The sequence below is a fragment of the Vipera berus genome (assembly GCF_964194415.1).
Source record: "Vipera berus genome assembly, chromosome: 1".
NCBI lineage: Eukaryota > Metazoa > Chordata > Lepidosauria > Squamata > Viperidae > Vipera > Vipera berus.
Genome location: NC_138202.1, coordinates 24,551,847 through 24,840,204, shown reverse-complemented (window position 1 = coordinate 24,840,204; position 288,358 = coordinate 24,551,847). Strand labels below are relative to the sequence as shown.

Below are 288,358 nucleotides of genomic sequence, written 5' to 3'. Positions count from 1 at the left end.
ATGTAATAAAATAGTGAGAAGTCTGAACAAATTTTTCACTGTTCTTGTGCAGTTTATTACATATGCATCCACAAAATGCTCTTTCTAAGATAAGTTGCTAATACTTTTATAGAATTCTATTCAATTTTCACAAGATAGTGCACCTGTGAGGATTGCACACTCATATTCCATGCCCACATAAGCTGCACATGTAGAAGAAAATTTCAGACAAGGAAATTCTAGTGTAGAATATGGTATAGGATGGGTGGATTTCCTGCAGAAATGTCAGCTTTTGAAAGTGGACTCCAAAAAGAAATTCCTATAGGGAATTCAAGCCTTTGTAAATTTCCTGCAGGCCACTTATGTTTTTATTTAATGCATGCTAGTGTGCACTGGAAAAGGGGAGAAGAAATATTACTAAGATTTCTGTTTTTACATTGGTTCACTAATCAAATATTTTTTTTTCTATTAGTCACCAACTTTTTGATTAAATTGAGTATGTTACATGATACTAAAGCTGCCTAATCACCATTTTACACAAATACAGTGTATGATAGCCTTTCTTTATAAAATAAAACAATGTTCCACCCAAATCCATTTTGAATTAGGCTGAACCAAATCTTATGTTCATTTTGTCACATTCTTATGGTGAGATATATTGGTTATGGGTAGATTGCAATATTCATTTTTATATTTGCATCAAATTTAACACACTTGCTTTCCATTCAGATTATGTTAGTCCTCCCCCCCTATTTTGGATATCATGCTAATAACTTCCTATATTATGCAGATAGGCTTATTATATATTTTAGTCACAAGATGACAGGTATATTTGCATGGTGCCAGTAGTTTTCTGTCATTCTTCTGTTCATTTTTAAGAAGAGAGTAAAGTTCTCTAATTTTGTGGCTGTTTCAGGATAAACCCTAGTAATGAAGATGACATTTGGAAAAGTACAGATTAGAAATGATTTATTTGGACCTTTTCCATTTTAAAGACATAAGGAGGCGCATTCCAAAATAATTAAAAAAAGATTCTCAGGTATAAAACTGAAATTTGGGAAACATATTACAGTCATTCCCAGTCTTCCCAAGATCATGGGAGATGAAGTCCACCATATTTTGCCAGTGGTGTTTGCAGGGGAGATGCCAAAAAAGTCAGGATAGTGCTTAAGACCGTATGATTAAAGCCCTACCCTCTTTTTGCAAGCATCAATACAGGTAGTCCTCAACTTACAACAGTTTGTTTAGTGACTGTTTGAAGTTACAATGGCACTGAAAAAAGTGACTTATGACCTTTTTTCACACTTATAACTGTTACAGCATCCTCACAATCATGTGAACAAAATTCAGGTGACTGGCAACTGATTCATATCTATGACGCTTACAGTGTCCTGGGGTCACGTCTTCCTCTTTTCTGAACTTCTGACAAGCAAAGTCAAAGGGGAATCCAGATTCATTTAACAACCGTGTTAATAACTTAACAACTGCTGTGATGCACTTAACAACTGTGGCAAGAAAGGTAGTAAAATGGGGAAAAATCACTTAACGAATGTCTCATCTAGCAATGTAAATTTTGGGTTCAATTGTGGTCATAAGTCGAGGACTACCTGCATGCAATATGCTTCAATTGTATAGTCATGGATGCCATCTTATAGGAAAACAGCAGGTCGAACTGGGGAGGGGAGAGTTAAGCATGTCATCAGCTTAGAGACATTTACATTGCAACAAACAATCCAAGTCCAACCCCTCCTGAATTCCATTGACCCTTATCTAGCACCAATTTAGTGTTGAACTTTAGTTGACTAGATTGTTCGTATAGGCTTGAATAACTCTTCTATGGTCCTGAGTCTTTGTGCTTGACACATCTTGACTTTTCCTGACAATCCACCCCCCCCCATTAATGCCTCTGCATCTGGAGGTCACTATTTAGAGAAAAAACAGCACAGCGGTTAGGAAAACTAAAATGGTGAAGCTTTGACATTTTTTCTTCAAAATGTAGTAAGTGAAAAATGTATTAGCAAATTAATTAGGCATTCTTATACTAGGTGGAAATATATCCAGTTTTCTACAAAAATAGGGTGTTTCTTATGTCTAACATTCAAAATTTAAAGCATTAAGTTTTCCATATTCAGAGATCATGCATTGGATTGCGAAATGGTCTTTATTCACATCCTTATTGTTATGAGAAGGCCTTCTGATAATCTTTGCTTGAGTGGCTAAAAGTACTGTGGGTTACAATGTGAAGCTTGGAATATATTGCAGAAAATAGTGATGGGGTGGGGAAGATTTAGTAAAAGGAATGTGCAAACACAGGTGTGTAATGTCCTTACAAAGGCAATACATTTGGCAGCATTCAAAATTCAAATCTGGTTTCAGTTAAATATGCTTGTTGCAAAAGATAAAGTGAGAAGAAGCAAAAAGAAAAAAAGAAAAAAGGGGGGAAGACAAGGAATTCTTCTTTGTTGCAGCTGAAAAAGTAGGGCGATCTTTATTGCTTTTCTTGTATTTATTTATTTGTTCAATTTATGTGGCTGCCCCTCTCAAACAAGTGGCAAACAAACAAAAATCAATTAAGACCAAATTACCAAAACAATCCAAAAGAAAATTAAATGTATAGAGCATCAAAAAAATTATAACCAGTCAATGTTAACATAACCAGAAAATGGATCCCAAAACACACTTGGGACTTCAAGCCTGGGCACATAACCAGATCTTCAAGATCTTATGAAAGGCCAACAGAGTTGGGGCCATCTTAATCTCTGAAGGAAGAATGTTCCAGAGGGCAAGTGTTATGACAGAAAAGACACACTTCCTGGTTCCCACCAGCCAACATTCCTTGGCTGACAGGACCCAGAGCCTGCCCATCCCGCCAGACCAGATCGGATAGGGCAAAGCAACGTGGAGAAGGCAGTCCATCAGATAACCTGGTCCTAAACCATAAAGCGCTTTAAAGGGGATAATCAGAACCTTTTAATTTCACCTGGAAATGCACTGGCAACCAATGAAGCAATAGTGTTGCATGTGCCAAGGTACCATTTACTATTCATGCAGCTGCATAATGCACAAGTGCTCCTTAAGAGTAGCCCCATGTAGAGTGTATTTTTGTAATCCAGACAGGAGGTCAGGAGTGCATCGCTGATAAGGAGCAACATCTCCCAGGCCAAGAATGTGTGCAACTGGTGCACAGCCCAAAGGTATGCAAAGGTCCTCTTAGCCATGGCTACCATTTTCTCTTCAGGCAGGAGCTGTAAGTCCAAGAGGACTCACAGATTGTGCATTAAGTCCCTCTAGAATCAAAGGTGGAAAAACCTTGACACCAAATGATGTAAGCACTCAAAGCCATTCAGTCTTGTTTGGGTCGAGCTGAAGCCCATGTTACCGCATTGAAACCTCTACAGCTTCTGGGTACTGGAGTAGGATGGCTTTTTATGAAAGAATACAAATATATAAAATTGCTCAGGGACTTGAGATATATCTGCCCTGTGTTGAAATGAAAAATGGATTTTGGGCCACAGCTTCCTATCTTTATTTCTATTATGAATGTCCTTTGCTGTTATCTTAAGTTACTATTAGTTATATTGCAGAAGTTTCCTTCTAGAGATGCTCAGAAATTTCATGACATTGATCTAAAGTTTCCTAAAGTCCATTGATCAACTTTTAATTCCAATAAACAGCTTAACATTTGTAAACAGCTTCTGAGTTTTCCTATTTGCAGGTAGTGAACTGATGAAGGAAGGTGGGAAGGTGCAGGGAAGGGAAAAACTCAGGGCTTCATTATTGGGTTCACTGCTTTTTATTGATGATGAATGACTACTTCAGGTTCTCTAATAGCATCATCATTGTCATCAGCCATTCAGTCATGACCGACATGCAGATTCTCCATGATCTTCTGCCTTGCACTGCCTTCCTTCAGATCCTCCATGGTCATCCCAGTATCATCTTTTATAGTGTCCAGCCAGCAAGTACCCTTCTCCTTTTTCCACTGATCACTCCCAGTATGACTGACAGCTGTCATGACATGACAGCCTCTGACTATCTTGGCTTCAAATGATATTTTTGGTGAGGTTCGGTCTAGGACTTCTTTGTTTGTTATTTTTGTAGTTTGTAAAATTAACTAGGAAAAGAAAAGTAGGATATTGTGGTAGATCAACTTTACTTCATTCTATTTGGTTAAGTCAGAAACAACTGATTTTTTTTAAAAAAATCAACTTTATTTATTGTTAAATGTACATCATAGAACAAGCAAACAAATTTGGCAGGAGTCTTCCATTTCAATAATTGTGATAACTAAAAATATAGGGCATTTTAGCACTTACTGTTTAGCTTATAATTACATGATGTTATGCAAAAATATCACCACTGCTACTGTAGTGCTTTATAACAAACATGCTAATTTACACAGTTTAAATAAATATTTCATTATTTAAATCACCCATCATCTCAAAGGTGTCTCTTTTGTCCCCTGCACATATAATTAGTTTATAAACATATAGTAATAGATAATATACATGTGTCTTCCATTTTTAACTCTTATGTACACATGGATCAGCACTTCTATGTTCAAAGCTACATTTGGTTTAATTTATCAATCTATACTTTGGCTGCTTGCTTTAGCCATATATTCAGTTTTTCAGTTTACAGGATAGCTTTCCCCCCCCCCTGCTCATCTGGATGTATAACAGCAGCCTCTTCTGAATCTGAAGCTATGTCAGATTCATCAGTTTAATTTCTCTTTAAAAAGGCAGCATTCTTTCTAATTGGGTTCTGCAGCTAAATGTATTCCTCCCCCACCCCCTTAGGAATATATGCATAGATTTTTCATCTTTAGGAGTAACAAACTGAGTTTGTTCCCAAAGTTGAAAAGCATTAATATACTTTATCCTGTTTCTTTCACTTTCACTTCCATAGAGTGGAAGTGAAAACCATAGCTTGCATGATTCTGAAATTTGAAGGAATAGACACAACACGCCGTCCATCTTTTTCAAGCCTTTCACTGATATTTTACCAAGAGCTAGTCTAGCATATATTTTTATTGCTGGGCTCTATTCTGTTGATAGTCAATCCTAAAAGACATAAGCTATCTATCAATATCTTCAATGTCAATTCTAAGGCCGGTTGTTATACCTTTTTGGCATGCAACACACACTTTTTTGCAATACAGTTCCCCGAGTGATATATGGTCTCTTCCTCTCCTTGCACTTTGAAAGTCACTCACCACCGTATAAAATGTATACATATTATATTTTAACAATATAAATAATATTGCTGCTATTTTCATTTTATGAAAGATGGTTTAACCCAGTTGTGTTTCACTGCTTGGAGTCACAAATAATTGAGGCAGCTTACAAATAGTGTAGAGGAAAAAAATGGTTAGGAGTCATCTTTGATGGGCTAAAACACTAAAATAATAGCTTTTCATACAAAATAGAATGCTTGAAATGCTATACAACCATCCAACCATTCCTGAGTTGGCACTGGCATGAAATCTGATGCTCCCATTGCTAGTTCTTATCCTGCTTCTCTTGCATCTGTTCAGCCAAACAGAGCTGCCCTGATTGCATATGTGCATATGGCTTTAATTCTTCAGCTTTGCTCTCCTTTCTTTTCTGCACATCATGAGCAGACAAGGGAAATACCCATCACTCAGGACACTGAAGCAACAATGGCGCTCACTGCAAAGTGTGTGCTGTTCCTCCCCCTTCACCCCCTTCTGTCACACTAGACCTTGAATAGAGTGTGGAAAAATGCCAAACAATTAGGAATTATGAAGGGAGCTGAATCACTAAGGTCTGTTCCTGATCTTATCATTTGAATTTCCCTCTTTTTCTTTCCATTTTTATGCAGTTGGCAGCAGCTGACACTCAGATTCCTTTGGGGGGGCCTGCTAGTATTATCATTTCACTGTTAGACTATTAAAATATTTAAATTATACCCAATTAATCTAGCACGCGAATTAGAACATTCTACACTTCTTGGGTAAGTGTGTTGGAGTACTGATACAAAAACGGCTCAGTTTGATCTGTTTAGAGCAGAGGTGTCAAACTGCTGGCCCGTGGGCCGGAGCGTCACGGAGAAACCGTGCCCATCCCATTGCCGGCAATGGGAAAAAGTTCCGATACGTCGCGCGACGTCACGTGATGTTGCGAGTTTGACATGTCTGGTTTAGAGAGACAATAGCAGGATGGTGGCAGAAGAAGCTGAATGGAAGGAAACCTATGTGTTTGCCTTGTGAGGTAGTCCAGACAAGAAGCACAGACAGAAATACCGGCTTGATTGTAAGGTTACATTAACAGAATCTTGCAGGTCTGAAAGCACATCTCCCCACCCCTCGACTTTGCAGTCCAATAAACTAGGGAGGGTCCCTTCTGAGATGTTTGCTACACCCCATTCTTTGTGTGGTTCAGCTACCTCTTATTTGACATTGCTTAGTCTGTGGCTCTTCCACCTGTCTCCCAAGGTCATTCCCACATACCAATACACTATGTGCCCACCTTGGCCAGGAATGGCTAATAATTGCTATCTGAATCCCATCCACTATTGTTCCATTGACTTCACACGTGACATATCAGATAGTGAAGTGTAACAGATTTTTACGCACCTTGAAGCTGCTCTCAGACATGTCTATGTAGATTCTCAACCATCCAGGTCATGGTTGTCCCAAAGGTGCTTTTCCAAAAGACAAGTGGAAAATTTCTTGGTTTATTTTTATTCCTTGAAAACATTCTGCTTCTCATCCAATATGATTCTTCAGTTCTAGAAATAAATCAAGAAAATCCATTTAGTTTTTGGAAAAGCAGCTTTGGGATTGCTCTCAGACAGTGTTGGAATAAGGGTGAAAGAGCATTTTTAAAGTTTATACATTTAGGGATGATTTAAGCCTGCCTCACTTTGAGCTGGGGAAGAGGCATTATCATGGGAAAATGGCAGCAAAAAGATTTTCAAGATATTTATTAGTAAATAGGGAAATGTCCCCAAACTAGCCCTGCTTTTAAAAAAATGATAGCTGTGATTATGTACTAGCTATTTCTCTTTAACTACAATCTTGCTCCAGAGTGTGAACTTGGGGATCAAATTCATTGAAAGTAGCATATCTTGCAAACAAAATAATTGCTGAGACAACTAAAATAAATGGATTGCATTTCGATGCAACTACACTTTTAGTTGTAGAGTGATTTGCTACCGCACACCTATGTCCATCTTTGCCCTTGTCCTTTTTGTGATCACTCTTGCAAATCTCTCGAGTTCTCTAGGGAGCTGCCACTTAAGTCATACTCTTTGCTGATTTGGCTCTCTTTTTGTTGTCCTTAGACCTTAGTTTTGTGTATTCAGGGTGGATGCCAGAGGTTGTCTCAGTGCTAAACCTCTGCACCTGTAGAGAAAATGTTGTGGTATGTTAGAGAAAAATATTTCCTTTGCAAATCGATGAATTCCTTCTGAGACCATGCAAATCTCACCACACCAGATTTAGTTTAGACATGATGAAGCCTGGGTAGTACCGTTTCAGGCTATGGGTGGGCGAACATATGTTTGAATACTCTGCCGTGTGCTTTTTGTATATTTCATGGAGTAGGCTGACTCCTCTTACCAAATATATTTTTCTTTTGCAGGGAGGTGTTTTTTTTAAATCAACCAGCTTTTAGAAATTTAACTCCAGTGTCCTGCAGAGACACACATCCTGAAATGGTACAATCCAGAAAAGCTTAGCTCAATGCCCTTGATGATTGCATAAACTGGCACTTGACGTGTCATAGCAAAAGGAACGCACCTATTCCATTAAACTACTTCAGACAAGTAGCTTGTGTAATCCTATACTGATTATTTTAAAAGGTAAATCCAGCAACATAGGAAGCAGCCTGATACTGAGTTATATGTCTGGTCACTTAATTCAGTGTTGTTGCCACTAAAACCATCCAGTTTATTTGAAAATAATATAGAATAAACATACAATTGCATGGGATATGCAGTTTGAGAAAGAGAAGCAACGGAAGTGAAGCTCTGCCATTCCTACTCACTGATGTTTTTATGAATTGCAGTAGGCTCCTTTCTCTTTTTTTTAAAAGAGGCTCTTAAGAAATAATTATCAACGAGGAAAAACAGGACCAACCATTTAGAGTTGATGGCATCATCTAGTCCTCCTCAGCCTTACTAATAGGAATTACAGCACTAGCATAACCTACAATAATGTGCGGTTGTATCACAACCATTTTAAAGGAAGTAACTCAGCATGATATTTTAAGACCTGCTGAACAGCCTCTTTCTACTACAGGATTTATGTAATTTTGAGATTATATTCTTGAAACAAAGATAAGACATTGACTCAGTTTATCAGACGAGCAAGCAAATAAATATATGAAAATTTGGTGCTACGTTTGCTTGTTTTCCATCTTTGTTTTTTGTGTTATGTCTGATGACAAGTACTTATGCCAGAGATCTTCTTAGAACTAAAATCATGAAGCCCTAGTGTTTGGTTTGAAATGCATGTTTCTGTTTTGACAAAAAAAAAAGGTAAACTGAAATGGTAAACAGGACCTTGGAAGGCTAGAAGAATTGGTGGGAAGCAGGCTCTCCAATCTACCTTCTAGTAAATGAGTGTTTTGTAATTGAACATTTGCACCATGATAACCATTTTGGGAGTGTATCCATAGCATGCTTTCAAAATTCCAAGCCGGTTGGAAATCATTTGGATTATATTCTATGCAAAAAAATTCTTTTGTTTGCACAAGCAATAATTATTAAGGATAACTCATTTAATGGATCTCTTCTGGATTAAGGAGTTTCTTTATTTTGAATTGCTTTCTGGTTATCTCTAAAATACATCTACCGTACTTGGAAATTTTGGAGAAGGGGGATTACCTCCTCAAGACAAATCTCAGTCCTTTTGTCATTGGCTTTAGGATTGTATATGGATTAGGAAAAATGGAAAGAATTGGATCTGTTTTTAATACCTTTTTACAACAATGCAGTTAATTTTTTTTATTAAAAAGATAAAAACTAATTCAAAAAATAAAAAAATAAAAATATAAAAGGAAAAATAGAATGTGCAGGAAAAAAAGAGAAAGAAAAAGAGAAAGAAATAGAAAATAAAGAAAAAAATAAGAATATAGTAAAGAAAAAATATATATAAAGAAATCACAACATATATAAACATTTTTAATAATTTATCACTTTCTCTCAAAGTAGAGTATAACAAATATTCTCTCTTCTTTGGGCATCAATTTGTGCATCAATCAGAACAATTTGTGAAAATGCAAGATGGTATTCCAGAGATAGCAGAGAAAGATAATATTTTAATACCAAGAAAAATAAATAATACAGATACTAATTCTATATTATTAAGAAGTGCATGTACTCCTCATCTGCTAAGGCATTTGATGCTTTGTACATTTTTCTTACATATTCTTTACACTAGTGTTCCTCCATCTTCCTCTTTATGGGACCCTAGTATCATAATCTGTATGGTTCCTGCCCTGGTTTATATACTCTTCCACATTCCATATTCAGAAAGTATATATACATATATATAGATTTTAGTGCTCTTTGTAAGATTTTAGGAGCAATATTTGGTCATTGATTTTTTAAAAAAAATTTCATACAGGAAATGGGATCAAAAAAGTCTGGAATGCCACTATCGTGCAATTGAAGCCCCACCACTTTTTCAACTTGTAATATACATAAAAGGATTACCTTTAGTGACTTTGTGCGCTACCAACATTCTTGGGCTGCAGGTTAGGAATACTGTAAGTGCTCTGTAATGAAAGTCGATCATGTAAGAAGATAGTTTTCATTTTCTAAGTGGGAGTTAAGACTATATTTACCTTAATTCTGATTTGCTCTTCATTCGAACACATAGTATAATCTATGGCTACTTGTTCCAGAATAGAACAGAATGGAACGGAACAGAACAGAATAGAATTGTAGGGCCAGAAGGAACTGTGGAGGTCTTCTAGTCCAACCCCATTCCTGTGGCAAGAGAGCTTATATAATTCTAGACAAATGGTTGTCCAATTTTTTATCGAAAAGTGATGGAGTATCCGTAATTCTGTGAGGCAAGCTGTTCCATAATCCCATAATTCTCATTGTTGGGAAATTTTTCCTTACTTCCAGATTAATGAGCTTCTTGTCTTATCCTCAGGAACGTTGGGAATAAGTTGACCCCTTCTGCTCTGTGGTAGCCCCTCAAATACTGGAAGACAGCTATCATGTCACCCCTGATTCTTCTCTTTGTTAGGCTAGACGTACCTAGTTCTGTAATCATTTCTCATGCAATTTTTCCTGCAAACCCCTAATCAATTTAGTTGTTCTTCTCTGTACTCCTTTTAGAATATCAGCATCTTTTTTGTCTCATGGTGACCAGAATTGGATGCAGTAGTCCAAGTGTGGCCTCATTAGTGCAGTATAAAGCAGTACTATCACTCAGTGTGATCAAATCTGAGTTCGGTCTTTTCTTTAAATCAAAGGAAATGATACTTAAAAGAAAGGTACCAGAGAAAAGAATCCCTAGTTTTAAAAGTCATTGCATTTAAATCAAATAGGTGAATAATACAATATATGCAATTGTGAATAAATGAATTAATATTGTATTCAATTATTATTCAATATTAATACTGAAATGTAGAGTAGAACACAGAATTAATTATATTGGGAGGGCAGTAAACAATAGACTGATATCTTCTGGTTGGGTGAACCCCATCCTGACCCTGTATTCCAGAAGTTGGAGAAAAATGGGAGGCAGATTTGGAAACAGTGACCCTGTTTTTCCCCCTCCAATACCAATTTTTGTCTTCCCTTCTCTGGCATTCAGGCTGAGAGTTAATCCAATCAGTAGCTTAAATGTTAAGCGCCTTACTGTTTGACACATTTGCCGCACAGCATCAAACCTCAGCTGATGCATTTGCTCCCTTTAGGGACAAAAGTACACCGAGAGAGTGATGAGGTGTTATTTTGCTTCTTGATGAATTTGCTTTGAATAACCCACATTTAATCTAGCTGGCCTGGCTGCAAGCCTGTAACATTTATAGGGTTTTGGGAGAATTCTGTAAGGTTTTGCTACTCTTCCGCTGAGATACTGAGGTTTCTTCTACTTAGAAGGGCTTGTTCTCTTCTTCCACTTGTCCCATTGCTCTGGTGAAGTATTTTTGTGCCTTGGGAGCATTGTGAGCTGTGTGATTCCTTGGATATGCCAGCTCTTTGTACCCATTATAACCAAAGGACAGGTACATGGTCAAAAATGGCAACCACCATTTTTGCACACCACTTGTAAAGTCTAGACTAGACTTATTAACCCAGAGACCTCTTATAATGAGACCACATCCCTGATAAGGTAGCTCATGAAATTTACTAGAAAGTTCTGAATTTAATGGTGGGAAGTAAGTTAAGGAAAGGCTAACAAAACATCAGTGTTTTGTATACAAGCATCAATTTACTGAAAGGGAGAATGAATGAATGGATGAATGAATGAATGAATGAATGAATGGAGGGAGGGAGAGAGGGAGGGAGGGAGGATAAGGCTAACACATATGCAACACAAATATGATATTTAGCAGCAAATGTAATTAAGCATTACATTTTGGAGAAAAAAGAAATATTTTAAACTCTTGTAAAGCAGAACTACGTTGATTATTAAACTTTCCATGTCTTGATCCTTAACTCTCCTCCAGCCGGAGTTCAAAAGAGATTCTAAATGTTGGCTTTTGAATTGGAAAAATGAAGTCAAAACTTAAAATTTATTTATTTTTTCAAAAATTGTGCATTACAGATAATTTCCTGATCAGCTATAAAAGTTGTTACCATCCTTCCTGTCTGCCAAATGTTGTCAAGGTAGCCGACTGAAGTGTAGCCATAATTGTGATAATGGCTGTTGAGCAATGGAGGTTGTGTTTTGCAATCATAATTAATAGCCATTAATGGAAATCTTTTGTCTACTTTTTAAAAACTCAACAGCATAGGGGCCATCTATACATTTCATGGTAGTGAATCCTATGTCAGTGAAAACAGTATATCTCTACCTCATGAATGTCTCTTTGCAGATGCACTTTCTTTCTTACACTCCTTTAATTCAGGACTCTAAAAATAAAATCTAGCAATGCTAAATACTGTATTGTCTTAACATTTATAATAAATGTCCGGGTACACAAATACGCCATTGCCTAATTATTATTTCACATTCTGTCATTCATTCAAAGCTGTCCTAGGATTTTTAGAGAAGCAACAGAGGCCTGGCTGAGATGTGGGCATGAAAGAAGCAAACTATACAGCATCACATTGTAGTTGTGAAAAAAGGGAAAACAACCTGAGGGGGAAGCTTGTCATTATAGAAAATGGTGTTCACATCACAAATCCATATTGGAGACCAAAGGTGAGAGGCATGTTTCTTTTTTGAGAATTTTTTTGTATGAACTTCTACATCGGATATTATGCAGATCATATGTCACCACGTAGGGCAATGCTTATCTATCCAACCCTGGCCTTTGCTTCTTTGAGATCCGAGCAGCCCCCTCCTCAACCTCTTCTTTTATTGAGAGTGACTTTGTGCTTTGATCTTGCAAAAAGCCAGGGGCCAACTGAAGAGATTTGCTCCTGGAGTCTTCCTCTGTTTCCCCTTCTCCCTAAACTCAGTAAGAGACAGAGGACTTTATTCAGACTCTGTAAGCAGGCACACACACACACACACACACACACACACACACACACACACACACAAGCCTTTCTGGCAGTTTTAAAATCTTAGAGCAGACAGAGGTAACCACGACATTGACTGTCCCTTGCTGGATGATGATAAGCTGTATAACCACACAGATATTTCCATGTTAGGAAAATGCACCTGTGGAACTGGATTTGTTTCCACTTTGCTTTAGCCCCTCTCCCCCCTTTATCTGTTTGTGCCATTCAGAGGTTATTAGAGGGGATCAACATCAAATAATATAAAACAAGGGAAAGAAGCTCTCTAGAATTTTGGTAAGCAAACTTCTCTTCATGATTCGGCGAGAGAAGAATGGCTAACTTAGTGTAGTAAAGAGGAGTGCCACTAGCAAATCAAACCAGAGAGGAAAAAGGACCTAAAAGAGGACCTATTAATATTTATTAATATTTTGATAAATAATATCACACAGACAAATATGCAGGAGCTCCACAAATATTCCCCCCCTCTTTCTGTCTGTCTCTAATTTTATTAAATATTTTTTTTTACAATGTTAAAAGATAAACGTTGAAAACTATAGAAGGAAAGAAAGAGAAAAAGATTTTGAAAATAATAGAATGTGAAGAAAAGAAATGATACCGAAGAAGTACTTCTCATCTTATTTACAACAGTAACAGACATGATACCATTTCTCTCTTTTGCATTAGATCAGGGGTGTCAAACTCAATTTCATTGAGGGCCGCATCAGCATTGCGGTTGCCCTCAGGGGGCCGGGTGGGTATGGCCAGGGTGGGCGTGGCCTACTGGGTGGGCGTGGCCAGACTGTGTATGGCCTACTGGGTGGGCGTGGCCAGCTCTACATCGTTCGCATCAAGGGTGCCTATGGGGACCTGGGCAGGAGTGGTACAGATCTGAGGGTCTCTGGCAGAAGGAGGGTCTCTGGGCCAGGGCCAAGGCAGTGGGGGCCATTCCCTCACTCTTTCCAGGATGGCTTCGCGGGCCACATGAAACCAGTTCGCGGGCCGGATCCGCCCCCCGGGCCTTGTGTTTGACATGTCTGCATTAGATAATGTAGTTCCCTTTTTCCCCACATAATTGATGAATCCAGAAGTCACTAGTTCATTTTTATCTATTTTCATCAAAAAGTCTATAAAGGATTTCCTGTCTTTTATAAAAATCATTTCCTAATCAAACAAGTCAATTTATTTTTTTCTACAAGTTCTGTCATCTTCAAGTCCATTCTTTTGTGGGTATTTCTGCATTCTTCTACTTTGTGTATATAATAATTTCACTGCCATTACCATCTATAAAACTAATTGTGGGTGAGTCTTTTCTAAGTGAACATCCATAAGTTCCAGTAAGAAAATTTTTTAAAATTCTCTGCATCATCGTATGTATATTTTTTAACTTTTCCAAAAGCCCACCATGCATAGTAAAATGTGACTTCATGCTGCGTGCTAGTCATTTCCGACTCTAGGGGCCGGTGCTCATCTCCGTTTCAAAGCCGAAGAGCCAGCGCTTGTCCAAGGACGACTCCGTGATCATGTGGCCGGCATGACTAGACGCCAAAGGCGCACGGAACGCTGTTACCTTCCCACCGTAGTGGTCCCTATTTTTCTACTTGCATTTTTACGTGCTTTCGAACTGCTAGGTTGGCAGAAGCTGGGATGAGTAACAGGCGCTCACTCTGTTATGCGGCACTCGGGATTCGAGCCGCCAGACTGCCGACCTTCTGATCGACAAGCTCAGCATCCTAACCCACTGAGCCACCGCGTCCCACAATATATATATTTCTCTAGTGACATTTACAACAATATATCATTTTATAAAGGTTACCTCTTAAGTTATAAGATAATGTGAATTTCAGGCTTTTTTAAACTATGTCCTTTCTCGTTGATTCTTCTGTACATTACAACCAAAAACAATCCTTTTCCTTGTGGGAATTTGCAGAAGTGTCTTCTTTAAAAAAAAAAAACTTGACCAGAGAATATTTTTCACCAGTTTTCAGCCTTTGTGCTGCCAAAATTAATCAAAGAGGATTTGGGGGACATTGTCCCATTCTGAATTGCTATATCCTCTGCACTAGCAGCTATTTTTAATTGGCTGAGCACCATGTGCTTTCAATATGCTGTTCAAGGATGAGGAAAGATGTTTGCCTGTGTGTGTTGGATAAAGAACAGCGGTCTCTCTCTCTCTCTCTCTCCTTTCTTTGCCCCCCCCATCTTTTTTACTTAATCTAATGAGCTTTGAATTCCTCAGTTGGTCTATACAGAGATTAGGAACTCACGAAAGCTATGGGGAATTACGCACGTTTAGGGGGTATTTAATCCTTTATAAAAGGATTTTGTTCGTAGCATTCCTTCCTGCCTATGGCAAAATTATCCCTCCTTGTACTTAGATGGCCCAGACACACACAGGGCAGCTCTTGAAATGTATCTTGATCTAACAGAGTTGGAAGGGACCTTGGAGGTCTTCTACTCCAACTTCTCTTCCTCTGTCTTTTGCTCCCTCTCTATTTTGATAAGAAAAACTTGATATTAGCATTATTAGATCATTCTGGCCCAGTGGATAGGAGATCAGGGATAGTAAATATCTTCATAGTGTAAAGGTTTCCAAATTTCCCCTCTTCCACCTCTAAATTATGTAGGATTGAGTAGCTCAGTCTGGGACCTTATTGATATGATGTTGCTCAGGTAGACTAGCAGACAGATGGAGATTTCTTGATAAGTCTCATTTTATTTTGTGGTATGCTGCAAAGTTTTGACACTCTGTCATTTAGCTATGAGTTCTGCTACCCTGTCACAGTCTGTTCAGCTTAGGAAGCTTCCTTGGTGACATCAAACTGACCAGTTGCAGCTCACAAACACATGCCTTTTGAATTTGTTGTAGGAAAGTTGCTAACAGAGCTTCTTGATTTTTGGGTACCATAGAGTGACATCCCAAAGGTGCTTTTTCCCCCAAAAGGCAACTCAACTTTTTTTTGGCAACTGGACTGTCTTTGAAACTATTTTGCATCTCATCCTTGGATGAGAAGCGAAATGTTTTCAGAGAAAAAAACCAAGTAAGTCCAGTTGCCTTTTGGAAAAAAAAAGCACCTTTGGGACAACCATGTTCTGGATTATTGAAGATAGACACAGAGTAACATGGTTCTCCTCTTGCATTATTATACCCAGGGCTTTTTTTGTCATAGAACGCCCAGAATGGAGTTCCGGCACCTTTTTCTCTACCCTACCTTGTAGGGTAGGCACAGCGGGTTGTATGACATGTGTGAGTTCCGGCACCTTTTTCTTTTACAAAAAAAGCACTGATTATACCCAGTGTGGAGCAACATGGGAGTGTTCTGTACCAGCCTGCTACCGGCCCTGCAGAAAAGGCAGGGACAACCCCTTTTACAAGAAGGCAAGAGGCTGGAATTATGCCTGCCAAATTTATTACCACAAAAACAAATGGAACAAGACAAACCAAGAAACAGGAGCTTTAAGAAACATGAACTATCCGAGCGGTTGCCTTCAGCAAACCAGCCCTCCCAGACATTCCCCTTATATAGAGTTCAGGGCGTGGCTTCTCTCTGCCTCCTTCCGAGAAGCCCCATTGCCTTCCTCTGTTTACTCCTAATTGACTGCCTCCTGCGTCGGGCGTCCTTGAACAGGGCCAGCTGTGGGTCATCTTCATCCACGCTGTCAGGCTCACACAGCTGGGTCTCTGTGGTGACCAAGTGGGAGGGGCCTGGCTGAGGGCTCTCATCAGCAAGATCTTCAACCCCCTCAGCAAGGTCTTCAACACCCCCCTCCTCCTCCTCTGAGTTGTCCGACCCAACTGCCGAACCCACAGGCTGACCCTGAATCACAACAGGGAGGCAGGGTTTGGCAGCAGCCATTCCTTCAACCTGAAAGAAAAAAAGAACATTATGTACACAATGCAATTTTTCTTTATGGTGAAGAGCTGCCCAGCAATGGGCTCCAGCCACCACAAAGCACCTAAGATGTTTGGTTGCATGGGAGGAATGTCTGGTAAGTGTGAGGGATGGATGTCTATGGAGATTCTCAGTCATTCAGGTCATGGTTGTCCCAAAGGTGCTTTTTTCAAAAGGCAGCTGGACTTCCTGGAAGACGTTTCACTTCTCATCCAAGAAGCTTCTTCAGTTCTGAGTGGGTTGTGAGTGATGGGTATAACTTGCTCTATATAGGTAGGGTTTTCCTCAGAATAATAGAGACAACAGCAACCGCAAAGCTATTTCTTCAACAGCCCTCAATTATGTTGCTGAAACTGAAGTTCAGATTATCTTTTTAAGTAACTTCAACTTTGCATGAAAATATTGCAAGCTTTACTCAATTTTGATAATGAGAATAGCTTTCGGTGCAAAATTAATTAATTATGAGGATTTATTTTTTTTTGCACCAAGATCCAATGATGGAATTAGGAATTTAAACAAAAGCACTCCAAAAGCCTCTTGCCTTTCCCTGCAATAGGGTAAGATGGAACAGTGGTTCAACTAGAGCTAAAACAATTTCATTTTTATAGAATTAAAAAGAGCAGTTTGAAGAAATTTCTTCAACATATTGTAGCAAGCCTCAAGCACTTGTTGTAGTAATTAAGAGGAAATAGCCACTTTTTTCCTGAATCAATTGCACAGTATTTGGTTCTAGGTTGGGATACATTTTTTATTAATTTGTCATACAAATTTATGACTTCTCAAGCTTCTGAGTATTTTTCTGGGAAAGTAAAACATGCTACCCAAACTGCTAATATTCTCCTCTTCCTTCCTCCTCCTCCTCCTCATCTCTCCCCCTCCTCCTCCTCCTTAATGATTCAAGTAATCAAACTCTAATCCAGTGTTTTTCAACTTTAGCAACTTGAAGATGCATAGACTTCAGTTTCCAGGATTTGAAATCTGTGCATCTTCAAGTTGCCAAGGTTGAGAAACACTGCTCTGATCTGAATCTCCAGGGTTGACTATACCACCCAAAACTTTGAATGTGGGCAAAATTACATTAGCATATAATTTTTAATTGGACACATGGAGAAAAGTATTACTCATTCAGTGAATAATCCTGTTAACAGCAATTAATGATATTTAATTTTATATACATTCAACACATTTAAAGTTCAATTCTGTTCTGGCACTACCCATTTTCTGGAACGATACATCAAGTGAGTGGGGCCTTTGGCTTGGAAAATGTGTTCTAAGCAAGACATTCCATTGAATCAAAGTTGAATAATGGGCTGTGGGGTAATATTATAGATAATTAGGCAAAATAAAAAATAGTCTCTTTTCTGCACTATGGCACTAATTTAGTATTAGTATTTATTATATTTCTATACCGCCCTTCTCCCGAAGGACTCAGTAGGAATCTGAGTAGGAAGGAAATACCCAAGCAATCTTTCATGTCCATGCTTCATCCTTCCTAATTCACAGCTTTCCTTGTTGTGTTTATTCAACTAAATATCATTTTAGTGCACTGATTTACTTAATAGGAAGACTGGAACTTCTTCTATAATATGTCTTGCTTTGAAGCCTGCTTTCAATTCCAGATATTGTATAGAAAATATGAATGAATTTTTTTAAAGTTGATGACCTATGAAGATTCAGCTTGTTATTAACTGGCCTTTTATTTCACAAATTTCTCCTCCTCTGTTGGGTACCTCCCAATGCATGGGAGAGTTTGATTTTGGCTGGTATATTTGGACACTGTTAATAAACATCCACTTCCTGTTTTTCTTGCTACTGTGGACAAGTTTGTTAAAAAGAACTTGTTTGCCCCACTCAGCTGTTTGTACAATCTGAAGGTGGAACTAAGTTGGTTTAATCAACCATTCTATGCTTTTTTGCCAGTGGGATTTTCTCACAATTATGACATGAATTTAAGGTTTAAATGGATTTTGATTATTTTTGCATTCAGTTTTCAGGGTTTGTTGTGCCAGAGTCTCTGAGCAGAGCATGTGGCTTTCATGTGCTAAACAAATTCAAGTTTTCTTCATGCTGCTCTTGTCACTAGAATTAATTTATGGAATATTCCTGTGGTCCTATTTAACCTCATTTCTTCCATGGAGTCTTTGGTTTACCACCTTAGTCTTTTCTATCTTAACTAATATGAAAATCAAACTTAAGGCATTGCCTTGGATTTTACAGAAGAAAAATAGGATATGCATTAATAAAATATTGATCTTTGTCTTAGCTCTTCCTCTCTTGTTTCTTCTATCAAAATAATCTCTTTGGAATTACTATTGCATCCTATGTTGATCTCCTTGCATTAGATCAATTCACACACTAGACTCTCTACCTTCTATTCAGTTGTGTCTAATTCTCAGAGACCACCTGAACAAGACTCTGCAGTTATCTTGGCAACATTTTCAGAACTGGTTTGCCATTGCTTCCTTCCTAGGGCTGAGAGAGAGTGATTGGCTCAAGGTCACTCAGCTGGTTTTGTGCCTAAGGCAGGCTAGAATTCATGGTCTCCCAGTTTCAAGGGAACTACTACACCAACCTGACCTTTTGTATACTAGACATAACCTACTCAAATCTCTTTACATCTGATCGCATAGCATGATAATTGGGTCACAACTTTCTTTTTGCAAATACTGAATCCCTAGCTACCTCTTCCATGAATTGGTTAATATCCCATGAAACACTAGACATTTTTAAGAAGAGACTGGATAGCCATTTGTCTGCAATGGTATAAAGTTTCCTGCTTAGCAAGGGATTGGACTAGAAGACCTCCAAGTTCCCTTCCAACTCTATTCATTCCACCAGCAGAATACTGGAAGGCTTCATGATATCATTAGCTCCTTTCTTATTGGCCAGGCAGGCAGTTATAGGCACAATGTGACAATTAGCCCAGTTCTGGGAGTCCTTGACAGTCAGTTCTACAATGGAGAGGCTTGCTTTTATGGCCATTCAATCTCTCCACCTCTTGGAGGCCTAAGTATTCATGATGGGACTATTAACTGAGTTTTGGATCTCACAACATAGCTGACAAAGTGGAGATAGTTTACTCCTATGCACGACCAAGCCTTTTCTGAAATAAATCTACCTCCCCCCACTCACAATATATGGTTGGTTTAGTGTTAGGATCATCCTCAACATCAGGGTGCTTAAAAAAGTCAAGTTGGCATCTGCAATGAACATAAAATGCAGTGGGGGTTCAATTATGTCATGTTATTGACAACCCCTCCTCCAATGCTCCTCTTCATTAGACCAACTAATCCCTTTATGGTGTTTCCACAACATGCCCATCACGGGAATAGGATAATTATGTCAATACCATGAAAATAATAACAATGTTAGCAGATGAATGCAAATAATCAATTATTTCCAAAGGCAGCCAAGGAACCTCTTTAAGTCTTGATTGTACAGCCAAAAAGATTGCCTGGGATGGTCTAAGGATGCCTCCCCTTGATTATAAGACCTCTCACCTTCAAACCCCATGATTCTATTATCTTTCCCAAGCTTCTGTGATAGACAGTAATCCTAACCTTGCATTGCCACAGCAAAACAGGTGCACCCTCATAAAAAATAAACTACTGTTTCAACTCTGCTTATTTTATTGGTTTATTTTTAATTTCCACTGTGGTCTTGGCTTTGGAATTTTCTGAACTACCTAATGTAAAATTTCTAACTCAGGAATGAGACACAGCATCATGCTTACTGTGAATTCAGTAGCATCACCAGCAACTTGCAAAGAACAGAATGGTTTGGATCTTGTGACAATGTTTGGTTTTACTTATTTATTGAATATGCTTCCTTCCTATGTTTGGAAATTTTAAATCAGATTGCAGAGAAGTCTCCCATCTTAGTGCTGGTTAAATTCACTTGCTTCAAGAAGTTATTTACTGCATTTTTTCCTTTCCAATTTCAGGGAATCCAAAAACAGTCTGCCATTGAACTTTGGGCAGCAAAAGAAGGCATGTGGTGTAGCAATTCTCATTTTTGCAAGTGACATTTGTACCTTATATTTTCCTCTTTTTAAACTTAAAAAATTAAAGGAAAACTAGCATCTTTCTGATACAGGTGGTAAACTTTCTTCAGCTTGTATACAGAGCAAAGAAAGTTGTAATCTAATGCATTACCAAAGTTGTAATCTAACCGATTAAGAGACTAACATATTATAGAAGGAAAAAGATACAGTTAATGCTTTTCTATATCATTCTGAATTGATATCCTTGTTCAAACATACTATTGATAAGTTAGAGATCCTTCTTTCTTTAAGTAGTAGAATTTCAAAGTCACATCTCAAAGCAAGCTTTCAAGTTTGGCAGATAAATAAAGCTAATTTTCATTCATCATATATGCAATTCTGAACAACAACACTGCACAAATTATCATCCCTAATTTTGTACCAGCCAGAGATAATTCTTGTGATTCCAACTTGGTACTATTACCAAGGCTAAAAGGGATTTGTAAACTTCCCAAAGTCAATTCAGTGCCTCATCAAGCTATGGAGTTATTGCAACATCCAAAAGTTCACTATCAAAATGACTGTTCCTTGGTAAAGCAATGCTTTTTCCTGTACACTTGTTTATTTTTTTTATTTTAAAATTTACTATATTAATAAATACCAAAAAATGAAGGGTATGCGTCACTAATTTGAAATACCTTATCAAAAATCCGTGCAGAGTAAGAAAAAAAACATTCTTCAAAAACATGTGCTTCAGTGTGTAGTAAATTGATCTCCCAAGCCTGTGTTTTTGTTTGTTAGATTGTTTATAAGAGTTACAAAAAGAAAATAAGATTTCTTTGTATCAATTTGATGTTTTAACTTTTGTAGTCAGCACAGATTCTTTGCTAAGGCTGTAACTGTATTCAGAGGAAATCCTGAAGTAAGGTTTTCTTATGAATAAGCATTCATTAGATTTCAAATTTACTCATACTTGAATAGAAGCAGGTTACCTTCAATGTAATGGCCCTTGTTCCTATATTAAAATGACATTAACTATCTAATTCTGAAAAGTTAATGTATATTTTTGCTGATTTCATGTGATAACATCATTTAAGCATGGTGAGCATTTTACAGAACAATCCAGATGGGAGGTTGAACAACTGGCCCTATGGTGCAGACTGAACAATCTAGAATGGAGCACACTTAAAATTATAGAGATGATAGTAGATTTTATGTTTATGTTTATGTTTATGTTTATTTAATTTATATACCGCCCTTCTCCCTAGGGACTCAGGGCGGTTCACAGGGCATATAAATAAAAATACAATACTATACAAAAGTTAAAACAAAGATTAAATCAGTGCCCAATTAAAAAACAATAATGCAATCTAAAATGACAATTTAAAACACAGCTCCCCCATCAGGCCAGACCGGAGGAGCCCTCCTATTCTACCTACCTATTTTACTAAGGTCGGCAGTTTGGCGGGTCAAATCCCAAGTGCCGCGTAACAGAGTGAGCGCCTGTTACTCTTCCCAGCTTCTGCCAACCTAGCAGTTCGAAAGCATGTAAAAATGCAAGTAGAAAAATAGGGACCACTGCGGTGGGAAGGTAACAGCGCTCCGTGAGCCTTTGGCGTCTAGTCATGCCGGCCACATGACCATGGAGACGTCCTCAGACAAGCGCTGGCTCTTCGGCTTTGAAACGGAGATGAGCACCATCCCCTAGAGTCGGAAACGACTAGCACGCATGTGCGGGGGAACTTTTACCTTTACCTATTCTACTAACTACCTAATCTAATATTCTTACAATATTAGGCAACACAGTATCAACAGTAGAGACCTTCAAATTTCTAGGTTCTATAATCTCCCAGAACTTGAAATGGACACCTAACAATTGAACCATCATTAAAAACAAAGCACGACAAACAATGTTCTTCCTGCATCAACTCAGAAAGCTCTACACAAGCCAGAATGAGGGCTGTGAAAATATCTACAGACCCTTCACATCCTGGACATAAACTGTTTCAACTTCTCCCCTCAGGACGCCTCTGTAGGGAATTGCATGCCAAAGAACTAGACACAAAGACAGTTCCCCCCATGCTAAACACATAATTCCCACAGCACTGTCTTATGCCTAAGGATACCAATCATGTAGTAGGACTCTATTACTATTATCCTTCTCATCTTTCCTATTACCTACTCCTATTGGTATATAATGACTATCACCTTTTTGGCTGTATGTTATGATTTATGATTGTATCTTATGATTTATGATTTATCACTTTGTTGCTTGTATGTACACTGAGAACCTATGCACCAGAGACAAATTCCTTCTGTCTCCAATCACAGTTGACCAATAAAGAATATTCTATTCTGTTCTGTTCTTTATTAAACTTGTATGCTGCCGATCTCGCTTTACCTCCATAAATCCCCAATCATCATGAGGCCACGTTGATGGACAGTTATGGGTCTTGAAGTTAGACAGATCAGAAAAGCTGCATAAGAGAGTGGCTTGATTTGGTCTGCTTTCCTTCATTGCCAATTACCCTAGGAAGGATCTCCAATATCTATTACTTGAAATGTACCTTGAAATGTGCAGCTAAAAAAAACAAACAAAAACAGAGAGCAGAGAACATATCATTTGGTTTATGTGAACTGATCCAAAACCAAAGAAAACTAGCAAACAAATAATAACAACTCTGTGTTATTCTTTTACTGTTCAATTAGGTTGGCAATCCATAGAGGTTTCAGAGATCTACAGGTTGTGTCAACAAACAGACTTTAATTGCAGAGCAGCAGAGCCAAAACCAGCAGAGGGTTAGAAATAAAGTCCTATAATATATTCACTCTTGCACAGGGAATATTTAAATGGAATAGATCGGAATAGCTATAGATAGGTTTTTTTCAAGGGGGAGGAGGGAGGAAGGAAAGCTTGCATTATTTTTTGTCCTTCAGATAATGACATTTAAAACAATATATATTAACCTCTGGTCACATGGGGTTAATTCATGCTCCTTTCAGGGGATGTCAACTTCTACAAAAAAATTGGGCCATCACCAACATTTCCCATGACTTAACCTGCATGAGTCAATATTTATTTATTTGTTGACATTTCTAACTATCCCTGTCCCAAAGGCATAGGCTGGTTAGCAGTAAATTACAACATACGCAACTGAAAGCAGCTCAAACCATTTAAGAGATCACCTTACCGAGTTGCATCCCTGTGTTGTGTTAATGAGACACGCTGGAATGATACCTCGTTTGGTTTAGTTGGAGGTCTGCATTATCATAACAGATTAAAAATTAGGATGCAGATGGCCATCCTGGCTATCCTTTGAATCTGAGATGACTATTCCAAAGTCCAAGCCAGAATGCCATGTGGGACCTGAAAGTTGGTTGAAGTCTGGTGAGAGATTTAGTGCAACTGAACTGTTTCCAGAATGAAACCAAGCACACCTGAATTTACTTAGTTAAAAATATGGTTGAAATACATCAGTGTCCTCCTTAAAAACAGAGGTGCATTGGAAAAACATGTGTGGAGAAGCCACAATCAAATATGATGTGTCTGGAAGTTGTTCTGAAAAGTGTTACAAATATAATCAATATCAGATGTTAAGGTTTTAGCAGGTATGAAATATGAGACTTCACACTACGTCCTATGAGTTGCTTGGCACTGGCTCCATTGTATGAATCTATACACTGTGATAGGTAAATCATGGTTTATAACCTGGCATGATGTGTGAAGCTAATCAGTGATGGCTTATTCATGATTAGCAAATAGCAGGTGAATGAATCTCAGTTTACAGAAAAAGATAACTCCCTTCAAGTCTGCCTGGAAGTTTTGTACTTCCTGATTTTACATTTCTTTGAATATACAGTATATCTTAGTTTTAAGAAAAGTAGGGAAAAGTTGCAGAGCATGGTTTCTGGAAATTCTTTTGAACCCGTTTCTATATTTCCTTCTGTATTACAAAGTAATGTGGGGTATGTTTCTGCTCTCCACTTGGATTGCTTGGTATGTGATTGTGTGCTTGTGTGGCCTGGAAAGCACATAGCAGGCTTCATATACTGTACTCTGGATCACATGACTAGAATACATTTAATCATAAACAAACACGTATAAAGTTTCAGAAACTTGATCTAATATGTGTATAACCACAGTTTTCTTTCCTCCCCACAGAAAAATATTAGATTGGGATGGTAGATACATATATCTCAGATACTGGATATAGAATTTTCTTTTGAAAAACAAATAGGTGAATATTTTTTGGAGGCTACATCTCGAAAATTGTATTGTTATTTTCCTTGCCCAAGGTAACTATGGATAATTTATTGCCATCTTTTCATTCAAAAGTCTGTAAGGCTGTCAGAAGCCAGATAGAATAGCCTCAAGAGGCACGGATGGCCTATGAATTGCATCACATGTTGGACATTTTTCTAGTACATTACAGACACAATAGAATAGAGTGTGTTTTTCTCTCTCTGTCTCTTTGGGGCTACACATGTTAGGGGGATATTAATAAATATTCTGTTGAAAGTGTTTTTATTTTTACATAATTAGAAAAATATTTCCAGCTGTTTTGAATGTGTCTTTGAGCTCTGATAGACATGAGGCGTAAATAGATCTTCCATCTCTCTCTCTCTCTCTTTCATTTTTCCTTGTTTTAAATGACACCCTGTTGTCATAACAAGTTCGTATTAATGTAAGCAAAAAAGAATGTTTGTTCAGGATTTTTTTTTAAAAAAAGAATGATTGGCAGCTCTGCCTTTGACAGATGTGGCTCCCTCCTACTTGTTGTCTCACAAGTTGCTATCTTTGCTGCTTATTTAATGGGCTGCTTACATCTGCAGTTTTTCAGGAGATGACCCCTTTTTCATATTTCATTTGGATGGATCATCTGCAAGTCTTTCTATGGAGCTCATTTGTTTTAGGTTTCTAAAATGATTTATTTGTGCTTTAATAGGATAGAGTAGTCCTCCCCTTTTGCCTGCGTTTGTTTTAAGGGATCTCATCTATAAAATTCTCTTTTTCAAGTGAAGGGACATCAGTTGCATTATCATCTCTCTACTACAAATCTTGTGCTGTGACTTTGCACCTTTGGGGAAGCTGCCAAAATACAAGGACAACCCCTTTCATAGTTTCCTAAGAGGAAATCAGAAGAGTTTTTCATTTGGATTAACCCCGTTGCCCCAAACAATGTGGAAGCAGTGTTTTGAAAGCATAGAATTGGTCCATAACTATCTTTCTGACTGGGGGTCGATTCAGGAGGCAATATTTTCTAAGAGAATTTAAAATGATGTGACAAAGATTTCATTTCTTAGAGAATGTGCATCTTCATTTCTTTTGCTTTCCTTCTATTTTCTTAACAGGCAGGGTTTTAAAGCTGTAGAAAAAGCCACAAAATCTAAGAACATAGGGCCAATATAGGTTTATAATTTGCAGGAAATTTTAAGTTACTTCTTCCTGAAAGATGCTGTCCACTTTTTGACATGTGTAAAGTTTTTAATGGCCTTTGGCTGGAAACTTTCAACACATTTGCATACATACATATTGATCAACTAGTGCCAAATCCTCAAACAATAGTTTCCAGTATCTTAGCTCAGTAACCCATATTGTCTCAATCTGGTTCAGTTGTAATCTGAATAATAAAGTTACAACTTTGTTTTGTAACTTTATTGATATTTTCGGATCACCCTCCCTATCAGATATGCTTGCAGTTGAAAATAGAGTAGTCGATTCAATGATATTAAAATGCAACAATAAAAGTCAATAGCTGTGTAAAAAATTAATTAATTTTAAATTTTTAATATTAATTTTTTTTAATTATTATCGTTCAACTAATTTATATGGCTGCCCAATTCACACATGGTGACTCTTTCCTTTTATATTTTTATTACTTTTTTTAAGAGAAGCTGCTTCTCACTATACTCAATGCTGGCTAGGAATTCTAACAACTGTCTCAAGACATCTGGAGAAGACCAGGTTGGTGAAACCTGGGATAGACATAACCATCACAAGAAATCAGTGGCATTACTAACAACGGAAAAAGGCTATCGGCATTACATCTTGCACGATAACTTTCTTAAGGCATGAACTGAACATGCAGAATTATGATTTACCCAATTTCTTTTTAAACCATTACCCTGGTTATGGAAAAGAAAATGGAAAGAACTTTATTAACTAAGGCAGAGCAGCAAGCGAAACCTCTTGACTTTGCTAGAGTCAAAAGCACTAGGAGTAAGTCTACTGTCATCTAGTGACTAAATCATATAATGATGCTATCCACACAACAGGTATGTCTTTTTTCATCTTTCCAGTTCCTTTCAGCTCTGGTGAGTTTTCCTAGGTTTCAATACTATGAGAAAGAAACCATGTTTCTCTGTCTGCATGCTCTATGCTTTTCATATGTAATTTCCACATTGTGCCTCCTTTATTATAAAACCCCAGATGCCTCAGATTTTTTTTATTAAAAAGTTTTACAATACATTTTTGAATACAACCCCCCCTCCCCCTCCCCTCTCCCCAACCCCCCCAACCCTCCCCTCCCCTCCCCCCTCCCCGACTTCCCAGAGCAAAATACAGGGTATAAAAATACAAACAAACATAATCTAAAATATGCAAACAACTATAAAATATTAAATTCTATCGCACTTTAACTCTTAGTAAAATGACTACAAGCTAGTTATACATTATATCCGCTACTTATTCAAATGCTAAATGAAACTTTTTAGTCCCATATTTATTCTGAATATAATCAATCCATCTTCTCCACTCCACAATGTATCTCTGTTGCGATTGGTCTTTCAAATACGCTGAAATCCTTGCCATTTCCGCCAAGTTGGAAACTTTTAAAGTCCATTCTTCTATAGTCGGCAGTTCTTCCTTCTTCCAATATTGCGCTACTAAAAGTCCCGCTGCCGTAATTAAATTCAACATCAACTTAATGTCCACAACGTTAGTATCTGTGATAATACCCAATAAAAACAGTTGCGGACAAAACTTTATCCTTTTCTTGATTTTGTCCAATTCAGTTTAATGCAGCTCATAGGTCATCATAAAGCTCTAATAACATCAAAACAAGTAATTTTAGTAGGCACTCCATAATTTTATCTAAGGGGTGTGATGGCTCGGTGGTTAAAGATGCCGAGCTTTTCAAGACCTGAGTGTCACATGAACGGGGTGAGCTCCTATTACTTGCCCCCATCCTGTCAACCTAGCATTTTGAAAACATGCAAATGTGAGTAGATAAATAGATATTAATTTGTTGGGAAGATAACAACATTTTGTGTGCCTTGGTGCATAGTCATGATCATAGAAAGACAACTCTGGCTCCCTCAGTTAAGAAATGGAGATGAGCACCGCCCCCTAGAGTCAGACATGACAGGATACCTTTAATTTTATCTAATGAGAGCAAAACCTTTTCCGGTGAGGAATAACTATTTCTTGGTTTCACATTGGCACTGTTTGATTTTTAGGAGAAAAATGGGTCAGTTGAATTTGTCCAATCTACCCAATCCAATTCTTCCTGTTGTTAAAGTAGACACATTTCAAAGCCAATGGTGCAATGGGTGTGCACTTGAGTGGAAATGTTCTCCTCACCCCTTCTGATGCTAGAGATGAATTCTCTAGGAAGAGAGAGAGAGAGAGAGGGAGAGAGAGAAAATAAATGGAGGCAACCTGTTCAAAATGGAAAGGCATTCAATATGTCATGTTCTCAACCCATCAAGGTTCTTGGATAGAAGTGGGAAATAAGAAACCTTCTCCTCTCTCATAAAGAAGAACCTATGCCATAGCTGCTTTTAAAAAATTGCAGAAATTATTCTTTTGCAATTTGGACAACCCAATGCTGAAGAAGAGGTTCTCCTTTTCAACATATCTCCAAAACAGTCATGTTTGTTGATTGGTGAGTGGTGTGGAAAATGATTTGGACTCCAACACCTTTGGGTGTCTTCCATCAACAATAAGTTCTTCAGGTCTCCTAAACCTCCCTTTACTCTAAAACTGCAATTGTTTTTCCCCCAAAGTCCCCTACTTTATTCCCTGCTAACCTATACATTTTCATTCTTAAATCTCCAACATGTACACTTATTTTATTTTATTTATTTTATTTTATTAGATTTATATACTGCCCTTTCCCGAAGGACTCAGGGCGGTTTACAGGGTATTTAAAACAAGAAATACAAAAGTTAAAAACAATAAAAAAATTACATCAATCCCTGAAAAAAAGTAAAAACCCCAATTAAAATTAAAATTAAAATTCTCAGCCTGGGCCAGAGAGCTCGAAGAGCCAGGTCTTCAGGTCCCGGCGGAATGAACGGAGGTCAGGGGCAGTCCTGAGCTCCACGGGCAGCTGGTTCCAGAGGGCAGGCGCACCCACTGAGAAGGCCCTCCCCCTGGGTGTTATCCGCTGGCAATCTTTTACCGGCAGCACCCTGAGCAGACCCTCCCTGTGAGAGCGCACTGGACGAAGGGAATCTGATGCTGGCAGCAGGTGTTCCCTCAGATATCCCGGACCCAAGCCATTTAGGGCTTTATATGTCATCACCAGCACCTTGAATCTCACCCAGAGGGCAACTGGGAGCCAATGCAGCTCACGGAGTAGAGGTGTTACATGGGAGTATCGGGAAACCCCCATCACAACTCGTGCGGCCGCATTCTGCACCAGCTGAAGCTTCCGAGTGGTCCTCAAGGGCAGCCCCATGTAGAGAGCGTTGCAGTAGTCTAAACGGGAGGTCATGAGCACATGAGTGACTGTGCGTAGGGCATCTTGGTCCAGGTAGGGTCGTAACTGGTGCACCAGGCGAACCTGTGCAAAAGCCCCCCTGGTTATGGCTCCTATATGGTCTTCAAAATTGAGCCCGGAGTCAAGGAGGACACCCAAGTTGCGAGCCCTATCAATGGGGGGTAACATCTCACCCCCCATCATTAAAGGTGGAATGGTCTGGTTAACCCGAGATGCCGATATGCACAGCCACTCAGTCTTGGCAGGATTGAGACGAAGCCTGTTTCTCCCCATCCAGACCTGGACCGCCTCCAGGCAACGGGACATCACGGCGAGGGCATCGCTGGGTTGGTTCGGGGTGGAAAGAAAAAGTTATCCTCTTAACAGGCATTAAACTTCCCTTCAATCGATGTGATCTTTTGTTTTTGCCTTAAAATGTTGCTTCTTGTAATCATTTTTTTCTATTCACTTCAGTAGTGGGATTCAGCCAGTTCATACCAGTTCGGCAGAACCGGTACCTAATTTTTTGTTGCCCAGGCCCAGAATGGACTTCCGGAAGCGGCATCCACACAGAGAACTGGGTGTTCACATATTTGAACCCCACCACTGATTCACTTCAAGGGGGCTTCTAGTGGATTGTGTCCATTCATACTCATACTTGTAACCATCCACTTTACCTTATCTCAAGGACCTTCCTCCTCAGAATTGTGTCCTGAAAAATAACACATTTTCATGTAAGAGTATTTAGTTGCTTAGTGATAAGAAGTAATGCTCTCCCCACAATCGGTTTCCCATAGATAGCAGAAGCTGAAGCTGTTTTTTTCACAGCTGCTAAATGTGATATAAATCCAAAGAATTGTTCATATTTTTACAAACTTTGTTATTTTTTTTTAAAGGGACAGAAATGCAGAGATACAGGAAGAAAAAGTACCCAGACAGCAAAATTTGGGTTATTCAGATATTCTTACCAAAGGACATCTGGTTTCCCTACTACTTATTTAAGCAATCCTTTAAAAAAGGTTTGCCGAGGGGCGTAACTCAAAACTCTCGGTCCTTCCCAATTTATAACTATGCAGTTTAGATTACAATACAATATGCTGAGTTTATTATAAGCAATGCAGTCCTCCCAACTTTTATTTTGTTTTAAGTGGATTGAATAAATATGATGCAATTAGTTAAGAGAGGTTTGCTTGGAAGATCTGAGATTCCGATGCAGAGCATGACAATGGGGAATAATTGTTTCCATATGGTAGGAGAGATCATGTCCATTGTGTGAGCTATATAAAGAAATGTGTAGCACCATGTTCCTTAGGCACACAGCAGAGTTGATTCATGGTACCTGGTCATTCCCTACACTTTGGGGAATGGCTGACACTTTTACAGAATAACAGAATAATGGAGTTGGGAAGGACCTTGGAGGTCTTTGAGTCCAACCCTCTGCTCAGGCAGGAAACCCTGTACTATTTCAGACAAATGGTTGTCCAATTCCTTCTTAAAAACTTCCAGTGCTGGAGCATTCACAACTTCTGGAGGTAAGTTGTTCCATTGATTAACTGTTCTGTCAGGAAATTTCTCCTTAGTTCTAGGTTGCTTCTCTCCTTGATCAGTTTTCATCCATTGCTTCTTGTCTCACCTTCAGGTGCTTTGGAGAATAGCTTGACTCCCTTTTATTTGGGGCATCCCTGAGATATTGGAACATGGCTATCATGTCACCCCTAGTCCTTCTCTTCATTAAACTAGACATACCCAATTCCAGCAACCATTCTTTATATGTATTAGCCTCCAGTCCCCTAACCATCTTTGTTGCTCTTCTCTGCACTCTTTCTAGAGTCTCAACATCTTTTTTTACATCATGGCAACCAAAATTGGATGCAGTACCCCAAGTGTGGTCTTATCAAGGCATTATAAAGTGGCATTAACGCTTCACATGATCTTGATTCTATCCTTCTATTAATGCAGCCTAGAACTGTGTTGGCTTGTTTGGCAGCTGCAGCACACTGCTGGCTTGTATTTAAGTGATTGTTCACTAGGACTCCAAGACCCTTCTCATAGTTACTACTATTGAGCCAAGTACCACCAGGGGTGTCAAACTGGCGGCCCGTGGGCTGGATGTGTCATGCACAGGCCACACCCACCCCAGCTCCGCAAAGGCAAAAAGCATCACAATACATCATGTGCCACAATGTTCAAGTCTGTTCCGATCTTAAGCCTGTCTTCTGGAGTGTTGACTATTTCTGCCAGCTCTACACCTATTGCTTGATACCTGCATCATCAAGGGAAACTTTCTTTCATGAATGGACCATCTAAGCAGAAGGCCACAGATTCATGTTCTTCATGTATTCCTTTCACATCATTGCAGAGGCTTCCATGGATTCAACTGTTTCTTTGTTAAATATGACCATTGAAAAGAATTAGTTGACACTGAAGTTATGACTCAGATCATGTTATTTCTGCAACAGCCTTACAGCTCACCATGATGCTGCAGTCATAAGCATCTGTCAAAAAGCCAGCCATGAGTTTGTTTGTTTTCTTACTTTTTAAATATGTATTTATGTACCAATGCAGCCTGAATACTATTCTGACTTTCAGGAGGCTAATTTGCAGCTGGAGAATGTAGAATTGTCCCAACACTAGGCAGCACCTAACTAATCATGCCTGATCTTTAAAAAGTGAACCAAGGTCAAAGTTGATACTTGGATGAAAATCCACCAGGAAATGAGAGCTGCAGATTAAACTGGGTCTATATGTGTGTCCATCCATCCATCCATCCATCCATCCATCCATCCATCCATCCATCCATCTCTTGGAAGAAGGCAAAGCAATCCCATACTTCTGCTAAGAAATCATGGTTATGTCCCCTTAATCACTAGAAATTGAGTTATGAGGAGGTCTTCAATGTTAAATGATAGAAGCACTAAAACATATGACAAACAATTGGGTATGGCTAGTCTACTAAGAACTTTTTATATTTTAGAAGCACTGTATTCTGAATTGGCTTATTTTTCCCCCACCATCATGGCTGAATCCAGTCCATTTTACATGACAATGTTGCTATTAATAGGAAGAAGAGCTCTTACTAATTCAGTGGAAAAATGCTATCAAAAATAGAACTATTGCAACTCATTATATCACTTTTAGTAATGGCAAGAGATATTTTATATCTGAATACAACAGAGACTTAGCTGGTCAGAAAATACCCAGCTCTTTTTGGTGGGAGCTATGGGATTGTTAATTAAATTAAAGCACTATGCACCTGCACCTTATTTATTAAATGTAGGCCATAATTATGGGTAGTTTAGCTTATTTGGTTCTTTTTACAAACCTCAAAAGGAATCATGAATTATTTTTAGCTAGTATGAGCGACTAGTTAGAGACTATGTAATTTAATATAGCTACACATTTGTAAATATAATGTAGCTAATTGAAAATCTGATACAAAATTTAACATCAAATTTGATACAAAGTTGAACATCCAGCAATTGAAAGAGGCTGTGTTTGACAGAATAACATGGAGAGTATTTGTTTATAAAGTTGCCAAGAGTTGGACACAACTAAATGGGTAAAACAACAAACAACAATTGAAAATTATGTAAATTATGGGCCAGTATGTTGTGTGGGTTGCTAAATTTGTAAACTGGCAGATTGTAGAAGTCATGCCACAACTATTACGCCCTGAGTGATATTATTGAATATATTGCACAATGTACATGTATATATTATGCTGTGAAGCACTGTTGCTTATAATATAGAGCAGCCTTGCATTTACTGCTTTATTTCTACTATGGACTATCCCAAAAAAATCATAACTGATGTTATCCCTACAAATGCCTTTAGTGTGTATCAGGTCAGTCTGTTTCTTTATTGATTTTGAGTGATGTTTGACTTTGAGTGATTGACTTCAGATAACAGCTTCAAAATCCTTACCTAAAATTCTACAAAGATACCTCTAGACAGGATAGATGCTTCTTTTCAAATAAAAAAATGCATAAAATTGCATATATCTATTCACCATGCCTTCTGCAGTGCTGAAAAATCACTGGCTCACCTCATCTTGACATATTTTTGATCCAGTAATGCAAAATTTGCAAATTATAATGGAAAATAAGAGGAATTGCACGAAATTAACTTCTATAAGTAGCAGAGGTCAGGTTTGGGCATGCAGAATGCAAATTGGTTAGCTACATTATTTGCATTTTGTTTCCAATGCAAGACATCTAGGCAATTTAAAGTTTAAATGAAGCTTCTTATCCCTTTAATTGCATGAAAGACTCCAAGGGTGAGAGGAAAGTCAAATTGTAGCTCTTGGCTCCATCCCAAATGTTGAAATGAAGTGAAGGAGGTGCAGTTCTGATTCTCTTTATTCCCATGGAGGCTGTTCATGTGAATGATGCATGCATGGCTTTTATATTGTGGAATATACTGTATAACGAAATATACCATATTATATAAATACAATATAATTAAGTCCAATTCAGGAGATAGTATTTTGCTTCTGGAACTGACCCTTACTGAAGATTTCTTTGTCTGTATATATCCTCTGCACACTCATTTTCTCATGCGTGTCTGTATGCATATGACTTTAAGAGTCTCAGAGTGGAATTTCATGGCTGACTCCCTCAATGCAAGCTCCACTGAGTTCAATGGGGCTAACTCCCAAGGAAGTGTGCTTAGATTGCAGCCTACATCTCTGCTTGTTTGCTTTTTGTCGCATGAATGCAGGGTCTGCGAGGCCCCAAGCCGAGGCTTCCCAAACACAGTCAGATGGTTTCTATTTCCTCAGCTAAAAGCTGGATTTGAACCAAAAATCCAAGGTGAAAGGGTGATATGTAACATACTGTGACATCTAAAATAAAATAATGTAATGTTTTTAATATTTAAAGAGAGCAAGTCGGCAGTAAAACATTTGTGCAGAGGGAGGCAAACAAGGATCCCTATATATTTTAATTTTAAATGTGCACAGATGTTGGGTTTTTAATCACAGCATGTCAGAATTTGACTTTAACAATGGCAAAAATGTGAGATCTGCTTTTTGGAACTGCTTCCATGTTTCATATGGCAGATTTTTATTGCACTAAACAGCAGACTGTCACATATTTATGTAAAGTGCCATCACCTATTGACTTAAGTGCATGTATGTGACTTAGCATATAATACACTTTAGAAGGAAGAGAATATTCTTTCAACCTGTTTGAACAGAGTATTATTACCCATATGAACATATGATTCCTTGAAGTGGACCCAGACATTGATCTGAACCTTTGAATACAGCATATGTATTCACATGTAGGTTTCCTTTCATGGCTCAGACAAACATGTGATGGGAAATACTGTAGAGAAGATCTCACCCATTGACATTCATGAAATATTATTTGCCTTTAACATGTGTTCCATAGGAGAAGAACAAAATGGGGAAATTTAATTAAAATTCTTACAAATGGTATACTTGTCCTTATTTCATTCTGAAAAATCAAGATGGTTGAAAGAATATTTTGCATGCTATTGTACAATTCTCTCCATAGCTCAATGATTTTCAACCTTGGCAACTTTAAGATATGTGTACTTCATCTCCCAGAATTCCCCCGCCAGCAAGGCTCGGCAGGGGAATTTTGGGAATTGAAATCTACACATCTTAAAGTTGCTAAGGTAGAGAAATACTCCAATGGCTATCTGCATCCTTCAATTTTCCACATTTCAGTTAGACCCCATAAAAACACGCAAATTTCCTGGGGAGCTTTTTCATGTTCATTGGGAAGTCTGAACATCTAGAAAGTCTTTAGAATGATGAACCTATACTACTAGAATCACCAGCAGGAGTGGCTTCACTTTCTGCCACCTCTATCAATCTCTAAAACAGTGTCAAGAGAAATGGGAAAGGAATGTTCAAAATTTCTGAGAGTATGATAGAAAAACAGAAGCCTTTTTTCATGGGAAGAAAAGCTTTAAAAATGGTAAAACCTCTGCCACACTGTTAATTATTTCTTTAAAGTGGTTAGGATTTGACTTCCGTGCTAGTGATGTAGCTAATGCAGCTGTGAAATGGTTTGATATCCTGGTTCTACAGCAGGATCTTTTTTTCAAACTTTGCTCCCAATTCCAAAAGACTCCATACTTATCACTGTTAGATTTATCTACCAACACTTTCTTTACTCCTGTTAGTAGCTGACAGTACTTGCCTAGGATAATTTCTGCATGAGTGCTCAACATTTATAACAGCTCTTTCCAAGAATGTCCATGGTGATTTCCCTGTTATGTTGTTAGTTGATGATTGTTATTTGATAGAAAAAGCAGGACCGAAGGCATCCAAATGGGAACCTCCATTTAATTTCCCACCATGCCACTGAATGAAGCTAAAACTAAAAAATGTGATTTTATGATGCTTTATAGGGGAGGTCCAGAGCAGAATACTTTTTATGGATGTCATGTGCCAGTACCTGAAGTTATTTCCTTCCTTCCTTCCTTCCTTCCTTCCTTCCTTCCTTCCTTCCTTCCTTCCTTCCTTCCTTCCTTCCTTCCTTCCTTCCTTTCTTCCCTCCCTCCCTCCCTCCCTCTCTCTGCTGCTTCATGTGCAACAAAAAGTTGAGAAGGTCACTATTGAAATGTAATGTTTATTGTCTAAATTTACCACTATGATTTTATTCTACACAGAACTAGTTCAGAAACTGTTGGGTAAAGGAATCTTCTGGAAACTCCAAAAGCTGCTAACCAGATTCATATGAATCTCTTCTGCCAGCAGTACTCCAAGGCAAACCATTTTCAACTTATATGGGAAAATTCAAGAGAGTTAAGTGCAACCTTCGTTATATATTTTTTAAAAAAGTTGGTATTTAGCTTTTCACATTTTCTTCTGGAAAATACACTGCACTACCCTAACCAGCAGTTAGAAATATTAGAAACCGGCAATGTGGATATTTTTTCCAGTTTTGAACTCTCTCTTAATTAGGATTATTGAGAAAGATATGAAAAAAATGGTAATATTACATTATTTTGCCTGAAGTTCAGAATCTGCTGAAGGAAAGACTGCTATGCCTGTGAGTTCCAATTTGGCATAAAGATGATCAAAGCTGGGGGCAGGGACAGGAGAGGGAAACCAGGAGTCTTTCCTGTTCTGCCTTGATTTCATTAAGCCTTCCATGTATATCAGAACTTAAACATACTTTTGGCATTCTCATCTACGTATCATTCCCACAAAACTGAATTGCTGAAACTTCTCAGATCACAAGCCTTTCTGAATGGCTTCCTTTTGACATAAAACTTTTATTTTTCTTACAGCAATGGTGTCCCAAAGATCGCAAAGTTATTATGAATGAACATGCCCAGTTCTGTTTATGGACAACTGAGCCTTGTAACTTTGGAGGCTCCGGTCACCCCATGGCCCTTTCCAATCAATAGAGAGGCAAACATAAAAGTGAAATACTGACAGCAATTCCCATTGGGTAGTAAGATGTACATGTTCTACTGAATACAGAAATGGCTATTATCATCCAAACAATGGCCCAATTGTAGAACTCTCTAAAAGTCTATCCTGAGTACCCCAAACCTCTCTTGTATTTCAGAAAGATACACAATCCCATGTCAGGTACACTACTACCCTTTTAAGTGGTGAATGGCCTGCATCTCCAATTGTTCCATAAGGAATGAGGGATGCTGAATGAGTGGCCCATTGGGGAGAGGCTTCACAGGTTGAATTGCTTTTATCTTTCCCCTTTGCATTGTTCTTGAACTTCCTAAACTTGGCTTCTGATGGGTCACGTTTCAACCTTGTAGTGTCTTCTTAATGCAACGTTATTGTTGGAGACTCCTCTGAAACTGATCACAGCAATAAGCAATATGGCCAGCGTGGAAAGGCAAGGCTTTATATCTGTTGGGTGATTGTGTATTTATAACTTATATAAAGATCTATTGGGTTATTTTGTGTGTGTGTGTGTGTGTGTGTGTGTGTGTGTGTGTGTGTGTGTACCCACAATATTGTATGTATACACAGAATAGATCTTTGGAAGACTATTTGCGTGATTGAACCCATCTTAGACTTAACATGGGACTGTTCTCTGTTTATTTTTTGTAACAAATGTTCTCTATAACAGTTTACTTTCTGTTATATTAATATGGTGCACACTGAACATTCACAGCTAGTTCCCAAATGGTGGGACATACCATAGAATAGGGATTTAAAAATGAATAACTGATTAATTAGGAAACATGTTAGTTCTCCTGATCGTGTACTCCTGAAGTGTTGTGTTGGAGTAGCTATCACAATACCATGATCAACCATGATATTGGTCACATAAATCCCTCAAAAATTGTTCTAGTAAAAATTTTCCTTTCAACCTGGGCAGTCTCTTTCAAACTGCCCCTCCTGATATTACAATTCCCACCATCCCTAGGCCAGTGGTGGGATTCAGCTGGTTCGCACCACTTCGGCAGAACCGGAAGCTAATGTTTTGTTGCCCAGGCCCAGAATGGACTTCCGGAAGCGGCATCCACACAGAGAACCAGTTGTTCACATATTTGAATCCCACCACTGCCCTAGGCAAAGTGGCCAGTTGCTATGCTAAGTGGGTACTGTAGTCCAATGAGCTGGGGAAAACTACTGTAATTACTTTCTGCAATTGTCATCTTGAGTTTGTAGCAGGATACAATCTTTTGTCCTCTGGTACTCCATATACAAACAATATTATTTTCAATTGTGTGGTGTTGGTAGACACCACAAAGAAAATGTAATGTCCTACTATCCTTGATTTGCTATATTTAAATAGAAATCTCAATGAAGTCTTTATGCATTTATATGTCTAGATTATGTCTAGGGGCAAGGATTTCCTAATTCTATTAGGATTTTGGCACAATGAGATGCATGGATCTTTAGCCTTTAGGCCTTGGCTTCAGTTTGCTAGATGATTGTTATAGTAAATGTGCTGGATTGCTACCCAAATAATAATTTGTTATCTGTGTAAAGTTGCTGCTTTGTTCTCCATTTCATTGAACAGTGTGTCTGTAATGTTCAGATATTCCACAACTGTTATCCTCAGAATGTAAGCTATTATAAATTCCAGGAAAATCTGGATATTTCTTTTGAGCTTAGACATCTGGAGACATTTCAAAGGATGCCAGAGTTCTAATAAGATTTGTAGGACTTCTCACCAAGGTTGGTGGGGTGATTGCCTGCCTTTCATTTTCCAGGAGGAAAATAATAGAAAGGAACATTATACAACATGTTCTTACTGGTTTTGTCCTCTAACAGGAAAAACAAAAGCTCAAGGTCTCCTAATTTAGAAAACTTTTCCCAGCTTGCGTACCTGCCAGATCTATAGCCTTCATCTCTCAGAATTGTCCGGTCAGCATGGTCCAGATTTAGGGAAGAAGAAGGAGAAACTAAGGTTGAAATTACACAATGTCTGTGCAAACACATATGGATATCAACATCATGCTTACTGACAAATATTTTTCAACTTTTCCACTCTTGGGTAGTGGTGAAGTTTTATTTTTTTTATTTTTTTAATTGTGTTATGTTAAAGCTATTGGAAGGCACGCACTACTTTGTGTGCTTTACATTTCCGAAGGATGGAAAATAGTGTCACTGATTTCTAGCATTTGTCCTCAGGCGCTTGATCCAGAGATCTGATATTCCTTCTCCACATCCAGCTTCAACATGAAGTAGTTATCTACTAACAAAGTTATCTTTGTTTTTCTTGAAATGTGCTGGTTTACAAGGTAGTTTGCACAGATCCATCAATGAGGATGAGAAAATGGGCAAAGGGAACTTCTCTTTAAAGTTTGGGTTTATCCATTGATTTTTATGAGCAGGACTCAGGAGGCCATGGATGGAGAAAAATATATAGTAAAGCTCTCCCACATAATGTACAGGACACAGAGATGGAAAGTTTCTGAAATGGGGGCACAGGTTGGTCATCTGTTCTTTAACCTTGGTCATCAAATGAAAATTCCATGCTCATTTGCATTATATACTAGAATAAACAATAGGAAATAGCTTTTGCCTTCAGAACCCATGTGTTTTTTATAGGAACATCAATCTCTCCTTCTTAGTTGCAAGCTAACCAGCAGAATGTATTTTGCCAGAATAACACTGGGCAGATATGGAAAAAAACATAATGTCTACAGTTTTGCTCCAGCTGATAATAATAATGTAACCTTAGCATGGTGACATTACTACAAGATGACTTTTCAAAGTAGAATTCCGGTTTAAATGGACTTTGGTCTAATGTGGCGGAGCTCATGTGTGTTTTTTGCTCTGGACACAGCCCTGCTGAAAACAAAGCTTAACTCATTTACATTGTATAATAGCTTTGGGACACTGCCTGCTTGCAATAAACTCCTGTTCCTCCCATCTATTCAATGTCAGCATTCTACTGGGCATCCAGCAGTTTTGAACATCTGTCTTTCTGCCAAACTTCAATGTCTAATAGGGGCATTGTTTACATGTGTCCCCAAGATGGAAGTGATTACCATAAAACATGTAAATGGATTATGTCAGAAATTCTCATCTCAGCTAGGCCCAGTTAAGGAGTTGTTCTGGTTTGCATTATGGAATTACAGTATGTTCTCTAATGGCTTGGCACTGGAGGCTGGATCTTAGCTCTCCTTCCCTGGTGTTTGAGATCAAGGGGACGAGGCAACACTGAGCTTAAATATGACCATCTGCTGCACCTTTATTCCTTTTTCTTCCAGGGATGTGGCTTTTCAATCAAGTGGAAATTCACAAAACTCGTTCTAATTAGTCTAAAATGTACTCAAAGTAGGATAGGAATAAATGTCAAATTTAGGGTGGGCTTTGCATGGTCCCCTTGCTTCCTTATAATTAATGTAGGGCACCATGAATGAGGAGGTTTGCTTTATCAAATCGCTACGCTGGTCATAATTTAAAAGTTGTCAGTGTACATGGTGTGTTTAGGGGCTAGGGAGGGGGCAATGACTCTACTTTTCGCTGCCATAATCCTATCTTGGGGAAAAAGTAGCAGAATGTGGAAGACGTGTGGATACCAGACAGAGTGCATGCCACTTTCCTGTTGCAAATCCTTCTCCCCTATTGCATATTTCATTGTTCTTTTACAAGGCTCTGGCTCTGATCTTATTCCCAGTCACGTATCTGGTGTTCAACATCTAATTTTGCTGCTCACTGTCTTTTAAGAAGACTAAGATAAATTGAAGAAAGATAAATGTACACCAGCTGTTAACCAACATTACTAAAATGAATACCCATTCATTCTCAGATGCAGAATACATTTCTGTATCAGAAGCTGGGAATAAACTGTAAGACTCTCATGATCATCATGTCCTATCTAGGTTTTCCAGTGGTACTCGACTGGCAAGTGCTGAAGATGGAAACAGGGCTAGACGAATCCTTAACTGACAACAGCTCTTGTATTCGTGCTTAACAAGTGGCCATTTGAGCTGCTGAAGATATTCTTGTTAAGTGGTCACATCACTGTAAAATCTTCAACCTGACTCCAGTCCTTAAGTCATGTGTATCTAGCAAAAGCACCAGCAATGATTCCATCTTATTAACTGAGGAAGACAATGACCTTGCCAATTTGGTATTATTCTAGTCAAAGCTTCAGGTCCTGGCATCTGAGAAAGCGCATTTAATGACTCCATTATTACTAAAATGTGCTGCTTGATCTTTTTTTTTAAAAAACCTCTACCTTGAATAAGTAATTCAAGGTGATGAATATACATAATCTTTCGTCGTCGTTGTCCTCCTCCTCCTCCTCCTCCTCCTCCTCCTCCTTAAGTTGCATTCAGAGTAGAAGTGTCCTGAAACTGAGCCCAGGTCCGGCTGACTACATGACTGGTGCTATGGCTTTGTTGGCAGCAATATAGCAATGGTTCTTCTGGGGTATTTTTCAACTTCTTAGTCTATGCCAGGGTTAGGCAACCTCGGCTCTTTTATGACTCATGGACTTCAACTCCCAGAATTCCTGAGCCAGCTTGGCTGGCTCAGGAATTCTGGGAGTTGAATTCCATGAGTCATAAAAGAGCCGAGGTTGCCTACCTGTGGTCTATGCAGCTCTGGAATTCCCTGGTGGCCTTCCATTGAAGTATTAACCAGAACTAACTATGTTTAGCTTCTAGGATCAGTCAAAGTTGGCCAGGTGCTGTTACTGCTGAGACAAAAGTACTGTATTATGTTTTCATTGTAATGGAGCATATTGACAGAACTGAAAGAAAGTACAACTAGTTTGCATATGTATATGAAAGGCCAGGGTTGCCAACCTTAGCAAATTTAAGACTTGTGGACTTCAAGTCCCAGAATTCCTCAGCATGGCTGGCTAGGAATTCTGGGAGTTGAAATGCACTAGTCTTAAAGTTGCCAAGGTTGGAGACTCCTGAAATGCAGGGGTAGGATGGAACCTTATTCTTCGTGTCAGGCAGTAGTATTATTTGAGTGGCCCTGTTGAAACTTGTGGTATTTATATAATAGGATTTGATAATTAATGGAATGAGATCAGTGGTGGGATTCAGCCGGTTCGCACCACTTCGGCACAATGGTAGCTAATTTTTTGTTGCCCAGGCCCACAATGGATTTCTGAAAGTGGCATCCACACAGAGTACCGGTTGTTCACATATTTGAATCCCACCACTGAATGAGATGCTTCATATTGTGGAAGCAGAACTCTCTGCCTCCCTGAGGTATAGGATTAACACACTTTTTGGTATGATGCTTTGTACCTCACCTCTTCCCGTGGCTTTGCTTAGCTGGAAACAAACTTCTGCTTGGCTCAGAAGCCTGTTCCTTCAGCAAAGTAAAGCAATGCATTCAAAATTGCTGATTGGAGGTTGTGATTCACATGACCTGTTGTCAGAACAAAAGAATTGTGGAAGAATTGCACTATTCTCTTATGTAATGTGTGATGCACTAAAGTTAGCTTTTATGTGGGATCTTCCACAGCTTACTTTCCATTTGTAAGTAAAAGTATTCACATGATATGAGGAATCTCCGCAAAGTTTCTAATTTTACAGCTGTGATTTTTTTTAAAAAAGGAAATTTCTAAAAGACAGAAGGTTCCTTGCAAAATACCATGGAGACGTTAATCTGTGAAGACCAGGCCTAGGAGAGATCGCGTTGAGAGGGAGCCGGGGTCGGTCATCTCTGGAGCTCTGGAGCGGGTCGTGGGATTGCCAATTCCCACGACGATAGGGAATGGCTGCAGGTGTAAGATCAGAGGGCCGTATCGACCTCCAGGAGGGCCTCTCCGCTATCTTCAAGCGGTGAGGCGCTCCGACCCTCTGCCTTCGACCCAAGGCTCTGGGAGCGGGGATGGGCAGCCACCTGAGCTCCGACTGGTGTACCTAAATGCCAGGTCCGTTGCTAATAAGGCTCCCCTCGTCCGGGATCTAGTTGAGGGTGAGCAAGCGGACCTGGCTTGCATTACGGAAACCTGGTTGGGCCCAGAGGGTGGTATCCCCCTGGTGGATCTCTGCCCACCAGGCTTCCGGGTGCTGCACCGGCCTCGGACTCAGGGTAGGGGTGGGGGAGTGGCTGTGGTTATGAGGGAGACCTTATGCCCGCAGGAGGCCACCGTTCCTCAGATAGTCGGGTGTGAATCTCTCTTATTGAGGTTTGGTCCTAGGGCGCAGTTGGGCTTGCTTCTCGCGTACCTTTCGCCTAGTCGCGTAGCAGCAGCCCTGCCCGAGCTTCTCGATATCCTCTCAGGGCTGGTGATTGAGTTTCCTAAACTTATGGTTTTGGGAGACTTCAATCTACCATCCCTGGGAGGAGCATCTGAGTTAGCTCGGGAGTTCATGGCTTCCATGACGGCCATGGACCTGACGCAGGTAATTCATGGACCGACCCATGAGGGAGGCCACACCCTTGACTTGGTTTTCTTATCTGGTCGGTGGTTAGATGATCTTGGTGGGGGCTCTCCAATTGTTATGCCCCTGCCATGGACCGATCATCATCTCCTGCGGCTGGTCTTCCGTTTTGCCACTCCCCACCGTGGGGTTGTTGAGCCAACTAGATGGTTCCGCCCCAGGCGCTTAATGGACCCTGAGAGGTTTCAGGCAGCGCTGGGGGCCCCACCTGCCTCCCCAGCTCACAGCTCGGCGGATGCCTTAGTGGAGGCCTGGGAAAGGACGGCCACGGAGGCACTTGACCAAGTTGTACCCTTGCAGCCCCTGACCCGGCGCAGATCCCAATGGGCTCCATGGTTCTCCGCGGAGCTCCGGGAGATGAAGCGTCGGAGACGGGGCCTAGAGAGCGTCTGGAGGTCCAGCCGATCTGAATCCGACCGATTGCGACTAAGAACCCATATTAGGTCTTATCTCGCTGCGATGAGGGTAGCGAGATCTAACTACTTCGCTGCCCTCATCGCGTCCGCAGATAATCGCCCGGCCGCCCTGTTTAGGGTGACCCGCTCCCTCCTTAACCAGGAGGTTAGTGGGGATCCCTTGCAGGGGCGTGCCGAGGAATTTAGTCAACATCTGTCGGACAAAATCGCTCGGATTCGGACTGGTTTGGACTCCGACTGGGCAGTATCGGACGATCAGGACACGAGCGATCTTGTCGATGTCACCTGGGAGGAGTTCGATCCTGTGACTCCGGAGGAAGTGGACAGGATCATGGGGAGGCTGAGCTCCACCACATGTTTATTGGACCCGTGCCCTTCCTGGCTGGTTTATGCAGCCCGGGAGGGGACACGAGGCTGGTTCCAGGCGGTTATAGCTGCTTCTTTGAGTGAGGGTAGTTTTCCCGCCGCCCTGAAAGAGGCGGTGGTGAGACCTCTCCTCAAGAAGCCTGCCTTGGATCCGGCTGTTTTGAATAACTTTCGTCCGGTCTCCAACCTTCGCTTCCTTGCGAAGGTTGTTGAGAGTGTGGTGGCGCACCAGCTCCCTCTGGTCCTGGATGAAGCGGATTATCTAGACCCGTACCAATCGGGCTTCAGGCCTGGGTACAGCACGGAGACGGCATTGGTCGCGCTGGTGAATGATCTCTGGAGGGCTCGGGACAGAGGATACTCCTCTGTTCTAGTCCTATTAGATCTCTCAGCGGCTTTCGATACCATCGACCATGGTATCTTGCTGCGGCGTCTCAGGGGATTGGGAGTGGGAGGCACGGTTCTTCAGTGGTTCTCCTCCTATCTCCTGGGACGCTCGCAGTCGGTGTTGACAGGGGGGCAGAGGTCGACCGCGAGGCCTCTCGCTTGTGGAGTCCCTCAGGGGTCGGTCCTCTCGCCCCTTCTGTTCAACATCTATATGAAACCGCTGGGCGAGATCATTCGTGGTTTTGGAGTTGGGTACCATCAGTATGCTGATGATACCCAACTTTTCATTTCGACCCCAAACCACCCCAGTGATGCCCTCGACGTGATGTCCCGGTGCCTGGAGGCGGTCCGGGTCTGGATGGGGAGGAACAGGCTTCGTCTCAACCCTGACAAGACGGAGTGGCTGTGCGTACCGGCATCTCGGGATATTCAGGATATCCCACCCCTCATTATGGGGGGTGAGTCATTATCTCCTGTAGATAGGGCTCGCAACTTGGGAGTCCTCCTAGATTCACAGCTCTCTTTAGAAGACCATATTGTAGCTGTAACTAGGGGGGCGTTCGCCCAGGTTCGCCTGGTGCGCCAGTTGCGGCCCTATCTAGACCGGGATGCCTTGCGCACGGTCACTCATGCGCTCGTGACCTCTCGTCTTGATTACTGCAACGCTCTCTACATGGGGCTACCCTTGAAGACCACTCGGAGGCTCCAACTGGTACAGAATGCAGCCGCGAGAGTTGTATCGGGGGTCTCCCGATACTCCCGTGTTACACCTTTGCTCCGCGAGCTGCATTGGTTACCAGTTGTCTTCCGGGTGAGGTTCAAGGTGTTGGTAATGACCTACAAAGCCCTCCATGGCATGGGTCCAGAATACCTTGGGGAGCACCTGCAGCCGGCGTCATCTTCCCTCCGCCCAGTACGCTCCCACAGAGAGGGCCTCCTCAGGGTGCCGCCAGTCAAAGAATGCCGACTGGTGACCCCCAGGGGGAGAGCGTTCTCTGTGGGTGCACCGGATTTATGGAACCATCTTCCGGTAGAGCTCCGGATGGCGCCCGATCTCCGCTCCTTCCGGCGCGACCTTAAAACCCATCTCTTTAACGAAGCGGGCCTGGCCTGATGGGACGGGGTGGGATTGTTACTATGATTTTAATTTTAAATTTGTATTATTATGGGCACTGTTTAATCATGTTTTAATAATTTTAATTTTTTTGTACCTGTTTTTATGTATTGCCCTGTTAACCGCCCTGAGTCTCTTGAGAGAAGGGCGGTATATAAATTAAATTAATAAATAAATAAATAATAAATAAGAGTTTAAGTTAGCACAGGCAGAGAGGCTTCCTGAAGAGATACAGCTGTAATATTCTTTAAGTTCTCCAAAATAGGTATTGTATCTTGGACTAACAGAAGTGGAAAGACAAAAAGCTTACAATGAGCATAAGCGAAAGTGATTTGTGTTGAGCTGATCCATCTGCTTTGGTCTTTGCATCTATCTCTGTGTTTGCATTTCATAGAAATAGACAGGAATGTAATTCTGGAAGATGCATTAGTGAAAAGGATCCAGTATGGCTTAAACAGGAATCTCTTCATTGGAAACACCCACCCTGCAGAGGGATGGCTTAGAGGTTTACCATTAATCTTATTGACTCATTGGCCCAAAGAATCTAATGGGGTTAGCCATCTCCTTCTATATGCCTCACCTAGTATAGATATAGATTATTTGATATTCTGCAGCTGCAACAATATTCTGGCTCCTGTAAACACACTCAGCATGCCCAATGCTCTGAAATCATTGGGCAGAGATAGCAGCAGAGGGCAGAGTGTCAGGACAAGGCTGAAAGGGGAACAGAGAGATATTGTACTGTAATCAGACCCATACAGTACAATATAGATCACATGTCTTTTTGGAAAAAGGAAAGAACCAAAGCATTCCTGCAACAATAGCTGAGCTTGGAAGAGAATAGAGGCTAAAAGGAAAGATAAGGGAAAAAATGCTGTTCTTTCCTTTCAAAAGGCCATAGACCAGGATATCCCAACTTTCGTGAACTGATGAGCACATCTGTATTTGGGTGAACATGTTGGAATGTTGGAAAATATCTTTTTGGGGAGGGGACATACCTATGCAAACAATGGCTATGTTGAGGGACACAATACACTACAAATCCCAAAGGTGCCTTTTCACGAGGCAACTGGACTTTCTTGTTTTTCTTTGAAGATGTTTCGCTTGTTCAGAGATGAAGAAGTTTCTTGGCTGAGAAGTGAAATGTCTTCAAAGACAAAACAAGGAAGTCCAGTTGCCTTGTGAAAAAGCACCTTTGGGATAACTATGATCTGGATGACTGAGAATCTCCATAGACAATAAACCACATAGCACTGATTTACCAGATTATCCATGAGGCTTTTTTCTGGCCCTTCAGCAGAAATTCTCTGCTATCCCTCTTTCACTCCAGCCTTTTTCTATATAGGAAGATTCACTTCCAAATACCAACCACCCATCATTGTTATGAGGGCAATTCAGAAATAAACCTCCATTTGGTTATCAATGACAGACATTCGCAGATACAGAACTTTCATTATACACATTAGAAAACTACAATATTACATTACTTTTTGACATAATCACAATTCAAATTGAGGCACTTGTCATAACATCTTACAAGGTTTGAAATTCCTTAGTAGTAGTTGGTCGGCGTCAAATCCAGGCTATTGTGGGGTGATCAAAAACATCCCAATGGAACCGCTTCAAAAGTTCTTGGGTGTGTCTAGCAGTGTGCGGGTGAGCATTATCGTGAACCAACACCACAACGGAAGTGGTGCCATAGAAAATCCTGCCAAATGTGAAGATGAACTTTACTGTTAGTGAAGTTCATGGAGCATGGTTTGACCATCAACTCAGACATGTACTGTGAAATGTTATGAAAACTCAGATGAGCCATCCATAACAAATGCCGGGGCATGCTGACTTCCGTGTGGTGTTGGTTCATGATAATGTTTGCCCACACACCTTTAGACACACCCAAGAACTTTTGAAGCAGTTCCATTGGGATGTTTTTGATCTACCCCCCACCATAGCCCAGATTTGGTGAGTATCTGTCACAGATACAGTTTTATTTCTGAATTGCCCTCATATCTTCTGAATTGCCCTCATATGGGAAGCCCATTTGGGGCTCAGAGATATTTTTGGAATGAGATGACACTGAGGACTAATGTTCACAGCAAGCTAGCTGTCCTTATTTACAAATTAATAACCACAAAAGACAGGTGGAGCCAGGATTCTGAAAACTACTAAGACCCATCAGTTGGCAACCCTGGACAGCCAGCTGAGAATCCCAGTTATAGATGATCCTAATGAAGGTTACTGAAGAGCAGGGGTGTCAAACTGGCAGCCCGCAGACTGGATGCGTCACATACCCACCCTAGCTCCGCAAAGGCAAAAAATGTCACAATATATCATGTGACGCGATCGGGTTTGACACCTATGCTAAAGAGTAACTGATTTTTTTTCTTTTTTTTCCTCTTGGGTTATCCAAAAAAAAAAAAATCCATTCTGACCTGGCTCCTGCTAGTACTTTTGTTGCATTATTTACTCCTAAAGGAAAACTGTTTCATCTGGTTGCACTTGACAATTGACAGAGCAATTGACAAAGGCCTGAGGCATACAGGTAGTCTTTACTTATGACCATAATTGAGCCCAGAATTATGGTCAAACGTCACTGAGGCTGCAAATTAAGGCATCCATATGACTGAAAATAATTTTCTGGCCTTTTCCCCAGTGGTCAAGCAAATGCTGCAGTTGTTAAATAAACCTATTCATTTGAATGGGCTTTTTTTGCCAGAAACCAGCAAAAAGCACCACAAATTGCTGTCACATGACCTCAGAAGACTATGACCAGTCATAAAGCTGAACCACTCAACATGTAGTCATGTGACCCTGGGGAGGGGGGCAGTGAATTATTTACAATGGCTGGGATGCATTACAGACCATACAGTACCCATTCTGTGGATATTATAACTTTGAATGGTCATAAAACTACCGGTCATTAAGCAAGGACTTTAGATTACAAAGCTAACAATGTATCAAAAAGGATCATTCTATTCAGTCTTGAACTTGGCACCCTTCAGGCTAGGGGTGCAAAATTCCCTTGTCATTATAGGTGTGGGTCATACAAGTTGGAAAATCTTCCAATGCATCTGAAGGCACTAAATTAAGGGAAATCAGATGGTGTAACATTTTGTTGTGAGGCTTTTTATGTTATACTTTCTCATTTTGCTCTAAGATAAAGCACTGTTCAAACTTGCACCGCAAAAATGTTTGTGCATTTGGATCCTTGTTTTGTGCAAGAAACATCCCTGTGCTTCTTTTCAGAATTTTGGATTTCATAGGTGAACCAGAGGAGAAACAATTTTGTCAGGGGCAGACAAGAAATTGAAATCTTGATAGATTATGGATTATCTAACACAATATGATGGCAGCTGCTGAGAAATGAATGCTCAGGGATCAGAGCAATAGACCCATGTTTTTACTGGAGATTCAAAATTTATCAGATTTTAAATTTATAGGTTTATAATCCATGTTTCAGCTTTGCCAGGGTTTCTTAAACTGGGGTCCATGAGTAGATTTCAGGAAGTCCATGAACTTGAGTGGAGAAATAAATTTCTTTATTACCCAACTTTAACTGAAATTTAGCTCTTCCTTTAATAATGGTTGCAGACAACAATTTATGATCTCTAGACTCCTGGATTATTTGTTCACATCAATAAATCTCACTATCTGAAATTATTGTGCCCTTAAAAAGAATATTGTCTTGTCATTGATTTAACAGATTAATAAACATATAGAACAATGTTGCATTTTAAAAATATTTGGAAATATTTTAATAACTGTATTGGAGCTTCATTTGTTTCTGTTCTATTTGCTCTGGTCTACTTGAAATAAATACATTTTTCTGAGGAGTCTGTAGGTTTCACCAGATGTTCAAGGAGTTCGTGGCCAAAAAGAGATTAAGAACTCTTGAAGTCTGTTATCAAAGTAAAGCTTACAATTTAGGATAAATTGTATGTATGTATTTATTACCTTATAGCCTCTTATCCTCAAATTTTTGCAACTAGCCTGAAATATGTAGGGCTTTGGATGAGTCATGTTTTGTGATTAGAATTTTGTGTAATCCAGTATCTTCATGTTTTATTATATTTGATATCAAGCTCTGAAAAGCCCTAGCCTCTTTAATATCAGAGAATCCATATCTCTGTGTTATTTCTATGTATTTTTGATTTTGGGTTATGGCTGCCATCTCAGTTTTCTTGTCCTTCCCCAATGGATGTCTCTAGCAGGATCTAATTGTATCTATTTATTTGTTTTTCCAATTTATATGGCTGCCCATCTCACATGAAGTGACTCTGGGTGGCGTACAATAGAACTAGGAATTAAAACATTTTACGAACTCATTAAATATGATAAAAATAATCAACAAGACAAGAGAGGAAAGATGTTACAAATACAACCAATGTGCAGGCTCCCTACTACCAGGGGATCCACAGAATTGCTTAAAATTATGTTTTAAAGAAGAGCCTAATGCTGGGAAAGATTGAGGGCAAGAGAAGAAGGGGACGACAGAGAATGAGGTGGCTGGATGGAGTCACTGAAGCAGTAGGCATGAGCTTAAATGGACTCCAGAAGATGGTAGAGGACAGGAAGTGCTGGAGGAACGTTGGCCATAGGGTCGCGATGGGCTGGACACGACTTCACAGCTAACAACAACAATGTTTTAAAGGCTTTCTAGAAGGCAATAAGGGTTTGGGCCAACCTCATTTTAGAGGGGTGATGTTCCAGAGGGCAGGTACTACAATGGAAAAGGCTAACCTTTTGGCTTCTGTCAGATGGAACTCTTGCTGATGGAACTTCCAGAATACCTCTTCTAATAGCATGGGTAGATGTAATAGAGAAGAGGGGGTCCATCACATGACCTGGCCTTATGCCACATAGCCCTTTAAAGGTCAAAAACAGCACATTGAATTAGATCTGGAAGCAAAGAGGCAACAAACATAGTTCACAGAGCAGATGTTTATTGTACACCCACCTGGAACACACATAACTCCTTGTGTCATTGCATTTTGTACAAGCTGAAGCTTCCAGATATTCTTCAAGGGGAGCCCCATGTGGAGTGCATTACAGTAGTCCATTCAAGAGATGACCAGGGCATGAGTAACTATGAGCAGAGCTTCACAATCTGGGAATGTCTGCAACCGGTGTACAATACAAAGTTCTGCAAAGGCTGTCCTAGCCACGACTGCCATCTTATGAGAAAGACCTCCATATTAGACACAGGGTCCATTTGGGACAGAGCTACCTCAACCAGAACCAAAGATGGTAAAGTCCTGGTTTTGGTCGGCCCTAAAACCCAAAGCTAGTCAGTCAGTTGAAACCTACAGGCTCCAGGCACCAGTACTGGACATCCACAGAATCCCTTAATTCATCAGGGATGGAGAGATATAGTTCTGTATCATCAGCCTACTGATAACACCTTATCCCATAGTGACAGATGAACTTCTACAACCTCAATCAAGTTTCTTTGTTAGTGGTTCTGGTACCCCACACCTGTATTAAAGAGATTTTTTAAAAAACCACTCTATAGAATACAGTATGCAGAGTTCCATCCAGTTTCTCCAGGAACTGTGTCATATCTCCTGGCCAAAGGAGTACTGACAAAACTTCATGACATCTTGAGCCCCTTTTTCCCACTGGTCAGAAAAACAGCAGTGGTATGGCTTGACCACTGCAGCCAATCTGAGCTTGGCAATTGAGTTATGAGCTGTCAGGATTGGCAGTGAGATTGGTAACAGAGAGGCTTTCTTTTTCAGGCTCTCTTTCTCTCCAAATTTTTTTTGGGGGGTGGGGACTAGGTATGCAAGAAGAGCCATTTGATTGGGCTTAGATATTACCACAATGCTTCTGGCTACATAAAGTTAGTTTATTCATGTACACAACTGATTCTGTTTAGGGCTATATCTATTCTTCTGGAGGTTAGATGAATTTGTCCTACTTTGGTGTTCCTTCAATATATTGAATTCCTGGTCAGCTTAGTTAAATGTGGGTGTAAGAACAGGCTGTATATTAAAACCAGAACCCACGTGACTCCATATACCAAAGTATTTGGAAATTTCCATTGAAAGAAGTGATGAGCTATCTTAATTCAAAGAGGCAACGTTTTAGAAATATTCACCCAAAGAAAGGATTCTGGTATTGTACTTTATTCTGAAGATGCTTGAAAAGTTAGAATGAATTTCTCTAGACTAGTGTTTCTCATCCTTGGCAACTTTAAGCTGTATGGACTTCACCTCCTAGAATTTCCCAGCCAGCTTGTTGCTACGGTTGAACTGCTCTAGAGACTGTTTTAAAGCTTACCTTACTAATGGAGGTGACAGAGGTATTACTGCTGAGTGCTGGACACCTTCCAGTCATTCTGAAGCAGGATGTTATTTAGTTTGCTCCAGTTTGTTGCACACACTACAGTTATGCCAAATGCTCTCTCTTTTCTTGTTCTGGAGAAGCAGTCCTACCCATGCAGAGGGAGAGAAACATGTTGACCATATCTGATAGGGATAGCACTTTGTGATGGGCATTGATGATGTTATGAGTTTGGGTAATGAAATGTCTGCAAGAAAACAATCAATCTCAGAGAAACCCTCATTTCAACCCTGAGCTACAAATATTCTCCTTTATTGATAGCACTTTGTATGCTCATATAAAGCTGCAACCTTGTCTTGACTGTGAATTGCATTTTTCAGACTACCAACTGGTCCAAAAAGAGCAGGAAAAAATATATCTTTTATAGTTATATCTTAGCTATAATTACTATATATTGCAAATCCTAGGATTTAAGCAGCCAATGAAGACTTTAACCTCTCTATAAAAGTTTTCTTGATTCCTTTCTAATTTATCTCTGTAACTGATGCAAGAACATCCTTATCCTTCCCTGGACCTCCCCTGTTGGTGAATTATTGGCCAGTTTCTAATCTTCCTGTTTTAGAGAAGATTGTAGAAAAGGTGGTTGGACGATACCTACAAAGGATCTTGGAGGAAATAGATTATCTATTTCAGTTTGGTTTCGCACCCAGGTATGATATAGAGAAAATATTGGTGATGCTAGTTGATGACCTTTGTTGGAAATGGGATAGGGGTAGTGCATCTATCTTACTGCTCCTTGATCTCTCAGCAGCTTGTGATGCTGTCATCCATGGTATCCCTGTGGGCTGGTTGCTGGACTTGGGAATGGGAAGCACAATATCCCAGTAGTTTACCTCCTTTCTCAGCAGTCAGTTCCAATCATTGGTGGGAGAGACTGCATCCATGGGGGGGTGTTTCAAGGCTTGACGCTGTCCCCACTTATGTTCAATATCTGCATGAAACCACTGGGTGAAGTTATCCACCAGTTTGGTTTGTGGTATCATCAATATGCAGATGATACCTAGCTCTATATCTCATCCCTGAGTGGCACAGGTGAACGTCAAGTATCAAATATATTCAAATATATCAAATATATTCAGTATCTGGAGGCTGTTCGAATGAGGCAGAATAAAGTTTGGCTAAATCCTAACTATAGGCTGTGATTGCTTGGTCTTGAATGGGGCTGCATTCCCTCATTCAAGACTGGTGTAAATGGGGATCCTTCTGCACTTGAAGCTGGGTGGCAGCTGTGGCTAGGAGCACCTTTGCACAGGTTCATTTTGTGTGCCAGTTGCATCTTTTCCTCAACTGGGAGGCCCTTCAGACAGTCATTCACACCCAGGTTACCTCACAATTGGATTATTGCAATGTACTGTACATGGGTCTTGTGCTTGAAGACCAGTCGGAAGCTATAGCTGGTTCAAAATTCAGCAGCACAAGCAGTAACTGGAGCTTCTCACTATGTCCATGTGTCACTATTGCTACAAGAGCTGCATTGGCTGCCAAGTTGGCTTCTGAATGCAATTTCAAGGTACTAGTTCTTACCTATAAAGCTCGTATGGCATAAGAGCTGGATATCCAAGGGACTGCTTGTCCAGTCGTTTCTGCCCTCCTATATGGGCAGAAAGTGGGTGTGCTTAGGGTCCCCTCTTTGCACACTTACATGTTCCACAGGACTCTGAGCACAAAACTATTACATCAACCCAGTTCTAAACAAAAGTGTGACTTAAGGATTGTAGTAAATAGCTCTTCACAAGCAAAATCTTTAAAACCATGTTGAATGCTCTGACTTATATTGCAACATTATTAAAAATGGGAAGGGGCAGTTAAAGAAGAGGGGAAAAAAATCTCTCTATTCATACACTCAACTTTCACATTCCAGGAGGGAAATGAAGCTATTTCTCTTAATGTCTTCAGTGCTCTAAGTAAAACAACCAGGACCACATTTTCCAATCATTTATTATCAGAAAATTCCATCCATCTCAAAAAGAAATCTTTATGTGGAAGACTCTTTTTCTAGTCATCCATTTATCTTCTAATATGACTGCATTTCTTAAGAGTTTCCATTCAATGTTGGTTAAATTATATTCATTTGAGCAGCTTCCTGAATTTGTGTTATCAAGATGATGTGAAAGGATCAGTCTTATTTGAATGTTCAGTAATATATGGCACCACATAAATTGAAAAGTCTGTCTTATTGGTAAAATTGTGATTCCCTGTGTCTTTTAATCTTGGTTGAACTAATACAACCATTTTAAAAAATTTGTTCTAATTAGTACGTATTTTGATACTTCCTATTTTGAAGGTCTAAGATGAAAAACCATTACTGAATTGCTGCCTAGTTTAGAGAACAGCCCTAATCCCTGAAGAAGGACATGAGCCAGAGTGGTTAAGGTACTGGCCCAGAAGCCAGGAGACTGTGAGTTCTAGTCTTGCCTTAGGCATGAAAGCTGGCTGGGTGACTTTAGGCCAGTCACTCTCTTTCAGCCCAATCCACCTCACAGGGTTGTTGTTGTGGGAAAAATAGGAGGAGGAAGATGTATTGTTTGTTTGCCACCTTGAGTTAAGTAAGTACTTATAAAACAATAAAGGTGAGATAAAAATCTAACAAATGATTAAACATCTTGATCGCTTTCTGCAAGACTTAATTGATGCATGGGATGTTGTAAATGTTGGTAGTGATGATGACTATGCATGCTATCCCATGGCCACCGTAGCTAAATAGATGAAGATCTCATTCCAGATATGAAAGTGGGGCTTTTCTGAAAATATCTCCTTTTCTGAAATAAACTTTAAAAGCAATTTCTCTTTCCAACGTATGAATGAGAAACTGAGAGAGGAGAAAATATGGGAATATTTTTCTGCATGGCACTAATTTATTCTGGCTTTTCCTCAAAAATCTGCTTGCCTCCCTCCCTTCCAAATACACAAAGCAGCTTGCATTGCCTATCAGGTCTCTTGCCTGGCATCAGCTGACCATTATCAAAAGCATGACAGGAACCAATCTTCAATTATTCATACCCTATTTTGGGAGAAATGGATCTCTGTGAACAGCCTAAATAAACAGATGGGCTTTGAATTGCTAATCGGGAGTCATTAACTTTGTTCTCCTCACTCCTTTCATTTTCCTCTCTCTTTCCCCAACCTTTTGCTGAGCTTTTGTTTTGTCTGACACAATCATTTGTTTCTGGTGATAGACTGGATTAAATTAATTGAGGCTTAGAACAATATACATTTCCTCTTGCAGCTACTTTCTTCGCCAAAACGATCTTATCTGTCTCATTAGCTTGACAACTTCTACTTCCACAAAGGACTTTTTACAGCTGATATTATATGTCTATTTTGTTTAGCTTTCTTTTTTTAAAAAAAAAGAGAAACAAACACCAAGTAATTGTGAAAAAAGCAATTTATATTTATATTATTTCATTTATTTGGATATTCCTGTTGGAGCTCTGTGGGTCTGTATTTGTATGCATGCCTTCTGTGTGTAATAAAGCAGAAAAACCATTAGCAGTACAGAATAACAAAATGCCCCTGTTTTATTACATAACTTAGTTATTTCACTATATTTTAAATAGAATAAAGCTGGAAGAGACCTTGGAGGTTTTCTAGTCCAGCCCCCTCCTCAAGCAGGAAAACCTATACCATTTCAGACAAATGGTTGTCCAGTCTCTTCTTAAAAATCTCCAGTGATGGAGCATGCACGATTTCTGGGGGCAAGCTGTTCCACTCGTTAATTGTTCTCATTCTTAGGAAGTTTCTCCTTAATTCCAGGTTGCTTTTCTCTTTGTTTACTTTCCAACCATTGTTTCTTGTCCTGCCCTCTGGTGCTTTGAATAGTTTGATGCCCTCTTATTTGTGGCAGTCCCTCAAATCCTGGAATGCTGTTATCATGTCACCCCTGTTTCTTCTTTGCTTTAGACTACTAGCCAAACCCAAGTCCTGCAGCTGTTCTTCGTATGTTTTTAGTCTCCAGGCCTTTGATCATTTTAGTTGCTCTTCTCTGAACTTTTTCCAAAGTCTCAACATCTTTTTTTGTAGTATTTCTAGGTCCCTGCTTGCAAAAGGATGCTATGTGAAATTTGTGCACCACATGCTATTTTTGGGGTAAGAACTGACTCCTAAGATCATCTAAAACACATACTTGTTTCCAATAGCATTTGGCCAAATAATTCTGAGAAATCTGCCACAGCAGCTGGCTATTCATTTTACTTGCATGCACAATCTAGTTTTCCCTTAAGAATGCACTGGACCAGACTAAACAACAATCCCTTTAGATCTGCATTCTGGATCCAAGAGGAGCCATGAAAACATTCTGCACCAACTTTTGGGATTCAGAAATGCTGTATACTGAAATCTCACAATAACTTATTGGAGATTAACCTTGCTAAAGCTGTTAATAAGCAGTTGCTTCCTTGCCTTCTATGAATTTGCCATTCCCCCCCCCCCAATCTGATGCCCTCTAGATATGTTGATTACAAATCCCAGATTCAACACATTGGGAGGCACCAAATTGAGAAAGGTAAGCCTTTGTAAAGCCATCACCTCAGTTTATGAGTATAAAAGTAAAGTCTGCAAGAAGAATTCGTGGTTGAGATGTGTTTGAATATTAGAAGAATTGAATATTAGTAGAATTGAAGAATTCATAGTGGGAAGTACTTCCACCTTTTATCTATCCCAGATCTACACTGGTTGATTATTCTTACTGTCAGGAAAGTTCGCCTTAGTTTTAGGTTGCTTCTCTCTTTGTTCAAATTGGATTGAATCCATCTTTAACAATTGTAGAGCAATGAAAGAGGTCAACTGGACTTTCAGCCCACCCAAATTCTTTCCAGAGTGGCCCTTTTGAGACAGTCAATAATGGAAAACCAAGCCATGGTAACCAAGCCATAGTAATATCTATGTTGATAGATATTTTAACCTAGGTAGGCAACAGCACTGAATGGATCTGAAAGCTAAAAAAGTTCAAATCTGTTTAGATAGGAGACCAGAAAATATCCCTAAAAAAGAAAATGAGTAACCATTTCCATACTGCTGCCAAGAAACCATCTTCAATGCATCCATGAAGTCACCTAGGGTTGAGCTCAATTTGAGGGAGTCTTTAACCCCACTTTAATCCGGCATGGGTCCGGATTACCTACGGCAACACCTGCAGCCGGCGTCAACTTCCCTCCGTCCAGTGCGCTCCCACAGAGAGGGCCTCCTCAGGGTGCCTCCGATCAAAGAATGTCGATTGGTGGCCCCCAGGGGGAGGACGTTCTCTGTGGGTGCGCCAGACCTGTGGAACCGCTTGCCGGTTGAGCTCCGGATGGCCCCCGACCTTCGCTTCTTCCGGCGCGATCTAAAAACCTATTTATTCGAGCAACCTGACCTGGTTTGATGGGTTAGGGTTGGGGTTTTAATATGTTTTTTAATTACTGTTTTAAACTTGGGCATCATATTCAATCATTTTTTAACTTTTGTATTCCGTTTTTATATTTATTGCCCTGTACACCGCCCTGAGTCCTTCGGGAGAAGGGCGGTATAAAAATGTAATAAAAAAATGTAATAATAAATAAATAAAACATCATGCAAAAATTGACATGTTGCTAACACCTTTGATTACATCATCTACCAAGACAGAACCTCACATCATGTGTCAACCACAGCTGAGAGGGCCTCCTGTTTCATGTGCCCAGATCTGAAAACATTTTTAATTTGGCATTAAATGCTCTCTTTCACCTTGAGTAACGTTGGTTCACTATAAACAAACATGAAATATTTTAAAATAAAAATCAAAGGCCAAGAGGGCTTTTAAAAATCCAGATAAAATAACTGTAAATTGACTGCTTGCTAAGCAAAACCAGCCACACAAAGGAAACTATAAAGTTAGCTTCTTGTGTCATCCAAGCAATTACATTTGAATAGTTTTCCAGCGACCTGAAAAAAAAAAGGAGTTTTTTGTTAATAATTTGTTCACAGTAAATAGAATGTCATGATAATCTTCATACAGATAAGGATTATGCTTATGAAAGCCAACTTCCCATTGGAGGTTTGCATTCTACAAACATTCTGGAATAGAATTGAATTTCATACAACAACAGACAGAATGTAGTGATTTAGACTGCACTTCAACTCATGCAATGATGGACCTTCAATATTAAGAAATTATCTTAAATGATTATTTATTTATTCATCAACTTTCTAAGGCCACCCATTTGGCAAACAAATGACTGTGGGCAGCATACAATAAGACTAAAAACAATGTTTTTAAATAAAGTCAATAAAGTAAAGCTGCCTTTGTGATTGATGGTGATTTTATCTACACTAATGGCATTATTAGTACTGTAATAGTATCATTGGTTACCCACTCAGCCCAGTGTTTAGACTGGATTTGACATTTTTATCCACCTATCAAGCTCTTCTCAAGGACTCGGGATTGGCAGATGTTGTTTAATAATATTAAAGGTATTGTTGCAGGATGTAAGATTTTCCAAGTAAAATGTCTTTTGTATTTGACTGCTGGTGATTTTGTCAATGCCAATGGTGTTCAAATGGTGTTGATGTTTTGGGATTGCTTCCAAGACACTTATTAGTATTGTTGTTATCTTTGCTTTCTTTTGCTACAGCCATTCTACTTTTATTTGCAGGCCTTTATATTTTGTGATTTTCTCCATCTCTTTCTTTTCTATTTGCTATCTCCAGATATTGCAATGTCTACTATCCAGACTTTTTTGTCCTTCTTATCAACAGTTGTTAAATCTGGAGTGCAGATTTAAATTCTGAAGTCTCAGAGCACTTTAAATTTCTTCATTTTCCATTTTTTTCCTATTTTGTGGTCCTACAGTTCTTTCTTGCAAGCAAGCAAGAGATATTTCTTGCAGATCTCCTGCAAATTTTCTGGTTGAAGTCAGACCTGCTTAACAGAGTGAGCGCCTGTTACTCGTCCCAGCTTCTGCCAACCTAGCAGTTCGAAAGCACGTAAAAATGCAAGTAGAAAAATAGGGACCACTACGGTGGGAAGGTAACAGCGTTCCGTGCGCCTTTGGCGTCTAGTCATGCCGGCCACATGACCACAGAGACGTCCTTGGACAAGCGCTGGCTCTTCGGCTTTGAAACGGAGATGAGCACCGGCCCCTAGAGTCGGAAACGACTAGCACGCATGTGCGGGGGAACCTTTACCTTTATCTTTATATTAGAGGTTATAAATTAAAAAGGGATAAATGAAAAGTTCTTAATTTAGCAAACAGAAATTAAGTACACAAATATAGGATGGGAGATATCCAGCTTCCTCACTCTACTTATGAAAAGGATCTGGGATCTGTATGTGGATCATAAACCGAATGTGGTCAGAAATGCATTGTGGAGGTAAAAAAAATGCAAATGCAATATTGTCTGATCAAATGATTTTATAATTCTATTTTATGAGGAAGAATTAAGGAAACTTGGTACATTTATCCTTGCAAAGAAACAAAAGCTTCTTTAAATAACTGAAGGGCTGTCGACCTGGAGGTTTTTAAGAAGAGACTGGACAGCCATTTGTCTGAAATGGTATAGGGTTTCCTACCTGAGCAGGGGGGTTGGACTAGAAGACCTCCAAGGTCCCTTCCAACTTTATTATTGTTGCTGTTGCTGTTGCTGCTGCTGTTGTTGTTGTTGTTATTGTTATTATTATTATTATTATTATTATTATTATTATTATTATTATTAGCCATGGTTTGCGAAGGTTCTGCAAGAGGCCTCTGATGCAGATATGAAAATAGAAACAAATATTTTTAAAAATTTTAGATGACTGCCAAAACTTAATGTGAAGGATAGCTATTTCATAAGATTTTAGACAGAAGTACTTTAACATTTTTATAAGCAATCATTAATAAGTAATGAATTTGTAAGCCATTCAGAGTTGCCTGGAACCATGAGATGATGATGATGATGATGATAACTTTATTGTCACTTTGAATGTACACCAATCGGCATACATCAGAATGAAATTTCGTTGCATACAGCTCTCAAAGGGTCACCACCTCTGATATATACTCCTTGTTCGGGGCCCGCTCAAATTTCACATTGTCCATTTTAGTCTCTAGGGAGTGAACGATGGCAAACAGGACAGATGGAAATGGGGCTCCATGTGGATTAGCCCTCAAGTTAGCTTGTATTCTGACAACCTCGCCTTCTTTCCTTTTTCTGATCCTGACTCTTCCACCTTTTCCTTTAAGAGGCCTTGCTTCTTTTTGCCCCTGGAGCACGCTGCTGCTGCCGCCGCCACCAACTCCTCCAAAAGCCTCTCTCTCTTCCTCTGGGCCTGCCGACAGCCTCATCCAGTTCCTTCGCTCCATAAGCTCCAGGTCCTCTCCTCCTCTGCCTCCTCTGGAAACAGCCCTGATTTGCAGTAGAATCCATCACTGGGCCAGCAGTCAGATCTTGCTGCTGGTAGAACAAATTCAAACAGCGCCAACGACTTTTAACGGTCTCACCAACAGTTCCAAAACAACTAGAAACTCGCCAGGCCAGCAAAGATTGTCGCTCGTATGTCGTATGTTACCTTAGTTCCATGTTGCTCAAACACATTAAAATCTTCCTGATCATGTGGCCTATAGCCCTTACTATCCCTCCCAAAACTATTCGCCTTCAAGAGCCAATGCAGCCGCAGCCATTCCAGGCGCCGCCATCTTAGAACAAAAAAAAGATGGGCAGTAAATAAATTTAGTAATAATTTGAGGTCCAACAGGGGCTATCTGAAAGAGGCAAGGATGCTACAGTGCCCCGGACAGTAAGTTCCCTATAAAGTGGTCCTCAAAAGTTTTCAGGAGGTTTCAGAAACATTCACAATGAGGCACAAAAGTGAATCACCTCCTGAAAATTGCTGACCAGCACAGCAATAAATAGACTAGGCAACAGAAGAATGTAAATATATTCCAGGCTCAGTATTAAAGTTCAGATGTCTGCAAGATTCCAGGCCACAGGCCACGGGTATTAAAACATCATTAAAACTATTTATAAAAACACATCAGTAATGGTTTTCTTTCATCCAAAATGCAGTTTATAAATTTTGCTTGATCTCTGAGAAAAAGTTTATCCTGCTTTGTTGTAAATGCATTCCAGGGAAGCCAACAGTAGATAATGAAATGAAGTATGATGTTTACTGCTCATCTCTTTTTTCTCTCCATTAAAAACATTAAAACAAAACAAGCTATCCAAAGTTTGGAACAAGTTAAAGTAAACTAGGAGAGTCACTTAAATGAAGACAACCATTCCCTGTTGAGTTGAAAGCAATTTCAATAATGATTTAATAGTATATTCAGGCAACCTTTAATATACCTATACAGTGCATATATAGAAACCCATTCTGTAGATATTAATTTCAGATTTTCTTAAAATTTACCTATTAGTCTTCTTTACAGTATGTATGTGATGGGAGGATACACACGTACACACATGTATATGCACGCACACACACAAACACCCCTATATTGCAAATAGGTATACACTATTTTTTAAAGGAAAAAAGCTCTACATAAGCTTGCAGGCACCAAAGTTACCCTTGGGGAAAATCTGCTCTAAATTTTGAGCCTTGCATTACTTGCCTTGGATTTCTACCAGTAAGCTGCCTGAATCAATAGCTTTTAAGATCTTACCAAAGAGTAATTGATTGCTGTGACTGTATTTCCATGATGAAGAAGCAGTTACATAATAGAGTAGAGTAGAGTAGAGTAGAGTAGAGTAGAGTAGAGTAGAGTAGAGTAGAGTAGAGTAGAATAGAATAGAATAGAATAGAATAGAATAGAATAGAATAGAATAGAATAGAATAGAATAGAATAGAATAGAATAGAATAGAATAGAATAGAATAGAATAGAATAGAATAGAATAGAATAGAAGCTGGAAGGGACCTTGGAGATCTTCTAGTCCAGCCCCTGCTCAAGCAGGAGAACCTATACCATTTCAGAGAAGTGACTGTCCAGTCTCTTCTTACAAACCTCCAGTTGATCTAAATAAAATGTCAGCAACAGAGTAAGAACAGAAGCTGAGATGGTCAATCACAGGTTGAGATTTGATTACCCAGGAATCAAGAGGAGGGGCAAAAGGAAAGTCTGCCCAACACAGAAAGCCAGTCTGTGAGAAAACATACGATACAATCAGCTCCAGTAGGAATGTAAGGGTGGGCAGGAATTTTTTTGAGAATGATTGCTCTCCAATTTTAGATTCTCAATGCTTGCAATAAACACATCCTGAATTACAAACTGGCTAGCCAAACGAAAAAGGAAGCTTACCTCACTCTATTTTAACAATACTTGATTGTTTAATAACATGATTTTTGAAGAATGAGATTTTGACTTGTCCAGTTGGAGCATGGGAGATAACAGATCAGAAAAGCAGGTTCTTCTGCATCTGCCTGGAGACTTTGTGTTCACGTGGTTGTCTTGGAGGAGTTTCAGATGTTAGGACCCATTTTAACTTTTCCTCTAGCTTCTACCACTTAACGTTGCCAAGCAGGGAGTATTCTAGTGTCAGGATGTCTGAAAGGGAGTTGCAACTATCAGCCAAGAATGGTTCTGAGCACTTGAAAACCTCATCTGCCAAATAGGGAGGAAAGATTTCACACATTCTTGAATGCAATATTCTTCCAAGCACCCACATAAAACAAGTTCCCCACATATTAACCTAATGAACACAGCTGAATTTGTTAGAAAAGATGGTATTTGTAATCTAGTGGGATTTTATACAAATTTAAGAATCCAAATTAAAGCTGGGAACAGAATGGGAATATAAAGTATTTAATACTGCATATTTTTCATTGTTGACTGAAATGCCAGTTATGTCACTGGGAGAAATGTAAGCATAAGATCAAACTTCTTGGAAGCAAAGGAATTATCATACTTTTCTTTTGGATGGATTGGAAGAGACATGGTTTTAATTTTTGAAATGTAATACCAATTGAAAGGAATATTTGTAGTTTGGGGTCCCTGGTTCTGTGAGCTTGGTTAAATAAACTGTCCTTCAATGTTTGATTGTTTGTTTGAGTTGATAGTTCCTTCATTAGGGTGTAGTTTACTATTTGATTGTTGGGTTAGTGTTAATCTTGGTTTTAATCTGATTACTGTTGATTTCTTGCAAGGAGGTGTTTTGGTCTTTTGTTTCCTTTTTAGCTTTTGTCTCTTTTGAATGGCATGTAGATATTATTTATCTCTGTGTGCCTATTGATAGCTGACTTGTCTGAGTGCCAGGCTTCCAGGAATTCTCTGACATTTTTGGATTTAGCTTGATCAAGGAATCTCACTGTTTCCTAGTGAAATGTAAGTTAGACATTCTGATGCATTTTTTTTCACTTCAAATATCTCTTCAAAATTTTGACAATTTTGTTAAATTGCTATGGGCTAAATCTTTCAAACATTGATTCAAAGTTCTTCACCCCACTCCAAGTGTATAGTAGAAGCCATCCAATAATACCTGAACTTGGGCCAAGTGACCCTGCTCTGAATATTATACATGAAATTACAGCAGCTCTTTCAGCTGAGCTGAGACCATTCATTAGGAATAGCATCCTATGGTGAGTTGCTTTCCTCACCATCAGTGAAATGTGATTCTAATGAACGAATAACAGAAGAAAAAGAAGCCAATACTTCAATTGGAAAGGAAGAATGCAGAATGAGCAGAAGCAGGAGTTAGCAAGAGAGTGAGGTTTCTACTAAAAAAAAAAGAAATTAAGAACGTTAAGCAGTTGATATATGTTGCTGCTTTAAATTGCAGGATAGTTTCCTGCACATGGGTCTTCTGTGGTTTTTGAATTTGCCTGTATTGAAATTCATCTGAATATTTTTTTATTATTATTCCAGCTTATTCAAAATCTTCCTGAATCTTGTTACTCTCTTCTAAGGTCCATCGAATAGTAGCACAGACCAGCTGATATTCTGTTGTTGTCTTTATTAGGATCCCTTGGGAGAGTCTGCCAGATGTTTTGCTGGAGTGAAGATACACAATGTCTACTGCAGTCTACTACTGCTTACTCTATCAAAAAGGAAGGTCATGTTAATTTGTCATGAAACTTTCTGAGGGTTGTATCTTTCTTTGCCCAGAGACCACTCTTGTTTGTCAGGTTCCCCCACCCCCACTGATTATTTTACCAGTTGTTTGAACAAGAGTTCCTCGTGTGTAGTAGGTATCTCCACAGAGGCGCTTCAGATCTTTTACATAAAAGCTCTTTGCTTGAGGATTTTTCAAGATAGACACTTCAGGTCTTCTGGATGGAGCTTCCTCACCTTGATCTAGTCTCCCATTCAAAAACTATGGACAGAACCTCCTCACTTCCATCAATTCTTTGGCACAGAATTTCTTCTTGCTCATCTATTCTGCACTAATCCTATGCATAGAAGCTCCCCATAATGTCAGCTTCCCCCCCCCATAGCTTCCTGATATTTATTACACCTCCTGCATGAAGCCTCTGTATTGCTGATCCATTATTCTGCTGTCTAAATATTCTATACATCCAGCTGGTCATAGAAAGAAGGCAATGAATGTCCCCAAAAACATTGTAATCCCTACTCACACGGACACTCACAAATTAACTTTTGATAGAAAAGCATTTCCAAGGTATTCACTTAATGGCTTTGACAACAGCAGGTATATTAAAGACCATGCCAGAAGGAGCCAAGGAAAAGCTATTTGGGACTAAATTATCCCAGCTGTGTCCCTTGGATGAAAGTCAACCATCTTCGGAAACCACATGCATCAAACCCATTGGCTAAATAGTCTTGTAGACAGGACGTCTCGTATTTCCATCCAAAGTGGCTCTGCTCTCTGTTTAAAATAGAAATGCACTTCCACTTGCAGTGTTTACTTAGCCTATTTACAAATAGTCTTTTTTCCCCCTTTTTTTTGCTTCTGTGAAATGGTGTGCTAAGTTGCTAAAGTTATCTGAGAAGTTTAAGTACAAAGCATCTTGTTCTTTCTCTCTTGCTTTTCTTTTTTTATTCAGGCTTTTTTTTAGAAAAGATCTCCCTGTGCCAGAGGCTTGGAGGGAAAAGGAGGGGAAACCTCTTTCCACACATGATCCCCTCTCACGTGTTCTCTGCGTCCTCCTTCTCGGTCTGCAGCATTTGATAAGATCCCACTCAATTTGCTTTGAGAGCTTTGTGTGAGGCATCCTGTTTACAGTGCAGATGGTAACGGTCCCCAGGCATTTTGGTGAGCATTGGCAAGCTGCCGGGAACCGGGATGGAACGGGTTGATATATTACAGCTGCACCAAATGTTTGCATATTTCAACAAGGAGGCCAGAAATATGAATTTTCAGAGGGGCCTTTCCTGAAATCCCCCCTGCTGGTCATTCCTTTTAGAGTTACTTTTTGCTGGTCATTAACCTTTCTTATTTTCTTTTTATTTAACAAGTTATATGACTCCCTTCAAAAATGTTTTTCCCCCTAACTAATGCAGTCCAAGTATAATGCAGTCCAAATGTAATCAGGTAAGGCTCATCAAAGTCCCGCACCTTTGAAATCATTGACCTTCTCTTATCTTTTTCCTTATCTCCTTCCTGCCTTGGATGAGATTTTACCCTCATCTTTCTATGTCGGCTCCTCTGTTTTAGATAAAGAGGACTGATGACATGATACAACTGACCAATCTTTCATCCCTTTTGCTTCCTGGCTTCATTTCCCCAGTTCTCATTCTCCATTGTTCTTTCCTTTCTTTGCAGTCTAGCTTTCCTAAGAAATTCATTATTTGGCAAGGCTGTCCATTCTGTTTAGGATGGAAGTTTAAGATGGATTGACACTGAATTTAGGGGTCCTCTGCTACTTGTATGCTGAAAAGAACAAATGGAATTATAGAGAACTCTTTGTTTTGCCAGAAAATATGCCACTGTAGGAAAAATTTTCTGTCAGGGTTGTTGCACAAAAAGTTGTGTGGACAGGATTATAATAGTCTTGAGTTCTGCAAGGGCAGTCATGGTTACTCATTAGTAATGTCTGAATGCATCAGTCAGTGTGCAAATTGAATGAACAATTCAACCAATCAACCAACCAACCAACCAACCAACCAACCAACCAACCAACCAACCAACCAACCAACCAATAAATTACAGGTTAATGTTTTCCAAACAACATGGTAGCCAGATTTCATTTTGAGATTTGGAAAAGATGATAGCTAAAAGAAAACTTTCAGGTGATAATTGACACTCTCTCTGGAAGAAATGTTTCCATTCAAACTGACTAGTGAAGGTTACGCCGTGTGTTTCTGTATTCATATATCTTATCGGGAGAAATATGAAATTGGAAGAAAGCAGCTTAAAACTGTAATGTTGTAAAATATACCTCTAGTGCAGTGGTTCTCAAACCTGGGAACTTTAAGCTGTCTGGAATTCCCTGGCTGGGGAATTCTGGGAGATGAAGTCCAGACATCTTAAAGCTGCCAATGGAGAGAAACACTGCTCTAGGATTTTATGGCTAAATTGCTGGTTGCAGAGGAGAATACTATCACTGTGGTAAGTGCACATGTGAATCTTCTCCATGTAAGATTCTGTAGTGTGTTTTGTAAGACAACATTCCAGTGCAAGACTGGTGTCTTATTCTGGCCAGATGTTCACAGATGCCTACCTGTGCATGAGGGGGGGGGAAATGTTTGATCTCCTAAATTGGAATCCACTTTTTTGTTGTGCTTTTTGAGGGTTTGTATTTTGAAAAGGAAATGTCTGAAATCTGAAGTGCTCCACTTTGACCCCTAAGCAGTTGTTTTACATTCAAAACTGCTTATGGACAGGTGTTTTGAGCTAAAGATACTTTCAGAATGGTCAAACTAACCATTTTAAACCTCAAAAAACTGTTCTGATTTGAAATATAGTGTTTTGAACTCAAAACATTTCAAATGTGAAAGATCTGCATTTTTACAACCTTCCTTGTTTGATACAGCACATCATAATCAGGACGTTTTGACAGAAAGGCTTACCTTGGAATTTAAGGGTTATTGGATATTGGTTTTTATTATTTGCCTCTAAGGATTACAGTTACAACTCCATGAGAGTTATATAGAAAGCACATGTATGTATATTTCCTGGAGATTCCAAGCTGAAAATAGATACTTGTAAGTAAAATCACAACTTAATGGAAAAAGAAAGGGACAGTCCAAACTGCAGAACTGTAATTGCTATTAAAATAACACAATCAGAAATGAGAAAAATATATTTTAATTGTTTGGTATTACCAAATTAGAAGTACTACCACCATCTTGGACTCATGAAAGTATGATCACTACAATCTCAGTACTATGCCCAGGCCTAAAGCCCAGCCAAAAGGAATCTAGTTAATCTGATACTTCCAGGATTCTCTGAAGCTGCTTGTTGACCACCCTTTCAACATCCTTTCAAGAAAAGGAAATTTGGAGATGGATCAGTAATTATCCAACAGCCAGGTTCAGGAATAGCTCCTGAGAAAGAAATGGATCTTTGCCTTTTTAAGTGCTGGCAGAATCACTCTCTCACTGAAGAACAAATCTCCTAACATCTGGATCCAACCGCATGCAACCTTTCAGGAGGCCTCAACTCGTCATGCATGAATTCTATAAAAATCCATTAAAAAGGTGGTTGCATTCACAGCTTCAAGGATCTTTAGCATTCACAGGTTCAAACTGTTCCCTGTACAGCTGTAGTCCAGCACTGAGTGAATCCAACTAATTGTATCTTATAGATGCTTTATAAAATCTTCACATTGCTTTTCAGATGATCCTGACTGATCCCTTCCAAAGAGGGAATGGTCTACCTCAGGGGTAGGCAACCTCGACTCTTTTATGACTCATGGACCTCAACTCCCAGAATTCCTGAGCCAGCATGGCTGGCTCAGGAATTCTGGGAGTTGAAGTCCATGAGTCATAAAAGTCATAAAAGAGTCGAGGTTGCCTACCCCTGGTCTGCCTTGAACAGGGCCATGAAATGTCAATCTGCAGAAGCACTAGGAGAGAGCTATAAATATTTTGCTGCTCTTAATACCTTGGGACTTATCTTTAAGAAGGGAAATTCTACCTTTTTCAGAAACACTTGGTGCTATCTTTTCTTGTTGGAACTATAATTGCTTTCTTAGAGAATTCTGTCTTTTTTATGGCTGTTAATCTTATATAAAGCTTTTACTGTAAGCAAGCTCTCTGGTGTGGATTCTACTGAAACTCTTGAGACTTGCTTGGTAGCTTAAATTCCCAGTGTTATCTATTCCAGTATTACTCATAATTTTATTACCTTTTTTTCTTCTTTATTCATGGAACACACAAGGCTCTCTGCAGTGTATGCCTCCCAGCATACACAATGGACAGCACAGCAGGAGGCTGATGGTGCAGATCAGCAGAGGGGTTGGACAGCTCACTCTCAACTGCTCACTCAGGATAAGCCTAATGAGTTAAGCTGTTGACAGCCCCAGGCATGGTCAGCCTGGTGGGAAGCCAGGATCTACACCCATTGTCACCTGCACTGGCAGGAAGCCCAGGTTTGAACTGATTGGATGCCATCCACCTGGGCAGGTACAAATAGACGCCAGGCTTCCCTGTTTCCCCAGTTCGTTCTGTTCAGAATAAACTCATCTTTACCCCAGCTCTGTGTCCGTCTCTATGTGAAGCACGTGACTTTACACTCTCCAACTCCCATATTTTATAATCCTGTATATAGGTAAACATGGAAAATAATCCAAACCAAACATGTATAATATACAAACCTCCCAAAAGAAATTACAGTGAATATACAAGCATGTAACTGGGGTTGGGAATAACATTCTCCCAACAGGATGAGTTCAATTACCATCCTGCCCCAATACATGGGGCAAAAGCCTATGTTCTTCACTAGGTTTATATAGTTGTGGAGACCTTAGATTAATTAGATATGTAGTTCCACTGCTTACTTACATATGTAGTTTTCTACAACCTCCCTAGGAAATCTGCCTTAGTGAAAATTGTTCAGTAGTGATACTGTCTTGGAAAGAATATCCCAATTGGTGCAAAATGCACTGTATGCAGTTTCTTGCATGCGGTGAAAGTTGCCTTTCATTGAACTTTTCCATCAACTGCTGAGTCACAGCCGCCATCACTGAAATCTACTGATTGCAATTCATCATTGAGAGTTTTCCAGTCCCAATAGAAGAGAAGAATGTGTTGCTCAGGGCTGAACTGTAGGGTTCTTGGTATTCTCTAATGTGATTGTTTGCTTTACAGATGTTTCATTACCCTACTTGGTAATGCTATATTAAAAGGTGAAAGATTTATACCATCTGAAGAGAAACCAGAGTAATGTTATATAATTGGGTAATAAAACATCTGCAAGCAAGCAACTACACTCAGTACCAAGAACCCCACGGTTTTCCACCTGACACATAGAATAACTTCCTTGCTTTCTGATAAGTGCAGTTGTTGTAACTTCTTCTTGCCTAAAATAATTTTAAAAGAGACTTCGCTTTAAATACAAATTTCTCTCTTCTGGTTTTCAAAAGCTTAACACTTTAAAAAAGATAAACCCCACATGTATAACTGTGTACCAGCATGGACTACATTCTGTTTCCTACCTTTATGTACAACTTCCCATCCCCAGTACAATTATTTTAAGTTTCCACTAATATAAATAATTATGTTTGATTATAGTAGAATGAACATATGTGATATAATAGAGCAAAGCTTGGATTTTGACACAGCAAACCTAGTTTTATCCTCTCCCATCTTTTTTGATTTCTAAGAAATAACCTTCTGTGCAAAGAAAATCTAATAATCTCACTATAAATACACCCAAAAGCAGAGGTCCCTTCTTCACTGGCTCCTAGTTAGGGCAAAATATGCTTAGCAACCTTTTTCTTCTGCCATGTCATCATTATATTGTCTTGATTTGATCCCCAGTCTACATCTGAGACAGCCTTGAGTTATCCTTAGGTGTTTTAGTGTTAAAGTATACTTTCTCTCTTGTTCAGATACCATGTATGCAATATAGACATTCATCACTGATCATTTTTCAGATGGCATAGTCAGGTGGGATTAGCCTAGCATCTGTTGGTCACTTTAGGCTGGTGAAAATTTGTTTATTTTCCTCTGGCTCTCTTTTCCTTTATCTTCTGGTGCAACCCGGGGCATTTGCCCAGGTTCGCCTGGTACGCCAGTTGCGCACCTTTCTGGACTGAGATGCCCTACGTACAGTCACCTACGCACTCGTTACCTCCCGTATAGATTACTGCAATGCTCTCTACATGGGGCTGCCCTTGAAGACCACCCGGAGGCTTCAGCTGGTGCAGAATGCGGCCGTGCGGGTAGTGATGGGAGCACCCCGATACTCCCATATTACACCCCTCCTGCGTGAGCTGCATTGGTTACCGGTTGTCCTCCGGGTGAGATTTAAGGTGCTGGTACTTACCTTTAAAGCCCTACATGGCTTAGGCCCGGGATACTTGCAGGACCATCTGCTGCCGGGAACGACTTCCCATCGCCCAGTGCGCTCACACAGAGAGGGCCTCCTCAGGGTACCGTTGGCTAGACAATGTCGGCTGGCGACCCCCAGGGGGAGGGCCTTCTCTGTGGGAGCGCCAGCCCTATGGAACCAGCTCCCCCCTGAGCTTCGGATGGCCCCAGATCTCCGGTCCTTTCGCCGCGGCCTCAAAACACTCCTTTTCCATCAGGCTGACCTGGACTGACAGGGATTTTAATTATGTTTTTAATTTTTAACTTATTTTAATTTTAATTTTAATTTATTCTACAGGGGCCATTAATTTAATTTTCTTTTAACTTCTGTATTATTGTATTTTATTGTTGTTAGCCACCCTGAGTCCTTCGGGAGATAGGGCGGCATATAAGTCCCAATAATAAATAAATAATAAATAAATATTTATTCAAACCAAAAATCTAATTGTTTCAAATGACTTAGAAAATTAATTGGGTTTAGTATTGCAGCCAAGAATGCAATCCTGTGCATTTTTTCTGAAGTAATAAAATGTATTCCCAGCTCCACATACTGTATATAGGACTGCAGCATTCTGGAGTGTAACAGGAGAGCATTTATCTACACCAACTCCAGGGCTAAAAAACAAAATTGTAAGTTGTTTAGGGGAGCATGCCAAAAACCTGGAAAGCTTTCCGATTCATTGGATGCTCAACCCCTCCATCTTTTCCCTATCTTCAATTTTTTTTAACGTTAGAAACAGACTTAGAATTTTCCAAGTAACTTAGAATTGTAGCCTACATGTAGATATAATTCAATGTGTAAGTTAACTCTTATTTTACTTACTCTGACTTCCTTCTGAGTTGTTGATCCCAGTGTAGAAGGTGGTTGCTAGGAATGGAGACCAGGGTGCGTAACTTTTTCAGATCTAAGATTGCATTTGTTCTTGACTTGGACACCAGGGGGCCACATTCCCCAATATAGGTGAGGCCCAGGGGAGGGGGGGGGAGAAGACTGCAATTAAATTACATTTGATATTTAATTAAAATTATCCCTTTTAATACGATTAATGCGATTTCTCCCTGTGTTCACTAATTATGTCACTGTAAAGTTTACAAGGCAACTTTTACTGATTGTGGAGGCCTCATAAAGACGGTTTTTTTGAATCCAAAACTTCTGGAGGCCAAATGCAGCCTTGGGCTCCCTAGTGGTATACACATCTCTTATGGTGGAAAACATAGTTTCATATCTTTTTGTGCCGTGTGTTCCTGCTACTTTGGCAAACTGCTGGGAAGTGACATGGGAGGTTTACTACTACCTTGGCCAGGAATTTTATTTCGACTTTCCAATTTAATGTATGGAACTGGTACTTCCTGATAGTCTCCCACCCAAGAACTGAGGAGGTCTGATCCTGCTTAGTGTTTTTTAAGATCAGCTAAGGTTGGCTGATGCTGCCACTTTTGCTGGACAAGTCCAAAAAGCTTCCTCAATCAAGTCAATCATTGATTTATTCCACAATGATGATGATGATGATGATGATGATGTGATGTTATTCTTTCTAATGGAGACTAACTTGTTAGATGACAACTAAAGGTTGGTGAAAATCTGGTTTAGTTTGTAGCGTGATCAGAATGTTTTGAAATTTGCATATTTCTTTGTTGACGGGACAGAAAGATCTGGGGAGAAAGCAAAATAGACCAATTCCATCCATTCTGGTTTTGAGCTATTTCATTGTTAAAAGATCTCCCCCCCCCCAATCTCTCTCTTTCCACTGAAAAAAAAAGAAACCAAACCAACTCTGAACTCCTAAACATCTTCCCATCATGTCTTGCATTCCCCATTCCAAAGAGCCAGGCAGCAGGAGGCCATGGAACCTGCTTAGAAAAACACATTTTTCCAGGCCTGAACATCTGGGGAGCTGCCGTTCACAAAACATTCTGGGGTTTGTGTGATGTTTGCCCTTGGCCCAGCTGCTCAACCACCTACAGGAGGTAGTTATAAAGGCAGCAGCTTGAAACATGTTAACAGGAGGAGGAGGGGAATCCAAATAGCTGTCGTGCTTGACTCCCAAGCCAATAAGTTTGTAACTAGATTGGTATGCAACAGAGACAGATAGAGCTGTCTGCGCTCAAGGCAGGCCCACAAACACCCGCACAGATTGCCTTTTACCAGACTCCTTGCATCCCTTCCAAAATCATGGACAGCCTTCAAGAGCTGTCTCATCCGGCTGAATCCAATCTCTCTCTTTCCCTTGGTTTTGTTTCCTGTCACTCCAAATTAAACTAGTCTGAAAAGGATTGGAGCAGTGAGTTGTGGGAAAGTCCTCTGTCAGCTGTATGAACTATGCCATCATATTAGCCATCATACGTTTTATCTGTTTGGGCATAGCCTATTAGGGACTGGAGGCTAAAGCATATAAAGAACCGTTCCTGGAATTGGGTATGTATGTCTAGTTTAAGGAAAAGAAGGACTAGGGGGGCGACATGATAGCAGTGTTCCAATATCTAAGGGGCTGCCACAGAAAGAGGGGGAGGGGTTCAACCTATTCTGTCAAGGACCTGAAGGCAGGGCAAGAAGTAATGAATGGAAACTAATCAAGGAGAGAAGCAACCTAGAACTAAGGAGAAATTTCTTGACAGAACGATTAATTAGTGGGACAACCTGCCTTCAGAACTTGTGAAGGTGTTCCAACACTGGAGTTTTTAAAGAGGAGATTGGACAGCCATTTGTCTGAAATGGTATAGGGCTTCCTGCCTAAGCAGGGAGGTTGGACTAGAAAACCTCCAAGGTCCCTTCCAACTCTGTTATTCTGTTCTGCTCTCAGGAAGACATAGAATCAGAAGAATAAGTTTCTATATTATTCAATTCTCACAAACGATCTGCAATGTAGCCTGAACATTTTACTTGTGGTACGAGGGTAATTAATATTTTTGGGATTCCAAGCTAGGCGCTGATACTTTCCCTCCTCTGTCCTGAGCTACCATAACCCATCAGGAAGGTGACTCAAAGGCTTGTATTATGAAAGTGGAAAGTGCTGCTTGTAGTCTACTTTCTGTGAAGAAAGAATCTCCAGAAGGAAAGTTCATTAAAATTGTGAAGGGAGAATGAGCCAAGATATAGGCCCCACGGCCTCTTTTGTGAAATATGCAGCTCTATACTAGGAATCCTTGGCTGAAACTAGCAAAATGTGTGGATTAATTCAGCTTGGCTCAGAGTTCAACAGGTGGCTACTGAGATTCAGGGGGAAGAACATGTTTATTGTTCATGCTTTGAATAAGTACTTTAGTCACTGAGCAGTGGTAGACATTCAAAACCAGAAGAATCTTGTAATCATGCCCTCACAAGGTTTTCTTCTGACGTCTATACTCACTCGGTGAGAATCTACATGATGGGTAATGATGTTACCAAATATAGTGAAAAACAAGGGGGTTCCCTTGGCTTCTAAGAAAGTATTAAAAGCCAGGTAATCACTGCCAAGTCCACATCTCCATAATCAAGTAGGACAAGAAGGAAAGAAAGACCATTGAGCGATGATCCCCATAAAATCTGACTCAGTTAGATGAAAAGTTTAGCTTTTGTATTTACTTCATAATAGACAGCCAGATGCTTGCTTGAAGCAAGCAATTTCTGCAACAGATGAAAGCACACAGAGGAAGCCATCATAATTTCCCCTCGCCCCCCCCCCCAATGACACTGTGTTGGATACATCTGAAGAATTAAAAGTTTTCCTGGCACTCTGAGGAATACTCCTGAATTGTGCCAACTGTGGGCCATGTCAGGACACTGAGGCAGTGGCAGTTGGCTGAAGAAGCTGAGCAACAATGCTGGCTTTGCACTTGTACACACAAATAAACCAGCTTACACAAAGGACTGTGATCATCCTTTGCCCTTCCCCTGAGCCTCTGCCAAGAAGTAAGAAAATCCCTACAATGTCTAATGGGGGTCAGGAAGGTCCTCTGATGACACCGTTATGCTGGTTAATTGAAAACATCTGCTGTTACACAGCACGCTGGCACTCCCTGTTACAATCCGTAAAAAGTGCAACACAGACTGGGTTCATCTTAATTGGGAAAAAAAATTGGGCTACCTTGGACACGCCCCATATTTGTTGAAATTGTGCTGTCTTTGGGGGGGGGGGAAATGTTCTTTTTTCTCTCTCTCTCCTGTTCTCTCATTTATCAGTCTGCTTTCTGCAATCCAGGATGATTAACGTTCTGGCAGAGATCAAGAAACATGGATTGCATATGAGTTTGCTTGCTTTCTATCTTTCTAGATTTCCCTTGTCTGGCCCTGGACCAAAAGAATTTGGGAAGCTATCTTATATTGCCTCGGTATTAAAAGTACTGATGCTTGGGAGTGCTGGTGGTTGTAAGATAAGCATGTGATCTACCACTAAATTATTGGATGTTCTGGGATATTTTTTATTTATATCCCACCATTATTATTTTTATGAATAACTCAAAATGGTGAACATACTTAATACTCTTTCCTCCTCTTATTTCTCCCACAACAACAACTTGGTGAAGGTTCCCTATTTCTAGCCTGGTGCTTTAACCACTAGACCAAACTAGCTCTCTAACATTAGAAGGCCAAGGTCTGCTAGGATATTAACTAATACAAATACAACTTTCAATTTCTCCTACCTGAATACATTGGAGCAGTGGTGGGATTCAGCCAGTTCGCACCAGTTTGGCAGAACCAGTAGCTAATTTTTTGTTGCCCAGGCCCAGAATGGACTTCCAGAAGCTACATCCACACAGAGAACCGGTGGTTCACATATTTGAATCCCACCACTGCATTGGAGTTTACAACTCTTATTATCACCAGCCAGCCGTAGTTGGTAATAACATCAGCTGACTATGGCTAAGCTTCCAATATTAAGCAAGATCAAGCCTGGCTAAAACAGTACTTGGCCATGAGGCCACCAGGGTGCATGTGAAATTCAGAAGTTGAATAAAAGCCTCCTGGAAGAAAGCAAAATAAGAAACCTCTTCTGTATTGCTCCCAATAAAATGATGTACTGTAGATGTGTGGTCACTGAGAGTTGAGGTTGACTCATGACCATATTTACATTTTTTAAATCTAACCAGTGCGAATAGATTGGTCAGTTGATCCATGCACAGGGACATATTCTTTCCTTCCAGCTCAAGTGCTTTTTTTATTTGTTTCTTAGTTTTAAACTTTGGACCAGCTGTGAGATATTTTTGATGAAAAAGCCAGAAACCTGGACTGGTTCACAATTTTTTTAAAAAAAGTAAAGCTAAGAGTAAAAACAAAACAAAACAGAAACCCAGCAGAAACAGCAGTGACATATTAGCATTCTTGCTCAATCACAATCCACACACATGCACAAAACCCTTTGATATAATCACCATTTCAGATGAGATGGCTGTTTTTTCTCGAATGACCCCATATAATCCTGTACAAGAGAAGCATCAGCCAAAAACTAGGTGATACCCCCAACACACACAAAGAGACCCACACACTGAATTTCATCTCATAAACAAGAAAGTATGTGATTTCTCAGATCAATGCATGGGGAAAACAGGATGGATTCGTAGCTGGCTGACCGGCCGTACTCAGCGTGTGGTCCTCAATGGAACTGCATCTACATGGAGGGAAGTGTGTAGTGGGGTGCCCCAGGGCTCTGTTCTGGGCCCAGTGCTCTTCAACATCTTCATCAACGATTTGGATGAGGGAATAGATGGGGAACTCATCAAATTTGCAGACGACACCAAGCTGGCAGGAATAGCCAACACTCTAGAAGATAGGCTTAAGATACAGGAGGATCTGGACAGACTTGAACACTGGGCGTTATCTAACAAAATGAAATTCAATGGTGAAAAAAGTATGGTTCTACATTTAGGCAAGAAAAACCAAATGTACAGGTATAGTATAGGGGGTACCTTGCTCAACAGTAGTAACTGTGAGAAGGATCTCAGAGTCCTAGTGGACAATCACTTAAATATGAGCCAGCAGTGTGCTGCAGCTGCCAAAAAAGCCAACACAGTGCTAGGCTGCATTAATAGAGGGATAGAATCAAGATCACGTGAAGTATTAATACCACTTTACAATGCCTTGGAAAGGCCACACTTGGAATCTGCATCCAGTTTTGGTCACCACGATGTAATAAAGATATTGAGACTCTAGAAAGGGTACAGAGAAGAGCAACAAAGATGATTAGGGGACTGGAGGCTAAAACATATAAGGAACGGCTGCTGGAATTGGGAATGTCTAGTTTAATGAAGAGAAGAACCAGGGGTGACATGATAGCAGTGTTCAAATATCTCAGGAGCTGCACAAAGAAGAGGGAGTCAAGCTATTTTCCAAAGCACCTGAGGGCAGGACAAGAAGCAACGGATGGAAACTAATCAAGGAGAGAAGCAACCTAGAACTAAGGAGAAACTTTCTGACAGTTAGAACAATTAACCAGTAGAACAACCTGCCTCCAGAAGTGGTGAATGCTCCAACAATGGAAGTTTTTAAGAAAAGACTGGACAGCCATTTGTCCGAAATGGTATAGGGTTTCCTGCCTGAGCAGGGGGTTGGGCTAGGTGACATTATTATTATTATTATTATTATTATTATTATTATTATTATTATTATTATTATTATTATTATTATTATTATTATTATTATTATTATTATTATTTTAAAGCACCAAGAGCTTTGAGAGTATGAAGTAGCTGTGAGGGCTACAGGCACTTTTGCAAGGACCTCTCTAGTTCCAGAATAGTCCCCTTGAGCTGCCACTTGCAGTCCCGAAGCACCCTGGCCTCTTTTTTTGTAGTTTCAGAAATCCAGCAATATTATGCCACTGAAATTCAAAAGCAAATTCCAGCATAATGTTGTGTGATTTCCTATCATTTTTGTTGTTGGAAATCACAGGAAACAAATGTATCAAGCCTCCAAAACAGAAATTAACTCCACCCCTCAAATCCAAAGGTGAAAAAAAGAAAATCGAACCAAAAATATTAAGTTAAAAATGCAACCCCCCAGTCAGTGAAACGTTGCTCAACTCTCTTCTTTTTGCCTACACCTCTTAAAGATAATCCATACAAAGGTGTTCCCCCATTAAGCTTATGATGATCTAAATAGATTTTAAATGGCAAGTAATTTTGATGTAGCTGGATGCCAATAGCTTTGAGTGGAAAAATGTTGTTTGAAGGCATTGAATGTGGTACAGTCCTCCATGCTTGAAGAGGCAGTTTATATTGTCACTGGAGGAGATTCTTAGTTCACGCCAATTCCCATCTTTTTGGATTCCATCATGTTGGATTAATTAGGTTAAGCAATCCACATATAGAACTAGAACTAAGTGGTGAGCATGATCTGGCAATTGAAGGCCTCCCCAATACATGCATATCCACAATTTTGAACCAGTGATTGTAGCTGCAGAAACTCCACGGCAGAACTGTTAACATGCTGGCCTTGCAGTTTTAAAGGTGACAGAAGATTGCTATTATGGTCAATATAAAAACGTAAGAGGAAACTATGTTGAGGCATGGATCCAGGCGGGTGGAACAAGTCATGTGATGATTGCCTGGCAATCAATTTCTGATTGGTTGACAATTCCCTATGCTTTCTCTATCAGCCATAAAAAGAGTGCTAAGCACTATCAGCTTCATGGAATCACAGATGGGGAAATATGTCTCATGCTTGTAGCATTCTGATATCAGAAGGTTTTGGATTAATCTAAGTGTCCTTTTAACTGAATTTAGATGGACTGAGAGCCAAAAAATATGGTTATTTGATTGTGTGCTCCTACCAGAAATGGCCTTATTATATTGTGCCACTCTATTGGTAGAGGACGTGGTGGCTCAGTGGGTTAGGATGCTGAGCTTGTCGAATAGAAGGTCAGCAGTTTGGCAGGTCAAATCCTGAGTGCCATGTAACAGAGTGAGTGCCTGTTACTCGTCCCAGCTTCTGCCAACCTAGCAGTTCGAAAGCACGTAAAAATGCAAGTAGAAAAATAGGGACCACTACGGTGGGAAGGTAACAGCGTTCCGTGCGCCTTTGGCATCTAGTCATGCCGGCCACATGACCACGGAGACATCCTCAGACAAGCGCTGGCTCTTTGGCTTTGAAACGTAGATGAGCACCGGCCCCTAGAGTTGGAAACGACTAACATGCATGTGTGGGGGAACCTTTATCTTTACCTTTACCTTTACTTATTGGTAGAAAAAGATGCATTTGGTTTGGCTTTTGCTATGTTCCAGATGGCCAGAGGGTAGCATGGCAATTTTTAGTTTAGCAGATATCAAGTGATATAGAATGACAACAAGGTTCTCCCTTAATAGCATTTATGTCTGTCCTGGTTCTATCTTCTGATGCTGATCAGATGTAAACCAACTGAACTAAGTCTGGACTGCTCATCTCAACTTTCCTGCCAGTTCTGACCCATTTTTCCAATTAGCTATATATATTAGAAACCATTATATGAAGATATTTGGCCAAAGAAATATCATGGTAAAAAAAATAATCACCTGGCGGTATTTTTTTCTTTGAGAGAAAAAAAACACAGGATTGAACAAATCAAGAACATCTGGGTCAGAGAAACAGCTGGGCCACTGGACACAGTGCCATGAATCAAACTTTCAGACCCCAAACACCTTCCCTTCCCTGATTTGTATCATAACACGGTTACTGTTTTGTTATTCATGATTTCAAAAATTATCTTTCATGCTGGGAACCAAGTGTGGAAATGAAGCAGTCTATAGGGATATAAGCAGTGCTTTTTTTGTAAAAGAAAAAGGTGCTGGAACTCACACATGTCATGCAACCCACCTTGCCTACCCTACAAGGTTCCATCCAAAAAAGGTGCCGGAACTCCATTCTGAGCGTTCTATGAGAAAAAAAAGCCCTGGATATAAGCGAAATGGAGAAGCCTCTTATCTCCCAGTTATAACAGCCAAAGATATTTGGAGCAGGGCGGGTGTCTTGGGGTGCAGTTTGGCAGGTAAGCAATGGGTAAAGAGCCTTGGTGGAGCAGTGGGCTAATGCCTTCTTAAGTAACACCAGCTGCCTGCAATTAGTGCAGGTTCACATCCCACCAGGCTCAAGGTTGACTCAGCCTTCCATCCTTCCGAGGTAGGTAAAATGAGGACCCAGATTGTTGGGGGCAATTAAGCTGACTTTGTAATAATGCCGCTTGGGGGGTGTATGAAAGCCCTAATAAGCAGGCATATACATAGAATGAAGGCTACTGCTAAGCTTGTAAGCTGCCCTGAATCTTCGGAGAAGGGCGGGATATAAATGGAATAAAAATAAAAATAAAATAAATAAATAAAGGAAGGGTTCCAGAGTAAACCATAGAATAGGTGACCATGTCATGGAAAAATGATCTGTCAAATGCAAAATGGGGAAATAGCTTTTCTTCTTCCTTGTTCACTTGGTGTGCTATATGCACATGCACGCACGCGCACACACACACACACACACGGAGGGAGGGAGGGAGGGAGGGAGAGAGAGAGAGAGAGAGAGAGAGAGAGAGAGAGAGAGAGAGAGAGAGAGAGAGAGAGAGACATACCCAGTGCCTGGTGTAGAACATCCTGGAGCCAAATGCAAGATTCTTTCCTGTCTATCACATAAACAAATGGTCCAGCTGTTTTCTTCTAAGATTCCAGTTTTTCAAAGCTTAGGCTTTCTTGTATAAACTCCAATGTAATGGTATTTAAAGTGTCATACACAATAAGCGTCTAATCCCAGTCAATAAACTGCAGGTGGGATGCATGGACTTCAACTGCTCCTTCGAGCAGCTGCATTTTCTTTTGCAGTTCAAGGCAATTAACTTGGAATGGGCCACCCCAGGGTACCATCTCAGACCAGCAATGTGGGGCAAAGAGAAGGGGGTGTAGCTGAAAACTCATCACAGGATAAAAATGAACTTTGCAGGCCTGCTTTATGGTTTTACCAATATAAATATCATGAAACAGAAGCCATTGGGAAGTTGGCAAGAAGTTTACATTATGAGCCACCAAGTATCTGGTGCAAATTCTCCTGTTGGCTGCAAGTCCTCCAAATGCTTTCAGGCCTTCTGCAATGTCCCAAAGGTGTTTTTTTCAAAGGGCAACTGGACTTTCTTTGTTTTTCCTTGAAGACGTTTTGTTTCTCATCCATGAAGTTTCTTCAGTTCTTCAGTACAAATCCTTCCATTCTCCACCATTTAGTCAGAACTGAAGAAGCTTCTCGGATGAGAAGTGAAGCATCTTCAAGGAAATACAAAGAAAGTCCAGTTGCCTTTTGAAAAAGCACCTTTGGGGCAACCATGACCTGGATGACTGAGAATCTCCGTAGACATTCAGCCTTCTGCGATGCCTATTCCATACGTGCCCATCCAGATGTGTTGGGCTGCAGTCTTAGCAGAAGTGCTGGAGTCTCATGACATCTGAATATCACCAGGACAATTGAATATAACTGAATTCTGATAACATTCTTATGGAAACTGTCTCTCCAGGAGCAGGCGGGTGGGGGGCAGGAGGGATTTGAAGCAGATCAATAATGGGGAAAAGGATGCTTGAGTCTTCCCTGCTGATTTTTTTTTCCCTTCAGGCATCCCCTTCCTTGCTTTGAGATTCCACAAGCAGGTTTCTCTTTGAAGCTCAGAATCTGAGAATTTGTAGTGTCACCCCTAGCAGGAGGATACTCGTTTGAAGCTTAGATCGGATGGCTGTGTCACGGTGGGAGGGACATCTGTGAGGCACTTGGAAAAGTTACATCAGAAAATATTTCCCAGGAGAGTCCTAGCAAGGTGTGCTGCTGAGCCTGGGATGAGATGAGAAACAGGTGGCTCCTCTGTATTAGCAGCCAGCCCCTTCCTCTCAACCACCATTTTGTACAACTTCTTTTAGGCAGCTTCTGCTTGTGCCATGTGGGGCACTGAGCTGTGAGCTCAGCAGCCCCAGTTTACATCTCATTCATTTATACCTTTATTGATTTTCTGTTCCATTTTTCTCCATTCATAGACATAGCTCCTCACTGAGGAATGGTAGCAGCAGTTGGGGCATAATGTGAAAACTTAGGTCATCCATTGAAGGAAAACTTGAGCTCATAAAAGAAAAGAAACAAAAAATCCTTTACACCATGCAGAGGTAAAATGTGGCTGTGGTGAATCACTAAGTAAGCCCCTCCCTGCTGCATTTACTCAAAGCCAAGGCTTTTTTTGTCATAGAATGCTCAGAACGGAGTTCCAGCACCTTTTTTGGATGGAACCTTGTAGGGTAGGCAAGGAGGGTTGTATGACATGTGTGAGTTCCAGCACCTTACAAAAAAAGCATTGCTCAAAGCCATGTGTTTTAGTGCAATCAACACTCAAGCCAATGGAGGCATGGCTTAGCCTTAGGATCTTGAATACAGAGGATTCTCCAAACCCTTACTTTCTACTAGATAGAACAAGGAATTATCTTTTCTATCTACTTGAACCCCAGGCATCTGGGTAGAAATGAAGGAGAAATGAAACAAGGAAATCTGTTTTAGGAAATCGCTATGTCTGAAAGGATGGGTTATTTATTTATTTAGCGTATGGCTGGTCACACACAGAATTAAAAGCACTTCATGTTTACAAGTTAGAACAGTTAAAACAATTTTTTTTTAAAAAAGAAGCAATTATAAAACCTAAGAGGAAAACAGAAATAACATTTCAGAGTTTAATGTCGAGTTTGGAGATCCAGTCAGTAGCTGCCATTGTTACGCAGAGGAAGTCCTTAAAATCTCCTGGGTATCTTCTATTAGTGCATTCCCTCACTATATGTTAGATAGTCTGTCGGGGAGCCCCGCAATCACATTGTGCTGAAGGTGTCTTTACCCATTTATACAGAGAATCAGCACACACCCCATGAGTCGTTCTAATTCTATTGTATGTCACCCATATGTGTCGGGGTAGATTAAATCCTGGAGGTATAGCAGAAAGGATGGGTAAAAATGTCTAGCTAGAAATATTGCCTTTTTTCACTCTGGAATCTATTTTCCTTGTATGAGCTCAGTAACTGTGTTCTATGCAACACAGAGCCTCTTTTTAGCAGAGTTGTCTCTACATTGGGAACAGGGTAGTATCATCTTGTGATATGCCAAGAGCTTTATTTTTTTCTACAGATCTTTTAAAAGTTGTAATCTGTACTTTGAACAGCTCTATGTTTTTTTTTCTTTTCCACAGAAACATTTGGATAGGATATTTACATTCTCTTGTTTTCCTTTCTTTTTTTAAAAAAAATCTTGTGTCTTGTAAAATTGATCTTTCTTTTAAAGGGGGAAAGAGAAGTGTGATTTCCCCTAGCCATAGGCTTCAGTGCTACAGAAGCATGAAGTGGCATTATATATATTATTTCATCCTCTTTCATTCCATATTTTATCTTTTAATTTGTCAGAAAATCAACATTGCTTATGGATGCCTCTCTCTCTCTCCCCTTTCCTCCCCCCTCCATCTTTTTTACTTAATCTCATGTGCCCCATGTAAAATGCATAGTGATAGTCAAGGCATGCTGCAAAATCTCCATATCTTTTGGGGAAGTCTTGTAGGATAAACCCCTAATACTGATCTAATTTATGAGATGCCTGATACATTTGGAAAATATATGAAAAGCTATTTAGTCAGGAAAAGCAATCTGATCCTACATAGCTTTTAAGGATAGAATCTGTTGAATTGATCTTCATGTTTGAAGGAATAAGACAAAAGAAAAAGCTATGATATTTCAGATTAAAGTTGTTAAATAGCGGGTTCTTTGGCTCAGGAATGAAGACGCAGAACAGAGTACAGGGTAACTCATTGTTTATTTCATGTTGGAACTGTATTGGGGAAATGGCTGCAACTAGCCACAATATATAGTCTAGCCCAGGGGTCGGCAACCTCGGCTCTTTTATGACTCGTGGACTTCAACTCCCAGAATTCCTGAGCCAGCATAGCTGGCTCAGGAATTCTGGGAGTTGAAGTCCATGAGTCATAAAAGAGCCGAGGTTGCCGACCCCTGGTCTAGCCCCTAGGCGGCAGCCAATAGGATTGAATCAACTATTGCCGCCTGGAGATAGCCAATTGCAGCACAGGAGACTTGTAGTCTGGGTCGCTGGAGCAGCTAACGGCTCTCCAGCGTTAGCTGTTCCAGCGACCCACATGGTATTTCACCCCTCCCCTCTTAGATCAGACCATAATAACAACAATTAGTCTCAACAATTGTCAAGACTCATTATCCAAACACACTAAAGTAAAGTAATAATAATAATAATAATAATAATAATAATAATAATAATAATAATAATAATAATAATAATAATAATAAAACAATATAGGTTACAATGAGATTAAACAACATCTCAATGAACAGGCTTCACAATTTGCACTATTAGACAGTTACATCATAGCACTAATTTCTGTAGTCTAGTGGCAACAGGATTTACAACAATATATAGCTCTTTATTTTACAACGTAATCTGCAAGATATGAAGGAGGCTTGTGTGCCCTAGAGGAACGTCTCGGAGTTCCCATCACTTCGTGGTCTACCAGCTTACCCAGTGGGCTGGGTAGGCTTGTGTCCCTTTGTGCTCCTGAGTCAAGGGGATTTGATGCACTCTGGCTGGCCTTTCCAGGTTGGCCCACCCCAGAGTCAGACTGTTTGGCAGAGTAGGCACAGTGGTTGCTGAAGTTCTGTTGGCTTGCTCCTTCAGGGGGTCCATGTTGCACTCCAGAGCTCCCCAGTTCTCCCTCTGGTTTCACCTCAGTTAAGAAGGAAAAGTCCTGGTAGTCCATGGGAGGGCTGGCTTGGCTGCAAGTTTGAGGACCTTGGGAGGGACTTATGACGCAGTCCTCACTTAGTGGCCATTCTGGAAACCGTTTCCTGAGCTGATCAATGTGTCATCTGACAACTCACCCTCCCTCCAACCCCACTTCATAAGATAGGGGTACGGATGCCTTGGTGATTTTACCAGGAACCCACAGATTCCCATGACCATAGTTCCTGGCCCAAACCCAATTGCCCATGTGCAGCCCCCTCAGGGGTTTTGGTCGAGAGGCTTCTGCTGCCACTCTATCTGGATGCAATCTGTCCAGTTTAGTAATCAAATGCCTCCCCCAACGTAGTTCTGCAGGACTTTTGCCTGTAGCAGTGCAGGGCATAGAATGCTGGCAGAGTAAAAAATCTGCCAATCTGTGATGCCAGTCACCTGTAACAATGTGCTTGAGTGCTTCCTTCATTGTCCTCACCATGCGTTCAGCTTGACCATTAGAAGATGGATGAAAAGGCGCAGACGTTGCATGTCTGATGAGATTAGCTCTGAGAAAGGCCTGAAATTCAGCAGCAGTGAATTGGGCCCCATTGTCTGTAACTAAGACATCTGGCAACCCATGTGTGGCAAAGAGTTTTCTCAGCACCTGGATGGTCATAGCAGTAGTCATATTAGGAACTGGAATTACCTCCAGCCATTTGGAGTGGCTATCCACTACTATAAGGAAGAGCTGTCCCTGAAAAAGCCCAGGGTAGTCTATGTGAACCCTAGACCAGGGAGTGTGCATTTCCTCCCACCTGTGAACTGAAGCCTGTGGCATTTCAGGCCTAGATTGCTGGCAGGTATAACAACCATGGACATGAGCCTCAATGGCCTTATCAAGGCCAGGCCACCAGAGGTAGCTTCTAGCTAAAGCTTTCATTCTGACAATGCCTGGATGGCCTTTATGTAATGATTGTAAAACCCTGTCTCTTAGGGAAGTGGGAATTATGACTCTGTTTCCCCATAAAATGCACCCTTTATGTGCAGATAACTCATGCCTCCTGACAAAATAGCTTTGAAATTCTGAGCCTGGACTTTTTCCAAACCAGCCCATGTATACCCATGACAACACTCTACTAAGTATTTTATCTGTGGCAGTTTCAGCAGCAATGTCCCCTGCATGGAGGGGAAACTCAGGTATGTCCTGTATGGACAATATTCTAGCAGCAGGAGCCGGATCTGGATCCATTAGTGGCAGTGGTAGTCTGCTGAGGCCATCAGCATGGCCCATTTCCTTGCCCAGTTTGTAAATTAATTTAAAATTGTATGCACATAGGAAAATAGACCATCTCAACATTCTTGGAGATAGTATGTGGGGGGTTTGTTTGTCTGTTGTAAAAAGTCCCAACAAAGGTTTGTGGTCAGTGTAGACCGTGAAATCCCTGCCATATAAATAGTCATGGAATTTTTTTATTCCAGCAACGATGGCCAGGGCCTCTTTGTCAATCTGAGCATAGTTGCGCTCAGCGGAAGACAATGTCCTTGAGTAAAATGCTATAGGAATCTGTTTCCCATTTTTCTCTTTGTGACTTAAAACTGCCCCCACCCCATAGGGAGATGCATCACATGCAAGACATACAGGTTTAGACTCTTTGTAGTGAGTTACAGCGGACTTTTCTGACAATAGTGCTTTTAATTCCTGGAAACTTTTTTCATGTAAGTTAGTCCATTTCCATGGAGCTTTCTTATCAAGAAGCCTGTGGAGGGGCTCTGCTATTGCAGCCTTATGAGGTAGAAATGTGTGATAGAAGTTTAGGAGACCCAAGAATGCTTGTAGCTCTCCTTTTGATTTGGGCCTAGGAGCCATTTTAATGGCCTTAACTTTAGAATCAGTGGGATGAATGCCATTAGCATCAATTCGGAAAACCAGGAATTCTGTTGAAGAAACCCCAATACTACACTTGTTCTTTTTTAATTTGAGGCCTGCTTTGCGAAGCCTCTGCAAAACAGCCCTGAGATTACTGGCCAACAATTCTGGGGATTCCCCTGCAATAAGAACATCATCAAAATAAGGGCAGATGCCCTGAATACCCTTGAGTGTACGCTCCATGATTCCCTGAATAATACCCAGTGCAACACTGACTCCAAACTGTAAGCATTTAACTTTGAAAGCCCCCCTGTGAGTCACGATCATTTGAGCCGCAGCTGTGGCCTCATCAATTGGCAATTGCTGATAGGCTTGTGCTAAATCAAGTTTAGCAAAAATAGTACCCCCTTGCAAGGAGGCCAAAATATGGTTGACCACTGGGACCCGGTAAGCGTGTTGCTTGAGGGCTTTATTTAGTGTGCATTTATAGTCAGCACAAATGCGAATTTCCCCGTTGGCTTTAAGTGGCATGACTATAGGAGTTTCCCACTCCCCACCTTCCACAGGCTGTAACATGCCCTGTTCCACAAGCTTATCAATTTTGGAATCAATTTTATGTTTTAAGGCAAAGGGGACCCTATGAGGCTTAACCCTGATTGGAACTACATTGGGATCAAGCTTAAATGAGATAGGCGGGCCTGTGTATGTTCCAAGGGTTGAATCAAAAACATCCGCATATTCCTCGCACACTGATGCGAGGTCTGCAGTTTGTGTACGGTTTATGCCAGTAATCTGAATACCTAAGGCATCAAACCAATCGAATCCAATGAGACTCATTCTCTGGCCCCCTAGTACTATTACATCCAGGTGCCCCAAAAACCCTTTAAACTTTACCAACAAAGTGGCTTCTCCCATAACTTTAACATTAGCATTTTGAAAATCTGTTAGGATTATATCTGAGGGTCTTAGTTTGACCCAATTGTTACTGCGCCTACACACGAAGTTAAAAGTGTCTTGAGAAATAATTGAAACTGCGGAGCCAGAGTCCAATTCCATCTTACATGGAACTCCTTGTAGCTCTAACATGAGCTTAAGTTTGGGTTTGAGGAGGTGTCAGGCCCCGGTGCGGCATACGCTTCTACGGCTTCTGAAAAAACCCACACTAACTGTACCCTGGGCCCCAGTACCTCTCCTAGTCAGTTCTTCCGACTGGTGTTTGGGTGTCCGGTCTCTCTGGTGGGCTCTGCAAACCGCTGTGATGTGGCCTGTCCTTCCGCAAGCTCTGCATGTGGCTGATCGAAATCTGCAGTTGGTGTGAAAATGGTTGCCGCCACACCCCTTACATCTCGGTAAGAGAACTGCCTTGTAATTGTCCTCTTGTGGCTGGCTATTGCGGTGTAGCGCGTTGGGTTGCTTTTGGAGTCAGTTGATTTCAGGTTCTTCTTCCTCGGAGAGTTCTTCGGTGCATTTGGCATCCTCACAGTGGACCGTTTCTTCAAACTTTGTTGATTTGGCGGGCTGTACTGTTTGAACGGCGCCCCTGGCAGCTTTGTCAGCCATCACCTCATCTTGTGCTTTAGAAAATGTTAAAGTTGGCCTAGCAAATAGTCTCTGCTGAAGCATTCTGTCCCGTAGGCCGCAGACAAGCCGGTCTTGTAGTTGCTCTTCTAAATTTGAAAATTTGCATAGGTGTGTGGCCTGCCTTAGGCCTGCTATGAACTCCAAAGTTGACTCCCCGGGAAGCTGCACTCTTTGGCTGAAATTGAACCACCAAGCCATTTCAGACATCTTGGGCTGGAAGTGCCCGGTTAGCGTCTTTTTGAGATCTGCGTATGAGACCGCTTCGATTGGTGTCAGTGCGAAAAGGTTCTCGGCTAAATCAAAGGTAGCTGGGCTGCACACGCAGAGTAGCATTGCGGCCTTCAGTCCTTCTTCCATGATCTGATTGGCTCTGAGGTAGTTTTCTACTTGCAATAGATATGATGGCCATTCCTCCAGGTGTTTCACGTCGAATTCTCGCAGTTTGCCAACCTTCGGCATTCTTTCTTGCTGGTTCCTGCGTTCTTCCGGATCCTGCTTCAGGCTCAGGGAATGTGTCCACTGAGCACGAGGTTGCTAGCATATTTGCTAGCCGACCTTGGGGGGGGGAAATGCCTCTTCCCTCCGGTGTGTGCTGCCTTTCCCTCAAAGACTTCAGCTCTTTATTTGGTGAAGTAGGATCCCATCCTACTTCAATTTCCTGACAGAACAATTAATCAGTGGAATGGCTTGCCTCCAGAAATTGTGGGTACTCTTTCACTGGAGATTTTCAAGAAATTGGATAACCATTTCTCTGGAATAGTATAGGGTCTCCTGCTCAAGCAGGGAATAGGACTAGAAGAACTCTGAGGTCCTTCCAACTCTTTTATTCTATATTCTTCATTATTTTGACCATTGAGGACCACTGAAGGCACGTCACAGGTGGGGGCAAGGCCATACATTTTCGGCTCTCTAAGTCGCCACTGTTAAATAGCGGGTTCTTTGGTGCAGGAATGAAGACGCGGAACTGAGTATAGGGTAACTCATTGTTTATTTCGTGCTGGAACTATACTGGGGAAATGGCTGCAACTAGCTGCAATATATAGTCTAGCCCCTAGGCGGCAGCCAATAGATTTGAATCAACCATTGCCGCCTGGAGATAGCCAATTGCAGCACAAGAGACTTGTAGTCTGGGTTACTGGAGAGCCGTTAGCTGCTCCAGCAACCCACATGGTACAGTATTTCACAAGAGCCCAGTACATAACAAAAGTAGTTACTCAACTGGATTGCACTAGATTGCAGTACTTTTGAGAAAATGATGTTTACCATCTAGACTTCCATTTTGCAACTGTGTGGACTAGAAACTTGGTCCACTTCTTAGAAACAGAAGCTCAGTGCAGACTGCTATACATATCCTACTAAGGATATCCTCACAGATATCTCATCTGTATTCACAGCCTCTACAAATCAGTCCCTCATCACGTAGAGGTCTCTGGAATGCCCACCAGACATGTGGGCTGCTGGTTACTATATTGATTCATCACTCTGAAAGCAATTCATAACCCCCAGCTGCCTATTTCCCCTATTTATTGGAAATGATTTGCAATTTGAGAAGAGAGCCAGTGTTGTTTTTCACATGGAATCAGTTTAATTAATCATGCTGTTTGAACAGCTGGGTTGGCCATGTATTTATATTAGAGTTCAGCACCCTGAGAAAACTTGTCAAGCCCAAATCAAAATAATACAACTGGACAATTAATCACACCTCTCCCCTCCCCATTCCTGCCAGTTTAAAAAATTCATTCACACCTCCAAGTCTTGTAAATTAACACTCCCCAGACCGGAGGCTGCCATAACTTACCTCACATAAGATAAAGTGTCCTAAAAATATTAGGCTTTTGACCCAAAGAATGTAACTGCCTTGCTGATTCTATTTGCCAGTAAGGAGGATTTTCAAAATAAGTGCTGCTCAGTATAGGCCAGAAAACCATTTTACCATCCATGCTTAAAATTAGAAATACTTTTGCACCATTAAATTTGTAGGAGGCTACAAAATAGGTTTATCAATTTTCCCCAAATTCGAAGTCCTAGTGTGCGATGTGATAAATAATATGACCCATATTGTTGAAAATTAAGCTAACACAAGATGGCATTAAGGATGTGGAGAGTAGACTAGGTTGAGAAAGAACTTTTTGGAGCACATGCTTTGCTTATAAAAGTTTACATCCCACCCTGCATTTCAGATTAACAATTCTGCCATAGGATCACAATAGTTGCAATTGAAATTAGCACTACAGCTGACAAAATTCAAAGGCACCAGTGCTGACAACCCAATTATCTGGTGGGCACCAGGTTGGGGAACTCTGATTCAGTGCCTCCTGTCATTCTAAGGAGCAAGGACTTTCAAAGATTCTCCAGCCTCATCAGGTTGGAATATTTGGTGTTGTTTAATTGGTTACTGGGTTACACCCATTTAAAGACGCCTAGGGATTATTTTCTGGCCTGGGCGATTCCCTTTTTAACTCTTCTTAGTGTACGATGAACAGTTGTGAGAACTAGGTATGTCTAGTCTAAAGAGAAGGACTAGGGGTGACATGATAGCAGGCTTCCAATATGTTGTGTAGTGAGTTCTTCGCGCAGGAAAGGAGTCGAGGAAAGTGAGTTCCACAAAGCTCATGGTTTATTGCTTGCAGGGTCTGAACTGAGAATTGGGCTGCAGCTTACAGCAATTTATAGCCTGGCCCCTAGGCGGCAGCCAATAGGTTTAAAGCAACCCATTGCCGCCAAGAGCAGCCAATAGCAGCACTGGAGACCTGGAGTCTGGGTTGCTGGAGAGCTGTTAGCTGCTCCAGCTTACCACGTGGTGTTACACTTGAGCCCAATACATAACACAATACTTGAGGGGCTGTTACAGAGAAGAGGGAGTCGACCTATTCTCCATGCACCTGAGGTCAGGGCAAGAATTAAGGGGTGGAAGATTATTAAAGACAGATGCAACCTAGAATTAAGGAGAAATTTCCTGACAGAACAATTAATCAGTGGAATGGCTTGCCTCCAGAAATTGTGGGTACTCTTTCACTGGAGATTTTCAAGAAATTGGATAACCATTCTCTGGAATAGTATAGGGTCTCCTGATCAAGCAGGGAATAGAAGACCTCTGAGGTCCTTCCAACTCTTTTATTCTATATTCTTCATTATTTTGACCATTGAGGACCACTGAAGGCATGTCACAGGTGGGGGCAAGGCCATACATTTTCAGCTCTCTAAGGATAGTGTTAAGACTTTAAAGGTGTGGACTGAAGTCTTTTACCTCAATAATTTGTCACATCCAACATTATTTTTGCTGAAAGAAAAAAAAAGTTCAATCTCCCATCAAAACCTGGTCTTTTTGTTACAAATTATTCAACTTTGCCATGATTTGGAGCTTTTTCTGTGTGCTGAAAAATGGAACTGATTTTGCATCTCTGCTTTAGGAGAAGCAGCTGTTCAGTTGCTACAGTTTCTAGAGAGACTCCAGATAAGATCCACTAGTATTTCCATACTCTCATGGGCCAGGAATGGAAAAAAAATATTAGTATTGTTTGCATTTGAATTATCTAGTTTCTCAGTTTTTAATTGGTAAGCAAATAGAAAGTCTATCATTGTATCTAACTTACACTTTTCAAAATGTGACAATGCAATTTGCCAATTAAAAATAATGGGCATGTGAAAAAGACTGCAGAAAAATGCACAGAATCATGGCATGCACAAGAATGCATTGTATTAGGAAAAGGACAATGATCAAAACATGAACTAAAATTATGCAAATTGGGAAAAACTAAAACAACAATTGGTATATTTAGAGATTTTTTTTTATATTCAAAAATTTATATTCAAACTTTTGGCTTTGATGGAAAAATGAGAAACTGTAAGAAATCACAACTGACATGGTAAGGGAGAGAATCTTATTTGCAACCTTGAGCTGCCATGGAAAATACCATCAATTAATACAAAAAAATTGTTTTGCTAAAACATCCTAAAGAATCTTGTTCTGTTTTCGTTCTCATTTACTACCAGCCTCCTGACAACTTCTAATAACTCGGGGAATCATTTAAAATAGCTATCAATGCAACAGTGAATATGGCTGCTAATAAAAAAAAATATCTAAAATGTTCTTATTTTAGACTGCTGTCATGGTTTTTGCCATATCCAGAAGAAACTCTCTGTATTTGATCTAAAACAATTTAAGAAGAAAGAGTAGAAATAACTTAAAAGGACCTGAAATGAGCGCTTTGGGATCAGGTTTAAATCCTATTCTTTATTTAAGAAGTGGACATGAAAGACCTTTTGAAATTCTCCCCAAATCTACAGGCAGAGAAATTGGATAGATTATCCCAATTGTCTTCAGGGGGAAGGACAATGCTCCAATATTTTGTCATGGGTAGGACTTTCCTCTGCGTGGAGATACTAGCAGCACAGCGAAAAAAGCCCCACAGAGTTTTGTCTCTTTAGAGTTGAAGTATTGGAAGACAGGGAAGCTGGAGAGATAATTGTGCAATAAATGGGAGGAGTCTTCACACATCCCTTGGCCACCCTGTAACAAATTATGTAGAAGACTGTATTCCAGCCATGGGAATTTCACCAACACCCTCTTGTTCTTTGTAAACTTTACACCAATTGCATTTCATCATACTGGTTGAAGTACAAAGAAAACTTTCTCTGCCCAACATTAATTCTACCATCCCATTTCCTGCATTAATCAGCTGATGCATTTGGATAGTTTACAAGCAGGTAAAAGGTAAAGGACTCCTTTGAATCCCAGTTTAGAGTCACATGCATATCGTTTCCTTGGCAACAACATATAAGTAGTTTGGCAAAGCCTTCTTCCAGCTTTTATTTTTTTAATTTCTCAGTCTAGTCTACATCCCTGAGATTTGTCTGCATCCTGTCCAAGAAGGTCTGATTCTGTGTAGCCTTTTGAGATCAACTAAGGTCAGCCAGAAGTAGGACATCAAGGCAATAGCTCTCTTGCACTATTGTGTTGGATTGTTGCTGAACAGTTTAAAATCTTTGAGAAAGCTGTCACATAGGAATTCATCTCTGGTTTTCTTAAAGCTAAAGAAGACAGTGGCCATCACTAAATGCAGTGTCAGAAAAATCTCAGTCAATCCTGAACAGCCCTGCAGAGAACAAAAAGAAGTACCGGTAACCTGTTTATTAAAAAGGTCTAATCCCAGCCTTCCCTTCTAGAAGCTTGTTCCATTTCAAATTCTTGGACCAGAGTAGCTATCTGTGAAAACTTCTATGAGTGTAAGTAGTTCGATGAAGGACAAAGTCTAAAATGAATGGCTGGTAAAATATTCCAAAGCCAAAATGTTCTAACCCTGAAACATCCTTTAACGATTTTAGAAGTGTTCCAATCTCAAAATAAATGGTTCCAACCACCAATTTTAATTCTATTTGAAGCTCAAAACATTCCAGTAAAGTTGGAATGACATCAGAACATTTTCAGTGAGGTCAGAACTCTCTGATTAGAATAGAGCTGGAAGGGACCTTAGAGGTCTTCTAGTCCAGCCCCCTTGCTCAAGCAGAAGAACCTATACCATCTCAGACATGTGACTGTCTAGTCTCTTCTTAAAAACTTCGAGTGATGGAGCGCTCACAATTTCTGGAGGCAAGCTGTTCCACTGGTTAATTGTCCTCACTGTTAGGAAGTTTCTCCTTAATTCCAGGTTGCTTCTCTCTTTGGTCAGTTTCCAACCATTGTTTCTTGTCCTGCCCTCTGGTGCTTTGGAGAATAATTTGACTCCTTCTTCTTTGTGGCAGCCTCTCAAATACTGGAATACTGCTATCATGTCACCCCTATTTCTTCTTTTCTTCAGACTAGCCAAACCCAAGTCCTGCAGCCGTTCTTCATATGTTTTAGTCTGAAAGGCCTTGGATCATCTTAGTTGCTCTTCTCTGAACTTTTTCCAAAGTCTCAACATCTTTTTTGTAATATGGTGATCAAAATTGGTTGCAGTATTCCAGGTGTGGTCTTACTAGGGTTTTATAAAGTGGTACTAATACTTTGCATGATCTTGATTCTATGCCTCTGTTTATACAACTCAGGATTACTTTAGCTTTTTTGGCTGTTGCTGCACACTGTTGGCTGATATTCAAATGATCATCTACTAGATTAGAATGGGATGTTTCTGGGGTTGGACTGTTTTGACCTAAAAACATTTGCATGTCACTATTGAAAACTGGTAATCTGTTTATAATGCATGCACCCACATAAAATAATGTATTCTGCTGGCAAGATGTTTGCAAAACCATTAGAGGTTTTATTTCTGTCCCACATACTGAGAACCTGTGAGCAACTGGAAACTGTCGGAGTTTGGATTAATATAAGAATGCCCATTGAAATCTGCAACTCAGCCCTGAGCCATGGAAGTGGCTGGTGGAATTCATCCTACATCCTGCAATTTTTGCAGATCCCTGAGGTTGTCATGTGATCGTCTGGCCTGAGGGGATCAATCAAAAGGGATCTTGATTTGTGCTTGTCAATTAAATTAGATGCCCCTTCTTTTATTTCCAAGCCAGAGACACTTTTATAGTATAGTAAGACTGAAGTCTCCAGGTGATTATTTGTGCATAAGCAGCACGTCAGACCCATTCCTTAATTTCTTGGTACATATGAGGGCAGCCCCATTTCTTCTGTAGCAGCAACTTTCCATGGGTGATTTTTGAAAAGGACCAGATGTTCCCCCTTTCGCTCTTATTGGCTCTAATCTCCTTTTTATTCTTTGATCCTAACCCCACTTAAAAGAAACTCCATATTTAGGTCCTCTTGGGTGGTCCTCATGGACAGCTTAGCTAATTCCAAACCCTTGTTACCGCTTTCCCAACACACGAGACTGACTGTTCAAGGAGAAAAGTTAACTCTACCTTAGCCTACCAAATCAGTAATTTCTGTTGGGGGTGGGTGGGAAAGCATCCTGACAGCAAGTGCTGATTGATTTTCATATGATTTATTCTTGCAAAGATTTTTCTCCATTTTGCAATTTTAGGTTAAAAAAATAACCATATTTCCTAATAATCACTATAATTATTCAGATATTCATGTAAGAATCATGTTTTGTGAACAGAGTTTTCCCTGGACATTGGTAGTACTTCTTAAATGCCTTTTAACTGCTCAGTTGGCTCCACTTTTTTTTCTTTAGAGATCATACAGAAGAGAAGGGTGCTACTCATTATAGCAATAGCAGTAGCACTTAGACTTATATACCACTTCATAGTGCTTTAGAGCCTCTCTGAGCGGTTTACAAATGTCCGCATATTGCCCCCAACAATCTGGGTTCGCATTTTACTGACCTCAGAAGGATGGAAGCCTGAGTCAACCTTGAGCCCATAAGGATTGAACTCCAGACTGTGGGCAGAACTGGCCTGCAATTCTGCATTATAACCACTGCCCCACCAGGGCTCTTGAATGATAGTCAATAAGATTTTAGTACAACAAAGACATTGCAAAGCTCAGATGAGAAATGGGCAACAATTTCTTTAAGATCAACAATTCTAAAAATATTCATGGAAACATGGGTAGTTTCAGCTCAAGCCTAATATTTTTAAACAGGGTCAAGTTAATTAGACTTGGGGAAGCGATCATTTGGTTTCTTTGTTTGGGTTTCTTTGCTTCTGTTTTAATCCAGCTAAACTTTGAAGATAGCCATTTTTTCCCCCTGAAAATGAATGACAAACTGGCAAATAAGGTTTAAAGAACCGTCTGGGGTGCATTTTGAATCTCAAAGGCTGCGGTGCTTAAAAAAGGGATACTTTGTTTTTCAAATACGTAGCTGGTTTCCCTTTCCACTGCATAAAAAGCCCACCCCTGATATGCCCCTGAAAAAGAAACCCTTCACATCTCAGCCATAGGCAAAGGGTTCAGAAAAAGCTGCAAACATCTTAAAAAGTGGAGGTGACCACATTTAAAGCAGGGAAATTTGGGTTCATCCACCATTGCTTCTGATCTCAGTATCTTCTGGCAGCTCCAACCGCTCATGATTATGATGGCCACCAGGATCTTCTTTAAAAAGAACACTCCAAAAGGGTTGGTTTGCATAAAATTAGCACATGAGAGATGTTATGAGTTAGAAGCAACTAGAAATACGTCTAACATTAATGGAGAAGATTGACCAAAAGATCATGCTTGGATTGCTGCTTATTCTGCAGTGTAACTGCAACTGCAAGGCTCTCCTTTTTAACTGTTGTTATTACATTTGTATGGCTGCCCATCTCACTATCCAAAGCAACTCTGGTTGGCCTACTATAAAATCATAAATATAACAATATTAAAATTAACAGGATTAGGTAAAAAAAAATCATCAAGAACAAGAATGACATGGTGGCATCTTCCCTATTAGTCCATGAGCAACCTCCAATACAAAGTCTCCTCACCAGGACCCCAAGACAACCAGCAGAGCCAGATTTTAATTCCCTTCTGGAAGGCCAAATGGGACAGGGTTGACCTCACCTCTGGCTGCAAGATGTTCCAAAGAACAGGCCCCACAGCAGAAGAGGCTCTTCTCCTGGACCTCACCAGCTGAAACTCCTTGACCCCATCTGCCAGATTGAATGGGCTGGGTCAGTCCCATTGGGGCAAGATAGTTCCTCAGATTCCATGCCATGCCATGGTTCCATGCCATGAAGGGCTTTAAAAGTAATAACCAATACCTTGGATTTCGAAGCAAACCAGCGACCAGTGCACCTTGAGCAACCGTGGTGTTACATGAGCCACCCTAAGAGCATCCAAAATTGTCCACAATGCTTTATTCTGTACCAGTTGGAGCTTTGGAATACTCTTCATATCTACTGTCAACAGATAAGGCAATTTTGGACAGGACATGTCTCTAAACAGAACATGTTATTCTCTTACCAGAAAGGAACATGGGAATCCTACCCTAGTCCCAGTAGCAGATGTGCCATCAAATCCAGGATCTTTTTGGTTTCTCTTTATTATTTCTACCAATCTCACAAGAGCAACGAAAGAAGCAGAAGTTGTAGGTCCAGCCTCCCAACTGGCCTACCACTATTTCCTTTGAGGCAGTAGCAGGCAGGAATTGCTTGGACATGAGAGGTTCCTTGGGCATGTGGCTACTTTTGGTGGTTTATGCTATTCTCTCCCAGTGTGGTGCATAGATAAATCAAAGTGTCTTTAAAAATACTATAGAATGATCCCTACATGAGTTTGAGTTGGGAGCTGGCGATCATTTGACTTGCAGCCTGCAGTCTGACATAGCTATTATTTTTAGGCATCCTTCAAACTCCGTATCACATTAGCAGACCCTTCTGTTTCTTTCTTCCATTTATTTACAAAGAATATTCATATTCTGTAAATCCCTGGATATTTTCTCCCTTGATTATTTTGGCACAGCATGCTTAGAAGATATTTGCTTTGTTTTATAGCGAGCTCTTCTTTTCCCTGGAAAGGGAGAGCGCTAGCAAAAACAAAGGATGGCTGGAGTATTTGTTAATACAAGTCTATTCTCCTCAAATATTTATACGGATTCATATGAAGAAGATTAAATGCTTGCAGAATTCAACATACACACATATGCACACACACAGGCATATGCTTGACTCAGAAGGGGGGCTCTTGAGAATTGCCTTAGCAAATGTGTTGAATTTGAACAAAAAAGGGGGAGGGAGCAGAGAGAAAGAAGAGAAAGCAACTTCTGGCCTTTGGTGAACTTGCTTTGTGTTGTGGACGCCAAAAATTTCATTTCAGCATGACCTTAGAAGAATAGTGATACTTTTAGCATTTCCTGGTATTTGGAAGGAAGGAATGTTTTTATTTGAATGCAGATGTCATTTGGTTTATATGAAGGATTTGGTAACATGTCTATGCCAGTTCTACACTTATCCCAAATTTCCTGCGATGGAGGGAGAACATATGTTAGGTCTCCTTGTTTGCTGGGTGGGGGGCTGGGGGGAAGGAAAGGGGGAGGGGAGAGAAAGATTCAGTCCTCCAGAAGCCTCTACTCTAAACATTGTGACTTTGTACAATTTACAAAATGTTTCATCTCCATTAAACAATAAACCCCTTGACCCCCTGGCTCAGTTTCAAGATTTTGCTATTTGAGAAGGTACTTGTATAATAGATGGGGAGTATAAATGGAAGGGTTGAAAGGTTACGGAAAACTGTTTAATTATTTCTCTGCTGTATAAGCTGCAATACAGTGGTGTTACATGCCTGCCTACCCCGTCTCTCTCTCCCCTTCAGCATTATTCCTCCTCCTCCTCCTCCTCCTCCTCCTCCTCCTCCTCCTCCTCCTCCTCCTCCTCCTCCTCCTCCTCCTCGGATGAGGAGGAGGAAGGAATCCATCCAGCAAAAGCGGAAAGCAGGTTGCTTACCAAAGCTTCCAGCTGTGTTTATGGACAAATAGTCTTTCCATACTCTTCAGAATCTTTGAGTTCCCCTGGGCCTTCTACCCCCTGCCAGGGGAGAATCTGTGCCAATCCTAAGGCATCTGTTCTGTCAAAAGAAAGAAAAAGAAAAATCTTTGATTTGCTACCCGGTGGTAGCTCTCACTTGCTTCCCAGCTGCAGCGTACTGTGGTTTGTTCCTGGTTTTTTGGTTTCTTGTTTTAGGAAACCCTTGGCTGAGTTTTGCTTGTCTGTTACCAAGGATGCTTTGCCCTCATCCTAATGGCAACAGGAGCATCTTCTCTTCCTTTCTGTTAGAGAAGAGGAGGGAAATGCTTTATTTCAAAGGGAAACGATCCATTCTTGTGGTCTGGTTCTTTGGAATTCTCTTGGGCAGTGGCTCTCAACCAGAGGTAGAAGTATCTCAGTAGGACTCAGGTAATTTAGCTGGAATAGAGAAGAGGTCATTGAAATCTTAACTTACTCTGAAACAGGGGTATCCTACTTTGGCAACTTTAAGATTTGTGGACTTCAGCTCCCAGAATTTTCAATCAATCGTCCACCGAAGGAGACGATTTCAAGTTGATGCCAGTTCCTTCAACCAATCAACAGGATCAAGGTACATCAGAAATGTCTTCAACTGTAACAGATGGGCTGAGAAATGGTTATGTAGAAGGAATCTAAGAAAGAGGTGGACATATTTACAATCAATTTGTTTTAATTATCATTTAGAGCATGCTGGCTGGGGAATTCTGGAAGTTGAAGTCCAGGAGTCTTAAGCTTGCCAAAGTGGGACACTCCTGCTCTAAGTGATCCTTTTAATTGGTTGAAGGACCCAGCATCAATTAATCTCTTTTGATGGAAGATATGAATCCTCTCAATACAGAAATTCAATATAAGCATCCATAAATATTGGAATCTTAAAAAGGCCAATAAAGTGCCATTACTGGCAATCTCTTAACTTTAGAAGAATATGGACACTTGTCTGTGCAGTTATTTAAAGTGCCGATGTTTTACTGAAGAATATCAAAACTCAGTAGGAAAGGACTTCTCATGCCTCTGACTTTTGGAAAGCCCTCAAAGCCATCTGAAAGGAAAGTCAAGAGTCACATTTGGGTTTGTAATTCAATCTTAAATGATTATGAAATTTGGGGAAATGGGTGTTTATGACACCTGCTGGGTTCAGCTTCCCCTTCCTGCAGGGAGAGGACATCAGAGGAATAAGTTGTAGCTTAAATTGTATGACCCCTCTTTGACCCATGACAAACCCATTCAGGACAATTCAAGTCAGAAGAAAGTGGATGGGCTTCCAGTTGTTTGTTGAACTGGAGAAGGAAAAGGCTCCCTTTATGACTTTCAAGCACTCTCTGTCTCTCTCTCTCTCCCCTCCCTTTCTCTCCCTCATGCTTCACATTTCACTTTAGAGAAAGGGTGGGGGTGGGTGGGTAAAAAGCCAAAACGATTTAGAAACCACAGGTGATGTGATCTGTTAAAAAGAAAAAAAAACAACAACCTAGATTATGATTCCTGGTTGTCTGAAGCAGATGGCAAAGCCATCAGGCAGCTTCCCTGTAGGTGGAAACATTTTGCTGAAGCCATTACCACTTCCCAGGGGTCTTACTACCTGTCCTGAACGTGTGCAAATCATTTTTCTTGCTGTGGGCTAATACTGAGAAATAGCAGGAGGGAGATAAGCTGTATACCAGCAACAGGCGAATGAAGAAAATAACGTGGCCCTGCCAGCACGGAGATATGCTGAAGTGTGGCTTGTGGGTGTGGGAGGTGAGAGCCACAGTATCGCCCACCCTACTTTCCACCTCAGGGAGGAAGAACTGGGGAAGGAAGACAGAGGACAAATGGGAGAGGAAAAGCGGATCTAAAGTGGGGTCCTGAAAAGGGTGATCCAGATGGTCACTCCCACTTATTTTTCTCTCAAGTTTAGTCTTCTTGGGGGTGGGGGGAAAGTAGCAATTTCTGGAAAGTTGAATATCTTCCATTTGAACAGGCCTCCATTGCAGTATGTCCATTAAATAAGGAAAAGTCAGAGAAGGGCTGAAGATGAATGGTTTAAGTTAGGAATGTGTACATCTGTCCAAAGGGGATCTCTGTGAATGCAAATTCACTTATTATACCATGCGGTCAGTTTTCTGCAAGTTATTAAAATGAAATAAAATCTGTCAGTTTTTACACAGAACTTTCTCTAAGAAAATTCCATTTCCTACAAAACTCTCCTAATATATTCTGCTTTTAACAGTTATCCCGATATGATTTATTTTCATATGCCACTTTCTGCTCACAAACACAACTCCTGGGAATCTATGGTTTTGGTCTGCAGCATTCCACAATATATTCATCATATACTTAATGTATTAATGTCATCTTGGCTAAGAAAGAAGGAATATCTTATTGGCAGATTACAATCAGGCAGATTTTGATCTAAAATCTATGTCAGATTTCTTTTATCTCCCTGGGCAAAATAAATTCTTTGCATTTAAAAGGTCCTACCTACTGATGGGCTTCCCAAAGCTCTCTGGGTTTCAATTTTCACTGTAAACAGACAGACACTGGGTTCAATAAGCATTATGTCTGATCCAGCAGTATGCTTATTTTGTTATGTCTTAGACTCATCCCATAGTATGTCCAATTTACTGGAATGACCAGTTGTGGGAACTAGGTATGCATTAAGAAACTATAGTTGAAGAAATATATGACAGCATTCTTCAAGTTGTGAGGTCCTTGGTGCTCTCTGAGCTTGGTTGTTTTCTTGAAGACATTTCATTGCCCAACTTGATAACATCATCAGTGCTAGAAGGGAGTGGGGTTTGTATGTGGCTTGCCCTGTCAGTGTACGTGGGAGTGTTCTTGTTGGTTCCTACCATGGTTCCCTGAAAATAAGACCTATCCCAAAAATAAACCCTAGCTTGATTTTTAGGTGTGTGCCTAATATAACCCTTACCCCCCAAATAAGCCCTAGTTAAGAGCCTGCACAGCTGACTACCCACCCATTCCGTCTGGTTGTTCCCGGTGCCACCGCCACGAGGTGAGGTGAGGCAGGTAGGGGATGGAGTGGAGCTGCCCATGCACTCAGCTCCTGCTTACCTCAGGGCCCCCGCAGCCAGGCCTCCCATGCTCCAACACCTGCCTCACTGCACAGACAGGTCTCCCATGTCCTGTCCAGCAGGAGCCCACATGGCCACTGCTGGTCCACTTCTCCGGCTGCTCACTGCTGCTCATGTGTGTCACCCCAAACTTCGTTTCACCGGCAGAGGCCTTCAGAAAAGGCCTCTGCAGCCAAGAACAGAGCCCTGGGTTGACATGCACCTCGCCCCCTGGCCTCCGTTTCACCGGCAGAGGCCTTCAGGAAAGGCCTCTGCTGGTGAAACGGAGCCCAGAGGGCAACATGTGCATCAACCTGGGGCTCCATTCTCAGTTGCAGAGGACTTTCCTAAAGGCCTCTGCCAGTGAAGCAGAGGCTGGGGGTGACACGTGTGAGCAGTGGTGAGTGGCTGCAGAAGAAGTGGGCCAATGGCAGCCACCTGGGCTCCTGCTGGACGGGGCTGTTGGTGCCTCCACCATGAGGCAAGACAGTGGAAAAAATAAGACATCTCCCGAAAATAAGTCCTAATGCCTCTTTTGGAGGCAAAAATAAAATAAAATAAAAATAAGACCAGGTCTTATTTTCGGGGAAACACGGTAAGATTACATTGTTGTTTACTGTTTGTTTGTCTGAGTTGGTGGTTCTTTGATTGAAGTATGGTTTACTGCTTGATTGTTGGTCTGCTGTTAACCTGGGTGTTGATTGCTGGAGAGGAAGTGTTTGGGTCTTTTAGTTTTGCTAGGTCATACTGAACTAGCATAAATCTCTTTTCTGTGTTTTGGAATTGCCCTTTATCTAATATTATATCCAGAGTGCAGTTGACAATTTGGCATCATCTCTCCAATGTTCTAGCTTTTCTTCTTGTTGCTGAATTGTGCATAGAGATTTGAGCACACACCACTTGAAAACACCCACTTGCATCTTTCCTATCCTTCTGCATTGTTATTTCACATGTTCATTGATAATCACTGCAAAAAGCAATCTTACTGCAATTCTGTGGTTCTTTATCAGTAGGCAGACATTCACTTGTTCATTGGTCAAATAGGAAGTTGGTTTTCCAGTTATTATTAAACTACAACACATATCATCTCCAAGTATTGGCTATACTGCCTAAATCTGATATGGGCTCAATTTCAACCATAGACAGAGAATATATTGCCCAGGATGAATCTTCCCCAAAACAGGTTCACTCAAGACTGACTTTTAACCCAGCTTTCCGTTCTCTCCATTTGGAGAGACAAATTTGCATGCCGAAACAACAAGACACAAAGATAGTTTCTTCCCTGATGCCATCACTCTGCTGAACACCTAACTCCCACTGCAATGTCTTATGCCCAAAGATACAGTATTTACCCATGTAGTTGGGTTGTATTGCTATTATCCTTGTCATCTTGTCATCTTTCTCACCTCTCATCTTTCTGCTACCTTTTCCTATTGGTATATTATGATTTATCAATTGTTGTTTGTATCTTATAATTTCTGATTGTATCTTATGATTTATGAACTATGACTTATCACTTTGTTGCTTGTATGTACACTGAGAGTTTATGCACCAGAGACAAATTCCTTGTGTGTCGAATCATACTTGGCCAATAAAGAATTCTATTCTATTCTATTTATACTTTTTTGCACTGTTTTCCCCCATCATTAGGCACACTGACAAAATGAACAAATAGAATTTTGGTTTGATGGTAAACTAAGCATCTAGATTCTTTCTGTCTCTGGGGCTTTAAGCAATGCACTTTTGCAGGTGCATACTGGTAACACAGAAGAAAAATCTGGATTCAGTCATAAAAGGGAAACATACAAATTAGGTTCCTTCCAATGTGCATGGTTATAAACAGGGGAAGGGAAAATATCTAAATCCTTTTCAAAATATCGTTTAAGAGGACTGAGGGACTAAAAACTGGCCTAATCCAACAAACCATATTACATCTTGACAAGTTCTGCTTCACACAGTATGCTAAGACTATGTTTGGGTTCCCACAGAACCACAGCCTAGGCCAGGAGTAGGCAACCTTGGCTCTTTTATGACTCGTGGACTTCAACTCCCAGAATTCCTGAGCCAGGCTAGCTCAGGAATTCTGGGAGTTGAAGTCCATGAGTCATAAAAGAGCCAAGGTTGCCTACCCCTGGCCTAGGCTAACATGTTGTCTGATGCCTGTGCATTTTTCTTTCTAACTTTGCTTGAATGGGAAACTCTTTAAGATAAAGAACATTTCAAAGTAAGCTTTATAGAAGTGTCACGACAGGGGCTCTTGTGAGTCATTCTGTCCGTTTTTTGAAGCTTTATAGGGGTCTGTTAAATATCTTCTCAAACTCTCCCCCCCCACTCCCAGTGCCTTCACATTTCCAAAGGTTTTCGGAAATCCGATTACAAAGCTTTTTGTGTTTGCTATCTGGAAGAAGCATCTTGTTGTCCTTAGGACAAAACACCACATTCTGAGGGTTATATTTTCGCCAAATATTTCTGAGCACAGCGCAAGTGTAATGGTGCGCTACAAATAAGAAACAAATGTGCACGTATTTTGCAAAAAGAGAGCGGGGGAGGCCGGGTGGTGGAAGAAAGCAACGCAGAAGGCTCTCCACTTGTGATTTTTAGGAGGGAAGGGGGAGGACAACGACACACACACATCTGCCATTTCTCTGGGCTTTTTCCTGCCTGGCTGAGATGCAGAAATGATCAATAGGGAAACGGTTCTGGACAGAGTACACACACTGTGTTCCTTCTTGCACATCACGCCGCCTTCCTGAGGAGATGGTCTGCATTTGCTCCTCCATCTCTCTCCCAACTCTGGCTCAGAGGCCTGTTTCCAATGACACACTTGCCATGGGCGTTGCGACGGCCCCGCACAAAGACTTGCTCGAACTGGATTTTGTATTTACGAGAACGAGATGTAACTACGCCTCTCCTCTCCCAGAAGTTTGGAAAGGAACAGCTGGATTCTGGCACCTTCTGCTGTGACAAGGACTGTTTCAAACAAAGAGCTGGATCCGGGGTGGGTATGCAGAGAAAGGAGCACCGGGCTGCAAAATGCAAACCAGCTCACAGTAAATGGACTTAGCAGCCTCAGCTGGGCTTATTTTAGAACCCGCCTTGGCAATGGGGGAACGGGGGGAGGGTTGGTTAAAAAGAGAGTGATCTCAACATGAGGATCCTATTATTAATATGCTTATTACTCAGACTCCTAAAATGGATGAAGCAGCGTTCTTTTATGCTGCATAGAGGTTCTATTCTCCCAGGGCATGCTCTACCCCATGTGATGTCATGCAAGGCAGACATCTGGGCCTGTGGGGAGTCCTCTTGAACATGTGTATGTTGCTGTGTGGATGTGTGCACATTTATCTCCCCCACATTAAGAGAAATTTGATTTCAACATGAGAAAAAAATGTACAACCTATATGGACAGACTGATGGTATTACAAGTCTGTAACTCCTGGGCAACACATCAAAGTGACATCATAAAATGTTCAATAATATCCTATGAATGAAGGCGAATATATGTGTCCCTGGGATAATCCCGGTGACTGAACCAGATTGGATCCTGCAATAACATCCTAGTTGCTCTACGTAAAAATGCAAGCCATAGAGGAATTATGAAATCGTTGGGCTTTTAGAGGGGCAAATAATCTTTGATGAAGTTGTGGGGAGGGGTAGATGTTTCCTGTTACTGAAAAGAGGGCAGCAATGAAGTGGTGGGCAAGTGGTAAGAGCTAGAGAATTGAGAGAGTGGAGTAAGAAATAAGTTCTCCTTTCAAGAAGAACTGCAAAGATTCAAGTCAGAAATATTCCTCCATCCATTCAGTTTTTGGAATGGAATATAATAGTTCAAGCTATTAGAAAGACCACGTTCCCTAATCTTAGTTTTATAAATGAATGGTAGGAGCTTCTGCCACCTGCAAGATGCATCATTACCCAGCTTGAGGAGTGACAAAGTTGAGGACGGCACTTCCATTGCTGCTTTGCCTATTACCCAATTTCATGGGAAGGACACGGGAAGAGATTTTTTGTAAGGAACAAGGGACCATCCAGAGGTAACATTTTTCTAATTCTGGGAGTAGCTTGAGAATTTTAATTTTTCCTAATGCTTTTCTGGGATGCTCAGGAAACAATAAGCCAGTCCAAAGGGAATGCCTTTCTCTAGTCTTGTACTGTAAAATCACCCCTGCTATGCACGTACAGAATATAGAATTAACAGAGTTGGAATGGATCTTGGAGGTTTTCTAATCCAACCCTACAGGAAACCTTGCACCATTTCAGACAAATGGTAGTCCAATCTCTTCTTAAAAACCTCCAGTGTTGGAGTGCCCACAACTTCTGGAGGCAATTGTTCTCATTGTCAGGAATTTTTTTCCTTATTCTAGGTTGCTTCTCGCCTTGATTAGTTTCCATCCATTGCTTCTTTTCCTGCCTTCAGATGCTTTGGAGAATAGCTTGACCCCCTCTTCTTTGTGGCAGCCCCTTAGATATTAGAACATCATGTCACCCTCTAGTCGTTCTTTTCATTAAACTAGACATACCCAATTCCTGCAACCATTCTTCATATGTTTAGCCTCCTGAACCCTAATCATCTTTGTTGCTCTTCTCTGCACTCTTTCTGGAGTCTCTATACTTTTTTCTGTTGCTTTACTAACCTATACACCAAAACTTCTTAAGAGGCTGGGGAAATACAAAGTTCCCAAAAGAGATGCACACCATTTCTCTGAAGTAATCAGTGCAAGTCAGACTTGCTTACAATGCCCCTTCCTTCCCAGTAGAGGGCACTAACTCCCATGGTCCTTATCTCTCAACAGCTGGTCAAAGAGCTCCTCACACAGGTTGGAACAGATTAATCATCTGTCATCTTATTTTACTTTGGACACAATACACGAAAATCTAGCTCTGGAGAAGGCTTTAATGCTGGGAAAGGTGGAAGGAAAGATAAGAAGAGGACAACCAACAGCAAGGTAGATGGATTCAGTTGCAGTGGTGATGAGGGACTTGAAAGACCAGACTAGGGATAGAACATTGTGGAGAAAATGTGGAGTTGACAACAACTTGATAGCATGTAATCAGTCAGTCAGTCAACTGGAGCAATAAACAAGCCCAGCTTTGAAGATATACAGCCTATTTATGAAACTGACCTTCATCCCATAACTCTTTGAGATTCTGGCATCTGCCTACATTGAAAACATAATCTAATGGAGTGTTCTTACTTGATCTCATACAAAAGGATATGGATGTGCCTAAGTCACCAAGCACCTGAAGTAAGTGCCTGATTTATATATTGATCAGGAAACTTATCCTTTTCTCCCTATATTAAATGCTCTGGCTGTGTTTCATAAGGTGTTTTCCAAGGAGGCCAATCAAGTGAGCAGAGCTGGCTATTGTGCATTAAGAACATGAAATCTCCTTCTGTATAGATACTTTAAATCTCACCTCTTCACTGCATACTTTCAAAGTCATCTTCACTGTATTTGAAGTTTATTTCATTTTTAGGAAACAATGTTTCAAAAGGGGCTGAATAATCTGTATAAATTATGCACATGTAATTTGTGAAATTCTAGTTAAACTGGAGTTCAAAAGAGAGGGGAGATAAGACAGTGTAAATAGGGACGCAGACCATACTCCCCTCCTGCCAAATACCTCTATTTGTCCATCATCCTGCCTTGCAAAGGCATTAAATATCCCAACACATTCATACTATTCTTTCCAAATCAGCATGAAAAGTATTTCAAAGTGTATCGATTTTCAAGATATATTTATTTTGTCAGCCCCCCCCCCTCAATGTGCTGCCTGTTTGTTATTGTTCTGGCAATCTTTGGCAAGTTCTCCATTTTTGTTGTAAATAATCTGTGTTTAATTTGCGAGTCCTTTAAGACTCCTGTGAAGCTTATCTTAGGTCATTTTCCCAGGAGCAACTTATAGCATCTTTTAGAGCAGTGATGGCGAACCTTTTAGAGACCGAGTGCCAAAACCGCAACCCAAAACCCACTTATTTATCGCAAAGTGCCAGGGCCGCATCAGTATGGTGGTGCCCGGACAGGGGGAGGGAAGCGTCTCTGAGTGCCCCTTTGGCACGCAAAAACCAGGGGTGCAAAAATGGGCCACTGTGGTGCAAGGCACAAAAATGGCCGCTGCCACACCACAGGGTGAAGATACAAGGCGCTGCACCATGCAAGAACAGGGCAGGGCTAGTCAGTATCATGCAGGCACTAGCCCCACCCCATTTGCAGCCCCTCCCTTTTCTTCCAGTCCACCAATCGACAATGGTTGGTGACCTCTGCTCTATCACCTCTACTTGAGCTCGCTAATCGGCCACTTCGCCTCCTTTGTGCTGGATGGGGCTCCTGCTCCGGTTGGCGGTGGCAACCTGATGGACCTGCTGCTGATGGCAGTGGCATGCGTGCCAACAGAGAGGGCTCTGAGTGCCGCCTCTGGCACGTGTGCCATAGGTTTGCCACCACCGTTTTAGAGCAAGTCACTCCAAACTTAGAAACTTTAACACTTGTGGACTTCAACACCCATAATTTCCCAGCTGGCTCAGGAATTGTGGGAGTTGAACTGCACAGGCCGACCCCTGCTTTAAAATATTCTCACCTCTTTGTGCCAATGCCCTGAAACTTGAATTATTGTGATACATTTTTCCTTATAATATATGAATATGAGCATGAATCAAATTAAATCTTACCTAAAATTACAGATCAGCATAGCAGAATATGGATTTTTCTCATAACATGTTCTTCATAGCAGAATTGCAATTTTCATTTATGTGATTTTGTGTTAAAATCCACAGTAAGTTTATTTCTCCCATATTTCTTTGCTGTATTTGTTTCAGGAATACTCACCCTTGAAAGCCTATTCTGATGTACTAAGGTTGAGGGGAGACAAGGGATATGTAGGCCCCAGGAAAAGTACTCCTCTTTATATCATCCAAATAGTTTACCTCTAATCTTTACAGCTGCCCTGCTTTTATCTTGCCATCTCAATTTGTTCATTGTATTATTATCCCAAGCCTTCTCTTATCTGTGTACAAAATAAAACTCCACTGGATCAGGGTGTAGGGGTAAAGAAATCAGGCTAGAAACTGGGAGACTGTGAGTTCTAGCTCTGCCTTAGACACAAAGCCAGGACCTTGGACCTGTCATTGTATCTCAGCCCTAGTAATAAGAGGAGAATAACAAACCACTCCCCCCCAAATAATAATATTAATAAAAAAATGCTAGGATAACTGCAAGGACTTGTCCAGGCAGTCACCAGGAGTCAAGATTGACTTGAAGGCATCAAAAAATAAAAATAAAAATCAGGATGAACAATCAGGAGTCTCATGAAGCTTCAGCCTAATTTCAAAACTCCAGTCCTGGGAGGGAACCTTGAGGGTGTCAGAAAAAATGGGATGTGAGAGAGAATGAATATTCCTACCCACTTTTTGGTTTGGCTGCCCCACTTTTTGCTTTGCACTTTTACCTGTGCATTATGCCACCCTCAACAGATTACTTGAACAGGAAAAAAAATCTGAGTGACAGAATGACTAAGATTCAGATGAGCATGTACACCTTTTTCCTGTTACGGCCCTGATCTCTACCTTCTTTTGATTCTGTTTTGGATCCTTGATTTCCAAAGGAGCTGAATGTTTTTATTGCAGAATATGTACATATTGCAATTTTAAAACTGTAGGACCAAAAGTAGAGGAAGAAGCATGCAGGTAAGAGAAGATGATGGGGGACATAGTCCAGCAACACAACTGAACAGCTCCAGCTTGAAAAAAAGGCTGTTGTCAGCATTTAACTATCAAAACAATTCGGTCCCTCCACTACTGTAACAAGATTTAGCCATTGATTTTCAGCTGCAACACACCCAGGGACCCAGGTGGTTGAAATGCACCTGCTTGCAGCTCAGATCCTTGCTTAGCAATCTTTTCCACCTGCCGAAAGAGGGAGAGTGGGAATAGCATAGCATACCAGCCACAAATGCTTCTGTGCAAGTTCTTCAGTGTGTTAACCCCTGCACAGCGTTTTCCTGTCTCCACCTGCTGGCTAGTTAGACATATTACATGCACCACCTGAGCTCAAAAGCCTACCCACTTTGGGTAGCTTCTTCGCATGAGGCATCCCTGCCAAAACTCTGTTATTATTCTTGTTTCTTTAAAAGGTTTCTATTGTTGCATAAGAATTCTGGGAGATTCAAAACTAAGTTCACTTCTGGCTTTTGTCTTTTACATAAGTAAAGGCTTAATCTGATTCAAGAGTTGTATTTGGATTTTTTTTCCCCATAACGTAATGGTTTTTTTGTTTGGGGATAGTGTTTTCTTAAATTACCAGTTATCTAGAGAGGCCTTCATGGCATACGGCCTGGCTCTCCGAGAAACTGCCTATCTTCAGTCATTTCTGCCTGGTTGTTAACAAACATTCAACTTGCAGGAATAACATGGAGGAAGAGGAGGAGGAGGAGGAGATACATTTGGACAGTTTGTGTCCCTGGTCCCCTCAATTGAACATTTTCATCCTGAGGGGACAAGGAAGTGTGTCTTCTCTGTCATAGTCCCTGTCCTTTGGAATAGCATCTTCCCAGAGATACATATGGGACCCCCCCTCTAAGGTTTTTGGAAGGCTCTAAAGATCTGCCTCTCTTTCCCTGGTCTGGGGTTAATCTCTTTCTGGAGCTGCCATTACGTTTTTGATAGCTATGACTGTGTTTTTGTCTGTGCTATTGTGTCATGCTGCTATATTTATAACTGTTTTAATTATATATTTGGATATGTTGTGAGCCACCCAGAGACTACGCAAATAAAGCAAATACCCTGTTGCTGGTTCCTAAGCTGGCCCATTAGAAGGGTTTGCTTTTTTTGTATCTCACTAAAGGTCGGGCTTGCTCTAGCTAAAGGCCTGTATCATCTCAGCCTCCTCAGTGAATTAATGGGCTTCACCACCTGGCCCTCATCATCTGCCAAACAGCTTTTCTGGGATGGTGTTGCAATATCAGGATTGGAAATGAGCTCTGCACGCTTTCCCAGCGAACAGTGCCCTGGGATGTTTTCACAATTTTAGGTCCTGAACTTTTAGCATGTGGGCATTGCACAATGCCTAGCATCTGCACGGCTTTATTTTCCAGCTGGCAAAATCCTCTACAAAGCAGGCCCAGAAAATTATTGTAGATTCCTCTGAAAATGGTTAGCAAAATGCTCTTGGCCACCTCAGCAATTTGATCCTAGATCTAATGAGAAATTAGTCTAAGCTGTTAATATTTCTGCCTCGCTGAATTAGCCAAAATCACCCCTGGAGGCTGGGGCTGTTCAGCTGTTGTTGTTCTGGTCAGGATTACTTCACACTGGATAAATGGAAGATGATTGTCACCCCTATCAGCTTGAATGGGGAAAGAGTACATGCAATTCTAGTCTGTGTTATTTTGGTACATGGCAAAATAGTAATGTTTTTAATTTCAGGTTGCAATCCTTTCTTTCGCATGAGCTGAATTTGCAGGGAAATACAACGTGTTATGCTTACTGCAAATCAGAGTGGGGTCTGAATTCATTGTGCTAGTAATTTGTACTCTAATTAGTATTATTATTGGAAAGGAATACTGTAGTGCAGGGGTGTTGAACTGCCAGCCCATGGGCTGGATGCGTCACGTGGAAGCCGTGCCCACCCCATTGCTGGCAATGGCAAAACGGTCCTGATAGTTTGCGCGACGTCACGTGACATCGTGAGTTTGACATATCTGCTGTAGTGCAAAGGAACTGGAGCTGTGGTAGTGCAGTGGTTAGAACACAGTATTGCAGCTAATTTACTGCTCACTGCCAGGAGTTCAATTCTGAATGGCTAAAAGTTGACTCAGCCTTCCATCCTTCCAAGGTCAGTAAAATAAGGACCCAGATTGTTGGGGGCAATATGCTGACTCTGTAAACCACTTAGGGCTGTAAAGCAGTATGAAGCAGCATATAAGTCTAAGTGCTATTGCTACTGTTAAGATCTAGAATTACCACATGACCAAGTTGTGATGAGAGACTGTAGCAAGGCGGGGAAACAATGAAGCCAGTTTGGTCTAGTGGTGAAAGTGCTGGCCTAGAAACCAGGAGATTGTAAGTTTTAGTCCCACTTTAAATATGAAAGCCAACTGGATGACTTTGGGCCAATCACCGGAAGACTGGGAGTTCTAGTCCCACCTTAGGCATGTGTAGTGGAGATGGGGTGAGAATGGGGCCAGCTGAGAGGCTTTGCAGGAGCCTTGCCATGGGTTTGGCAGTGGGGCATGGCTCAGAGGAGGGAAGAAAAAGGAGGAGGAAGCCTATAGAAAGGAGGAAGAGAGAAGGCTTGGTGAAGCTTGCTGTTCTGAGCCAGCTGATTGAAGAGAGAGTAAGAAGCAGGAGTTTTCGCATTTGCTTTTTTTTTTTGCTTGGTTACAGGCAAGCCATATGAAAGGGAGAGGGACAGAAAGAGTGAGAGTAGTTGCTGGAGTTGTTGGCTTGAAACAGGCCAGGCAGGGAGGGATAGAGGGTGAGAGTAGTTGCTGGAGCCGTTTTCTGGAAACAGGCCAGGCAGAGAGAGAGAGAGAGAGGGAAGGTGAGAGTGGCTAGTTGGAGCTGTTTGCTTGAAGCCGGCCAGGGAGACCAAGAGAGAGGGGTGGGGGTGGGGGGAAAAGGTGATGTTTCTTTCTATTTCATTTTGGGCAGGCCAGACAAAGAGAGGGAGAGAGGGTAGTTTGGGGAGTTTTAATTCCTTTCCCTCATTGGAGTAAGTTAGGCAGAGGGAAAGTTAAGGAAGAGTTTGACATACATCTTTTAGTGGGAGGTGAGGGTTTTTTTCTTTATAGGGTCAGCTGGGGGAGATAAAAAGGGATTACATGGAGTGAGGTCAGAGAGGGGCGAGGAGAGCAGGCAAGGGAGGCCTCTGCCAGTGCCAGAGATTGGTTGCCATCATTCTAGGCAAGTTGTTGTCATCAAAGATGGATTAACATTGTCCTGAGCAAGTTGTTGCCACCAGAGACTGGCTGCCATTGTTTTAGGCAAGTTGCTGTCACCAGAGGCTGATTAACATTGTTCTGGGCAAGTTGTTGTCATTAGAGATTGACTACCATCTTCCCTGTAAGTTCCTATCACCTGAGATCAACCAGCATCATCCCAAGTGAGTCACCGTTGAGAGAGAGTGACCATCACCGCCCCATGTGCATGGCTGCTGATCGTGACTGCATACCACCATGTTACGTGTCCTGTTAGGCAGAGGCGCCAACGTGCGAGACCTCTTTGGGCTGGTGTCCACTTGGAGGGGAGGTCAGGAGGGCCTGGACTTAAGCAGTCCCTTCGGGGGTGGTGCTACACATAAAAGCCAGCTGGGTGACTTTGGGCCAGTCACTCTTTCTCAGCCCAACCAACATCACAGAATTGTTGTGGTGAAAGAGGAGGAAGAGGAGGGAGTTTTATGTATGTATTAAAAGTAATAAAGATGAGATTTAAAAAATCTGATAAATGAGAAGAACATCAACAATCAAGAGAAGGTGAGACTGAGGGTAGCTATCTTGTAAGTAGAACATAGTCCTGGTGTCAAGAAACCTATGAAAAAAAATATTTAAAATTTCAAGAGATTCTCCCCTGGTAAATTTGCTGTAAATGAATGTTGGAAATTCTTTTTGGAATTTTCAAAATTTTGTGTTTACTGCAGACTAACATTAGACTATCTGTGTCATTCTTGCTTTCTTGGTCTTGTGCAGTTGAGTATTTTATTTTAAACATTTATTTGGTCACCCATTTTAAACCAAACTCTGGGCAGCTCACAATCCAAGGATAGAAACTATACAAACAAAAAGTAGGAATTGACAGCTACCTAAATTTGAACCAAGGGATGTAATGTCCCTCAGGTAATCACCTTGTACAGGGTGAAATTCAAAGGGCAGAATGGGACTCAAAGTCTCTCAAATAATCCTAACTGGTTACTTGAGGACCTGCCTGTCTCCTATAATATCTGCCTAACCAGTTTGATCTGGTAGGGTTGACATACTCTGTGTTCCATTGATTATGCAATGTCGCAGGACCCTGGAAAGCAAGCCTTTTTTGTAGCAGTGCCTGCCCTTAGGAATGAGTTTTCCCCTGCAATTTGATCAAGGCACACACTACTGGTATTTTTGAGGGCCTTCTGTTGTTTCTATTGACTTCTGTAACTTTTAGGCAATTGATTATGCAACCATAGGGCAGGGAATTGAATGCTTTCTTGTAATCAATCCAAGCTCTTTATCCTGGCCTTTGAAATGGATGACTGATGCCATTTCCTTTATTTTCTAGGCATATTTTCTTTGTCATTATTGTTCATTTGTTCTGTTTTTGTGGGGTTTTTTCTATTTTTCTCTTTTTAAAATGTTTTAATAATAGTAAATGCCCAGAGTTGCTGGGAATTGGGTGGCATATAAATTTAATAAACTATAGTTGGTCACACAGTTTGCCAGATGTTTAGATTGCATTTGGCATTTTTATACAGCTCTTAAGTCCTTCCTAAGGACCTGGAAAAGGGATGCGGTGGCTCAGTGGGTTAGGACACTGAGCTTGTTGATCAGAAGGTCAGCAGTTTGGCGGGTCAAATCCCGAGTACTGCATAACAGAGTGAGCGCCTGTTACTCGTCCCAGCTTCTGGCAACCTAGCAGTTCGAAAGCATGTAAAAATGCAAGTAGAAAAATAGGGACCACTATGGTGGGAAGGTAACAGCGTTCCGTGCGCCTTTGGCGTCTAGTCATGCCGACCACATGACCACGGAGATGTCCTTGGACAAGCGCTGGCTCTTTGGCTTTGAAACGGAGATGAGCACCGGTCCCTAGAGTTGGAAACAACTAGCACACATGTGCGGGGGAACCTTTACCTTTACCTGGGATAGGCAGATGTTGTTGTTTGATGGTGTTGAAGGTATCATTGCAGAATGTTAGTTGTTCCAAGTAAAGATGCCTTTTGCAATTGACTGATGGGGATTTTGTTAATGCTGATGGTGTTCAAATCATGCTTCAGATGTTTTGGGATTGTACCCAAGGTGCCTATCACTAATGGTAATATCTTTGCTTTCTTTTGCCATAGCCATTTTAAGGTGGGCCTTTTTCTTTTGCAGTTGTTTGTATTTTGTGTTCTTTTCTTAAGTTCTGCTGTCTCCAGGTGCTACAATCTCTAGTTTATAGACTTATCCTTTTTATCAACAATTATTAACTTGGGTGCACTAGTTGGTTTCTTTGTTGCATGAGCTGGTGCTTCTATTTGATATTACAATATTGACATATTTTAATATTTGTGCTAGCTGTTTTTTTGGAACAAGGCAACTTTATTCTGGGTTTTTGTGCTGTTCTAAATGTTTGGGTATACTTTGTTCCAATTCCTCTAGGTTTTGGTTTTTGTGGTTGTTTGAGAGCTTTGTTCTTTCTGAGGAGAAGGCAGAGGACAGATTTACCTAGTTTTGGAATGAAAATGATTCCATGGTTATGCTGGCTTTCTCTACTGCTGACTCCCCCTGGTTTGCCCCTACAGTTTCAGCTACTTCTGGCAAATGTTTGATTTTGTTGCCCTGGGTAGACTTTTGCAATTCTTCCAATTGTACTTTATTTTGTATTATAAATCAGTGTTGATTTGCTGGCCTCTGTTCTATTATTTCTGATTCTGGATATTCTTTCCAGAACTGGTGCGTTCTTTTCAGATTCTTATTGGATTTGATTTGTAATAACACACACACACACACACACACACACACACACACAGAGAGAGAGAGAGAGAGAGAGAGAGAGAGAGAGAAATTCACTCAAGGAGTTTAACATACCTAATGCTGGTAGGTTCTCGTTTAACAACTGAGAGAGATGCTGTGAAGATCAAGAATTATGAGCAAGTTACCCTTTTCATAGTTACAACTTTGCATGTTTAATGTTTAATTGGAATAGAGCTAGAAGGGACCTTGGAGGTCTTCTAGTCAGCCCCCCTGCTCAAGCAGGAGACCCTATACCATTTCACACAGGTGGCTGTCCAGTTTCTCCTTATTTTTATTGAAAAGTTTTAGAAATACAATTTTCCTTTAAGAGTCCCCCCTTCCCCTTCCCTCCTCCCCCCTCCCTACCTCCCCCCCTCCCCCTAACCCCTTCCCCCCCTCCCCCCCCCCGACTTCCCAGAGCTAAATACAAGGTATATGTATAAAAAGCAATCATAAACAATCATATACTAACAATTATAAACTCTAAAATCCAACACTCTCTAGCTTATATAGGATAAAACAAATAATAATAATATTAAATATGTATAAAAAGAAACTGAGATAAGAAAAGAAAAAAAACGAAAGAAGACTTATTCAAATGCTACATAAAACTTCTTAACCCTATACTTGTTCTGGATAAAATCAATCCATTTTCTCCATTCCATAATATAGCGTTCTTGCGAATGATCTTTCAAATAGGCCGAAATCTTCGCCATCTCTGCCAGGTCGGAAACCTTTAAAGTCCACTCCTCTATGGTCGGCAATTCCTCTTTCTTCCAATATTGGCCTATCAAAAGTCTTGCCGCCGTAGTTAAATTCAACATCAACTTAGTGTCCACAACTGTGGCATCTGTAATTATTCCCAACAAAAAAAATTGCGGACAAAACTTTAACCTCTGTTTAAAAATCTTCTGCATGTTCCACCAGACTTTTATCTCAAGGAGTTTAACATACCTAATGCTGGTAGGTTCTCGTTTAACAACTGAGAGAGATGCTGTGAAGATCAAGAATTATGAGCAAGTTACCCTTTTCATAGTTACAACTTTGCATGTTTAATGTTTAATTGGAATAGAGCTAGAAGGGACCTTGGAGGTCTTCTAGTCAGCCCCCCTGCTCAAGCAGGAGACCCTATACCATTTCACACAGGTGGCTGTCCAGTTTCTCCTTATGAAGCACCCACAACTTCTGAAAGCAAGCTGTTCCACTGGTTGATTGTTCTCACTGTTAGGAATTTTCTCCTTAATTCCAGATTGCTTCTATCCTTGATTAGTTTCCACTCATTGTTTCTTATCTTGCCTTCTGGTGCTTTGGAAAATAAGTTCTCCTCTTTGTGGCAGCCCCTCAAATACTGGAATACTACTATCATGTCACCCCTAGTGTTTCTTTTCTTTAGACTAGCCATACCCAGTTCCTGCAATCATTCTTCATATGTTTTAGTCTCCAGGCCTTTAGTCATCTTAGTTGCTCTTCTCTGCATTTTTCCCCAAAGTGCAGAGAATGGTGACTGTCCAAGTCATTTGCTAAATGAGATCTGTCTTTACTTCTTCCTCCTCTTTCCTGCTCCATAACAAAAACCCTGTGAGGTGGGTTGGGTTGAAAGAGAGTGGCTGATCCTAAGTCACACGCTCCCGGTTTCTGGAATGCACCACCTTCCAGTTTCGAGGCCAGCACATTAACCACTGCACCAAACCTGGAAGGGTGGGGATGGTGTAGATAGCTTTTTTAAAGTTGATTGTGACCCTATAAACACAATACACTTTAATATATCTCCACCTAATGGAAAGAAGGGGACACAGCAGGCAGTAGAGCCAAACAGAGAAGACTGTTTTGAAAGGTTAAGATGGCTCATGTTGGTAAACAGATCTTTTGAATTAAAGCCATGAAACATAGGTATGGGGTGTGTTTGCAGTGGGCTTGGATTAGGAACAGGATGACATCATCTCTTCCAGCAGCCAGAAAGCAGTGAGCGGAATGAACCAAGCACCATATGCAGATCTGTCCTTCAGCACAGTGCAAAATTGCCCTAAGTTTCAGAAAGGCATTTGAATGTTAGAAAATTCAATCGTAGTGATAAGAGGAATTTGATACAGTAATCAATTGACTGAGAAGATGGTGGATTTCCCTCCCAGGATACTTTCAAGTTGGGGATGTGTTCAAGGATTTGTCTCTTTGCATTCCAACTTTGTGAATGGGGTTGAGCTGGATAACACTATTGCTGCCTTCTTACATGCACATTTGACTATCTGCCCATGAATGGTGAAGAGGAGGAGGAGGATGTGGAGCTATTGGGCAGGGATATGGGATGTCATTGTTACTCTTCAGTCAACCTGGAATCTTTGGCATGCAAAAATGTATTCAAACAGTGATGTTTAGTATTACAGGACTGCTGAGCATTATAACTCTTACTGGAGGTTTTGGAAATTTCTGCTTTTTTTTCATTTCTCTGCATTATTTGGGGGGAATGTAGGCTATTTCTGCAAACTTTAAGATTTCCTTCCCTCGGGTTTTTTTTTGTTTCCATTGTGTTGGCATCATTGTCATAACAAGCACAAGTGTTCATTTTGAAACACAATAATAAATTAATCTCTTAATATATCAAACCTTGATTTAGCAGATGTTAGTTTTAAAAGGCAAAACATACTAGATCTGAATTTTGTTTTATGTTTTGACAATAACAGACTTTGCCCCAAATGAGTAACAAAGTCCACTGCTTTCTCCCCAAACAGATACTGGATAATGGATAACAATAACATCTGTTTGATGAGCAAGGATGTCTTGCAGCTCAAAAAGATCACATTTGCCATTTAGAAGACAATCAACTTCACTCTCAGTCTGTTAATCCATTAAATCAAGGATTTATTGAAAAGATGGAATTTCTATACAGTGAACTTCATGTATATAAGTGGCTCAGTGGTTAGAATTCTGTATTGCAGGCTAATTCAGCTCACTGCCCGGAGTTCAATTCTCTTCCTCAAGGTTGACTCAGCCTTCCATCCTTCCGAAATTGGTAAAATGAGGAACCAGATTGTTGGGGAAAATATGCTGACATTTGTAAACTATTCAGGGAGTCTATAAAGCACTATGAAGCAGTATATAAATCTATTGCTGTAAGTGTCCAATGTTAGTGATCAATTTACCTTTGCCACATTCCCCTGCATTTGGAAAGTTCTTTGCAAAGAGGCACAAATTCAGCTACCTCTTCGACATCAAGAACTGTACAGATTTTGAATCTATCCAGTGCTTATGAATCGCAGAGACAGTATCTTCTTTAGTACTGGAAAGACCTTTCTAATTTATCCAGCTTTCTTGCATAAGCTGACAATGGTTTGTAACTATTGTTTTGCTGTTTTCATCACGTTATTAACCTTCTGTCCCATGTTAACATTCCAACACTGTGGTTAGGTCTCTGGTATGACATGGTATTGCTCTAATGGAAATGCTGTTAAGAGTTCATCTTGTTTTAATTGAACAAAACCATAGCATAGTCTGAGTAATAATTTAATTCTGTGTTTACACTGAAAACAGCCAGAGTTTCCACTCTGATGGGAGGAGTACTCCTAGCTTCTCTAAGGCTGGGCCACTTGTAGGTTTGGAGATAGCATAGAACTGAGCTTTTCATAGCATTGTATTGCTAGGAAAGTAGTAGTGTTGGGGAAGGGGAACTACGTTTGTGCTGTATTAACCATGTGGTTCCCTTTCATGCCCCATGGTGCCCCATTCTCTTTGCTCCAACTATCTTTTTCCCCCTCTCCTTCCTGGATTAGTCATGTGGATGATCACAGCTAATCAAGAACCTTGTAGGGAATAATTAATATAATATAATATAATATAATATAATATAATATAATATAATATAATATAATATAATATAATATAATATAATATAATATAATATAATATAACACAACACAACACAACACAACACAACACAACACAACACAACACAACACAACACAACACAACACAACATTATGAAGTCGGGCTGGCAGACAAGAAAGAAAAACAAAACAGGGCACACCATAAATAAGTGGCGAAAGATGGTTATGCATGTCCTTCAGAAAAGGTGCTTCAGAATTTTGTAGGACTTGCATGTGCAAGCACCCATTTTGCAGGGCTACTAGATCTGCCCTAGAACAATCCAGATGGCAATACAGCAGGTGAGAGCAAAAGTTTTTGGTATTATTTTGCTGTCATCTAGCAACCATCCAGATTTCTGAAGCCCCAATCTGTAGCTGTATCTTTTGTTACAACAGCCACCCATCTTTCCCAAGTTTGCGTGGATACTTTGGAAGCTGTTTCTAGGTTTTGAATGGTTAAAACGTTAACAATTAAAACATTAAAGCTCAGGAGGGTTCTTCTGAAGATGTTTCCAGCTGTGACAGTTTGGAAAAACGTAGGGCTGCTAGGTGTGTTTCTGAGCATTGCAAAGCCCTCTTTCAAAGCCCCGCACACAGACCTATGAGTTGGGTTTTAGACAGTAATGTCTAACCCATTACTGGAAGAGTTGCAACTCATTAAAAGAAGGAGTGTCTTGAGTACAGAAAGATCTACTTTTGGTTGCTGGTATCTCCAAATAGAAATGGCAAATGCTATTAGCTGAAATGCTGAAAAGGTACATGGACAAGCACACACACTCAACACTGAGGAGTTTCCTATACTCCATCAAAGAAGAAATGGGCTCATAGAGAAAGAATTAGAGGTCCAATCGGAGTTGGGACTGGTGTGTGTGTGTGTATATGTGCGCATATACCAGTATTGTATGTGTGAGTATATGTGTATATAAATGCACACATATATATGAAGGGGCCTACTTTGTTACCACTTTGGTTAGCTATCCTTCTATTGTTGGAAAAGTTGGGAGGAAATTGTTGGAATAATTGCTATTTAAGCAGAAGTACAATGTAGAAGGGGAAAGACTGTCATCTGCTATTCAGTCTGTTATCCAGATATTTTTTTCTGCCACAGGTGGGCAGTTCCAAGCTTGCCTCCTTCCATCTCTCTTTGTAGATCTTTATTATAAAACTAGACCTGGACTCGGACTTTGAAAGAAAAAGGACTAATTGGTCTTCAGATGAGGCATCTGTTGTCAAAGGTCAAAAAGAAATCAATAATTGATGTTTACAATGCTTGCGTAAAATATGTATATTACATATGAGGTTTCATTTCCCGTTCTGTACGCGGGCTTTTCTCATCTTCTCACAACATCCGGGTAGAGATTTCTCCCCCCCCCCCAAATGAAGCAATTAAAGTAACAGGCTGTCTCTTATATTGTCAGTGCAAAAACATGACAATGTTTGCAGCATTGACAAGTATATTCTGTTGTAAACTAAAATGATCTATCTCATTGTTATTTTATTTCTGATTTTAATCATTTCTATATTCCATTTATTATTTTGAAATTCTTTAACTGAGATGAACATCCTAGTATCCCTACTGGTTCTGATCACAACTAGGCTTATGTGATAAAATGAATCCTATGTAACACAATGTGGTTTTTTTTCTTCAGTTAAATCATGTTTGATTCTCAGAGATTGCCTGGATAGGTCCAGGTTTCTTGACAAGACTTCAGAAGTAGCTTGCTATTACCTCTTTCCTAGGGCTGAGAGAAAGAGACTGGCCCAAGGTCACCCAGCTAGCTTTGTGTCTAGAGCTCACATTTTCCGGATTTCTAAAATGATACCTTAACTACTACATCAAACTGGCTCTTAATGTAATGCAAATGTCTGTCTGTCTGTCTTTCCTGTCCATCTGTCTAACTAGTTATCTCTGTCTGTCTGTCTATCTCTAGCCAGCTATCTCTTTATCATCTAACAATTTGTTAGGAATCTCCCTAACAAACTAGATGGTGTATGTGATGGATTTTTCACATACCATATTCTGCATTTTTAAGTTCCATCTGAAGAAATAATATGCACATACCCCGAAGCATTCTAATTGCACCAGTGTTTCTCCACAGATGTTTATTTATTACATTTATTTGCTGTCCATCTCACTGTCACATATTCGATATGTCAGAATTCAATCCCCATTAGGTGTAGCAAGGGGATATTACTCAAGCATCCCGGCCAACTAATTTTCAGGAGACTTACTGTATATCTGGGTAGGATTTGTCACCTGAGGGTCACACGTGGCTTTAATTCATCGTGTTACATCCAGACTCCAAATACTGCCCAAAGACAGGGCTAGACTTGACCAGTTCCAATTTCATCAAAATTAAGTTGATCAAATTCAGTTAATATAATTATTTCCTCTGACTTTAGCAATTTCTTCCTTCTGTGATATTAAATAATACAAGTCAGAGACAGCTGTTAACAAGTCCAAGCAGGCACACATTTGTCTTAGTGGATTAAATTGTACGTCCCTACTTTAGATGGCGGGCTGATGGCTGTTCCTAGGGGTAGCTGTGTGTGCTTGTATGTATGCAAGTTTGTGAAGTGTTGAAAGAAAATATTAGGCACTGGAGAGAAATAAAAAACACCAGCCACACAATGGCAGCAGGACGAAAGACCTCACGTTCTTGGGTGTCTCTCCTCTGTCTGAGAGCCTGGTGAGATTATAACATCAGCAGGCTGAGAATGCCATGACAGTTCCATTTGCTGTCCAGAGAATACAAATCCAGAGTCAATTAGGTCTTCCTTTCTCTCACTGCCCACCTCCATGTTTCCCCTCCCCTTCCCACCCCCAATTAAATGAAAATCCCTGTAATCCAACAGAAAAAGGGTCATTACGCCATGGCGGGCAGCCACAGGAGGAGGGAGAAGGCATTGTGAATCCTCTCAGCTTTTGTCTTTCTCTGAAGGGCTATTAAGTGACCTGGGGTGGCTGTAGAGAGATACCTGCAAACAAAAGGATCAAGGCAACGGAGCACAAAATCCGCCCCCCCCAGCACATACGCGGCTCTTGCAGGTGCAGGAGACATAGACCAGGTGGCTGAAAAGCTTCTTTTGTCTGAAGCTGTCAGGAAGGAGAAACCGATTCATCTCCTGCCCGATTCCTAGACTCCCTTTCAGTTGTGTCAAGACATCTCTCACTTTTCATCCCCCATGCCACCCACCCCAAATGGCCCAATCAGGAAGTTGGCAATGGCACGCCTATATACTAAGCTCCATTAATGTGGTCCAAGGTTTAAACACTTCATGTTGAAAGTGGATAATTGCTGTTAGTGAGGTTTAAAGGCTGACACAGGTGCCTTTGAGAAAAGGTCAAAAGTCAAGTGTCTTTCTCCTGGAGAGAGACTCACTCTGGTTTGGAGTCCTCCCACCCCCAGCCTTCATTTCCCCCCCTTTTTAAAAAAAGAGAGCTGCTTTCTTTTTATCATCAAGAGGCCCCCACGGGGCTTGTAAAAACTGTTATTCATTTGGACGTGCATGTTCTGAATAAAAGAGAAAAATGATACCACATGGACACCCGGTCTCTTGAAAGAACACCCCTTCCTCAATGAACCTGCACCATGGATATACAGATTGTCACCCCAGCACTCGGCAGGCCCTGATAATTAAGTCATCCACTTTTCAGCCAAAGCAAAGATGCGAAAAGAGTTCATTTCAGGGTAAAAGGGCTCCCCAAAGCAGGGGGCGGAGAAGCAGCACTTTGAAAATCTCTTTTGTTTTCTGGCAAGAATAGACCCAAACCAGCAGCTGGTTGATTAATGTTTGCAACAGGTTGCATCACCCCATGTCTGGTCTTTTATAGCACATGCTTAAATATCACATGCCAAATTCATCAAATTCTAGAATCCAGAATTTGAAGGAGCTGCACAGGACATCAAGGGAAGCATTTTGCTACAGGCAAAAATCTACAACAAAGATAGGTAAGCAGGTGCTCTCTAGACTTTTAGGAATACATTTCCCATGATCCTTTGCCTTTGACCATTTTGTCTGGACCTGATGGGCAATGCCAGCAAAACAATTAGAGAGTTGCTTAGCCCTGTCCTAGTGTCTGTGGGAGATAGCTATCCAACTTATTAACTGTTTCCAGCAAAGAACTTCCAAGACAGTCTGTTCCATTTTCAAGCCATTCTTTGCAGTTCTTAAGTTCCCAACATTGTCCAGACTTTGATTTTAATCTTTCCCTGTGATGCAGTATTAAAGATGTTCTGTGTGACTGCCTTTAAGCCATCTGAAGTCTGATATCAAATCCTTCTCCTTAATCCTTGGCCAAATCCTTTTTACTTGGAATGTAGATGCAGGCACGGGATAGAAACAGCATTAGTCACTCTAGTTCACCATGTCCCAAACTTGGGTAAATTACCCAACATTGGGTAAAAGTGTTTTTTTCTTGGGAAATGACACACGTATCAATTAACCAATGCAACAGAGACATTTAAATTGACTTGAAGATTGCCATGTGTGCTAAAATACATTCAAATGCTCACAAAGTATTCCTATTAAGATGAGAATTACTAATGGAAATTTGTTAAAATGCCACAGAGATCATTCAATTATACTGAATTATAGGTAAAGGTAAAGGTTCCCCCGCACATGCGTGCTAGTCGTTTCCGACTCTAGGGGCCGGTGCTCATCTCCGTTTCAAAGCCGAAGAGCCAGCGCTTGTCTGAGGATGTCTCCGTGGTCATGTGGCCGGCATGACTAGATGCCAAAGGCGCACGGAACGCTGTTACCTTCCCACCGTAGTGGTCCCTATTTTTCTACTTGCATTTTTACGTGCTTTCGAACTGCTAGGTTGGCAGAAGCTGGGACGAGTAACAGGCGCTCACTCTGCTACGCGGCACTCGGGATTCGACCCGCCAAACTGCCGACCTTCCGATCGACAAGCTCAGTGTCCTAACCCACTGAGCCACCGCGTCTCTACTATACTGAATTATATATATATATATATATATATATATATATATATATATATATATATATATATATATATATATATATATATATATATATATATATATATATATATATATAAATTCAGTATAATTTAATATATAATGTATAATGTAGATAGTCCTCAAGTTATGACAAATCATTCAGTGACCATTCAAAGTTACAATGGTGCTGAAGGAAGGGACTTACAACTAGTCCTCAAAGTTCAATAAGACTTTCTGATAGGGGATTTTGGCAAGGAAGGAAAAATGTTTGGCAAGCACTGCTAGTCAAGGGTCTGAATGGGGAGAGTGCATCCCTCTCCATGAGGTTCTGTTGGAGAAATCATTGGTGTTCAGTACTGTTTACCATGGTATTCATATGGACCATCTCTGGAAGGGGGACTTTAGCCCTTGGATGAGTGGTCCTTATCTCTAAATGTTGGATTACTGCAACTTGCTGTACTTGGGGCTGCTCTTGAAGACAATTCAGAAGCTACCACTAATGCAGAATGCAGAATGCAGAGGTTAAGCTGTTTGCTGGTTGAACCTCTTATTGCAGAGTGTCATCTATTTATAGTTTCTACATTGGTTCCAGTGGGCTTTTAAGCTTAATTCATGGTACTGGTTATTATTTATGCATGGCATACTGCCAAGTTACATTAGGGACTGATTTGTCCAAAATCAGTTTATCTCTCTTGTCATCTAGAGTGGATCTGCTCAAACCTTCTTCAACATTTATTTATTTATTTATTTAATAATATTTCTATACCTCCCTTCTCCTGAAGGACTCAGGGCGGTGAACAGGGCAAGAATAAAAATACAAAATTACAAAAATTAAAAAAGGATTAAATATATGCCCACTAAAAACAGTAAATACAATATTAAAACCCCAATAAACCCCCCCAAACCCCCATCAGGCCAGGCCGGCTTGTTCGAATAAGAATGTCTTTAGATCGCGACGAAAGGAGCGAAGATCGGGCGCCATCCGGAGCTCAACCGGTAACTGATTCTATAGTTCCGGGGCGCCCACAGAGAAGGATCTCCCCCTGGGGGCCACCAATCGACATTCTCTGATCGGTGGCACCTTGAGGAGGCCCTCTCTGTGGGAACGCACAGGGCGAAGAGAAGTTGATGCCGGCAGCAGGTGTTCCCTAAGGTACTCCGGACCCCTGCCATGTAGGGCCTTAAACACCATTACTAGTACCTTGAATCTCACCCGGAAGACAACTGGCAACCAATGCAGCTCACAGAGCAGAGGTGTAACATGGGAGTATCGGGAGACTCCCAACATGAGAAGGAAGAAGCATGTGGGCCTGAAAGGCAGCATCTTCTCAATGATTGCTTCAACACTATGCAATATGCTGCTCCAGAGATACACTTTGCACCCTCACTCTTGGCATTTAGGAAAGCAGTCAACACTTTTCATTAGAGCAGGTCTTTGATGTCAGGGCCTAGCTGAAAATATTAAGCTTCTTGTTTATATTAAACAAATGGGTGGAAATAGGTGTTTTGGAAAGATTGTTCTTATGTTTTAATCTGCTGCCCAGAATCCTGCGAGGTATAAAAATCTTGCTAATAAATAAATAAATATCAATTTATTTAAATTTATTTATTTAAATATCAATTTATTTATTGGCATGTTTCCCTCCATTTCCTTATAGTGCTGGAATTTCTGATTACTCACCATTTTTTGTAAAAGCTTGGTTGCCCCTGGCAATCTATCTGTAAGGAGGATTAGATTTTTTTTTGTAAAGGCATTGCTTTGGTTAACACTTTTTGCCCTCCAAATTTTGGAAGCAATAGAAGAAGGAACACTTTGATCCTGAAATGGACCCATTCCAAGTGTTCTGGAACTAGATCAACTATCAATTTTGGTCCACATACAGAATATTTGGGATACCTGTTTCAAGATTGGAATCATATTTCCACGATGGAACATTTTGCACATTTCTAGAAAAAGGTGCCAGTGTTTTTTTTAAAAAAACAACCTGATAAATTTTGTTGTTAATACCGGTAAGTACCAGCAAAGAATCAATGTTTTACATGGGATATTGAAAAGCTGCTAGGACTTTTGAAGAATGTGCTATCTTATAAACTTTGATTTTTATAACTAATAATTTGTGGACTTGGAAAAGTTAATTCCTCTATGAGAACTGCACAAAAAAATGGGAAGCCTTCTCAGATCTGGAGATTGTCTTTTCTTTTATTGGGTTGACTATCCCTACTTCTAAATTCCCAACACATTTGTTTAGGACAGGGGTAGGCAACCTTGGCTCTTTTATGACTCGTGGACTTCAACTCCCAGAATTCCTGAGACAGCTGTGTTAGCTCAGGAATTCTGGGAGTTGAAGTCTACGAGTCATAAAAGAGCCAAGGTTGCCTACCCCTGGTTTAGGACTTTGCATATACCATCACTAATATTTTTCTCCTTCAGTAATAAATAAATTACATAATACCAACCAAGTCATGGTGGCATTCTTGCTAGTATTTATCTAAAAACTTCAGCAACAGAGTTTCATTTAAAGAGAAATCAACTTTTCCCATTCAGTTATTTTTTTACACACAGAAACTTACCTCCTATTAACTTTGAAATACTATGCTGGTGCTCCTTAATGTAGAAAGCAGACTTGTGCTTGACATACTTATTGTGGAAAACATTTCAAGCAACACTGCCAAAGTTTGAGCTGGCTAGTTGATTTTGCTTGAGGGAAAGCAACATATAAGGAGAGGTGATAGACCGCTGAACATCAGCTTCTGAAGAGACCTTGACAAAAAGGCTGATGGACACCTTCTTCCTCATCATGCAACATCACATGGACATGTGGCTATTCCAGGAAGGATCATGAAGAAGTCTCTACTCTGTAAATCTCAAGAGCAACTCGATGCTGAACTTCCTAAAAGTCTGGAGTGGGGAAAATAGAAAAGAACCATTTTGCACATTTTAAAAGCTAAATGCAAGCATTGCTCAACAGTCCTTATAGATTTTTTTTGTTTCATTTTTTCCAGAGGAACTACAAAAACTAGCTGGTCTTTCAACTCATCATGAATCTACTGGTGTAAGACCCGGAGATTCATCTCTTAGCAGGATCCATGCTGGAATTCTCTTTAATTATTCCTGGAGTAATCTGAACATGGAGGCAAATAGCTGTGGCTTATTTTGCCTCCTAAGACTTCTCAATGAGAGAAAGCCATTTGATTAGATGTAGCATTCCTCCTAGTATTTTCCTTAAAGATTTTGCCTCTTTGCTTGTTATTCACAGTGTAACAGGAACTTAAGTTCTGGAAGAGCAAAAGGTTGACCTGGGGCTTCTCCACTTGCTGTCAGTTCTGCCCCATAACAGATTGACATTAACCATGCAGGATCCTGAATAACTTGATGGGCCACAACTTGCCAGACATCTAAACTGCAGTCATATGTTTGTGTGGTACTGACCCCTTAAATTAGTGCCACCTGGATGAGCCTCAAATGTAGCATTTGGCAGCATGTCAGAGAAACTCTCCTATTGTTTATGGTCTCTCTCTTCTAAATGGGAAGATAAAGTTTTCTGAGTGTAAAGTGTCAAGTTCTGCCTTTAAGAAAAAAAAGGAGGCTCTCATTGACAGAATTGATAAGGCTCACTCTCTAGGTTTCAAAAACATTTGACCATGTTTTCTGCCAGCACCTCATCCGTCTTATCCTTTTATCCATTATCTCACTTGTCGGCTTGCTCATCAGCTCTACTTGTTTGAACAGTCAGGCCTCAGAAAAGCTCTTTGAGTCAGATTCATGAGACCTTCCATGATGGAAAGTGGAAAACCTCTGCCACCTGAAACAGTCAATTAAAGCAGACAAATTGTACTATTGTGATTATATGGTAGTCTCTGTGCTACAGAGTCCTGATATTTTATAGCCTGGAGCTCTAGGCCATACATAGTTCTCCTTAAACCTCCAGGACTCTCCACAGGTTGTCACACAATTATAATGTTAAATAGGGCAGAAAAGGATAACTATTAAACCTATGGGGAGTATTTACTTAATTACTAATGTACATTCCATGTTCTATTCAGAAGCTCAGCCCAGTGTTTACTATAAGAGTTTCCTCTTCCCATTTTTACTTACAAGAATCCTATCAAGTAGGTTGGGCTGAGAAGGAATGACTGGCCCAAAGTCAGTCAGTGTGCTTCTGTGGTTGAAAGTGGAAAAGATACTGGTCCATCTGTCTTCTATTCCAACACCTTAACCACTATATTATACTGGGTGTCCCATTCCTTGGGAAATCATGCTAGCTGTATTTAATGAATTTAATTTCAATTTGCAATTTGAAGTTGGGGTGTGTTTTTTTTTTGTCCTGGACCAGGTTTATTTTTTTATTTTTATTTTAATTCCATTTATATCCCGCCCTTCTCCGAAGACTCAGGGCGGCTTACAAGCTTAGCAGTAGCCTTCATTCTATGTATATGCCTGCTTATTAGGGCTTTCACACACACCCCAAGCGGCATTATTACAAAGTCAGCTTAATTGCCCCCAACAATCTGGGTCCTCATTTTACCTACCTCGGAAGGATGGAAGGCTGAGTCAACTTTGAGCCTGGTGGGACTCGAACCTGCACTAATTGCAGGCCGCTGGTGTTACTTAAGGAGGCATTAGCCCACTGCTCCACCAAGGCTCTTTAGAAAGACAGATTGGAATGTAAACTCTGTTTGAGTTAAAGGCCAAATGTGGCCATATGCATAAACATGGTTTTGCACTTCTGGGTGTAGGTGTCTATGGAGATTCTCAATCATCCAAGTCATGGTTGTACCAAAGGTGATTTTCCAAAAAGTAACTGGACTTTCTCAGGCTTTTTTCTTTGAAAACATTTCACTTCAGAAGTGAACTTCAGTTCAGTTCAGTTCACTTCACATTTTCAAGGAAACCAAGAAAGTCCAGTTCCCTTTTGGAAAAGCACCTTTGGGACATTCTGGGTTAAAGCCTGATTTTGCTACTTCCTCTAGGACATTGTGGTATGCTTCATACATCCAAATGTTGCCTGCAAATGCCCAATAATTGGATTTTTGTCTACTCCTTTTAAAAATAATCCTTGTTTACTATTCTCCACCACATAAAACAGAACAGAACACCTCCCTGATGTTTTAAAACTTAAGTCATAGAAGGTGACTGCCCTGGCCAACTAGGCTGAATTTAGATTTTTGTAAACTGCCTTTGTCTGCCAGTCTGTTTGATATCCGATGATGACAATGTGTCAGACTAGTAAGAGGAAGCTATTATAATGTTGTGCCTTCATACTGGAGATTTCATGACTCTCCCACTCCAAAGGAAGAGATTATTTCAGCATATATTCCTATGGTTTTATGCACTAGTTAACCACCAGGAGGCAGGTTTCTGCTTTTTTAAAAAATTGGGTCTCATCAGGTACACATAGAACATAGAATCATAAGGGTGGAAGGAACCTCTTCTAGTCCAATCTCCTGCTGAAGGCAGGAGACCTTATACCATCCTGATCAAATAGTTATACACATAGCATTGCATTGTACAGATAGTCCTCAACTTAAAACTTAATGATTCTGTAGGTGATCAGGCTGAGCCCTAGGGAGGGGTTAAACGCATCATAGGTCACAAGTCCCTGTGCATCCACAAGAGATCTAAGTCCAGCTCACCGTGAATGTCTTTCTTATCTCCTGCTTTTTTCCCTCGACCGTTAGTTGGTCAGATTCTTGTAGAGAGCTTAAGCTTGCAATAAAGCTTTATACTCATTTGAACTGCTTGAATCTCTTGATTTCCCTGGTGCTTGACACATTCAGTTACAACAGACTTTTAAAAGCTACTTATGGACGCACACACACACACACACACACACACACACACACACACACGATGACATTTTGGGCACTTGGCAACCAGCTCGTATTTACGACTGGTTGCAGCATTCCATGGCCAGATGACCATGATTTGCAATGTTTGTTGCTGATTTTCTGCAAAAAAAACACCCATTCAGAAGAATGAATTTGCTTAATGAGCATATGATTGACAAAAAAAGTAAACCCGTTGTTGTTGTTTCTCTCCCCAATTTGCCAACTTTAAAATATATGGACTTCAACTCCCAGAATTCTCCAGCCACATATCTTAAAGTTGCCAAGTTTGGAAAGGATTGTTTTAAACCATAATGAAGATGCTTTGCGCATCAGATCATTTACAAAAGCTGTACTAGCTTTGTGGTGTTTGGGGAAAGAAACAACAACAACGGGTTTACTTTTTTTGTGAATCATATGCTCATTAAGCAAATTCATTCTTCTGAATGGGTGTTTTTAACAAAGGGTTTACTTTTTTTGTCTGTCTTATTTATCTTATTTATCCCAAGTATATGGCAAAGATGAGTATTTCCTTAGGAACTAGGGTCTGCCCTGGGCAGCACACAGGAAAAAGTCTAGTGTTTTCTCTGTGGTTGTACAGCTGGAGGCAGCTTCAGGTTTGCATTTGCTGACTTCTGATATATGGCTTCCCATAAAACATATTATTTATGTAGGTAAAAGAATGAGAAAGAGATGCAAGCCTCTTTTTCCTTGTATATAACTCTTTTATAGGGAGATCCTTGCTCCTTTTATTGTGCAGAGGAACAACCAAGGTTTCAGTGCTATGTGCTTTCCAGGCACACAATCGTATACCAAGCAATCCAAGTGGAGAGCAGAAACACAACTCACATTACTTTGTAACACAGAAGAAAATATAGAAATGGGTTTCAAAAGAATTTCAGAAGCCATGCTCTGCAACATTTTCCTACTTTGTTGTTGTTAGTTGCGAAGTCGTATCCGACCCATCGCGACCCTATGGACAATGTTCCTCCAGGCCTTCCTGTCCTCTACCATCTTCTGGAGTCCATTTAAGCTCACGCCTACTGCTTCAGTGACTCCATCCAGCCACCTCATTCTCTGTCGTCCCTTTCTTCAATTGCCCTCAACCTTTCCCAGCATTAAGCTCTTCTCCAGTGAGTCCTTCCTTCTCATTAGGCGGCCAAAGGATTTGAGTTTCAGCTTCAGGATCTGGCCTTCTAAAGAGCAGTCAGGGTTGATCTCCTCTAGGACTGACCGGTTTGATCTCCTTGCAGTCCAAGGGACTCGCAGGAGTCTTCTCCAGCACCATAGTTCAAAGGCTTCAATTCTTTGGCACTCAGCATTTCTTATGGTCCAACTTTCACATCCATACATTGCAACTGGGAAGACCATAGCCTTAACTATACACACTTTTGTTGACAGGGTGATGTCTCTGCTTTACTTTAGTTAAAAGTAAAATATATATTCAAAGAAATTTTCTGACAGTTAGAACAATTAATCAGTGGAACAACTTGCTTCCAGAAGTTGTGGGTGCTCCAACACTGGAGGTTTTAAAAAAGAGATTGGACAACCCCTTGTCTGAAATGATATTGGATCTCGAGCTTGAGCAGGGGGTTGGACTAGAAGATCTCCAAGGTCCTTTCTGACTGTTATTCTGTTATTCTATTCTGATTTTACACTGTACGAAAACACCACATCAAAAGAATTTTAAGGTACTCCCATATTTGCAAGCATACAAAACGTTTAGCAAAGCAAGTTTCCATAATCCTATGGGGCATTCAGTCTTAATTTTCAGCATTAAGGAGAGAAGAGCAATAAAACAGTGATGGAATGACTAGCATTTGTCTTGGAGCCTCAGTTGTACCTGCAGAAATCGGCTTCTGGAAATGGTGAAAGGAAAGAGAAAGCCTGAAGTATGTTAAATCATGGGACCCATCATTCATTACCTGGCATGGCTCTAGATGCTCTAAGCTTTTCCCCTCCTGTTCAAACCAACAGATTTTTTTTAAAAAAATTAGGTGGAGTTGAGGGTGAGAGAAATTAACTCCACTTCTTTCCAGCTCCTGGTTTGGCAGAATGAACTGGGTGGACTTTGAAAATATTTATTGGATTGCTTCTATTTTCCTTCAATGTACTTCAGATTTGGCTATCCAGACAGACGATGGGATGGGAAGGGATGGGATGGGATGGGATGGGATGGGATGGGATGGGATAGAATAGAATAGAATAGAATAGAATAGAATAGAATAGAATAGAATAGAATAGAATAGAACAGAATAGAATAGAATAGAATAGAATAGAATATTTATCTATCTATCTATCTATCTATCTATCTATCTATCTATCTATCTATCTATCTATCTATCTATCTATTTATTTATTTATTCAGTTTATATACTGCCCTATTCCCAAAGGACTCAGGGCGGTTTACAAGGCAAAATTTAAAAACAATCCAATATAAAATTAAAATAAAATTAAATTAAGTCTAGCCGCAAAAATTAAATCACAATTTAAAAACATTAAACCCCTCAGTCCAGACCAGATAGCTCAAAGAGCCAGGTTTTTAGGTCCCGGCGAAATGAACAAAGGTCGGGGGCAGTCCGGAGTTCCGTTGGCAGTTGATTCCATAGGGCAGGCGCGCACACAGAGAACGCCCTCCCCCTGTGGATCGCCCGTCAGCAATCCTTGACCGGCGGTACCCTGAGGAGGCCCTCCCTGTGGGAGCGCACAGGACGATGGGAAATTGACGCTGGCAGCAGGTGTTCCAATAGAATAGAATAGAATAGAATAGAATAGAATAGAATAGAATAGAATAGAATAGAATAGAATAGAATAGAATAGAATAGAATAGAATAGAATAGAATAGAATAGAATAGAATAGAATATTCTTTATTTGGCCAAGTATGAATAGACACACAAGGAATTAGTCTCTGGTGCAGAAATGAACATTGTTCTCCTTTAATTTTTTTTCCAACAAAAAGAAGCTTCTTTCTTTCTATTTTATCTTGAGAATTTAAAGTAATTGTGCTATTATACATAAAATACACAGTAATATAGTACAGGTAGTTCTCACATAATGACCACAATTGAGATAGGTAACTCTATCACTAAGTGACATGGTCATTAAGTGAAACATCACATGACCATACCTGTTTTACATCAGTTCCTTTGCAGTTATTAAGTGAATCATGTGCAATATTGTGTAACTATGACTTGCAACATGCTGTTTGCTTCTTCATTAACTTTGCTTGCTGGAAGCCAGCCATGAAGCTTGCAAATAGCCATCATGTGGAGGTGTGACACTGCAACTGTCATAAATATGCACTGGTTGTGAAGTCCTCAAATGGCTTTACATGACAGATGACCAGAGGCAAGGTCGATGGATTCAGTTGCAATGGTGATGAGCACACCATTCGAGGATCTGAAAAAACAGGTTAGTGAAAGTTTGTCATGTTGAAAATCTACCTCTGTAGTCCCAAGGAGCATAAAATGACTTGATAATCAACCAATCAAGCACAATAAAAGCTAAACAAGAACAAAAAGTTAAGATGCATTGATTAACTGTTTTTATGTATAGACTTTGAGTGGCTTTCCAAATTAAAAGCCAGCCTTTCAAAAGCATCTATGACAATTCACTGCGGCCAACTTGCCACAGCCAACTCACAAAGGCCATCTCACCACGGCCAACTCATGAAGGCCATCTCACCAAGGTCATCCTACCACTGCCAACTTACCACGGCCAACTCATGAAGGCCAACTCATGGTCAACTCACCATGGCGAACTCACCACATCCATCTCACCACGGCCAGCTCACCACAGCGAACTCACCAAGGCCAACTTGCTGCGGACAACTCATCATGGCCAACTTTCCACCTAACAACTTGCTGCAGGACGAGTCACATTAAGGAATTAATATTAAAGAAAGGATGCAAAAGGAGGGACAGAATGAAATGTGAATGACAAAAATTAAAATATTTTCTAATTTATTTTAAATAATTGAATTGTTAAATTGTCCAGTTGTTCTGCAGCAAGTTGGCCATGTTGAGTTGTCTCATTTCACTTTCAGAATGCCAGGAGCTGGAAGAAATAGGTTCCATGTCTACTTAAAAAAAATAATCAGCTGCAGCAGATCACATTTGCTCTTTCTTTTCAAAAAAACCTGTCAGGTTCTCTGGATTGTCAGGCTCACTTTTTTGTTTGGCTTTCATATTGGATGGATAAATAGTCTGCTGTTTTATTCTGACTTTATTCTAGATGGATGGCTGTTTGTTTTTAAAAAAATCTGTTTTAGCTTTTATTTATTGCCTTATGGAAAGACAGCTGGGAAATTATTAATTATTCTAAGGCATGAATAAATTGCAATTTCCAGCATGCAATCATGAGCAAAAATGGGAGAATGGTCACTTTACCTAAAGCAGATTTCCTTCCTTCTTTCCATCTAATTCACGTAGCAATAGAGGTCAGGTGGCCATAAGGAATGAATTCACTAAATGTAAACAAATGTAGAATTTTTCATGAAACCACTCTTGGATCCTTTGCTTCCTTTACTATAGGAATGATACAATATTTGCTTTTCTCCAAACCGTTCCTGCTTCCCTTGCATAACTTCAGCAGCTGTTCAAGAATTTGATGCAAAACCTGGATGAATTCAAATGCAGATGTGTGAGATGAAAGATGAGAAGTCAAGGTTGTGTTAGAGAAATCAACGTATAATATAATTGGGCTCAGATTTTTTAAAAATAATTCTAGCATGTCTTCCTCTGTCTTTCCAAGTTATTACTGAGTCCCCAAGAAAAGAGCTTTTTTAAAAAATATGCAGATCAAAGCTGGATGGCTCTTCCTACACCCTCAGGTTTCTCCCATCTTCTCTGTTTTATTTATATTCTGAAATCAGACTATCCCATATCCTTTTCCAGCATCTCCTCCCAAGATTGACTTAACAGAAATGGATGTTTCTGCTGGAGATGATGTAACCTGAACTTCTTGTGTCAGGCTAAAAATTCGGCTGGATTAATAGTAACAGACCACACATTTACACACACACACACACACACACACACACACACACACACACACACACACAACATGCAGTGGACAGGAAGAGGAGAGGTACTAATGTGTCCTCCAGCTCACGCTCAAGTGCTCATAAGCTTGAATTATGCCTCTTTCCACATAAAATAATATGAGGAAATGATTCAGGGGTAACTCCAATGTGTAGAGTGGGAACACTTTATTCCTTCCCAGCTGCAACTTCCCAACTCTGGTCAGTTTATTGGTTCCAGAAGAAGGCCTTTTCAGCTCTAATGGCCTGGGTAGCATCTACTGGAAACTTCCAGTTATGACTTGGCAATTCCCTTCTCTCATTATACTTATTTACCCAAGTGTAATTTCCTTTGAATGACTCTGTGGAAATCATTTCTGAGCACAGTACATAGCTCTGCTCTGCAAGACTCATAAAATAATCTGAATTCTGCTAATTGAGACCCATTTGTATTGTCTCAATGTTGGAAAAAAGAACAACAACAATAACCACCAAGAGTGGAAGACTAGCAAATATTGTAAGAAATGTTTTTAAAGAAATTTTGGAGGAGCAAAGAGCAACTGGAAGGTGGATACCTTACTACAGTACTAGATTGTGGAAAGCCTCAATCTAAATTATGGAAGAGAGTTATGAGAGTTAATTTAACTAATTGGTTAGGACTTATTAGATGGGATAAATGGTTTAAAATACTAGGATTTAGTTGATGATCAGTTCTGGGTTTAATAATAATAATAATAATAATAATAATAATAATAATAATAATAATAATAATAATAATAATAATAATAATAATAATAATAATAATAATAATAATAATAATAATAATAATAATAATAATTTTATTTGTATACCGCCCTTCTCCCGAAGGACTCAGGGCGGTGAACAGGGCAAACATATAAAAATACAAAGATACAAAAGTTAAAAGAGAATTAAACAACTGCCCAGGCTAAAACAATAGGTTAAAATATATACAATAACAATAAAATCCCAACCCATCCCCCATCAGGCCAGGCCGGCTTGTTCGAACAAATGAGTTTTCAGATCGCACCGGAAGGAGCGAAGGTCGGGCGCCATCCGGAGCTCAACCGGCAACCGATTCCATAAATCCGGGGCGCCCACAGAGAAGGGCTTCCCCCTGGGGGCCACCAGACGGCATTCTCTGACCGGTGGCACCCTGAGGAGGCCCTCTCTGTGGGAACGCACAGGGCGGAGGGAAGTTGATGCCGGCAGCAGGTTTATTCGTTTCTGTATTATTCTTTTGAATTGCTTACATTATTATTAAGAATCTAACATTTTGCCAAATTTCTCAACAGGGAAGCTCATTCTATTTAAACAAATATGTCCAGTTTATATAGTTGAATGAGTGTTCTTGTTTATGAGAGTCAAAATTGTGAACCGAACACTCAGTTCAAAGAAGCATAGATCTCAAACTAGACCCCAATTAGCAGATAATCATGACCAAATTTGCACTCCCTGAACAACAATAATAAGACACAGACTTCAACAGATAGTTAGAACTGCCAAACCGCCCCCCCCCAATGGCTACAACCTGCTTTTCATTGAGGACCTGTATACTGCATGAGTCAGAAAGAGGGCTGTGAAAATATATACAGACCCCTCACATCCTGGATATAAACTGTTTCAACTTCTTCCCTCTAGATGACTCTGTAGGGCATTGCTGGCCAAGGCAACTAGACACAAGGACAGTTTTTACCCCTTGCCATCACTCTGCTAAACAGCTAATTTCCACAACATTGTCAATCTAACTACTGTGTTTTCCCCAAAATAAGACCCAACCCAAAAGTAAGCCCTTGCCTGATTTTTTTGGGTTGGGCCTAATATAAGCCCTACCCCAAAAATAAGCCCGGGGGGGGGTAAGCATGGCCAGCACAAGCGGCAGCAAGCTTGTGGGGGCTGACGGTGTCTGGTAGCAGCCACAGCCTGCTAGCTCCTTGCCACAGTGCAGATAAGTCTGAGTGTGGAGGCAGAGGTGAGGGCGAGGCAGGCAATCCTGATGTGCCACACACTTTTTGCCTAGATTGATTGGAAGCTTTGTCTGCTTGCAAATGGGGTGCTTAGAAACTGGGTGATTCACTCCATCTCCAAGTACCCCATTTGCAAGCAGACAAAGCTTCCAGTCTCTGTCATTTCTCCATCTGGGCAAAAAGTGTTTAGACACCTATGGGGTGCTTGGAAACAGAGTACTCCATTTCCAAATGCCTCATAGGCACCCAAACACTTTTGCCCAGAGGGAGACTGAAAGCTTCATCTGCTTGCAAATGGGACACCTGGGAACACGACGTTCTGCTGCAAGTGGCTGTGAGCAGCTGCAGAAGAAGTGGGGCAGCAGTGTAACAGGTGTTGGGGCATGGGTGGGTGGCCTGGCTGCAGTGATCCTGAGGTAAGCGGATGCAGGGCATGTGGGACAGGTCCTCATATTTGCCTTCCGGTGGCAGCACCACACAACATGTGTCCTGCTATGAATGGCCAGAAGCAGCCGCAGAAGAAGTGGAGCAGCGGCCATGTGGGCTTTTGCTGGAAGGGCTGTCAGTGCCGTCACTGGTGAGGCAGGTGTCAGGAAAAAAAATAAGACACTCTCCCCCGATAAGAAGACCTAGTGTCTCTTTTGGATATATATATTTCCTGTTTCAGCCCAACAGAGGGCCATCCACAGGCAGTGGTCACAATAGTGACAGCTCATATTTGTGTAATTTTTTTGAATTGCTAACAAAGAATTAAAGGGAGACTGATATGCATTTCAAACTTCAGGCTGGCAGCTGAGACCAGCCCATCCACTCAAAACACATCCCCACCCAATCAGAACACAGCCCCCATTCAAAACACACTCCCACCCAATCAAAACACAGCTAAGCCCCCACCCAATCAGAGCACACCTCCACCCCATCAGAACACAGCCAAGCCTCCACCCACAGAACACACCCCCTCTGGCAGTTTAAAAAAGAAGAAAAAACAGCCACTATCACACACTTCTCCCAGAAGAACGAAGCTGAAGTCACCAGCCTGAGGATGACGGATGAGATTTTGTTGAAACGTTGCCCTGATACCTTCAATTCTACATGGGAAAAAACCCAAAAGACCAAAGATCTACATACAAACATAAAAACATATATATATATATTTGTTGTTAGTTCCGACCCATCGCGACCCTATGGACAACGTTCCTCCATGCCTTCCTTTCCTCTACCATCTTCTGGAGTCCATTTAAGCTCACCCCTACTGCTTCAGTGACTCCATCCAGCCACCTCATTCTCTGTCGTCCCCTTCTTCTATTGCCCTCAATCTTTCCCAGCATTAGGCTCTTCTCCAGTGAGTCCTTCCTTCTCATTAGGTGGCCAAAGTATTTGAGTTTTAGCTTCAGGATCTGGCCTTCTAAAGAGCAGTCAGGGTTGATCTCCTCTAGGACTGACCGGTTTGATTGCCTTGCAGTCCAAGGGACTCGCAGGCGTCTTCTCCAGCACCATAGCTCAAAGGCCTCAATTCTTTGGCGCTCAGCCTTTCTTATGGTCCAACTTTCACAGCCATACATTTCAACTGGGAAGACCACAGCCTTGACTATACACACTTTTGTTGGCAGGGTGATGTCTCTGCTTTTTAGTTTGCTGTCTAGATTTGCCATGGCTTTCCTCCCCAGGAGCAAGCGTCTTTTAATTTCTTGGCTGCAGTCCCCGTCTGCGGTGATCTTGGCATGGCTGGCTCAGGAATTCTGGGAGTTGAAGTCCACGAGTCATAAAAGAGCCAAGGTTGCCTACCCCTGCCCTAGAGATTGCTGAACTGCAGCTGCAATCAGTTCCACTCAGCAGGGCTAAAGGAGGAAACTGGAAGTTGTGGTTCTGCAGCCAAATGCCATCACAGTACATTGAACTTTAACTCTCACCAGTAGTAGTCAGCATGGTCACTGACAGAGAATTCTGGAAAATGTATTCCAAAATATCTGGAGGATAACTAGCAATTGCTCTTATGCATTAAATTGCAAGACTTTTAAATACGTCTTTTTTTTTGTTTGATCGCCTGAAATGGGCTTCAGGTCATCATAGCCTAGGTGTTCTGTTCTTCTCTCATTTTTTTTGCAGTGCACAGATGTTTGTTTCCTAATAAGTGGGTCCAAAACACAGCTGATGCCGGAAGCCATGTTCTAAGTCATGTTCTTTTTTGAAAGATGCCTCATGTGTCTGTGTATTTCTAGACTTCGAATTTTTCAAGTGTGACATCTTTTATCCAATTCTTTCCTCTGGCAGAGGGGAGAACATGTGGCTTCCAGATTCATTTTCCACCCGAGGACAAAGCTGTGTCTTAATGGTCTATTTCCAGTTAAATCCTGTACTTTAAACATTCCCCCCACCCAGATGCTGTGGGATCTGACAGAAGAAATAAATTTAAACAGCAGAGGTAACCATTGAAAGAACTTAGAAATATGTTTGCTTCTTATCAAATGGTTACAATGTTGGGTTAGGCAGATCCTTACTGGAGTTGAATTTTGATCAAATCTCACCCTGCTTACAGGTAGGCATCTGTAGATAATGAGAGAGGTGACCTTTGGGACAAGAACTATTGAGTAGTGGGCTTCAGTAGGCAAGGAGCAGACCAGCATAGTTACAACACTATTTATTGACTCAAACTAGAACTGGAGAACTGCAGGCAATTGCCTGTAATTTATACTCTGAGCCCACAGGGCCTTAACCAATCACAATACTTGGAAAAACCCACCCAAATATGAACGTTCAAAGTTTCCCTCCAAAACAGTTGGAGTTAACAGTCAGGATAATCTAAAGGTTAGTTTCATTTTAGCTTCACAAGCAGTTGGAGTTAAGTTAGTTTCACTTTAGCAGGGATTAACACAACTTTATATATATTCAATACATAACAAGAACCATTTTGTAAGCAAAGAGAGTTATATAAGAGGGAGGAAAAACTAAAGTACAGTATTTTATTATTATAGTCTAGCTCAATAAAGATGGTACAGAGAGGAAGGAAGATGATCTTGAACGAAATATGCAAGGACCATTACCTAGGCCAAAGGGGTTGAAGCTTTTTTAAGTCTAGAGAAATGAGTTAATATTTGGAAGAGGTTCAGGCAGACACCACCCTGATTTACTGGAATATAAGAAGGGGGTGGAACACATTCAGACTGCAAAATTCTGTTGTTATAGCCAATCTCAATAAAGCTAGTTTTAGGCTTCCTATGATTTCCTGATCTGGTCTATCTATTGGGTTGAGAATATAGTTCAATACTTCCAGTGAAGTCTGTGTCCCGTTCTGTCCATCTTGTAAACCTGATTGTACCATTCAACTGTAGAGACTTAGGCCACATCTATATAGTTGCTTTGCTATGCTTTCTGTTTCCCCCAAAGCTGTTAGGAAATTATGCTGCCCCCATAGAATACCCTTATTATATATCTGGACCCACAACTTTAACATGTCCCATTCTAAAGATCATGACTCATGGCTGCTTTTGCTGAAAGTTCATCATCACCTAGCAGCAGCCAATGCAGATAAAACCTTCGCCAGTTGGCATGCGCAATGCTGTGGTTACCCATTGCACCGTCTTCTTTCCTTTTTCTTTTCCATTGAATAACACACCTATTGAACTTCAAAAATATAACCCTTGACTGTATTGGCTACTGAGCAGAGTAGGGAAGAAATAAAGAAGCTTCTCACAGAATAATAAGACTAGAAGAGATGTTGGAGATCTTTCAGTTGAAGCCGCCATCTACTGTAGATGAGGAATCCTCAGATCATCCCAAAGGGCTACCCAACCTTTGCTTGAAAACGTCCAGTGATGAAACACAACCAGGACATCATTCCTCCTTAATTTGAGTTTGGATTCCATCTGTCAAATTTCTCATTCTTATCCTATCCTTGGATTCTTTGGCGGATCCACACCACTGTGACGGGCTTTCAAGTATTAGAAGATTGCTACCATGTTTCTGTGGGGTTTTTTTTTCTTCTAGAGAAAGGTTCTGCATATTTGGCTGCCATCTAGAGAGATCCACATTTCTGCAGACTCTGGTTAGTGCTGCTAGACATCTGGAATTTCAGAAAGGGGCTTGGTTTGGTAGCTGTAAACTACTCTAATATCAGGTCAGGAAACAGCAAGGAATGCTACCTTATTGTTATAGGGCAAAATGTTGAAAGTCTGCCCCAGTTCCTGTCTGTCAACCTATTCTCCATAGCAAACAGATTCACATCAGGCTTATTTTGTGTTTCTTTCTCACCTGTTCTCCTTTCCCAGGATACAATTACCGGTACCTAATTGCATCATTTGTGTATTGATATTGCAAGGCTTACACCATCGTGTTGGTACCATTGCACCTTGCAATAGATGGCTGAGCATCTATTAAACATTTTTCATTTAAACTAGTCCAGATAATAAGTGTTGGAGAACCATTTCTTTGAAAGTCTAGAAAAGCCATAAATATAGAAACAAGCAGAAAACAGAGAATGAAAGGCTGTAACCACATTTGGAAATAGACCTCACTCAGTTAATCTAAACTTTGTGGAAATAGAAGATCTAAATATTGGTGAAAGCGGATCTGCCACAAGAAAGGGGGGAAGACACATGTGAGAGTTTTGTGTGTGTATACATATCTAGCTATGTTTGTCCACCCTTACTCCAGTGTATAAATACCTTCATAGTCTTTGCAATCCAGAGATCATGATAGTGATCAATGTAGATATAGATATAGAAATCAAGACTAACATGATTGAGTACAGGTTATCTGAATTTGGTTTCCTTTTCTATCTAAGGCTAAGAAATGGGAAATATCATCTCAGTACACATGTATAATGTGACACCTGACTTTCAGCATAATGCTCTCCTGATTTTGGCCAGAAGCAAAGGGTGTTATGGTGGAAGCTTCAAGGTTTCAGTATATGATAGAAGAAGGTGGTTTATGAAATGAAGAATCAGTTATACTCCTAGAAACCTCATCCACTGGAAGTTATATGTTATATCTGGTGCTCGTACCAAGCAAGGATGCCCATACTGAGAGAGGCCTAGATATACAAGGTAGATAGCCTGCGAATTTAGTCCTATTTAATTGCCTTAATTTTCATATCATCTCCACAAACATGTACAATATTAACTTATATAATTATATAAATTAATCTATATAATTAATCTATATATGTACAATATTAAATATGAGGTTGATTTAAGTCTTTTTAAACAGAGTATGTATATCTATTAGCTCAGTATTTCTCTGTGAGTTAGTTTAAATTTTTAAAGCAAACACAGCTGAACAACTCTAAAAATGCCTGTTTAAAATCTGACAATAAGAATAGGTGTCTGTTTACTCATTCTCCCAAAATAAAAAGTGTACTTCCAGTAAAATAAAGATACAGATAAAGCATGCATGCATGCAAGTGTGCAGACATACTACACACACACACACACACACACACACATATACACACACTGAGTCTTACACTTCATACTGTATATCATTATTCAGGAAAATTATCTCACCATAGCTAGGAAGATAGTGGCAATCCACCTGGACCAGGTCAGCTTGCCCATGAAAGTGCCATTTAAAGGACACAGGTGCACAAATCAAAGGCTCAGTAGGATTGTGATATGGCCCATAGCATTGTGGCATAGCTTCCTGTCTCCATTGGGGCATAGCTTACCTGTCTCAGATAAAATCCACGAAGGTTTTATCTGAGACAGCACCAGACCTGTAAAATGGCCTCTTCTCCCATCTTTGGATTATTTTAGGCATTTTTCACAAACAATTTTTTGTTGAACATCTGCTAACAAATAGAATAGAATAGAATAGAATAGAATAGAATAGAATAGAATAGAATAGAATAGAATAGAATAGAATAGAATAGAATAGAATAGAGCTGGAAGGGACCATGGAGATCTTCAAATGCTAGATAACAAAGTAAATAAAAAGTGTAATGCTACTTTATAATTATTACAAACTGATTTAGACCTTTTTAATATGAGAAGCAATATAGATCAAGATCAAGTGAAGTACTAATACCACTTTACAATGCCTTGGTAAGGCCACACCTGGAATACTGCATCCAGTTTTGGTCACCACGATATAAAAAAGATGTTGAGACTCTAGAAAGGGTACAGAGAAGAGCAACAAAGATGATTAGGGGGCTGGAGGCCAAAACATATAGGAAATGGTTGCTGGAATTGGGTATGTGTAGTTTAACGAAGAGAAGAGTGAGGGGTGACATGATAGCAGTGTTCCAATATCTCAGGGGCTACCACAAAGAAGAGGGAGTCAAGCTATTCTCCAAAGCACCTGAAAGCAGGACAAGAAGCAACAGATGGAAACTAGTCAAGGAGAGAAGCAACCTAGAACTAAGGAGAAACTTCCTGACAGTTAGAACAATTAACCAGTGGAACAACCTGCCTCCAGAGGTGGTGAATGCTCCAACACTGGAGGTTTTTAAGAAGAGACTGGACAGCCATTTGCCTGAAATGGTATAAGGTTTCCTGCCTGAGGAGGGGGTTGGACTAGATGACCTCCAAGGTCCCTTCCAACTTATTATTATTATTATATTATAAGTTTTAGTAAGCATGGATATAAATATGTAAATATGCAGTCCATAATGGGACCCCAAATCTACAGTCCAAAGCAGCCTTTTAGACTCACTGACAAATTTAAAGTAACTATTGTAGTTTTCTCCCCAATCCCCTTCACCCTTTTCTTATCTGTAATTGATGTACAGCATTATCAGGGACCATCCTTGCATTTCAGCAGTCAGTTCTCCTTTAAGAGAGGGCGATATAAAGCAGTACTAATACTTCACGTGATCTTGATTCTTCCCCTCTGTTAATACAACCTAGGATTGCATTGGCTTTTTTTGGCTGCTGCTGCACTGTGCCGGCTCACATTTAAGTGCTTGTCCACTAGGACTCCAAGATCCCTGCTATTGAGCCAGGTTTCACCTAATCTGTACCTGTACATTTGGTTTTCTTGCCTAAGTATAAAACCTTACATTATTCTCTCTACACAGATATCAGTTTTTTAAGATAAGCCCCAGTATTCAAGTATGTCGAGATCCATCTGGAACCTGAGCCTGTCTTCTGGGATGTTGGCTATTCCTGCCAGTTTAGTATCATCTCCAAATTTGATGAGCAGGTGGCAGTAATAGAAGGAAAGGATTTTTCCTAGTATCTATAGGTAGTCTTTCACTTACAACCATTTATTTAATGTCTGAATCTCATTAAATGAAGTTGACAGTAGCACTGAAAAAAATGAATTTTGACTGGTCCTCATGCTTAGAACCATTGCAGCACCTCGTGATCAAAATCTGGGCACTTGGTAACCAGCATGCATTCAAAATGGATGCAGCATCTTGGTGTGTGTGTGTGTGTGTGTGTGTGTGTGTGTGCACGTTATGATTACCTTTTCCCAGAGAGCTTCTAGGAGAAGTCAGATTGGCTTAACGATCATGGCAAAAAGGGTTGCAAAATCAGGCACTCTTCAATTAACAACCTCATTATTTAGCAATGGATGTTGCAGTCCCAACATAGTCATAAGTCGAGGACCACCTGTTTAAGATAACATTGGTAGAAGCCAAGCTCACAGCATATGCAGGAGATTATACAATGTGATTGTCATTCATAAGGCTCTTGTTTTGAGAGCCTGGGATTCAGGGCTCTGCTTAGAGAATAGAGGCATTTTCAATAGAAATGCCTCCAAAACCTACTCTAATTTCCAGGCTACTCATTTTTCAACACTTAATAGTCCATGCTTCTCCATTCTACAAACATTAACTATCTTGCACCATCAGACAGTGGTGGATGTATCAGCAAATTAGCATTAGTATAGCAGATACCATTACACTTCCTTAATGGTGCTCTGGTGGTACAGTGGTTAGAATGCAGCATTAGTGCGGACTGATGACTGCCAGCAGTTTGGCAGTTGGATCTTGACTGGCTCAAAGTTAACTCAGCCTTCCACACTTCTGAGGTCAGTAAAATGAGGACCCAGATTGTTGGGGGCAAAAGGCTGATTCTGTAAACCATTTAGGGAGGGCTGTAAAGCACTATGAAGCGGCTTATAAGTCTAAGTGCTATTGCTATTGCTATTGTTATTAACATTGGTCTTGAATTTAGAAGACTGGTTCATGATAACCAGTGGATGAACAAAAGAAATGAGATCTGGGTGGGACTCACTTTAAAGATTTTTTTCAAGGACAAACCTGTCTTGCAGAATACTTGAAATTAATACAGAAGAAAAATCAACCAGTTTCTATTTATCATTTAACTGGCATTTTCAATGAACAGTTATTTTGTGTTGTTCTTTGTAAGTGGTTTTCTCAAAATCAGTTTTTCTACTACTTGATCATTTTTTCAAAGCAATCTTTCTGTAGGATATAGAGAAAGAAGGAAGGACATTTTAAAAGTAAAAAAAAAATCCAAGCAAGACTTTCTTCTGGCAATAATAATTTGCTCCCAAGAGACGCCTGGAAAAGACTAACAGACATATAGCAAAATGCTTTTTTCTCTATGTGACTTTTGGGGAAATGCCAGAATGTTGTCCCTTCTCTTGTGAGGAGAAGGTGCAGGTGAAGGAAAGAGACAGTTCATTTCTGCATTATTATTTTTTTTGGTAGCCAAAGAGCCTCCAAGCTAGCGTTTAGTTCAAAGACCACCACAGTAGACAGTGGTGGCCCCAGGTACCAGTCAGAGGAAACCCAGATGTTCCTGGCTGGAAAAAATAACTAATGGATCTGGCATCTGAACTCAGCAGCTGCCAATAGGCAACTCATCTGCAGCTGCAGATGTTACTGTTGTAGCTGGCATGCTCCGGGGAAAGCAAGGAGTGCAGAACAAACCTGACACCCAGAGACTATGTGTTTTCGGCTTAGCACAGCACATGTTTTATATGCCCTCCCAAATGCTGGAGCTTCTTAGAGGAATCCCAGATGTTTTTCAGCCCCTTAAACAAGAGCTTGCTGAAAGAGTTCCCTTTGTAGTGGGTTTGAAATCTGTGGCTCTTACCATGAAGCTTGGCTTACTCTACTTTCTACTTTCTGCTAACTCCTTTTGCCTTTCTGATTTGACTTCGAGGCCTGGATAGTGGCACATTTGCTGTGGCACTTGGTATTAATTCACCTGAGCATTGATGTGCTACTTTCCCCTGCTGAAATCCAAACCAGTTGGTGTAATGTTAAACCAACAGGCAGGAAAGAAGGAATATTAGCAATCTTGACAATTGCACAAAAGCAACAATAAATGAGGAAAGCCTAAAGCTAGCAGAGTGAAAAAGAACAATGGGAAACTATAAACAGTAGGAAACATTAAAAGCTTGCTATATTTCTTCATGCATTTCATTATTAATAATAATAGGAGACTTGGGGAGGGAGGAAACTACAACTAACAACTTAATAGCCAGCCATAGATACCCTAATTAACAATTAAAAGCCACACACAAGCAGGGACTATATAATACAACACGTAGAACAGTTCAGTGCACATTCTGGAAAGAGAGAAGTTCCCTGAGATAGACTCCAACACAAGCCCAAAACCTGGAAGTCTAAACCTTTGGTCCCGGTGACCAACATAGATTGGATCCTGCAACAATATCCTGGGACACATATATTTGTCTTCCTTTGAGGGAGATCATAATCCAAAATCCTTTGGATGGCACCAAAACAGGCAATACTCACTAGTTCAAGTTGATGTATGTTTCTCTATCATGCAATTTCATCCTTGAACTTGCAGAACTTCAGCCAACAGCATTCATTTAAATTAATGTTTATCCACTTTGGCAGTTTTAAGATGTGTGGGTTTCAATTCCCAGAATTCCCCAGTCAGCAGAAATTCTGGGAGTGGAAGTCCATACAAAATTGCCAAGGTTGAGAAACACTGGTCTAAAGGTTAATGGAAGTGTCATGGTACTAGGCTGGGATCTAACTGAATGAGTTACTAGAGAGGGCTGTTTGAAACACAGAGTAAGCAAGTTCATTCTCCACATGGGCAAGCCAGATGTGGACTTGAGATGGGTAAGAATTTCATCTGGTTCATTTTTTTTTAAAAAAAGGATTTCCTCAAACTCACAAAGTTCTTCCCAAACAGAGTGGGAAAAATACAAGGGGAAAAAAGGGGGAAAGAATGGGCAGGAGAGTAGAAACATATGTAGGAGAAAATAAAGCTGACAGATGTGTCCATCCAGTCCTGAGTTCTTAACTCTTGCATATTTTGATGTGATTTTCCCACTGGTGCTGATTTAGAGTTGCTATTCCTTGCCTGTACCCCAAGACCCAGCCCCAAAACGTTATCAGCTACGCATAATTCACCAAAACACAGTATCACTCCCCGCAACACATACACATTCAAATATTTTGCAACATACATCAATGCACTCAAAGATTTTTTTTCCTAGGGTCATCCCAAAACCGAATCTAAATTGAAGATTAAAATCCAACACCTCCCCCTGCTGGTTCCTTTTAACCATGACAATAGTGAGACTTCCCAGCTCCATCTGTTCTGTAGATTTAGGAATTGAGGAACAAATGTCCTCATTAATGATGACAAGGAGCAAAAAGGGATTGTCTAACTTGAAGCATCTCTGAAAGTGAGCTCCAGGTACTAGCTACACCAGCAAATATTAACTGCTTTGGCAAATCCAAATCTTGGTCAGGTTCAGGGTATATTTTCCCATGTTAGGATAATAATATTTTCATCATCCCTGCAAGGTAAATGAAGGGTTGCAGTTGGGAAATAGAAAGCCTTGGTAAAATGCCTGGTCTAGGAAGTTCTGCTTTGAACAAAAGGACTCCTTAAGTCAAAGGTTTTAGGTTGACAATGTAGCCTGTGCTGTTACAAGACTTAAGTTCATTGGCTTAACAAGAGGCCAGATGGAAAAATCAAGTCAAAAATCTATCTGATGTTGGAAATCGTCTGTTTTGCTTCCTGTAACATTTATATTTGTCTCCTTTTTTGTACCACCTAGGAATGGTTTTACTTAAAAATTATGGATACAGAATTTTGACACATTTTCATATATGAAAACATTCATATGTTTGCCTGCCTTTACTTCTTACGTATTTTTTTTCCTTGGGTAGTCCTTATTCCCAAAGAATGTTTCCCAACTTCCTGAAGTTGGGGAGTTTTTTTAATATTTGGAACTATATGCAGCGTATGGAAAAGTATGGAAGTTGGAGAATTTGCATTCCATTACAGGAAACCTGCATTTAGTAGGGTTTCAGTGAGGTGCAGACTCTGCAGAAAGGCCGCAGAGACTATCCAACACACAGTGGAAAGGTATAAGATGCAGGCTGGAACAGAATACACTGATTGGCATATCCAAGTACGGTAACTCCACAGAAAGTCATGGAGAATAAGAGGCCTAAGATCCCGGAGGACTTCCAGATTCAGACAGCCAGGCAGGTATAAGCCAATCAACCAGACATCATAGCGGTAGACAAGGACCAGAATTATAGCCACAGTTTTAATTGTAGAAATGCCAAGTGACAGCAACATCAGGAAGAAGATGCAGAAGAAGATGGAGGAGATGTGGAAAAAAAAGGTCCAAGTGGTCCCAGTGTGGTAGGAGCATTTAGGGCAGTGACTCCTAAGCTGGGAGACTTGGCTCCAACAGATCCCAGGAATGACATCAGAGCTCTTTGTCGGGTTATTTGAGGGAACACCTGCTGCCAGCATCAAGTTCCCTTCGTCCAGTGCGCTCACATAGGGAGGGTCTTCTCAGGGTGCCACCAGTAAAAGATTGCCGGCGGTTAACACCCAGGGAGAGGGCCTTCTCTGTGGGTGCGCCTGCCCTCTGGAACCAGCTGCCTGTGGAGCTTAGGACTGCCCCCGACCTTTGATCATTCCACCAGGACCTGAAGACCTGGCTCTTTGAGCTCTCCGGCCCAGGCTGAGAATTTTTAACTGGGGTTTTTATTTTTAGGGATAATTTAATCTTTTTAATTGTTTTTTAACTTTTGTACTTTGTATTGGTTTGATTTTAAAATACCCTGTAAACCGCCCTGAGTCCTCCGGGAAAGGGCAGTATATAAATTTAATAAAATAAAATAAAAAGAGTGCAGTGCTAAGAATAGCTAAGATCCTGCACAGAACCCTCAAACTCCTGGGCCTCTGGTAGAGGATCAGAGATTGAGGAACATCCATAGGGGTGAGAAGGGAATTTTATAAACTTTGTATCTTCCAATGATCCCAATCTTCTAAAATTATACCTATTTATATTGTAGTATTATTAATAATATTTATTTATATTCCAAGCCAACTTCCTGACCATACAGGAAGTAGCATTTTTTTAATATGTCAGGGATAACTATGGATGAAACAGTTTATTCACATGTTGTTTCTTCTCAAGCACATGGCAAAGGCAAGCACACCTACTGTAAGTGATGCAAGATTCACTGACCAACTGGTTCTCACTAAAGATGGAGAAGAAGGCTTTGTCTAAGCAAGGAGCTCTAAACGATGACATCTGGAGAGCAGGCTAGCGCTCTGTTCAGAACATCCACATCAAAGAATCTCAAATAACTTGCAAATCACATCCCGGAGGGGACCCTGGCCTTGCAATTCATGTACCAGGAGACTCATGATTCAAATGAAAGATAATGCAGTCACCATCTGTCTGTGAGGATGACAAGAAGGGCCTTTGGTGAAAGTTAATAGAGAATTAACACTCTGGGTTAAATGCAAAATGAAACATTTGTCCTGGCTCAATATATCAGTCTGGGCAGTTACAATCCAAGTGGGACTCGGCATGGATCAACTTCTGGGAGAGTGTGGGGGTAGGGTGGGGGGTATATATCACACACACACACATACACACACACACACACACACACACACACACACACACACACACAGAGGGTTCAGTTCCAGTACTAAAGGACACACAGTGATTAGTGGTCTCTTTCTGGAACTTAAAATTCACAGTCATGCCTCTTTCTGTAGTTGGAATGCACCAGCAAATAGGCAGCTATTTCCAAAATACAAAAGTTATGTTATACCAGTATCCATGGTACATATGGAATCTTAATTCAGATATCTTTGTAAGTATCATTTACACATAATGAGATACTTGTAGTCAGTTTGAATCTGCATAAATGTTATAAATCCCAATGATATTACCACCAAATATATGTTAGTTACAGTAATACATTAATATATAAAACAAAAATACTTATTTTAATTTCAGTGTAATCTCCACTATCATGTTGGATTTACATGCCAGGAATAATAAAATATGAGTTTTTGTTAAAATACAAGCATGAAAATGTAGACATCTTAAACAATTATTTTTTTTTAAATGTGAATGTCATGGTTCCAATAGATGAAACCCATCCAAAGAACTTCCAGGCAAAATTCTTCCTTAAAGAACATTTTATTTGGGAAACAAAGTATCGGCACTAGATAGTTGAACCCAAAAACTAAATTCCCTTCCCTGGATACAAAGTAACAAAGTACAATTCCCACCCCCAATAAACTGTCATAAATCACATTCCCCAATTAGTTAAAATCACGGGCTTTCTCCCCAGCTCCTCAGCCTGCCATCAGCTTGTCCTTGGGTTCCCACAGCAGCATTATCATTATGGCTAGCTGAGCTTTCATTCCAACCCCCCTCCCTGCTGCACCTGATTTCTAAAAACAAGAAAAAGCATAGTAAAGAAGAGAAAATGGCTGCATTTTCATCACTTGTCAAAGTGGGAACATCCAATGTTAGCACCGTTGACAGTGTACTCTGCCATATCATTTCTGCCTTTGAGCCTTCAAAAAGTGATTATTAATGTTTTACAAGATTGAAATTAGCAGATTTGACCTTTTTTGTGAGGTAATTTATGCATGAGCCACCCTTACTGGGCACCACACAATACTGTATTGTACAGATGCATTCCAAATTCAGTATATTGACTGTGTGGATTTTTTGGTCCTCCACTTGAAATCTAATTTTCATTCATTATATAATCAGTGGGGGAAAAATGTCAGTGTCACAAGATGGGACACATTCAGGAAGTGAATTATAATAATTTATGTAGAGGGTAATCCATGAAATAATAAATTTATAAATGTTTAATCTATCACAAGAATTGTTGTTTACACAATAATTCTGTGCAGATACTTTCCTATCTCTATGGCACTGTATATTAACAGTTAAGCAGTTGACCCCAGTGTTAGTCAGAATAGATGCGATAAAATCTGTAGACTTTAAGTCCCTCTCATTTCAATATTCAATGTTTCTACTCATTATGCAGTCAGATATAGAATTATTACATACATATAAAATAGTTCTTAGATCAGAATTCAGCTGTGTGAAATCTGGGCCATATGCCACAGATTGGGCATATGGGCCAACTTCTTTAATATCTTTGGGTATACCCATAATTCTCTGAAGACCAACTTTGTTTAGGTTTCAGGGCACTATGGCAGCTTGAGATAAAGGAACCTGAAATAAGAAATAGTTAAAAGGCTAAATTTTACAAACAGGTTTAATGGAACGTGTCCTAACAATTCAGTGGGACCTTTTCCCACATTTATATCATTTGTACAAAACAAACATTTTAAATATCAAGGACTAATTCCTATGAATGAAATAGTCCAAGAACAATTTCACTCAGTAAATGATCATAAAATGAAATGGCATGATGTCACCAAACAATAAACAATACAATAAAAACAAGATGATGCCATGAGGGTGGCACGATGGCTTAGGAGGTAAGACTCTGGGCTTGTCAGCTGGCAAGCTGATGGCCCAGGTCTGAGACCCAAGCGTTACAAGATGGGTGAGCTCCTGTCCTTGCTCCAGCTCCTGCTAAGCTAGCAGTTTGAAAGCAAATGCAGTTTGAAAGCAAATGCAAGTAGATACTGTAATAGGTACCATTTCAGTGGGAAGTATTTAATATTTATTTATTATGTAATGTAGGGGTGTGGGTCTGTCATGTATGTGTTTCACTTTGAGAGCGGGCAACTAAATTTCATTTTTGATGTGTGCCATTGTGCCCACAGTAAAAAAAAATGACAATAAAGGTTCTCTCTCTCTCTCTCTCTCTCTCTCTCTCTCTCTCTCTCTCTCTCTCTCTCTCTCTCTCTCTCTCTCTCTCTCTCTCTCTCTCTATCTCTATCTCTCTCTATCTATCTATCTCTATCTCTATCTCTATCTCTATCTATCTAACAGTGCTGTGCAATGTCATGCTGGCCACATGAGTGCAGAAACGTCTTCAGACAGCACTAGCTCAGTGGCCTTGAAACAGAGATGAGCACCTCCCTCTACAGCTGGCAATGAATAGCAAAGTAAAATCCACATAATTTGGAACAACAACTAATTTAGGTGTGGAATGCCTTCGCTGAAGGCAAAGGATGCAAAAGTGAACCTTACCTGCAAGAAATCTCCGAAAATCATACACACAAAGTGGGGAAGACTTTTAAGAGCCTTGATAAAAATGCTCACAGAAACTATTAATTTCAGCTAATACTTGATAGTGAATATATATATTTTTAAAGAAGCCTTCCTCTCCTTCAAAATCATGTGGTAGAGTGGCCCTTGTACTTTCTTAGCTCCTTCCCGTCTCCTTTATTTCCCTTTGTGTGTAAGCACACATACAGCAATCCCCAATTGTGCCTTCTAAAACGTGGCACTTCTTTTTTGCATCTCGCTTCCAATTTTCATATTATTACAGACATGCCCTAACTTCAATGTGTGTAACACAAACAGTATCACAAATGGGAAGAATGAAGACACTTGGGTTGAGTGTAACAGTGAGGGCTGGAGAGTTGAGGCAAAGGGAAGGACAAGGAGAAGGTATTTGTTTCTTTGCAGAGGTTTGGCCTGATGTTCAAGAAGAACTATCTCGTGATTCCATTCTTTGAAATGCTTTTGAGTCTTGGGACTGAGCTATGGGGAATTTTCATTTCTAAACATTTTTTCCACTTATTCTTCTTAAAATGTTTTTGTATTCATCCCCACCATCACAGGCACACATGTATGTATCTTCCTTGCCAAGTCAATCTTACACATCGAAAAAGAAAGTTGGAGTAGAGCTGTGCCAAAGATCTAGTGAAAGCTCATTCACTTAAAACTTCTCCCATTAAGGTGCCCTGACAAACCACTCCTGAGTAAGGGTTGATTGACCAGATATTTCTGCAAATACTTTCCAGGAAGTCCACATTTCCAGGTGTTGTCAATAACGGAGTAATGAGAGAGTGCAGCATTTATGAAATATTTACGCACTTTTTTTATCCCATTTATATCCCGCCCTTCTCCAAAGACTCAGGGCGGCTTACAATCTAAGAAGCACAAATCAATGTGCTTAGCAATAGCCTTCATTCTATGTATATTCCTGATTATTAGGGCTTTCGCCTCCCCCCCAAGCGGCATTATTACAAAGTCAGCTTATTGCCCCCAACAATCTGGGTCCTCATTTTACCTACCTCGGAAGGATGGAAGGCTGAGTCAACCTTGAGCCTGGTGGGACTTGAACCTGCACTAATTGCAGGCAGCTGGTGTTACTTAAGGAGGCATTAGCCCACTGCTCCACCAAGGCACTTCATAGGGATCAAGTCTACCCAGTGTTGGGCCATCTGCGAACATATGGCATGTGTTTTCAAAAATGTGTGGCATATGTGACTGATAAGCTTAATCCACAGATTTTGGTTTGTGGTAGAAATAACTTTCTGATCACAGTACTAGGAATCTGGGGGTGGGGAGAGGGACCTTTGTAAGCTTTGGAGAACATGACATCATTTATAGGATTCAGAGAATATCCGATCATTTACATCATCAAATTTACTGTCCTTGGCTTCTAAAAGGTCTTATTATTTATTCATTGACCAGTGACCAGAAATGACAAAAAAAATCATAGTGTTTGACTTAGATCATGTTGGCTTTTGCCAATAAAAACACAACATGATGTTGAAGTGTAATGATTTAATTTGGACACTGATGAAGGCAAATGAAAAGACCCCTATAAAAATTCTTCAGTCAGAACTAATTATGGGCCCTTTAATCATTTGGCTGCTCCATTTTCATCATCATTTGCTCAAGCATTTATCACCAGAGAAGAATCCAGAAGTTTTGTGTTTATTTAGGCAATTATTCAAGATGATAACGATGGTGATGATGATGATGATGATGAATGGAACTGCCTATATTCTCAGATGCCATCTTAATAATTCTTAGGTCCTTTGTTGGAACTTTAGTGACTCTGAATCTGGGTACCACATCAAAACATTTTTAAAAAATCTTGTATGCTTGAGCAGAGAATGGATTCCAAGTTCTAAAAGTTAATTGGGGCTGTTTTACAATCTGAATCTGCCAATGTTTGGATAAGTGAGAAATGTGTATTTTGACAACTGGAGAGGGTGATGCAGGATATGGAGAAAGACTACAGTAACAAAGAAAAATTCAAAGCAAACTTTGCTCAATCACAAGTATTGAAGATGTAATTTTCCAATGATGTTTGCAATATACCTTGAAGGATTAGATCCTTAGTTCAATCCTTTTCAGCTTTCTATCTCTGATAGTAGTTAATGAGACGCTTTTGTAGGAGTGTTCAAACAGAATAAGATATGATCACCAGAAGGAACGTGTTTATGCATATTTATAGGAGATAGATTTTCAAGCAAGCATCAGGTTAGGAATTGTTGCAATAGCTCCTTAATAGTGTCAACAACCCCAGATTGCCTGAAGTGTGCTCATTGGTCTGTGTAAGGAGCTTTAATAAAGGATGACACCATCATCCACATCACAATAAGACAACTGCTGGATTGTTATTGGTTATTTTTTAAAACTTAAGCTGCAATCTTGGGTATATTTACTTTGGAGTAAGCCCCACTGGCTTCAGCAACATTTACTCCCAAGGACCAATGTTCAGGAGTGGCTTAGTAAAGCTATTAGACAGACAGGCCAGTTGCAGTTAATTTAACAGCACTTCAGTGCCTGTGAAATGAGCGGGTTCATTGGCAATGTTCATAATTGATCCACCTTTTGATTTAAAGATAAGGAAAGGTAAGTGGGACAAAGAGGTGCCAGGAGTTTTTTTTGGGAAGAGACACAGAACAAAACAAAAAACTTCACTTTTCCAGGACTACAGAAATTAGCAGTAAACACTCAGGGGTGAGGCATCTCCTTTCAGTTCATGTTCAACAACCATATTAATGTAAAACTATTGTAAGACACTTCAGACCAAAATGTTTTCCTTTAAAAAAAAATTATTCAATTCCCCCCCAAAACAAGGATCTTTAATTATTATAAGGGTGTCACCCAGAAATCCTTCAGTCTCCCAATAGTACCTAACACGGTTTAACAAATATTTTTTAGACATAAAAACTCAAAAGTTCCAAAGAAATGAAAGGAGAAAATTTTCAAAGAGTCTGTAATCAAGGGAGAAAATAAAAGATGTTTTGCTGAATCAGACCAGATAGCTATTGAGTTCATCTTAGGACATTTGAAATGATGGGAGGTTAGTTGCAAAGTATGTGTCATATTGTGGTATAACATACAAAGTTTGTAACAAATTTATTTGCTACAATCTGGATAGTATTTTATCAGGGAAGTAATTTCATAAAAAGGGAAGAAAAAGCCAGTCCAGCTTTATTGAGAACTAAGCAGAGAATCCTAAACAATTTATATTTCTAAGATTCTTTGTGAATCCAACATTAAAATTGGAAGGTAAGAATTGCATTCTAAGAGTAAGACAGTACTCTGTATGTAGTCCTCTCTGGAGGGTTGTGAGCAGTGGTGGGATTCAGATATGTGAACAATTGGTTCTCTGTGTGAATGCTGCTTCCAGAAGTCCATTCTGGGCCTGTGCAACAAAAAAATTAGCTACCGGTTCTGTTAAGTATTTGTCAAGGCTTTTGAATGCACCTTGCTAATTAACTCTTTCTTTCCTGCTTTGGCCTTACCCAAGGCTATCCACAGGATATAGTCAACTTATGACAGCTCATTATTTGTGTAAATTATTCAAATTGCTAATAAAGAATTTGGGAGGCTGAGATACACACACACACACACACACACTTAATTGATATTCTTGTCTCCATATATTGACAAGCCCTAAACTGTTCATTAATTTTTTTAAAAAATGTAATTTGCCTTGTATAATTTTTATATTTTTTTCTGAAGTTCTGTCTATTTGTGTGGAGATCACTCCATTCCAATCCCCCATCAAATACCAATGATCATTTAAGCCCACTAGTCTCCCACAGGTCCCTTATAGAACAATATTTTATCTTCACTTGGGACATAAATTCCCAATATTAGAGTCTTAGACCCAGGCAAATTAATTTCTACCCCAACAAATTTATCATGCTCATCAGTCAATACAAGTTCTGGTTTAGTTGACAGTTATGACATGGCAAAATGTTTACTGTGTGACATCACAATGCAGGCTTACTTAAAGTGTAAGAAATGTTTCAACATAATGGGAGAAGTTTTCATGGTGATATTACAACATTCATTTAATTTGGCCCTTCTTGCCAGCCACCATGCCTCCAATCAAAGGAGAGCAGAACATGAACAAAGCAAAAAATGGAAGAGGGAATTTATTTGGTATAGGGTTTCCTGCCTAAGCAGGGGGTTGGACTAGATAATAATAATAATAATAATAATAATAATAATAATAATAATAATAATAATAATAATAATAATAACAACAACAACAACAACAACAACAATAATTTTATTTATATACCGCCCTTCTCCCGAAGGACTCAGGGCGGTGAACAGGGCAGAGATATAAAAAATACAAAAATACAAAAGTTAAAAAATATTAAACATATGCCCAAGCTAAAAACAGTAAATACATATATTAAAAATGACAATAAAAAAACCCAACCCATCCCCCATCAGGCCAAGCCGGCTTGTTCAAATAAATGTGTCTTCAGCTCGCGACGGAAGGAGCGAAGGTCGGGCGCCATCCAGAGCTCAACCGGCAACCAATTCCATAGTTCCGGGGCGCCCACAGAGAAGGACCTCCCCCTGGGGGCCACCAACCGACATTCTCTGATCGGTGGCACCCTGAGGAGGCCCTCTCTGTGGGAGCGTACAGGGCGGAGGGAAGTTGATGCCGGCAGCAGGTGCTCCCTAATGTACTCCGGCCCCATGCCATGTAGGGCCTTAAACACCATTACCAGTACCTTGAATCTCACCCGGAAGACAACTGGTAACCAATGCAGCTCACGGAGCAGAGGTGTAACATGGGAGTATCGGGAGACTCCCAACACAACTCTCGTGGCTGCATTCTGTACCAGTTGGAGCCTCCGGGTGGTCCTCAAGGGTAGCCCCATGTAGAGAGCGTTGCAGTAGTCCAGACGAGAGGTCACGAGCGCATGAGTGACCGTACATAGGGCATCCCGGTCTAGATAGGGCCACAACTGGCGGACCAGGCGAACCTGGGTGAAGGCCCCCCTAGTCACGGCCACCATGTGATCTTCCAAAGTAAGCTGTGAATCTAGGAGGACTCCCAAGTTGTGAGCCCTATCTACGGGGGGTAATAGTTCACCCCACATGGAAAGAGATGGAATGTTCTGAATATCCCGGGATGCTGGTATGCACAGCCACTCAGTCTTGTCGGGGTTGAGTTGAAGTCTGTTCCTCCCCATCCAGAGCCGAACCGCCTCCAGACAACGGGACATCACGTCGAGGGCATCACTGGGGTGGTTTGGGGTCGAAATAAAAAGCTGGGTGATAAAAAGCTGATGATACCCAACTCCAAAACCACGAATGATCTCACCCAGCGGTTTCATGTAGATGTTGAACAGGAGAGGCGAGAGGACCGAGCTCTGAGGAACTCCACAAACGAGAGACCTCGAGGTCGACCTCTGCCCCCCTGCCAACACCGACTGCGAACGTCCCAGGAGATAGGAGGAGAACCACTGCAAAACTGTGCCTCCCACTCCCAATCCCCTGAGATGCCGCAGCAGGATACCATGGTCAATGGTATCGAATGCCGCTGAGAGGTCTAATAGGACTAGGACAGAGGAATATCCTCTGTCCCGAGCCCTCCAGAGATCATTCACCAGAGCGACCAATGCCATCTCCGTGCTGTACCCGGGCCTGAAACCCGATTGGTACGGGTCTAGATAATCCGCTTCATCCAGGACCTGAGGGAGCTGATGCGCCACCACACTCTCAACAACCTTCGCAAGGAAGCGAAGGTTGGAGACCGGACGAAAGTTATTTAACACAGCTGGGTCCAAGGCAGGCTTCTTGAGGAGAGGTCTCACCACCGCCTCCTTCAAGACGGCGGGGAAACTACTCTCACTCAAAGAAGCAGATATGACCACCTGGAACCAGCCTCGTGTTCCTTCCCGAGCCGCATAAACCAGCCAGGAGGGGCACAGGTCCAATAAACATGTGGTGGAGCTCAGCCTCCCCATAATCCTGTCCACTTCCTACGGAGTCACAGAATCAAACTCCTCCCAGGTAATATCGACAAGACCGCCCGCATCCTGATCGTCAGACTCTGCCCAGTCAGAGTCCAGACCGGTCCGAATCCGAGCGATTTTGTCCAACAGATGTTGACTAAACTCCTCGGCACGACCCTGCAAAGGTTCCTCCCTCACCTCCTGGTTAAGGAGGGAGCGGGTCACCCTAAACAAGGCGGCCGGGCGATTATCTGCGGACGCAATAAGGGTAGCAAAGTGATTAGACCTTGCCGCCCTTATCGCTGCGAGATAAGACCTAATATAGGTTCTTAGTCGCAATTGGTCGGATTCGGATCGGCTGGATCTCCAACAGCTCTCTAGGCCCCATCTCTGACGCTTCATCTCCCGAAGCTCTGTGGAAAACCATGGAGCTCGCTGGGATCTGCACCAGGTCAGGGGCCACAAGGGTACAACTCAGTCAAGAGCCTCCATGGCTGCCCTTTCCCAGGCTTCCACTAAGGCATCTGCCGAGTTGTGAGCAACGGAGGCAGGTGGGGGCCCCAGCGCTGCCTGGAACCTATCAGGGTCCATTAAGCGCCTGGGGCGGTACCATCTAATAGGCTCCACACACCCACGGCGGGGAGTGGTAAAACGGAAGACCAGCCGCAGGAGATGATGATCGGTCCATGACAGGGGCATAACAATTGGGGAGCCCCCACCAAGATCATCTAACCACCGACCAGATAAAAAAGCCAAGTCAAGGGTGTGGCCTCCCACATGAGTCGGTCCATAAATTACTTGCGTCAGGTCCATGGCCGTCATGGAAGCCATGAACTCCCGAGCTAACTCAGATTATCCTCCCAGGGATGGTAGATTGAAGTCACCCAAAACTATAAGTTTGGGGAACTCAATCACCAACCCCGAGAGGATGTCGAGAAGCTCAGGCAGGGCTGCTGCTACATGACTAGGCGAAAGGTACACCAGCAGCAAGCCCAACTGCGCCCCAGGACCAAATCTCAGGAAGAGAGTCTCACAACCGACAATCTGAGGAACGGTGGCCTCCCGCGGACACAATGTCTCCCTCATAACAACCGCCCCTACCCTGAGCCCAAGGCCGGTGTAGCACCCGGAAACCTGGTGGGCAAAGGTCAACCAGAGGAATGCCGCCCTCTGGGCCCAGCCAGGTCTCCGTGATGCAGGCCAGGTCCGCATGCTCACCCTCGACCAAATCCCGGACAAGAGGAGCCTTATTAACAACGGACCTGGCATTCAACTACACTAACCGGAGCTCAGGTGGCTGCACATCCTCTCTCCTAGGACCTCGGGGTAGAAGCAGAGGGTCGGAGCGCCTCACCGCTTGTAAACAGCGGAGAGGCCCTCCCGGATATTGATACGGCCCTCTGTTCATACACCTGCTGCCATTCCCTAACGTCGTGGGAATAGGTAATCCCACGACCCACTCTGGAGCTCCAGGGGCAACCGAACCCCACTCCCCCCCACGCGATCAATCTCAGACCTGGCCTGAACAACGGTTGCTGGACTACCCCCCATTGCCGAACAACCATAAGAAATTCCCACCCCCCTCCCTAACCCCACAAAAAAAATAACTAAGAAACTAACCAGGGGCCTCTTATTGAATTTATATCGGAGGCCCCTACCCCTGCCCGGCTGTCTCTCAGGGTCCCAACAATCGGGCCCTTCATCGAGATTATAGTTGGCTAGAAAGGCGGGTCGCACCCAGGAGGGGCGGCACCCCTGAGGGCGAACAAGTCCGTGCTAGTATAGCAAAGATGAGGCATAAGGAGCAAATCCAGGAGAAGGCAGTCCCATATTAATTAGTTGATTAGGAGGATCTAAGCAGAGGTAAGTGGGTGTCCAGACCATCAACCCAGCTTCACTGCCACTCAAGCTGGGTGAACCCCGAGAACAGGTCAACCACCATCCTCTCACGAAGGTCGCGACTCTGTTCCCGGGGGTGGTCTGGAACACACATGCTGGGTAGGGCATACCCCATAGAGCTCTCACCTCTAGGGGCAGCCGGTGTAATTTTAAGCCACCCTCTCACCATGGCTTATACCCAGGTCCCTCTGAGTCCTTTGGGGATGATATGCAGGAGAATTAGGCAAATGTTCGTGCGAGGCAGATGTGTAATAGATGACCTCCAAGGTCCCTTCCATCATCTTCATCATCATCATCATCATCATTATTGATCATCGCACAGTCAGCCTGATGTTCAGACTAGGTTTGGCATTTTTGTCTAACTATTGAGTCCTTACCAAGGACCTGGGATACACAGATGTGGATATTTGCTGGTATTACAGATATCATCGCAGGATGGAAGCAGTTCCTAGTAAGGTTGCCTTTTGCAATTAACTAATGGTGAATTTGTCAATGCCAATGGTGTTCAAGTGGTGGTCCAGGACCACAGAAATTAGCATTCCATTGTGCCATCGATCTTTGCACAAATTTTCTGATGTTTCTACTGACTCCTGTTATTTCTAGGCACTTGATTATCCAGTCATGTGGCAGAGAGTCAAATGCCTTTTTGTAGTCAATCCATGCCACATTCAGGTTGGTCTTCCTTTTCTTGCAGTTTTCCAAGATCATTTTGACTATTAGGAGTTGATCTTTTGTTCCTCTGCTATTGGGGCAGTTTCCTTTCTGCTTGGGTGGAAAGAGATTGTTTTCAACTAAATGATGTTGTACTGCATCAGCTACCACACCAGTTAGCAATTTGAAAGCTGTTGGTAAGTAGGTAATTGGCCTGTAGTTGCCTGGTGTTGCCCCTAATTTTTCATTATTAGGTAGGTTTTCCCAGTTGTTAGCCACTTTTCAATTTCTCCTCCTTGTAGTATATTGTTGAACTGCTTGGCAATGAGTGGGTATATAACAGTTAGATGTTTCAACCAAAACCCAAGCAGTTCATCTTCACCTGGTGCTGACCAATTTTTGATCTTCCTTGCTTTTTTCTACCATTTTGGTTGTTATTACTAGTTCTTTCATTTCAACTTTTATCTTATTTGCATCAACCTCTTTTAACCAAAGCCACATCCTTGTTGTATTTCTTTGGGTTATCTCTTATCTGCTTCCAGAACTGCACTGTTTCTTCCTCGTCAGGTACTGACTGATTCATTGCAGTTTCTCCATTGATGGATTGGTAGAAATGTTTCTGATTGGATTGAAATTGCAGGTTTTGCCTATAATTTCAATTCGAGCTTCATATCTACTGATTTTCCTGGCTATAGCTGTTATTTGCTGCTTTATTATTTCCAGTGCTTCCTTGATCTTTCTTGTTTCTAAGTGGTATTTCTTCATTAGGTATTCTTTGGTCTTCTTGTTCTTCAGCTTCTTTTCTTTCATCTGTTCTAGCTTGCTTGCATGTGATCTTAACTTGCTGATCTTATTTTCTAGTCTAGCCTTCCATTTTTGTGGTGCACTGTTTGTTTGTTTTTCTTCTTTGTTGATTTTGCATCCCAGGTATTCAGTTATAACTGCAGCTGTGCTGTGCATTAGTTGGTTTGTTTCTTGCAGTGAATTTGTGCTTATACTTAATATTGCAGTATTTGCATCTTTTAATGCTTGTGCTAGCTGTTTCTTTGGAACAAGCTTCAATGCAGGCAGCCTTATTCTGTTGTTTTTGTGCTGTTCTAGATGCTCAGTTATTTTTTGTTTCAATTCTTTTATTTCTTTAGTTAGAGGGTTTTGTTCTTCCTGAGGAAGAGGTGCCTGGTTTGCAAATGAGAACAGTTGTATATCTCTGCTGGATTCCTTCACTGCCAACTCCCCCTGGTTTGCCTCTACATTCTGAATTACTTCTGGTGGGGCTTTGATTTCTTTGCCTTGGGTAAACCTTTGCAGTTCATCCAATTCTATTTCTGTGAATACTTTAATTTCATATTATAAATCAGCATTGATCTGCTAGTCTCTGTTCTGCTATTTCTGATTCTGGATGTTGTTCTTTCCAGAACTGGTGCATTCGTTTTAGATATCCTCTTCTGGTTGGACTTGATCTGTAATAACAGATAATTATTTCTTGGTTTTCAATCACTGTGTATTTGCGACAGGTAAATACCTTTTCTTCCAGTAGTTCTGCAGCTGCTGGCCCTGGCTGCTCAGCCAACAGTCCTGAGTCCTTTAACCCATTTTTCACCAGAACTCCAACATCTAGCACGGCCCTTGTTAACTCAGGCAACATCTGAGCTGGTATGGCTTTCTGAAGTTTACATCTCAACATATTTTTTATGGGAGAGACACTCTTTGTCTAACTCCTCTGATGAGACCTGTCCAGTATGGTTGAACCTCTGGCAAAGCTCTCATCTTCCTCAGAGTACACAAGCCACACAATCACGTCAAGGTAGTGCCTCACTGGGGGTATTATAAAACTTTTATTCATAAAACATGAAACTCAGTCAACTGAACACTCAAATTGACTGGCACTAATGGTTGACACGGGTTGCTGCCCGCATCCTAGGTATCAACCAAGTATCTCCTTAAAATGTAAGATGTTCTGAGTAGCACAGTTTTTTGTAGCTTTGCTGGAGTTATTGCAGGAAGCTGCAATTTCTTGATGTATTTTGCAAAGTTTTTGGACATAGTTCCCAGTGCCCTGATGACAATGGGTATCACTGTTACATGTTTCATCCATAATCGTGCAGTTTCAATGGCCGGGTCGCAGTATTTCGTATTTTTCCCCAGTTCTTTTTCTTTGATTCTGGCATCTCCTGGTACAGCGATATCAATCAACTGTATGCTTTGGTTCTCTACAACTGCGGTATCTGGTGTGTTGTGTTCCAAAGGCGATCTGTCTGTATTCAGAAGTCCCACAAGATCTTCGCCCTCTCATTCTCAACAACTTTTTCCACCCTATGTTCCCATGACTTTTCAGACACAGGAAAGTCATATTTTTTACACAATGCCCAGTGGATTAGTTTAGCAACTCAGTCATGTCTAGCTTTGTAATCAGTTTGCGCGATTTTGCTGCACTCACATATTAAATGTGAAACAGTTTCAACTTTGTTGTTGCAAAGTCAGCAATTTGGATTTTTGTATCTTCGCTTTCATGGCATTAGTTTGTAGTGCTTGTTCTTGAGCAGCCAGTATTAAGCCTTCCATTTCTTTCTTGATGGTTCCCATCTTAAGCCATGCCCATGTCAAGTTGTTATCACATTTTCGTTCAATGTTTTTCAAATGCTGTGCATGCAAAGCTTTGGTTTTCCATCTATTTAATCTGTCATCCAGCCATTTTTCCTTATATTCTGCCTTTGTTTCTGTTACTTTTATAATGCTCTCTGTTTTTACAGCCTGCAGCATTTTTTCTGTACTTTGATTTACATAGTCATTCAAACTTCGTTTTTCTTCTTCTACAGTTTGGTGGATTTGCAGTAGCCCTCTGCCCCCTATTCTTCTTGGCTTTCTGAAGTTTACATCTCACCATATTTTTTTATGGGAGAGACACTTTGTTTGACTCCTCTGATGAGACCTGTCCAGTATGGTTGAACCTCTGGCATAGCTCTCATCTTCCTCAGAGTACACAAGCCCCACAATCATGTCAAGGTAGGGCCTCACTGGGGGTATTATTATTGTTGTTGTTATTGTTATAATCCTACCCATCTGAGCAATAAGGAGACTCTGGGTGCCTTACAAACTACAGAAAGATAAATATAAAAACAATTAGAATTAAAAGAGTTATATAAAAATTGGAACCAAGAAGATGGGCAGCACAATGGCGAGATGATCATCTCCAGCAAGGAGTGTCCCCATCAGGACCTCAAGCCAACAGGCCAAACCAAATTTTGAGGCCAGGAGGACAAGAGCAGATTTAGCCTCTGGCAGTAGAACATTACACAGGGCAGGGGCCACAGTGGAAAAGGCTCTTCTCCTGGATTCTGCCAGATGAAATTCCTTAGCAGATAGTATTCACAACAAGCTCCCTCCAATGATGAGTGAGGCAGGCTAATCCCTTTGTGGTGAGATGGCTCAGTAGGCGCTCTGAGTTCCTTTAACATTATCCCTGTTCCTCTAGTGATCAACAGAATAAACAGTAGAAAGAAGCAAAGCTTTTGGAGTTGCATTTCCTATAAATGACACTGCACTGAAGACTGATGAATCCAAACAAAAATACAACATTAACACTTTCTCCTCCAGTGACTCTTTTACAGAGATTAATATGACTTTCTGATGCCTACTAAATATATGTTCACTTGCCATCTTTTGAAATGATGCAGATGATAATGAAAACAAACTTTTTTTGGCAGTGCTTGTTGGCATCATTCTGGAGGACTGCTGGAATTAACTTACTCTGACATTACTTACCAAGACTGCTTCTGCTGATTAAACTGAGGATGGTGATTTTCTTACTCTGCTCTGATTCTGAAGAAAATCCCTTGTTTTTCCTTCTTAAACTAATATTTTGGGTGGCATTTCAGGGGTGAATAAAATTCCATAATAAGAACAATGGAGAATTCATCTCAGTGCAAATTGAATCTTGGGATATGGTTGTTGTTGTTGTTTAAAAAATAAAAACTTTACAGTAAAAGGCACAAATATCAATGTTTTAAACCAACTTTCCTCAATATGGAATCTTCTGGATATGTTGAACCAAAGGCTAGTTTAAATATCCCAGCAGACTATGACAGTGTATCAAGATGCCAAGTTAGAAAAAGAAGGCTTAGTGAAGAAACATTGGCTCTGGTGAACTCACAGAAACATCATATCATAAATTGCATCTCTATGTCAGTTCAACATGTTTTGAAGTGAGTCATAATTCTGATGATATAAACTGTCTAACAGGTTATAAATAATACTGTTATGGAGCTTTGTTACAGGCAAATAAGGCCCTCTTCAAGGGTGACACTCCAAATTCTTCTTCTTTCAGAGATTTATGATTACATCTACTCCTGTCTGGAATGCCTGCAGAATGCTGAGCAAGCTGCTCAAGACATCAGCATAATGGTTGGGAAACTTAATGTCAAGTTGGCCATCAATATTTTGGCCCAAGAGATGATAAATGAGGTAAGGCCTGTTGCATAAAATCAACAGCATGGTGAGTCAAAGGCTTTATAGCAGAGGTCTCCAACCTTTTGGGCACCAGGGATTGGTTCCATGTAGAGAGTTTTTTCTGCAGAACAGAAGGGGTGTGGTTTTGTGTGCTGCCTGCATCTCATGGATGGGGCTTTGCTTTTTTGTGTGGACCAGTTCCTGGCATGCTGTGGCCTGGTATTGGTCCATGGACCAGGGTTTGGGGACCCCTGCTTTATAGCACACTTTATCTGAAAAACTGTTTTCATCACTCTTGGACTGATCTTGTACTAAAAGAAGCTTCTAACTTCTTTTAGCACAAGAAGCTTCCTCTTAGACTATAGAAAAGGTAAGAGATTGCCATTGAAAATGGCAGCTCTATGTTTAGCTTCTTCTTTTCATTCATTTAATAGAATACAAGTAGTCCTTGACTTACAACCACAATTGAGCCAAAAAATTCTGCTGCTGAAACATTTGTTAAGTGAGTTTTTTCTTGCTGCAGTTATTAAGTGAAGCACTGCAGTTGTTAAGTCAGTAACACAGTTGTTAAGTGAAACTGGCTTCCTCTTTGACTTTGCTTGTCAGAAGGTCGCAAAAGGTAATCACATGACCCTGGGACTCTGCAACAGTCATAAATATGATCAGTTGCCAAGCCTCTGAATATGGATCATGTGACCATGGGGATGTTACAACAGACATAAGTATGAAAAAAGTCATAAGTCCCTTTTTTCCATGCTGTTGTAACTTTAAATGGTTACTAAATGAACTGTCGTAAGTCAGGGACTACCTATAACAGAATAACAAAGTTGGAAGGGACTTTGGAGGTCTTCTAGTCCAACCCCCTGCTGAAGCAGGAGACCTTATACCATTTCAGACAAATGGCTGTCCAATCTCTTCTTAAAAACCTCCAAGCACGGGCTTCTGGTTCTGGACTTTCGGTATTCCCAGACATGTGAGGGAATTCCTCCTTGTGTTGCCTGAATTTCTTCATTGGGGGCCCCTGTAAAGGGGTTGAAAGTTGCCCTGGAGAGGTGATGAGTGGGGGAGAGGTCTCTCCAGTCCGTGGCACAAGGGCAGCGGCCCTCCCATCAGCTTGAAGCTACTCTCCGAACCGAAGAAGAAAGGATCGGCCACTCCCATGGCCCATCATTTAGCCGTTTCCTGCTGAAGCCAAAAGCACAACAAAGCAATTGAAAGCACTTGAAAACTGGGTGAAAATTGCCTTATTCTTTTCCTAATTGTCTACTTTCCCTGTCAAAAGCTTTCTGAATTTGCTTCCCCCTACGAGGAGAGAGGGAAGGGATTTTTTTCCCCACCCTCCTTAAGAGCGGCCTTTGTCTACATTGGGAGAGAAAAGAAACAGCCTTCTACTAAATTATACTGATTTATTGAACTTACTGCCTTTCTACTTTTGGCCCAAAGTTCCTATATTTACAGAAATGGACTATTCTACGTATTAGTCTAAAAAAGGGGACCAAAAAAGAGAAATAAATAAAAAGATACTGTCTGAAAAGGATTCTGGGGACATCTAGTGAATACTATTGGCAAACAGGCTTGCTTATATTTTGAACTGACCTTGGCATTAAGATAAAAACTTGAAACAGCTGGAGATGAATTTGGCTTAGACTTGTGGAGGTGGACTCTTACTGATTTTTGTTTGAAACATAGCCTCCACCAAGTGCTATTTATAATTATTACAAAATGAAGAAGGATCAGCCACAAAACTTGCTTGATTATAACCTCATACTTGAAACAATCTACAGAGTCACTGAGATGTCTATCTCCAGATTTAATAATTTACATGCCAACCTTAAGTCACAAATTGAAACCCAGATTGCAACTAAAGAATTTATACTTCAGAATATAACAAAATTGGAAGATATTACTATTGAGACAGAGGAATATAAGCAACAACTATTCAAAGAACTGACAACTCTAAAAGTACAAGGAACTATCACTTTAGCAAATAACCTTAAAGACCAACAACAAACTATGGGAAAACTTAATACTCAACTTTTGACTCTTTCAAAAAAGCCTATAACTTTAGAAGTATACTGTGTACAAGATAGTGATGCTAACATAGAGGATGTGGAAGATCAACAAAGACAGTTTTCTGAAAGCCTGGATAGCCAAGCATTAATTACAAAATTGGATAAGACTCTTTACTTAAAGCAGATGAACCCAGACGGAAGAGGAATCCAGACCGAACTGAAGATAAAGGTTTTAGAGCAAATACAGAGACTAGAACTAACAGGGCAACAACATAATGATTACAAATGGTTTGGTTTTTGTGGATCACTGATGGTTAGATGGCCTCCTTCAATTCAAATAATATGTATTGGAGTGAAGGGAGACCTATCTGGCAATTCAAAGGCCTTGGTTTGGAAACCTGATTGGCAAAAAAAGAAAGCCCGAGTTAGATTTAAAAAGTGAGTTCTTAGAGAACCATTAAAGGTTATCCTTTTAGTAATCAGTGATCTATCAGGATCTAAAATAGAAAATGTTTATGAGATAGAACTAGAATGTGTTTATGTATCTATTAGGCTTATTTTACACATTATAATTTGTGCACTGACATAATGGAAAGATCCCACTTTTGATGTTAAAAGACGTTTGATTATTCTATTTAAGAATTAAGAATTAGCTAAAATTTAAAACAGAATCTGGTTGTGTATAAGTTGTAGATTGATAAACATAGACTGTGGTTCTGTCAGTAACGTGTGATGTATTAGGATGTGAAACAGACAATGTTTATTAGGTAGAACATAGCTACTCAGCCACTGCATACATGTTAGATGTGTGTTGGGGGGAGAGAGCATGGGGGGGGGGAGGCTCAGCTAATCTCAATGTACACATGTTGTACTTTGACAATAAAGGTTTATTATTATTATTATTATTATTATTATTATTATTATTATTATTATTATTATTATTATAGTTTTTGATGTAATGAAATAAGGGAAATTTGGGTTGTGAATATTATTTGGGATGTTAAAGGCTAAATTTGAATAATATAATTAAAATTAAAATTAGGTAAACTTTAATAACAGGACATAGATATATTTCAGTGAAATTGAATTGACAAATTTTTCAACTGACCATGCTATTTCTAGAAATTTACTAGTTTAAACTGGTTGTATGAAATGTTAAGGGAAATTGAGAAGGATGTTTTGATAATGTAACCTAAATTATATACTGAAAACTCTGTTACTGAATCTCTGATTACCCAGTCATCATGATGCTTTCTAAATATGTAGATTTTAACTGAAAAAACCAATAAAACTTGTTTTTAAAAAAACCAACAACCTCCAAGCACTGTTCTATCCAGTTCATACTAAAATATACCCTCCTTATTAATTGAGACCTAACCTCATTTTAATGGTCCTGAAATTATTGGATGACAATAATTCCTATTTTCCCCCCCACCTTTGTAGGAAGTGCCTCTGAAAATCAGTGTCCAAGCCAGCATGATCCTTCTAGCTCTGGCCAACTCTCATTTCAATGATGTCATGTATGAACTTCAAAGGAATATGAAGACTGGGATGCTCCCGCACCACATGGTACTGACCACTCTGGGAAACCTGGCATCTCACTATGGTATAACATCCTCTAGCAGTTCTTCCTTCACTGTTGGGTGTTTTGTTTCAAGCAGGAACTGAGCCTTTCTCTGTAGGGCTGGAGAATTACGGTAGTGATCTAATATGCTGTGCAAACTGGTCCCAAGGAATGATCTGAACCAAATCCTATGAGGTACAGCTTATGAGTGAGCCACATTTCAGTAGAAACATTAACATTTCACTTAAACCTCCCGCTCCCATAAGAGTCAAATTCAGAGTGATATAGACCAAATGGTTGCTCAACATTTATGCAATAGAAGAATTAAAATTATTTTGATTAAAAAGTATCTATATGTATAGGTCAAACATTGAAGCCAAATATGCAATGTACTAAATCAAAAGGGAAATTCGTGCAGTGGTCTTTGTCATTCTAGACCCTATTTAATTTCTGGATGACTCTTCTAATTTCTCTGTAGCCTTTTTATTACTTTCTCTAGCCTTTTTTCTTTTTTTCTGGCTCTTACAATCATTATTTTAAAAGCATTGATTCCTGGTATTTTCAAGTAATCTAACATGGAACAATATAGCAGTTTAACATATATTGTATTTATGTAGCCTGATAGTTGGCTGAATCAATTAGCAAATGCCTTAGAATGGGCAACTAGTTGGAAGAAGTTATCTGGAATAAGGAGATAACATTTCCCATGGTTGCCTATGGAGATTTTCGATCATTCAGGTCATGGTTGTCCCAAAGGTGAACCCAGAGCTGAAGAAGCTTCTTGGATGAGAAATGAAATGTCTTCAAAGAAAAACAAGAAAGTCCAGTTGCCTCGTGAAAAAAAGCACCTTTGGGCTTTCCCATGGTTGCTTTGCTCATCTAACACACATATGTATGTTTTTTTTCATTCTTGCAGCACTTAAGTGTGTCCCATTTTTGTCTTTAACTTTTGTGTATATAAGAATGATTCTAAGGATGCCCATGATAAGCCATATGAAGGAAGCGGTGTGTTACGGTAAGTGAGAACATATTTCCCTTTTTCATTTAGCCTATATGGCCATTTCTTTCTTAAATGTTAAGATGCATCCTTTCAGATTTGGGGTCCACCATTAGTGTTAATTCTCTTTAGTGTTTAGTGTTAATTAGTCTATTTACTCTAATAGCTAACGGTTAATGAAAAATAATTAACCTGACTTTCCCCCCAGGAACTATTTCAAGTAGAATTTGCAGAATTTAAGGAAAATAATCTAGAAGAGAGTCTGTTAGGACAGGGCCCCCCAACCCCCGGGCCACGGTGTGCCAGAAACCAGTCCGTGTAAACAAGCAAAGCCCCATCTGTGGGATGCAGGTAGTACATGAAAGCGCACCCACTCTGGTCCACAGGAAAATTTCTCTCCACAGAACCAGTCCCTGATGCTCAAAAGGTTGGGGGCCTCTGTGTTAGAAGGCAAATTAACAGTTAGGTGGGTCTATAGACTCTTAAGGGACGCGGTGGCTCAGTGGGTTAGGACACTGAGCTTGTCGATCGGAAGGTCGGCAGTTTGGTGGATCGAATCCCGAGTGCCGCGTAGCAGAGTGAGCGCCTGTTACTCGTCCCAGCTTCTGCCAACCTAGCAGTTCGAAAGCACATAAAAATGCAAGTAGAAAAATAGGGACCACTACGGTGGGAAGGTAACAGCATTCCGTGCGCCTTTGGCGTCTAGTCATGCCGGCCACATGACCACGGAGACGTCCTTGGACAAGCGCTGGCTCTTTGGCTTTGAAACAGAGATGAGCACCAGCCCCTAGAGTCGGAAACGACTAGCACGCATGTGCGGGGGAACCTTTACCTTTACCTTTACTATAGACTCTTACCTAAGTCTTAGTAAAAGTATGGAAAATGCCCTTCATTTTGATTTGTCCCCCAGTGACAATCTGGCACTCTTCCAGAGACATTCCGGTTATATGCCTGATCTCAGCCATCTATTCTATTGGCTTCCTGTTCTTCTAATGCCGCCAGCCTTGACAAGCATAGCCATTTGTTCTAGTCTTTCATCAACTTGTACCACATATCTAAAATGTGTGAATTTCTGCTTGATAATCTAGTCTCTATTAACATACATTTAAACAAAAACATACAATGGGGTGAATTTTCAGACTGATTCAGACCTAAGTCAACCATTCCTTTTTCTCTTGGTTTACATAATCTCATGCTGGTCTGGGAGCATGTGCGTAAGATAAATACCAGCATTAATAATAATAACAAATACCATTAGCAATATTAGCGATATGTCCTCTGCCTCGTGCCAGCAGGTTGCCCAGATTTTAATTTGTGTACATGGAAATGAAAGCAACAAAAACCCAAAGATTTAAGATGCAAATCAGATGAAAGAAACTGGAGAAAAAAGAGCCTTGCTGCAAGAGAAGGCAAATAGTTAATAATTTAGCAGTGACATTTCATATTGTATGTACATTTTGTTGCCTTATTGGTGAGAGGGTCAGCATGCAAATTTGAATGAATGAATGAATCAATCAATTTCCCCGGTTATCCTATTGTGAATGAACGACTGTACGACACAAAGTAGTTTTTTTCCCCCAAGAAAACCACCTCAGGCATTTTGCTTCTTTCCGTTTCATTCACAGTTATGGAAACTTTCTGCACTGCCATAAACTTTTACTATAAAAACTGGAAAATGTGCTCATTCCCCAGAGAGACCGAGGCCCAGCTCTGTGCTCCTGTCATCCCCATCTATCAGTGTCTGGTTAGTGATTGGATGAACGATGAGGAAACAAAAGTAAGGATCTGCCCAATTTATCTTTAGTTCTCTTTTGTTTAAAAAAATGTGGGTAACCCTGTCAATTATAGGCGAATTGGTCTGTTGTCAGTCCTGGGAAAACTTTATGCAAGATATTTAAATGAAAAAAAATTAGCCTCTCTCTTTGAGGTGACGCAAGTTAATTGCTGCGCGTTTTTATTTATATTACTTTAATACCGGTATTAAAAAAGTGGTGGGAAGAGAAAAATAGGCAGAGGAAAAAGCAAAAACCACAAAAGCAAGCAGAGGGAAAAAGAGAACCAGAAAAAAGACATTTTTACATAGGCAATCATTTAGCGTAACTTTTAAACACATCCTTAAATTGTCAATTTACTGGGTTATAGCCAAAGGGACTCATGGCTACACAAAAGAACCATGAATTTAGAGCCATCAAAAGGAAGTGGAATTTTTTTTCCTCCACTCCAATATACTTTATTGTTTTTTCATGCCTGTTTATTATTAGCATTCGCAACTCCAGTCATCAGCTAATTTTCCCTCTTGTTTTTCCTTGGGTCTGAATCTCTGCCCCCCACCAATCAGAGAGCAGGTTGTGACTGTCAAGACTATCGGATAGTCAATCACAAATGGGTGCATGGCAATGTCACAATCACAAATTAAAAATGAAGGGAGAGATAGTGTTGCTGTTGTTCTGAACAGATGCCAGGAAGAGGATGGACTGGGAACATTTCTGTCCCTTTTTTGCAGACCCTCCCCAAAGAGTGTGTACACTGTAAAAATCATAACAGAGAGCCTCACAAATATTTTGGTATAATTTGAAGGGTGTATCAAGTGGCAGCCTAACTGTGCTTTCCCAGATCTCTATGCAACAGCTCTTGCAGTGACGTACTTAAGATCCAAGATGTTTGCTTTTCTGTAGGTGAAGGAGGCATCGGTGAAAGCCCAGTGGCCAATGCTAGGGGTTCTGGTTCGTCGTACAGAGCAGCAAGATGAAATTATACAGAACATTCCCAAAGTCCTTATGGACAGCAGAGTTCTTGACTCATTCTACATAGCCAAAGTAAGCACTTCCAGCTGTGAGGTGACCAGGGCATGAGTGACTCTCTGAAGCCCCCCCCCGATCTAGGAACAAACACAGCTGGTGCACCAGATGATGCTATTAATTTTACTTTAATGGTGAAGCTATGCATGATTGCTCCAATGTACATTGCCTAACAGATACGGTTTCCTGTTTTTAGAAACTTAACCTTTTTTTGGATGTCTGTGAAGAGTGTAAACCCCCCATTCCAAAGAAGATATTCCAGGCCCTTTGTGACTTTGTATTCAAGCAGGTAAGAAAATGTCCTGTGACACGAACATTGTTTTGGGAATAAGGAGATACTGGTTGTAATGCCCTGTCAACAGATCCAAGCCATGTGGTTAACCTTTCATGCAGCAAGTTATGATGTCACCATCAAAAAAGCCAAACCAAATAGCTGGTATTCCATGCAAAGTGGTTTCTGTGTGATTTGAATTAATTTTCCATGAGCCTTTCAGAAACATTCAGCTTGGCCCTCTGAATGACAAGCTAGTTTTTCATCAACTGGATACCTCCAAGCCCTCTTCTTTCAATTTTAATATTGAAGCTAGATGAAAATTCTAAGACCCTGAAGTGAATATAGGGTCCCCAACAAAAATAGATACAAAAATAATGTTTTTCCCATTGATCTGTCTTGCTTTGTTCTAGGTTCTGCCACTCGATACTCCACTACAAAAGAAACCCCAGATGTTTTCACAACAGGACTGGAAACCCAATATCCAAATGACCACTATGGAAAGGCAGGACTCTGAAGGGGAATCCGCTATGTGTGATCTGGTGGGTAGTACATTGCTTTGTGCTCTGTTGAATCCAGACATGTAGCCTGATTAGAACATTTTACCTATGTAGCCACTTCCAATGGAAAAGACAATAATATGCTGTATGGAAAAAATGTTTCACAGAGAATACCAGTTTTGCAATATTTCTTTTCTTTTTTCTTTCTGCCACCACCTCAGAGTTCAGTTCAGACCATAATAGAGAATTCTAAATCACATTCCAGGATAGAAATAATTCTAAGTAATGTGGTTTTTGTGTTGCTTCAATTCTTGATGCCCAGAGTTTGGTATAAGACGAGTGGCTATACAAATGTTTTAAATTAAAAATAAAAATAAATTTAAGTTAAATAAATAAATATTTTTTCCCATCACTCTGGAACTTTCTGAGGAAAAAGGCATCTACCAACTGTTGATTATCCTAAAATCAGTATCAGCAGTTCATTTAACACAACTTCTTCCCAAGTGGGTGAAGTCTTCTCTCAACTTTACTAAAAAAAAAAAAAGGAGTGGGGAAACTGAGGGATGGATCTCAAGCTCTACCAAAGTTACATAAATCTACAGGACCCCAATAAATCAGACTATAAATTGAATTCTGAACATTGCCCAAGCTAGAACAGTATTTGGGAACCAAATTAAATAAATAAAGGCTTCTCTTTTCCTTTTTCTTACAGTCCTGTTATGAACATCAGGAGATCTGCAAAGATCATCGCTCTATACTTATGGATGCTTTTGGTCACCTTGGTAAGGATCAAAATCATGGAAATGGTTTCTACAAATATTATTTTTTTCTTGGTTTTCATCAAAGTGCTACACTTCACTTAGATGCACAGAAAGTAACAAAAGAGATTTCGTGCGCAGGATATACCCATCAAGTTATTTAGTGTATGTTGTGGCATAGAATGCTGTTGTTCAAGGTTTCTATCAGGATATTCCACTCCATTTCTCCTATTCTCCTATTCAATTATCTGTTAGTGTAAGGACCTGCCTCAACTAGCGCTCTCAAGAAAGCAGAACTCTTGAAACTGGCATTGTTTCAACAGGAACTTTTATTGAGAATTAGTGATAGCAGTAAAGCAAGGCAAGATCTAAATTCCTCTCCCGCAAAATGTCACACTAAAACTGCCCTTTCAAACCCCTCCCCAGTGTCCAGTTGTCCATTTTGATTTTAGCCAAATCAGGTGTGAAGTCTGAACTGGAGAGCTAAAATGCATTTCTCAAGGTTTCAGTTCCTCTGCGGTCCCGTCTCATCCAAACAGAGATAAGGCAGATGGCCACAGGCACATTCCTCCCACCTTTTACACCCAGAGAGGGTCACTTCAAAGAAGATAGAGCAAAGCAAAGGAAATACATCTCTGAGCCCACAGAAACTCCCCCCTCCCCACAGAATGGCAGTACTGAAAATGGAATACACAAACAAGTGAAATGAATGAAATGAAATAAAGTGGATTAAATGCACTGAAGGTCTGACAGTTAGTTTTCTCCAAAAGCCACAGTGGTCCCATGGGTATAGAGCATGTTCTGTCTTCATTGTGCTACTTTAAACATTTTCCCCTCCCCTCCCTTCTCCTCCCCTCCACCACCAATAATTTAGAGACTTTTTTTGTTCTCCTGATGCATGGATAATGCAATTTTGACTACAAAATGTTCAGAAGACTGATCTGAAGAATTGTGTATGTATATGTGTCAATGCTGTGACAATGGATGTCGTCGCTCTGACCACTGAGAATCAGCAGCCATTTTACCTTTGCTTTTAACGTGCCTTTTCTGTTCTTCTAAAGTTCAGATGTAGAAGGGGGGATGGGGTAAATGCTTGAGGGTTTAGCTAGCCATAACAATGCAGAAGTGTGGGAACTCAAGGACATGGTCTGATAAGGTTTTGGTGGGCTGAGGAGCTGGAGACAAAAGCCCATGTTTTGCACTAATTGGAGAATGTGATTTCTGACAGCTTTAGTGTGGTGGGAAATGCAACTTGTTACTTTGTATCTGGTGGGAGGGAATCTCAGTCTTGGGTTCAACTATGTAACTGCCGATACTTTGTTTCCTGAATAAAATGTTCTTAAAGGAAGAAAATCTTGCCTTGAAGTTCTTTTAATTGCTTCCATCTATCGGAACCATGACAATATGCATCTCTGTCTGTCTGTCTGTCTGTCTGTCTGTCTGTCCGTCCGTCCATCCATCCATCCATCCATCCATCTATCTATCTATCTATCTATCTATCTATCTATCTATCTATCTATCTATCTATCTATCTATCTATCTATCTATCTATCTATCTATCTATCTATCTGTCTGTCTGTCTGTCTGTCTGTCTGTCTGTCTGTCTGTCTATCTATCTATCTATCTATCTATCTATCTATCTATCTATCTATCTATCATCTATGAATTCAAGAACAGCAAAATTTTCTCTTTCTCTTTCTCTTTCTCCTTCTCATCTTTATCTCTATCTCTCATTTTTCAGTTTCCTGCTGTCCTGTTGATGCACAAGACTTCTTGCAGACTCAGATGAAAGATGCTGCAGAAGATATTCGTGTTGGATTCTTAAACAATTTAAAAATGATTGTGAGCCATGATGAAAGTAAGTAGTACTATTCTCCAAATAATATCAAAAAGAGAATGCATCACATTTATGCAACACTCTTTACTTTATGCACAAACAATCCCTAGCCCTGCAATTATTATTATATTGTTCCCAGGAGCTCCTGCCAATGTGAACAATAAGGAGGAATGCTGTTAGCTGTAGTTCAGTTACATCTTAAAGGCCAGATCCCCAGTTCTGCTTTAGAAAAAGGATGGTTAATGTGAGGATTTAGTTATTTTGTTATTAAACCTTCACCATACCAAGATCCACCAAGGAATGTAATCAATGTAACCTGCTGCCGGCGTCGACTCCCCTCCGCCCTGTGCGTTCCCACAGAGAGGGCCTCCTCAGGGTGCCTCCAGTCAGAGAATGTCGGCTGGTGGCCCCCAGGGGGAGGGCCTTCTCTGTGGGCGCTCCGGCTTTGTGGAATCAGCTGCCGGTTGAGCTCCGGATGGCACCGGATCTCCGCTCCTTCCGGCGCGGGTTAAAGACCCATTTATTTGAACAAGCTGGCCTGGCCTGATGGGGAGTTACTTAGGGTTTTAATATTTATATATATTTTCTATTGTTTTTACTGTGGGCAATAATTTAATTCTTTTTTAACTTTTGTATTTTTGTAGTTTTATGATATGCCCTGTTCACCGCGCTGAGTCCTTCGGGAGAAGGGCGGTATAAAAATTTAATAAAACCTAATAATAAAACCTAAACCTAAATAATTCAGACATTATGGAATAAAATGTCTCTGCACATTAAATTTTAACCAGGAAGTAACCAAACTAAACTTACACACATTAATTCATGATTATCCTTCAAACTTCCTTTGTTTCCAAACAATTATATGTTTTTCTGTTGTGTGTTTAGAGCCTTTTGTTGTCACTGTGATTTACACTAATGGGACTCAAATTGTTCCTAGTAAAATCCGACTTCGATTCATGGTGAATCTTTGGTTATTTTCAGTATATGAAGCAAGAAACAGAAAACGCCCAGTTGTAGAAGCCGTGAAATGCCTTCTGGATGACCATAGTGAAATGGTAAAATAGTAGAAACCTATGAAAAAACCATACAAGTTCAAACCAAAAGCCTGTAGAAAATTGCACAAGTTCATGGCTGGGTAATTCAGAAAACTTTCTTAAGATGGTATTCTTTCTGGAAGAAAATTCCAGAATTTACTATGTACTATGTGAAGTAGCACCACCTTGGTAATATCTTAAATTTCTTGCCATTTAACTTTACAGATAGTCCTTGTTTAGCAATTGCCTCATTTAACAACCATATGCATTTTAGAGAGTGGTGAGAAAGTAATTTTGCAACCAGTCCTCTCATTGTCCCAAAAGTGCTTTTTCAGGAGGCTTTCTGGTTTTTCTTTGAAGACGTTTTGCTTCTCATCCAAGAAACTTCTTCAGCTCTGACTGGATGATGGAGAACTGGAAAGATTTATATTCCTTGCAAACATTTGCCTTCTTTTAGAGAGTCGTTGAGGCCATTTGGAGGTTTAGCTGTGTCCTCAGGGTCACCTGAGTGGTGCAAATGTGTGTGGAGCCTTCTTGGCTGCAGGATGTTTTCTGCCCTGGGTCCCTTCACCGTTGAAGATAGGCGCAGACTGTTGGGGATGAGTCTGTGATGTCTGCATCTCAAACTGAAGCACGAATGGTTTGTGTGGTCTGCAATATTTTCTGGAAATCCGTTCATACTCCCGCACCATTCGAAGGTTGTTCATTCCAAAGTGCATAGCTAAATGTCTGTGGAGATTCTCAGTCAAGCAGGTCATGGTTGTCTTAAAGGCGCCTTTTCAGGAGGCAATATCCATCAGCCAAGAAGGCTTCACACCCATTTGCACTACTCAGGCGACCCTCAGGACACAGGTAAACCCCCAAATAGCCTCAACAACTCTCTAAAAGAATGCAAATGACCAGCTGTCTGCAAGGAATATAAATCCTTCCATTCCCCACCATCCAGTCAGAGCTGAAGAAGCTTCTTGGGTGAGAAGCAAAATGTCTTCAAAGAAAAAAAACGTCCCGTTGCCTCCTGAAAAAGCACCTTTGGGACAGCCATGACCTGGATGACTGAAACTCTCCATAGACAGTCCTCTCATTTTATGACTTTTGCAGGTCTGTAAAACAAAGAAAGCCACAGTAAGATTATAAATTCATGATATTGCACTTGCTCAATGCTTTGCTTAACGACTGAGTTACCAGTCCCAATTGTGATTGTTAAAGAAGCACTGCCTGTATTGATAAAAACTGGGGATGAATGGATTCATTAGGAATACTTCACTAAGTTTACACATAGTCTTGTTTAATTGTGCATGGGATTTTTTAAAATGCATTTAGATTTTTGTCATTGTTTAATTTTGTATTTTGTAATTTTGTTTTAAGGTTATATCCAAGCACCCACTATGGCCTCAGAATTTCTTGAATCCTTCAAGCTCTTGGCTGTAATTCTAATTTTTGTTGCTAAATTAGAGTTTGTTTATTTATTTCTATATCAAATTTGAAGACTGCCAACCCCACTCACAGAGCAACTAATCTGATAGAAGAACAAATGATTAAATATGTGACTGGCTGATCAAATTAATTGTATTTAATTCTAATTAAGTGAAATTTAAAATTAAGTTAAAATGTTCAGGTCTTATCCATTTCTTTTGTCCAAGTTCTGCCTCCTTTTCTAAGAGTGGAACATGGAAAAAAAGTACCGTTATGTCCCCTTGCTCCCAAAGGGTTGTTCTTGCAGTACTCTCAGCTGGTGTCCTATTATTTCTCTAGAGGAGGGAACTGCTTTGCAGAAGTATTCAGCCCTAACTCTCCTGATTTGCATTGTCCTCACTAGCATGGCTATAGACTCATCATTTGGCAAAAGTTTATGAAAACTATTTATGGGGTCTTATAAAGATTCTGCAGCATTCAAAGGTAATAATTACCATCCTCATCTACATCATCTTGTTCTGTCATTCTTTGACAGGTGAGGAAAGCTACTCTGTGCTTTATTAAAGAACTTCTTCGCTCTCAAAGTGTTGAGGGCTGTGCTGTGTGGGATATGGTTGACTATATCTTCAAGCAGTTTACCATGTCAGTCAGCCTGTCAGTGAGTTGAGCACTAGATAGCTAAAATATTTTTAATCTGGCAACTACAAAATATGAGGGTGGAAGCTGTTGACTTTCTTCAGGTCTATGCTAAACCATCTATGGGACTATTTAGGGAGCTGCAAATATAGACCTGAATCCTCCTTGGTTGACAGGAATGGCCCAGCCCAGCTAGAAAAACCACCAGCCCACACATGACAGTAAAAGCAAAGGATAAATAGATTTCCAGCTGAAAAACTGGTACCTAAAAAATTTTCATAACATGCACAGCAGTCTATTTCTGGGATATTGGCTCATCTATTTCAAGCATTTCAGGTTTATCCATTTTCACAAATTTTGTTTACTACTTTTAAGTAGTAGTAAATCAAACACTTCTATCACAGTATTCCACTTTGAGCCCTTTGGGTTATGTATAAGTATCAGCTTCTTTTACAGATAGCCCTCAACTTACAACAGCACATTTAGTGACTGTTCAAAGTTACAAAGTCACTGAAAAAAGTAACTTATGACCGTTTTTCACACTTATGACTATTGCAACATCCCCACGGGCACATGATCAAAATTCAGATACCTGGTAACTGGCTCATATTTATGATGGTTGCAGTGTCTGGGGGGAGGGGTCATGTGATCCCCTTTTGCGACCTTCTGATGAACAAAGTCAATGGGCAAGCCGGATTCACTTAACCATTTTACTAATTTACCAACTGCAGTGATTCACTTAATATTTGTGGCAAGAAAAGTTGTACAATGGAGGAAAACTCACTTAACAAATGTCTCACTTACAACAGAGGTTTTGGGCTCAATTGTGGTTATAAATCGAGGGCTACCTGTACTCCAACACATAATTTGAAATCCTTGGAGGAAGCAGGACTTTTGGCTTTTTCCTTGGGATGCCTTTACTGCTCATTGTAGAAAATCAACCATTCCAATTTTTGTGAGCTGAATGCAGCATTGAAGCCAAGGTGACCCACGACATTTGCTTCTTCAAGAGAAGCACAAGGTGGCATCTCCCACGTTCTCAATTCCAAGTGTAAACGCTGACTAGCCTGGTGACTGTATCTGAATGTAATACGGTCACCTGCACTCTTACCAACTGCAATCCTGTCATTGTTTCTTTGCCAATGTGCACCATTTAAGCAAGGAACATAGTGATATGTATAGTACATGCTGGAGGTTATGGTCAGGGTTGGCTGATTCCTTGGCTGCCTGCTCACTCAGAGGGCCTTCCTAGTAACAATGGGAATCATTTCTGCTGTCCTTGGAATCCACCATCTCATTCAGGAATGGAATGACTTGCCACAACCAACTCGCTGTAGCCAACACCATGGCCTATTCGCAGCGGGACAACTCGCCACAGTCAAGTCGCTATGGAATACTCGCTGAGGGACAATTTAATAATTCTATTTAATTATTTAAAATAAAGATTATTTTAAAATTTGTTATTCACATTTCTTTCCGCCCCCCCCCCTTTGCATCCTTTTTTAAATGATTCTATTCTGCCATTCTTTGATATTAGTGTAACCCTTGTACCACAGTGAGTTGGCCTGTGACAAGATAGTCGTGGTGAGTTGTCCTGCAGCAAGTTGGCCGTGGCGAGTGTTATGTATTGATATTGACCATTGTGTGTTTTTGTTTAAATATATCTCCAACTGTGTTGGAGGGAAATTGAAGCTCATATTTGAGCGGGAAAACCAACTTTGAATCTGATTGGTGGCCACCTAGTGGCGGCATGTATAAATATCTGTCAGTCTGTCAGTTCAGTTCAGTTCTGTTTTTCTTGCAATAAATCATGTTGCATCAGTTCGGTCTGGTCAATGCCTACAAGGACTCACTACACAAAATCGAGTTGGCCATTCTGCCTAATGGAAGGGTCTAAAATCTAAAATTGCTAGCCTTGCCAGGTAGTCCAAACCAGAAGCCCAAACAGGAGTACTAGCTCTATCTTTATTGTAAGGTTACTTGCAAGTCTGAAAGAACCCCTACCGTCCCTCACTTCTACTCGCCCGAAAACTAGAGAGGATCTCTTCTGTGAGACGTTCCCTACCCTTCCTCCTTCACTCAAATTACATTTATTAAACTGCTGTCTGGACTCTTCCTCTTGTCTTCCCAGATCATTCCCACACACCATTACAATAAACCAGTCCCTCCAATGTAATCTATCCTAGGTCAGATCTATTTGCATATTTCTTTAAAGCAATTGAAATGAATATTCAGGTTGTCTTTCTTACTTGAATATAACCTTATGATGTCAAATTATTCTCTCATGCATGTTGCTATTACAGGGGAAAGATCCTGTTGCTATTCAAAAGGAAAAGTTGAAGGAGGAGCATATTCAAGATATGTGCATTGATGTCTTGGAACACGTGAATGCTTCTGCAGAAGGCATGAGTAAAGTAAGTACCTTTTATGTAGACTTTTTTAAAGAACAAATGTTCCATTTAGTTCATGTGTCATGCTCCCTTAATCAAATCAAGGGATCAAGGTTGACTCAGCCTTCCATCCTTCCGAGGTAGGTAAAATGAGGACCCAGATTGTTGGGGGCAATAAGCTGACTTTGTAATAATGTCGCTTGGGAGGGGGGTCTGAAAGCCCTAATAAGCAGGCATATACATAGAATGAAGGCTATTGCTAAGCACATTGATTTGTGCTTAGATTGTAAGCTGCCCTGAGTCTTCGGAGAAGGGCGGGATATAAATGGGATTAAAAAAAAATACCTGAAAAATGTAGAAAAAGCAACAATTCCCTCTGTTCTATTTGGGATGTGTCTGCATCTTTCTCATACTTTTGCTTTCCAGTCAAAGCACTGCACAATTAAAATATTATGTTAACAAAAGAAAAATACCACATGAGATGTTACTAAATTAGTAAAAAAAAATTTATAGTATAAATGAATTCAATAGAATAAAACACATTCTATACACTTATTCTGGCAGTGGTAAAAGATGCTTGCAGTTACCTATTCAGTTATAGGCCTGACAGATTTATTTGCTTCCCTATGAATCATTGCTCATAAGTAAGATTTTATGGGAAGGCTTTTCTTCTTGTATGATATATTTAGGAGATAAATGCTGAGTCTCTGTAGTAACAATAGCTTTCGATTTCTCTTGAATAGCTGCCTTAAATTTTGTGAGGTTTCACTGTTAAGTATAGCTCTTACTATTGTTGCATGATAAATAAATAATTGTGCCAGATGTTGATCAGTCCAACTTCATGATTAATTTTATATCTGTTAATATTAAACATGCATAACAGCAGAATGAAGTCAGAATTATTTGAAAGTCAGGTTAGTTTTTGCTGTCTGGTCTGGTCATCACATTAAGAAAATCAGATCCTCTCTCTGAGGATTAGAGGAACAAAGAATAAAGATGGATTGGTACATGAGAACGTCCCATTTGCAAGCGGGCCATGTGAGCTTGCAGGCGCTCACAGTCCCACTTGCACGTAAGTTAAGGATTACCAGAATTCAGTTTAGTCCTGCATTTTAATCCTAGAAGTCTGGTAGAAGAAAATTGAATGATTAAAGGCCTGGAGACTATAACATATGAAGAACTGTTGCAGGATTTGCGTTTGGCTCAATTAGAGAAAAGAAGGACTAGGGGTGACATGATAGCAGTATTCCAATATCTCAGGGGCTACCACAAAGAAGAGGGAGTCAACCTGTTCTCCAAAGTACCTAAAGGCAAAACAAGAAACAATGGATGGAAACTTGGCCATGGGGTTGCATTGGCTACCGGTTGCTCTCCGGGTGAGGTTCAAGGTGTTAGTGATGACTTACAAAGCCCTTCATGGCATGGGGCCGGGTTACCTACGGCAACACCTGCGGCCGGCGTCAACTTCCCTCCGTCCAGTGCGCTCCCACAGAGAGGGCCTCCTCAGGGTGCCTCCGATCAAAGAATGTCGATTGGTGGCCCCCAGGGGGAGGACATTCTCTGTGGGCGCGCCAGACCTTTGGAACCGCTTACCGGTTGAGCTCCGGATGGCCCCCGACCTTCGCTCCTTCCGGCGCAATCTCAAAACTTTCTTTTTCGAACAAGCTGGCCTGGTCTGATGGGATGGGGTTGGGTTTTTATAAATAGTTTTAATTTTAATATGTATTAATTTTATGGGCATAATTGTTTAATGGCTTTTTAATTTTTGTATTCTATTTTTATTGTGTATTGCCCTGTTCACCGCCCTGAGTCCTTCGGGAGAAGGGCGGTATACAAATTAAATTATTAAATTAAATTAAACTAATCAAGGAAAGAAGCAACCTGAAATTAAAGAGAAACTTTCTAACTATGAGGACAATTAATCTGACGACTTGCTGTCAGAAGTTGTGGGTCTTCATCACTGGAAGTTTTTAAGAAGAGACTGGACAGTCATTTATCTGAAATGGTATAGGGTCTCCTGCTTGAGCATGGGGCTGGACTAGAAGATCTCCAAGGTCCCTTCCAGCTCTATCCTGATTGATTGATTGAATGTGAACAGAATAAATATTGATTCCTGTCTCCCTTTTTCTGCAGGCTCTGTGGCCCAAACTCTTAGTCTTTTTGGTGCCAGCTCCTTATACTCGCACTCTGATCCCGCTCTGCAGATGTTTAAAAGAGCTGGCCATCCTTCGGCCAGATGAATCGACTCTTTTCCTGGGCTCATGTAAAGGAGGTTGGTGGATGGCTCTAGGCTTAAACTAAATTGGTGCTTCTGTGTAGAGCAATGTGAAATCTGCACCTTCCCCATTAGAAGGCTGCATCACTAGATGTTAGGGTGGGAAAACCTGCTCAGACAATGGCGAATGCAGTGTCTCGTGTGATGGCATAAGGATGTGACACTCAAAGTGTAGAAGAAGCCACCAGGTAAAGAGGAAAAATTATTCAGTAAGTATAATTGGATCTGCCTATAGGAGCAAAGACTATCATGGGGATATTTACCTTAGTTATAAGCATGGATACCACAATATAGCTATTTCTCATTGATTTGTTATATGCTTTTGCCTTCATTGTAACCAAGTAAGACAAAAAAGCATACAATAAACTAGTGAGACATGGATACATTGTGCTATGCATGTTTACAACTTAAAAGTTATAACTTAAAAAGTTCAAACTTGTTTATTTGCATGTAGAGAGGGATTTGGTTCAGTGTACTGTATTTTAAAATGCTAACTGGACACTTCTGCATCCTGACATGCATATTCATTTATTACATCATGCTTCCCTGTATGCAATGTGTCGATTTAGAAATAATGGAGAAGGAGCTTTATTTCTTCCTATTCTTACAACTTTAAATATCTGGCCCTATCAGAATGATGTTTATAGGTGCAAGGTTTTTTACCCCCACAGATAAGCATTTCATTTGGGGAAACCTGTTGAAGGAAACCTCCTTCATATAAATCAGAAGATATATCGGTAAAGCTTGGCTTGCCTTCACAGTAAGAATTGGGCTTTTGGACAACATATAACCACTACCTTGAATTTTAATGTTAGCAAACATGTGAAATCTACCATAACTTAGTCACGGTCAAAATCAAATGGATTCTGTTGACATTTATCTTCTCAAATCAGAATTCTATATACTAAAATATTATATCCAAAAAAAGGAAATAGTCTTAGAAAGGCTTGTGTTGGGGAAAACTCCCATTTTAAAAATCAGGACTATATGACTAGAGAGAGTAATAATGTTTGGCAGCAAAGTTCTAAGTGGGAAAGAATGACCAGACCAGCTGTGTGCTGAGCTTTATGTGTTGAAAATGGGACTTGATCACAATTGATGTGTCTTGAGAGCTGCTTAGTTGCTCACTGTGTATGATTGAATGATTGGTTCCTACTGAGAAAACAGAGATTGACTCAGGCAATTTAGAGAGTAAAGGTTCCCCCGCAGATGTGTGCTAGTTGTTTCCAACTCTAGGGGCCGGTGCTCATCTCCGTTTCAAAGCCGAAGAGCCAGCGCTTGTCCAAGGACATCTCCATGGTCATGTGGCTGGCATGACTAGACGCCAAAGGTGCATGGAACGCTGTTACCTTCCCACCGTAGTGGTCCCTATTTTTCTACTTGCATTTTTATGTGCTTTCGAACTGCTAGGTTGGCAGAAGCTGGGACAAGTAACAGGCACTCACTCTGTTACGTGGCACTCGGGATTCGACCCACCAAACTGCTGACCTTCTGGTAGACCAGCTCAGCGTCCTAACCCACTGAGCCACCACGTCCCTCTCAGCATTTCTGGCTGGGGAATTCTGGGAGTTGAAGTCTGCACGTTGTAAAGTTGCCAAGGTTGAAAAACACTGGTGTATAAGATTTGGATACACATCAAGTGCAGCTCACTGCATGTCTAACCAAAAAGTGGGAGAATTGGAACAGCAAGTCTTGATCTAGACTCATAACAGAGGAATAAAAAATATTGTTCAGAATGATGGAGGTACTACAGCAAAAGTGAACAAAAACTGTATGCTGTGATCATTAAGCAAACCCATTGTTTGCTATGGGGCATTTTTTCCAAAAACAAGTAAATGCCAGTTTTGGGCAGAACATTGTAAATCACAGTCACACGAGCGTGGTACAGTGCAAATGGCTGTAATTTCAGGCTGGTTGCCGAGTGCCTGAGACGCAGCCACATGACCATGGGTGATAGACCAGGCATCAGAACTTCAGAACTGGGTCATAAGTACCGTTTGGGGGGAAGGGGGATCCAGTCTTTGCAGTTCCTTACAGGAAGGATCAGATACAAAGCACGCCAGTGAATCTAGTGGCTCGTGAAGAATGATCTTTCTTGGGAGCATCAATTAGTGGTTTGATAAGAAAACCATTTTGACCAGGTTTGGTTGTTTGTTTGTTTTTTGAAATTGACAACTTTAAGATTTGTGGGTTTCAGCTCTCAGAATTCTGGAAATTGATGTCCACCCAGTTTAAAATTGTCCAGTCTGAGAAATTGATCTACAATCAAAGTCTCTGTATAGTTATCACTTCCTACATTTAACCATATATAGGTTCAAGTTTGTCTATCACTTCAGATTTTGAAGCAATTAGAAGGAAATTCATCTTCTTGAAAGTTATCCTGGAGAGCAAATTTGGGAATTATATGAAATGAATAGCAAAATATTACTGCATTTTTTCCAAATCTACTATAACATATATTTATTGCTGTTCTCTTTGTAGTAAATCTTCCAAGTGCCCAAGAATTAGTAGCAAGGCTTCTGGTGAGCAATGCTTAAAATAATATATTTTCCTTTTCAAAGTTAAGATTAAATGTTTGTAATATGCTCAACATATTAGATTAGATAAACAATGTACTGCTCGATATAGTAACTTCAAAAGAAGTTTGTTACTGTATATTATTTCTTGTGCCAGACCAGCCACGAATTTTTGGAAACTGGATATTCATTTCAAAAGTAAAGGGATCTATAGCAAACTGAAATCAAACTGTTTCCATTTACAAAGACTGTTGACTTCTGCTTTCAATGAACCACCCAGTCCTTTTGAAGTGATACAGACCTTATCTTGATTAATATTATTTTGACACAATAAAGGCTAGACGACTCTATAATCACTAGAATAAATCAATAGTGTGGAGATAATTGAAAAATGATTTTTTAAATTTACTTTTACATTTGTCATATTCTGGGAAGTCCTGCCCTCTCCCAATCATTTTAAATTTGGGCATTATATTTAATCGTTTTTTAACTTTTGTATTCTGTTTTTATATTTATTGCCCTGTACACCGCCCTGAGTCCTTCGGGAGAAGGGCGGTATAAAAATATAATAAATAAGTAAATAAATAAGTAAATAAATAAATAAATAAATAAATAAATAAATAAATAAATAAATAAATAAATAAATAAAATAATTCAGAAAGACAATTTTCTAGGGTAGTGTTTTTATATTTTTCAATTTTAAGATGTGTGAACTTCAACTTCCAGAATTCCCCAGCATGCTTGTTGCAAAATTCTGGCAGTTGAGATCCACCCATCTTAAAGTTGCCAAAACTATGTTCTAAAGCAGAGGTCTTCAAACTCGGCCCTTTTATGACTCATGGACTTCAACTCCCAGAATTTCTCAGCCAGGCATGCTGGCTGAGGAATTCTGGGAGTTGAAGTCCATGAGTCATAAAAGGGCCGAGTTTGAAGACCCCTGTTCTAAAGTGATATCTTATTGTTTTCAGATTATATTATCAAACATCTCAAATTGTATAGGGTCTCCTGCTGGAGCGGGGGGTTGGACTAGAGGACCTCCAAGGTCTCTTCCAGCTCTATTCTGATTGGATTGGATCAGACACAAGAAAGCATTTAAGACCTTGGTATGATGATATCATCACTGTATGTCATCATTTTAGGGACATTATGGTTTGCTGCAGACCTATTGACTTCTGTTGGGGACAGGAGATTCAGATCTGACAGCTGATTTCCCAATACTTAATTCTGCTACCTGTAATACCTATATCACCACCAAGTTCTTTGGGCAGTATAAAGCTCTACTATCATGGAAAATATTCAGATATTTGGAGATTATGCACGAATCTCTACTTACCCTTAATAGATCCTTAGTCCCAGCCCCGATTTAAGATTTCAGTCTTCATAACTCATATGTTTATATTTTATATTTAAAGATGACTTGACTCTTTGTTCCATTTCCTACCAATAGGTCTTGGCCTCAAATCCTAATCAAAGAGGAGGTTGGGCCCTTCAACTTTTGCACATCCTTCATACCAACATCCATCCAGCAGTCAGGAAACTGTGGGCAAAACAAATCCCTTTTCTTTGGGAATCCTTCCAAGGTTAGTAGAGGATAAAAATAAAATAATAAAATAAAATTAATTTATTCATCCATTCTGACACCCATCCTAATCTTATTTGTTCTACTAAAGTCCTTTGTCCCTATGGCAGAGACACAAACAGCATGACTTGGGGGCCACACTTAAGTCATCAGTAGTTCCCAGAACCAAAGTGCATACAACTAAAAATGTAGACCTTGGTTTGGTGGTGTCGTAAGACTTGAAGATGCATAAGACATCCATGTCATTGAAAATTCTTGAAGTCTCCACCCCAAATAGCAATAAAATCAGCAGCAGCAGTGAAAAAAGCCCTGGGAAGATGGGATGTGGTAGAGAGCAGGTAGCAGGGAGGCAGCATTAAAGGTAAGATGAGAAGAGAAGAGAAGAGAAGAGAAGAGAAGAGAAGAGAAGAGAAGAGAAGAGAAGAGAAGAGAAGAGAAGAGAAGAGAAGAGAAGAGATAAGATACACTTTATTGTCATTTTTTACTGTGGGCACACTGGTACACATTAAAAATGAAATTCTGTTGCCTGCTCTCAGAAGTGCATACATACATAGCACACATATAAACATGCTATATGCATACATATGTATATACCTACACCCTTATATATAAATACATATAAATATTAATCACTGTCCATCTTGAATACATAGTGGAAAGAGGAAAGGAGAGTTCACAAGGTTAATACTCTATGGAACAAAACTGTGACTGAATCTGGATGTTCTGCTTCAGATACCACGAAGCCTCCTCCCGGAAGGTAACAAGAAAAACAGGTTGTGAAGAGGATGTATAGTGTCCCAGACAATCCTGTGGACCCTGCTCAAGCATCGCTTATATGCTATGTCCTGGACTGAAGGGAGGGAACTGCCAATAATCTGTTCTGCCATCTTCACCACTCATTATTAAGGGTTGCTATGAAAAAAAATGATAGCACAAATAGGTAGATTCATGCTAATCAGTTTTTTTCCTGATTTAAATAATTCCCCTGGAAGATACCATGACTGTATTGTAGCCTTTGGAGTTGCAAGTTGAAGACTTTAATTTCCCAGACTATGCAAACTTTTCAAATAGCATTTGAAATTAATTCTTCTGATTTTCCGCCCCCTCCCCAGTACTGGAGTTGCAACAAAAAATTAGTTACCGGTTCTGCTGAAGTGGTGCGAACCAGCTGAATCCCACCACAGTGTATGTATGTATGAATTGTTGAAAGAAAAATCTTCATCAGGGTCCAGTCCAAGCTGGGAATAAACAAAATGGAGACTGCTTTAGAAAGAAGGCTGTAGTTTATTGAAGAGCAGAGCCAGACAGAGGGCTCTGGGAAAGCTGACCACATAGAGCAGGGAGTGGTGGATTTTTATACCTTCTTGGGCTTTTGTGTTTGGAGTTGTTCCTATGGCATGAACTTTGACCTGAGGTTCAGTGTGCCTTTCTGGTATTCTGATGGTGGTGGGTTAATCCTGCTATGTCCTAAAGGTCATATCCAGCTTCCCTGTGGCTGTGGCTGATGGGTATGTCCTGTGTTGGGGTTTTTTTGGGTGAGGGGTTGTTAGTTCTAGGGATCTTTGTCTTTCTAATCCTATCAGCTCTAAGCTTTCTGGTGCCAGTCTTTCTGAAAGGATTATCATATCTGCTGGTTTCTGCTTGGGGGAGGGAGACTTGGGGCTATTAAAGATCCTTTGAGGAAATATAATATTCTGCCTTTTCCTTCTCTGGGTGTGTGTGACTTCCCACAGTATGTATGTATGTATGTTTCTAAGGTCGCACAACTCCAGAATGACTCTGAGCAGTTTCCAAATTAGAAAAGGAGAATCATCATGGGATCAAAGTTGCCCAGAGAGAACAAAAAAACTAAAAATACCCCACCAAAAAACAAAAACAACCCTTCTTCTTTCCCATACAACACCCAATCTATTAGGGCCCAAACACCATCTTGGCCCAAGGTGTATAAATAAGTCTTTTCAAGTCTCACTTAAAGGCAGCTAAAGAAGGGGAAGTTCAGCATCCCCAAGGTCTGTCAGCCTCAGGATTACCACACCAACCCATCAATGGAAACCAGTCACTCAGGCAGTGATGTTGTGCATCATGAAGGAAGGTTCAGCAACACAAACCTAACTGCTCCTTAGAGTGCAACAGCAACCATAAGGTCTCACATTATGTAGGAATTTTGTAAACAAAGAAATAATTTGTATCTTCAAGTTAATTTTTGACTCCTGGTGACTGCTTGGACAAGTCCATACAATTTTCTTGACAAGTTTTCAGAAGTAGTTTGGCATTGCCTGCTTCCTAGGGCTGAGAGAGAGTGACAGGCCCAATGTCACCTGGTTGGCTTGGTGCCCAAAATGGGATTAGAACGCGTGGTCTTCTGGTTGCTACTTGGTGCCTTACTCCTTACACCAAACTGGCTTTCATAAGTAAATAGTACATAAACGGAGATGAGCATTGGCCCCTAGAGTCGGAAACGACTAGCACGCATGTGCGGGGGAACCTTTACCTTTTTTTACAAGTAAAAATAGGTGTGCTATTAGTTTTATGATTAAAAAGAGGTAACGGGTAATTGTCATAATCCAAGTGAAACATTCATTTTTATAAAAAAATTTTGCAGGAAGAACAGAGATCACCAAAGAGCAATGGGAGCAGAAGCTGCTGCAGGTGAGATACCGTACCACTAATTTTTCATCTGACACAGGCTTGATTACTGGCATGTTACTCTTTAAAGAGCTGTGATACATTCTCAGAGGGAGCAGATGATGCTGACGGAGAAGGAGAAGGAGAAGGAGAAGGAGAAGGAGAAGGAGAAGGAGAAGGAGAAGGAGAAGGAGAAGGAGAAAGAAGGAGAAGCAGCAGATAGAGGAGGAATTATATAATAACCCACAATTCTGTTGTGGGGAAAAATTGGGATGAAGGAATGCTGTGTATGTTTGCCTTGAGCCTAACCCTAATTCTGACCTTTGTCACTGGGTGTTTGTAGGGAATATCCAGGCCATTCTTGATTTTCAGATATGCTATTTCTGTTGCTAGAAAAATTAAATCACATTGGAGTTTTTGATGCATGGGAGGTAATGGCTGAAGTTTTGTAAGCTTAGGAGTTTTTGCATTGGGTCTTCTGTGCTTTGGAGCTATTGGTTTGGGACATATGTTATCTGGTTTGAGGGAATAAAAGGAGAAAGTAACACTATAATTTGAGAAAAAGCAAGATCCATCAATCTCTATTTTTTCTTTTGTTTTTATTCCAGTTTCTTTTCTTTTTTCTTTTTTGGTAGATGGTTTATCTTTAAATAATAATACAATGGAGATACAGGCATTCAGATCAGAAATTTAAAAAGCCCTTTAAAATTCCTTTCCCCTTTTCTTAATAACTTCTCTTTCTCCTTAATCAGCAATATATTGAGCACTAACTGTATAACTTTACAACTTCTTTAACTATTTTCGGATATTGTCAATGGAGATTCTCAATCCAGACCATGGTTGTCCCAAAGGTGCTTTTTATAAAAGGCAACTGGACTTTCTTGTTGCTGTTTTTTCTTTGAAAACATTTTGCTTCTCATCCAAGAAGCTTCTTTAATTCTGAGAACTGAAGAAGCTTCTTGGATAAGAAGCGAAACATTTTCAAAGAAAAAAAAAAGTCCAGTTGCCTTTTGAGAAAAAAAAAGTACCTTTTGGAAACTTTTACATATTGTATCTTTTCATTGTTTCTTTCTCTGTCTTTCACTTGTCTGTTCTTTTTTTAAAAAAATATTAATTAAAAAAAGAAATTGGTAACGAAGCATTCTTTCACTGCATTTTTCATTGTCAATTGATTTTTGCATTATTTTTAGTTTCCATTTTTAATGTTTGATATTCTGTTTCTATTTTTTAAAATTCTTTTAGCCCCTTGAGTGCTCTGCAGAATAGAAGGTGTGGTATAATCCTAATTGCTTGTGTGATTCATGATAATAGTCAGGAAGAGGTTTGTGCCGCGTAACAGAGTGAGCGCCTGTTACTCATCCCAGCTTCTGCCAACCTAGCAGTTCGAAAGCACGTAAAAATGCAAGTAGAAAAATAGGGACCACTACGGTGGGAAGGTAACAGCATTCCGTGCGCCTTTGGCGTCTAGTCATGCCAGCCACATGACCACGGAGATGTCCTCGGACAAGCGCTGGCTCTTCGGCTTTGAAACGGAGATGAGCACCAGCCCCTAGAGTCGGAAACGACTAGCACGCATGTGCGGGGGAAACTTTACCTTTACTAATCACATAGCAATACTATAGCACAGGGTTTCTTAGTCAATCAATAACAGCAATAATCCAAAACTCTTGATTGTTTTTTTCTATAGTTTCTGAGAAGATCTCTGGAAACCATTGATGATAGCACATGGACTCAGAATTTGAGTAGAGAATTAGAAAGTCAGATGAGCAGTTATGCCGATGAGTCAACTGAAAAGGTCAGTTTGTTTATTTGTTTGTTTCTTTGTTTATCAGTTACTCTCTGAAAGCAACATTTCTAATTAATTTGTGCAGGACTTAGAGATGACATGAACCTATCTCGTTTTACCAGCTAATTATAACACAAACATAAAAGGTTTTTCTTAGAAGTAGACATGTCTTGCTGTTGTTATTGGTTTGTATGTGACTGCTGCATGTGTTTTGCATTGTTTGCTGTTGTAAAATGGAATTATCATGCTCATCTATTTAATTAAATGCTAATTTTAATTTTATATGCAAATTAAATTTAATACTGTGCAGTTGTTTCATTTTGTGTTCAATAGAATGTACTCTCCCTTTTCACTTTTTTTTTCAGAGTTTCCTCTGTAAATCTTTGGGAATTTCTCTGACAAGTTCTGAGGATTTAACTTTTGTTCAGAGTACGATACAGAACTTGGTGGAAAATGCTGATTATATGAAAATATCTGAGAGAGATGTAAGCTGCTTGTTTGAATCTTTGCGCCTCCTCTATTGTTGAAATTATGTTTCTTTATTTTACCTGGTGATTGCACGCCTGCTTTGCAGCCAAGAAAGAAAATTTTGTGGCTTTGTGGCTAAGCAAGGCCTGGAGCCCACCAACTTCTACATCTTTAGAATTTTAGTTGCAAGCCACACAGCTTTTTAAAACTGATTGACATGGCCAGTTCTGGTGCAAGAATAGACCATTGACTATTTCTGGTGCAAGAACAATATCTAAGAGTTATGGTGAGCTGAAAATGGCTCTGTGAAAGTGGAGTTGACAAATCAGTACTGACCAAGGAACCAGTGACTAGACCAGTTCTTTGGTCTCTCCTTCTTTGGAAGGAGAGATTGCCCACATGTGCTCCAGATGGCTGTTCCTCATGAGAAGAGTATAGGACAGGGGTGTCAAACTAGCAAAGTCACGTGACATGTTGCGACGTATTGCAATATTTTTTCCATTGCCGGCAATGGGGTGGGCACAGTTTTGCTATGATGCATCCAGCCCATGGGCTGACTGTTTGACACCCCTGGTGTAGGATAACAGTTTTCTGCAGGTTTCAGCATGATTAGCCATAGTGGACACTTTTAAAGGTCACTAAGTTTGCAAACCTCACTTTTCCAAGATATTCTCAACATATGAACTTTCCAGGAAAGCTACAGGAATCATCATTCTGGCCAATATGTTTTTTTTCTCCCTTTACAGAAAGTCATTCAGATTCTGTCCTTTTCTGCCATGGGTCATTTGGATCTAACATTGGCCATATTGCATGAATTTGGAGCTGGGGTACACTTGACAATCAAGATGTCTATGATTATTAATCGCTATAAGGTAAATGAGCTGGAAGTTGAGCTCTAATACATGATATTCAATAGTAAGTCATGTTGAATTTAATATGTACTCTTCTACTTCTACTTTACAAAATATGGACAACATTTTTCTTTCAGCCCAACCCTTTTTTATTTCTATTAAAATTTTAAGACCCATGGAGGAAAAGTGATGAAACACAAATTATTTTTAGTGATGCATATTGCTTTTATCACTAGAATTCATTAGTTGGAGTTGTACTTTATATTAAACCATGATTGTTTTACCGATTGCCGGGACCCTGAGAGATGGTTGGGCAGGGGCAGGGGCCTCCAGTATAAATTTAATAAGAGGCCCCTGATTACCTTTTTAGCTAATTTTTTTGTAGGGTTAGAGAGGGGGGAGGGTTGTGGTTGGTTGGAAATGGGGGGTAATCCACCAATCGCTGGTCAGGCCAGGCCTGGGACAGATCGTGGGGGGGAGGAGCTGGAGTCTGCTGCCTCCAGAGCTCGGGAGTGGGTCGTGGGACTTCCTATTCCCACGATGTTAGGGAATGGCAGCAGGTGTAGAAACAGAGGGCCGTATCAATGTCCGGGAGGGCATCCCCGCTATTTACAAGCGGTGAAGTGCTCCGACCCTCTGTCTTCACCCCAAGGCTCCGGGAGCGAGGATGTGCAGCCACCTGAGCTCCGGCTAGTGTACCTGAACGCCAGGTCCGTCGTTAATAAGGCTCCTCTTGTCCGGGATCTGGTCGAGGATGAGCATGCGGACCTGGCCTGCATCACGGAGACCTGGTTGGGCCTGAGGGTGGTATCCCCCTGGTTGATCTTTGCCCACCAGGCTTCCGGGTGCTACACCGGCCTCGGACTCAGGGTAGGGGTGGGGGAGTGGCTGTGGTTATGAGGGAGACCTTATGTCCGCAGGAGGCCACCGTTCTTCAGATAGTCAACTAGATGGTTCCGCCCCAGACGCTTAATGGACCCTGAGAGGTTCCAGGCAGCACTGGGGTCCCCACCTGCCTCCTCTGCTCACAGCTCGGCAGATGCCTTAGTGGAAGCCTGGGAAAGGACGGCCACAGAGGCACTTGACCGAGTTGTACCCTTGCGGCCCCTGACCCGGCGCAGATCCCAGTGGGCTTCCATGGTTTTCTGCGGAGCTCCGGGAGATGAAGCGTCGGAGACAGGGCCTAGAGAGCGGTTGGAGGTCCAGCCGATCTGAATCCGACCGATTGCGACTAAGAACCCATATTAGGTCTTATCTCGCAGCGATGAGGGTGGCGAGGTCTAACTACTTCGCTGCCCTCATCGCGTTCGCAGATAATCGCCCGGCCACCCTGTTTAGGGTGACCCGCTCCCTCCTTAATCAGGAGGTGAGTGAGGAACCCTTGCAGGGGCATGCCGAGAAGTTTAGTCAACATCTGTCGGACAAAATCGCTCGGATTCGGACCGGTCTGGACTCTGACTGGGCAGAGTCGGACGATCAGGACACGGGTGGTCTTGTCAATGTTACCTGGGAGGAGTTCGATCCTGTAACTCCAGAGGAAGTGGACAGGATTATGGGGAGGCTGAGCTCCACCACATGTTTATTGGACCCGTGCCCTTCCTGGCTGGTTTATGCAGCCCGGGAGGGGACACGAGACTGGTTCCAGGTGGTTATATCTGCCTCTTTGAGTGAGGGTAGTTTCCCCGCCACCTTGAAAGAAGCGGTGGTGAGACCTCTCCTCAAGAAGCCTGCCTTGGACCCGGCTGTGTTAAATAACTTTCGTCCGGTCTCCAACCTTTGCTTTCTTGCGAAGGTTGTTGAGAGTGTGGTGGCGCATCAGCTCCCTCTGGTCCTGGATGAAGCGGATTATCTAGACCTGTACCAATCGGGCTTCAGGCCCGGGTACAGCACGGAGACGGCATTGGTCGCCCTGGTGAATGATCTCTGGAGGGCTCGGGACAGGGGATATTCCTCTGTCCTAGTCCTATTAGACCTCTCAGCGGCTTTCGATACCATCGACCATGGTATCCTGCTGCGGCGCCTCAGGGGATTGGGAGTGGGAGGCACAGTCCTTCAGTGGTTCTCCTCCTATCTCCTGGGACGCTCGCAGTCGGTGTTGGCAGGGGGCAGAGGTCGACCGCGAGGCCTCTCGTTTGTGGAGTTCCTCAGGGGTCGGTTCTCTCGCCTCTCCTGTTCAACATCTACATGAAACCGCTGGGTGAGATCATTCGTGGCTTTGGAGTTGGGTATCATCTTTTCATTTCCAGCTTTTCATTTCGACCCCAAACCACCCCAGTGATGCCCTCGACGTGATGTCCCATTGCCTGGAGGCGGTCCGGGTCTGGATGGGGAGGAACAGGCTTCGACTCTACCCTGGCAAGACTGAGTGGCTGTGCGTACCGGCATCTCGGGATATTCAGGATATCCCACCCCTCTCTATGGGGGGTGAGTTATTACCTCCTGTAGATAGGGCTCGCAACTAGGGAGTCCTCCTAGACTCAAAGCTTTCCCTAGAAGACCCTATAGTAGCTGTGACTAGGGTGGCCTTCGCCCAGGTCCGCCTGGTGCGCCAGTTGCGGCCCTATCTAGACTGGGATGCCTTACGTACGGTCACTCATGTGCTCGTGACCTCTTGTCTTGACTACTGCAACGCTCTCTACATGGGGCTACCCTTGAAGACCACTCGGAGGCTCCAACTGGTACAGAATGCAGCCGCGAGAGTTGTGTTGGGAGTTTCCCGACACTCCCATGTCACACCTTTGCTCCGCGAGCTGCATTGGCTTCCAGTTGTCTTCCGGGTGAGGTTCAAGGTGTTAGTAATGACCTACAAAGCCCTACATGGCATGGGTCCGGAATACCTTGGGGAGCACCTGCGGCCGGCGTCAACTTCCCTCCACCCAGTACGCTCCCACAGAGAGGGCCTCCTCAGGGTGCCACCGGTCAAAGAATGCCGACTGGTGGCCCCCAGGGGGAGGGCGTTCTCTGTGGGCACGCCGGATTTATGGAACCATCTTCCGGTCGAGCTCCGGATGGCGCCTGATCTCCGCTCCTTGCGGCGCGATCTTAAAACCCACCTTTTTGAACAAGCCGGCCTGGCCTGATGGGATGGGGTTGGGTTTTATAAATTGGTCTTAACTTTTAATCTGTACTAATTTATTACGGGCATTGCTGTTTAATTACTTTTTAATAATTTTTAATTTTTGTATCTTGTTTTTATTATGTATTGCCCTGTTCACTGCCCTGAGTCCTTCGGGAGAAGGGCGGTATACAAATTAAATTAATAATAATAATAATAATAATAATAATAATAATAATAATAATAATAATAATAATAATAATAATAATATTGAATAAACTATAAATGGTTGGCTGTTCACATGTACAGGATTAATAATAATAATAATAGAGAACCAAAACGTACAGCTGATTGATATCACTGTACCAGGAGATGCCAGAGTCGAAGAGAAAAAACTGGAAAAAATTATGAAATATCATGACCTGGCCATCGAAACTGCATGATTATGAATGAAACGTGTAACAGTGATACCCATTGTCATTGGGGCACTGGGAACTATGTCCAAAAACTTTGCAAAATACATCAAGAAACTGCAGCTTCCTGCAATAACTCCAGCAATGCTACCAAAAACTGCGCTACTTGGAACATCTTACATTTTAAGGAGGTACCTGGTTCCTAGGATGCTGGCAGCAACCCGTGTCAACCATCACTGCCAGTCAATTTGAATGTTCAGTTGACTGAGGTTCATGTTTAAGGAATAAAAGATAATAACAATAACAACAATAATAATAAAGTTGGAAGGGACCTTGGAGGTCATCTAGTCCAACCCCCTGCTCAGGCAGGAAACCCTATACCATTTCAGACAAATCGCTGTTCAGTCTCTTCTTAAAAACTTCCAGTGTTGGAGCATTCATTGCTTCTGGAGGCAGGTTGTTCCACTGGTTAATTGTACTAACTGTCAGGAAATTTCTCCTTAGTTCCAGGTTGCTTCTCTCTTTGATTAGTTTCCATCTCTTCTTGTCCTGCCTTCAGGCACTCTGGAGAATAGCTTGACTCCCTCTTCTTTGTGGCAGCCTCTGAGATATTGGAACACTGCTATCATGTCCCCCCTCATCCTTCTCTTCCTTAAACTAGACATACCCAATTCCAGTAACCGTTCTTTATATGTTTTAGCCTCCAGTCCCCTAATCATCTTTGTTGCTCTTCTCTGTACTCTTTCTAGTATGTCCAGTATGTTCAGCCAATGCCAAATAAATTGCATTATGGCTTATGTGCAAGTCAAGCCAAGGAGCTGAAGTTCATCAAGAACAAGAAACTGAATTTGCCAAATACTTGAGATTTTATTTTAAAGAAGAAATAAGCAGGACTGTGCATTGCTTTGCAAGATCCTGAAACAGGCATAGCTGCTTTAACAACATCAAGTGTTACTGCATTTGTGTTCTTACATGCTCTGAAGGCAATTCTTAGAACTAATCCAAAGCATTGCCTTAGATATTCACCCTCATGATTGCCACTAAATAAAGGTAAAGGTAAAGGTTCCCCCGCACATGCGTGCTAGTCGTTTCCGACTCTAGGGGCTGGTGCTCATCTCCGTTTCAAAGCCGAAGAGCCAGCGTTTGTCCAAGGATGTCTCCGTGGTCATGTGGCCGGCATGACTAGACGCCAAAGGCGCACGGAACGCTGTTACCTTCCCACCGTAGTGGTCCCTATTTTTCTACTTGCATTTTTACGTGCTTTTGAACTGCTAGGTTGGCAGAAGCTGGGACGAGTAACAGGCGCTCACTCTGTTACGCGGCACTCGGGATTCGACCTGCCAAACTGCCGACCTTCTGGTAGACCAGCTCAGCATCCTAACCCACTGAGCCACTGCATCCCTAAATAGTAACATTTTTTAAAAAAAGTTTATCAGGAAGCAATTGAGAGTCTATCTGAGAGGAAAGAGCAGTTTTTTTAAAAAAAAAAAGAGTTAAAGTACAAGGAGAAAATTACAAATTAAAACTAAATATAATTGTACAGTAATTCTGTAAGCTATAATAGAGTTTTGCCTATTCACATTGATAATTAACTGGGACTACAATAATTTTATATAGAAAAAAATCTACATATTTTCTACAGAAAACCAGAAGGCCAATGAAGAAAATATTAAAGGGTATGGGCAATAGTTGGCTGAAATCTATGCAAAAAAAAATTGAGGGGGGGGAAAGACAGTTGTTCTAGATTAAAATTAAATGTGAGGTAAGGAAGCAACCAAGCTGGAGAAAAACCTGCTCCACCTCTTAATTTTCTTATGTGACTCAGGACTACTACCGAGGAAGGCGAAGCTACACCCATCAAACTTTGATGCTCACCTATGGCAAAGTGGCGCTGCGAGCACCAAAAGAGCTCCTGCTCTCAAGGGTGGAGGAGAGCATAATGAAAAAAGTTCTCTACCATTACCGGAGTAGCTGTCAGGCGAGTGTAAGACTTTTGACACTCTAGCTGAGAAACAGACTTTTCATGTCTGTTTTTGCAACCTTCTTTTCTTTCCAGCAAATGTTGTGTTCTTTACGTTTGGCTGAGAGGGAGGGCTTGTGGGTGAGTGACTAAACCTGGAAAATTCATCTAGAGCAGAGCATCCTGGGCTGGTTAGACCCAGGTGTCAGTCAACGTCCTAGATCCCTACCCCGCTGCAAATGCTTGACATGAGCTATCTTTGAGATGGAACTAGAAATATCTCCATCTTTTTGGTTTTGGGTGGAGCTGATAGCGAAATTATCAAGACCATCTACTTGCGGAATCTCTGCTGGGTCTTTGTTTATTGCAGCTGCATACAAAACAGATAAATTGCCTAATGGTCTGTTGCTTTCCATCACTTATGGTCAAGGAATGGCACTACAACTTTCCACTTGACAGAGGTCAGGTGTCATAAACAAATGGCATAGCAGTAGAACCTCACCTGCATATTATTAACTATAGGAAGCTGAATAGGGGAAGTTGGGAGACTATAGGCTTCACTTTCTTTCTTTTTACAGTGCATTATTTGTATCATTTGATTTGTTATTGGGCAAAGTTATCTAATTCTCCTTGCATTCTTGTTTCATTTTCAGGTCCTGGGCCTCAGTATTGAAAACAAGGTAAGTCATAAAAGACCTGAACTTTGCTGACATAAAAGCAGGTCGACATCTGTTATGTTCTCTTCAAGGAAAAGAGGAGGATGGGAAGAGTATTAGTGCCTGTCAGCCCAAAAGATAGACCAGACTAAGAAACCAATGTCAGAAGTACTATTATTGCAAAATATATAGTTAAATGCTGCCCAATTCCTAGCGGCAAAAATAGGAATGTGCTTCCTCCTTCCTTATGTTGCCTTTTGTAATCTAAGTAGGGGCCTGACTGAAACTTCCTCTAACTAGATTCTTGGAACATGGCCAGTTATCTGAAGACTCCCTTGGTTGCAGCTCTTCCTCCTTTCAAGACCATTCCACAGTACCAGACAAATAAATGATCATGTTATTTTTTAACCAGTTCCTCATTCAATTCTATGGAAGAAAATTTGATTAAGGGTTATTGTTTTTTAAGAGAAGAGAATTTCTAAAAAAAATTATCCTGGGTGGAATGCAGTTTTCATTTAATGATAAGGTGACTATTGGCTATGTATAAACGTCCTGTTGGCACTTCCCTCTTTATTACAAAGGAGCTATGCATGAATGTTCTCTCTTTTATTGTGCAACCATCTCTCCAGTGGCCCTCAAATGCTTGGATTCCCATTCTTTACAGTAATTCAGTTAGGAGGAAAGACATCAGAGGAGAATGTGATAGAATGGAATGGTCTGGATTCCCAGGAGGGAGGGGGTACATTCCAGAGGAATAAGAGGTAGGTCACTTCAGATGGTTTGTGTGAGAGAAAGAAGGTGAACACAGCCCTGCACTAATAGTTCCCAGAGGATATGCTTGTTTTAGACAGTAGGATGCTTCAGTTGGCAAGATTCTGTCTACAGATGTGGAATTATAAAGAAATCTACTTTGAAGACTCACCACTGTCTTTCTTGAGTTTTGGAGCCTGATAAGAAATCTGCCCATTGGTTTGACTGTGTGTGTGTGTGTGTGCGTGCGTGCGCACACACACACATGCCTATGTGTTACTATAATTATAAAGAGAACATTATCCTTTCCTTGCCGAAATTCAGAGAAATCATCCAATTTGTTTGCCCATAAATTTGGTGAAGAATTTTGAAAGACTGCTTGCGTCTGATTCTAGTATTGGTTCAGTGTTGCTGATCACTCAATTAGTGAGTGAGTAGTGATTAGTGATTGCTCTGTTTCCATGTAATATAAAGTTTCCTGATGAATCTTATTGACTAAATTTACAGTCTGTCTTTCCTCTGAGGAGGAAAAAAGACAGCTCACGTTACTATTGTGTTATTTTCACAACAAATCTGTTTGTATTTGTATGAGGCAAGTTAATAGCCACCTATACAACTTTACCAGTGAGGATTTGAACCTCAGTTCCTAGTCTTGAACTCTAACCACACTAATACACTGGCTCTTTTACTAATGTAGGACATAAATCTCAAACTAGCCCTCGTTCAGAGCACAACAGATATGTGCCAAGCTATCCATGAGACTCGGAACTTTCAGAATTTCACCTTAAGTTGCAAGAAAGAACTTCTTGGTATTTTGTTGGTAAGTAAAGTCAATGCTAGAGAGATGTAGATGTCCTTCCTATACCCCCCTTAAAAATAATAATAAAATATTAGTTTCAGTAATGCTATTTTTAAAACTATTCATCCACGAAGCCATCCTTTAAATATTTCTCCAAATCACATAATGAGAATAATGTCAAACTGACTTCTTTCCTATAATTGTGGCAGTACTGATGTTCTGCTCTAAACATGGAACGATACCAGGCCGCGGCATGCCAGCAACCAGTCCACACAAACAAACAAAGCCCCATCTGCAGGATGCAGGCAGCACACAAAACCATGCACTCTCCAGTCTGCGGAAAAACCTCTCTCCACATAACTGGTTCCTGGTGCCCAAAAGATTGGGGACCTCTGCTTTATAGGCTTTCAGCTTTGATCACTTTTGATGTGTAGACCCTTAATCAGATCTATGAAGACATGCCTAATATAAATTCAAAGCCCATGGCAAATTTTTCAAATAGGTCATGATACCAATTTCTTCCCAGCTTTGCAAGCCAATTCTACACTTGATCTACAACGAATAATATTGATAATAATATGTGCTTTTACTCCTTCTGCAAGCTTTAAGTAAATCTACAAAATATTTATTTGTATCTGTTCTTCCATTGCTTTACTAATTTTTTTAAAAAAAAACCTAGTGCAATGATTAAAAAAGGATTTTCTTTTTAAAATCATAGGCCATTAACCAGAAATGAGCCCAATCAAATTTTATTCAAATTGGCAGAATTGTGCTCTTGCTCCAGAATTTGTCTTTATGATATATTTAGACAAATGCAGTTAGTTCTCTTCTAAGAGACTAGTTGCTTTGAAAAATCACATATATCTTCTTCCTCCTTGCCTAGATGTTTATAGTATTCAAAGTCACCCATTGGATGGCTTTATGGAGTGTAACTTCTGGCAGTTTCAGATATGGGACTTCAATTCCCAGAATTTTCCAACAACATCTCTTCAGCACTCTGCCCAAAGGCCATTCAACTGTAGGAATGCTGCCATAATTCATCGGTTTTACAAATCCCTTTGCCCATGGTGTATTTTTAATTCTTTTTGTCTTATGTATGCTCTTGTATGCTCAGGATTTCGTTAGAGAAGAACCACTGGATTCTTTGGCAACACCCCTTCGTCCCAAAGCCATCATTGCCATGGCATTCTTGAGGTAGATATTTCTAGTCCTTGGAAGAGCTATATCAGGGGTGGGAAAGCTTGACTCTTTTATGACTTGTGGACTTCAACTCCCAGAATTCCTGAGCCAGCATGGTTATCTATATGCCTATATAGTAAATTTTTTATTTCATGCCAAGTTCCATGTTTGTGACTCGTGAAATTTTATATTAAAAAGCATAGGGCAGCCTTGCCTAATTGGGCATCCTCTAAACACATTGGGATTGCAACTCTTAGAATTCCCAGCTGACAAACTCGGTGGGAACTCAGGAGTTATGATTACAACTCATCCAAGGAAAAGTGGTTGAGTGTTTGGCTAATGAAAAGTTCTGTGACAGGGAGTCCATAGAAAGATCAAGTGGATAATAATGAATCAAAACAAAGACATTGACCTTGACTAACCTCCCACAACCCACAATACAGGTAGTCCTCGACTTACAACTGTAATTGAGTCCAAAATTTCGGTTGCTAAGTGAGACACTTGTTAAGTGAACTTTGTCCCATTTTGCGACCTTACTTGCCACAATTGTTAATTGAATGACTGCATTTGTTCAGTCAGTAACATAGTTGTTAAATGAATCTGGCTTCCTCATTGACTTTGCTTGTCAGAAGGTCACAAAAAATGATCACATGACCCAGGGACAATGCAACTGTCTTAAATATGAATCAGTTGCCAAGCATATGAATTTTGATCACATGATCACGAGGATGCTTCAATAGTCGTGTGAAAAACAGTCATAAATCACTTTTTCCAGTGCTGTTGTAACTTTGAACAGTCACTAAATGAACTGTTGTAAGTCAAGGATTACCTGTATTTTATTGTTGAACTTCACAAACACCCTTTAAGCAATCACTTGCAAATCTACAATTATCTGTGAAAAGCTTCTCCCTTTCCAGCGTACAGAAAACCTCTATAACACTAATTTATTTTCATACAATGTCCTCCCAAGTTCTGTCACTAACCTTTATTTTCTCTTGGATCATTTAAGATGGTAATATAGTTCTCCCATCTTTCAAGAAAATATTCTGATTATCTCCCAACAAATCAATTCAAATCAGAATATAGGTAAAGCAGGGCTTTTCAACCAGTGGTACAGGTACCACCTGTGGTACATTGGCACCTGGCAGGTGGTACATGACCATCCTAGAAAAGTGATAGTGGGGGAGGGGAATGAGCTGAACCGGTGGCAGCACCGCACAAGCCTGAGCGAGAGATGGCTGGAGCTGCAGGGCTGTCAGGGCTCAGCAGAAGCACCAGGATCAGCGCCAGGCTCCAGCTGGAGCTTGGCGCTGATCCTGGCATGTCTGTTGAGCCCAGAAGAAGCGCCAATCAGCTGGAATGCTGCAGCATCTCCAGGGTCTTGTGATTTACATTCATATGCTTGGCAACTGATTCATATTTATGATGGTCACAGTGTCCCAGGGTCATGTGAAGTGACCAAAACCTGCTGCAAACACCCAGCAGACGGGAGGAATAAAAGCCAAACACCCCCCACCCCACCTCCACTACCAATCCTCAACAGAAATGCTCACAGCAATGAAAACCTCAGAGAGGAGGAAGAGCGTCGGCAGGTGGGCAGGCAGGTGTCTTGCTCGGCTGTGGCTTGGGGGGGCACTTTTTTCAGTGTGACTGTAACTTCGAATAGTCACTAAGCGAACTATTGTAAGTCGAGGACTACCTCTACTTCATCACTTTTTTCCTTTTTTTTTGGTCATCAAGTTTTTGACAACTTGACATCCGACTTGTGGTACTTGGATGTTGCCGTATCCTAAAAGTGGTACAATGGGTAAAAAGGTTGAAAAGCCCTGAGTTAAAGGACATGGAACTCCTGCATGGTGTGCCCTGCAAATTCCAACTTTTGTCTTATTCATCGTTCAGATGACAGTTCAAGTTACCATTCTGTTCAGGGTTGATTTTTAGCCTTCATCTTTAATATATGATCTCTCGGTCCATCTTTCTATGGGTAGCAAATTGAAGCCATCCTTGAACATGGAGGACATCCGCAATCTTCTTGATCAAAGCATCAAAAGTTTGTTTCCCCTCCATTCCCTGGAGCAGCTGAAAGAAAAAGGAGAGACAGAAAGGGATGCTTTATATATTGAGGTAATTGGAGGGAGTTTTTCTCTAGAACCTTTTCTTTTTCTAAAAATCTCCAGCTGGCCACTGCCTGATATAGGACGCTGGTTTAATTAAACCATCTGCTTTGAGACTGAATACAACTATTTATCTGATTCTTACCATAAAAGATATCAATGTCATATCCAGTCCAGTCATGCCGTCCCCATACATTTCTAACTTGTATCATTCCTAATCATCTGGCTAGGAAATTAGAGATGACTAACATATATGGGAATGGCATCAAAGTGGAAAACCTAATATAAATTAACTTACTGATAGATTATTTGTAATTTAGGATTGAACAGCAGGGTCCTTAGTGCTCTTTGAGCTTGGTGGTTTTTCTTGTAAATGTTTCATTACCAAGCTAGGTAAATCATCCCTGCTAGCAGAGAGTGGGATTTGCTTTCATTTTATATACTAGTCCTGTCAATATTGGTGGGAATGTCTTGGTGATTCCTTGATTGGACTGTTGTTTTACTGTGAGGTTAACCCCACTCCCTACTAGCACCGATGATATTACCTACTTTGGTAATGAAACATCTACAAGAAAACAACCAAGTTCAGAGAGCAATTCTAACCCCCATAGATAATCTTTTCAAAATTGCCTTTCTACTACTAATCCCACTTTTCCCCCCCAAAAAACTCTGAAAAAAATAAATGGATGGATGAGCAGATGGATGAAGAGAGACAATATGTACAAGTGTGGGTTTGTATAGAACAGATTCCAATGGAGGTTCACACTTAACCTTGCCCAGCTGATGTGTCTTCCTAGTGGAGAGACAGGTCAGCAGAATTATCTCTTGGGGAGATAATTCTGAGTGGGGAAAAATATTTTCTCAGTAAGAAAATAGTTAACATCTGCAGGACAAATATAGGAACTTTGAAAAGGGACCTCAAGATAAGGCCAGTTCCCTCCCATAGGCAGAGATCCCTCTCTTCTAGAACCATTAATAAAGTTTGGAAACAAATAAGTGATTATGGTGAGCTAATCAGAAGATAATGATCCTCTGATGGATCTCCTAATTCGGCTCCTAGACCTCACTATTTGCATTGTGTTTTTAGTCACTCTACACTGATTCAATGGATGCTTTTGGGAAACTTGTGAGGAGCATGGTGGAGGAACACCCAACATCTGAGCTAATGGATGAAATGTTCCAGGTGAGTAATGTCTGTTTGCTGAAATTAGATAATTAGATAATCTGGAATATGCAGCCAGTTTAGTGGCTCAACCATTTCAACCAATTTTTCATTGGTTGATTTACAGTTAGGATTTCATCACGTTCTGTGTAAAAGGTTGATCCTATTGCAGCTGGACACTGAATCCAACTCTGTGATAGCATGATAAAAGGGATAAAATAATTTGGGCAAGACAACATCTGTGAAAAGCTGGCTGTCAGAATACCACACGATGAGTGACTTGAAGACTTGATTTATTCATTATAAATTTTTAATATCCGATTTAAACACTTTCTAGCAGAGAGGCAAGGTATAAATATTTGAAATAAAAGTAAAAAAAATATTGTTCTTGCATTACTCAATCTATTAGGGCCATCACAGTGATTGGCATCCCTCTTACAGTCAATTACAAATACTGTTGCATAAAAATAGCAATCTGATGTTATCCCAATAAACACAGTATTTTCAACTAGGCTAACATTTTTATATGTGCAGACAAATGTTAGTCCTGAAGCATGATATGTTTCATGAAATGCAATCATACTGCATTTCTTCACCCAATCCTCTCTAAATCTGTCAGACAATTGTTCTAAAAACTTGAAGGACTACACATGCATTATCCTTATATATTATATTATTGCCTATTGCCCAACAATATACCAGTGCAAATAGTTTTCTCCACATACCAGTGCTTTTAGTTTTTTTAAATGCAATATTCAAGCCTCATAGAAAATACTAGATTTATTGTTATTTATTATGTTAACCCCCCCTCCAAAAATCTACTCAGACCTATATCCCTAATGTCTACGCTTGATTCTCTCCCCCATCATGAAAACACCTGCTCTCATAGCCAAGATGGGGAAAAATCAGGAACCTTGTGGGAAGCATTCTATTGTCTCCAGCGGGAGGTTTTTTCACATCTCATGTCACACAGGTATCTAGCAGAAGCGAAGGGTTTGGTTTTTTCCCCTTTATTCACCATACATGACCCTTCCTCCCAAAAGGTCTGCCCCTCTAGATAGCAATGGGGGGGAAACCTTGATAAGGATGTGCAGAGTACCTCTTGAGCTAACAAGAGCGTGCACAGAAAAAGAGGTTTACTTGTGGAATAATACAATAGCACAGTTCAAGATAAAACAGTCCAGGTCATACACGAGTAAAGATGATAGCAAATAGCCATAGTCCAAGGAGTATCCAATTCAGAGTCTTCTTACCAGTCCGTAAGTCAAAACACAGTTCTTCAGGTTTAGCAAACAGTAGCAAACCAACAAACCACAATAATCAGCAAACGTTACAGAGAGAATCACAGAGAGAAAGAAGCTATGTCTCTAGCTCCCTCTTATGGCTGTTGGAAAAACAGCGTTGGCCAATCATCACACATTTAAAGTGATATAATACAGTTTCTATTACAACACCACAATCATAGTTTATATATATTGCCAACCCAACCAGTTAGGCCATAGTCATCTACCTAACAAACCTGATTTCAAAATGGAATGAAATAATTCATAAAATTACTGGAGAAATCTATGACAGATTCTGACATCATCCTTCCTGTCTCCTTGCTTGGTCAACAGCTCATAGATCCTTGGTTCACCGAAACAGAATGGAGCAGAGAGCGGGCGCTGCAAGCTATTTTCCATGCCCTTGTTGCCTTTCAGGAGAAGGTTAATCTCCCTGTGAGTTTTCTGCTCTTCTCCTTGTGGGCAGTCTGTGAGGCGCTAAGAGACCTCATTCATCTGGAGCATATATTGAACACTAGGACCTGTAGAACACTAGGACAGAGCTTACTGGTTTATTCTTTCAGCCTTTGGGTGTTTATCTAAAATGGGCTTGATATTTATTTTTTATTTAATATTTATTTATTACGTATTAATTATTGTATATATAATTCTGCATTTATTTATTTTTGACATATTTATGTATTTTATGTCAGAGGTGGTGACCCTTTGAGAGCTGTATGCAACGAAATTTCATTTTAACGTATGCCGATTAGTGTACCATTCAAAGTAACGATAAAGTTATTATTTTATATTCTAATTAGCCAGGACGAGAGAAACACTAGAAAGCCTATTTTTAGAGCAAATGTTGGGTTAAGTTATATATGTGCACATAGATAATACTTTATACTATGTCATTGGCTCCCAACCTTTTCTATATCCCGCACCCCTAGAATGCTTCTGATATATTCTCGCACCCCTTACAAAAGTGCGAAATAATGGCAACGCATTATGCATATACATTATAATTTTGAAAACTCAAGTTTTTGCACCCCTTGGAATATTATCTCCAGTGCTTTTTTTGTAAAAGAAAAAGGTGCCAGAACTCACACATGTCATATAACCCGCCTTGCCTACCCTACAAGGTTCCATCCAAAAAAGGTGCCAGAACTCCGTTCTGAGCATTCTATGAGGAAAAAAGCCCTGATTATCTCGCACCCCCGGGGAATCCCTGTACTATGTGCTTGTACATGAGTTGGATTGATGGGCAAACTTGCCTAAGGGCAGTCAATCTCTCTTGGCCTGGGAATCGGGTGTCATGCTCCGACTGGAGAGGGGAGAATTTAGGAAATGAAATATATCCAATCAAAGAAGAAAGAAATTTGTGTCCCAGTCTCAAGCAATACCAAATGTTACAAATGACTTCATTTAGCCAAAGCTCCAAGCCAAGTGTGCCGCTCACATTTGATTTTTTATTTATTAAAGGTAAAGGTAAAGGTTCCCCCGCACATGTGTGCTAGTCGTTTCCAACTCTAGGGGCCGGTGCTCATCTCTGTTTCAAAGCCAAAGAGCCAGCGCTTGTCCGAGAACGTCTCCGTGGTCATGTGGCTGGCATGACTAGATGCCAAAGGCGCACAGAACGCTGTTACCTTCCCACCGTAGTGGTCCCTATTTTTCTACTTGCATTTTTATGTGCTTTCGAACTGCTAGGTTGGCAGAAGCTGGGACGAGTAACAGGTGCTCACTCTGCTACGCGGCACTCGGGATTCGACCCGCCAAACTGCCGACCTTCTGATCGACCCTATTTATTAGGTCTCTTTTAAAAAAATATCAGTGTGTTCTGTTCTGTAGTGGCTTGCTGTAGATAACGCCAAATAAAATTCAGCAATGTCAAAGCAACCCCATTAGAACAGTAACAGAGTCATAAGCAAGTAAAATTAACCAATAAAAATAAGTCCACCAAATCTCAGCCTATCTCAAAAAGTCTTGATAAAATGTTTTATTTCAGATGGCTTCTAAATGTTGGCAGCACAGATAATAATAATAATAATAATAATAATAATAATAATAATAATAATAATAATAATAATAATAATAATAATAATAATAATAATAATAAAACTTGGAAGGGACCTTGAAGGTCATCTTGCCCAACCCTTTGCTCAGGCAGGAAACCCTATACCATTTCAGACAAATGGCTGTCCAGTCTTTTCTTAAAAACTTCCAGTGTTGCAGCATTCACCACTTCTGGAGGCAGGTTGTTCCACTGGTTAATTGTTCTAACTGTCAGGAAGTTTCTCCTTAGTTCTAGGTTGCTTCTCTCCTTGATTAGTTTCCATCCATTGCTTCTTGTTCTGCCCTCATTTGTTTTTCTAGGAAAGGTGAAAGATAAGAATTCCCTTGAGTCAAACATGATTCTTCATGACTTCATCAGTATAGCCATGTTTTTATGCCAGACTTTAAGTATATCAGAATGTGAGAGATAATGTGATGTAGTAGATAAAGGCACCAGGCTGGAAAGCAGGAGAATGTGAGTTCTAGTCCCATCCTAGACATGAAGTTAGCTGGGTTAACTTGTGCCAGTCAGTTCCTCTCAGCCCTAAGAAGCAGGCAATGGTAACTTCTGAAATTTTGCCAAGAAAACTGCATGGATTTGTCTAAAGTGTCACCTGGAGTCCACACTGACTTGAAACACCCTCCCCCAAAATAAGATAACTATGGAGACTGAAATAAAGGGGAAGACAAAAAAGCATGATTTAATGGAACTAAAACAGTGTGATAAGAAGTTTAAAGAATAAAAGGCAATGCACAAAATAGTAAATCGATGTGGAAGAAGCAAGGATCCTTTTCAAGGATGGAAGGATATGGAGAGGCAAAGTAGTTGGTGTTTGGTCACAGTTTATCTCACATTTATTGTACATGAATGTAGGTTATTTGGGAGAAGGGCAATTTGTTCAAATATTCTGATTTTCCCCAGTATATTTTAAAATAATCTCTTTCACTTTTCCTTATTGTTGTTCTTCTCCTTCTTTGGCAGAAGGGAGAAAATTTTCAACAATTTGGGTCTCGAGTTGCATTCCTAGCTCCATACACCTGTGACAATTCCATCCAATGCCGGCAGTGGGCTGCCCAATGCATCACCTGCCTCATTCATATACAAGGTAAGGACATTACATGAATAAAGGCTTCCCAATCTTTGTTTGGTTTCCTTCACAAGAATCAAAGGCCTAAGGACCAATGAACCAAAGGCATAGAGTTGATCACTATCCTTATCAACACAACTCTAAAGGCAGCAGGATCAGGACTGTTGGCTGAGAAAATAAGGGAGGTTTAGAACATGCATATTTCCTTAATTTATATGTTACTAAGCAAATAATAAAATAGAAGTCAAGAGACCTGCAAAAAGACAGGTCAAATAAGATCATCAGTGGTGGAGACTTTGCTTCCTCAGGGCTCAACCTGAATGTTAAGAGAAATTCAACAAGTCTTTAGATGAAATGGTTTTGACATGTTCCTCCTTTCATCTGGGATGGATCATTCTACCAGATCTCTGCTGGAGATCTCATTCTGATAAAATAGAACCTATACTTCTGAAGGAATGTTAATTGATGATTCTGCCTAATGAGTAATCATCAGCTCAAAACCAAAACAATATTTAGTCTTATATTTAACAAAGTAGGCGTTTGGCAGAAGCTGAACTAGTCAGAAAATGATTCAATCACTCTTCTCTCCCTTCTTTCAGCGAGGTCACAAGCTACATATGTGGAAGAAAAAGAAATGGAATCTGCTTATGCTAATCTACAGATAGAGGTTTTTGGGGATCTTCTCAGGGCATCTTCCAAAATGGCCAAGGTAACAGAATAACCCAATTGGAAGGGACCTTGGAGGTTTTCTAGTCCAACCTCCTGCTCAGGCAGGAAGCCCTATATCATTCCAGACAAATGGCTGTCCAGTCTCTTCTTAAAAACTTCCAGTGTTGGAGCATTCACAACTTCTGGAGGCAAGTTGTTCCATTGATTAATTATTCTAACTGTCAGAAAGTTTCTCCTTAGTTCTAGGTTGCTTCTCTCCTTGGTTAGTTTCCATCCATCACCTCTTGTCCTGCCCTCAGGTGCTTTGGAGAATAGCTTGACTCCCTCTTCTTTGTGGCAACCCCTGAGACATTGAAACACTACTATCATGTCCCCCCTCATCCTTCTCTTCATATCCAATTCCAGCAACCGTTCCTTATTTATAATTGTGATTTGAACTGCCAGGATTTCTTTTGGGGGGATGGAGGGGGGCAGGACACTGAGTAAATGCTGTATGGAATCTTTGTTCATCTTGGAAAGGGAATGATGAGAATCAGGAAAGGCCCCCCAAGCTACATTTTCATAACACAACCTATTTGATCATTTTGGGAAAAAGTATTTTTGGCCCCTACATTAGGGAAGTAAAGGAAACTGAAGGCAGAAGCTGATTCTTAGTAGCTCTTAGTGTGCAGATCATATTAGTCTGCTACCTGATTGCATTCAGGAAGATGCTGAAGACTGAACTGGTCAGTAAAACATTCTCAGGAGTTAAACTTCACAGTCTTATTATTTTTATTGATTAATTAGATGAGTGTTGGTTTTGTTTAATTGGCTTAATTGTTATTTTTGTTTATATCATGGATGTGTAATTTTGGATATATCACATAAACATTTCCAACTTTAACAAGATGTAAATTATATAAACAAGCAAATAAAGCATGAACCAACTGATGAGCAATAGATTTCTTATAATCTCATCTATTTCTGCTATGTTGACAGGTGGTCAGTGCTTATTTTCCACCAGATCAAGGCCTTGATTTTGTCGAGGGCATCCTGGAAGTTTTAGTGTCTGGAAACAAAATGTGTGCCATTGCTGCTGGTCACTGGCTCCTAACCATCCTTCAAGATTGTGGTAATGCAATGGAAGGACAGGTGATTCTTTGTCACAAAATGGACTTTTAAAACTTTGCTTCACATAGAATAGGGTGGACATTTTTTTTGTTTCCAGGAGTTAGTTGTAACACATTTTAGGAGGGCAAGTGCCCAGTGGGTAGAGCATGACTTTCCTCCCCTCCCAAATGTGGGAAGGAGAATTGGCAGGCAGATTCAGACGTACCTATTTATGTATCACTTAAGTATTTCCTATTAAGAATGGTTAAGACAGCTACTCTTACATTTATGTAAACTTTCTTAAAATTGCAATCAATCTAGTTATAGTAGAAGCAGGCAATTGTAGGTCTAGAGCTGTACACAATTTTTGGACTGCTTTAGAAATTCCTACGCAAGAGATTAGATTTCAGGTAAGAGCCACTTGTTAAATTTAAGGGGATGACCCAAGTCCTTTATGTGCAATTATTATTTTACGTGCTTAACAAATGGGAGTGCAGGTATCTACGTTGCTCCTTCTAGATCTCAGAAGTCCTGGATGTTTTCTACAGTCACTTGCCTATCATCAAGCAGGATGACTTAAGACAATTTCTCATGGATGCCTTGTCCATTGTAGCCCATTTTCATTTGGAAGCTGTGTTTAGCAGCCTGTTGTGCCGGCGTCTTCCAATGGATAGGTATGGGACCAAATTTAAATCAAGATCTATAGTTGTTTGAGAAGGTGATTTCTTTATGTCAGCTCTACAGACCCAGAGGACCTTTGGATTTAAGCTAGTGGAGTTTAAGGAGGAGAGTAACCAACCTTTGACTTGTATATCTTTTTGTACCTAGATTCCTAGGGGAGGAGAAAAGGCTGGAGAAATGTAATCATTGGTTTTGAACATTTATATTCTGGAAATAGAACTTTTGTACCGCAGTGTCTGATTGACCTTGAATTTTTCTAAATAGAGGAAAAGGAGGGAGGGATGGGGAAAAAATCTGCTTGTTGCATTCAAAGCCATAAATCAGGGTCCCTGGGTCCCTGAGGGAGCTCAATGTCATCACAGGGGGTCCATGAAGCTTTGAAGACATGTTATGATTTAAATCTTCAAATAAATCTGGGGTGGTCCATGGCCATGATCCATGGCCACAAAAGGTATTTAAAGGGGGTCCATTGTCCATGCATAACTTGTGTGCTTAAGACAGAGATGTGTATTTTGTGTCAAGGGTAGCTTTCAATTTTGTGATTGTTAGCTGGCATCAAAACTGAAAGATGAAATAAGGAAATAAGTGGCACTATACATTATACATTCTGACTTAAATTACACCCCATATAGGTGTTGACAATGCATATTATATTTATTGAATTGGTGCAAAGCTTATGAGATGATGCTTTTCTTTTGCCTTGCTGAATTTTAGCGAGACAGGTGAACTTTGGAGGTCTCTGGGTAAAGATGCATCCCTGGCCTTGCTCATCCTTCCAAAGCTAGCAAGCAGAATAACAAAATCCACAGACTCAGGAACAATTTTGCACTTCACAAATGAAGAAATTGTAGAATTTGCTGAAGAAGATCCTCTCAAAGTAAGTGAGAAAGAATAGGGTTGTTTTTTCCCCCTGTGAATCTCTTCAAGTAGACATTAGCATTCTGAATGGCATAAGCATTAGATAACTGGAGTTTTTTGTAATAGAGGTTCATTTATTCTGAGAGATTCCTAGAAAAATGGAAATAAATGTGACTGCTGAAGGATGTTGAATCATCATTGGCCCCCCATCTAGGTAGTCAGTTTACTAACACTCTCAAGCTCTGCAGAACAGTGTTAAAACAAAAATACTTTTGTTGGTTAGTTATCATCAATCAATGCTAATAAATGTTCTCAAGCAAGGATATGGGAAGACATGTATGGAAGACACTATATAAATGTAATAAATAAAAGAAGTTCTATTTCTACAAATAACATAGTTTTTAAAAAGGTCTAATGTGGTGCTGTATCTAGAAATGGCAGGGTGCCCTAATTATTAATCTAAAAATTCCAAAGTGTCAACAAGTCTTAGCAGGAAAATTTAAGTTGCATTCTGTATTTTCCCTAACCATTCTCCTTCAGTTCAATAATTAACATTTAATGTTTGTTTCTATAAATATAAGATAAGTTTGGCAGAGTCATGAATTTTGTAGAACTTCTCCCAAGAAATGCAGCTGACATAGCTTTTATGACATTTTGTCACTAGGTGCATCATCTGTTTTATTGGGCATCTATCATATTAACATATTAATATAACATATAATTAATATAACATATTAACAACAAGAAAAAAGTTAAGGAAACTGTAAGTCCACTAAAGAAAGAGGATGGCAAGGAAATAACAGGCAACAGGGAGAAAGCAGAGCTGCTTAACTCATTCTTTGCATCAATCTTCACACAAAAAGAAACTACAGCCCAACATACCAAAAAAAACACTGCAAAAGACAAACTAGAAACAAAAATTAAAATAAGCAGGAAAATGATAAGAGAACACCTGTCCGACCTTGACAAATATAAATCACCAGGACCTGACAGACTAGATCCCAGAGGTCTGAAGGAGCTGGCAGATGTTATCTCAGAACCACTGCACTACATCTTTCCAAAATCCTGGAGCACCGGGGAAGTACCTGAGGACTGGAAAAGGGCTGATGTGGTTCCCATCTTCAAGAAAGGGGGAAAAACAGACCCAGGAAACTACAGACTGATCAGTTTAACGCCAATACCTGGGAGGATCCTAGAAAAGATAATCAAAAAACAGATCTGCGAACAACTAGAAGCAAACAAAGTTATAACTAGTAGCTAGCACAGGTTTGTTAAAAACAGATCATGCCAAACCAATCTTATTTCATTCTTTGATAAAGTGACCAAATTAGTAGACCAGTGAAACGCTGTGGACGTAATATACTTAGATTTTAGTAAAGCATTTGATAAAATAGACCACAACCTACTCCTTGGTAAGCTAGAAAAAGGTGGAATAGACCAGGACTTTTCAACCAGTGGTACGGGTACCACCTGTGGTACATTGGCACCTAGCAGGTGGTACAGGGCCAACCTAGAAAAGTGGTAGCAGGGGAGGAGAATGAGCTGAACCGGTGGCAGCACCGCACAAGCCTGAGCAAGAGATGGCTGGAGAAGCACCGATCAGCTGGAATGTTGCAGCATCTCCAGGGTCTTGTGATTTACATTCAGATGCTTGGCAACTGATTCATATTTATGATGGTCACAGTGTCCTAGGGTCATGTGAAGTGACCAAAACCTGCTGCAACCACCCAGCAGAGGTGGGGGAATAAAAACCAAACACCTCCCCTCCCACCCCTGCTGCCAATCCTCAACAGAAATGCTCGGACAGGAGCACCGCAGGGTGGGCAGGCAGGTGTCTTGCTCGGCTGTGGCTTGGGGGCACTTTTTTCAGTGCCATTGTAAGCAAACTGTTGTAAGTCGAGGACTACCTGTACTTCATCACTTTTTTCCTTTTTTTCTTTTTTGGGTTAAGTTTTTGACACCTTGCTAGGCGACTGGTTGTAGTCAGATGTTGCCATATCCTAAAAGTGGTACAATGGGTGAAAAGGTTGAAAAGCCCTGGAATAGACAACATCACTACCTGATGGATCTGTAGCTGGCTGGCAAACTGTACTCAACAAGTAGTTCTCAATGGCATTACATCCACATGGAGAGAAGTAAGCAGTGCAGTACCACAAGACTCCATCTTAGGCCCAATACTCTTCAGTATCTTCATAAATGATTTAGATGGGGGAATTGAATGGGAACTCATCAAATTTGCAGATGACACTAAACTGACAGGAGTATCCAACACCCCAGAAGACAAACTCAGCATCCAAAAAGATCTTGACCAACTTGAACAATGGGCCCTATCCAACAAAATGAGTGTCAATGTGGAGAAAAGCAAAGTTTTACATTTAGGCAGTAAAAATCAAAGGTACAAGTACAGATTAGGCTCAAAAACAGCAAATGTGAGAGGGACCTTGGAGTCCTAGTGGACAATCACTTGATTATGAGCCAGCAGTGTGCAGCAGCAACCAAAAAAGCTAATACAATGCTGGGATGTATAAACAGAGGCATAGAATCAAGATCACGCAAAGTATTAGTACCACTTTATAAAACCCTACTAAGACTACACCTGGAATACTGCAACAAATTTGGGTCACCATATCACAAAAAAGATGTTGAGAGTTTGGAAAATTTCAGAGAAGAGCAACGAAGATGATCAAAGGCCTGGAGACCAAAACATACAAAGAACAGCTGAAGGACTTGGGTTTGGCTAGTCTAAAGAAAAGAAGAAACAGGGGAGAGATGATACAGTATTCCAGTATTTGAGGGGCTGCCACAAAGATGAGGGGGTCATGTTATTCTCCAAAGCTCCAGAGGGCAAGACAAGAAACAATGGTTGGAAACTGATCAAAGAGAAAAGCAACCTGGAATTAAGGAGAAACTTCCTGACAGTGAGGACAATTAACCAGTGGAACAGCTTGTCTCCAGAAACTGTGAGCGCTCCATCACTGGAGATTTTTTAAGAAGAGGCTAAACAATCACTTGTTTGAGATGGTATAGGTCAGGGGTAGGCAACCTCAGCTCTTTTATGACTCATGGACTTCAACTCCCAGAATTCCTGAGCTAGCCATGCTGGCTCAGGAATTCTGGGAGTTGAAGTCCATGAGTCATAAAAGAGCCAAGGTTGCCTACCCCTGGTATAGGTTCTCCTGCTTCAGCAGGAGAAGACCTCCAAGGTTCCTTCCAGCTTCTATTCTATTCTATTCTATTCTATTCTATTCTATTCTATTCTATTCTATTCTATTCTATTCTATTCTATTCTATTCTATTCTATTCTATTCTATTCTATTCTATTCTATTCTATTCTATTCTATTCTATTCTATTCTATTCTATTCTATTCTATTCTATTCTATTCTATTCTATTCTATTCTAGTATTGCTTCTGCTTTTCTTTGCTTCATGGTTTTATATCTTTGTTCTTCATTAAAATTTTACTTTTGTTTGTTATTCTTACCAGTCCTTGATTTTTTTTTAGTGAAGGGGGGGTATAAATTGAATAAATACATGAATGTCAAAGTGTTTTTAAAAAATTTAAAGTGCCCCAAGAATTGGAGAGAAACCAACCAACAGTTCCAGTGTTAATGGGCCTGCTCACACTGCAATACTTTGGGGACATTAAGCTGACCCTTAACTACCAGTCCAAGGCATTATTTCCACTTCTTGAATCTGTGGCTTGTTGAATCTGCACCCTTTATCTCCTTCAGTTCACTCTCTCCTCCCAATGGTACTGGAAACAACCCTATATTGCCTGGGGCAGCTTTTGGTAAAGTCACAATTTAATGAACCATACGATTGGGGGAAAGGTCCTCATGAAGCCTAAATGTCTATTACATTAAGCTTTGTCTTCCGCTATTTGTTTTGCTTTCTCAGGTATTGGGGGGGGATCTAGATTTCACTCTCCTCTTCTTTCTTTTCCCAGGCCACCTGTGCCACCTATGAAATCCTTTCTGTACTGCAAGTGAAAAAGGTCCTCCAGCAGGTGTTCCCAGAGCTCTTTTGTGCTCTACTATGGCAGGTCAGCAAAACTTTGGGGCAAAAGATGCCTTTATCTGAAGGCCGACGGAAGCTGTTTCTAAGAGAACAACAACTGTCTGAAGGCAACCCATGCAGGTAAGCCTTCCTCTCTTAACAGCTTGGCTTTTCTTGTAACAGTGGAATGAGAACTACTTATAAAGTAAATTTGCTTCCATCAAGGATTTCCTAGTTAGCATGAACATGACCGACATAAACTACTACTGTTAAATATCACTCTTAACATACAAGCGTAGAGGGTTGAAGGCTTTGATATTCTACTGTATGCTGATGTTCTTTTTCTTGAATAGACTTTCCGTGTCAAGCCTGAAGGCTCTAGTATTAAAGCTCACCTGTGACCCATCATTGGCAGAAATCAGAGAAGTGAGTATCTGGACATTACTCAGAGATCCTAAAACCCATCAGGAAGGTGTCTGTCTGCTAATACGGTAAGAGATTATCAGTGATTACCTAATGGGTAATCATAGCTCTTTGTACTAGTTTTGGAAAACACAGCTAAAAGAGTGTGTTAATTCATTTGTGTGAACAAATTCTGGACACTGGCAAACTGGTGCTGAATAATAGGCCTTGCTCTGACCCAATAGCCTAACTTGTCTTGCATTCTTAAGTTTTCCTTAAGCCCTTCACTCACCATTGTTTCCACAGGATTTAAAACAAAACATTAACTACATTAAAAATCTTTAAATAAAAATCTTATTTTAACTATAATCCTACTATTAGATATGGATGGATGGATGGAAGGATGGGTGGATAGATGATAGGTATAGAGATAGATAGATATGATATGGATAGATATGATATAGATAGATGTTAAATATAGATGCAGATATAGATATATAGATGGAGATTGATGGAGATGAGATAGAGAGACAGAGACAGAGACAGAGACAGATACAGAGACAGATAGAGACAGAGACAGAGACAGAGACAGACAGACAGACAGACAGACAGACAGACAGACAGACAGACAGACAGACAGATAGATAGATAGATAGATACCTTGGTGGTTTCTGACCTTGGTTGTTTGCTTACAGAAACATCTTCTTTCCCAACCACCATGATCTCCTTCCTTCCACCACAATGAAATAAAAGTAAAAAGGGTAGCCACATCATCATCCAGTTCTGGTTTTCCCTCTTCTTTCCAATTGCTCTTCACTCTGCCCCTGTATTGGCAAATATAGAAGGACTATAACACAAGCATACCATTTGCATATCCTGGGAAACTGAGTTGTTCAGGATACCTCCTGAGTCTAAACAACCCTCTTACCAATGGAGAAGGAGGATATAATGCTGGCTATATGGTTGAGTTGCAAGTAGTAAATAAGTTTCACAGAAAGGAAGGGAAGCTGCAAGGCAAGAGACATGCAGCTTAATAAACAAGGAGTAGTAATCCAATTCTTCCAGGAAGAGGTCTTGTCACATATGATGCTGCTTTGGACTAAATGAGTTCCTTTTTTTAACTTGGCCAATGTCATTAAATCAGTCTTCCTTTATCTTCCAGTTGTTTGTTTCAGAATAGACTTCTTCACTACAACACTATCCAGAATATCCTACCATGGATAAATTCAGACTCTCAGAAGCTCCGACTAACAGGAACAGCCTTCTTGACAGAAGTGAGGCTTAGGACCTAGGATGTGTTGGGGACAAGTTACCATGAGAGGGGCCCTTTAATTTATTTTTATTTAGTTAGTTAGTTACTGATCAAATTTATGTAACCACCCATCTCACATGAAATGACTGGGCAGCATGCAATATTAAAATAAAACTAATGTATAAAAACACTCATTATAAAAATATTGTTATAAAAACAATCATTATACAAATATAGACAAATCATTTTTAAACTAAAATATTAATAACTTATACAAGCCGTAAATGGAGTGCAATAAATAAACCACCTGCATATTTTCTCCCCAGCTTTGAAGGCCCACAGAAAAGGGAGAGACCATTTTTTGAAAAAACCAATTTCTCACCAATTTAAACATGGATATAACAGCAGGAAGTCTATAACTATCTATATAATATTTATTAATTTATTTTTTTATTTTATTATTTTATTTTGTTTATGGTCACTATGATACAAGAAAGATGTTGAGACCTTAAAAAGTGTGCAGAGAAGAGCAACAAAGATGATAAGGAGTCTGGAGGGTAAATTGCACAATGAATGGTTAAAAGAACTAGGTATATCTAGCTTAATGAAGAGAACGATTAGACATGATGATTGTCATTTGAGGGGCTGCCACAGAGAAGACAAGATTAACTTATTCTCCAAATTACCACAGGACAAGAAGCAATGGATGGAAGCTTGTCAAAAACAGATCCAACCTAGAACTAAGGAGAAATTTCATGACGATGAGAATAATTAATCAATGGAACAACTTGCTTCCTGGAGTTGTGCATGTTCCATCACTGGAGGTTTTCAGGAATGGACTGTACAACCATTTGCCCAGAATGGGATAAGGTCCCTGCCTTGAGCAGGGGGTTGGACTAGAAGACCTTCAAGATCCATTCCAGCCCTATGATTTTCCTATCCAAAGACCTCAACTCTTCCAAACTTTAGCAGGAAACTGACCAAAATTCAGCAGGAAACTGACCAAAATTTGGTGGCATGTATTAGGCCTTGATTTGTGTTCTGCCCTTATATATTCTGTTTTTTGATAAGGAGTTCAGACTTTCCTCTTCATCCAAATGTAAACTTGCACTATTAATAACATTGGAGTAGTGGGTTTTATCAGTTTTATCTTATTTATATTTTATCCTAGCCTGTTAGTTAATTGCCACATGGATAGATGAACAGGAAAAAAATGAAATAACATAATGTTGGAGCATAATATGAAACACATTGACTTACTGTAGGTGATTCAAGATCCCATTTTGGTAGAGAAACTGCAGCTAAAATCTCTCCTCCCAACCATGATGCTAAGAGCAGGAGACTGGGATCCTGGGATCCGTCAGATGGCAATCCGCGGTCTTGGGAACCTTCTCCTTGTGGCTCCTGACAAGGTCAGTTCTTGCCTGTTGAGGTTGTAGAAAATATGTGACATATGTTGAAGGCAGACACACTCTTGCCCCTTCAGTGAAGTAGATCTAGAATCAAACACTGGACTGTTGGCTAGGAAAAATGGGCATGGAAGGTGTTCATTCAATGTTGTTGCCTGCACATGGAAAGGGTTCACACCACATAGTTTGCAAAGCTGATGACTTAAGCATGTGGTTTAAATCCAACAATTGTGATTTGGAAATCACAGTTAGGAACAATGAACTCAAGCAATTGTAGTTATTCAACAAACTATTTAAACAAATCATGGTTTCGTATGATATACAGTATCAACCTGATCCTAGTGTATGCCTTGACAGATCCCATAAATGTGCTGTAAAATCTTTTTCTACAGGCATACTCACAATTGCCTTCTTAACCTGTGTCCTTACAGATGAAAGGACAGAAGAGGACCATTGTAGCTGTCCTGATTGGAGCTTTGTATGATGAAAAGTTGGTTCTGGAGAGTCTCAGGTTGCTTGCTCTGATTTTTCCACGCCTGAAGGGGAAAGATGTGGGTTTCCTATTTAAAGACATCTCTCTGAAGACCACCTCATATCTGGCAGATGTAAGCAAAGGATAGAGCTCCCTGTTTAGGAACTGCTGAGAGGGTCAAGGCCTATACCCAGTGTGGTATGGTCCTAAGGAGGTTGTTTCTTCACTCTTAACAAATAACAGGCTTAAAAGATACTGGAAATAGTTTCTCACAAATTGCTCAGCGTACATAGGATAAAATCCAAACAGCAGTGCCATCTGAGTAGGATTTGGGAGCAAATATCTAAGGCCCTACTTAGCTTAATTAATGTTTCATCCCTCTACACAACAAACTGTTTTCCTACACATTGATGTACACAAAAGAAAGTTCATTATCATTAAGGGAGAGGCTATTAGGACTGCTAAATTCAAAATAAAATTTCATAATTGCACGATTGATAGTTTTACCCTTCATGAATGGATCTAATTCCCATTTGAAGCCATCTGCTATCAACTGTTACTATGGTAACAAATACCACAGTTTAACTAAGATTTTTCAGGGTTGATATGTGAACCTCCATATGGTTTTCAGCCTAAGCCCGATGTTGTATTTTTTGCAGCAATATTACAAACCAGGAAGTCTAAGCTTATGGGAAAATATAGTGGTTTTTTTCTGGCTATAGGACAATGCTGACCTTCGTGAGGCTGCACTATGTCTCTTCGGCATCCTGGCTGTTTGGACAAAGTTTAGATACAAAAGATTTTTTACTATCCAAGCCAGAAGGAATCTGGTGTCCCTTCTAATACACCAGCGTGACCCCAATCCCAGAGTATCTGAGGTAAGTTCCAGAGTAAATTTTGTATTTGAGAATCCTTGAATATTCAAATGACTAAAACGTTTGTTATCTCATTGAAGACTGCATAGACTTTGATTATAACTCACCTCAGTGTGGCTCAGTTCAGGTCCTACTTCTTATTTTTGTCAATCATAGCGATACCCTGCTAATTCAGTCCATGACCCAATTTGGTCCTGCGTTTTGGTTGTGTTGTGCTCAACCACCTGCTGCCACAGGGCACACAAGCAGCAATATAACCCCATCTCCTTATTGCTCCCTTGCAACTGGTATTTTGTGGCTCACCTTGTTGTGCAATTCAGCGTTAGTTTATCAGTAAATCATGGTTAAGCAAATTATGGTTTGTTCAGCTGTATGAACACAGTAATTAAACTGTGTTATTCTTGAACCTTCATGAAGGCTTGGAAGTATTTAAGCTAAAAAGAAGGTAGTCCTGGAATTTTTCAGTGTTTCCCCCCCCCCCAAAAGCTAGCACCACTCAGTCTTCCCTGACTTTGGAAAATGTATTCTAAACCTTTGGGGCTAGATTGAGGAGACATAGTGAGTTGGATAAAGATAAAAGTCACTCTGAGAGTAAGATAGGTTATACCTAAGTTTGACAAGTGAATAAATAACAAGTTATTCTTAATTTAAAATGCTTGCTACTATTACGCATGATTTGTATAAGAATACCACTGTCTTTTTCAGGCATGCAGGACTGCTTTTCTGCAATGCATGACGTTTTTAGTGAGAAGGAAACTAAGAATCTATATTGAAGAACTTTACCGTACCACTAATTTAACTCTTCCAAATCTACATGCTCATGTATGCAGGCAGCTGGTAAGAGAGAAACATCCTTGAATTAGCATACTGTAAATACAGGATAATTTTAGGAGGATATTGAAGTTGCTATAGTCATTCAGCAAATCTGTGTCTAAAGCAGGCCCTTTGTTTCCAAACCCATGCCACCTTTCTGAGGAATTGCAAAATATTGCCTCACTTTATCCACTTAGGAGGAAAAGAAACATTTGCCAGTTCTGTACAGCAAGAATAGGCCAACCCAAACAGGGCCTCATTTAGTCTCTTTCAGCATCTCCATAGTGACTTTGGAAATCTGATTTTTTTTTTCATGAGAGGATAGGGAAATAAGAAGCAAAACAAATGTGTTACATTTTTCTCATAGGTTCAATGTACATTTTTATTGGTTAGATACGTATTTCAAATTGAGAAATGACCCAAAGAATGGGGATAGCAAACACCATAGAGTCTCAGTGTCAAGATTCAGTAGATCTTAATTAGCTGGAACAGTGAGCAGAAACGAATACTTGCAAAATTTACACAACAGGGCAAATGCTAGCTCTTCCATTTTGATAGGAAAAATCAACAGCTTGAGTAGGGAATGGGGGGGGTCGTACTTGTTAGCAGTATTCAAAAGGTTATGTCTAAAGAATCACTATCTGAACATGAACCAAGAATGTGATCTAGAGTAGTTACAAATTCAATCCCAGATTGCATCAACCAAAATGTTAGTTGGAGGTGTTAGCTATCTTTAACCTGAAGCAGAGAAGACTATAGGGAGACACAAGTCTCTTGCGGGCTGTTGATTTGATTTTCAAAATTGACTGGAGCAAAAAAATGCTTTTGCCTATTACAAAAGCATTCAAAATTGTCCAAAATTAATTTTGCATCTAATTTGAAGATTCAATCAGATTATGTTCAGATCAAATCTCCAAAATAAATAAATCTTTGCATAACTGTTATCTGTACTTGTTGAGATGACACTTTTTATTTTAACCTTATTGCCACAGAGAGCAATAAAGTTTTCATTTAAGTGGATTGGCCAGGACTGCAAATACAGTAATCTGGTATGGGACAATCTGTTCTATGGTAAGGTATAAGTCACCCCAAGCTTTTTAATAAGAAAATGAGGAAAGTTTGATTATTACTATCTGAAAAATGAAAAGTCTTCTGAGAATACAGCAGTTAGGGTTAGCTTTAGGTTAGATCAGGGGTGTCAAACTCAATTTCATTGAGGACCACATCAGCATTGCAGTTGCCCTCAAGGGGCCGGGTGGGTATGGCCAGGGTGAGCGTGGCCTACTGGGTGGGCGTGGCTAGAGTGCATATGGCCTACTGGGTGGGCATGGCCAGCTCTACATCATTGGCATCAAGGGTGCCTATGGGGGCCTGGGCAGTAGTGGGAGAAATCTGAGGGTCTCTGGCAGAAGGAGGGTCTCTGGGCCAGGGCCAAGGCAGTGGGGGCCGTTCCCTCACTGTTTCTAGGATGGCTTCACGGGCCACATGAAACCACTTCGCGGGCCGGATCCGGTCCCCGGGCCTTGTGTTTGACATGTCTGGGTTAGATTGTTCTATATCAGATACTATCAGTTAATATAAGTTTATATATTATATTATTGTAAATCACCCAGAATCACTTAGATGAGATGGCAGTGTACAAATGTGATAGATAAATAAACAAATACAATTTTATAAGTATAATATGTATAATTTTAAAGAGATATATATTTAGTAGTAGAAAAATCTCTTTTTAAAAAAAATGTGTCTTATACAATATAGTTATAAAAGGTTACAGGAATAACATAACTAGGAAAAATATGATAAAACTACCGTGAGATATGTCTAACCATGGCTTCAGTAAAGAAAGGCTTCATGTTTCAGCTTTTGGCCTCAGTTGCTGCAATAAATAAAATACAATATTATTCTTGATAAACAGATTGAAAATACCAACCCAGAAATGAGGAGAGAACTGTTGAAAAAGACGACAATCTATTTCCAAAGCAACTGGGAAGAGATCCAGCTTAGAGCTCTTGAATTAACAGGTAAGAGACAAGACCTAGTAAGATCTTTAGCAAAGTTCATAAAATCAGTGGAAGGAGAAATGGAGTGAAAAAATGAGATGTGTCACAATGTGAGAATTTTTAGGGGACCATATTTTAAAAATATACTGTACGCTATATGCTTATTTCAAGAATTCTTGCATGCAGGTTTATGGTTAAGTTCCTAAAGGGGGAAAAAGCATCCCAGAGATTGGTGGCATGATTGTCCTTAGTACTTCTTACATGTTTGAAAAGATTGAAATGTATTCAAATTTTCCTTCCCTTCCTTTTTTCCTTCCCTTCAGAAATCATTCTGGAATGCATGCAAATAGCAGACCTGGATGAGCCTATTAAGCAAGTTCTGTTGACTTGTAAGCAATATAAATAAATAAATGTATCTTTGACTAAACAAATTAATAAATATACATCTGAATTTACAGTTTCCAAGGAGAGCAGCATTAGAGCTGCTCAAGAAAATTTTGCCCATTTAACCGTGATCTCTGGCCAACTGGGTGGAGTAGCAAAATGGTACAATCAATATTTTAGAGCAGGGATCTCTGTAATTTTGTGGAGTTCTCACAGTTGAGGGAAAGTGAGATTAAAAAACGAAAGAAAGAAATGCATGAAAAGCAGAGGAAGGGTATTCTCACTCGCTTTTGGCTCTCTTTTGCCCACTTAGGTTTAGTCATCACTAATATTCAGTCCCCAGCAAAATACTATGTGGTTGCTCTTTTAAGTCTGAGCAAATATTTTCTGGGATCCCTTCTTATCACTGATATAAGTGATAAGCTTTTGCCTAACTGACTAAATGAGTCTGTATAAGAGCTGTGGTGGAGTGATTAGAATACAATATTGCAAGCTAACTCTGCACACTGCCCAGAGTTCAATCCTGAGGAGCTCAAAGTTGACTCAGCCTTCCATCCTTCAAGAGTAAAATGAAGATCCAGTTTGTTGGGGAAAATATGCTGACTCTATAAACCTCTTAGATAGTGCTGTAAAGCACTATGAATCAGTATATAAGTCTAAACACTACTGCTAAACACTACTGCTGTATGTGTAAATGTCTGTAAATAAAATAAATGTGTAAGTTTTCATGAAGCCAAGAGGAAGCTTCTGGCCATAAAATCTTTCAGCCTTAAATGTTCAATGTTTGTTTTCAAGATCATGATGGAGGTGTTTTGAAATGTCAACTTAAAATAGAACAAATATTTGCCGTATTTCTAACATTGTTGAAGATCTGTTTCACTGATATTATTTACCTGTTCCTTCTTTCAGCTCTTGTAAGGCTTCAGAAAAACATCAGCTATGGTTTCAATGAACATTTAGATGTGCCCCAGGTGAGTGCCGCAGTGGAAGCTTATATCCTCCAAAAATGGGGAGAAGATCTGCCTAGAACAGAATCCTCCATCAGTGGAAGTAATGGAATCCAAAGATCTTCTCTAAGTCAGCTTGGAGCAACTTCAGATGCCACACCAGTCTAGGACTTGTATGAGTAATTTTTTTTCCTGTGATTATGGCCATAACATCAAGACTTCTGCTTGGTAAATACTAAGCACTTTCCCTCTCTATTTCCCACTCATTATCTCTCTCTGCTTCTTGCAATAAATACAATTAAAGAAGCCATGTCACAAATGCTGAGTTTTATTTTGACTTAACTCCCCAAAACTGGTTCAGGCCTTCTTTTACTTGCTTTCCTGTCTTCCATACATTTTTAAAGACTCTACAGGAAAAACCGGTATAAGTCATTGAGTTGTCAAAAGAAAGAAGAAACAGAAGGTTGAGATTTACACTACTAAACAGAATAGTTAAAGCAGTCTCACCATACACCAGCAAGAGAGACAAGTAGCAGAACCAAAATGCTAACTGTGGTTATATATGTATGCAGGTGGATAATACTGAAATAGGCACTTGTCAGGAGGTACAGTAAATGGTCAGGAAATTGATGACCCCCTATTCCATGGGCAAGAGATTATTAGTTTATTAGTGGCAGTGATCAATCCAGCAAACATGAAACGGGGTCTCTAATCAAATGGCGGAAGATCATCAGTCCCTCTTTCATAAGATCTTGGAAGATCTTGGAAAAGTTAATCAAAAAACACATCTGCGAACAACTAGAAGCAAACAAAAGTTATAATCAGTAGCTAGCATGGGCTTGTCAAAAACAGATCATGCCAAACCAATCTTATCTCATTCTTTGATAAAGTGACTAAATTAGTGGATCAGTGAAATGCTGTGGACGTAGTGTACTTAGACTTCAGTATGGCATTTGACAAAGTAGACCACAACCTGCTGTTTAGTAAGCTAGAAAAAAGTGGGATAGACAACAACTCTATCAGATGGATCTGTAGCTGGCTGACAAACTGCACTCAGTGAGTAGTCCTCAATGGCTCCACATCCACATGGAGAGAAGTAAGCAGTGGGGTACCACAAAACTCCATCTTAAGCCCAGTACTCTTCAATATCTTCATTAATAACTTAGATGAGGGAATAGAAGGGGAACTCATCAAATTTGCAGATGACATCAAACTGGCAGGAATAGCCATCACCCCAGAAGACAAACTTAGGATCCAAAAAGATCTTGACCAACTTGAACAATGGGCCCTATCCAACAAAATGAGTTTTAATGTGGAGAAAAGCAAAGTTTTACATTTAGGCAGGAAAAATCAAAGGTTTAAGTACAGATTAGGTGATCCCTGGCTCAAAAACAGCAACTGTGAGATAGACCTTGGAGTCCTAGTGGATGATCACTTCACTATGAGCCAGCAGTGTGCAGCAGCCACCAAAAAAACTAATACAATCCTGGGTTGTATAAACTAGAGACATAGAATCAAGATCACATGAAGTATTAGTACTGCTTTATAAAACCCTATTAAGACCACATCTGGAATACTGCAACCAATTTTGGTCACCATACTATAAAAAAAAATGTTGAGACCTTGGAAAAGGTTCAGAGAAGAGCAACTAAAATGATCAAAGGCCTGGAGATGAAAACATATGAAGAATGGCTGCAGGACTTGGGTTTGGCTAGTCCAGGGGTAGGCAACCTTGTCTCTTTTATGACTCGTGGACTTCAACTCCCAGAATTCCTGAGCCAGCATAGCAGTTGGGCATAGCTGGCTCAGGAATTCTGGGAGTTAAAGTCCACGAGTCATAAAAGAGACAAGGTTGCCTACCCCTGGGCTAGTCTAAAGAAAAGAAGAAATAGCAGTGACATGATAGCAGTATTACAGTATTTGAGAGGCTGTCACAAAGAAAAGGGGCTCAAAGTATTCTCCAAAGCACAATGGTTGAAACTGATCAAAGAGAGAAACAACCTGGAATTAAGGAGGACAATTAACCAGTGGAACAGCTTGCCTTCAGAAATCATGGGTGCTCCATCACTGGAGTTTTTAAGAAGAGACTGGAAACTCACTTGTCTGAAATGGTATAGGTTCTCCTGTTTGAGAAGGGGGCTGGACTAGAAGACCTCCAAGGTCCCTTCCAGTTCTATTCTATTCTATTCTATTCTATTCTATTCTATTCTATTCTATTCTATTCTATTCTATTCTATTCTATTCTATTCTATTCTATTCTATTCTATTCTATTCTATTCTATTCTATTTCAAGAATTATGCTAGACAGCATAAATTAGATGACTTTCCCTTAGGAAATGGCATCTGTGAAGACTGATAAACATTCAACAAAACACTTGTCTGAAATGGTGCATGACTTCTGGGCTACATGCAGTTATGTCTGTTGCCCAGCTAATCTACATGTGCCCAGGCCTAAACTAAATCTTAGTTCCAACAGTTCTGACATTCAGAACAAAGCTGTTGTTGTTAGTTGCGAAGTCCTGTCTGACCCATCGCGACCCCATGGACAAAGTTCCTCCAGGCCTTCCTGTCCTCTACCATCTTTTGGAGTCCATTTAGGCTCACACCTACTGCTTCAGTGACTCCATCCAGCCACCTCATTCTCTGTCGTCCCCTTCTTCTCTTGCCCTCAACCTTTCCCAGCATTAGGCTCTTCTCGAGTGAGTCCTTCCTTCTTATTAGGTGGCCAACTTCAGGATCTGGCCTTCTAAAGAGCAGTTAGGGTTGATCTCCTCTAGGACTGACCGGTTTGATCACCTTGCAGTCCAAGGGACTCGCAGGAGTCTTCTCCCGCACCATAGTTCAAAGGCTTCAATTCTTTGGCGCTCAGCCTTTCTTATGGTCCAACTTTCACAGCCATACATTTCACCTGGGAAGACCATAGCCTTGACTATACGCACTTTTGTTGGCAGGGTGATGAACAACGGCTTATGACCCTCTTTTACCGGTCTACTATAGAGAGCGTCCTCTTGTATGGTATTGTGGTTTCGTATGCTGGTCTGACAGCCGCGGATAGGAAGGCATTACAGAGGGTGGTGAGCACAGCACAAGACATTGTGGGCTGTCTCCTGACACCACTGGATGACATTGCCAGGGCTCGCTGCCTTGGAAGAGTGAGGAAAAATCTCAGGGATGACTCACACCCTGGACGGTATCTCTTTACTCTCCTACCATTGGGTAGGAGATATAGGAGTATAGCCAGCTGCACCAACAGGCTGAAAAACAGCTTTTACCCATGGGCTGTTAGGCTTTTGAACGGGAAATAATTTTTATAAACTTTATGCATAATTGACTTGTGAGGCCGGTGTGTTGTGCAATTAGTTCACATGGTGTAATAAGATGGAGGGTTTGTGTCACTGTAAGCTGGGGGGTGGGGGCACAAAGGGAGGCTCAGCCAATCTCAATGTATACATGGTTGTACTTTGACAATAAAGGTTTGTTCATTCATTCATTCATTCATGTCTCTGCTTTTTAGTATGCTGTCTAGATTTGCCACAGCTTTCCTCCCCAGGAGCAAGCATCTTTTAATTTCTTGGCTGTATTCCCCATCTGCGGTGATCTTGGAGCCCAGGAAAATAAAATCTGTCACTACCTCCATTTCTTAGAACAAAGCTAGCCCCAAATATTATTAATCACTGAGAAATATGTAGAAGAATTTTGCCCTCTCTTCTAATAGGAACCAGTTAGATATTCTATTTTTGCTATTCTTCACAGCAACACAAATGCTAATATCAAATAAATCTAAGTAACATTTATACTTCTTCAATAAAAAGTTTAAATCTCTTGCATTTGAAAAGTTAATAAAATAAATGGAAAACTCTGGGAGTTTTCAAATAGATTTGAATTGGGCAAAGTTAATCTAAAAATTTTCACTTGGGATGTATACACAAATCTTTCACTTGAGAAAGAAAAGCAGTGTGATTTACATTTAAAATAAAAGGTATTTGAGCAATTTAAATTTCTGGATCAACTGGATCCCCTTCTTTGGTGCCAATGGATACAATTTGAAACTTTGAGAATGTATTTTGTAAACTTACACAGTCCTATCAGGCTTTCAACATGTTCAATGTTCATTCCATACTCATAGTTCTTCTTATCATAAAACCTGTCTTGGGCAGGATTTCTCAAGCTTTACTTGAAAACCTTCGGTGATGGAGCCCCCATGACTCCAGGAGACAGGCTATTCCACAATATACTGATTATCCTGGTCTGAAAATTCCTCCTCATTTCAATTTATATCTTTGTAAAGCTTCGTTGGTCCTGCTTTCAGGGGCTATAGAGAATAAATTGACACCCTCTTTCTTGTGACAGCAATTTCAAGTGTTGGAAGACTGCTATCATGCCTCTCCTTAGACTTCTTTTCTTTAGGATGAACGTTCCAGTTTGTTTAACCATTCTTGATAGGATTTAGCCTCCTAAGTTGCTTGGTTTTGCTTAATCATTTTTATTATCCCACCCCACCCCACCCCTTCATTTGTCTCCAGGATTCCTAGATTATCCCTGTTTCTACCACTCACAATCTCAGGGCCTTGGCTGATGATCGGATGACTTTGCTTTCATTTATTGATGTTGGAGGGATGGTCACGATTTTCCATTGGCTTAATAAGAGAGACTACAATTTGCTTTATTTCGTGTTTAGATTACTAAAAAATTCTGATGCGTATTCCAATTCTGACATGTATTCCAATTCTTCTCTCCATCCTCTTAACCCTAGTTCAGAACAGTCTCATTTGGGCTGTTCTTGACCCTTTACACCAGTGGTCTTCAAACTTGGCCCTTTTATGACTTGTGGACTTCAACTCCCAGGCATGCTGGCTGAGGAATTCTGGGAGCTGAAGTCCAGAAGTCATAAAGGGGCCAAGTTTGAAGACCCCTGCTTTACACAATTACCATGTTTCTTATATTACAGAATTATTCATTGGCTTCTGATTCTAGCAAGAACCCATTTCAAGGCATTGGTCTTTGTGTTCAGAATCACAATCTTCCCAGTATTTATTTCTTTTTGCTTCTCATTCCAAGAGGCTCTAGGTTTCAAACTTTGGAATCATTGCCTTCCTTTCCTTCATCAAAAGTTTGATGCTTTCAAGACCTTTTTATTTGACGAGTGCACGGGTAGGCAACCTCGGCTCTTTTATGACTCATGGACTTCAACTCCCAGAATTCCTGAGTCAGCTATGCTGACTCAGGAATTCTGGGAGTTGAAGTCCATGAGTCATAAAAGAGCCGAGGTTGCCTATCCCTGGACTAGTGGGTTAATGCAAGTCCTGGCTATTTTACTCTATTTTCATTAAGCTGGGTTTGTATTTGTTTTGTATTAACATATATGTGTGCTTGTGGTGTCATACAGTGCTCCCTAAAATGGATAGGATTGTTGGCTTTGATTTCTTTTAGATAGACTGGTTTCACTTGTGTTTCGATGATGATAATGATGATGATGATTAAAAACACACTTTGCTGTCCCAAATTTAAAGTAAACATAGTAGTCTTTTATGTATTTTGGGATGCAGGAACCAGAAGATGGCAGCAGAGGGCTTATGAACATAGAACCAGATAATTCCTTGAAAGGTTCCATAAAGTGTTCACATTAATGCTGGTCTATGACCGTAATAAATATTTGATTGATAAATGTTTACAAAATAGCCTCTTGAACACAGTATACTGCAAATGAAGGAGTCCGAGCTGAATATCACATCCTGTGTAAATTTTCCCTTGTAGCTTTCTCACCAAAGAAGATCTTGCCTCACCCTTTGCATATCTTAGCATTACTCAAGGTCCTCAGATCTTGTGTCAAGGTAAAACCAACTTTAGAAATTGAGAAGATGTTCTCATTCTATGTACTGGTATAAAGTTTAGCTTTCCAAGCACAGCATTCTTTTAGTCAGAATGGCAGCACGTGCAAGAAAGGAAAACAGCAAGTGTGAGATATTCCCAAGATTGGTAGAACCATATCTGAACATAGTTTAAGAGAGCAGAAGCACAATGAATAAGCAATATGCCCTGTGGCCATAGAAAGCTAAGTGAGTGTTAAATGTAGTACATAGAGATTGATTAACAGAGTGTTGCTTAGTACCTTGTATATGCATCATATTTTAAATTATTTTTATTAATGAAAATTAACAAAGGTAAAATGATGCAATAATGGTAACATTCCATATAGCATTCATAGTCTTTTAACATATTATTAAATCTAGTTCATATAGAGAACCAGTTGGTTTAGTGGGTAAGGTGCTGGATTGGGGAGTCCTAAGTTCTAGGGCCTGCCTTAAGCACAGAAACCAACTGGATGATTTTGGGCCAGTCATTCCCTCCCAGCTCAAGGAGTAAGGCAATAACAAATCCTTTTTAAAAATGCACGAAAATATCTGTGCAATTACCAGAAGTCCAGTCTGACTTGAAGAAACACCTACACAAAATAGAAGCATACTCGCATAATAAGAAACAAGCATACTTGCATAATAACAGTGGTAGAATCATATAATATTCCTTATATAGCCTAAGGAGCACAATTCCTACATGTGCATTATTTGATTTTGAAAACACAGACATCTGCTATCATAATCCATTTGAAAATGCCCTAACCCAAGAAAGACTAAGCATGTTCATTGGACAGGAAGAGAATATCAAAAGAAATAGAGATGAAATGGAACATCCTGGAAGACTTGATGTGAGCAGTCAATAAGCCAACTTTCTGGTTGTAGGTTCCACTCAGGAAGCAATTATCAATGATGTCTCAGTTCTAAATCCATCTTTATTTGAAAAATGGAAGCTAGGCATTTTTCATTCATTAGTGTTATTCATGAATGAATAAGGGAGGAAATGCATCTCTTGAGGATCAGGTGATAGAAATGGAACCTCCTTCTCATCCTTTCTTACCTCCACCTTAATGTGTTTATCTATCATCTGTCTGTCTGTCTGTCTGTCTGTCTGTCTGTCTGTCTGTCTATCTATCTATCTATCTATCTATCTATCTATCTATCTATCTATCTATCTATCTATCTATCTATCTATCATATTTAGAGACTGCCTTTCTCCCTCATAGAGCAACTTAATACTAGATCCACCCTTTACTACCAAAATCTTGTGTGTGTGTGTGCGTGTAATAAATATGTCATAGAGAACAAGAAAACATTTGTCTCCCATCATCTTTGTGCTCTTTGATGTTAAAACTGACTTATCCTCATTGATGCTATTCATAAATCAATAAATCTGAAGAAAATGGGGTGCTCTAATAGATGCAGATGTTCTCCAGTTTTGATTCAAGAGTAGAAACAGCATTGCTGGATCAAACCAAAGGCCCATCTCATTTTAATTTTCATTGCCCTATTGGTGGAATGACTGACCAGATATTTCTGGGAAGACTACACTCTAGAATAAAAAGGCAGTAATCATCTCTTATTCAAAAATGTGATTTGCCAGTTTGTACTTGAAAAGCTTGGAACATTGCAACATTGCTTTACGTAAATCTTCTTGTAATAATAAGACTTGCTGAATACTGTCTTCTGTAACTCAGTTAACAGTCACATGAGATGTTTAAAATTCTTCAGGGAGTATTTGTTACAGAGTTAGAAATCCAAGAGAATTAAATACAGATTTACACAGAGATGGGAGAGACAATCTGAAATTAGATTTTTTTTTAAAAAAAAGAAAGTTTATTTTTCTTATCTGTTCGGTAGAAATGTAAGTTTCCTGTGCCAGAATCCAATAATCTTGCTCAAATCCACCTATTAGCCTGTAATTATAACAGCTGGCTTTCATTATCTTCCTAGTATTTTAAATAATGATTGAATGTGTTTTGTGTCTATGATTTTTTATCACCACAAGTTCCTTTCCATAAAGAGACATCAACTATGTCACATAGTGGCAAAACAAATTCCCAAATACTTCATTTAGATATTTCCTTGGCTATACTGGATAACATCCCCTAACTATGTAGGTCCCTCAAGTGACTTACATGGATATTAGTGAAAGAAACTAAATAAACTAAATCCAATGAAGTGGTGAGTTCCACAAATGTTGTTGAGTTGTAAACAGATGGATTGAGCTAATCCAAACAGCATAGCAGATCAAAGTAAGCTTCTCTGCAAAAAAACAGCATTATTGCTGAACATGCTAAATTATTTTTCAGCAGTTCAGACTAGAAACCCATCTCTACCTGATTGCTATGTAACAGTCTTCCAGGGCTGTTTAATTGGTTCTGAACTCAGATTCTGCAATTTTGAACATTTTCTTCTTTTAGTGAAAACCCCTATCACTTCTAATCTAACAAAGGGTCAGGATGGATAGAGTAACAAATAGGTCTATCTATAGGATTCTGACTCATAAGAAACAATGGATGGAAACTAATCAAGGAGAGACGCAACCTGGAACTAAGGAGAAACTTCCTAGCAGTGAGAACAATTAACCAATGGAACAGCTTGCCATCAGAAGTTGTGGGCACTTCATCACTGAAGGCTTTTAAGAGGAGACTGGACAGCCACTTGTCTCAAATTGTATAGGGTCTGTTGCTTGAACAGGGGGCTGGACTAGATGACCTCCAGCTCTATTCTGGTTGATTAAAACAACAGATGAAAAAAATAATGTAATTAGGCATTGTGGGTCCAAGAGAAAAGGTTATGTATCTCCTTCCTCAATCATTTGTATTGAAACAATAAATGTTGTGAAATAAATTTGCCACGCCGCAAGCATATTTCGCAGGAATCTGATTCAATGTTGCCTCTTTCAAATGTATAAGATGAAGGAATGGATTCAGCACTGTAAATCAGCAAATATCCCTGTAAGTGATTCTCTTTTTATTGCTACTGAACTTGCTAATGTAATATTTGTTTTTTACAAGTTAATTAACTTCATTAGGGGGGGATGAAACTACAAACTTTGCCTTTTTCTTCTGTCAAAATGCCTTGAATTACATATTTGCACTAAAAATCAGGCTGTAAATGTGTAATGGTAGAAGTCACTTGATGTTGTCACTTGATGTTGTCACAGTGGTTACAATGCATTATTGCAGTCTGACTGCCCACAGCCAGGAGTTCAATCCTGACTGGCTCAAGGTTGACTCAGCCTTCCATCCTTTTGAGATCAGTAATGGGGACCCAGATTGTTGGGACAATATGCTGACTCTGTAGACCACTTAGAAAGGGCTGTAAAGCACTATGAAGCGGTATATAAGTCTAAGTGCTATTGCTATTAAGGAATTTCAAGGAATCAATTTGGTGGGGAAAAGGCTGGTAAATTCTTTAGATATTGTACCTGTTTATTGATATCTATTGCAAGCTTTGTTTTTAAATCATTAGCAAAATAAATTTCTAAAATGTTATATCCTTCACAAACAATATAACTACGCCTAAATCAAGTTTAGTTTCACAGTTTCACAGCACAGAAGTACATATTTCTAAGTAGATTACATTTACTTGATAGCACAGCTTGGTTGGTGTCTATTAATTTGTAAAGAAGTATAAAAAAACCCTAATGCACTAGTATATTATAGGTCAGACATGTCAAACTTGTGACGTCACGTGACGTCATGTTACGTATCAGAGCTTTTTCTCCATTGGGGTGGGCATGGTTTCCTGGTAACACATTCAGCCTGTGGGCTGGCAGTTTGACACCACTGGTATAGGTGTGGTACCTGGCTCAATAGTAATAACTGTGAGAGGGGTCTTGGAGTCTTAGTGGACAATCACTTAAATATGAGCCAGCAGTGTGCTGCAGCTCCAAAATAAACCAATGCAGCCCTAGGCTGTATTAACAGAGGGACAGAATCAAGATCACATGAAGTGTTAGTACCACTTTATAATGCCTTGGTAAGACCACACTTGGAATATTACATCCAGTTTTGGTCACCATGATAGGTAAGTTGATATTTATTTATTTTATTTATTTTAATTCCATTTATATCCCGCCCTTCTCCGAAGACTCAGGGCGGCTTACAAGCTTAGCAGTAGCCTTCATTCTATGTATATGCCTGCTTATTAGGGCTTTCACACACACACCCCCAAGCGGCATTATTACAAAGTCAGCTTAATTGCCCCCAACAATCTGGGTCCTCATTTTACCTACCTCGGAAGGATGGAAGGCTGAGTCAACCTTGAGCCTGGTGGGACGCAAACCTGCACTAATTGCAGGCAGCTGGTGTTACTTAAGGAGGCATTAGCCCACTGCTCCACCAAGGCTCTTGATATGGATGTGTTTTTAAGAAGTGAAAATGTTGAGAGCAACTAAGATGATTAAAGGCCTGGAAATTGAAACATATGAAAAACAGTTGCAGGATTTGGAAAAATTGGAAAATAAGATTAATCTTATTTTAATTGGGGTTTTATTTATACAGGGACAAATATATATTTTTTAAAAAAAATGTTTTTAACTTTTGTATCTTGGTTTTTAATTACCCTGTAAACCGCCCTGAGTCCTTCGGGAAAGGGCGGTATATAAATGTAATAAAATAAATAAATAAATAAATAAATAAATGGCCAGTCTAGAAAAAAGAAGGACTGGGGGGACATGATAGCAGTATTCCAGTATTTAAGAGGTTGCCACAAGGAGGAGGGGGTCAATTTATTTTCCAAGGCACCCGAAGGCAAGACAAGAAACAATGGATGGAAATTAATCAAGGAGAGAAGCAACCTGGAATTAAGGAGAAACTTCCTACCAGTGAGGACAATTTACCAGTGGAACAGCTTGTGTTCAGACATCGTAGCTGCTTCATCACTTGAGGTTTTTAAGAAGTGACTGGACAACCACTTGTCTGAAATGATATAGGGTCTCCTGCTTGAGCAGGGGGCTGGACTAGAAGACCTCCAAGATCCCTTCCAGCTCTATTCTGATTGATCGATTGAATATTGGGGGGTGTTTGTACCATAATTAGGGTTGTATGTGAAAGAACCCAAAGTGTATTTATTACAAGTAATAATGAGGGCATATTTCTCTGCTCAGGATTCCTAAATGCTGACTGGGGAATTCTGGGAGTTGAAGTCCATTCCTCTTCAAATGACATGTTTGAAAATCACTGGTCTAAATCCTCATTACTGGGTCATTATCGACCAGCTTCACTGCCAGTTCTGTTCTTCCTAAACCATTTTACCTTATAGAAGAAGCAAATAATAGAAATTGCTAGCTGTTCTACCAAGGGTTAATATATGTCAAGGGCTCCCAACACTGGTGCTATTTATTTATTTCCCTATTTATCAATAATTACTAGCCTTGCAATGGTTGGATGACCACTCAATAATGCATAGGCAGGTGTGTTTTTTTAAAGGGAAAGAAGAGGAAATGGGAACATTTGTACTGCAAAAAGATATGTGATAGGATACTCTGAAGGGGAAAAATAAGAGTTTTCTTCTGGTGTATTTATTTTAATCTGTTAATCTTTATAATCTTTAATTTAAAGCAGCCCCTTCACACATCCAAATGCCAGGAAAATTTTCATAGCTCCCAATGTCACTGAAAAAAGTGACTTATGATTTTCATACTTAGAGCAGCATCCCCATCATCATCTGATCAAAATTCAGACTCTTGGCAGCTGGAAAGTATTTATGACAATTGCACTTTCCTGGGGTGATATGATCACTATTTGTAACCTTTCCAGATGGTTTCTGACAAGCAAGGTCTATGGGGGAAAGCCCAATTCACTTAGTGATTCACTTAACAATTGTGGCAAATGTAAAATGGGGCAAAACTCACTTAACATCTAACTTGCTTAGCAACAGAAAGTTTGCACTCAGTTGTGCTCATTAAGTCGAGGACTACCTATAAAGTAGGTGTCCCCAACCTCCAGTCCATGGACCAGTACCAAGCCACAGCATGCCTGCAACCTGTCTACACAAACAAGTTCACAGAACCAGTCCCCAACATTTTGGGCACCTCTGCTATAAAGAACTTCATATTTTCCTATGGCATTAAGAGGGCTGGCCTACAGTGGTAAAATCAGCTAAGTTAGATTATACCATTCCATTGCCTTGTATCTGTGTCCGTCCACCTTGCTGTTGGTTGGTCCTCTTCTTTCCTTCCCCTTTTACCAGCATGAACTAGGTCAGGGGTAGGCAACCTCGGCTCTTTTATGACTCTTTTTGTCCTGGTTCTTTAAAGTCCAACAATCACTTCCATAGAGTATCACTTCTGTGCTTGGGGAAATTCTGTGAGCTCTCTGTCTCTCTCTGGGCCTTTCCCCACTGCTGAATTAGTGCCATCTACCCATCCTTCAATTGCCACAAAATTAAACTCATTGCTAGTCTTTGGCAATTCCTATATTCTACTTTTAGCATATCTCATCCACAATTCCCTATAGCATTATTCTGGTCATATCAGAATGACCATACTATGTGATGGAAGCAGTTTAAGTTCCTTCCTATGTAAAACACACATAGATAATGTGGAAGCATTTTAAATAAACACCCAACTAGCTCCTCCTTTGTACAGGAAGGTGACTAGGTCAACAGGGCAAACAAGTCTGGGCTAAGTAGGAGTACATGATTCACCCTATGTCATCTTCTCCCTGTGTGAACAATGCTTCTTATGGAGGTTCATCTTCACAAGATAGGACATGCTCTCTGTAAACAAAAGTGATAACACAAGGAGTGGTTCAGTTGACCTGAGTTGTAAGTTGGCTCAGTTCTCTCAACACACTCAACCCATTGGAGAAAAAGCCTGTCAGCCAAGTTCTGCCTCCCTTTCTTTTGGTTAACATACTTGCCAGTGTCTGAAAGGTGCCTTTTTTTTTCAAAAGGCAACTAGACTGTTTTTTAGAAGAAGAAGAAGAAGAAGAAGAAGAAGAAGAAGAAGAAGAAGAAGAAGAAGAAGAAGAAGAAGAAGAAGAAGAAGAAGAAGAGGAAGAAGAAGAAGAAGAAGAAGAAGAAGAAGAAGAAGAAGAAGAAGAAGAAGAAGAAGAAGAAGAAGAAGAAGAAGAAGAGAGAGGAGGAGGAGGAGGAGGAGGAGGAGGAGGAGGAGGAAGGAAGGAAGGAAGGAAGGAAGGAAGGAAAGGAGAAGAAGAGAAGGAGGAGGAGGAGGAGGAGGAAGGAAGGAAGGAAGGAAGGAAGGAAGGAAGGAAGGAAGGAAGGAAGGAAGGAAGGGAGAAGAAGAAGAGGAGGAGGAGGAGGAGGAAGGAAGGAAGGAAGGAAGGAAGGAAGGAAGGAAGGAAGGAAGGAAGAAGAAGAAGAAAAAGAAGAGGAGGAGGAGGAGAAGAAGAAATAATAATAATAATAATAATAATAATAATAATAATAATAATAATAATAATAATAATAATAATAATAATAATAATAATAATAATAATAATAATAATAATAATAATAATAATTTCACTTCTTATCCCAGAACTGAAGCTTCATCGGTTCTGAAGGTGGGGGTATGGAAAAATAAGTTCTGATAGGATGTGGGGGGGGGGAAAGGAAGGACTCTGTTTCTTTGCAGTCATTTGGTTGTTAGCACTCTGATAGCTATTGAGGCCTCTTGGAGGTTTATCTGTTCCCTCAGGGTGACCTGAATTAGGGTGCAATTGGTTATGGAGTTTTCTTGGAACTGCTGAAAAGGCTGTATTGTAGACTAGAGGTAGATGGTGTCTTATTCCCTCTGTTGAGGGAGGGGTTTTCAATTCTAACATAGACGGATTTTTTTTTACTCCTCTTTCAAATCAATGGTCCTCTCTATCAAAAATGTGGACTTTGCCAGTCCACACTTTGTATGGCTTTCAACACCATGTGCACTGGGTTTATTACAATGTCAGAGAAGAATGTCACATGTCAACTAACCATTTTTACATTATATTGACTATTGATCGTCAAATTAGGCCTGGACTGAGGATTTTTTTCTTAGCCCAAATTTAGATACGTAAGTGACAGGCAAGTAGACAGTAAACGATCACTAAGGAAAGAGAGGGCAAGCAATCACTGATAAGAAGAATGAGTCCAGCTAACCTAACATTCTCATTAATCAGAATCAGCACTTTCTTACAGATCTATAATTAATTTTTTTTATATAGCTATCCGACTCAGCACATGACTCAGGGTGGTGTACACCATCAATAGCAGAATACTCAATAACAACCACATAATAAAGCACAATGTTAGAAATAGAACCCAAAGGAGTAACGTACAAACATTTAAGTGTTGGGGGAAAAATTCATCCAGCAGATCTTACTACTCCCAGACCCAATGGCTGGTGGAAAACCAGATGTTTAATGTTTTCCAAAAGCAGACATGCTTAGGGCAAACCCAGTCTCAGGATGTGGTTCCAAATGGCAGGAGAAACAATAGAGAAACATCCTTCTCTGTTCCACTAGATAACATTACGAGATCTTAATATATGTTACTGGATGGGCAGATGTAATAAGATCAATAAGTAACCAGGTCTAGGCCTATGAGGGAATAGACAAGAAACCTCACTAACAATGTGAATCATACCCAGAAGTGCACTAGTAACCACTGCTGCTTGTAGAGTAAGATATTACACATATACATCAAAGTGTACCATAACTACTCATGCTGCTGCATTCTGGACCAACTGTAGATTCCAAGTAGTCACCAAGGATAGCCTCAGGTAGATCACATTGCAATATTGCAAACAGGAGATGATTATGGCATAAGTGACTACGAGCAAGGCTTCATAACCAGAGAGCAGGCACAACTGACACAGAAGGTGGAACTATTAACACTCTCTGTACTACCACAGCTACCTACGCTTTCAGCAGGAGCTGTTTGAGCAAGATGACCCCTTAAAATTGAAAATCCATGACTGTTGTGGGCAATGCAACCCCATCCGAGAACCAAAGTCTCTGGACCCAGGATGTCCCACAACTCCATAGCTGCACAATTTACCAAGGTTGACTCTAAATACCCTTTAGGCAATTACTTCCTAATTAGGGGATTCAGATCCCAAGACCCTCTTGAGTTTAAACAAAATTTGTCCTCCTCTATAAGAGACTTTGTATTTCATTATATTTCCAGAGGTATCTAGTTGAACCCTATAAGGACCAAATAGAGGACTAAATAAGGAATGCATTTTATCTGATGCAGGAGCTGAAAAGTTCCCGTTTGCTAAATTAGCCAGCCAATTGAAGGAAGCACTGGAAAAATCTGCAACATGCTAATAGCATCTGTGACCAGTAAGGTAGCTTCTGTTAAATAATTAATTAAAAATAAATAATTGATGGAACCCAGAGATAGATGATTCATGTAGTTCTGACCTGGATTGGATTAAACTGCTTTGCATCATAATGTGGACTGAAATGTCATCTGCTCTATCACCACCACCTCACTGGAACAAGAAGAGCCTTTCCACTTACGATTGAACAACAGAGATGCCTCTTTGGCCCACCTCCTAGGGGGGTGGTCGGGATTCTCAACTATAGTCAAAACTCTTTCAAAGACAAATCCTGGATCTTCTTCCAGGGAAACCATGCAATCATGAACATTAGCCATACAGGAGATCTGTCACTAAACTGTTGGTGAATGGCTGTTTTTCTCCTCTCTCTCACTCCAACTTATTGTACAATGGTAAGTTTAGGGTTCTCCACAGACAGGCTCTGTTTATAGATTCCAGCAGTACACACCCACTCTCCACCAAAGTTTTAATAAAAATGGCTAAAGGATGTTTACTTAAGGACTTGTGCTCATCAGGAAAAAATGAAGGCTTCTCGCTAGCTGAGGAAGGTGGAGGAAGCTTTGATTAACTTTTCCAGCACAACCTTGCATGTTAAGTTTCTTTCATGCAGCAGAAGCAGCTAATCACATTCCTCTATTCCCCTCTCCTCCCCACCTGTTTCCTTCAATGTCTACTTCACCAATCAAAAACAAAAAACAAACACAAAAAGACAACCAGCTCTGGTCCTCAAAATGGAAACATGACTTTCCCAAACCAACAGAGCTGGGAACAAGAATTTTTAAGGGGTGTTAAAAGCATATGGACTTTTAAACAACTGAAGGACTGACGCTATTTCAAGGCAACTAAATGGAAATGAATGTGAGACATCTGCAGAAACCATACTTGGGGAATGAATTGAACTAATACCTGAAATTTAATATTCTTCCACCCTCTATCTACTTGCTGAAGACTGCAGAACTCCCAAAGGAAAAGGAGAACATGTGCTATGCTGGTGCCCATGAAGACTGCAAGCGGCCATGATGATGAGGTGACACATACCAAAATTCTCCAATCTGGGCCACAGACGTATCTGCAATGGGAGGAGCCAAAAAAAGTCAAGATAGCAGCTATAGCCATGCCATCTAACACCTGTCCCTTTTTTATATATGCAACACAGGCATCATATATAAAAAAGAGTGTGGCTTCAGTCACACAATTGTGGCTATAATGTTGACTTTTTTCACCCCTCCCTGCAGGCAAGACCACACAAGATAATCATAATCATAATAGTAAAGTTGGAAGGGACCTTGGAGGTCACCTAGTCCAACCCCTTGCTCAGGCAGGAAACCCTATACCATTTCAGACAAATGGCTGTCCAGTCTCTTCTTAAAAACTTCCAGTGTTGGAGCATTCACAGCTTCTGGAGGCAGGTTGTTCCACTGGTTAATTGTTCTAACTGTCAGGAAATTTCTTCTTAGTTCTAGGTTGCTTCTCTCCTAGATTAGTTTCCATCCATTGCTTCTTGTCCTGCCTTCAGGCACTTTGGAGAATAGCTTGACTCCGTCTTCTTTGTGGCAACCCCTGAGATATTGGAACACTGTTATCATGTCATCCCTCGTCCTTCTCTGCATTAGACTAGACATACCCAATTTCAGCAGCCGTTCCTTATATGTTTTAGCCTCCAGATCAAAAGGAAAACCTAGTACCCTTTCTGGTTACACAGCAGGACCACTTACTTCAAACCCTCACCTTTCCTTGCTTTCTTTCCTCAACTGTGTTTTTATGTGTGCATGTCTGCTCCATCTCTAACCTACTAAAACATCTCCTAGTTGTACAAGATATCTTTTTCCTAAGCTTAGCCTTCTCCTAATACTTTCTTTCTTAGGATTTGTGTGATGTTTTAATCCTAGCAAGGTAATAATCTTCTAGAGATTTAAGATGCTGAACTTTTATTACTGTCATCATCTTTGTAAGGAACATTCAGTGCTGACACACTTTGCTGATAGATACTAGAGTTTCTTTGACCACAAAGGGGGGGGCAGGGGGGCAGAGATCGGCCCCTAGGTCTCTCGTTTGTGGAGTTCCTCAGGGGTCGGTTCTCTCGCCTCTCCTGTTCAACATCTATATGAAACCGCTGGGTGAGATCATTCGTGGTTTTGGAGTTGGGTATCATCAATATGCCGATGATACCCAACTTTTCTTTTCGACCCCAACCCACCCCAGTGATGCCCTCGCTGTGATGTCCCGTTGCCTGGAGGCGGTTCGGGTCTGGATGGGGAGGAACAGACTTCAACTCAACCCTGACAAGACTGAGTGGCTGTGCATTCCGGCATCCCGGGACATTCAAAATGTTCCATCTCTTTCTATGGGGGGTGAGCTTCTACCCCCCGTGGATAGGGCTCGCAACTTGGGAGTCCTCCTAGATTCACGGCTTACCCTGGAAGATCATATAGTGGCCGTGACTAGGGGGGCTTTCGCCCAGGTTCACCTGGTGCGCCAGTTGCGGCCCTATCTGGACCGGGATGCCCTGTGCACGGTCACTCATGCGCTCGTGACCTCTCGCCTTGACTACTGTAATGCTCTCTACATGGGGCTTCCCTTGAAGACCACTCGGAGGCTCCAACTGGTACAGAATGCGGCCGCGAGAGTTGTCTTGGGAGTTTCCCGGTACTCCCATGTTACACCTTTGCTCCGCGAGCTGCATTGGTTACCAGTTGTCTTCCGGGTGAGGTTCAAGGTCTTGGTGATGGTTTTTAAGTCCTTACATGGCATGGGTCCGGGTTACCTCGGGGACCACCTGCTGCCGGCGTCAACTCCCCTCCGCCCTGTGCGTTCCCACAGAGAGGGCCTCCTCAGGGTGCCTCCAGTCAGGGAATGCCGACTGGCGGCCCCCAGGGGGAGAGCCTTCTCTGTGGGCGCTCCAGCATTATGGAACCAGCTGCCGGTGGAGCTCCGGATGGCATCAGACCTCCGAACTTTCCGTCGTGGCCTGAAGACCCACTTATTTGAATTAGCTGGTCTGGCCTGACGGGGGATTATGGGTTTTAAATTGTTGTTTTAGAATTGTATTATTGTTTTTAACTGGGCATTGATTTAATCTTTTTTAACTTTTGTATTGTTATTTATATATGCCCTGTGAACCGCCCTGAGTCCCTAGGGAGAAGGGCGGTATACAAATTAAATAAAACTAAAACTAAACTAAACTAAATACAATATAAATTGGACTGCTGTCAGTTCCTGCAGCCACAACAAAGTGTGCAGAGCAGCTGTGTGATTTAGCCATCTTAGCCAAGAGGAAATGCTCTACCGCTTATTTCTGATAAGGAAGTGGATACTTCCGAGGTCTGTGTCCTGTTCGGCTATGTGGGGATTATTTCTCCTAGAATATCCCACCCATCTTAACATAAGCGATTTCCTTTATGAGGACAAACCATCAAGGCTTCCGTGTTATCACCACAAAGAGCAACACAAAGATACAAAAAAGCTATTCACACAATCAAGCTGGCATGTCTGAATTTTGCAGCAATTTGATAGGAACATCATTTATCCCAAACACCCCTTGGTTTTCCCCTCACTTAAGGAGGTAGAAGTTATTGAGAGATTGCATCCTGTGCTCAGAAATAATGCTGGTCAAAACAATCTGCCTGTCTTTTTTCAATCAGTTTTTTCAACGTGAAGAAAGAGCGTTTGATCTTCAAACAAAGGAGGACTTTATTTATTCACAGGAAGAATTTCTCAAACCTTTGCTCCTGTGAATAATTTCTGATTTCCCACCTTATTGTCAGGAGCTTGAGAATCACTTTAGAATTTCTCTTGCTGTAGTTTTGGGTAACTTTATAGCAACCCAGTAGTATTTGCTGGTTTTGGTCATACATCTATCAACTCATTATACCAGTGATTTTCAAATTGGGGAATCTTGTGCTGGCTAGGGAATTCTGGGAGTTGAAGTCCACATATCTTAAATTTGCCCATGTGAAAAACACCACATTAAATTGAGACATCCCTGACTGTTCATAGCTTGTAATCTTGAGGAACACAAGGAGAACACACCATAATCTGTCATATTTCCTTCAAATAAACTGTGGGAAGAATCCAGAGAAAGAGATACTTTGGGAAATATTAAAAAGGCAGAATATTTCCCTAAAGCAGGGGTAGGCAACCTTGGCTCTTTTATGACTTGTGGACTTCAACTCCCAGAATTCCTGAGCCGGCTGGCTCAGGAATTCTGGGAGTTGAAGTCCACGAGTCATAAAAGAGCCAAGGTTGCCTACGCCTGCCCTAAAGAAATAATAGAGAAGATCTTTAAAAAGACAGAAACCAGCTCCAGCCCCTCTCTCCCAAGCAGAAAACTCAGCAGAGGCCAGCTTTTAGAAATGCAAATTCAATAATCCTTTCAGAAAGGTTTGTGTCTTCCAGCTAGAAACTGATGAGATTAGGAAGACAAAGGCATCTAAAATTTACATACCCCATACAAACTCTAAATGACATGACCTTTGGGGACATTAAAGGATTTACCCACCAATACCAAAAGGACACACTTAGACTTAGGTCAAAGTACATGACACAGGAAATACAAAGCCTCAAACAGGAACAGGAAACAACCTCAAAAGCCCCAGAAGGTATAAAAACCTACCACTCCCAGCTATAAATAATAATAATAATAATAATAATAATAATAATAATAATAATAATAATAATAATAATAATAATAATAATAATAAAAATAAACCTTTTATTGTCAAAGTACAACATGTGTACATTGAGATTAGCTGAGCCTCCCCCTGTGCTCTCTCCCCCCAACACACAGTGACAACAAACCCTCCATCCCACCACACTATGTGAACCAACTACACCACACACCGGCCTCCCAAGTCAATTCTGCATAAGATTATGTCCCATTTAAAAGCCTAACAGCCCACGGATAAAAGCTATTTTTCAGCCTGTTGGTATGGCTGGCTATATTCCTATATCTCCTACCGGATGGTAGGAGAGTAAAGAGATACCGTCCAGGGTGAGTCATCCCTGAGAATCTTCCTCACTCTTCCAAGGCAACGAGCCCTGGCGATGTCATCCAGTGGTCTCAGGGGACAGCCCACAATGTCTTGTGCTGTGCTCACTACCCTCTGTAATACTTTCCTATCCGCGGCTGTCAGACCAGCATACCAAACCACAATACCATACGAGAGGACGCTCTCTATGGTAGACCAGTAAAAGAGGGTCATTAGCTGTTGTTCTACCCTCTTCTTCCGCAAGATCCTAAGAAAGTGAAGCCTCTGTTGGGCCTTTCTAGCCACCTGGGTTGTGTTAACTTTCCAGGTCAGATCTTCACAGAGCTAGACTCCCAGAAATTTAAAGGAGGAAACTCTCTCTACACAGTCCTCCCTGATGTAAAGTGGGGCAGGTTCCTCCTTTTTTCTCCGGAAGTCTAACACCATCTCTTTCGTCTTGCCGATGTTTAGGTGCAAGTTGTTGTTACTACACCATATGGATAGTTTTTGTACCTCCGCCCTATATGCTGTCTCATCCCCACCTGTAATAAGACCCACCACAGTTGTATCATCTGCGAACTTGATTATCGCAGTGGATGGGTCAGATGATACACAATCATAAGTGTATAAAGAGTACAGGTAGGGGCTAAGCACACAGCCCTGTGGTGTGCCGGTGCAAAGCTTCAGGGGGGTGGACAAAGCAGACCCGACCCTCACTGTTTGTACCCGATCCCTAAGAAAGTCTTGAATCCAATCGCAGATAGCGGGGGAGAATTTCAAGTCAGTCAGCTTCTCGATGAGAATGCTCGGCAAAATGGTGTTGAAAGCCGAGCTGTAGTCAACAAAAAGCATCCTGACGTAACTTCCAGGTTTCTCGAGATGACTTGCTACAGAATGTAAAGCAGTAGCTATGGCATCGTCTGTTGACCTATTTCCCCTGTAGGCAAATTGATGTTTATCAAAGTCCAGTGGGAGGCATGTCCTAAGATGTTGGAGAACCAATCTTTCGAAGCATTTCATGACTACAGACGTTAATGCAATAGGTCTGTAGTCATTCAGGCATTCAACTGCAGTTTTCTTGGGGACTGGGACAATGGTAGCTGCCTTCAAGCATGATGGTACACATGCCGTTTGCAAGGAGATGTTAAAAATCCTTGTCAGGACCCCTGCTAATTGATCGGCACAATTCCTGACCACTATCCCCAGCACCCCATCTGGGCCTGCGGCTTTGCTGGGATTCACAGCCTTCAATACAGCTCTCACTTTTCCCAGAGCCATCTTTCTGTCTGGCTCTCCTCTTCAATAAACTGCAACCTTCTTTCTAAAGCAGTCTCCAATTTGTTTATTCCCAACTTGGACTGGACCCTGATGAAGATTTTTCTTTTGACAGACAGATGGAAACAGCATCTTGAGAAATGCTGTGATAAAGCCAATTCTGCAGAGCTCAGAGCAACAGTCAGAAGCTGATTGGCAGAAGGCTGCTCTTCTCTTGCAGATGTTTCATTACATTTCTGAGCACTGTTGCTTTTACTGCTATCCATCTGGGAAGAGCCAAATTTTGCAGCTGCTTTAAAGATGAGAAGGGTTGTGATGGCAAATCAGAACTTATCTAGAGATCACTTTCCTGGATTAGCAACAAACAGGAATCTTCTTCACCCCTTTCAGAGTCAGAAACAAATGCAATGTTGGTGGAGAGGATATGCATTTAGGCCAAGCTGGAATTTACAGAGGAGCCATATCTGTGAATTGTCTGTCATTAGCTGAAAAGGAGCCAAAAGAGACTGTTAGTTTTAAAGAGGTGTTACAGGAAAAAATTGCTTTAGCCTTTGTCCTTTTTCTCAGCTCAGTATTACCAATCCTATTTTACTGACTTCTTCTGGAAATATCTAAAGCACAATCCCCTGCCTTTTCCCTTCTCTTTCAGAAGAAAAGCAATTTGGGGAGAGAAATATTGAGCTGAAAATTATAGGAAATGGTCAACTAGCCGATGCATATTTTCCTCCTGTAATAAAACTTGAAATCTCAGGAAGTTCCTTTCAAGCTTAACTAAACACAGAGCTTATTACAACCTCCTTGCATTAAGTTCAGCTTTCTTCTCAAAAGATGAAATCAGCATCAAATCTCATCTTTGAAGTTTTAAGGATTATGACTTGCAATACAGAGACTCATCCCTGTTTACTCTTGAATAAATTTTGACTGTCTTCAAAACCTGCAAAGCTATTTGTCCAGAAGTGACACCAAGATCTTTAAGTAAGCATGCCCACCAAGAAACACACTTACCCTGGCAGCCAATTTCCATAAATCTTAATTCGTTATTTTGCCCCCCCTCCCTCTCTCTCTTCTTTCATAAAAGAAACTTAAAATTTTAGTCACACTCATTTAAGGTTGATAAAATTGTAGCAATGATAACAAGGAGGCATTGTGAAAAAAATGTTGCTTCAGACATTAGTTGTGCTTTTATTGGGAAAATGACATCTTGTGTTTTACTTGTCAACTTATCTATTAGTTCCCTCTCAAGGTCAAAACAACACTCCTCCAACTGAACAGCAATAGGTAGAAAACAAGGATTGGGTCCATAATTCAAATTGGCCATGATAAGAAGCATGCAGCAAGGAAAGTCTCAATAAATCTTTTGGGTCTCTCACACCAGCTGCCTGCAATTAGTGCAGGTTCGCATCCCACCAGGCTCAAGGTTGACTCAGCCTTCCATCCTTCCGAGGTAGGTAAAATGAGGACCCAGATTGTTGGGGGAAATTAAGCTGACTTTGTAATAATGCCGCTTGGGGGGGGGCGAAAGCCCTAATAAGCAGGCATATACATAGAATGAAGGCTACTGCTATTGCTAAGCACATTGATTTGTGCTTAGATTGTAAGCTGCCCTGAGTCTTTGGAGAAGGGCGGGATATAAATGGGATTAAAATAAATAAAAAATAAAAAATTAGTAGTATCTTAGATCTTTGAGGATCTAAGAGTCTAAGGAGAAAAGAAGGAGAAAGAGGTGAGGTTGGAGTAAAAGAGTAAAATGACACCTTTCTGGTGTGGCGTATTGAGCCTGTAACCCTTGGGCTAATTTCCAAAAGCCTTTTGCAATCAACCCCTCAAGACTTCACCAAGTGCAGGATCCATCTCTCAGCCCACTGAAAAAGAGAGAGAAGGAGGGAGAAATGAATGTTCTCTTGACACACATCTAGCTCTGACCCTATTTAACTCTGGCTTTGGCCTCATCTGCAGCAAATGGCTTCAATAAAAGCTTTCTTCCATCTCAATCCAGAAAAATTCCTCTATTACTTTCTATGTAGTTTTTGAGCAGGAATAAGTAATCCTTTGGACTATGTAAAGCCTTTTTCCAGCACCCTGAAATCTTGCAGTCAACAAGATCAATATTTGGTACATTTGAAAGAAGGAATAAGGGTCTAAAAAGGTTCTTTAACTCAGGAGGGGGAGATTGGGAAAGGGCATTTAGAGCTGGAAGGAAAGAGAGGGGAAAGAAAGCTAAATAGGAAGCATTTTTGCCTTCCATGTGGAAATGCATACTGAGTCCTTTGGTAGATAAATTCTCCATCCATTTTTCTAGAATCCTTATTCCCGGGGAGGCAAAATAACTTTTCTTTGTCAATATCTATATTACAACAGCCCATAACAGCCTTCAAAGATAACTGGGAAAAGTACTATCTTTTTATATAAATATTGCAACTATGGGGAGAAGGTAAAAATTGCAAATGTCTGTTTTTTTGCTTCTAAGTTTCTTTCAACTGTACATGAACTACTGCCATATACAAACTACAAATTTTAATTTTAATAAGGACATGGTATGGGTCTTTCTGTTAGAATCAGAAAGCTTGGGGGATGTTTTTTGATCAGAGAAGACCATGCAACTGGTCTGTCTATAGGTTACTTGTTCCTTTTGTCTGCTTCTTGGATGAGAAGTGAAACATCTTTAAGCAAAAACAAGGAAAGCAGCTTTGGAACCACCATGACTTGGATGACTAAGTATATCCATAGACATTTTGTCTGCCTTGTTTTTATTATTTTTAACATTATCTACTTTAAATAATTTCTGTATTACACAGAATATTATTTTACGGTTTTGTAAGCCAACCAGGAAATAACTGATTTTGAAATTGGCACCACAGATAGAACGGGATGAAGGAGAACAGAAGAATAGGAAGCTGCATTTTTAAAGTTAGAGAAAAAGTGCTTACTTTGAGGTCCTTGGTGCTCTCTGAGCTTGGTGTTTTCTTGCAGATGTTTCATTACTGAACTAGGTACCATCATCAGGCTGATGATGCTACAAAACTACCTGTTCTAGTTTTAAGATATTCTCTCTTCTCATGGCACAGTTTTTGCCATAGAGAAAATCCAACATGCTTCATCAATGGTGGATTTAGGATATGCTTGGCTCTTTTTGTCCACTTTAGGCTCTTTTTGAATGAGAATGAGAATCAGAATAGAGATGGAAGGGACCTTGGAGGTCTTCTAGTCCAGCCCCCTGCTCAAGCAGGAAACCCTATACCATTTCAGACAAGTGGCTGCCCAGTCTCTTCTTAAAATCCTCCAGTGATGAAACACCCACAACATCTGATGACAATCTGTTCCACTGGTTAATTGTCCTCACTGTTAGGAAGTTTCTCCTTAGTTCCAGGTTGCTTCTCTCCTTGATTTGTTTCCATCCATTTTTCCTTGTCCTGCCTACAGCTGCATTGGTAAATAAGTTGCCTCCCTCCTCTTTGTGGCAACCTCTCAAATACTGAAATACTGCTATCAAGTCACCCCTATTTCTTCTTTTCTTTAGACTAGCCAAACCCAAGTCCTGTAGCTTTTTCTTCATATGTTTTAGTCTCCAGGCCTTTAATCATTTTCGTTGCTCTTCTTTGCACTTTTTTTTTCAAAGTCTTAACATCTTTTCGGCAATATGGTGACCAAAACTGGATGCAGTATTCCAGGTGTGGTCTTACTAAGGCTTTTTGACCACTTAGGCTCTTCTGTCCTCCACTTGCTTGAGGCTGGACACCTGGCTTCTGCAGAGCTATTTGTCCCCTAACCGGCACTTCTCAAATAGTTTGTCTGGTCTTATATGGTCCCCTTATAAATATATGTTATCTAGTGATTTTAAAGAGCACTAGACTTGTTTTTCAATTATTCATTCAACACTCTTTGGAGAGAGCAGTAGATCTATACTGAGCAGAGGGTCAATTTGAACCTAAGAGTAGATCTGAGTTTGGCAATCTCAGTGTTGCTAGTTCTATCACCAGGTTTTCTGCTGTATGAAGTCTGGAGGAAGCACCATTCTTCATTCATACATGTTTATGTTTGTTTATGTTTATTAGACTTATATTAGACTTTATTAGTCCTTCTCCCGTAGGACTCAGGGCGGTTCACAAGGTATTTAAAATAACAATACAAATTACAAAAGTTAAGAACAATTAAAATAATTAAATTTAGTCCTTGAATAAAGTATAAAACCCCTATTAAACTCCAATTAAAACCCAATTAAAATAAAATTAAAATTCTCAGTCCTGGCCGGAAAGCTCAAAGAGCCAGGTCTTCAGGTCCTGGCGGAATGAACAAAGGTCAGGGGCAGTCCTGAGCTCTACGGGCAGCTGGTTCCAAAGGGCAGGTGCACCCACAGAGAAGGCCCTCCCCCTGGGTGTTACCCGCTAGCAATCTTTTGCTGGCGGCACCCTGAGAAGGCCCTCCCTGTGCAAGCGCACTGGACGAAGGGAGCTTGATGTCGGCAGCAGGTGTTCCCTCAGATATCCCAGACCCAAGCCATTTAGGGCTTTATAGGTCATCACCAGCACCTTGAATCTCACCTGGAGGGCAACCGGAAGCCAATGCAGCTCACGGAGCAGAGGTGTTACATGGGAGTATTGGGAAACCCCCACACAACTCGCGCGTCTGCATTCTGCACCAGCTGAAGCCTCCAAGTGGTCCTCAAGGGCAGCCCCATGTAGAGAGCGTTGCATTAGTCCAACCAGGAGGTCACAAGCACATGAGTGACTGTGTGTAGGGCATCTTGGTCCAGATAGGGCCGCAACTGGTGCACCAGGCGAACCTGGGCAAAGGCCCCCCTGGTCACGGCTCCTATATGATCTTCAAAACTGAGCCGCTGGATAACTTACTGGGTGGATTAAACATGCTTCCAAGCAATTGCCAAACAACCACTTTCATATTAAGGAGAATGAATGAACGTTCTTTCCCATCAGCAGGCACTGTTTACCCACCAAGGGAGAAACCAGGCCAGGGAATCCATCAATCAATTTGATAGATTCAAATTAAGGAAATAAATCCCTCCACTTGTCTTGCAACAAAATAGTGAGGACAGCCCCAGTTGCTGCCCTTCTTAACTGATTAGGATTTGGCAATCAGTACACCAAGGATTTTGCAATGTATGGCAGTGAAAGTTGGACCATAAAAAAGGCTGAGCGCCAAAGAATTGAAGCCTTTGAACTATGGTGCTGGAGAAGACTCCTGCGAGTCCCTTGGACTGCAAGGCGATCAAACCGGTCAGTCCTAGAGGAGATCAACCCTGACTGCTCTTTAGAAGGCCAGCTCCTGAAGTTGAAACTCAAATACTTTGGCCACCTAATGAGAAGGAAGGACTCACTGGAGAAGAGCCTAATGCTGGGAAAGATTGAGGGCAATAGAAGATGGGGATGACAGAGAATGAGGTGGCTGGATGGAGTCACTGAAGCAGTAGGCGTGAGCTTAAATGGACTCCAGAAGATGGTAGAGGACAGGAAGGCCTGGAGAAACATTGTCCATGGGGTCACGATGGGTCAGACACGACTTCGCAGATAACAACAACAACAACAACAACAAAGATTCCCCAGTTTCATCTTGAGTACAAATGATCTCTTCTATCGATAGTGTTTTCTATGAAATAAAATGCTTTAAAGCCCTGACTCCATCAGATACAATTAAGTCCTCCACCATCTGATAACTACATTGCATCATGATATATGGTAGTAAATAGGGTTTTTGTTTTTCTTAATGACATAGCTCATCCTTGTTCAAGTCTCCCAGCAGAAACAAGATGGGAGAGTTCACAGGAAAAGAAAGTGACTTTCAATATTCTTGTATAGAGGAGGAATGGTTCCAGTTTATGAGCAGAAAGAGAAGAATCACACTGAAAAAAACCTTTCCTCTTGGGGAATTTCTGTTCCTTCACAAGAGCTACTCACATGTGCCACAATTGAAAGCTTCTTATCAGTACTGAAGGTTTAAATATTAATAGAGTCCATTTTGCTGGGCAAAACAATTCCTCAACTGTTTGAACATTCCCCAAATGTCACTGCTATGGTTGGCAGAGCATTCGGTCACTGTTTCCTTTCTAAAATAGAATGTTCAAACCATCCAGTAAAGGGACATTCCACTAGAACTGAGTATTTTATGCCGGGACTCTTACAAATAGCTTTCTTCTAAAAATATCACCATACACCAAGTTTTCTCTACCCAGAAATGTTGGAACTGCTTTGCCAAAAAGATGTGGGCAAAGCACGCTTTCAGTTGGTTAATATGGAAGAGTAGCATTGACTGGATTGTTGCAAATTCAATGAGTTGGAAGCAGTGGTGGGATTCAGCCAGTTCGCATCACTTCGGCAGAACCATTAGCTAATTTTTTGTTGCCCAGGCTCAGAATGGACTTCTGGAAGTGACATCCACACAGAGAACTGGTTGTTTACATATTTGAATCCCACCACTGGTTGAAAGCCTTCTGCACAGAACAAATGTACCTTGTTGAAACAAAAACCCTGTGGCTAGTGGTGATCTTGAAATTCAACGGAATGTAAAATAACTAAATTCTAACACCAAAGTGGCTGATGGATGCATGAATTATGACCTGGTCTTAAAAAGTTACAAGGTGAATCTTATGCATCAAGGAAAAGGATATTTATTAAAAGCAAAGCCTTCTAATCCAGATGCTTAAATGGCCCAAGTCAATCACCGTCCTAACACTTTCTATTAATACAGAAAAAGCTCAAAACAATATTGAAGTTTCAACCTCAACAATATTTTTTTCCCAAATAATGAGCACAGCAAAGCTCCACTTCACAACTTGTTTGTCTGAAACAATAAAGCAAACAAACCTATGCATTGTAGCAACTTGTGTGGGATTCTGTGTCACTGTTGTTGTTATTTCTTGTTTTGATTATGCTTCCATCTTTCTTCAGTGGTATTCAACCATTGTATGAGGAAGGTGGAGCTGAGAATGAGGGACTGTCTCAAAGTAAACAAGTTTGGGTCTATTTTTTTTCCTGCAACCACTGTGCAGCAGTATCTGGATAGCTGCTAAGGATAATGTACTGAGGTTATCTGAAGTGCAAAGATCTACGAGTTTAATTTCCATAGAGAGTTTGAATCCCATAAAATAATATCTGGTTACCAATGTCTAAAAGCCCCCCAAAAGAATGAAACTGGTTACCAGATGCCTCCAGATTGTCAGTGTAAGTCAGTTGTATGGTGGAAAGTATAGTTGCCACAAGAACTCCCTGATCACAATCCAACACAGTACAGACAGTCTCATTGGGTGACCATTGTTTTGACTAGCAATTCAGTCTTTAAGCAATGACTAATTGAAACTTAAACTGTGCTTAACGATCTTATTTCAGCTTTCCCTCCCTTTACAGAAGGAAAATGTCATAAATCTGAGGATTGATTATAAAGTTACTTTTTCATCACCATTAGAATTGTGAATAGTTGCTAAACAAGACAGTATCACTGCATGAAATTCTAGTGTCCAATCACACACCTTTGGAGATGGGCCTGCCTGAATCTTTGCACATGTGAATGCTGTAAAAGGCTGAGGTCACTTTGAGTTGGTCAATTGGTGAGTTGGTGTTTTAAGAGGTTCATGAAAAGTAAATATTTAAATGTCCATCAGTGCAACCATTACTTTGTTGTGCAGTAGTTCAACCAGGGTGAGAAAGACTAGGGTTCTGGGAGGCTTTAAATCAGTGTTTCTGAACTAGCCAGCAGAGGAATTCTGGGAGTTGAAGTCCACACATTTTCAAGTGAGATAAAAATGCCACTAATGATAAAAGGAAAAGGCAAAGTACTTGGAATAAAGATTGAATACCTTGAATCCTAAGGACGAGTTCAGTTTTCTACAAAGGAAAAGCAAAGATATTGATGGGCAGGTTGAAGTGACTTATATGCCAGAAATATGTATTTCTCTTTATAAGAGTTGCATTTGTAAAGTGAATGAGTTGGCTTATCTTCTCAACCTCCCTGCAAGTCTGGTGCGCATCTGTGTCATCAAGCTGTCTTTCCTGAGAATTGTGAATAAGCCTTACCTCACTTCCAGCTAAATGCATTAGGACTGGCATGTCTGTTCTAGGTCTTAAAGTCATTTCTGGTTACTCACCAAAGGCAATATTTCAAAAATAAATGTTTGTGCATAAAACATCAGCCATAGAGCCCAACAGCCTTGGATTTGAAGCACTTACTCAACAGGACTAAAAGACAAATTAAGCATGGGGATGGTTAAGAGCTAAATCATCTCATTAAGCCAGAGAGTGAATAACTGAACTGAGAAAACTCTTGAAGTTAGAAAATACTCAGCCCAGTTAGGTTGGTTGATTTGTCGGACATTGCTGTTTGGGGTGGGGGGTGGGGGGTAGGGTAGGGGCTATGCAAATGAAACACATCAAAGATGAAAAGAGAGAACTGCCCCCTCTCTCAAGGATTCTACCCTTTTAATATTGTTAATTGTTCAAACCTATCCAACTTCGGGGGATTTTTACAAATCTGTAACATTACATTTTCCCCTAATATACTGAGGTTCTATATTTTATGTGACCTTCCCTAATAAACATAGTTAATATAAATTTTACAAGTTTACCTTTTAATGCATACTCAATGTTTTATATCATTTTTTCAATCTGTTCTAAATTTTGGTCAGTGAATGCTGTTTGAAACTAACATTTTTAATGTATACTTTTTTTAAAAAAGCAGGAATCCTTTGAATATACTGGGTTAACATAAAGGTTGTTATTTATATCTGCTGGTATAAATTTCCCCAGTGTGTAGACTTTTTTAAAAACACTTTTCCACAATGTGATTTAGAATACATTTTGATCCAAGAATGATAAATGAAGAGTCTGTTCTGCTGGATTGCGCTGATCTGCATGGAAGTCTGTGATGGATATTTTTTTCAAAAAAAATATCCCACCTTGAGCTGTGTCATATCCCAACCCATAAAACTGTCTGAATGGAAAGCAAAGGCACCCTGTTTTTACTCCTAAATACCATCACTCAGTTGGGCTTCAAAACTGCTTACTAGAACTCAGAGGAAGACAGGGAGTGGAGCAGGAATGCTTCCTTCCCATCTGACAATCAAAAACAACACACAGTTGTGTGTTACTTCCAGTTGTGAAGCAAAGGAGGCAAGATTCTCAGGAGGGTCATTTACAATCCTTAGAGATAAATCACAGCTGTTTTGCTGCTGCATCTTTCAGTTATGCATCCTATAGGATCCAACAGGGCTGGAGGGCTTTCAGATCCTATAGGTCCAACAATGCTACCTTATAGGGTAGGTGATGTAGCTGCTGTGTCATATCAACCGCCTTATGGAACACCACCACACACACACCCATATTTATTTTGACCTGTTCCAAACAGTCTTTAAGAAAGCCCTGAAGGCCAGCACGTTTTACTTCTTTATGTTTTATTTATTTTTATCATTTTCCTTGTACTGGATATTTTTAAATCTAGTTAGCTGCTCAGAACCCTCTGTGGAGGGGGAGACATATAAATGCGTGAAACAAAATAAATAGAAATGCCAAACTAGTTCTCCTGAGAGGCCATAGGTCTTTCTCCACAGCTGAATTCAAGGATCATCCACCTGTTCTTAAGTTAATAAAAACTATACCAGTATAATACGTTCCCCTGAGTTCACATATCCCTGTATCATTCCAGTTTTAGTATATGCACTGCATATCTACTACACGTTAAGCAAAGTGACTGGTTAAATCTTCAGCTTTGCTGCCCTTCCATTCTGAATGTCATCAGCCAGGGAGAAGCCATCTACAAATTCCAGTAGTAATGCAATGATGGAGCATTGATAGGGAGGAGTAAAAAGGGTAATAGTGGAGGAGAGTCCCTAGGGTTCCGAGTAGTGGAGGGGTGCCCACATCAGCCCAAAAAGGCAAATAGGAACCAGGTTGACCATGGGCATCACCCTACATGACCTGGCTCCAGGTTATTTGAGGGACACCTCTACCTAATTACGTCTATCTATCCGATCATGCCCAGCAGCAGGGATATGTTGTAGGTTCAACTGGAGGTTAGAACATAAGAAGAACAGTTGCAGTAATTGGGAATGTCTGGTTCAATGAAAAGAAGGACTAGATGTGACATGATAGCAGTGTTCCAATATCTCAGGGGTTGCCACAAAGAAGAGGGGGTCAACCTATTCTCCAAAGTACCTGAAGGCAGGACAAGAAGCAATGGATGGAAACTAATCAAGGAGAGAACCGATCTAGAAATAAGTAGAAATTTCCTGGCAGAACAATTAATCAGAGGAACTACTTGTTTTCAGAAGTTGTGAGTGCTCCATGATTGGACGCTTTTAAGAAGAGATTGGATAACCACTTTTTAAAAATGGTATAGGGTTTCCTGCTTGAGCAGGGATTTGGACTAGAAGACTTCTAAGATTCTCTCCTGGCATTAGGTCAGAAGATTTTGAGAGCACTTCATAATTGATTGTTTCTGGTGGCTTGAGATGCCTCTGGTGTAATATATTGCATTAGAATAGAATAGAGCTGGAAGGGACCTTGGAGGTCTTCTAGTCCAGCCCCCTGCTCAATCAGGAGAACCCATACCATCTCAGACAGGTGATTGTCTAGTCTCTTTTTTAAAAATCTCCAGTGATGGAGCGTCCACAATTTCTGGAGGTAAGCTGTTCCACTGGTTGATTGTCCTCACTATCAGGAAGTTTCTCTTTGCTTCTCTCTTTGATCAGTTTCTAATCATTGTTTCTCGTACTTCCCTCTGGTGCTCTGGTGAACAATGTGACCCCCCCTCTTCCTTGTGGCAGCCCCTCAGAAACTGGAATGCTGCTATCCATTATATGGGATTCTTTTGCTGATTGCTATTTGCTTTTTTTGTACACTGCCCTGAGCTGCATGTCAGATGGGTGGCCACATAAATGGAACAAATAAACAAATAATAAAACCAATTGCCCAAGAAATGGTAGGCTTCCCTTGCCTGGAGGTGTTGAGTCCAGACTAGACAGCCATCTGTTGGGAAAGCTTTAATTTGGATTCCTGAATGGAATAAGGTGTTGGACTAGATAGACTAAATGGTCCTGCCCAATGTATGATTTTATGTTCTATGATCCTAGGTTCTGCATTAAAGGAAATCTCCCAGAGGGATTGTAGCCAGTAGTCCAACCATTTATAAATAAAAGTTCCTCATTCATAATTGAGGAACCAGATGGCTTTCTGTTATGAATTATTTATATTGTAATGGCAAATGGCTGTGAGATCCCAGTAGGATATCAGTGCCAGAAGGTGCTAGACTCTCTGTAGAAACAGAAAAACAAAGACGTTCCTTTTCAAGTTACACGCACCCCACATAGGTAAGAATTGTGCAGCAACAGCATTGAAGGAAAGTGAACACCACTCCCTCCCAAGGCTCATGCAATTGCATTTCATTGCTCTTGCAGTTTTAACATCCATGTAAATAAAAGACCTTTTGATGTAGGAATGTCATTTCCCCCCACACACACACTTTTTTACACTGAGGAACACGAGATATTTTGAGCAACCAGAATTAGTGATTCATTTTTCTTTTCCTGGTAAGAAAGAGATAGAAGTTCAAAAAATGCTGAATATATTTGCTTCAGATGCTTTTCAGGATATTAAACCATTTCCCTTATTCCAACCAAATACTGACAATACATACTTTTTGTGTTCTTTTTCAATCTTCCTATGTTTATGCTGCATTAATTCTAATTTTTCCTGATTCTTCCTGATCTCAGGAATAAAGAGGCAATCAATGCAGTGAATTAATGGCCTTTCTAGTGCTGCCTATATCACAACATTATATAAGACCAGGGTTTCTCAACCTTGTCCACTTAAAGATTCATAGACTTCAACTCCTAGAATTGCCCAGTCAGTATAGGGAAAAGCAATATCATTCACTCTCAGCAGTCAGGAAGCAGTGAAGGCCAAGATGAAAGGGCAATTCTGTCCAAAGTTCAGAATACTGATGAGCTGGACATCCAATTAAAAGGCTGAGTTTACCTACCACACTAGACCTGAGGATTCTTGCATATGATCTCCATCATGCAGCCTTAAAGAACACTGTCCCATCCACAGATCACATGGAGGCTGCCTAAATTTGTCCTTCCAGTTTTTAAGTAATGCTTCCCACCTTTTCCAACACAAATGGTGTACAAATGGTCTGTGATGCCTCCTTCAAACTCTTGGTAACTACACTATAAGCAACTGGCATCTGCTGAGTTCCTACTGGATGACTGAGTTTTCCCCTTATATATTAGCTTAGTGGGCTTCTCAAAGACCACCAGACCTGTTATGAAAGACACGATCAGTGATTTTTCAAAATACTGTAGATCAATCTGTTAAAAAAAAAGGTCTACCCAATTTATACTAGAAAAGAGATGTATTGTTGTTCCATCCCAAATGAGTGCATTAAACGTTTTCTGCAACACATCTCAGTGTGGGATATATTTGGAGCTGTATGAAAGTGACAAGAGTTTTAACAGTTCCCCTTTCAGTTCACAGGACAGGAAGATCAGTAAATCTATCAGTAAAAATAGCCTGGCCATTAGTGAGGAGGACAGATGAGTGAAGACGGATGGAGCACTTGCAAAGTGTTATGTGAGTGTCCTCCCACTCAGTCACACTCAGTTCAGGAACAGGCTTGAGTGACAGGTTGCCAGCATGCAGTGTTTTACTCAACTAAAGCCTCTGACCCAGGCACATGGCCATCCTTACCCAGGCCCACCTTGGAACAATGAATAGTGTTTTTTCCTGTCAGCTGCTGATGGTGGGTGTAAAAGGAAATAAAGCCAGGGATTCTCTATCTTTTATTCCAAGACTGGAGGAACGCATGTTGATTTAGCCATGAGGAAGAATCCTAAGCTAGAAAGAAGTTGGGTGGCTTGTAGTTCAGGGTATAAATAGGAATGCAAGCTATTCTTTCAACATACTGTGTGAAATAGTCCAACATGATGAGTTCTTTAAATATCACACACAATGTGAACATCACAATTTTGTTTTCTTATACTGGTAGTCAGGATTCTTAGTGATAAGGGATGTGGATAATGATACCAGGCAATTGCTACAGTATTAACACTTCATATGAGAAATGGCAGGTGAGAAGTCTATTGCACAATTATAGACATGGGAAAAGAAGACATTGTATTGGAATTAGGAGCAACTTTATGTTCTGGTTCAGACTCATGCTGCTCAGGGATTGTCAACTGTTGTAACAGCTATAGATCCCGAGTTACAAAAAGGATTTTGTTCCTAGATGTATTGCTTTTTTCTCTTTGAGCATTAGCCAAGTACATGACTGCCTTTAGGGAGTCTGACACCAAGTTTATGATAGGAAAAAGCCATAGATCTGGAAGAATCCTTAAAGAGCCAAATTCCTGCCAACTCAGGAAAACATGCAGCAGCCTCTCTAGTGGACTGATCTTATGTAAAACATATATTCTTATTCTATGCTTGGCTTGGACTTCCGCTAAAGAGAGCGAAATCTGAAGCCTTTAGATTAGTTTCTAGGGTGTTATCTTCCCAGGCATACACTTGAACCCTTATTTGCCATGAAAAGTTGCTATGTTGCATATCTAGTAAAGAACAGTATACAAGAGAATTAAAAAAAACCAAAGCTTAAATCTTGTTTGATCTGCTTATGCTGTTCCAGTTAGCCAAAGAAAAGCAATTATTTTACAGCTTGAAACATTGCAACAGTTAAGAAGAGTTGCATATGTAATACATGTTAATTTCACATATGCTCATTCATAAATCCTGTGTCCAACTACTGCAGTTAGGTGCATTTTTCTAAAAAAAAAACACCAGTAAATTCATATTTCAATTTCTGAATGCATTTGTTTGCAAAAGATGCATATGTATACATTTCCTCACAAAATGTTTCAGATGTATTACATTCTTCAATACACATTTTACATGCCTTAAATATGGTTATGAATTCAGAACTCCATCACAAGCATTTTGAGAATTTCTGCAAATCTCAAGGGTCACTGTGGTCAAATACATACACTAATCCACACATTTATGCAGACTGAATGTGACTTCAAACCTGCTGTTAAATATTGTTTTTAAGAAACAGATGTCCTTCTGGTAGTTGGAGGGAAGGGTGTGAGACAGTTGAAAGCTTCTTGTGGGTGTCTACTACTGCTTGCAGCCTAACTATATTATTTGGGGAAAATTCCCAGGCATTGTGTACTAAGATCCAGGTGGCTGCTGGCTTCCAACCAGTTTAGCTGGTTTGTAAATCAGATTGAAAGAGGCTTGGTCCATTCAATTAGAAGAACTGAAGTGTGCACATAGGCAGGCACAGGTCACACAAAGATATGTTTTGCCTGGAAATATTAGAGAATGGCCACTCCAAATACAGGGAATGGGATGTTAAAATGATTAAGTACTATTTCTACATTAAAATAAATGGGGGTGGAGTGTTATGCCAAGTATTTTGATCATCTGTGTTAAACATGATTCCTGAGAAATGCAAAGAAAAACACAGTGGAACAAGTGATGAAGAAGACTTTCTGAATTATAAGTGTGACATAGCAAATATCCAGATGTTGATAATACTTGGAGTGAACAACACGAAATAGTGGAAGCACCTTTAATCAAAGATCTTGCACAAAGCTTCCTTTGAACATATTACAAAAGAGCAAGAACAAAAATGAGACAAACCTGCTTTGGTAGAAAGGTGATGCTAAACACCTTGGGAATTAACCACATGCAACAGATGGTATCAAACACTTCAGCTGCCCTAATTGGTTTGAGTTAAGCTTGGGAACCACCCAGAGTTGGTTGAAAGATGGGTGGCTATATAAATGTTATAAATAAATAAATAAACCATCTTGGCTCTATATTCTTCACTTTGAGGGGGAGACAGTCTTAGGATTTAAGGAGAAATGGGAGTGCCATTTATATTTACTGACTTCCTGCCTCATTAAATCATCAGCAACCCACCCAGCTTTCAGTAGTTAAGATGGAGGCTGCAATTGCATGATCCAGATAGTCCCTCTTTTTTATATACCTCTGATCAGAAACAAAGTTTATTTGTATGCAATGCAAAGTTTTGCTGGGCTATCAGGTTTCTCACAGTAGAATCCAGTCAATACTGAGTTCCAGCAGGAAACTTCTCCATTCATGAGTCTCCAGAAGGACTTCCTGTTATGGGCTTTCATGGAGCATGAGCTCCCCACTCAATGTTGCAATGCATTAAGAAAAGAAGTCCCCAATCTTTTGGGCACCAGGGACCAGTTCCATGGAGAAAGGTTTTTCCACAGACCGGAGGGTGTGTGGTTTTGTGTGCTACCTGCAACCCATGGATGGGGTTTTGCTTGTTTGTGTGGCCTGGTTGCTGGCATGCTGCGGCCTGGTACCAGTCCATGGACTGGGGGTTGGGGACCCCTGCATTAAGAGACATTCTGTGGAATGAGGTGCACATGAATTTAGAAACATAGAAAACTGACAGCAGAAAAAGACCTAATGGTCCATCAAGACTGTCCTTTGAGATTTTTTAAATTTAATTTAATTTTTGTTGGATAATGGACATGTATTTATCCCAAGCATGTATGAATTCAGATACTGATGATTGACCCACTACCTCTGCTGGAAATTGGTTCCAAGCTTCCAGTATTCTTTCTGTGAAGTAATACTTTCTAACATTACTTTTGAACCTCCCTCCTGTCAGTCTGAGGTTATGCCCCTGTGTTCTTTAATATATTTAAAGGTTTCAGTCAGATTCCCCCTTTCCCTTCTGCCCTCCAGGCTGTACATATTCAGTTCCTCCAATCTCTCCCAATATGTTTTGTCCCTCAGACCTTGCACCAACCTGTCTCTGGACTTGCTCAATCTTACTAATATCTTTTTTAAGTGAGATCTCCAGAACTGGACATAGTGTTTCAAGCCCTGTATAGTGGGATTAAAAAGGTAAAGGTAAAGGTTCCCCCGCACATGCATGCTAGTTGTTTTCAACTCTAGGGGCCGGCGCTCATCTCCATTTCAAAGCCAAAGAGCCAGCGCTTGTCCGAGGACGTCTCCGTGGTCATGTGGCCGGCATGACTAGATGCCAAAGGCACATGGAACACTGTTACCTTCCCACTGTAGTGGCCCCTATTTTTCTACTTGCATTTTTTCGTGCTTTCGAACTGCTAGGTTGGCAGAAGCTGGGACAAGTAACAGGTGCTCACTCTGCTACGCGGCACTCAGGATTTGACCCGCCAAACTGCTGACCTTCTGATCGACAAGCTCAGCGTCCTAACCCACTGAGCCACCGCGTCCCTTTTATAGTGGGATTAGGACCACCTTTATAAGATTTCATGGATTACTGGAGATACACTAGACTACCTTCTCTGTGGGCACATTCAGTGTAAGCTTTCCACAAAGCTGCCTAAAGGTATGTTAGGGTGATATGCTTTGTGAGGCTAGGTAACATTTTCAGGGGAATTTCAAGGTTGTCAGTGTTGATGTTCTTCTGTTGTGAGTGTATTAGCTCTCCATACGAAGCCCTTATAAGCAGAACACTGACAGTGATATCCCCTAAATTCTGCCGAAAATGTTACCTAACCTCTTAACAAAATATTCAGAAACCAACCCACAAGCTGGGAGAATGAACCTCCACCCTCATCCTACACTGGAACTATAGATATTCAACACCATCATAAATATGCTTTGTTCTGACAGCTGATCTGTAATCTGCCTCAATCGGAAAATAAATGAGTGGCGATGTCCTGAAAGCTTCAGTGTATGTGACAAGTTAAGGAATGCAGTTGGTGGACTTCCTGTCAGTGGGAGAAACATCCACTTAGTACTTCTCACTAACATGGGATGCTCTTGGAGCTGGAAGGGGAGACTAGTTTAAAGGTGGCCAGATCCATCTGTCAGAAATGATCTGTGGTGTGAGTGGGGCTGTCCATCTCTCCTGTCTTACCTGTACCTTCTCAACCATGTGGTCGATAATTTGAAGATTATTCCTCTCTCTCTATTTTCCCTCTCTTACTCTCTCACTTGGCCTTGTCCACTCATTCTTCTGTCTTTCTCACTTGCTTTTCTCTCCTCTTGCTCATCTCCCTGTCTCTTACTTGTCTCACAATATTTTCTTGTGCTCTGCTCGTCAGCTTCACTTGCTTTACTCATTCTTGCTCATTCAATCCCTGAGTTGCTATTACTCACTTTGTCTCATACACATACTTTCTCTAAAGAACAGCTGGTGTGGGAGGTACCCCATTCCAGAAGAGACTTCCTATTTCAACCAAGGCTACGCTAGCAAGTATGATACACAAGATTGCTAGGCACATGTAAAAACATGTTCTGGCTGATAGCTTGTTTAGCAAAGCAATTGTGTGCACCAGTGCTTCAGCCTGTAGTGCTCTGCTATGCAAGCTGCCTATCTATGGGGAGACTTTTTTTACACCTGTCCTGTTGTCTATAGTTAAGGAGAGACGTGGATGATGCGTGTCACACAATTGTAGCAAAGTAATGGTAGTCACCAGAACGTTGTTGTTCTTCTCTTTCCTTACAGATGGATTACAATGGGATGGGACCAACTGTGAAAGAACTCAATATCTTAAATTCTGAACATTGCAAAAGAACTCAGTATCATAAATGGATTTGGGAATACTACCTTGAAAACACCTTTCTATCTCCATGGAAGAAGATAACTTGTATCTTGATCAGTATTTGTTTAATCTTCTCTCTGTTTCTTTTTCCTCCCACTTTTATTTTCCTCTTTGTACCTATGGTAGTAATCTAACTGTCAGATTAAACAGAAGCCTAAGGAATGCATGGCCTTGCACATCACCTCCAAACCTATCCGTAACTAGTCTGTTATGTGTTTCTTCTCTGGAGTAAATCCTTTTGGGTTCAATGGAGTCTACGCCTAGATAGGTTGGTAGAAAACTACAGTATAAAGATGCAATGCTGGGAGAGATGGCTAAATTATTTTTTTTAATTAGAGAAAAAAATATCTTCATTTACAGTTGACAAGAAATGCCTATAGACTTTTTGCATGAAAAGGAAAAAAATGCACTTATGATTTGTGAGGGGGAAATGGATAATAGAAAAATGCGAGATTTTTTAAATAGAGTAAGAAATAATTTTGTAATCATATTTGCTTATTTTTTCTATTTTTATTTTTCTTGCATTTTTGTTTTCTTTCTTCTTTTCTCAATTTTGGATTCTTTTTATGTTCTCTTTAAAAATTTTAATAATTTTTTTTTTAAAAAGGAAGAAAATTGCAATGTAAGACTAATGCCCAACCAAAAACATGTATAAGTTATCAAGTACCTACCTCTTTGTTTTGCCTCTCTAAATAATAACAGTGATTTTTCAATATTTGTTTTTCAAAGATAAGCCTCCTTGACTGACTATAAGACAAGCAAGGTAACTACAAAGACTTCTATTTCAGGACTAAGCTGTCTTGAAATGCAAAATAAAACCTTTTCAAATATATTGCTCTCTATTATATTGCCATTTTATGTACTGTTGACTATAACTTCCAATTCCTTAAGAGAACCTCTATCTTTTTCAAATGGACAATTTCATCATTTATCATTTAGTAATTTTAAAAGCAGAGTCATGTTGAGAATCTAAGAAGATCCTTGCTGGATCAGAATGTTACTTCTACAGTCCTACAGCAATAAGACAGATGTCCAGCAATCCTTTCTCATACTATAAATAATCTTCAGTGCAACACCTAATGTTGATTTCAAAATTGTGAGAGATTATTGCAATTACATTACAGGCAGTCCTCAACTTGCAACCATAATAGAGCCCGCCCATTACAGTCATAACTCATGATGGTCATAAACCAGGTCACCCACACAATAAACCCTATTTTATGACCTTTTTGTGGTGGTCATTAAGTAAACACCATGGTCATTGAGTGAACTAACTGTAAATACTGGTTTTCAACAAAATCATCATAAATGTGGTCACATGATAATGTTGTGCTGCCAAAGGCTATAAATGCAGAGTGCTGAGTGTCTGAAATGAGGTCATGTGGCCACAGGGGGACAGCCATCAGAACTTCAGAACTGGGTCATAAGTACCCTGGGATGTTTATTGTAACTTAGAATGGTTGCTAAGAAACCTGTTGTAAGAAGTTAACAGAATAACAGAGTTGAAAGGGACCTTGGAGCCTTCTAGTCCAAACCTCTGCTCAGGCAGGAGACCCAGTACAATTTAGACAAATGGTTGCCTCCTGGTGACATTGTGACAGAAGTAGAAGTGGCCAAATTTTGGCTTTTTATACAGAAATTCATGTGGGCTTAAGGGTAGAAACAAGACACAGATTTTTCCCATGGTCATCTTTAAACCATCACTCCTCCCCCACATTCCCCAAATGCCTCAAAATCAAGCAAATGAAATTCAGAAGCAAAATGGCTAAATTTTAAAGCTATGGTCTTGGGCCTCAAGAGTAGAGTTTTAAGGGGGCAAGACCTTCTGCTCTTATCCTCACCCATAGTTTTCAAAGAACAAAACACCACCATAAAATAGACTATTATCTAACTGGAGTTTAGCAATGAGATTCCAAGAACTGATCATCAGATCTCCAGTACTAGGCCTGGAACATGCTTGAGAAAGAATGGAATGCTGTGATACTGATTGCATTGTAGTAGAACATACAAGGTAAAGGTAAAGGTAAAGGTTCCCCTGCACATGCGTGCTGGTCATTTCCAACTCTAGGGGCGGGTGCTCATCTCCATTTCAAAGCCGAAGAGCCAGTGCTTGTCCGAGGACGTCTCCGTGGTCATGTGGCCGGCATGACTAGACACCAAAGGCGCACGGAACGCTGTTACCTTCCCACCGTAGTGGTCCCTATTTTTCTACTTGCATTTTTATGTGCTTTCGAACTGCTAGGTTGGCAGAAGCTGGGACGAGTAACAGGTGCTCACTCTGTTATGCGGCATGTGGGATTCGACCCGCCAAACTGCCGACCATCTGATCGACAAGCTCAGCGTCCTAACCCACAGAGCCACTGCATCCCAGAACAGACAAGACAATGAGTTAAATCTGGGTAATTTCATAAGAATTGCAATTTGACAAGGTGTTGTTTCTATACAAGGGATATTTATTCAAACATAGTTTAATTCACATACTACATACATGACATTTCTATATTGCTCATCTCAGCTAAGCGACACTGGGTGGTTTATAATAAAAAAAAGTTAGCAGAAAAGGAGATACTGTGAATTGCTTTAGCTCTTGCTGCAAGAGGAGTCATTATTGTCCAGGGTTCTGAAGGAGTTGGCAGATGTGATTTCAGAATCACTGAACCGTATATTTCAAAAATCCTGGAGCACCAGAGAAGAGCCAGAGGCCTGGACAAGAGCTGATAAGGTTCCAATCTTCAAAAAAGGAACAAAAAATGGATCCAGGAAACTACAGCCCAATCAGCCTGACATCAATACCTGGGAAGATCCTGGAAAAGATAATCAAGCAGTGGATCTGCAAACACCTAGAAATAAGCAGGGCTTTTTTTCTCATAGAACGCTCAGAACGGAGTTCCGGCACCTTTTTTGAATGGAGCCTTGTAGGGTAGGCAAGGTGGGTTGTACGGCATGTGTGAGTTCCGGCACCTTTTTCTTTCACAAAAAAAGCACTGGAAATAAATAAAGCTATTACTGGAAGCCAGCATGGGTCAGTCAAAAACACAACACAACAGACAAACGTTATTGCATTCTTTGACAAAGTAACTAAATTATTGAACCAGTGAAATGCTGTGGACAAAGTATTGGACTTCAGCAAGGCATTTCACAAAGTAGACCGCAGCTTATTTCTTGGTAAGATAGAAAAGTGTGGGATAGACAGCATGACCACCAGATAGATTTGTAACTGGCTGACCAACCACACTCAATGTGTGGTCCTCAATAGAACTACATTTATATGGAAAGTAGCATGTATGGGGTACCATGAAGTTCTGTCTTAGGCCCAGTACTCTTCAAAATCTTCATAAATGATTTAGGGATAGAAGGGAAACTCATCAACTTTGCAGATGCCACCAAGCTGAGCAGAATAGCCAACACTTTAGAAGAGAGAGACTCAAGATCCATAATTTTGAGAGAACTGAACACTAGGCTCTATCCCACAAAATGCAGTTCAGTGGTGAGAAAAGTAAGGTTTTACACTTAGACAAAAAAAACCTCAAGTGCACAAGTATAGAATAGGAGGTAACTGGCTCAACAGCAGGAACTGAGAAGAGGGCTCTAGATATCCTAATAGACAACGGCTTTCTGTAGGTATGAGCCAGCAGTGTGCTGCAGCTGCCAAAAAAGCCAATGCAATCCTAAATTGATCAATGGAGAGATAGCGTTAAGATCCCATGAAGTGTTAATACTGCTTTATAAGGCCTTGGTAAGACCACACTTGGTATACTGCATCCAGTTTTGGACACTACCATAGAAAAATGATGATAAGACTCTAGAAGGAGTGCAAAGAAGGGGGAATTGGAGACTAAAACATGTGATGAAGGTTATGGGAACTGGGTATGTTGTTCTGTAATTCTGTATTCTGTAATTTTGTCTTATTACAACAAGAGGAACCACAACAAGGAGTCAGCGCTATGCTTTTCCATTTTGGCTTAACAGAGCCAGATCTATTACCCCACTTCCTAAATAATCCCAGTGCAGAGCCTTGAAGCCTCAGTTGCACTGCTATGTTGCATCTGGGTTTTCTCTGTCTCAGGAGAGGAACCAAGAGGGGGAAGAGATATCTTCAACTGCCACATATTCCTCAGTGTTTGTAAGGAAACTATTGCTAAATTACAGTGCTTGGAGACCACAGTTTCTTTTGGAGAAGAGGAGCGCTCATGCATTTCTCTTGAGGAGACTACTAAAAGCTAGTCCTTGATTAAAGAAATTCTTAACCTTTCAGAAAGTTCCACCAAGAAAGCTGCAGTGTCTCAACTTGTACTGGAAGAAGAATTAGTGTCATACTGGCTGCATGTTTGCATGGCATACAGGAGTAGCTAATTATATCTGGGCAAACATTTTGTGTAAATCCAATTGGCTTGATTAGTTTATGCTTTAGGATACTCTCTGAATCCAGAAAATCAAATCCATTTGTAAAAGCAGGGTAACGTTAACCACAGCTAAGTAGGCCATACAAGTAGAGCCAGCAGGAGCTTATTCATGCAATTTCCCTCCTAAGGAAAAAATATATCCTAGGGCAGGTAATCTTCTAATGACATATTTTGAGTTTGGAAAGCAGGGTGTCCCAAAAGATGTCCACTTCCTCATTGGAAGAAGATTCCTTCAGCAGGTCAAACCAGAGTAAGAAACTGCTATTGCCCAGGAGTTTTATTATATTTTAAAATGAAAAGGAGTGACATTCTTGCTAGGATGGAAGGGTACATCACACCAGCACCCAGGAATGTCTCATCCAGAGTCCATTTAGAGTTGGGTGGTGTCTATATTGAATAAATCATCATCATCAACACCAAAGAAACATACCAACATGCTACCCTGCTGATTCTCCAGATTGCCCTCAGCACACAGATCCATAGACTGCTAGCAAAAGTATTGCCATTCTGTCTTGCAGTATGAATATCCTATGCATTTCATGTTGAAAAAATAGAGTACATATCTATGTAACCTCTTTTAAACCGTCATATATTGTATTATGCAAACCATCCCTTCAAAAACAGGAAAAACCCAAGCAAACAAACAAACCTCTCCCTCTCCCTCCAATGTCTTGTGAAGGTTCTAATCTGATGGGGAAAATCAAGCTGAAAGTGTTTTTGGTCAGGATGATGACGATGATCCTCAAAATTCAGCTCTCCCACATTAGTCCTCACCGACTTTTTATATCTCTGAGATTTATGCTTGAGTGTGTCTTGTATTCCAGAGGATATTGCATAAGTCTCTCCTCACCACAATTCAAATATGCCAAAATATGGAAACCGCCTACGTCAGCCAAATGAAGAAAAAATATTCTGGAGTCTCCACAACATAAAATTGCTGTTGCCTGGAATCTGTGTATTGCTTGGCTCAAATCTCTTGGCCTGTACCTCAGACCAAAAGGTTTGAATTACTGGGCCCAAGATACACTGCATGTAGGCCTGTGGTGCCTGCCCTGGACTCTCCTTCCCAAGGGCAGAGCAAGCAAAAGGAGGGTTCTTCTTCCCACGGTCCAGGAAGAGGAGTCATTAAAGACCAGCCAAACCAAGCCCGGGACATCTCATGTCTCCAAAGCACGTCTGTTGCTTAATCCTATGCACGTTTATTGAAAAGCAACTTCATTTTTCCTTCTTAAAGCAAAAAATCATCCTGTTCACTATTTCAAATCAGAAGGAGGTTCCTCAAACCACAGAGATTTTCTAGTTCACACAATGAAAAAAGGAAGATGATGGTCAGGGTAATTCATCACTACAGGTGGTCCTCGACTTACAACAGTTCGTTTAGTGACCATTCAAAGTTACAAAGGCATTGAAAAAAGTGACTTATGACTGTTTTTCATACTTACAACTGTTGCATGGCCATGTGATCAAAATTCAGTTGCTTGGCAACTGACTCACTTTTATGACGGTTGCAGTATCCCTGGCTCATGTAATCACCTTTTGTGACCTTCTGACAAGCAAAGTCTGTGGGGAAGCCATATTCACTTAACAACTGTATAACTAACCTAACAATTATAGTGATTCACTTAACAAGTGTGGCAAGAAAGGTCATAAAATGGGGCAAAACGCACTTAACAATTGCCTTGATTAGCAACAGAAATTTTGGGCTCAGTTGTGGTCATAGATTGAGCACTAGCTGTAGTGCAGGAGCTTTCTTGATGGCAGGCAACGTATCTTCTTTGCCCTGCCATCCTCTTGATCTTTCAGTATTTGCATGGGAAAAAATCATGCTTCTAATGGCAGTGCGTTTAGGCTTTCCGATTCTGTCTGGGCTGAAGAATGATTAAAACTGTCCATGTCTTTTAGACATGAATTGGTAGATTTGAACTCAGCACTGATTCACTTGAATGGGGTATTGAAATCCAGGTTGCAATTTCCAGAAAATTATTCTTCCTCCACACAAAAAAAGCTTGAGGGGAATATTTTACTGGTTTGGGTTATTATTGATAGAGAATAAATCTGGAATTTAGCCCAGCTCATGGTGTCTGGGAAGGAAGGAAGGAAGGAAGGAAGGAAGGAAGGAAGGAAGGAAGGAAGGAAGGAAGGAAGGAAGGAAGGAAGGAAGGAAGGAAGGAAGGAAGGAAGGAAGGAGGGAGGGAGGGAGGGAGGGAGGGAGGGAGGGAGGGAGAGAGAGAGAGAGAGAGAGAGAGAGAGAGAGAGAGAGAGAGGGAGGGGAGAGGGAGAGGGAGAGGGAGAGGTCGGCGACCTCATTGTTGCTGAGCCTGCCTTATAGTACTTTGTCACTTGCCCAGCATACAAATAGTCCTTGTTTAGCAACTGGCTTGTTTAGTTACTGTTGTAGTTGATGAAAAGTAACTTTATGATCAAGCTTCACCTTTATAAGCTGTGCAGGTTTGTAAAGCAAAGGAAAACTAAAATGAAATCATAAGCAGTATCACAGTTTCACTTAGTGACCACTTCATTTAATAACCAAATTGCCAATCCCTATTGCATGCCTTTATCAGAACAGGTATATGCTTTGCAAGTATGAGTTTCCTGACATCACATATTTTATTGCTCCAATAACCAAAATAACTGAAAGCAATTGGGGATTAAGATCAAATGGTTATAAGATGACATTGAATGCATGGGGGAAAAAAACCAAATAATTGTTTTTCTTTGTGGCTCAAGCCATAATTTGGAGGTTTTGAATTTTCAGCAAGGGAATGCATTTTTACAAGGGAAGGAAGATAGATCAATAATAATTGTTCTTGCTGTAGGATTTCTGTGGCTCTGATATTCAACAGTGGAACCCATTTCCTTGCCAAGCTCTGAATTTACCATTCTAAGTGCAAAAAACCTGTGTGTGTATTTGTGTGTGTTTATGTGTGTTTGTGAGAGTATGTATGAACAGGCAGAAGGGAAGGGAAGAAAACAGCCTTTGGAATGATGAAGCCTCTGGCAAAAGGCTGAGAAATTTTTGTTCTGGATTCTGGATTCTTTTTCATGGTAGCTGGAGTTACAAGTGATTCCATTTGCTTTTTTCAGATTTAGTTATTGTGACATTTCTTCTTATCACCAAAGGATCTGGAAGCGTCGTGCTTTGAAATGCATAATTAAAACATTTAAGCCTGTTTTGTTTTGCATTTTAAATGGCATTTTAAATTGGGAAAGCAAATCATTTCCTGCTGAGTGGCCATGAAATAATGCCCAGGGAATAAGGCTTTTAAAAATAAACAAATAATAATAATAAAGTTGGAAGGGACCTTGGAGGTCTCCTAGTCCAACCCCCTGCTCAGGCAGGCAACCCTATACCATTTCAGACAAATGGCTGTCCAGTCTCTTCTTAAAAACTTCCAGTGTTGGAGCATTCACCGCTTCTGGAAGCAGGTTGTTCCACTGGTTAATTGTTCTAACTGTCAGGAAGTTTCTCCTTAGTTCTAGGTTGCTTCTCTCCTTGACTAGTTTCCATCTGTTGCTTCTTGTCCTGCTTTCAGGCGCTCCCTCTTCTTTGTGGCAGCCCCTGCGATGTTGGAACACTGCTATCATGTCCCCCCTCACCCTTCTCTTCATTAAACTACACATACCCAATTCCAGCAGCCGTTCCTTATATGTTTTAGTCTCCAGTCCCCTAATCATCTTTGTTGCTCTTCTCTGCACTCTTTCTAGAGTCTCAACCAGTGCTTTTTTTGTAAAAGAAAAAGGTGCTGGAACTCACACATGTCATACAACCCGCCTTGCCTACCCTACAAAGTTCCATCCAAAAAAGGTGCCGGAACTCTGTTCTGAGCGTTCTATGACAAAAAAAAGCCCTGGTCTCAACATCTTTTTTACATTGTGGTGGCCAAAACTGGATGCAGTATTCCAAGTGTGGCCTTACCAAGGCATTGTAAAGTGGTATTAATACTTCACATAATCTTGATTCTATCCCTCTGTTAATGCAGCCTAGCACTGTGTTGGCTTTTTTGGCAGCTGTAGCATACTGCTGGCTCATTTTTAAGTGATTGTCCACTAGGACTCCGAGATCTCTCTCACAGTTACTACTATTGAGCAAGGTACCTCCTATACTATACATTTACACTTGTTTTTTCTTGCCTAAATGTAGAACGTTACTTTTTTCACCATTGAATTTCATTTTGTTAGATAGCGCCCAGTGTTCAAGTCTGTCCAGATCCTCCTGTATCTTAAGCCTGTCTTCTGGAGTGTTGGATATTCCTGCCAGCTTGGTGTTGTCTGCAAATTTGATGAGTTCCCCATTTATCCCCTCATCCCAATCGTTGATGAAGATGTTGAAGAGCACTGGGCCCAGAACAGAGCCCTGGGGCACCCCACTACACACTTCCATCCATGTAGATGTGGGTCCATTGAGAACCACACGCCGAGTACGGCCCGTCAGCCAGCTATGAATCCATCTGGTGGTGATGCTGTCTAACCCACATTTTTCTATCTTATCAAGTAGTAGGTTGTGATCTACTTTATCAAATGCCTTACTGAAGTCCAAGTAAATTATATCCACAGCATTCCTCTGATCCACTAATTTTGTCACTTGGTCAAAGAATGCAATAAGATTTGTCTAGCATGATCTGTTTTTGACAAACCCATGTTGGCTTTTAATATTTACTCAACACTTTGGTCTGTGTGCATGTATGTGTGTGGCCCAGTGCAGCTTTAGGGTACAGATGCACTATACTACATTACAGTTGAAAACCAGGAATCTGGAAGCACTTTTTCAAACTAACACATTTTTAGTAAAAGCCTTTTGTGAATTATGGCTCACTTAATTTAATTTAATTTAATTTATTAATATTTCTATACCGCCCTTCTCCCGAAGGACTCAGGGCAGTGTAAAGGGCAAGAATAAAACACAGAAATTTACAAAAGATAAAAGGTAATTAAATACATGCCCAGTTAAAAAATACAGTTAATACATACTAAAAACCCCAATAAAAATAGTAAAAACCCCACCAATCCCCCCTCAGGCCAGGCCGGCTTGCTCGAACAAGTATGTTTTCAGATCGCGGCGAAAGGAGCGAAGATCGGGCGCCGTCCGGAGCTCAACCGGTAACTGGTTCCATAGCTCCGGGGCGCCCACAGAGAAGGATCTCCCCCTGGGGGCCACCAGTCGACATTCTCTGACCGGTGGCACCCTGAGGAGGCCCTCTCTGTGGGAACGCACAGGGCGGAGGGAAGTAGACGCCGGTAGCAGGTGTTCCCTAAGGTACTCTGGACCCCTGCCATGTAGGGCTTTAAACACCATTACTAGCACCTTGAATCTCACCCGGAAGACAACTGGTAACCAATGCAGCTCACGGAGCAGAGGTGTGACATGGGAGTATCAGGAGACTCCCAACACAACTCTCGCGGCTGCATTCTGTACCAGTTGGAGCCTCCGGGTGGTCCTCAAGGGAAGCCCCATGTAGAGAGCGTTGCAGTAGTCTAGACGAGAGGTCACGAGCGCGTGAGTGACTGTGCATAAATCATCCCGGCTTAGATAGGGCCGCAACTGACGCACCAGGCGAACCTGGGCGAAAGCCCCCCTAGTCACAGCCACCATGTGATCTTCCAAGGTGAGCCGTGAATCTAGGAGGACTCCCAAGTTGCGAGCCCTATCTACGGGGGGTAATAATTCACCCCCCATAGAGAGAGATGGAATGTCCGAATAGACCCGGGATGAAGGTATGCAAAGCCACTCGGTCTTGTCGGGGTTGAGTTGAAGTCTGTTCCTCCCCATCCAGACCCGAACCGCCTCCAGGCAATGGGACATCACGTTGAGGGCATCACTGGGGTGGTTTGGGGTCGAAAGGAAAAGTTGGGTATCATCAGCATACTGATGATACCCAACTCCAAAACCACGAATGATCTCACCCAGCGGTTTCATGTAGATGTTGAACAGGAGAGGCGAGAGGACCGACCCCTGAGGAACTCCACAAACGAGAGACCTCGCGGTCGACCTCTGCCCTCCTGTCAACACCGACTGCGAGCGTCCCTGGAGATAGGAGAACCACTGCAAGACCGTGCCTCCCACTCCCAATCCCCTGAGACGCCGCAGCAGGATACCATGGTCGATGGTATCGAAAGCCGCTGAGAGGTCTAATAGGACTAGAACAGAGGAATGACCCCTGTCCCGAGCCCTCCAGAGATCATTCACCAGCGCGACCAATGCCGTCTCCGTGCTGTGCCCGGGCCTGAAACCCGATTGGTACGGGTCTAGATAATCCGCTTCATCCAGGACCAAAGGGAGCTGATGCGCCACCACACTCTCAACAACCTTCGCAAGAAAGCGAAGGTTGGAGACCGGACGAAAGTTGTTCAATACAGCTGGGTCCAAGGCAGGCTTCTTGAGGAGAGGCCTCACCACCGCCTCTTTCAAGACGGCAGGGAAGCTACCCTCACTCAAAGAAGCTGATATAACTGCTTGGAACCAGCTGCGCGTCCTCTCCCGGGCTGCATAAACCAGCCAGGAAGGGCACGGGTCCAATAAACATGTGGTGGAGCTCAGCCTCCCCATAATCCTGTCCACTTCCTCCGGAGTCACAGAATCAAACTCCTCCCAGGTGATATCGACAAGACCGCCCGTGTCCTGATCGTCAGACTCTGCCCAGTCAGAGTCCAGACCGGTCTGAATCCGAGCGATTTTGTCCGACAGATAATGGTTAAACTCCTCAGCACGACCCTGCAAGGGTTCCTCCCTCACCTCTTGATTAAGGAGGGAGCGAGTCACCCTAAACAGGGCGGCCGGGCGATTATCTGCGGACGCGATAAGGGTAGCAAAGTGATTAGACCTCGCCACCCTTATCGCAGCGAGATAAGACCTAATATAGGTTCTTAGTCGCAATCGGTCGGATTCGGATCGGCTGGACCTCCAACCGCTCTCTAGGCCCCGTCTCCGACGCTTCATCTCCCGGAGCTCCGCGGAGAACCATGGAGCTCGACGGGTTCTGCATCGGGTCAGGGGCCGCAAGGGTACAACTCGGTCAAGAGCCTCAGTGGCTGCCCTTTCCCAGGCTTCCACTAAGGCATCTGCCGAGCTGTGAGTGGGGGAGGCAGGTGGGGACCCCAGCGCTGCCTGGAACCTCTCGGGATCCATTAAGCGTCTGGGGTGGTACCATCTAACTGGTTCCACACACCCACGGCGGGGGGTAGCAAAGCGGAAGACTAGCCGCAGGAGATGATGATCGGTCCATGACAGGGGCATAATAATTGGGGAGCCCCCACCAAGATCATCTAACCACCGACCAGATAGAAAAACTAGGTCAAGGGTGTGGCCTCCCTCATGAGTCGGTCCTGAAATTACTTGCGTCAGGTCCATGGCCGTCATGGAAGCCATGAACTCCCGAGCCAACTCAGATGATCCTCCCAGAGATGGTAGATTGAAGTCCCCCAAAACTATAAGTTTCGTGAACTCAACCACCAACCCAGAGAGGACATCGAGATGCTCAGGCAGGGCTGCTGCTGCGTGACTAGGCGAAAGGTACACCAGCAGCAAGCCCAACTGCGCACCAGGGCCGCATCTCAAAAAGAGAGACTCACACCCGACTATCTGCGGAACGGTGGCCTCCCGCAGACCTAAGGTCTCCCTCATAACAACGGCCACTCCCCCACCCCTACCCTGAGCCCGAGGCTGGTGTAGCACCCGGAAACCTGGTGGGCAAAGATCAGCCAGAGGAATACCGCCCTCTGGGCCCAACCAAGTCTCCGTGATGCAAGCCAGGTCCGCCTGCTCACACTCGACCAAGTCACGGACGAGAGGAGCTTTATTGACAACAGACCTGGCATTCAAGTACACCAGCCGGAGCTCAGGAGGCTGCACATCCTCACTCCCGGGACCTCGGGGCAGAACAAGAGGGTCGGAACGCCTCACTGCTTGCAAGTAGCGGAGAGGCCTTCCCTGAGATCGATACGGCCCTCTGTTCCTACACCTGCTGCCATTCCCTAACGTCGTGGGAATGGGCAATCCCACGACTTGCCCTGGAGCCCCGGGGGCAACCGACCCCCGCTCCTCCCCTCCGCAATCAATCCCGGCCCTGGCCTGAACAACGGTTGCTGGACTGCCCCCCATATCCGAACAACCAAAAGAAGTTCCCACCCCCCTCCCTAACCTCCTAAAAAATTTAACCAAAAAACTAACCAGGGGCCTCTTATTTGGCTTATATCGGAGGCCCCTACCTGTGCCCAACCATCTCTCAGGGTCCCAACAATCGGGCCCTTCATCAAGAGGAGGTGTAAAGAGTAAGGCGGGTCACTCCCAGGATGGGGGGCCCCCCCTGAGGGCGTATAAGACCGTGCTAGAATAAGTCAGACGCATGATCATTAAACAAGTCCGACTAAAAAGACAGCAAGGCAGACCAGATCGATACAGGAGGATCTCAAAATAAATAAGTCGGAGGCAAATGACCAGAGAGCCAGCCCAGCTCCACTGCCACTAGAGCTGGGAAACCCCAGAGCAGATCGAATCCCGCCCTCTCACGGCGGTCAAGGCCGGGGAGCAGCCTGGTACATAAAGCCGGGGGAGCAATACCACCCAGAGCTCTCACCTCTGGGAGGCAGCAGATGTAAAATCTTAACCACTCTCCCACAGTGGTTATAACCCGGACCTTCCATTATAGGGGAGGGGGGAGAAGAGGAGGGAGTTAGAGCAAAAGAATCTATAAAATACATCAGGATTAATAAGCCGGTATAGTCACAAAATGGTAGGAGAGATTCCGATTGTATAAGTCAATTCCATGTTGCAAAAAGACCGGGTGATAGTCAGCCAAGAAGGAAACCACAACTTCATCAGATGCATGTAGTGGCTAAATAGACAAAGGATTTAAAGGGGTATGAGATGGGAGGGGAGGAGGGGAGGGGAAAGTAGTTTAGTTATGCAAATGCAGACAACTTATGAGATAGATTAACAGTATCAATTTATTATTGTAACAAGTTGAAATCCCAGTGTTTATCACATTTATATAGCCGCCCATCTTCCAAATGTGATGCTGAATGGTGATAGAAAGAGATCATAAAAGAAACAAACTTCAAAAATATTTCATAATAAATATATATTAATATTATTTTTAAAAAGACTAGGAGGGAGCATCTTTGATATTACATATAATGTAGTTATCTTACCAGTTCTCCATTACCTTAAGATCTCCAAGTTTGTTGACACAACCACATTTTGAGGGACATCTGGAAGATTTGCTGGGATGGGGCCTAACTCATCTTGGGAGTGATGATGTTCCGCAATGTGGGTGCCACTGCAGAAAAGACCCCACCAACTGTTAATACTTAAATGATGGAACCTTTAACATGCTGGACCTGATGGGATGGGCATAAAGGTGAAGTGGTGGTCTCTCAAATACTCTGACCCCATGCCATATAGGGCTTTAAAGGTCAAAAGCAGCATCTTCAATTGCAACTGGAAACAAACTGGCAACCGATGCAATTTTCAGAACAGAGTGTAATGGGGCCTATCCTAGGAGCACATAGAACTGTAATGGTGTACAAGAATGATCCTGAGAATGAGGGAAGAGATTCTTATGTAAGGAATGATTAGATAAAATGATGGGGAGAAGGTAGCCCACAGCTGAATAATAGATAGAGAAAGAAACTTAGAAGAGGATCCATCCTATTTATCTGGTGGTAAATAGAGATGGTGGAAGATTTTATACTTTCAAATTTGCAACATTGATGTCAGCCTCCCAAGTAGGCCAGACAGGAAACGTGACCAGATGTTTCTACTTTATTCTAAAGCTACATTAACAGAGTCTTACAAGTTTGAAAGTATTTCTCACCACCTCTTTTTATTGCCTGATAAATTTGGGTGGATTCTTTCTTTGCCCAGTATCTTGGGATATTATATATGAATCAACAGGGATTTGGTCATCCTCATATATGCACTTGGAGAAGGGCACTTTTTTTCCTGTTTTACAGAACTGAGATGGATAGACTTCATGGAAAGTGTGCCGCTCACAAAGGTGTAAGCAGGTGCTGAAAAACAAAATAGAGCAGGGCTCTTTCCCACCGGCATCTTCCTGAGGCTACTTTCTATGTACTTGAAAACCCTCCAAGACACAGAAGCATTCCAAAAGCAGATGTTAAGTAGGTGGCTCTGGAATCTAATTGTTTAATACAAAAAAAAATAGAGAACAAATGCTGCTTAGGGTGACTTCGTAGTTCTTGATCTCAGTGGAACAGGAGTTTGCCTTGAACACAATATCTTAGGGTATTAGACATGAAGGAACTGAAATTATGCATCTGTCATCGTTTGACTCTTCCGTGTATGCTGCTCATAACTAAGCAAACCACATTCTTCCTAGCCTCCTTAATCCCAGCTGTCCCTTCCCTTCTTTGGGGGAAACAAGTCCCAGCTTGATTTGTAGTTGCCTACTAGTTGCTAATCTGCATTGCAAGAAATTAATTCTATAGGCAAACTCACAGCACTCATGGAACTATACTTTTATTTTCATTTTAGCCCATTGAAATCACAGAAGCTGACTGGCTCATGCTTCTCCCAAACCAGCTTCACCTGAACTCTGCTTGGATTCTCGACCTTTTTCTATCTTCTTCTTCTGTTCCACACTGCCATCTTAGCAGCAGGTAAGAACATGCCTAATGAGAATTTGGAAGCCAACCAGAAAAGGGTTGGTCTTCTCTTAATAATACAGTAATTTCCATTGAATAACACCCCATTTGATGCTCTGCTAGCAGTAAAGATGGGGATACATGTTTTGTGTAACCTCCTTCCTCTCTTTCCCATGCCTTCCAGCTCTAGACATCTCTCAGGAAATGTGACTGATCAAGAGGACATTACCTTTCAAGGGAGATTTTGAAAACTTCTCCTGCTGGTTATTCTTCCCTCCTCAACAGATCAACAATCTGGATTTAATTCATGAAGCCACTGTGAAGACCAAAGCTTCTCTGCTACCAGGTAGGGAAAGAGCTAGCTTGTTTTTTTAATAGGAACTGCTTTTTGGATACTCAGGAACCTTCAGATTCTCAGAGTTCTGATGTCCTATATTTTATCTGCTTCTCATAAAGCCAGGTAATCCATTCATGGCAAATAGAAAATGGACGTTTCATAACCAAAATGAATCAACTGCAGGAGTATACATTAATGCAATAAATTCAGCATATGCAACTTCATAGATAAACTTGATTACAATTAGTAATCCTTTTTGATAAGCATGGATTGTTCCACAATCTTTAATTAAATTATCTGCACAATTGATTTGATGAGTGCTCCAATCCATTTAAGGAAAGTGACATGTGTATAGCTTGCTTGGTCCGGAACAGGACATATGCTAGAATGCACATCATGTTGTTTTAGGTATTACTTTATATTTAGACTCCATGCTTGCAGATAAAATATACTTTTATACAAATGTTCACAGATGTGTCTCCCTCCATTTTCTGGCATAGCTATAGCTAGACTTCTTTATAAAGTACTTGAGAACAGAAATAGGGTGTAAAAAGCAAAATGTCTGAGATTTGAGAAAAGGCTTGTGAAGCACCATCACTCGCCTTCCTTACGACTGACAATTCAGTGGAGGGTGATGTGCCAAAGGAGCAGCTGAAAGCACTCAATCAAAACTATTGCAAATGGCTTTGAAATCTAACAATCAAAGCACAGACCTGGGCTCAGTGTATCCATATTTAAAGGGGGTTCTCTCTAAAAAGTTATCTTTTCTTTGTCTACTTTTAATGAAAAGAAGTTTACTTGTCTTCTCACAAGGAATTGTAGATGTAATTTCTTAAATTTGTCTAATGTGAAAGTGAAGTTCGTCTTTTTTCTCAGAATTTTGGAGTGAACACTCCTTGAGGTTTTGTAAAAAAAAAAAAAGAGTGCAGTTAAGGAACTATGAGTTAGAGCAGCTTATTTCCCCTTTGGCTGGAGAGGGAAGTTGCAAATCCTTAGGACCTTGATGTCCATCAGATACCTTAAAACAGGAGCTATATGTAAATATTTTTACATATTTACATATTGGGGGAGACCATTGATCCCTAAGAAAAAGGCTGGAAATAGGCATGGGGAAAAAAAACCTCTGCATTGTAAAATTGGCATAATATTTGCAGGGAGTAAGTGCCTTGCAATCAGTGAGGCTCTTTGTTTAGCTCTGAGTATTGCGGGCTCAGGGCTACACTTGATCTTATAAGCAACATGTAAAAGCTTAAACCTGATTTTATTTTTTATTTAATTAAAATTAAATGTAATTAATAGGATTATTCTCTAGTTCTGTATTTAGGGCCCTGGCGGCACAGTGGTTAAACTGCTGTGTTGCATGCAAACTCTGCCCGTACCTTGCAATTTGATCCTGACAGGGCTTCCCTCCTTCCAAGGTTGGTAAAATGAAGACCTAGATTGTTTGGGGTAATATGCAAATAATGCTTCTATATTATAAACCATCCAGAGAGTGCTGTAAGACCAGCATGTAAGCCTATATGCTATTATTAATACTTTCTCCCATGTGTCACATTTAAACTTAGTAACTAACCAGTTTTATAGATTCCTGGAGCATCGTTAAAGGCTTTTGAGGAACACATATATCTCCAGGAACCTCAGGCAGTACACCTTAGAATTTAAGCTGCCCTGAGTCTTTGGAGAAGGGCGGGATATAAATGGAATAAAAATAAAATAAAATAAATAAATAAATAAAAACAGGAACATGGGAGAGAAAATAGCTAGGCCACCACCATCTTTTCCCCTCCTCTATGAATATTGGCAAGATTCAATTGCTGTGGAAGCAGCATTGTATGAGGTATTAGTCAACTACTTTTTAACCAAGCCTATATAAATGATACAAAGTGTGGGGTTCTGTGATTCCAGAAAAATGTGTTAATTTGATAAACCTTAACATAGTTAACTATGGATAAATTTGCCATGCAAACCCAGCCAGAGATTCAGAGCTTGTTGCTCAGGAAGATAGTTTAGCCCACAGATATGGAACTCTACATTGAAAATGCAAGCCTAGTAATTCATCTCACAGGGGTGTTGCTTGGTAAATGAGCTGGAGGAGTGAGGCCGAGAGTCACAAGTCTCATGGTGACAATTGGAACATAAATCTGTAGCTTTCTTGACTGGAAGGAATATTGGCGTCTCAGAGACTCTGGACTTGGCTCACCGCCATAAATACCCCTAACTATATGATACAGCACTAAGAATGCATCCCTTTTAAAACATAACCTAAGAATATTTTGATATATTTGTCTGGTGCTGAAAGAATTGGCAGCTGTGCAATGGAAGCACAGCTACTTTGTGAGTATCACAAAGAATCAGGGCTCAAACATATGAAAACAATGTCCATTTGAGGCTATGTCACACTCTCCCTTCTCAAAAGGAACTGTCTGAAGCCAAGTTCATGCCTTGTTTGTGTCCCAGAGCCAATTTAAATTTCTCCTGGGAAGGGTCTGGGATTTGAGCTTGCAAAATGTCAGGACTGTCTGTTGCACTGTATGCAACATATAATTACAGCTGGAAAGGCCTCAATAGCAGGAAAACACTCCAAACCCATAATTTTTCAAGATCCTTCTTTGCCCAAACAATCTTCAGTTTGTCAACAACCCTGGCAAAACTGTCTCCAGCTTGGATGCAGCTGTCTTGCCAAGGCTATATTATGTGCTAAGGGGACCAATTACAGGCAAGGGGTGGGGTGGGGTGGGGTGGGGTGGGGAAAATCCTTCAGGCTGGCTAGCTCAGACTGGGTTAATCGTTATATGGAGTATTTTAGCCCAGGGTTTCTCAACTTTGACAACTTTAAGATGTGTAGGTTTCAAATCCCATCATGACTGGGGAATTGTGGGAGTTGAAATTCACGCATCTTAAAGTCTGCCCTTAGTTTCTGTACAGCCTTTCCTTTGTTCAAAACTGGAATCCCCTGGGAAAGGAAAGAATAAGTAACCTATCTTAGCAATCAAAATGTGTTGATTACATGGAAGTTTGGTGGTTGAAGACCTGTGGATCACAAGAACACTGGATTGAGGGAATCTAAGATAAGGCTTAAAAAGATGTGTATATTTTTCAGACTGAGGTGCATCCTTGACTTTTGAATGGTGTGCTTGAGATCATATTCCAAGAAAGTACTGGTCAAGGTTAGGACAAGAGCTTACTTTTGATTTCATTTCATTCACCCTTTAAATATAGTAAAATTAGAGAGTTTTATACTGTTTTCTGTTTCATTGTGTTTTTTATTGTTACCTCAGAGGAAGTGGGGAGAGACATGTCCTGTTACGTAAAAGACTTAAATAAACCCAATATTCAGCTAGACTTAAATATACCCAATATTCAGGTAACATTGTACAGAGGGGTCCTTGATGCTCTTTGAGCTTGGTTGTTTTAATGCAGATGTTTTATTACCCAAACTAGGTAACATCATCAGTACACCTTGTTGTACAGTCAAATGAACTGCTAATAATTTAAGAGGGGGAAAAATAAAGAAGAAAATGTGAAAAATAGTGGAAATACAAGGTCAGATTTTGAAGGCCAATTACTCAACACCTGTAAGGAGCCTTGGTGGAGCAGTGGGCTAATGCCTCCTTAAGTAACACCAGCTGCCTGCAATTATTGCAGGTTCGCGTCCCACCAGGCTCAAGGTTGACTCAGCCTTCCATCCTTCCGAGGTAGGTAAAATGAGGACCCAGATTGTTGGGGGCAATAAGCTGACTTTGCAATAATGCCGCTTGGGGGTGTGTGAAAGCCCTAATAAGCAGTCATATACATAGAATGAAGGCTACTGCTAAGCACATTGATTTGTGCTTAAATTGTAAGCCGCCCTGAGTCTTCGGAGAAGGGCGGGATATAAATGGGATTAAAATAAAATAAAATAAATAAATATTTGGCTTCAAACTAATTAACTAATAATTAGTAATTATCACTGGTCCCTTCTCCCATTTTTCTCTGCAGTTGTACATGCTAATAATTTTACATTGTCTTAACTGTTCTTTTCAGTGTATCTCAGTTGGTAGCTGTTTTTTCTCTGATTTGCCAGGTATCTCGTTCAAAAGTCTGGCAACCCACCATACAAAAGTAATTTCTATAATATTTTATACCAATTTGTAATGATGGTAGAGTTTAACTCACCACAAATAGCTCACAAGGCAAGACAATGAATACACTTCTTTGCTATAGTTAAAAGGTGAATTCCTCAAATCTGCCTATTGACAGGTAAAGATCAGAATTGGATAGGCAACGATTTTCCCTGTGACCCTCTATAGAAGTGAAAGTTAGATCTGAAGAAGCAATCCAGAAAAAGTATTGATGTTTTTGAACTTTGTGATGGAGAAGATGCCTGGGAATACCACGGATAGCCAAGAAAATAAAACCAATTGATCCTCAAATAAATCAAATAGACTTTTCACTTGAAGAAGATCTTACATGGACATAATATGCAAAGACCTAGGTCACTATGGGAGGCTCTGGTGTTGGGAAAGAGAAAGAAAAGAGAAGATAGGGATGACTAGCAGTGAGGTAGACAGAATCAATTACAGCAACAGTGAGTGCACAAGGCTGAAGACAGATCATCCTGGAGAAAATCTATCTATATGGTTGCTAGGAGTCAGCAGTGACTTGATGGTACATGATCCATCGGTCAAACCTTGATTTGTACAAATCTCAGAGTTCTTGTTCTAGATGTTATCAACACGGGTCAATAGCCTCCATCCAGCAATGTTCACATGCCAGGAAGTCAAAAGGTAGGGGGAACTGTGATTATATGACAGGTCAGATTGCTAGGGTATTGGCAGTAAGTTTGGGTGAATTAGTCTACTTCACTTTCTAACATGTTCTTTTTAAAAATGCAGTGGTTTTTTGTTCTCCATTAATATGCAACATAGTAGTGGTGATATTTTTTTCTAGTTCCTGATGAAAATATATATAATTTTTTATATTTTTTTCCTCTCTGTTGCAAACAAAAATATATTGTATACACTTTTTTTGGAAAATTGCACTGCACACATTTGAGAAAAGCAGATATAGGAGAATAATTGAATTTCTGTTTGTTTACTCAATTCAGGAAGTGCAAAATTAAGTCAGTTCATATTTTCAACACATTCTAAACAAAAATCTTTTTTCTCCTAACTAGGATTAGTGCTTCTAACTCTTTGCCTTGGGCACTGCCATAATTCTTGGTTCTGTCATACAGCTGAGCTGAAATGCTTTTCCTTATTTTGTCACTTCACAGCAGCCTGCAGAGGAAAGGCAGAGAGAATTGCTTTCATTCTGATTGGGTTTATGGCAATGCCAGGTAATGACATCAAAGCAATGTGTTCTGCTTTCTGGGACCAGAACATTTATCAGTTCCTCCCAGTATAGCCATTGGCTAAGAATTGTAATTTCCCAAAATCTAATGAATGGGGTTCATAGCAACCTCCAGAATGCAGGATCCAACATTATGCAGCATCCAGTGAAAATTTCCCAACATTCTGGAGGTTGCACAATACTGGCCTTCGTCCATCATTTCCAAATGGCTTGTTCAAGTAATCTAATGGACAAAAAGAGAAGGAAGAGAGTCTCCAGCTGGAGGAAGCAAATATAGGGTGGATGTTCAATGGTCCCACTTGCAATAATGTTGCAAAATTACCCACAGAGATGAAGTGTTGGCATAACTGACATTCTTATTGAAGTGATCAGCCTGCAGACTATAGGGGAGGTACCTAAAACTCTTTCATTGAAACAAATATTTCCTTGTCTTTCAGGAAGAATGCAGGTCACAGAGCATGTTATGTTACATGTTTTCATCCTGGCATATTAGTATTTTATATGGAGGGATTTACACACACACACAGAGAGAGAGAGAGACAGAGAGAGAGAGAGAGAGAGAGACAGACAGACAGAAGAGAATTCAGCCAAAAGATTCAAATTGCCCCTCTATTGAAGAGAATGAGCTGTCCATTTTTAGTGGTGGAACAATGGGCAGCTTCATAAACTTTCAGCTGTTCTCCTAAACAAAAGGAATAACTGAGTATAACCTGCAGTTTGCTACTCAACTAAGTTGCCATCTAGTTTTGAGGATAAACTCTTTCATTGATTCTGCTGGGATAAAATTTAACTGTCAATCCAGTCAGCTAATAGACATCTTCTCAAAAAAGACACCATCTTGTTTTTTACCTCAAAATTATCGTGATCAGAATCTCACCTTGATAGTTCTCTCAACATATTGCATTTAGTTCTTTCAACAAGTTGCATTTAGACAAGCTACACCTTGTCTATGAATGTTAGGCTGAGGGGGAAAGAGGGAGAAAGGCAAAAGAGGGAGGGAGGGAGGGAGGGAGGAAAAAGAGGGAGGGAGGGAGGGAGGAACAGATGCTGCTAATTCACTGATAATGGTTGACTGCTTGAAAACGTGAGAGCTATGGGCTTGTTGTTTCAAAGATCTGTCAAGCATAACTCGTCAACTCTGATGTTATGGATCATTTGGAAAAGCCCAGGAACTAAAAGAATACTTAGATTATGTGAAACTCTTACAAGCCATTAAAACTGCAACTCAGCAAGTCCCTCCAAGCCCCACTGTTTTCCCCAGTTGAAATGTTCTTGTTACCTTGAAATACCCTAAATGACATTTTAATTAAATGTATTCCTTTCAGGAGGGGCAAATGAAAAGAAGGATTGTGTATGCCAAACTATGGGAAAAGAACAGTCTTGTTGAGCAAAGGAGCATCACAGTGGGCTTTCAGGAAAGATAATAGGGAAGCATTCTTAAGGTTTGGAGAAGGCTGGACAAGAATATATATGTTAATTGGAGGTTTTGTACACAAAAAGGCTGCCAGCAAAAAAAAAGGCTGTCCAGTCTAAATACAGAACTCAGCATTGCAAATAGAATCTATTCTTTCCAAGTAGGAACCCATTCTTTCTTTTTCTAAACCAGGGATGGACAACTCCTAACCTACAAGCTATATTCCCAGGACCTGAATGTTTTTCGGGATCAAACAACCAAGTCTTCACAGCAATTGACAGTGTTCAATAGAGGGATTTGTTGGCCTTTTTATGTATTAAAGAAGGCCTTCAAACAGATATGATATCCCTCTGCCTGTTTTAATCTATTTTGCTTTAAATCGTCATTGTAGTCCCTGTAGCCTTCAAAGGATTGATGGATGGGTGATAGAACATATATTGCCAGACCCTGTTCTGAATGATAATTTTTGCTCAAATGGCTGTGAACTTTATATTTGAGAGTATTGCCCTGCCCAACCAAATATGAGACAGGCATGGATGGGTCAATAAGATTCCCAGCAGCTATTGCCCTTTTTTATTAACACAAAGTCAGAATAAATGACCAGGAGGGAAAATCAAAGTTGCAGAACTGTAAAGGTGACCATTTTTCTGGAGAAGAAATTGAATGACCTGGGAAGTTACTTTTAAAAATCATGTGACCTGGGATATTATACTTCAATGTGAAACACACGTGGGAATTCCTTTGCTGCTGATCTTGTAACCCATGACAACCTGTGAGACTCCTATCTGCTATTCCTCATCACTAATCACTGTTAATTGAGCAATATGGACCAGAACAATAGGCAGAGAGGTTTCCCTCTCTCACCCACAACCCACTGAAAGTCCCTTCCTTTTTGCTTTGTTAAGAGTAAAGCAACCACAAAGATAAACACAATGGAAGGATGAGGATTGATGTACTCCTTTATTTATTAGATTTATACCCTGCCTTTCTTCCATGAGATCAAGGCTATAGACTTCATACACATCACTCCTACCAATTTATTCTCTCCACAATTGTTAAGGTAGGATGGAGTGATTGTCCAAAATCTCTTACTGAACTTTCATGGCTGATAGTGAACTTGATGTTGGATCTTCCCAGTCCTTGTCTTGGGATGCAGGCAGTTTGTCTCCATAAACAATCCTTGGTGATGCAGTGGTTAGAATGCAGTATTGCAGGCTAATTCTGATGACTGCCAGTAGCTTGACTCTCACCGGTTCAAGGTTGACTCAGCCGTCCATCCTTATGAGGTCGGTAAAATGAGGACCCAGATTGTTAGGGGCAATATGCTTTGTAAACTGCTCAGAGAGTGCTGTAAAGCACTATGAAGTGGTATATAAGTTTAAGTGTTATTGTTATTGCTACAGTATATGTGGAATTGTCAGCCTACCACTTAGCAACCCAGGCTGAAAAGAGTGATGAGTTTTAACTAAGAGACAATGTACTCTCTAGAACTATAACTCTTGTTGATCCCATTCAGCCTGGCCAGTGATGCAATGATGGGAATCACTTGGGTGTGACCTATGGGGTCTCTTCCTTGCAATATTTCCAGTTCACTAGTTTCTGAGAATGTGTTGAAAGCAATGGGGAGAGAAATGAAGGAAAACTGAATGGCAGATCTTTGCGTGTACGTGGGCTGAGAGCAGCTCTTTATATTTTCTGGCAAGTGAAACCAACCAAACTCGTACTCCAAGAAGCTCTGCAGGAAGGAGGGGTTTGTAGCTTGGGGCATCCGCCTTCATGTCCCCATGAAGATATTAAAATTCCTCTGAAATAATGGCATTCGGGTTTTCTGGCAGCAGTGTTCCTTGGATTTGAAATGTGCAGTTGAAACATTTCCGGCCCATTGTAATGACATGATGCAACTGTCCAGGAGTGTTTACCTTCCAACATTGTGAATCTCTGAGTGCCTAAGCAAATTCTTCCCCTAGGCAAAAACCCAGTTTCAAGGAATGAAACAAGTCTACTATGCATAATTTGATCTGTGCCGCCTTCTCTTCTACTGTGGCAGATTGAATGGGCAATACATGCCTAATACTGATACTTTTCCAAACAATTTCTCCTTTTGTAATCACTTGTTTTTACACACTTTTCACATGTTTCTGCACTTTGTACACTTTTTGAAAGTAAGAAACTATTTTTGAAGAGGATGCAGCCTCAGGGATGAGCCCAATTGAATTACAAAATAGAGCCCGTGTGGTTTTGTAGATCACATGTTGAATGTGATCCAGAGGTTCAAGTCTACCCTCAACTCTATCCTCATCCTACAGGGTTATGGTAGTGAATAGAAAATGGAAATGTGATGGTCATGGAAGAAAACCAGTATATATACCGTATTTTCCAGCGTATAAGACGACTTTTTAAGCCATGAAAATCACCTCAAAAGTTGGGGGGTCG

At 40.6% G+C, this 288,358-nt stretch overlaps 1 protein-coding gene across 1 annotated transcript; it reads left to right on the top strand.

Moving 5' to 3' along the window:
- Positions 1-100,532: 100,532 nt before the first annotated feature.
- On the top strand, positions 100,533-224,267 carry LOC308664242 (maestro heat-like repeat-containing protein family member 2B; the record flags this gene model as incomplete). Its single annotated transcript, XM_081321282.1, has 40 exons — positions 100,533-100,950; positions 164,124-164,260; positions 167,701-167,863; positions 168,738-168,836; positions 170,444-170,595; positions 171,494-171,634; positions 171,813-171,905; positions 172,301-172,429; positions 173,100-173,169; positions 174,887-175,003; positions 175,964-176,037; positions 177,965-178,087; positions 180,369-180,479; positions 182,589-182,727; positions 185,212-185,252; positions 186,694-186,826; positions 189,428-189,474; positions 191,138-191,245; positions 191,602-191,721; positions 192,451-192,576; positions 197,849-198,007; positions 198,637-198,663; positions 200,087-200,209; positions 201,303-201,382; positions 203,356-203,491; positions 204,569-204,664; positions 206,260-206,361; positions 208,940-209,063; positions 209,645-209,754; positions 210,693-210,845; positions 211,323-211,477; positions 212,199-212,361; positions 216,289-216,479; positions 216,692-216,829; positions 217,903-218,014; positions 219,258-219,404; positions 219,818-220,006; positions 220,596-220,751; positions 221,454-221,585; positions 224,262-224,267. The coding sequence occupies 40 exons, from the start codon at positions 100,533-100,535 to the stop codon at positions 224,265-224,267; spliced, it is 5,040 nt and encodes a 1,679-aa protein (XP_081177408.1).
- Between the last annotated feature and the right edge of the window lie 64,091 nt (positions 224,268-288,358).